Below are 276,891 nucleotides of genomic sequence, written 5' to 3'. Positions count from 1 at the left end.
TTAAAGTTTTAATTTACAGTCCCATCAAAATAACTCAACACACAGCCAATAATTTTTAAACTGCCAGCAACAAAGGTGAGTACACCCCTAGGTGAAAATTGCATCCAAGCCATTTACCATCCATGTATCATGCGTTAATATTACAAGGTCTCAGGTGTAAACGGGGAGCAGGTGTGTTTCGGTTATATAAATCTCACTGTCACACTATTCACTGGAAATTCAAGATGACACTTGACTGTTTCAAACAAATGTGGATAAGAAGAAGGCTAAATTTACCATTGTAGCCATTTCCTCTGTATTCTCAATCACTCTACTCTGCCTTGGTCAAACTATATGGAACATTTTGGTTACTAGTGGTGTAATAAGTTTTTGTAACTCGGAAGTACGTGTGACATCACCGTGGAAAGTTAGAGCTGGACAATATTGTATATCGAAAAAAAAATTGTGGTAATGACGGGCAATATGCATATCGCAAACACGTGCAATATCGTTCCTATGGAATTGTTTGCTTTTATCTGACTGACCAGTCACATTCAACCCCAAATTCCAACCTTTTCCTGCCAGTTTCCGGGGAAAACTGGATTAGATTGAATATGAAGCACAGAATTAGCATTTTATAAAGAATTTTGGGGGTTTGGAAAAAAGTCCTTCCCCCAATGCATTTCAATGGCCATCAATTATACGCAGACAGTAAGATGGTTGCAGATCAATGCTAATGTTGAAGTTTGTGCTCAAGAGTACATTCCAGCTGTATTAGCTGCTATGCTAACTGGTCATGAACAAACTTGGCTGAAATAAAGAAAAACTGGTGTGCTTACCTTAGATCCAACCACGGACAGCCGAATTAGCTTCATTTCTGCAGTTTCGTTGCTCACTTGTTTTTCAAAAAACGTTGAAGTAACAGGGTTGCGTGTATGTTGAGAGACCACTTTAGAGCAGAATGACTTCTATTTAAAACGTCTGTGGTAAAGCAAAACATTTGAACAATTATAAGAAAGACGTAATGAAAAAACTAAATTGACACAAGAACATGTTTCTGTATTTTGTGCATGGGCAGAAAGTGTCGTCCACTTTCAGAATGACCCGGTAAAAAATAAATAAAATGTAATTTGTCCCTCAAGGACTTTACAAGAGGACTTTGCCCATAGCTTGAAGTGTAAAGCCAAGGTGCAGACATTCAAGCAAGTAAGAGAGGCGCTACTGGTGATTTATCTACTATGTGAGCTCCTGGTGGTGAACACAATGTGTGTCACGCAGGTTGCCGCGGCGACCCTTTGATCCTGTTTTCCAGTGTGTGCCTCTGGGCCAGACGTGCTTCTCTTCAGTCTGCTGAGCAGCACAGCACCTCGGGAAGACGCTGCCCTCCCCGGACAAGCCATCTTCTCTTTGTTTTTTTTTTTTTGTTTGTTATTTATTTATTTATTTATTTATCCCCCAGTCCGTGTCCCTCGCTCACTTTTGGGCATCCACGTTGGGACCAAGAGACGGGACCTCTCTGTCTCGCTTCTCTGACACCTGACTTTTCTATTGTACATGAGTAATCCACCAAAAATGTGACAGCCTTTAAAATTGGAATATCTGGCCTGTCCTTGGCCAGTGGTTCTCAGAACATTTTATTAGGGTACAACCGATTAATCGGCTGGCTGATTCAGCAAAAATGAACTTTTGAAGTATTGTAAAACTGTCGAATGCTCTTCCTGTAATTCTCTTTATATTTGTAAGCATTAAAGGACCAAAAAATAAGTTATTTTATTACTGTATATATTTTTTACATAATCAGCCAATTTATCAGTTATCAGAATTTTATTCTGCCAAATGTCGGAATCGGCATGGGTCGGGCCCTACTTTTTACACCAAGTACCACCTAAAAAAATACTTCTCAAATGTTCTCAAAGGACCATCATAGCGACCAACCTGAACATACAGTAGCGCAGAAGTGTTTAGGAAAAAAAGACTATATGAAGTATATTTTATATCACTCAAAACATTATGCAGTTTTGAACATTACCAATGCAGTTAAACATGTATTTCAAAATAATAATTAAATGAGCCACTGAGAACTACAGTGGGCCAAAGGCACTTTTGTTATTTTAGTTTTTTGTATCGCACATTTCATGTACAAGACAATTCAAAGTGCTTTCCATGAAACATCAAAAGAGTTACAGAAATCCCCATAAAATCATCTAAATTAAAACCAAGTATCGCCCTCGATAAATTAAAAGATAGTGTGCAAATGGAAAGTGCAGGAAGAAATACAGAAAATAATCATATTTTTTGGATAAATACTCATCTCAATAAAGGTTTAGTCTCAACTTTGACATTAGGCAGCACTCAGCACTTCAGGTTCTCAGTGGCTCAATTATTCAATTAAAAGTTCAATGAAAATTTTGCCAACAAAAAAAATAAAATCACGTTATCAGGATGTCTGTAACGCGGAAATCCCATTAACGTAAACGTCTTTAAAATGAAAAAAATGGACATAAGTGTTTTGGTTTTTTTACAGGACAGCGACGATATGTATTGTAGTAAAAAGTTAAATATGGTGGGGGGGTGATTCAGAGATCTTTTCTCGATGGAGCCTGCCAAAAATTGGCAGGTGTTAATGTCATGTCATGACCTTACGCGGTGGAATTTCCTGTTTAACATGATCACTAAGGAACTGGCTAATTAATGGACTTTTCTGTTGCTGGTTTAATCGCACATATTTGTTCCTTTGATGGTAAAAAGGATAGCGTGTTGTAGTGCGTATGCTAGCTAGCAGACTACCTGTTGTGTTTTGCTAAATTACCGCAGAGCCAAGCCAACATTTTATGCAAACCTCTGAGAAAATGTCTCCCACAAACCTGATGATGGAGATTTGGTTCAAGTCTGCCCCTTCAGAAGTGACTTCACTTAAATGTTTGACTTTTACCACATCTGCTCAATATATCGTCTTCACCGACTGGATTCATTTAATTTAATTTAATTTTTTTAAAAATATTTGTCATGGTTTTTAAATTCAGGTCAGCGGTAGTCACTCATGTTCTGTCCCCCGGAAATACCCTGCCGCCTATTGTTTACAAACATTATGAAAAGTCCTGTAAACATTCCACCCAATGAACCCCATGAGTTTGTCACATGCAAATGTGTGTTTACAAGACAAACACAAGCGGGCGTGTTTTCTTAAACCCGGCGAAGAATGCCTACCCGCTATCTTCCCTGTCTTCTTCCATCAAGTGTGTTTGTGTCTTTGTGCTGATAACAGATGTTACCCTGACATCCATCCAAAATTTCCCCACTGTGGGATCAATAAAGGCATTCTTATCTTATCTGGGCCTCGTACCCCAGCTCTGCCTCCCACTGTTGATGATGATGACGCTCCATGCTGAACACCTCGCATTCCCAAGACCCTCACACTGAGGGTCACTTACACTAAAACTCTAGATTTATTTATTTATTTTTTTAGTTTCACCAGTAATAAAACAGGTGGGCTAAATTAAACGAAAAAAGGGTCATACAGAATTTGGTACATTCAAAAAAATCTGACCCGTAGCACAACAGGAGGGTTAATCAATCCATAACTCAATCAGGGGATGTGAATGTAATGACCAGGTGTCCCAATACTTTCCTCATGTACGGTATTTGAACACATTCTATTTTGCTGTGATGACTCGTTACATTCCAATAATTTGCGGATAATATCAAGTGTTCTGTACTTTTTGTACTTACACTAGTGTAATAGTCAACAAATGCAACCCAACAAGCACTTTAAGAAGTCAAAGTCGAGTCATAGCGATTAAACAGACTGAAGGTTTTTTTTTTTTTTGTTCTCTTCCTGTCCTCTGTGTGATCTTTGTGCGATCCCCGCCGCTCTGAGCTGTAAAAGTCATTAATGCCTGATTGACTCTTAATGAGTTGAACTTTGAACTGCTTCACACAAGTCATATTCGTCTCCAGTGGCTTTTCCTTTACGCGCATGCATAAAAGCAGCCTTGCGCCTTATTTGGTATGTCGAACTGCTTGACATTTTGAATGAACAAGTCGTACTTGCAAGTCGAAGGCGGAGATTAACGATTCATCTGCCTGGTATCCCTCAGCACTCATCACTGTACGTGGGACTTGGTACGTTTAAAAATGCAAACTCATTTATTTTACAACACATAACACTTCTGTGTCTGAAAGGCTGCGGGCACACACATTTTTAATATTTACGTTGGGGGGGGGGGAATCACTCTTAGCATACCACACACCACAGCATAATCGCTCAGGATAATCTTTTAGCAACTGCGTCATGACTAAAAGAGGAGAAGGTGGGAGTAAAATTCCAGTATGTCTGTTGGTTAGCATGCTACTTCCTGGAACACGGTCAGGTGATAAGATCGTACGACTTTTGATGCTTCCATCTGTTCCAACGTGATCCTGGTGGAAAAAAGTGAAAAGAAAAATTAAAGAAAGTGTCATATTTTTATTGCTTCTCTGTTGTTTTTTGCTCCTTTCACCAAAGATTCTGTCAAGGAGAACAGCAAGGAAGTGAGTAGTTAAAATAATTGGCGAAAATAGATATATGCTCATTTATGCCCTCAGGCTGTCAATATTTTAATATTGAATTAAAGATGATGGCGATATGTCATAAAGTGGTCAAATCTGTGACTGAATTATTGCTTTATATTTTGAGTGGAAGTAAAGTGTACGCGACACGATTTTTACAAATTTTAATACGTTGCATTAACTCATTCACTGCCAGACATTTTCAGACCCTCTTTTACCCTAACGTTTGAAAAAATTTGGAAAAAAATATTGAATACTGTGAAAAGACAAATAAATACGTCAATGGCAGTGAATGAGTTAAACAATAAAATGTCTTTGTCGCACTGAACGGTTTCTCGAATTCATACACATTATCATGGATTTAGCATTATGCTTAGAAAATCTTCTGGGCGGGGCCAGCGCAACGAATCATGACGGTGAATATCATGTCATCGAGCCACATCTCTGACATGCTGGCGTTGAAGTGTGCTCGTCATAGTTTTTCTTCGGATTCTTTTTGTTTCTCCCTAAACAATAAAAACGCAGCGACCAATACTTACCGACAGCTCGTCATCGCTATCTTCAGAGTCTGAAGACGACCCCGTCGGGTCAGTGACGTCACGCACTGGGTCAAATGGCCAGTGGGCGGACCCAGCTCACGAAAATATCGTGTTTTCTGCATCTTTTTTTAGGCCTTTTCATGACGTGTTTGCCAAAGTAATCATAGGAATCTAATTTGTACTTGTAATCCTTAAAAACGTTTTTAGAGTAACTTTTTGTGGCCCATACACTTTAGTTAGTTAGTGACACGAATGTACCATTTTTGACTGCAGGATAGCAAAAAAAAACAAAAAAACGTTTTTGTTAGTTAACTAGAAGGCTACTTCACGGCCAGGTGACATAACTACCACTTTTGATTGTAGGATAACAAAAAAATAAGTGTTTTAGTTACTTAGATAATTAGATAGCCTATTTCCCAGATCACGGTCAAGTGACAGATTACACTACTTTTGATTGTGGGATTTGAAAAAATCTGTTATGCTTACCCTTCTCGTTAGTTAGCTAGTAGGCTATTTTCCAGATCACAGATCACCAAAAAATGGTGCCAGTTAGTTTGCAGGCTGCTTTCTGTTCCATAGAGACATTACAAACCATTAATACTCTGGGAATCAGATGGAAAACGTATGAATCAATCCCCGTGTCTGCACTTTTACCACTAAGCACTCAACCCACCAAAGTTTGACAGGAACTCGGCGTATTTTTTTTTTTCTAGGAAGACCCTCGAATCATCCAAACATTCAAACTTGGTCCGCACTGAGAACAAGCGCCCCCTACGGCGCGCATTTATCCGAGGCCACCTGAACACCTCGTGGCGTTTTTCCCGCCTGGCTTGTCACTCGTGTTGTTTGTCCTGCTGTTTAAATGTGTGTGCGTGCTGTTTCTCTGGCCCGGTGCTGATGGAGAACCGCATCCCAGGTGGGCCCCTCTTTAACCCCCCACCACATCAAAACAAGAGCAGGGAGAGCGACCCTCTTGCTTTTCAGACAAACATCACTCACTTTCTTTGTTGTCTGTGGGACGGGGGGCATGGCGGTTTATCTCCCAAAGCACACCCACCCCGCCCCCTTCCGTGCTATCGCCTTGCACCCGTCCGTCGCTAAAAGTAAACGTCTGTCAAAGCGAGGGCGACGCATTCCTTGGAAAGGTCAATTAATGGCGGCCACCGCTGTGAAATGGACTCAGGAAGTGGACATTTTCATCTTGAAAATGGACCCCACCATTCTCAAGCCTTCTGTGAGTGCTTTGGCGACACCTGCCCACTTCTTCCGTCTTCCGTACCGCGTGCCCTCATTAGGGCTGCGGGCTACACTCAGGACTGGTCGCCAGCCAATCACAGGGCATATGGAGACAAACAACCTTTCATACTCCTCTTCATACCTTTGGACAAGGAAACAGGTGGATAGCAATTTTGTTTGGTTAAAGAGGGAAGTCAACTCAAACATATTTTTTGTCAAGAATATGTTCTATGCAGGCCCACTCGTTGAAACAAGGCATTCTGATTATTATTATTGCGTTTGTGGAATAAGAGTTAATCCACCCATCGAAAATGACATCACAGTTGCTCAAGTAACGACCAATCACGGCTGACCTGTTTTCTGAAGCTGAGCCGTGATTGGTCGTTACCTGAGCCCTGAGCATCTGTGATGTCATTTTCAGTCGACAGAAGTGACAAAATGGCCGCCCCCCGAGATGGCTAAAAATGGATGGATTTTGCCGCTTAACTCATATTCCACAAATGCAATATTAATCAGAATGCCGTATTTCAACTAGTGGGCCTGCATAGAACATCCATGCATTATCCAATCCGCTTCTCCTCACAAGTGCTGGAGCCTATCCCAACTGTCTTCGGGCAGTAGGCGGGGGACACCCCGAATTGGTTGCCAGCCAATCGCAGGGCACACAGAGACAAACAAATATCCGCACTCACAATCACACTAGGGGCAACATATTCTTGAAAAGTGAAGTATGTCCTTGTCTGGGACATCTCTAGAGCATAAAAATCCCTCCAAAACGCCCATTCATGCTCATACAAGCGCCGCGGTACACTTACAGCTAGCCGGAAGTGGAAGTCTTTCGTTCTCCTCCTAAAATAACCTTGTTTTATTTGCAGTAATTATTTTTCTAGCGAAATAATGCAATATAAACTGATGGCTTATTGCATTATAACGAGAGCTGTCAAAGTTAAAGCATTAACTATGGAAAAATTAACTCAGTTAACTCAGTTTTATTTATTTTCTGTAGCAGCTGACCTCTGCTCACTGTGCAGCCAAACTGTCGCAACGACGGACTTTTACGTAGTTTTACTTCAAAAAGTTGCTTGACGGCTCATTGGAGAAATCCAAAATCATTTACTCACTTTGCAAAGCCAAATTCAAACACCACATTAGTTGTACGTCTTTGGTGTATCATTACTGTTGTATTTTCAGGAAAAGAATCGTATTCAAGGATCAAAGAAAGCTATTGGAACAGTCTTTGAATTGAAATGTACTATTTTTTTTCAACATTAATTCCAAGATTTTACTCAAGTAAATATCGGTTCCAAGCTTTGCAAAAAATAGTAGTTGAAAAATATGATTAATCGCGATCAATTAAGGAAAATTTTGCGATTAATTAGTTAAAAATATTTTCATGATGTCCTCTGGCTCGATGCCTTCTTGGTAGATGCTTTAACAGTTTTCAATGCACCACATGATATTCCCAGCCGCTAAGTGGATGTGAATATGAAATTAGCCAGCAAATGAGCTTTAAATAATGTTTATGAATTATGAAACCTCTGCTGTTAGCATCTCTCCCACGGCGTTCTGTACAGATGCTTTTTTGTGGGTGGGGGGGTGGCGAGAGAGACGGACTGACAAAATGCAAGGATGGAAGCCCTTTAAAAGGATGAGGACGGATGGAGTCGGAGGACAATTATTTTTATCAATAAGGAACTGAGGGACGATGACAGAAGAGTGAGCAGGTCACAGAGCGGACGAACCGGCAAAACAGGGTGCCCATCTCTGTCTGTGAAGTGAGTGTTGTTATATCATCTCTCTACCACTCTACATGTGTTGCTGCACCGTTTGTGTTGAAATGGCAAGTCCTAAAAAGGGTTGTAAAACCACAGCTATCAATGTTAACTGTTAGTATGTCAATGATGTTGTTCATGTTATGATAGCATTAAGCTAGCGGGCTATTCATACAACTCAAGAGTTGATCACTATCTGCCCAAATGCTGCTTGTTGCGAAGTGAATTCAATCCACTGTCGTCGTACCAGCGCCTGGACCTCGAAGCACAAAATTGGCCAAATCAAGAATTGTATCTCGATAAACTCCTAAGTGGGGTCGCTCGTATCTCAAGGCACCACCGTGAACAATGTCCGCTTTCCCCAATATGCCCCATGTGAAGTACAACCTACAGTCTTTATGAGGCCCAGTAGCTCCTGACCCATGTGGGCAGGTGATTTTGTGTCCAAGTGGAGTGGGAGGGGGAGGAGGGCTTTTATGAGCGTGACCCCAACATGGCCGTCTCGACCAGTCTAGACTCCAGAGTCCCCGTCCTGCTGCTGCCTATCAGACTGTGACTTTTTACAAGGCACAAAACAAAGGAGGAGGAGTGGCAGCGTGTAGCGCCCTCATCAGCACATAAATTCACCAAAAGATCCATTTACTTAACCGCAGCGAATACCGGGCATCTCTTCGGGGCTTGGGGTGTGCTACAAACATTATTTTTCCAACCAACACCAGGTTTTTGAGCATCATGTGAGATGTTAGTGTTACACACAAAACTTAAGTCTTCGGATGTTCATTTTAAAAATGCATTTTTTTCCCATCAATGTATAATTCAATTCATTATAAATAAATTTTGATGAAGTTATTCAATACATGCAAGTATCAGACAAAACAAGAGGGACAAATAAGTGTTCCTCTCCTTCCATCCATTAGTTTTCATTACCACTCTCATTAGCTTCATGAAAGAGCTGGAGCTCTTAGTTTTTCTTCGCAGAGGATAAAGAATATATGACCGTGTACTGTTATGTCTGCCCGCATGTGTTGCCGGCCAAATTTGTAAGTCGGGTCATACAAACTTGGCACAGGAAGGCCAGCGTTGAAATTCAAACGCAGAACATCTGAACTGAGGCAGGAGTGGCAACCACTAGCGCACTGCGCCGCCCCAAATGAACCACCACTTCTGCTTGAAATTACCATGTGATTTCAAAATGAGGCCGAAGGGAACACGTCACATTTTTAATAAGCCTTTGCCTTGTGTGATTTTCCATAAACAGCTCATATTAAGCTGTAACTGCTTAACCGTTGCATATAAACGCAGCCTTTTGCAAAACGACTTTGCCGTGCCTGGTATGCCGCGTGGCGCTAGGCCAAACGCCGTAGGTGGATTAGCTCATTCAATCCAAACAGTTTACGACTGACGACACTCTTCTGTGGGCAGCTTGCACGTCTCCACAATACAAACGAAGAAAAAAAAGAAAAGAAAAAAAAAGGGGAGGCGGGGGGGGGGGGGGGTGCGGGGACAATCAAGTAAACACGGCCGGGGCGCGCGGAAAAAGAACACCTGCGTTTTCCACACCGGGGCCGGCGACCGAACGGCGTGACTCACGACGGAAAAGTGCAAAGTCAGATGAACAACGGCGAAGAAGCGAAGGTGGCCGTGAGTCAGCTTTGTGGCGGCGGCCAATAAGCTGAGAGCTGCGTCCAGAAATAGTCTTGAAGGTGGTTGGAGATTAGGGAGGAATGTCACACGGGTCAGGGAAGACGGCGCTTCACGTTGGCCGGCTGCAAAAGCAAAGAAAAAGCTTCTCATCGGTAAAACACTCAAGGTCAAGGTGTGCTAAAGCCATTGGACACACACATGCACACGTGTTGCTCATGTGTGCATGCGTGACAATGCTGAAATGTCTCCGGTGTGTTTTCATCACATGACGATCACGTGTTGGTGTTGTGCTCGGGACGGAGCCTAAACATCCCCTAATGGGATTAACGGCACAAAGAGCCCAGAAGAAAAGAAATGGAGCCGCTTAACCACCACTTTGCTCATATTCCGATTAACTGTTATTTAGTTCACAGTCTAATTGTGATTTTTTGGGGGGTTTTTCACCCCCAATATTGATATTGTGATTTAATATGCGATCAGTGTTTTCAGTGGTCCTCTTCATGTGTATTTTATTTTGGTTTTTTAAACAAAATCAATAAATTATTTTAATGATTAGTGGATACGGCTGGATCAGATCAGCAGATATTTGCATTTTATGCAAATTCGGCGATCAGTCATGTCAAAATTTGACAATTGATCAATGGCGTCATTGATCTGCAAAATAAGACATTACAGCCAACACAATCTCGTTCACTCCAGAGATGTTCTGCGCTGCCATCGTTGATAATAAGTTTTCTCAGGCTTTTCCATTTTTTTCCCCAATTTCTTTTTTTTTCGGCAATCATACGTTAGTCCATCTTCTGATCGGATCGGTGATTTTTTTTTTTTTTTTACCTCATTAGTGATCGGCTCCAAAGTCTTGATCATGTAAAGTCTAGTACAATAAAAAAAAAACTAAGTCCTTTTACATAAATGTTTTGGTCTTCTAGGTTAGCATACTGTACGCTAGAATAAAGGCAAATGAACCACAAAAGTCTATGACAGGCGGTTTATTTATCTACTTCAATTAGACTTACTAAACACTTTGACTTACAGTCTTTTATGTGTTCACTACGGCAACTTCAGAAAATTCTGCCAAACAAGTATGACGTCAACAAGTCAGTAAGTTATCAATATGATTACAGCAATAATGTGGACAAATGTGTGGCTTTATCACTTTAACGTTTCATGTTTCATGAAACAATCATGTAAAGGTGTGAACTGCACTTCTTAACGTGGAAGTCACCCTAAACTTTTTTTTTTCAAGAATATGTTCAATGGAGGTCCAGTAGTTGAAATAAGGCATTCTGATAAATATCGTGTTTGTGGAATATGAGAAATCCACCCGTTTTTATCCATCTCAGGGGGCGGCCATTTTGTTTTCTGTCGACTGAAAATGACATCACAACTGCTCAAGGTAACAACCAATCCCAGCTCACCTGTTTTCTGAAGTTGAGCCATGATCGGTCGTTAGCTGAGCATCCGTGCTGTCGTTTTCAGCGCCGCCCGTACGTAGAACACATTATGGAAAAAAATATATTTGGGTTGACTTCCTTTTTAAGCACTGAACTAGACACTATATCAACAAATATATAAACATACAAGTACATAAAAAATAAAGCCAACTGACCGACCAAAACCAAATAGCGCCTTTACGGCTGCGCCTCTCCGCCATTGCGGCCCGCCTCTCGGGCCCCTCCCGCCGCGCCTGCTTCACATACGCAAGATTAAGTAGCAAAAGTGACATCCAAGACCAATCGGGCCACCCAAGAGAAGCGCAAGCGGCGGAAAGGCTGTCAGAGCCCCCTTTGGCCACATTCATCTTCAAGCCTCTCCTGCCCTGCCAACTTGCATCGCCTTCAAACGGCGGCCGAGTGAACTTTTCCCTCCCCTGCGCTCCGAGCCGCGCCATCAATTAACTCTTTGGGGGACAATTCATCGTCGCCCGCCGCGGCCCGGACCACTTCAAACACGCACGCTTAAATGAATTACTTTTCCAGACTCGGAGAGACCCGTATGTCATTTGGCTGCGACGGGACGAGCGGATAAATGACGTTCGGGGAAGCTCGGCAACGACGAGTAACAGGCTAATTGGTGGAATGCTCGCTATAGTGCAGGTCGACATTCGCGCCGCGGCTATATTGCAGATTTTCTTTTAAGTGCTCGTTTTAACGATTTTTACTGTGGTGTCTTGAGATATGAATGCATTGCAATTTAAAACACTCGTTTCCTATTGAAATAAATGGAAATGCCGTTGAACCAATTCAGCCTTCCCCAGAAAAACAAATTGTCGTAAAATGTATTTTAATGAAGAAAAATCGCTCTACATAATATTGTACTTTATAAAACCGTTCAGTGAGAACATAATTAAATGTAATTTAATAATAACACTGGTCAACAGCAAATTTTAACCAGAGATGGCTTTGTGTGTCTCTAAATGTTGTTTTTGACACTGTTCTTGAACATCAGGTTTTGGATTTTGTTTCTCGTTGGCCCAATAAAAAATTTAGTTTATACAGATTTTACCATGCATTGTAATTTATAGCTACAAAGTTTCAGAAAAAAAAATCCACCTTTTGCTCATACTGATCCTTAATTCATAAATATTATTACATATATTTTTATATTACATATTGCTGTTATTAAAATCTGATGTGCTAAGGGAAAAGACGAGGGCGGACTCGGAATCCGCTCAAAAAAAGATTATCTAGCAAATTTACATGCCAAAAAAAAAAAAAAATTGGTAAAAATGTGTTCAAATATTCATATATTAAAATATTTTTCATATGGTCTCTCTATATCTATATCTTTTCACCTATTTCTGTAGGGTCTGAAACGTATCCTCGGCCATAAATGGATTTACTCCACACCAAGGGCATCTTTCATCTCTTTTTGGGAGGGGCTGAGGTGTGTGTGGGGAGGGGGGTTGTCCAACCTGATATTGGTGTGAATGGGAAAGTGGCACAGGCGAATAAATGGCGGAACATGAGTGTGTAATGCAGCGGATGCCTTGGGTCCCAGGAGAGGGCCTTCCTCGAACCCCCGAGCTCAGAACAGGCCCCAAAAAGAGGGGGCATGTCGCGCCATCTAAAGCGAGTCCCCCCCCCCCTTCCGTTTGAAGACGCTGGGAATCAAGAGGCATGCCTCAGATACTTTCTACTGGTTCCAATTTACTCCACTACACACAGTTGTAAATCTGCTGATGCTTTCAAAGATCACGCCGCTAGTTTGTTCTTGTAGTTGCTTCCTCCAAAAGAGAAAAGAGACACGATCCATCTATCGCTAATCCTTCTAGATCATCCACTAGAATGTACATATAAAAGCCTCTCTCAAACACATGCCCCCCCCATCAAAAAACAACAGGTAATCACTGCACGTGTCAGCTAGCAGCAGTAACAGCAACGACTGAAGCACATGTAGAGTCTCTCAAAAGTGGAGATTCTTCCCACGTGTTGTACTGAAGTTTTCTGCCCAGTATTAAATATGATCTTATGTTGAGTCTCTTATGACCATTACAGTAAGAGAGATTTTTTCAGGGTGCATACCGATACTGATTATTAATACTCAAATGGGCCGACAACCGATACTTGCCGCCGATATTTATTTTCAGTAAAAACGAAAATATTGCCGTCAAAATCTAAAAAAAAAAAAAAAGAAAACTTTGTTAGGACGTCTTTAAGCACAAGTTTATTGAACAATTTTTCAGATTGGATTAGATGTAGAATTTTTTCCAACATTTTTGTTGTAAAATTCTAACACAAAGTTCAGGGAACTCTGAGGATCATCAGCATGACTTAAAAAAGTGAAATAAAAACATACAATAGCTGCATGTAGTTTTCCACAGTTCTCCAAAATTTCAAAATGACAGAAATGTTAAAATTTCACTTATCTTTGTTTTGATTTCAAACAAACTAAAAAAAGGTGGAGAGTGTTCCCAGGGTCAGTAGAATCTCTTATAAAGTTAACTGAAAATTTAAATACAATAAATAGTTCATTAAACTCAACAGTTTTAAATTGCTTTTTTTTATCGGCCATCTGATTTTTTTAAAAAGAATGTTTCTGCGTTCTGACACATAACGGCGCCGATAATTGGCCTGGCCGATAATCGGTCTATCCCGAGTACGTCGGTCTGCTCATTGAAGAGGCCTTTGGACAGACCTTGCCAATAAAGCTGCATTAATAAATGTGCTCAGTCTAAGGTGTGTTTTTCAGTTTCAATGTAAAGTCTAAACATGACTATGGTTAGTAGTGTGCTTTTATCGCCCAGCTGTTTCGGCCAATTACAACCACAGTCAATTTGACAATAAAATAGTTTGCCAGCCAACACTCCATACTAATGAGCAGGTGCTACACGCATGCACCATATGTCAAAAAATGCTGACTCCAATATCAATGCTTAAGATGAGCAGCAACAAAATAGAAAACATGCTTACCGTAATACGCACACATGCTCAGGAAAAAGGCCGAATATACAGGATGGCATGTAACAATGCATTTCCTTCTTTGCGTTTTGTTTCCGGTGTCATTCAGACAGACGCAGGCAGCAAAAAGAAAAAAGAAACTAAAAAGAAGTAAATATTGGTGCTAAGGAAAAGTTTTTATGTTTACATTTTATAGTGGTTATTACTTTTTTTTTTTTTTACACTTATGACAGCTGAGAATGGTAAAAATGACACACGTGAGGCTAATGAGTGACCCGAATCGCTTTCAAAATACTGTCGATCCTCTTCTATTCGCGGGCGATAAGCACCAGGCCGGCCCGCAAATAGCGAAACTCCACACATAATTGACGTCCATTGAAATGCTTTTTTTTTTTCGAAATGCGATTTTTTGACGTCCATTGAAATGCTTTTTTTTTTTTCGAAATGCGATTTTTTTTTCCCCCAAACCCCAAAACTTCTTCAAAAATACTGATAACCATTCAATATTTTCTATAGAAAAGAACAGGGGAATGGGAGTACCAACTCTTTTATGTAAATAACGATGACAAATCTTAATCTTCACATCTTTTTCATTTCATTTGAAAAAATGACGCCAGATTAAATCACGTCCAAACTTTTAGGAAAGTTTGTGGTTGCACAAGTGTGCACACGCTGGTGATGTGATTCAGAATGAGCCAATCACGTTCAGTCACCCCAAATAGAGTTGAAACGTTCAAGTAGGCTTTTCGTGATACTTTTTAAAATTTTTTGGTCGGAAGCCTGAAGATTTTTTTTGGTAACGCTGACTAGTATATGGAAGGCCAAACAGTTCAACCCTGGTTTCATTGGAAAATAAACATTCATTCATATGCATTTCGGGGATTTCAAAATAAATATTGTATATAATTTACAGCATTTTTTTCTTCTTACCTTTAAAGCGGAAAGTCAACCCAAACATGTTTTTTTCAAGAATATGTTCTATGCAAGGTCACTGATGGTGTAGTGGTACACACGCCTGAGTTGTATGTGGGCAGCGTGGGATCGGTTCCCGCTCAGTGACGGTGTCTGTGTGTGTGGCTGGCGACCAGTTCGGGGTGTAGTATGCCTTTCGCCCGTTGTCAGCTGGGATAGGCTCCAGCACCTCCCCGCGACCCTGTGCAGGATAAGAGTTAGCGTATTGGAAGATGACGTTCTATGCAGGCCCACTAGTTGAAACACGGCATTCGGATTAATATTGCGTTTGTGGAATATGAGTTAAGCAGCAAAATCCACGCGTTTTTAGCCATTTCAGGGGTCGGCCATTTTGTCACTTTTGTCGACTGAAAATGACATCACAGATGCGCTGAGGGCTCAGATAACGACCAATCATGGCTCAGCTACAGAAAACAGGTGAGTCGTGATTGGTCGTTACTTGAGCCCTGAGCAACTGTGATGTCATTTTCAGTCGACAGAAGTGACAAAATGGCCGCCCCCACAGATGGCTAAAAACGGGTGGATTAACTCTTATTCCACAAAGGCAATATTAATCAGAATGTTGCGTTTCGACTAGTGGGCCTGCTGGGAACATATTCTTGAAAAAAAAATGTTTGGGTTGACTTCCTTCTTCAAGTATATTTCAGAGTCTGTACTTTTTTTTACTTTGACTTAAGTACAGAAGTTAAACGTGTACTTTTTTTTTAAACATAAAAACACAGCATGCGCATTGGCAACCTCTGCCATTTCAACAACAGCTCTTTTCCTTCAAATGTCCCTCAAATGTTTGTTTGCGTTCAAATGAATCTGCTATTGAACAGCAGTGCGCATGGCCAGCCGGTCCTAATGAGGATGATGTACAATCAATGCTCTCATTGCACATACATTCGTGCACTTATAATGCTTTCAACTTTTACGACGACCGTTTTTGTTTTTTTTAATTCTTCTTCTCACCGAGTGCATTTCAAAGGCTAACAGCAACACATTGCCGTCATTCACGGCCCGCCGACCCCATCGGACCATTACACTCATATCAGATCGGTGCCTTTGATGCGCCCGGCGACAGAACAACATAAATAGCGAGCACAAGGCTGTGAAAGATTTGCAATGCAGGGCGTTAATTAACGAAGGGTTATACCAATTAGGCACCCACGGCTGGTATGTGAACGTCAGTGCAGTCACGCAGAGTGGGACCGGGCGGCAGAGTAACACCACTGTTTACTGAACACAAAGGCCGCAAACAAGCTCCGGGAGCGAATCCGCCGCCAAGTGTCAAGCTCCTCTTTCGAACCTTTCGCCGCTCGTTCACATCATCGTGTTATTGCAGAAAGGTGCTTTGCTATATTATGAGCTGTGCTGTGTGTTTTTGTTATTATTCTCTGGGAAAGGATGGATAAGGGGACCTAATAGTTAACAGATTAAAGTATTTATGGCTTCGAACGAATCTGAAACAACCGTATAGCTCAGTCCCTATTCCAACACTATATTAGGACAAAACGGACATTTGATTTGGGTAAAGACACTATTTTGATTGAGTGAGAACAGTATTATTAACTCGTTCACTGCCATTTACAGTACCAGTCAAAAGTTTGGAAACAGCCTGTAATTCAGTTGTTTTATTTATATTATATATACACTGTCTTGTGGGGAAAAAAAAAAAATATATATATATATATATATATATATGTGTGTGTGTGTATATATTTATGTATGTGAATTTATTTCTATATATGGACTGCACCATGCACATGCTGTTGTCATCAGCGTTAAACCATCAAAGAAAAAGAAAACTCCCAACTCCAATCAGATGCAGATGGAAACAAAATGTCACCCAGAAAAACACAGCATCTTTAGCCAACACATATATTTATCCCAACGTTTAAACAGATTCGGATTGTAATAATACGTTCCTCTTTGTTGCGCAAGGCTCCTCACGCCGCAGACACTTCATGAATCAAGTGCGAAACATTAGGAAGTTGGTAATGAGGTGAATGTTTGAAAAACGAAAGCAATAATGACTGCGAGGTTTTGGTTTAAATGTGTGATTAAGCTTTTATTGACAGGAATTGTACAGGTCCACTGCGGGCGGGACAATGGGAGGTCACGGCGACTAACAGATGCCTCTGGCGATTACTTAGCGGACCTTCTGGTCCTCTTATCCCAGGAGAAGTTGGCTCCGTAGGATTTGACGCGAGGCTTCGAGGTCCGTTTGTCGGTGATGTCGTAGCTCCAACCTGGAAGGCAAACAAGAGCACGAGTTTGCGGTGGGCGAGGACGTCGCGCACGTTTTGCCTTGGACGCCTTCCGACCGCGGCGGAGGCGTCGGGCGGACATCGGCGGGCCGGCTGTTGTCACCGACTCGTAAACACGGACGGCCGTCCTTTCAACAAACCTTTCCCGGATGCTTTGACGCGACATTGGCCGTTTGAACTTTCAATTTCAACTGACTGGCGCACACTTTGGACGCAATTATTCCAAATTGCATGTCGCAATTTTGATATCCGAATGTATATTTCAAGCCGTCCGTGTGACAGTCAGGGCTATTTGAATAGGAACTTTTATCGCTTTACCCCAAAAGTCCCCAGTAGTCCTTTTTACTCTATGTGCTTAGAGATGCTTTGTGTTTTCTCATTTCTCTTTCATTTTCCAGACCTGATGGAGGGTTTTGGTCCTATAATCCAAGGGCCATCATTCCCCTCAGCATGAATGAGCCGAGCCCCCCTTGGGCACCCTTTCCTCATATGGTTTCTCTGTGCCCTGTCATGTCTTTTTCAACACAGTTTATCAGGTTGTGCGCGCGTGTGCGTGTGTGTGGGAGTGCCGATGCACTGGCGGATATACGTCTTTGGGTTTGTTTAGCGGGTCTTCCTTTTTTGTTGTGTTTTGGACATTCTTATTGCACAGCACTTTGAGTTGCATTTTTCTGTATGAAAAGTGCTATATCAATTATTGTGATTGATTGATTGATTGATATAGTGAAAATATATTGCTTCCGCAACAGTTCGCTATGGGGTCCTCGGTTTTTGTGTGCCGCAGTTTTCATAAAATTGGGTTTTCACCGTTGTTTTCCTGTCAAATGTTTTGGCCTAGTTTTAGCACCTCTCGTTTGTTCCCGACCCACGGGATGAACATCAAGGCTAGTAGTATGGGGCAGCGCGATCAGCTGATTGGGCGCTGTTCTTTTTTCTTTTTTTGTACCATGGGCCATTTCATTTTAAGATGCATTTTGCCAGACGTGGCCGTTGCGAAGCCATCACCTTATCGGCGGCCCCTGCACGCTCAGTCACAGTCACCGTTTATTGACACGGTAGTGGCGCTGCCGTTTAGAGAGTCGTTTTTCTCGAGCTGGAGCTGAGCTTAACTGAACTGAGAATGGAATGATTTAGGGCTGTCAAAGTTAAAGCGTTACCTGTGGAGATTAATTTAGATTTTATAATGCATTGAAAAAAACTTAACTCAGTTAACTCAGTTTTATTTACTTCCTGTGGCAGCTGACTTCTGCTCACTTTGCAGTCAAACCTAGAGAGTCACTCACGAAGACGGACTTTTTCGTACTTTTACTTTAACTCGTTCACTGCCATTGACAAATTTACTTGTCTTTTTACAGTCCAGCCATTTAATCCCAGGAATTTATTTAGATTTTTTTTTCCACATTTTTCAAACGTTAGGGTAAAAGAGTGTCTGAAAATGTCTGGCAGTGAATGAGTTAAAAAGGAGGAATCCAAAATAATTTGCACACTTTGCAAAGCCAAATTCATATACCATGTTACTTTGTACGTCTTTGGTGTATTGTTCAACAGTTGTATTTTACAGGAAAAGAATCATATTCAAGGATCAAAGAAAGCTATTACAACAGTATTTGAATCGAAATATACTTTACATCCCCCGCCCCCATTAATTCCAAGATTTTACTCAAGTAAATATCTGCTCCAAGCATTGTAAAAAATTGTAGTTGAAAAACACGATGAATCGCGATCAATTATAGAATATGTTGCGATTAATTCGTTTAAAAAATTAATTGCTTGACCGCACTAGAACGAATATGTTCACCAAGTTCACTCAAAAGATTTTAATATTTTCAATGTGCGTGTGCACCAATTTTGTGCACTTGTGTTTATTAAGTGTTTTCTCGGGAACATGTCATCAATCAACATTGCATCATGTCGTCTTTTGCTTACTGGTTGAACGTGGCCTGTCTCGGTGTTTCCTCTGACTCTAACTCTGATAACTTCTGGTTTTGTCAGTCCAATTTAAGTATGGTGAAAAATTGCTGTGCTGGGGTGCAGCGCTTCCTCACACGAGTGAGTGAGGGACAGGACGTCACCGTCCAAAGGTCAACAAGGTCAAAAAGCATTTTGAAAGTTCTTTTGTGCTTATTTAATGAGCGCGACTGGGGCCAATGAAAAGTGCCAAGCGCGGAGCCTTTGATGAAGAAGATGAGAAACATGACAGAATTTAAAAAAAAAAAAAGAACTTGAACCAAATGTTAATGGCGGATTCCCCTTCCAAATATTAACCTCTCCGACTCCCTTTCTCCTCTCACCTTCTTTCATATGCGTTCACTCAAGGTAAAAAAGACATTTAATGCTCATGTAGCCATTTAATTGGTCAATTAGATTTATTTACATGTATTTATGTATTATTATATTATTATTTATTTATTTTCCTTATTTTATCTGTGTCAAAGTACAGTTAATCTCTATAGAATGTATTTTTGTAAATATCTCTGTGTGTCTGAAACAGATTCATTGGGTTTACATTATTTCCTATGGGAACCTTTGCTTTAGTTTTCGTACGTTTCGGTTATAGTCAGTTTTTGCAATGGATTGATCACAAAAAAAGCTGCACTGAAATTTTGATTAGATATGATATGGATTGGTTAATCCTAATCAGGCTTTTCCGCTCCAAAATGTTTATCTTTTGTAATATTGGGACATTATCTCGTCCATGAATTAAAGCATCACTGGGCAAGAATTCAACCTTAATTAAAAAAAATTCACAACTCTTTTGACTCACAAGTAGTTGAATGGGACTTTTGCCCCGGGGGGTCTGTATCGTTTTTACTGGCACTAAGCACCTTTGAGGAGGATGGGAGCAACCCTGGCACACAAAAAAAAATACAAATGTCCTGAATTGCTTTATGACATACTCACTTCCTCCTTTCGCTATAAGGACGGAAGTCGATTCGAACGTCTACCCGTTATTACTGGTGTCATGGCAGAAACCCCAAAACTCATCGCTATTCATCTTTCACACAGCCACTGGAAATAGAAATGTCATTCAGTCCAACTTGCAGGCCAGCGAGAGCTCAAGATTTCACGACACTACGCGCTGGTGCGCATGGGAAATGCGGTTGACTTTTGTCAAAACACTGCCGCTTTTGTCCACATGGCGCCGCCATAATCAACAAAAAAGGCAAAAAAGAAACAACACGGCGCAGTCGCCTTTATCGTGAATAAACAAACCCACGTTCTTCCCGTGGCAACATTCCACTGTAAAACGGACAATTGTTATCAGGCACTTTAGAGCAGCAATGCCCGTTAATGAATGTGTGGCGTGCCGACATTGAGATTTAAAAGGCTGAAACATAATTACCGTTTTTCTCGGCAAAGGCAATGGCATCTTCCTTGGTGGAGAAAGACAGCACCATGTTTGATAAGGGATCAGCACTGCAAAGCAAAACAAGAAAGTGAACCCAGAAACCCGTACGGCAAATATGTCTGCCGAAAGGCGGTCACGAGCGGTTCTTACGTTGAGGCCCAGCCCATCAGTGGGTTCTCCCAACGTTCCCTGGTGTCAAAGTCCATCTTCCATTTCTTGGCGGCGTTGACTCCCGACTGCATAGCGGTTTTGGCGGGCACGAAGATGTGAACTTTGCGCGTCTTCACGTGCTCCTCCGGCACCCCCGTCACAGGGGTGATGTCCTGGGAGCGCAGAGGGACAAGAGGAACTTGAAATGAGCTCGGGAGCGACTATGCGGCGACACCAGTTGGTCGGGTGAACTGAGGTGAACAACATCTGCTTCAGATGTTGCGTTGTTTGGCAATTAGCTAAACTGCGCTCTTCCAGGATCTTTCACTCGACGTGTTGAATGATGAATTGCCCCCACCCCCCCAACATTTGAGCATGAAAGATTTGCGAGGGGAGCCGGTGCATGCAAGAAGGTTGACTCGGGAGGCTACAAGGAAACGCCAGCGTACTCTCCATGCCAGAATCATGGAAGAGAGCAGAATCCACCTTGTAAATCGAGCAGCCTTTGCATGCATCAGACGATATTTATGTCCGCTTTTATATTATACAGTAAAAAAAAAAGTTGTATTGATTCTGATTTATATTCAAATGCAACTTTAATGTCAGCGTGTCATACCGATAATATATCTTTCGCACAGCAGTTCAGAAATTCAAGTTGCCTTTTTTGGGGGAGTCTTTTGGGATGGATGAAGTTCTTTTAAGCCTCTGCAAAGGACAGGCACCTGTGTCCCGGATACTGGATAGGGCCTTTCCAACAAAAGTAGTATTATAATACATGACTCATTTTGGATCTAAAAGCTACCGGGACAAAAAGTTCCTGCTAAAGAACACGAGGTCCTAAAGGGGGAGGTCCAGCTGGATGAAGGGGCAGCCGGATGATAACGTAACACATTCACACTAGAAGTGTCAAAACCGATCAAATGAACAACTATTTTAAGGAATCGAGTAATCGTTTAGAGCCACCGCTTTACTTAAAATTGTACACATCGTATGATCACGGCCTTTCAACGGTAACATTTCTCGGATTTCTGCCGTCCTTCATGAAAGCCGATTATCCGTTGTGTTGAATCGAAATGAGACGTTTTACAAACATCTGCTTTTACTTTGGAAAAATAAACAAAAGGTCATTCGATGAATCGGTGTCATCATCGATCAAATCATTCAATTCTAAAATGATTCAATTGTGACGGCCCTAATTCACGCCAAGAGAATGTAGGCCACTGCGACAAGAAGATGGGATAGTTAGGCTGGTTGCTGGAGGGGGGCTCTGGGGGTATATTCCCGAGGTCCCCTTCAAGCTCCATCAAGGATCGGGTCCAATTCCTGACGGAATTAGCAAACAAGCGATGGGAAGTGGGCGACAAACCCCAGACGAACCTCCCATCGCGCCGGCCGGAGTGAGGCCTTCCCTTTCAATTGGAGAATTTTACACGTTTCAATGGCCATTACAGCTTCAAAGAATCAAATTTTCATCATTGTCTGTCATCCGCCGCTTGATTTGTCGAGAGGAGGAAGGGGGGCGGGGTGGGGGAGGCGGGGTCGCTTTGCATGAACCCCGCGCACAAAAGCCCGTCTATGCCGCGGCAAAAGAGCTTCCAAGGCTATTTAAGCCTTGTGAATTACAGGTCCGACTGCTAAACGACGAAACATCTTTGGCCGTGCCGCGACTCAATGTAATCATAAACAAGATCGGCACATTGAAAGGATTGTGAAGAGGAAAAGAGGGACAAAAGGGGGAGAAGAATTCACAAGTGCTTGGTAATTATTTCCGTCTGCCCCATCTACTTAACCTTAACAATTCCTGCATGTCGCCGAGAAGAGAAAAACATGTTCGCCTCACCCGTAGGGAGAGCGGGCGGATAACTGATGATGACACAAGAACACCCAAGACAGTGTGAGAGTGCAACTAAATTAAGACGGCGATGTTTTCATTTGCTTTCATTGATTTATTTATTTTTTTTTTTTTCAAGGCAAGTAGGAAGTTGCTGAAGAAAAGCAAACATGCTTGGAAACGTTGCTGTTGACTGGATTTAAGTAGCAATTGTGGGCGGGTACCAAAAGTACCCGAGAGACTTGATGACTTGATTGTCAGCATTCACATTGGCTAATTTTGGGGACACACTAACATCATTCGTGCGAATGCTCGTCTCGGAACTTTTCTACAATAAGATTGACGGACTATTACGGTGAACGACCTAGTCAGAGCAGTCACGCCACGTGTTTTTCCGAAAACAAAACGCGAGCGCCGATGCTTGTCTCTCAGCATCGACGCCATCGGAAAAACGTTAGCGTCGCTGCCGGTAACAAAAACGAACATGTCGGCAACGTTTACCATTTTTTTCGTCAGTTCAATGGACACTGTGCTGCTCCTTCTGGTGTGTACGCCTTGGCCACTCGGGGGCAGTATAACACAGACATGAGAATACATGGAGCTGGTCAAAACTCCCCAGTAAGCTGCGGCAATATTAGTCGCTCTTCACCTATGAGTATCGTTATGCCGTCCAGTGGTCCCCGACCACCGATCCGCGGCGTGGCCATTTGGCAACAAGATTGATTGGGAAAAAAAAAAAGTGCGCAGCATATACGTCCCAATCGGGAATGTACGTCATTATTGGAGTGGGAATCTACGGGTACCTCGCGATTCAATTCCGATTCTGAGGCTCACGATTCGATTCCAATCCAGAGGCCTATGATTCGATTCCATTCCGATGCATCACTACATTGGCTTACATTTTATAGTCCACGTAAAACACTGGTATGTTTTTTTAAAACAAAAAAAAAACTCAAGGAGGAGCAAAAATGTATATTTCACACTTTGACTTGGCTGCGCTCGTTTTGCTTGTTCCGCCATCTTGTCACGTATTAGCTTAGCCTAGCACGGGGCGTCTGAGGTCCAAACACACGAAATCGCTTGTGCATGCTTTTAGTTTTTTATTTAAACTTGAAATACCGATTATTAGTACCTATGAATCGATTCAGAATCTTTTTACGATGCATCGAAAAACCAATTATCGTTCCCACCCCAAGTGTGAATGTTTGATTCTCTGCATTCACACCACAACACGGTCTGACACAGAACAGTATGAATGCATTTTTCGTGACAATCGCTCCGATTGCACGTAATGAACGGCAGCATTAGTGTGGACACTCGATACGCCGATTTCACCTTCCGGACAGAAGAGAAGGAGTGCGCCGAGCGATTCATCCGCATGTAGAGGCGCTTGAATCACATCTCACTCGAAGGTCCTCGATGAAGGTGGTAGGATGTGTCAAAACAAAGGCGCTGGAAACCCTCTTAGCTCATTACGGGCCACTGTAAGCACAAGTAGCAGTCTAGACTTGGACCATGCCGGCATGCATGAGACCGAGCACTCACGAGGTTATCGGCCCGGCAGACTGTGGGCCACAATGCTGCGATTCACAAAGGGAACGATTGTGGCTGGAATGCGCTGTGTTCCCAGGAGGACTAGGCGGCAGCCTTTACAAAAGGGGGAGAAAAAAAAAAAAAACCCGCACGGTGGGCACTTTTTCTTTTGCCACGTACAGGAAGCAAAATGAGAACTATCAAGTTTGACACTATTCACAGGGCCTTCACGGGGCCCGACAATACCTGGCCAAGCAGACAGAATGCAGAGCTTAAGAGCGAGGAGGGAGGGGGGAGGGGGGGGCCGCCGGCGCTCAAGTCTCCGTCACGTGAAAGCGTGTCGGTATTTGTGACACCTCCGGGCCGCATGCCAAATAAAGAGCACGGGGGGCTCGCCGCGGTGGGGCTGAAAGCCGGTACCCCGAAATGTGCCGACTGGGCCCGGCGGCGCAGACGCCGCGACACGATAACAAGCGCAGTTTCGCTGCGTAGAAGACTTGAAACTGCAGGTTGAAGCAAAATATCAACGAGTGGGATTTTTTTTTTTTTTTCCAATGCTCCAAGTATCCATGAAATCAAAAATGTTTGGTCCTGTTTTGGCATTTCAAGTCAAGTCCGACTTCCTGTCCGCTGTAGCATTTTGTTATTTTGCACTTGGATGACCTCCATCTCCTTTAATCCTGATTGGTTACGTTCAATCTGCCATTAATGACCGTGAATGTCAGACTTTTAGAGTTGTTTGCCAAAAAAAAAAAAAAAAAGCTATCACAGCTAAGGAAGCTTACCAAGGCTTACAGAGAAGGGGGGGAAAAAAAGCACAGCTGTGTACGTTAGACGGACACAAACTGTCTTCCGGCAGCCATATTGCTTCAATGATCGTTCACATGTCCTACAGTGCATTTCCCACACTTTCTACAGTGGAAATTCAAACCCTCCTCGGTGATATCTGCTCTCAACATTCTTCCTGATTTCATTTGCAGATCAACTTAGAAGACAGAAAAAAAAAGAAAATAAGTAGGGGACATTTTAAGGATTTTTGTGGCAAACGTAAATGGAAAGAAAAGTGCCTTGAAAATATTTCAGACCAACGATATCCAAGAAAACGCACTAGACAATTCATCTGAGATCACGGGCGGCCAAGTTGGATGACGGTAGAAAACGCGTGGGGGGATAAGGACTAGCAGCTAATACCGAAGGACCTCACGGAGTTTGGGCGGAACGTCGCCAAGAGCTGGGAGCCGGCACGTCCTCTGCAGCGTTACTGTTCGTTCGCTTAGCCCCGCTTTTCTCGCTCCGACACTTGATACTCCCCTTGCGGCTATTGAGAAGAAGAGGATTATTTTAGTCCTAAAACAAACCATAAAAAGAAAATTCACATCTGTTTGTGCTGCTCCTTGACGACTCAATTATTAGAAAATCATCTGCGCGCATCGGGGCCAAGAGGTGGACGTGCACAAAGTTAGCATCGTAGACCTCAGCTCAGCGAGCGTTCCGGGGTAATGCGTGTGCGTGCGTTTCGCTTCTGTATCAATTTGTTGTTTGTTTATAAAACTAAATAACACTATCAATAATTATTAGTGATAGACTGATTATAAAACACATTTAAAAAAAAAACTAATACTAAAACTAACTAAAACTAAACAAAAACTAGTTTTTTAAAAAAAAATGTAAACTAAACTCGCAAAGCCGCCCTGAAAACACATTAAACTCAAAACAAACTATAATTATGAGTTAAGCTGTAAAATCCACCCGTTTTGAGCCATTTCTGGGGGCGGCCATTTTGTCACTTCTGTCGACTGAAAATGACATCACAACTGCTCAGGACTCAGATACCGACCAATCATGGCTCAGTTTCTCGGGGCGGGTGAGCTGTGATTGGTCACCACTTGAGCCCTGGGTATGTTGTGATGTCATTTTCAGTCGACAGAAGTGACAAAATGGCCGCCCCCAAAGATGGCTCAAAACGGCTGGATTTTACAGCTTAACTCATATTTCATATTAATCATATTGCCTTGTTTCAACTAGTGGACCTGCATAGAACATATTCTTGAAAAAATATGTTTGGGTGACTAAGTGTTACGACTGCCTTATTCTTGAGTAAACCGACTTGCTACCCTTTTACGGCACTTGTAAAGAAACGAATTAGTGTTTATTCTAATGCGACGACTCCTCACTTTTTCATTTTCACAATGACTATATCGGGTAATGGATTGAGTGTCTGACCGACGGAGCCCGGTTGTTTGACAAAACGTCTCAGTCGGCGGCAGGCGCCATGACAGCTATGACACACGGCTCGTACGGTCAGGCTATCGGAACGCAAACATCCGCGCGACAAAGCTGCAGCTCGGCAGCCCGGAGAGGTCGCGGGGTCAGTGGAGCTGAATCATGTCGAGTCAGCATGTGTTGAAAGCCCAAACACATCACCCTTAACCCCCCAAACCCCCACCCCCACCCCCACCGCGGTGTCCAGGCAGCGCCCAGACCTCACTCAACAACCTCCATCGGTTCCCACCTTCGCCACATCTTTGAAGTGTAAAAAGCGTGCCAATTACTGATTGGACGTAGAAACAAATCTCAGGTTGCTTGCTGGTGGACGGGATTGGCCGTGGCCAAGAGAACACGAAGCAGCTGGCGCGAGGGCCATCTTGAATCTCACATTACGCATACCGTCAGGACGGAAAAGGCCGGAAGGAGCGGCTCCTTTGCGGCTGAGCGCGTCTGCTGCGTAGCATCCCGTGCATGTTTGCTTCAAGAGCTCTTTTGGACAGATGTCGCCAATTAGGGCTGTGCAATTAATCGAAATTCAATTACATTTACGATTAATACACTCCACGATTACAAAATTAGCATAATCGTAAAAAAATTATTGTTAATGTGCATTTCTACCCAACGCACTCGCGCTTTGTGTACACAAGGAAATCATACCTGAATTTATACATTTGCACCTTTTCTTATTTTCTAATAAGTAATTGTATAAATTTTGTTTGGTCCAAAAGGAACTTACATTTATTTGTCTTTTTTTTTTTTTTTTTTTTACGTTTAAACATTTTTCTTGTTTTGTACCCAAAAATAAAGATTGTTTGAATAATGCTGATTTCAATTATTACCCCCAAATATTTTTTTCATAATCGAGCAGCCCTGGTTCCTCCAAAAATGACCTAATGACATCCACCTTTACTGAAATACCGCAGACCCAGCTCAACTCAACTGCAAACATTGGACTGCAACCGATAAAAAATAAAGAATAAAAAAAATCTGTTGGCATTATTGTTAGCACACGTGAAGCCCCAAAGAAAACGCGTTTTGCACTGACAGCTTTCGTGGCTCGATATACTTGAAGCACGATCCGAAATGGAAGCAGCTACTACAATTTGTCACTCATTAATCCTGCCTGTCTGTAGTCTGGAATATTCCAACAAATCTAACAGTGACACATTACTCTTGGATGGATCAGTCCATTTGTTTAATGGCACATCTACTGCAAGTAGCCAGAAGAGGGATCAAAAGCGGGGTTTCACATGAAGTCAGACAGATTCTAAATACATTGTGACCGCAAGAGGTTCCATCCTGCGCATATTAAATAAACACGAGTAGCATGCAAGCTTTTTTTTCCTTCGCTCTGCCAACAACACTTGCTAACTTTCTATGAAAGTGGTCAACACGCACAAGGGCTGAGGACTTCCCTTAAGAGGCTTCGTTTCTATGGGAGAGAGTGTTAATGAATGAAGTACTATTTAGCCGATGATGCATAATAAAGCCACTTGTCCGACGCCCTTCAAAGACATCCGACATCCGCAGACACAGCTGACATTTTTTTTTATTTCACGTGCCTTTCGAGAGGGCGAGCAGACAAAACACACTTGAGTTGTCTCGGGCGGGAGCGGGGGCACGGGAGGCGGGGTTGGGTCTGCTGTCGCTGACGTGCTCGTTGTCTGAGGCAAGACAGGCTTTGAGAATATACACCCCTGTATTGCAGACTTTAAGGGGGAATCAATCCAAACCTATTTTCTTCCGGAATATGTTCTATGCAGGTCCACTAGTTGAAATTCTGATGAATATTTTCTTTGTGGAATATAAGTTAAGCAGCAAAATGCACCCGATTTTAGCCATCTCAAGTGGCGGCCATTTTGTCATTTCTGTCGATTGGAAATGACATCACAGATGCTCAGGTAACCGCCAATCACGGCTCAGCTTCAGAAAACAGGTGAGCCGTGATTGGTCGTTACCTGAGCCCCGAGCATCCGTGATGTCATTTCCAATCGACAGAAATAACAAAATGGCCGCCACTTGAGATGGCTAAAATCGGGTGCATTTCTCATATTCCACAAATGCAATATTCATCAGAATGCCGTATTTAGACTGGTGAGACTGCATAGAACATATTCTTGAAAAAATTAAGTTTGAGTTGACTTCCCCCGTTAAAGGGGGATGACTAAATACAGGACAGCCCGCCTGCAGGCAGTTTGCGTTTCATAGTGATTCTGCCTCTCCACTGGACAAGAAAACACATTTTCTTTTAGTTTCATGTCATATTGTTAGTATGACATCAAAGCCGCTTTAATGCTGACTCTGTCTACTCACCGTCGAACACACTATTGCATAATTCATTCGGTAATGAAACTAAAGGACTTTCTGTCTATCGGTCTGGATTGATTATAATGTTCATTTTGTTCCTAAAGAAAAAAAAAGTTTTATGAATGGGTTAAAAATAACACCATTTTGGGTCAAAAATAGACCGAACCACTACTTGGGTCGATTTGACCCAACTTTCAAAATGGAATCATTTTGTACAAAACAACCCCAAAAATTGGTCTGTTTTGGACAAAACAACACAAGAAGGAGGGTCAAGTGGACCCAATTAGTGGATCGCTCCATTTTTGTCCCCAAATTGTGTTCTTTTTTTTTAAACCCAACTGTTTTTAGAGTGTACAAAGGTGTCGAGTATTGTAGTGGATTCAAATCAGGACTGGACTTGGGGCTTTGTGCTCGAGCCATGACTGAGGAGTTAACATTGGCACAATATAAACGCATGCGGGCGGGGAGGTTAGCGGCTTGCCCACCCCTGCCCGAGAGTAGCACCCTCACTTGAGGCTCAGATGCTCTAGAGCAACCTAAGAATGCGTTCACAAGTCATAATCCCTACTGGAGGCCTTTCTATTAGGAGTTCCGTCTTCCGTCTTAGTAAAGGCCGAATGTTTTGGATCCTATTCGACGCTTCAGGTGTCGCTCATTCAAAACAATCAGGTTACATAAAGCTCTACATATTGTGGATAAGGCGGGTGGTTTTTGAGGAGCCGCCGGCAGCCTCGCTCGCACCGATGAGAACATCGCCTGGTTGGCAGAAGTAACGACAGCGCCGTCCAAAACTTCCCTACGCCATACGAACCAAGCAAACGCGTGATTGGTTGTGACACAATTAGGACGATGATAATTGGACGCATCTTGGAGCTGTCATGTATTTCATAACAAGACGGCACGGACTTGGCGCCAAGAAAGATGTGCTTCGGTTTCTCACAATCGCATCAGTCGGGTCGGACGTTATCGGCGAACCTCGCCGTTCTTCCGCCGGCGGAATTGCAGCGCAAACTATGAGGCAAGCGGGAACAATTGTGCTTACGCGCATGGCTCGTGTCTCTGCAGCATTCACCTTGACAATCTGACCATTTTTGCTTTCAGATTTTTCCCCCCCCCCCCCCCCAGTTTTTAGGGCTGAAACCGACAAGAGTTGGGACTGAACCCCCCGGCAAATCTTTTACTCAAAAGGGATATTAGATGCCCGGCAAAGACTTTCCTCTAAATACACAAGAAAGTACCAATTTCCCAACTAAGAAGACTCACGGGGCCTAGCATCAAACAGGCCAACCACTCTCATGCTCCAGCATGTGTTTTCTTTGCGTCCCCTCTCGATTCCCCGCTCACCAGTGACCTGTCTCCTCTCTCTTGTAAAAAGCCAAGTGCCTTTCGAGAACTCTATAACAAGGCTTCACAAGCACTTTAAGATGACGCTGTTGTCTTTATGTGCGGACGGGGAGCACGCTTGCCCGCGGCTAAACTCGACAGAGATACTCAAGACATATTGGCGGTGGATTATCGGCTATTTTACGCACTTTCCGAGGCTCGCGGTGTAAACCATCGCCGCCAAAGGGGCGAGAAAGCAAAGCAGAAGGCCGGGCCACGAGTGAGTGAGGGAGGTCGCAGACATTCCGTGTAAAGCTGTGTATCAGTGGCCTGCCAGCCGGACGCTGGGAGCTGCCCAGCATGCTTAATCAAACAGTAATTACAAACAAAAGCAGGTCGGCATGGGCAGTCTAGGGAACAGCTCTGGGCACTGGGGCTCCATCACGCAGGGCTTTTTTTTTTTTTTTTTTCCCCCTCTCTTCTTTTTGGCAGGGTATCAATTGAGGCGCTTTTTCGACAGCGTGCTCAGAGACATGTCAAACTGTTCAACTTTTTGCACAAAGGGCTAAGTATTAAGGGTCGTTATTTTCATTCTGTAGTGATTTTATTCCATCTGCGTGGATTTTCTCTCAATTCACTCACGGCCAGACACTTTCGGACTCTCTTTTACCATAACGTTTGAAAAAAAAATTTGAAAATAAAATATATAAGTTCCTGGGATCGAATGGCCGGCCTGTGAAAAGACAAATAAATATGTCAATGGCAGCGACTGAGTTAAAGATACGAAGAAAAGTATCACAAATGTGTTTCCTCTGGATTCGAACGGCCTCTAGGAAAGAATCGCTTTTTTTGTCCATTGCAAAATTGATGAGACGACGAGGGATGGTCGCTTGATTGTTGCTGTCCGATAAATCGCATGGTATATTTATTTCCCGCAACACTAAGAATGTCATTGATGTGTGTACAGACACATGTCTTCCATTGACGAGTGACAATACAGTCTGGACGGCCAATGAAAAACATATGAAGACGGTTGGGGGCATCTACACTCTTGGACTGAAGGTGGCAGAATTGTACCAATCCGTTTTATAACAAGAACTAAAAAGACAAAATGTCCTCACAACTTTCACGCTTCAGCTAGAATACCGCACCTTTGTTTTATTGCTGCCGTAATAATATAATCTACCTAGTCAGGTCATACGACATCCAGGAAATAATTGGTTTATTCATCTCCATATTGGAGCAAAATCTCGAGCTCCGGGAGATTCGACCTCCCAATCCATCTGTAACGGAGATGAGCATTGCACAAAGTGCAGATGCAACTTCCTGTAAGGGTTGTTTTGTTTGGGACAGATGGGATCGATGGGCAAGATACAGAATGCCACCCAAAGATCCAGACAAGACTTTTTGGCGCTATATCAAAAGATCGCTTCACAGCGGCCAATGTGCAAGCTCATCTAAATGAGCTTATTCAGAAAGGTTGGCACGGCGACGCAGCACTTTCTCCTCGGGCCGCTCGGGAGGGGAGACCGCGTTCGAACCCGACATAACCTCTCGGCGGGCCGAGCCCTTTGTTTGATTGGTCGAAGCCAAAAGCAATTCGCACTTATTGACGTCCGGATGAATGACGAGCGTGCCGAACGCCCAAAAGGGAGAGAGCGCTCTCCCACGTGAGACGGGCCCCGCCGACTGTCCGGCAAACAGCTGAGGCTCTCTCTTTTCGGGCCCGTCTGAGCAAGTGTTGGAGGTCTTCCCGCCGTCGCCAGCAACAGCGGGCCACAAAGGGACCTCTGTGGCCGACAAAACTAAAGTGGCCACTGTCTTTTTTGCGCGAGTCTCAGGGTGTCTCACAAACTTTTTCCAAGCTTCTTTTCTTTCGCCACCACCACCCCCCCCCCTACCCTCCTCATTTTGGAGGCCCTGTTTTTTTTTTTTCTTCTCTCCTCTCCGCTGTTCCTCTCTGTAGCCCCCACTGAGAGGACAGAGACAGACACTCCACCCAGCCAAAGGTTTGTCTGCCAGTATGGTCAGCTTTGGTGAGGGACAAAAGCACAACTGACGCTGCCCACACACAGCACCAAATCCCCCCCCCCCCCCCCCCCCGACCAGCCCCTCCTCGCCCCCAACCCAGCAAACCCCAAAAACAAGCCTACAACAGACTCCCTTCTTTCTTACCGAACTCCCTATTTAGTTCTCTCTTATCTCACTTTTCTTTTAATGGCTTTAACAGCACAACCTGAAAAGTCCAGCAGAAACTGCTTGAGGACAATGGTCCACCTTGGATTTGTTTGAAAAGCAATTTGACCTTTTTTTCCCAGAAACAATGGAAATGTACACCATTGACTCACTCACTGCCAGACATTTCCAGACCCTCTTTTTACCCTTACGTTTGAAAATCATTTGAAAAAAATATATAAATAAGTTCCTGGGATTGAATGGCCGGACTGTGAAAAGACAAATAAATATGTCAATGGCAGTGAATGAGTTAATAAATGTACAATGTTTGACGTGACAATTTTGGGGGGGAAAAATTAAGAGAACCACTGCAAAATTATCAGTTTGTCTGTTCTTGTTGTTTGTGTAAAACGAGTATCATTTTTATTTTGTTGCATAAACTAATGAGAATTCCAAATTCAAATACAGTTTTGTCCTTTAGAGCATTAACTCATTCAGTGCCAGACATTTTCAGACCCTCTCTTTTACCCTAACGTTTGAAAAAATGTGAAAAAAAATAAAAATAAGTTCCTGGGATTGAATGGCTGGATTGTGAAAAGACAAATAGATCCGTCAATGGCAGTGAATTAGTTAATTTGCACAAAAAAAAAAAGATATTTACTGTTTTGGGTCCCTATGTTGCAGAGCTGTACTTCACTGTCATATGTGTGTAAATATAAAGTTAGAAAAGACATTATTTTGAAAAATGAAAAGGGGAATCAACTCCCGAAAATTCTTCACAATAGTGTGTTCTATGCAGCCCCGCTAGCTGAAACATGGAATTCTGATTAATACTGCGCTTGTGGAATATGAATTAAGCAGCAAAACACATGGGCGGGGTATTTTGCTCTGAGATGATACGCCAAAGATGGACAACTGATATGGTATTTGAATTTGGCTTTGCAAAGTGCACAATTTACTTTCGATTTCTCCCACAAGCGTCAAGCAAGTAAAACTGAAAGTAAAACTACGTATAGACCGCGTTTGTCCATCTTCGTACCAGTGAAATGGAGTGCATATGACATTATTCAATGGTTCCTTATGACTGTAATGAGAAAATGTTGATCCGGCGTTCATTTTTTACGGCCCATTCTTATCTTAGTTGGAGTCCCCACTGAAGATGACGCACGATTCTGGTTGAGGGGTAAGCCATTTTAACCTAAAAAGAAAAAAGTTGTCATGGATAGACGGGGAAATATTGAATCCAAGCGGGAACTCCTTCACTGTTGTCACCACGGTTAGCGAACGAGGATTTAAATCTCCCCACAAATGTATACTTATGTTTTGTTTTCTGATGCATTTTTGGGACTGGTATGACTTACACTCCAGAGCAACATACAGTATAGTCCCAAAGGTACGGTACAATTCCCAAACGACCATTCGACCTTCCTTCTTCTGTATAGCTGTGCAGTAATACTGACTTAAATACATTTAAAATAACCCCCTGAAAGCTTATGATATGAAATGAATTTCACTAGAATTGTAGCTATAGTTTCAGTTAGCTTTATAAACGTAATTATGTAGTTTTTTTTTTGTTTTTAAACAATTAAAAAAAAAAAAAAACACTTGTTTTCATTTTATTTCATAATTTTTTTCAAATTTTTTTTTCAATTCTAGTTTTAATTATTTCATTAGTTGTCATTAACCTTGGTCTACATTTAAAGTATTTGGACATCGGTAGAGAATGTACGCGTGCTTCACGTAACTGCCAGTGTATTTGCTGTTTCTTGTCTGCGTCTTATGGTTCAAGTGTTGCAAAGGGGAAAAAAAGAGCCAAAGAAAAAGTAAAACTCTGACAGAAGGAATCCTTTAATGCCTGCTGGAGTCTCATACTGCAATCTCTCGTGGCTTTTGAGGTTGCGCCGCATTTCAAGGACGCTGCATTTGTTTTGCACGTCGCTTGTATTGGTGTGGGTTTCAAAAACAACTCTGCTACTTCATATGAAAAGTATGAGCAAGCCCCCTGAAGACTCATTGTGTGGGGTGTTTTGACAAGATTAAATTAAGCTGGAAAATATGAGCACGTTCATGGGTAATAAACAGGAGATTCGGAATGTCAAAACTGCAAGTTCAGCATCGAGAAGGCCCCAAACTGGTTCACATTGGGTCCATATTCATTTACATCGTATGAACAAAGCAGCCTATAAACTCAAATTAAACTGCGAGGTACCCCAAAATTGAGACCACAGCGCACTCGTGGTTCAGACGTTTGCCTCACAGTTAAGAGGTTTGAACGTGGAACAGAAGATTGCTGCCCGTCAAGTCATGAATATTCTTGCGATTACTTTGAATGTACGTTTCATGCTTTTGATAAAAGTCCTTTTGTTATTTCACCTAACCTTGAGTGTGTCTCTTATCGGCCCAAATCACAGTATCATAATTATTACAGTGCTTGCCAGGATTTCACAGTTTCCAATTTGACTGATTCCAGGGTCAGTTTGGCAGGCGACGAGAAGGGTTTGTAACATTTTCTTCCACAAAAGCGTAATTGTTCTGGCCGATGATAAAAGCTTTGTGTGGTTGGAAAGCAGCGCATGAGACAAACATCAACTTGTGTGTCACGTTGTAACAAGGAGGGAATTCCTTACCAGTTTCTCATCAACTGTGATAAGCTGCGTGTCTCGTCCGCCTCCCTCCGCCCGCCTCGGCGCGGACGTGCTTGTAAACCTGAAACCGTGAGATAGGAGTTAGAGAAAAAGAAGTCCGAAACTACATGGAAAGTGGCAATCGCGCGAGTCGGATTATCTCGGAAAAGGAAGCGACAAAGTGGGAGTGCCCTCCCCGCCAACTATTACTTCTGTCTGGTGAATTTCTGGAGTGTGGCTCTCATCCTAATGACAGGACGTGCTTCGTGTTAACTGTGGTCAACTGTCCGGCGAGGACTGACTGTGTAGCTCTTTGTCAATGTGCAATGTGCTCCAGAGTGCCATTCTTCTGGACAACTACAAAGACGCTCCTCCGCTTTGCCATCTGTAGTGATACATCGAGAGCAATAACAGCGTCCATGCCGACACTGTACGTCTCTACTCGTACTCGGACTGGGAAAACATGGTCCAATACTAAGGCACCGATATCACTTCATCAGCCTGATAAAAATCGATTTCAGTAGTTCAATTCAAAAAGTGAAACTCATCATAAAGAATCATTAAACAAAAACTACTTTTAAGAAGTCTTTTTTTTTTTTTTTAATCAAGAAAGATGGTGAATTTGGGTGTTTTTGTCAACTGTGTCATGCCCCCAAAATATGTAATAACAATAATAACAATACAGTAAATATAATTATGAAATATTTCTACTTTGTGTGTCGTGAATGTGTTTCGATTACCGATTCCGATTACATGGAACACCTGTATATTTTTCCATTCATTTATGGTGACTGCTATTATGCATTATTATCTGCAAAACAACTGCCTTATTATTTTGCCATAATTTTGACAAAAATCTATATATGTTTTCAAAAGCATGAAGAAATACAAAACCGTTGCTGACACAATACAACAATTACTGAGTCACAAAGATAACTGAAAAACTTAAATTTACCAGCTTTTAGTAACACAGTTTTTAACAGATCAAAATAATCAGCAGTCTCAAAAGACTTAAATATGCAAAAAGTCAAATAAATAACATGCCACCTAAACATTGCATGGTTCAGAATATAATCAAAGTAGGAAAAATAGTCACATGCAGGCTTCACTTGAATAAACTATTCAATGAGTTCCTAAATTGAAACGACTCAGGAACTTTATTGTCTTGTGCATAGACAAACTATCCTGTGCATTTGTCAATGAGAAAAAAGTCACTGTTAATCTTTTTGTGAATTACAAAATGATATAGTGGTTCTGTTGCCCACAAGTGACCTACAATGCATCTCCCTGCATGTGGCAATAATGCCACTTGTACTGCGCTGTGTCCGCCTTGACTTTATTCAATGCAGTGAGCCTCGTAAACTCACCATCGTCTCCCAATTGCTTGTTCTTCAAACGTCGGATTAAGTTGGTTGTGTTGAAACTTTTGGCCATGCTCCCCGCGCGAGGTACCTTTTCATGCCATATACAGTATTACAAGACGCAAAGTCCACACACACAGCAGACAATGCTATGTTCACACCAACGGCCGTGGTCGGAATATTCGATCAAAGCCTTTTATTGCCGATCAAAAAATCAGATAACCCGCAGCTCATGCTTCGCAGCCTTGTGTCGCGGCAGCCAAGCATCACGTCATTTTTCACGAAAATCGGCAGATCATGATTGGAGCATCCCTAATTTATTTATTTATTAACCTTTATTTAACCAGTAATGTCCCATTTAGATTAAAACATCTTTTAATTTTTCAAATTCCTATAGTGACATAAATTCAATACCTTTACGGTAACAGTACTTATCGCGGTAAAAACTGAAAGGCTATTTTTACTCTACATTCAGCTAAGTCCCTCTTGCTATTTTAATTTGTATCTATTACCACTTGTATCATCTATGTTTATGTATTTTAGTTTTATTTATACAAAGAATTTTGATGTAAATTTCGATTTTAACTGAGAAATTCGACTTATGTAGAAATTCGGTTACATCGCCAGCATAGGAACAGAATTCGTTCGTAAATCGAGGGCTTCCTGTATTAAGCTTTTCCACGAGTGTAAACAAAGAAAGTTAAATCAGGACCATTACTGGTGGCTGAATTTGCCTGGATTTATTTTAGATAAAGTCATATTGTTGGACAATATCTGAAGTTACACATTCCCATTTCCTGATTTAAAAAAAAGAAAAAAGGAATCAGAAGTAAACGCTGAAGTACAATTTGTGGATACTCTGTCATACTCTAGAAATATACAAAGACACAAATATTTAAATCGATAATAAAAGACGTTTATCACCCGCAAAGAAATGTTGAGCTGAATAACACAAGAAGAATTTTTGACTGCAGCTAGCATTGACTACTTAGCTAGCTAGGTTAATGAGTTAAAGGATTAGGACATTATTTTTTAAGTCTTGACCCAATCATTAAAATGGTGAAATACGCGCGTTTAGCTTCCACTTATTAACAATGCTTTCTTTAGTAGAGCAATGAACGCATATGAAGTCTATTATTAGCCATTGACATGCTAGCTACCCGACTTGCGTGCTACGTTCTCTTTCTTTGTCTGTGGATCAGAAGGAGCATCTCTTTCAAAGTAAAATGAGCACACATATGATGTCATGTCTACCTGAGGGGGTTCAGGAACACTTTAGGAGCCGCGTTGATCAGAGAAAGACGTCTCAGTCCCACAAGTGACATTGAGGCCGCCATGTTTGTTGTCATCAAGCGCCTACGGCAGCTGCGGCGGAACAAAACATTAAGCAGCCACGGAATGCGAACACAGTCATGACGGCAGTCAGGCGGCCGAGAAAATGCCCTCATCATGTCCAGACATGTCGAGCCAGAATTTTTTTATAAACATTTTTTTACAGCACAAATAACTTTGATGACGCCTTTTATTAGAAGTACACCTATACAGATACGTACTAACACATCAAATGAAAGTCCAGACTTGGAATGTACTTAAATATCAAAGTAAATATATTAAATGAGATACTTTATAATATGGGTAATTCCAGAATTTGTTCGAATTTTAGGAACCAGGTTTTTCATAAATTGACATATTGTTTGCTTTTTTTGTCACGTTTTTGAGGAAAACCAGGTAATCATTGATTTGTGTTTTTACAAGATTGTAAACCTGTTACTGAATCTCAGGCACCTCAAAAACATATTTGAAAAAAATGCTGTATCAATCCTTTACAATTACCTCAGGAAATTTCAATTCTATTTAAATACCAATTTAATTAACAGGATTGTAAGTTTATGCTGTTAGCATTTTTGCTCAATAATTCATATTAAATGTCAATATCTTCTGGCAACCTTTACTACCAATATATGAACTGTAATGTCTGATATTGGCAGTAAATGGGGAAAAAAAGCTGGCAAAATAAGCATGCTACAGAAAAAAAATTATGATATGATGATAACAAGATGGCAAAAACGTTAAACATGACCTAATGACAATTCACTGACACATTTTGTTTGTATTATCTACCTTTTTCATGGCTTTCATTATGACATACCGGTAACCTATAAAGTAGTACAGATTTGTGTAGCATAATTGCACAAAAACTACAAAACCAACATCTACAAAACTTTATTGCAAGGTAGTGCAAGAGACAAGGGAACATTTGCGTCAATCTGGACACAGGCACAGATACATGGATATCACATGTCAATGGTGGGTGGTGCATTTCAGACCTCGACCCTCAGTGGGACTTAAGTAACCAAATTTACCTCTTATACCACCACTATCAAGTGACAATTTTACAAAATCGTATACACTATAAAGGTGTTATTGTGTAGTATAGTATTCGTTGTAGTTCTGGTGCGTAGTTGCTAAGCGGAGCTAGCTTTGTTATCATGCTTATATGTGCTGCTCTGAAAGTGTCAAATAAATATTTTTCCAGGTTGAAACAAGCCAGCCAGGTACGATGTTGGCCGACTTATCCTCACAATGTAATTTTTTTCCTCAAAAGTCGGCATTGAAAATGAATTTTTCAAACTGTCCGAAGAATCAGAGGACGGAAAAAGGCCGAATCAAGCTAACCCTTTAGGCCAAATTTTGTGAATCTAAACTCGATTGACAGTGATTGTTTATTAAAAAAAAAAAAAAAAAGTTTAATAACAGCCTTTGCTAATAGTGTGTATGTGTCATCGGCCCACACTCCTGATTCTGAAGGCCCTGGGCAGAATGCATAGGCATGGCAACACATAACACTGAAATCTGATTGAACAAAAATATACTTTATATACTGAAAATAATCGTCTGTTGAAAATAAATGATACAATTTCATGTAACTTGTAGGTCAGCACTCCTGATAGTGTTATCACCGCAAATATTCTTTTCACTTTAATTAAAAGTTTAACCCTGGCGGAGGCATGTGCTTGACTGAATGATATTGCAACAATATCAAATGGTGGATTTTTGCACAATACTATATATATTATATGTATTCCCATCTTTTGATAATTCTCATCATATTCACAAGACAAAAGAGTCAGCAAAATATATAAGGAAAAAAAACTTTTATTGTTTTACTCTTCATATCTGTACAAATACCCTCAAACTTTTTGTATGTACATATGACATTTACATAAAAAATACAAAACTATATATTCATAACAGAATTTTGTATTTCTCTTGCTGATGCTTGAAAATAAAAATGTAATTTGAGGAGAAAAAAAAACAAAACAAAAGAAACAGAGTGACAAAGTGTGATATTGTGTTGAATACTGCAGTAAAATACGCGTCAATCCTATCAGAGCTCTGCGAGAGCAACATTGGCATAGGAGAAAGACAACAACACACAAATGTTAATGGCACATTGTTTCCAAAGTCGTCAAGTATCATCCCAAACGTACCTCTTATTTTTTTTCTTGTTGTTCTAATGCAACAATATAAATGCTATCGTAGAACGCTGACTAAGCTAAAGGCCTAAAAGTGAACTGAAAAACAGGAAAAGAAAAATCAAATGGCTCTTTTTTTCTTTTTCGCTTCCATTTCTAATTACTGCTGTGTTGCATTTGTTTAAAAATAAAACATTGAGAGACTCCCTTTGGTCAGTTATTATTATGATCTGTAAACAAACCAGAAACAAATCTGTACAATTACAAAAAAAAAAAAAAGTTGATATAGTCCCAATAAATAAACACACAGCCTAAACATGCATTTACGTAGGTGTGACATAAACATCTGTGATAAAGATTTGACAGTAACAAGCTGATTTCATTTTGTTTCTTTCGTTTTCTTTTTACAGCTGAATGAAAGCGGAATGCAATTTACAGCATTTGTTGAGGACTCATACTTACATGGTAATGTGACAAATAAATAACACTGTTTCTCTTTGGACAAATATATTTCTTCATGATAATAAAAAAAAAAAAAAAAGTAAAGTAAAAAGCACAACAACGACAACAAAAAAGGGGAGAAAATGAGTGGTAGATTGTAAGCCTGGCATTGTAAATGTATAAATAAGAAAACACACAAAAAAGTATAAATAAACATCTAGCAGACTGGACTATATGTATACTTCCTTTTTGTTTAAAAATAAATAAGCATACACGTCATGTACAGTATGGACATGGTTCCTTGGGACTGGCATGAGCGGAAGGGGGGGGGGGGGGGGTCGATTGGGGGGCTATCCATCCAGTATAGAAGATAAACGCGCATAGGCCTTGTAGTCGTCCTCGTCCTCATCTTCCTCCTGCTCTTCTCTGATGGCTATATGAAGGAATATAGCTGTTGTATGAATATGGACCACAACACAAATCACAAGCGAGTCAGTGGGTCTATACAAAGGGGTGGTGGTGGTGGGGGGGGGGGTATTGATGGATGGATGGATGGGAGGTGTCAGTGGGGGCAGGGGCGGGGGTAATCAGAGGGTCCGGGATCCAGTGGATCGGGGTGGATTTGCGAAAGAAATGCTGCTTTTCTGTACTGTATGTTGCCTGTTTTTGTTGTTAGTCGGTGAGCGGAGGCAACGTCACAGGCCGGGCCTCCCTCGGCAAGCAGCTCAAACATCATTAACACAACTCTGAGGTATTTTCTTTTCTTTTGACATTTTTTTTTTTTTACATTTTGGACACACAATACAACAAAATCAAAGCAAAGCAAGGGTGACAGTATTTAAAAAAAACAAACAAAAACAAGAAAAAACAAAAAACAGGCAATCCCTCGTCAATCCAAACATTCAGACAAGATATATCACATTCAGTGGAAAACAGCAAAGACAATAAAGGAGTTTTTTTTTTGTTTGTTTGTACTTTTTTAACAATGAAAGGAGAACGTAGGTGTCCTTCCTATGTCAAATATCACATTGAGAAATATTCATCCCATGAGGTGATCATAAAGTTGGTCCCTCTGGTGTCATAGCACGAGAACCTAACAATGAGACATTCTTTGGAGTGAGTAACATGGAATGTAAATGCGATACTTCCTTCAGGGCTCTTGCTCAATTTCAACACCGCTTAACCCCGAGCAACCCGCCCCCCGCCCCCCGACAAACGCTGTCTGCTCTCCAGATAGATAGGTAGTCTACACGAGATTATCAAGGTTCAAATTCGCCGTTCGTCTTGACCTGTCACGACACCAATGTTACAATCACCATCACGTGAATAGCGTAAAAGGGTTGACGGCAAATTCACGTGGGACACTGGCAATGATTGATTTACAGCCGACCAACTTTAAACATATTTATACAAAAACTAAACCAAAAACACACAAGTACACAAGTAAGGTGATTGGGGGAACTTGCAACCGCGGATGGGCAAAATAATAAACCATTTAATCACTTCACTGGTTGTTTAGAGAACCTGTCTTGACACAAATTATGACAATATAGAGTGCACTATATGAATGGTTGGTTGTCTGCCAAAAGTCATTCCACATTCCAAAAACATGCATTGTCGCTTGAGTTCATTGAACACTTGTGTTGTCGGTATGAATGTGAGTGTAAATGCCTGTTTGTCTATACGCGCCCTACGATTGGCTGCATGTTAGCTTCATTGAAAACTTGAAATTGTACATTGGCGTGAGTGTGAATGTGAATAGTCCGAGATACAGTGGAAGGAAAGGGACCGGGCGAATGTCGAAATAGTGAAAATCTGTGTATAATTGACGGCCATTGAAATGCAAGTTTTTTTTAACAAAAAAATTATATGAAAAACGCGGGTAAACCTCCAATATGCATTTTTCACGAAAGACGGGGTTCGTCCCTGCCCACAAAAAAACAAAACAACCCCTCCAACAATAACAAATGTTTTTTTTAAAGAAGAAATCATCCCAAACACATTTTTTTCAAGAATATGTTCCCAGCAGGGCCACTAGATGAAACACGGCATTCTGGTTAATATTGCCTTTGTGGAATATGAGTTAAGCAGCAAAACTACTTTTTCGCCATCCGGGGGAGGCGACCATTTTGTCACTTCTGTCAACTGAAATGACATCACAACTAGTCAGGGCTCAGATAACGACCAGCTTGAGAAAACAGGTCAGCCGTGATTGGTCGTTACCTGAGCCATGAGCAGTTGCGATGTCATTTTCAGTCAACAGAATTGACAAAATGGCCACCCCCTCAGATAGCTAAAAACGGGTGGATTTCGTTCCTTAACTCATATTCCACAAACAAAATATTCATCAGAATGCCTTGTTTCAACTAATGGGTTTGCATAGAACATATTCTTGAAAAAAATATGTTTGGGTTGACTTCCACTTGAACTACAAAAACATTGGAAAAATGTGCAAGCGGGTGACTAATTCCACTGTATACCTTGCCTGTTGCCCCAAAGTCAGCTGGGATAGAGTCCAGCTTCAACCCTAATGAAAGACAAGTACTCTAGAAAATTGGATGGATTGATGGATGGTGTGCACTCGCCTGTACAACATTATTCTGCCCAGTACAACACTGGCATGGAAACAGAAGTCCAGAACATACAGGCCAGCTAAATCGCCTGTATTTGTGAAATGTAGTCCCAATGCCCATCCCTAGCTAGCGTCTACTGCGCGTGTGACGGAATCGCTCCATTAGTTGCTCTGCTGAATGAGATTTAAGGCAAAATACTGTATACCATCACATATGTGTGGATATTTACAAACGAGCATTGTTCCACCGCAAACTCCCACCTCACTTGTATTGAATTAGTCTCTGTTACAATGCTTTGCAGAGGTACATGGGGGTGGATGAAAAAAAAAAAAAAGAGGAAAAAAAGAAAAGACAACATCATGCAAGTCCGTTCCATTCCAAGTTCGTTCTCCTTGCGAAAGCTGTGCTTGGTGGTGCGTCTGGGGTGGGAATTCGGGGGAAAGGAAAGGAAAGGAAAGGAAAGGAAAGGAAGGGCCGAGGGGGTCTTTTAAGCAATGTGGAATATTGTCTTTTTGCCTTGGACAAGGGAGGGGAGGTGGTAGGGGCTCTTTCTTTTTCTATTTACTTACAGTTGCAAGATCCCGAGTGCTTGACCTCCAGCAGCACCCCCTCGGAGCAGGCGGCCTGCTTCATGGCGCATTCGCTGGGGTAGGTGGTGTTGTCGCTAGCGCACACCGCCTCGTCCGTCCGGCTCTCGGGACACGTGTCTTCGCACAGCGAGCAGCGTCCTCGGCTCATGCGGGCGTCCCACAGACACTTCTTGCCGCCGCCGCACTGGATGTCCTCGCACGACTTGGCCTCTGGGGGCACAGAGAAATGTCAGTGGGTGGGAAAAGTTTGGGAACCGCTTGGATTTTTAACACTTCTATGACTGCAAACCCACTACTGACCAGAGGGGGCAGAAATACTTACTACGAAATTAAGTAGATACTAGTTGGGGGAAAAAAACGTAGAATTCATGATTTTTTAAATAAAGTGCAGACTGTGACATAGGAATTTCATTTGTTCAGTGGCCACACTGTTAACTCAAAACACGTATATGAAATCATCCTTCCTCATTGAAATGAATGGAAGTGCCATTCATTTCAATGAGGAAGCGTGATTGGCCATCAGGTGGCAGTATAATTCAGTCATGCAAACAAATGAAGAAGAGTTTCACAACCCTGCTGCTTGTGGTGAGGCAAATAGAGTGGAGTTCACTCCCACATTAGGAACACCGGTATCTCAAATTTTTGCTTGCAAGTCAAAGCATAAAATTGGACAAACAATAACTCGTATCTCAAAAAACATGTAAATTAGTTGCCGCAAATCATTGTTAAAGCTGGTGAAATCTAATAATTCTCTTAATTAAGGTCATGAAGGGTGAATGTTTCACTTCTCCAATAGAGTTGTTAATGTCCATGCTCCTCCATGTCACGGCTGTCCCTGTTTTTTTCCATCTTAGAGATCTCAACCACTCACTCAATGAAGAGCTCAACTCTGGTGGGTTTTACCTCTCGTGTCAACATCCGCAGAGGTTGAAAAAATAAGTGAGCCCATTTTGACAAAATAGGCGGTAGAAAGTACAAATATCTGTGTTAAAATGTAGAGTACAGGCTTCCCCGTTACATTGTCGATTGTTTGGTGGAGCAGATCCTCTTGTCCCCGTTACATTTAAAAAATGTGGACTTTTTGATGGTTTTTTTATACGTTAATATAAATACAGTACAGCATTGGGGGGAAAAATGACTAAAATGCAGTAAGAAGTCAACATGTATATAAAATGAACAACATTTAAGAAGTCTCACAGAATTTTCATTCGCTTGGTGTGCTGGTAAAGTCACACATTCTCAGATTTTAGAACGTACTAAATTGCTACCAGTTCGGTTGACGTTTAAGTTCATTTCTTTCAATTTGGATTTAATCTTCAATAAGCGTTTATTTTTAATCATTTATTCAAGTACAATTGTAATGTGCAATACATTTTTAAATGGATTATTAAGTACAGTTGTTTTCTTCATTGTTCTGCATGTTATCCTCGGTAATAAATGGGGGGTTGCTCGAAAAATTAATCCTCAAATAAAGTACAGATACCTAAATTGAAAAAAAAAAAGTCCTTAAAGCAGCGTAAGGAAATGTTTGTACTTGGTTGACTTCGATCCCCCCTGCACTGCGCTTTGCTGTTCCCCCCAACTCCCCCATAAGGGGAAGTGCTGCCAACATCAGGAAATAATCAAATGTCCATCATTTCTTGAGCAAACTCTCTCCATCCACCATGGAATGTTGGCAGCAATAAACACTCTCATTCGAGGAGGTGGGTCAAGTGTGCGTGGGTGTGCGTGTGCGTGTGTTGGGGGGGAGGGGGTACTTACTGATGCATTTGCCCTCGTAGGCCACCCCGATGGAGCGGCCCAGCAGGCAGGTGGCCCGCCTCAGGTGGCAGGCGCTGGCGTACACGATGCCGTCGTTGCCGCACAGGTACTGATCGGGGGACGTCACCTCGGGGCAGATCCGATTACACGTCACACAGTAGGCGTTGTTGGTCTGGTCCACCACGCAGGTGGAGCTGCCCGGGCACAGCACGTCGCGGCACGTTTCTGCACCACGGAGGAGTGTCACACCACAATCCCAGAACAAGCCAATCGACGGTCGGGCGGAATCCTCCCGTTTGGGTCAATTTGATATTTGGAACAATTTTGTCAAGTCCCCGCTTGGATCTGTTTTGACAGATTGCAGTTTTTCTCTGTTGTTTTGGTACAATATAGGAGCAGAATTGAAAATGTCAAAACGGCGTGTTCAATTTTCACATCACGCACATCAAAAAAGCAGTTTCTCATTTTGGTGAACAAGTTGCGAATGCTTTGGCACACCCGCTGACGTATATTTCCGTTACGTAGTCGTTATGTGCTCCTCTGCTATCGTTTACATCAGAACATGCCTCCGTTCAGAGTACAGTCATAATGACAACATGACTAAGCAATTTCTGCAATTGTGTCTTAGCCGTACACAACGACTTGTCATTCTGATGGCACTAACCCCGTTCAGTGACAGATATTTACTTTTGAGGGATGAACTAAGGATTCTGAGCAAGAACCCGACTATTGCAGGTACTCCATCATGTTTAGCTTTACTGTTTTGCAAATTTCGAGAATGATTCAAGAAATGTACCAAAGCGGCCTGAGAAAAACTATAATAACACTTCCAAAGTCATGAAAATGGCTTGAAAACTTTAGCAGTGTTTAATAACTCAAAATATATGTCGGGTTTTTTTAAATTTCCTGAATAATAATGATATCTGAGGATTCCACCCGACATTACTCATAGATACTCATGGATAGATGGATAGATGGATAGATGGATAGATAGATAGATAGATAGATAGATAGATAGATAGATAGATAGATAGATAGATAGATAGATAGATAGATAGATAGATAGATAAGGAAAGGGGAAAAAAAGTGACTGACTTTTGCATTTGCCCTGGTACTGCACGTCCAGGTCGGGGTGCGCTTTGCATTTGGCCTTGAGCAGCGCGCACTCGTCCTTGTACGTCTTTCCGTCCGAGCCGCACACGGGTCCCTTCCACGTGACGTTGGAGCAGTCTGGCGCGCAAACGCACCGCGGCTTACTCCTCCTGTTCATCTTGCACCTCTTGCCCGGCCCGCAGTCCACATTATCGCACGACTCTATTACGCAGTGGGGTGGGGGAGCGAAATCAAGTCCGTTACAAGTCGCGCGTGCGACGATTTACGCAAAGGCTTCAGTGGAGAAGAGACGCGTGCGTAATAATGTGCAAACCAAGGGAAAATGAGTGCACCTCCACCTTTGCAAGGTATGCAATTGGGGGCTCCGCCGTTGAAGATCATCCACCTGAACAGCGTGCTGTTGGGGACGTCCTCCTCGGTCCAGGACGTGCCCAGTCTCCCGCTCCTGCAGCACTCTTCCCTGCTCATCCCGGGCATGTAGAGCACCTGGCAGCGGCCGTTCTTGCCCTGCTGCAACCAGCAGTTACCGGCTGGGAACGACAACAAAACAAAAAGACACGGGAAATCAAAAGTTGGCCATTTGGGCGCGCGCAAGCGGCTCCGAACACGCTCCCCCGTGCTCGCGATTTCAGCACTCGCTCCCGTGCGTGTGAATGACAGCGCGTACAATGCGAGCACCAAATAAGCACACGGGGGAGAGAGGGGAAAAAAGACGGTGCTCCTAATTCCCACAGCCGCGGAGCGTCTAGACATGCAGCACTAAAGCTCCACAATAAGCAGCAGCGGCGCGCTGTGACGCGCCGAACACGCATCAAATGTTTAGCATAAGCGGACACAGGCGTGTTGATTTAATTCAAGTCAAAACGTAGTGATTAATAAACAAAAACAGAGACTCGGTAATAATATCCCTCGTAAGTTTGACACAACTTAGTCAAAACAACAGAAAACTTGTCATCTCATTTCGGCACCTGTTTTACGCACTATTTTACCACATGAAAAAAATGGAGGAAAAAGTTGCCTGTGCGCTGCGTGTGAAGCTGTGCGTTGAGAGTAGAAAAAAAAAAAGTTTATAAAAGACGAGCATGGCTTACCTTGAACTTTCTGATGCTCCATGAGGTGGCAGAACCACACGAAGAAGAAGAAAAAGCCCGGCTGGAGGTGATCTTTCAGCATCCCAAACATGATGGAGGAAGAAGGCAAAGTGGAAAGAGAGGAGAAAGAGGAGAAGAAGGAGGAGGAGGAGAAGAAGAAGAAGCAGCAGCAGCAACACGAAAGCGCCTGTTTTGACCCTGCGAGGCAGCGCAACAAAAAAAAAGAAAAGTAATCTGCTTAAGGTAGCACTGTTGAATAAGTGTCAGTCTGAGAATGCAGCCTCTCTTTTTAAATCTATAAGGGGTCTCGGGTTGACTGTCTCTGGTGGGCGGTCTCCTTTTTGCCGTGGGGGTGGGGAGATGTTTTTTCTTCTCCTCTTCCTCACTTACCAAAGTTCTTTCGCTCCGTGCAGTCAGGTGACATGCAACTTTCTCCTGCACCAAAAATGAAAATACGGAGGCACTTATTTTCTCACATAAAATAATGATAATAATAATAATAATAATAATAATAATAATAATAACATGTATGTGTCGGCGTGCTTTTAAGTCTTATTGGACATCCGTCCTGTCAATTATAAGGGCTTCAATGGTGGTAACTGATACCCCCCCCCCCACCCCCGCCCCCAACCACCAACTGCAGACAAATGTGTCAATCTTACGATGGAATAATGCCCCTCGCCCCCCACCTCCATGCACCAATAATATGTGCAGGTCCCCCACAGGCGCGCATGCGTCTAATATTAGCACAGACAGTTGTTTGGGTTTCTCTACCGGGTCAAGCTTTTAAATATAATCAAACCTGTTTCCGAAGGGGCTTCAGACAGAAGAGCCGGGTGTTAAGTTTCACTGAATGGAGCTCACGCTCGTACACGTGCATGCACACACAGCGGTGCAAAGTTTGTACCTTTCAGAAGTCCTTGTGCGACCTCTTCCGCGGGAGTCTGGTCATAGTGGAAGAGGAGCGACTCTTTTCCAAGTCGACGCCGCCGAGAGGTGACGATCTGGCGGCCAGACAACCGCCGTGTCACCGCCTCCCTCCTCCACCCTCCCCCGCCACCTCTTCTCCCCAGTGATCCCTTCTTCTTCTTCTTCTTCTTCTTCTTCTTTAAGAAATCCTGCCATCACACACACACACATTAGCGCCACGAACCTAGTCAAAAATAGTTCATTCATTCATATTACGTCATTCATTAAAAACAAAAACGGTGCTGTGACTTCATGCGGCTTTTCTTGCATTCAAGATCCAGTCAGTCCAAGTGAGCCAGGGGTCACCGATATGGTCGCCCCCAAGGACCACATGAGTAGCCAGCAGGCCCTGTTCTAAAAATAGCTCAGTGACAGTGATAGGACATTGTGATTTCCTAGGAATGTTGCTTATTACAGTATTTGAAAATGTAAACGCTGAGAGACTTAAGAAATAAACTGCTGCTTATACCTTGTTAAATCACTGTAGATAATTATTAGCATAATACGTGTCAAATTATTGATTATTAATAAGATATAATTATAATGTTACATAAAGGCTCTACATATCAGCCAAATGTGGTTCTTTGCATAGGGGTCATTTAGCACCCAGGTGGGTCTATGTAGAACAAACCATTATCTAATGGTTCTATAGCACCAAATGGTTCTCGGATATTAATCCTAAAATATTATCGAAAGAACTTCACAGTGCCATCTGAAATCATGGGTGCAATATAAAACTATTACCTTTGTAAAAGACCAATAATGAAGCCCTAAAGAACCTCAGCGGTGCACAATGATGCCAAACTGAAAAGAATGATGGTTGAATTTACTCCATTTTATTTTGTCAAGTGGTTGCACAAAATAAATTCATCTGTGTCCAGATACATTTTTAATATAGATGTACAGTCTGGATTCAGATGATTTTATTTTATGCAACCACTTGACGAAATAAAATGGATTAAATGATGCACAGCATTTGTTGGGAGTGCATTGCAGTATGCAACCTCTGATGCACCTTTATATTTGAAGCGTAGAGGTTATTTCGGTATATTTGTTATTTCCAAAGTGTGTATCAAACTGGTAGTCCTTTTTATTAATCAAGTTGGTGACCTCTGATTTAAGCAATACGAAAACGATAACAACTGTATAACACAAAAAACATTATGATAAATCTTCAAATATTTAGTGCGATGCCGATATACATTCAATGTACACTAACACACCTCAGAATCATAAAATTAAGACAAAAACTGAAATTCATTCTCAAACCAATTGCACAATTATTCAACAATGACAAATACAACACAAAAAGACTTATTCGAATGTGTCGAGTATTTAGTGTGACCTCCCTATAATACATTATCCTTGGATAACATATGGTAAAATCCACCTGAGAACAATATACAAATATTCACGCAATTGTGAAAGAATAAGGCAAAGCTGCCTCTTGTAAAGCTAAATTACGTGCAACTCTATTAATATTGTTGAAAGTTTCCCTTTGCCCCGTACAGGGCAAAAAGTCAGTCCTCCGAGTGTCACGGTGATCCAATCAACAGGCGTGTGTGTGCGTGTGTGTGTGTGTGTGTGTGTGTGATGCTCACCAGCTATCCCTTGAAGCAACATTTGGCCTCCAGATGAGAAAAGCTGCAGAAGAGTTATTTGGAAGAAAACTACAAGATAATTAATGCCCAGATTTGATCGCCATGACAGGCATTAATTTAACCGTGGGTGTGATGTGCAGCACCATTATACTGAGATTGTAAGATAAAATTATTAACAGCTCTCAATCAGTGTGATGTAGTGTAGATTTACAACCACAATAGCTAACTTGCCAAAGAATGAAAACCTCTATAACTGTGCCAATCAAATGTGGATAATTATGAGCATGACTTTGTTGATGCCAAGTGGGGGACATTTATTAAATTATCTGGAGCTTGTTTGTACAACAACGAAAAGAAATACTGTGCGGTTAGCCGGCGCCCATTAATAAGATACATACGGCACTCAAGATTAAATCCAAATTAAGTCATCTAGAAAACATTGAAAGCCATTCCACAACACAAAGAAAAACACCCAATATTTAGTGTAATGAAGACAAAGTGCAATCAAAGGTAAACAAATGTTGGACAACATGCATTATTTAAGATTTACATATGGTGTACCATTGTGGATGTAGCTGTCATCAGAATTTCTCTCACTGGCTATTTTTTTTTTTTTAAATCATCAACGTCCACATTTACAGAACTATAGTGTACATGCAGACTCCTTAAAATATACACAATGCAACAAGAGTCTCCATAGAGCCAAAAACAAAACACACACATACATTCTTACAGCATTAAAAGGACAATCTTTTGTAACCCAAAACCAAAATTTACTCAGTGGGCAAAAGTGATTTGTACACTTTATGAAGCTCTAATTAAGGTTCTTTGCAAGTGTCTTTTGTCTCTAATAAGGTAATTCGGCATAATCACAAATTAGTCTTAATTTCCCCTTGTTAAAAAAAAAAAAGTCATGAAAAAAAAAGTCTATGGAGAAAGCATATGAGTAATTTAGATCTTGCTGCTCTCTTGTGGTAAAAGTGCGCCAGTACACATTTATGCTGCTCCCTTGTGAGAAACCAATTTTAGCTTACTACGAACGTTTTAAAAAAAGAATCAGCAAAGAAAGAGAGTTATATTAAGATAAAATCATTTTGATTAGGTTATTTTCTCATTTGATAGTGTTGTATGTATTGGACCATTGCTCAAAAACCACCCAGTTTTAAAGCCCCAAAGACATCAATACAAAAATATCACTCAGAGACACAACCTTTTAAACCATTCAAACATAAAGCCTTAACCAACATTTCATCTTACAATATATACAATACAAATATTGAAAGAAACACGCATATTTTACGTTTTTGCATTTTCACTACTGAGTCACCCATTCGTCCATTTTTATAGTGTTGTCCTCTTTTGACACACACCCATTTACATTCGGACATACACCGACGCATCACTGAATTTGAAATGTACCCACATTGCAGTACGTGGTGGTTTTTGACATGTGCAATTTAAAGTTTCCAATCAAGCTAACATGCATGCTTTTAGAATGTGGAATAACATGTAAACAGGGGCAGGGACTGGAACCCCAAGCCTCAGAGGTGTTAAGCAGATGCGCTAAGCACTATTCCACCATGCTGCCCTACGACAATTCAATTACTCCAAAAGCAAGCCAAACCCCTGAGTAGCAGTCACGCCAGTAGTTTATGCACCCGGCGCACCGCCTCTTTTGTGCTCAACTGAGCCTAAGTAGAAAATAAAAAAAAAGAGCTACAGTAACCATGTTGACGGTGTTGCGCAAATATTTTTTTTTTTATCACCAGTGTTCAACCAACGGGGTACAATAAAGAATAATCTTATTACACGTTTCTTTTTTTTCACATACACATTACAATTTGCATTTGTTCAAAAGGGAAAGAAGTCTCTTAACAAATCCAATAACTGTGCAAAAGGAGGGAGAGCGGATCTGTTGGTCAGTGCGCTTGAGAAGTACCAGTAAGCACACCGCACGAACGAACATCCAGTGGAGAATGAAGGTGCAACCTTGTTGATGCGGTGGCAGCTCACAACACCCCGTCCTCGTATGCGTGGCTCTGTGCATCGGCGTCTTTTTGCAGCTGCTGGTATTTCCTTTTGAAGAATCCAAACTAGGGTGAAAATGGACAGGTTGGATTCAGAGAGGGAAAGCAGCCACGTGGAAATTTGGCCTAGAGTAATTACAGTAATGCAGTAATAGAGATGAAGTTTGAGTAAAAATGGAAAAAAAAATGTGAGTTTGCGTCATATTCACTAGATGGCAGTAGAATAACATGAACGGCATGGAGAGACAGCATTTCATGAAGTCATTTGGACGGCAAAAATCCACTGTGAACAAATAGCGGAATTTCACCATCTTTTGATGGATACTTGCTTACTGACTGACTGACTGAACAAATGAGGTATTAACTGAGCAACAAACCATCCAGCCAGTCAACCAACCAACCAGCCTCAGACTTATCGAGTAACGAACTATTGACTGAGTGACTAACTACCAGTAATCAACTGACTGTCTAATCAACTAATTGCCTAATGAACTGACTAACTGATCAACCAAACATCCAACTGACCAACCACGCAGGCAACTAACTAACTAACTAACTAACTGATTGTCTAATAAAATAACAGCCCAATTGACCAACTGATCAACCAAACAATCAACTGACAAATCACTCAGACAACAAACAAACAAACAAACAAAACATACTAACTAACTAATAAAATAACTGCCCAATTGACCAACTAATCAACCAAACAATCAACTGACAAATCACTCAGAAAACAAACAAACAAACAAACAAACAAATTAACTAACTAACTAACTAACTAACTGTCGGCTCCACTGCCTAATTGACCAACCGACCAAACAAACAAAGTGAGCGGCAAATTATTTCAGAACAAGCATCATTAAGAGCTGTGTTAGGTACGTAACGAGTCCGAGGTATTATGAAATGCGGACATGAGCTGACCTTCCAAAGCAGAGCAACAGCCAGGCCCAGTAGCGCCAGTCCACCGATCACACTGCCAACAATCACTCCCACCGGAACGTCGCCCGTCGCTCCTGGTTTACTCACTGTGACCACCACCTGTTAGAAATCCAGTCCAAAAGTCTTCTGGCACATGATATACCTCTTGAATTGATCAACACGATGGCATGTGACTTTACCGGCAGCTCTTTGAGGCGGATGATGAATAAATCGGGGTTGGAGCTCTCGACTTCAACAGTGGAGATCAGCTCCGTGGTCTGATAGGCCGCCTAACAAAAGCACATATGCTGAGCTTTAAAATGAGGCCCATGGCGTAACGCGGTACAACATGAGCTCATTATAGGGAATACCGTAATAAACGTCCCACTCCAAATCCTTGTTTTAACTTTCACATAGTAGTTGCTCGTGACATCGGCGTCTTTGAGGAGACATTTGATCCGATCGCACTTTGCACTCTGGCAATCCTGGAATTGAAACAAGCAACACATCAGCCAATATAAGCAACGGCGCAATAAAGGCTGTCACATTTAAAGAGTCACGGAAGTGAAATTAGAAAGCTCTGTGCATTGACCAACCAGCTTCTCGATGCCTCGGAGACTCTCCTCAGCGAAGGTGGCTTGGTGGTCCTTGACGCCGATTCTCAATGGGTCCACCAGGTCGCTGGAATCACAGCTGACAGAACCACCCTGCGCATGGAGAACGATTAGTTCGGACTGCTGGCGGCTGACCTGTTTTCTGAAGCTGAGCCATGATTGGTCGTTATCTGAGCCCTGAGCAACTTCGATGACAAAATGGCCGCCCCCTGAGCTAGCTAAAAACGGCTGGATTTCTCATATTCCACAAACGCAATATTAATCAGAATGCCCTGTTTGACGTCAACAATTTTGAGCACTCAAAAATAAATTGGGGTTTATCACAGCATTGTATAGTATCCGAGGCAGCTGTTCATGACACTGATAATTCATTTATGTGACTACTCACAACTTGCGTGTCCACACTGGTGAGATAAAGGAGTGGGTTTCCTCCCTTGGTGCTCATTGGCAGAGAGATGGTCAAGTAGAGAAGGCTGACTGGAAAGCTTCCTGTTGAAACCTTTGAAATGAACCAAGTTCAAGTCGAGTGATGACTTGAACAAGTCACATTAGGAATGTAAATACTGTATTCATTTACTGCACCTTCACAGTGAAGTTAAACTCGGGTCCAATGTCATCCAATGTTTTCACCATTTTTTCCGGTGCGGTGGTTGAATTTGCTACATAGAAGTTGATGTTTGACATTCTGAAAGAAAGAATAAAACAATAAATCCATTTTGTGTAGTTCAAATGTACTTATTGCTTCAAGGCTAACATATTTTCAATAACATTTCCCCACCACATACTGTTGTTTGACTTTCTTTTTAATGTTCACATTTAAGATGTGGAATTAATCCTTACTCTATATGTTAAAATGTATGATGGTTTTTAAAGTCATTTCCATAGTGGGGCATCTGTCGGGCTTTCTGTTCTTGAACAAGAGTCCCTAAGAGACCTTGTTATTCAAACAACCGAGTAGACTTGACTGGCATGAGTCAATTAATTTATGTCTGATTGATTGCGCTCCATGAATTCTGCCCAACAATGACTTGCCAACTAGGATGTGCCCAGAAAAAAAAAAATCTGCAATTTTCTTGAGGCGCTATCTGCTGAATAGCAAAAATTGCATTTTATGAGTTGTTTTTTAATCAATCATGGATATTTTCTATTTTTGATGTGATTTATAAAATTGTTGAAAAGGAAGTGTATTGTAATCTAAGTGGTAGGAGACCCAACTACTGTGCTGTTTTTTTTTTTGGGGGGGGGGGGGTAAAGTTTGACAGATTTGCATTGAGAAAAAATAAATCACCTGGATAAAACAATGCCTGCATCGTATTGAAGAGGAATGGACACGTCCACTTGGTTGTCTGCGGGAACCTGCTCTTTACTGTCACTGCAAAGCAGCAAAGAACATAATAGTAGCAGAGCAATATTGTATTTCCTTGTCATTGTCTGCAGCAGTTCACCTTTTAGCCTCAAACTTGACCTTTGCCCGATTCAGCGGATGATTGAGGTTGTATTCGAAATTGAGCTGAAATTTCATCTGGGAAAAAAAATGCAAGTTTGAGCAAAACAAGTTCATGTGAAAGAGAAAAGAAAGAGCTGAGTTTTCTTGCGCTCACCATTTGGTCTTTTTTCAAAGCTGGGTATCCCACTTGGCAAACAACGGTTTGCTCTTGCGTTGAGGTGCATTTGACTCCTTCTGTCTGTAAGAGATTCAGTCCATGGAATAATCGTACTTCCACATTTCTCAACCGATTCAAACCATTACAGTGTCAAACTGCTCTGCTCATTCAGGACATTTTAGGAATGACACATTCCAAAAATGCAGACTTTTTCCAGGATTCCACAGTTTCTATGCCAAAATGCCAAAAATGAGTAGAGACATTTTACAAATTGTTTTAATCCATTCACCTTTTTAAATCGATTCAAACCATTAGCGTAATCTTGGGAACCTATTATAATAATATTTATTATTATCATTATCATTATCATTTTCATTATAATTATCATTATCATCATTATTATTATTATTATACAGAAAAAATACTTAATAATAATAATAATAATAATAATGACTTATTATTATTATTATTATTATTATTATTACGTATTTTTTCTGTATAATAATAATAATAATAATAATTATAATAATACAGAAAAAATACATAGAAAAAGATACAACTTACGGGAGGAAATACAGAGGAGTAGAAAAGGTTGCCCGAATACGTGGCCAGCACTTGCGTGTTATAAGCATTTTCTTTTTTGTTCTTCACTGTGACCTGGAATGACAGCTCCCGCTTATTGGAGCTGACCAGAAAAGGAGCTGAGCTGTAACACATAAGATCACATTGTTATGGGATGCAATCAAAGCCACCCAAATAATACACTTTGGGAATCAAAACACATTTTTCCCGGGAAACAAAAAGCAGTCATTCAATTATTTGATCATCAATTTTCCAATGTCGATCAAGAGAAACTTAATAACATGAGACCATTTTCATTGCTATGGCCAAAGGCTTGAGTCTAAACACCATATAAGCATGACACCAAATAGACAAAGCCAAGACAAGTTGAGGTTTCAGGGGTTAAATATTAAGCAACGCTCATCGTTAAACATTTACACAAAACATTCTTAGACTTTCACTCGTGTGAGTTTAAAACGGAGACAGGTCATTGGTGTTCTAAAGCCGGTGGGAGAAGATGAACACACAGTGTACTAGTATGTCTCAATGTAGGCAATAAGTCAATCTCACCTGGACCCCCTTGTGTCCGTCTTCACGCTGAGCACCAGATCACTGACACACACCTCGTCAGAGCCACAGTCTTTAGTGAAGGGGATCTTAAACACGTCAAAACACAGCCAAAACTTTGGGACTCCAAAATCATATTTCTCTCATAAAGCGACTTTTCTTGAGCCAAGGCCGACAAAATAATGATGCAATCACAATTTACTCACGATTGTATTTACTTTTGTGTGAAATCTGGGCCAAGCGGATATACCGTGCTATAAAGGAGGCCATGACTACGATTTTTTGGGGGGACCAATTAAATACAATTTTAGGTTTACCTGGTTGGGAATCGCAGCTTTGGTATATACTGTGCATATCGATGACTATGTGGCAAACATTAAGAACTTCCTGGATTGCAAAACTGAGCTTGTTGTAAAAGGTGAGTACTTATATGAGTCATTCGGGTTATGGCATCTTACACGACTGTCTACTCAATAACTATTAACTCTGGAGACTCGAAGAAAAAAAGAAAAAAAAAAGAAAAAAAAAGGATGGCTGGGCAACTTACGAAGAATTCCCAAGCGGTCAGAGAGAAGACGTCAAGGACTGGGTTAGCGTCGGCGTTCTGCTGCTCGATTTCCACCTTCAAACTGACTGAATTGACAAAATCGGGCGTCTCCTGATGGCGAAACAAACATACCAGGTCATCATTTTCCAAACAGAGCAATGCAAAAGCAGAGAGACAAATTAAGTGGTAGTCCAACATATGGCTCTGGTCGGAAACGTTCCATACAAAAATGATTGCAACTTGTACTGTGCACAAGTCTTAGGTCAGCATAAGATTTGCTGCTCATGGCCATGTACAGTCTCTCTACTATTCTTTCCAATCAACATGTCTAAGTTCAAAGTAAACCACTCCCGAAGTTCACCTGTTCCAAAAAATAACAGTTATATTTGCTTTAGCTTTTCCATCTGTAATAGTTAGCTTGTGGTGACATACCAAGCAGAATTCACTAGATTATTAACGTCATTGACACTGATGGTGAAGTAGTATATGCAGTCAGTAGCGGTTACCCCGCCTAAAAACCCAGTGAACAAAATGCAGTCCTAAAACCATCCTTAATTTTGTTCTCTGTACGTGTGTATGATGCGTTCCCCCTATTTGCTGTTGTCCTTTATTATTAGAGTGACTAATATGAATGAATAAAGATTCAAAACATGAAAATGACGTGTGAACGTTTTTAGATCCAGGTTAAAAACGATGATTAAGGTCGTTCAAAGTATTTTTAGAATCCTGTTTTCAAAAATCTTGTTCTGGAACTGTATGCTCTTTTAGTAATTTTAGGATGTTATTTTCAAAATTGATATACTTTTAAATCTTTTTAACTCTGTTTGTAACTACTTTGAAACGTTGTACTTTTAACTACAGCATGTGAAGCATATTGATGTACGTTGTGTAAGAAATGCGCTATAAATCAGTGATCATATATATATTTTTTTTATAGACCCTAGCTTCTGGTAAATGTCTAAATAATGTGAAAAATGTTCATTTCTTAAGCCGGTATCCCAGGATACGCAGTACAAAAACTAGAATAAATGAATGAATGAATGGATTACCAGTCAGCCACTACCTGTACGTAGACTTGGAATTCTTGACAATGCACTGTAGATGAGATCTTTGCGTTCCCCGAAAGCAAACGCTCATTATTTTTCATGAAAAGTCCCCTGGAGGTGACACGAGACGCCTGCAAATCGGCATCCAGAGTCAATGTATAGGTGATATCTAGAAAAGGAGAACACACCTTAGAGTCCGCCATTACCCTTTCGGTCGTTCGCCTTTCGCAAGACAGTGAATGCTGTGCTCAATGCAACTGCAGAAAAGAAAGTGAATTGCATTTACCGATGGATCCAACTGGATTTTTGGGCCTGAAGGTTGAGTGGAAACAGAGGTGGGTGTTGAAACAGGACATCTTGCGTCCGCTGACGTCACACGCTTTGCTGAAAATGTTGATCTTCTCGGGTGTAAAGGAAGCAGTGGCTGAAAGTGTGGCCACACCTCGGGACCTGGGGGGCAATTTAAAAAAAACGTGAACTCCTCTGCAGAGTGTAATCTGGAGCCTATCCTAGCCGACTTTACTCTGGTCATCGTTCGATTGCAATACATAGACAAAGAACTATTCAGACTCACATTCACACAAATTGTATAGCTAGAGTCTTTGATGGACTTAACGCGCATGTTTTGTGAAATGTGTGAGGAAGCTGGCGGAACGGAAGAAAACCCACACAAGCACGAGGGGCAAAATAAAATGATCATTTAAATCGGTATGTGCAAGTTGTTCACTTTGTCTCACCAGAGCTGGACCACTTTTCCATATGCACCCACTGAGATGTCAGCGAGAGTGTCACCATTCAAGTCCTTGTAGCTATCCAGGGACCTCCCAAAAAAACTCATCCGAGGATCCATTTTCGAACCGAGTATTCTCTGGAAACAGAGGAAACAACCAGTCATGCAATGGAATTTGAATTTGCATCCATCATTTGAAGAGGAAGTCAACCCAAACATTCTTTTTTTCAAGAATATGTTTTATGCAGGCCCACTAGTTAAAACAAGGCGATATGATTAATATGAAATATGAGTTAAGCAGCAAAATTCACCCGTTTTTAGCCATCTCAGGGGGCGGCCTTTTTCTCACCTCTGTGGACTGAAAACGACATCACAGACCCTCAGGGCTCAAATAACGACCAATCACGGCTCATGTGTTTTCTGAAGCTGAGCCGTGAGTCGTTGTGATGTCATTTTCAGTCGACAGAAGTGACAAAATGGCTGCCCCCATAGATGGCTAAAAACGAATGGATTTTGTTGCTTAACTCATATTACGTAATCTGAATGCCGTGTTTCAACTAGCGGGCCTGCATAGAACATATTCTTGAAAAATATGTTTAGGTTGACTTCGGCTTTAAGGACCGCCACATCCACAAAGAACGCGTCTGTACCTGTGAGAACTGCTTGTCTAATGTCTTCTTCCTCCCATTGTAGATGTAGACGACACCTCTTCCTTTGTCCTCTAGGGGCGCTCCGACAGCGAGGTCATTATAACCGTCGAGGTCCAGGTCGGGAATGGCCGACATGGCCATCCCGAAACGCGCATTCTCAGTCGGAGGAGAGCCTTTGAGGAATCCTTGCTCATTCAGGATACCCTTCAGATCAGAACACAGAAAATAACATGGATGAGAGAAAAAAAAATGACATGATATAATATGATATGAGCACCCATATTTGGCCCGCGCCCTTTCTTGCCGAGCTTCTATTGTTACGTCTTCCTCTCAAAGGTGTTGACTTAAGTGACTTCACTGAGTTACTTAATATGTCTCCAAGTACCACAACTGAGCCTGTCAATCAGCCACACATACAGGGCAGGCGGACCTCCACATGCTCTTGTATCGAAGAGATCTACTGCGCACGTACAACTTTGAACGAGAGTCTGCGAGCAAGATTTTTGGGGAAACACATCACAAATCAAATACAGATAACCGAAAAACTTGACCCATCAGTAAACTAAATGCCATTTATACTGCTCATCTAAAAACTGATATTGGCTACAGTTCCATTTTATTATTTCATCTCATTCGCAGTAACGGGTGGGGTGACGCCCTAGCGCCCTCTATTGGCCAGTTGCCACATCCTGGGAATGGTTTCCATATAGACAAATTATTTCCACTTATATGATAATATTTACATATTACTATAGTAACATAATAATTATTGATACAGCTAATTTGATAATACAGAATAGAATAAACTGTTGGCATTCCCATTTTGTCACAAATCCATATTTTTGGTCAGTCCACATATGTGGGTATTATTTTTACAAATGATTGATCATTTTTAAGCGCTGAAAATGGCTCGCTCTCTTTGACGATGCAGTGTCGATGCTTGAACAAATCTTTTTGGGGTCCCCTAAAAAGTCATGATTTTGGAGGATTTTGCCCGACACCAGCAAAATACAGTATAATATTAAGTATATATAATATGATCATTTAAACTGTAGTTTTATTTTATTTGTATAAAATAACGGTTTACTTTTAGTTAAAAAAAGTATTTTAAACACACATAGTTTTACATAGATATTTTAACATTATTATTATTATTATTTTTTTTTTCAAATCTTACCTCATCTGCAAATGACCTGGTTCATTTGTTCATTTAAAAGTCAAATGTGGCCCTTGGGCACAAAAGTTTGCCCCGACACGCCCCGAACAAGGTCAGCAGTATACAATAGAAAATGGATGAAAGGCTGATTGTTGTTACCTTGGTGACGGTGAAGAGGTAAACATGGCCTTGCTCTCTCTTCTGCTCGCTCATAAACATGGGCGCGCCAACCAGCAGGAGGTCCGTCACCCCGTCTTTGTCCACGTCCAGCGAACACAGGACGCCGCCGAAATAAGCTCCAATCTAGAACGCAAAAGCTGCTGACTGATGTGTGACTTCAAAGCGATCCGCGTCATTTTTGTGGATTCCGATTGGCAGCGGTACCTGCTTTCCTCGTTCCGAATCGATGATAGTGAATTGCTTGCGGGCGTTGAAGCTGTAGACGATGACTTGTCCGGAGTGGTTGGAGCGAGGCGCGCCAGCCACAAAATATTCTGTAGTGCCATCACTCAGCATGCAGACCGAGTAACCTGCAAAAGTCAAGCAAAGCAAAAGTAGCCATCGAGTGTGACGTGCAGTATATTGTCGCTTGTCATCATGACATTATAGCAACGTTTCATACCCAGTAAGGAGCTGTGGTTTCGATCTTGAAGTGTTCCCTCAAAGGCTGAGACAGGGAGAACATCCACTTTCGAGCCCATCTGGTGGACGACAGTGCCAGCCCAACCATAGGCACCCACTGCTCCCAGCATCAACATGTCCTTTCACAGGAAATATACCAAAGAGATTTTAAACATCTTTTTACAAAAAAAAAAAGAAAAAAGTGATGTTACAGTACAATGATTATTTAGTTCGCTGTTAATCCTGTCAAGTATGGATTGTTGATTGATTGGGTCTTGACGCAATTGAGGCAAAACAGTGGACTAAAATCAGAAGAGGTTGAATCACCCTCAATTAGGGGTTGAACTAACCTTTATTGGGAGTTGGCTATCATATGCCCGAAATGCGAGTCGAAGTTGATTAATCAATGACATTGTAGCGACTCCAAGTAGCCTTGGAGAAAGAGGGTGTGTTCGGTACCTGTCTGACGTTATGGTGGCTTGAAACAAACTGAGTCTTGAATGCGCTTTGATCTATTTTAATAAAGTGTAGTGTAGCTAACCGGAGCGTAACAAAAAATACGGCGACCCAGCCCGACTCTGTCTCCCGTGCAACTGGTAAGCACGCCTATTTAAATTACCTGACATTCACCACTTACGACGTGTGAGCCAAGCACCCGCACCACGTGGCATAATTATGGCGCTTAAACACATTTTTTTTCCCAGCTAGGTACAGAGTTTCCTCACCGCCAGTCTTGTGGTTCGGCTCGTATGAATATTTTCAGATGAGGCGATCGGAATAGCTGAAGCTTGCGATGCTAACCGCTATGCTAATCCACAACCATCTGGTTTACGTACTCTTGATCCCGCGCTGATGTACGGAGAGGACTGTGTCAACTTGTTAGCTGCTCCGCAGAGCGTTTAGAGGCTAAAAGTCATTTGTAAATTGGCCAATTGGTAGACAAAATGCCAATAATACGACATTAGCAATCAGTCGAATTTAAGCTTGAAACGTGGATGCGGAGTGGTAAAATGGACTCGTCTAGTAATCGGTTAAACCCCTACTCTCTAGTTAGTTGTCAGAAGTAAGACTATTGTGATGTCAGCTAGCTATGCTATTTGTTGCATACAATGTGAAAAATAAATGAATAAATACTATCTTAGATGGACACCGAGGTTTGCAGTATTGAATCGAAGTATCATTGTACCTTTTTGCTGGAGGCGTGAGCGCTAAAGCCCACCTGGGACATCTCCATCTTGAAATTGTCACCCCCCTTTCCTGTGCCTTTAGGGAACACAAATAGAAACGATTGAAAAGACGTGCTGAGTAAAGGATAAGACGAGATGTAATATGCACCTTCTATGTTGAAGATGCGGCTGCCCAGCGTTCCAGCGATGTTTGACAGTGCCGCTTCTTCAGACACGTTAAAAAAGTAATTTTCGGTGGGCGCGCTGGCGATGGACTTGATTTCTTTGATGAGGTTTTCAGTGTCGATGTTGTTTCTGGTGTAGTAACCCAGCACCTAGAGAGAACGGGAGCAAATAGTTCAGTGTGTATCGCTTTACAAAGTCGCTATTGTAACTATTAAAGTAACTTGTAACTTTGTTACTCTTAAAGAAAGCAATCGGAAAAGTAACAATGTTACTTTTTCGAGCAAGAATTAGTATAGTCACTAAGTTACTTTTTGAAGCAGGTAATCAGTAAAGTAACAAAGTTACTTTTTCAAGGTAACTGAGGGAACACTACAGATTACACTGCTTCGTGCTTTTATGTTTTGATTCACTCATGAAAGCGTTTGGGAAAATGACGTAACCACAAACGTTTGCTTTTGTCAATTGTTACACACTTTTTGTCTGGCTGGGGACAACTGGCAATCGAAAATCCCAAAAAGAAAAACCTGACTGGTTCTGTTGTTATCCGTTTTTATATTTTAAACACAAAAAAATAAAACAGGAATACACATAAGTTTTAGACTAAATATTGAAAGATAAATAATATTGGAATCTTGGAATAAATGTACAAAATTGAAGTATGGGCCACAGGACTGAATTTGACTTTAACACTGAATGTACGGTAATTAGTTGTGTTTATGTGACCTTGAAGTTTGGTAACAAGCATTAGTAAAGACACAGTACGTTAGTGGAAACAATAGGCGGTCGGTCAACACTCACAGCGATACCAAAGCGCGTGATTCCTTGCTTTTCACATTCACCGATGACCGTATCTCGGAAGGCTTGGTCATGGGACTCGCCGTCGGTGACTACCACCATCACCTTGGAAGCGCCCGGGCGGGCACCGTAGGTTGGATTGAAACCCCACTGACTTCAAGAGCAAGCACACCCATTGGGTAAACAATTCTATAACCCACATATATGTGCACAGAAAGACGTAATAGTGCAACACCAACCTGGCATACTGAATGGCATGGAACGTATTGGTCGAGGAACCTTGCATTTGTGTCAGTCTGGATGCTGCGTTCAGCAACTCATCTTTAGTCTTGTACTGGTTCAGCGTGAATTCAATCTTGGACTCAACAGCATACTGGATGACACTGACCTGGCCACACACAGCGGGATGAGATGATGATTGCTTTTCTCTTTAACGTCCGCAAAGAGATTCTGCATGTATGCGCTCGTGCGCCGGGGCGGCGGCTTCACAAGAAGGGACGGTGAGGAGGAAGGAATCCATGTGGCGCAACATGCTAGCTATAGCGACGGAGGACCAAAGATGGTGTCACCTGGGTGTTTTGGGGTCCGATTTCAAGAGTTGGTAAGAGTTTCTCAATGAACTCCCTCATCGGAGCCCAGGGATAGATGCTGTTGGAGCCGTCCAAGACGATCACGATGTCCATTGGGCCTCCACAAGCTGGAGAGGAGGCAGACAACATCTAGCAAGCGGCCTCACACAACTGACTGACAGTATCACATGTTGATGACAATTATTTGAGGGGCTCTCACTCTGGACGGCAGGAGCGAAGGCAGATTGAGGCTGAAAGAGGGGGCTCAGTCTTGAGCATATTCCAGGGTAGAAGTTTTGATCGCCACACTTTTGTGCCCAAAGGGGACCGCAAGTCTGCATGACGATACAAGTACGGAAGATCATTTTAACATATTTGTATGGTTTCCTTTTTGGAATTTACTACTGCAATAAAGGAATGCAACTATGGATGAATATTTACAGCTCTGGAAAAACGTTTCAGAAAAATGAACTTTTGGATTCTTTTGGTTTTGCTCTATTATACTACTGACAACATACTGTATATTCCTGTACTGGAACTTGTTGCTGTTGAGTTGTAGGTGGCAAGTGTGAGATGTCAGGAAATAAATATCAGAGATGGGCATTTTATTAAAGTTCGCCGGTCCGTCATTTGTCATCCGTCAGCGGGCACCGTAACCGTCCGTCAATGGTCAGTCTGTTATTTTTCATGATGAACTGAATTGTAATCGTCAGTACATCAATCTGTGAGTCAGTCCATCATTTAAGTCCGTCAGAAGTCCGTTGGTCCGTCAGTCAGTCCTCCCTAAAAATGTCAGAAAATCAGGCCACTAACGGACCGTCACTGACGGACACGGTTAGTGACGATTACATTGACGGGTGAAAACCCACTTCCGTCATCGTCAGTCTGACGGAATGCCCACCTCTGATAAATATGCTTCCCGTCCCACTACAGACAGCCTCCAAGTTGTGTTACAACATATCACATCCGGTCAGGTTTTGTTGCATTCACCCCATCTTACGGCCGGTCGGGTTTCCCATCTGCACTGTGGCTACGCTGGCAATTTTTTTGGACAATTTAAACATCTTGCCGGACATGCATATTTAATGACGGCTTGCCCATCCCCATATGTTGTCTCACATCCCGTTTTGTCCAGGGTGGCCTGAAATGGGGTTGCCATGGCCACCCAGGAACATAGTGTGAGGGTATTTTCCAGAGCTGTATACAGTTAAAGATTTTGGGTCATTCAGACATTTTTCATGTTTTCCATGAAAACATACCATTGTATATACAGCGGAATATGATGAAAACTAAATTAATTGTGTTGCACTGCATGGTATATATGAGGGAAACATTTCAAATATGTATGTAAATATCGACCCAAAGAACCAAATGCTCCATGAAATATTGTTACTACTGTACACTGTTGCTTGCCATTAAAGCCTCCAATATCTCATGCAGAGGGTGTGATGTTTTTTTTCAGCATCCTCCTCTCACCCACTTCCTCTGGTGTCCAGAAGACAGTCAGATACCAACACATCCTTGTATTTTTAATCAGCTTGTTCCGTCCCCTTCCTGTCCTTCTCTTTGCTTCCCCTAACACACCATTATTTCTTCTTCTTTTTTTTTCTTTTTTTTTTTATGTATCTCCTCAAAAATGTTATTAATTGAGAGACAGACGGATGCGTACCATCAGACCATTGACCGCAGGCATGCGGGTCAGGGTCATGCCAAGAGACATGTTGACGTTGACGTTGGTCACGTCTGGAATATTGACGGAATCTGCGGGGACATTTGCAAATTGGCTTTTGAAATCAAGCACGTTTTATTTGGGAGCATTTGTTCAGAGCAGCAACAGGTAGACAGAAGCCACACCTCACCTTCAAGGTTGAGCTTGTCGCAGCTTGTTCTGGACCCTGAAATCGGACACTTGTACAAACCCCCCTTCCTGTTTTGAGTATAACCACTCCAAGGAGCGCCAACCAGAAGCCTATACAGACAACAATATTTATCTCTTTCTTGCTTGTCACGGTGCTTTTGGGCAAATACAAAAAAAAAAAACATCACATAGGAGGAGTAAACTGGACTTGCATCAGCTTTCTCAGACGCTGAACACTCAAAGCTCAGTTAAGGCAAACAGCACACTCCTCCAGACGATGAATCAGTGTGTGCTGAGGACTAATCTTACACTTACTGGACTAAATCCTCAACATTCCCAACAGCACTGTGCAACACTTTTAGAAACGTCTGAAAGCACGAGGAAGTAAGGACGGTGTCATTGAAGAAAACCTGTGAATGATTGTTACCATTTGCCTTCATGGTTGGTGGCCTGTTGGACCGTGTAGCCAAACTCCTCGACCGGCGGCCCGCTGAAAATCTTAGCCCCCGCAGTGCCCACGTTGAAGGAGTGCGAGAGGCCGATTCTGTCACCTGGTGGAAGACAAACGTGAATAAACGAATCATTACTCACGGTAATATTATAAGATGATGCTTCCTAATCTCTCATACGATCGTCTATCGTTCATGTCGTTAGACTTAGCTTGCCAATGCTGAGGGAATCCTGTAATTTCTTTTTATTGAATAAATGGAAGGCATACTTGAGTTTTACTTAAAGCACTATGTTGTATTGGTTTTATAAATAGATGGAAATTATGGTGATTATTTTTTTAATCCAATTAATCGATTGATTAAAAAGAAAAATTGGACGGTTTGATTGAATATGAAAATAATTATGAGTTGCAGCCCTAGTTGGGACCAGCAACCGAGCATTCCCTTTAATCCAAATTGTCAGTTTAACATAAAAGACTGCATTTGTATATTTTGAGACAATCAAACTCTTTTGTTCTAGCAAACAGAAGGAGAGCAAAGGGACTTCAGGCAGCTAAGAAAATTCAGAAGCGACGAAGAATTTGCAACATTTCTGCTCGGCAGCCATGTGTATGATCTCTTTTGATTTTAAAGTGTTTGTACATTCCAAAAAATAAAACTTCAAAATTATAACCTTTTAGTGTTATATAATACATGCCCTTATGAATAAGGCTATGTTCACACTGCAGCTCAATTTCAATTTTTTTGCCCATATGCGATTTTTTTTTCATGCAGTATGAAGAGTACAATTCCGATATTTAAAATCCAACCTGGGCCTCTTCCATATGTGGATACAAATAGGATATGTATGCGATGCGTCTGTAGTATGAATACTCATAGAGGGATAGATAGATAGATAGATGGATAGATGGATAGATAGATAGATAGATAGATAGATAGATAGATAGATAGATAGATAGATAGATAGATAGATAGATAGATAGATAGATAGATAGATAGATAGATAGATAGATAGATATTCTGCCATAGGTTCAGCAGAGGTCCTAAAGTCCAAGGTAACATGTGCCTGCAAGTGCACCACAAATTATTGACACCTTATCAGTCACACCCTCTTTCTGTGATTGGTCGTTTTTCCTCAGTCAGAGCGATTTAAAAAAAAAAAAATTCAAATGAGAGGTGCAAGATGGGGATAGAGAGAACTTTTTTTCCTCACAGGTCATTTTACTCATGTACTACTGTCAAGTCAAACTGGCAGTTTTAACAAATTATAGTGTTGTTGTTGTTTTTTTTAATTGCAAAGGAAAACATGCACTGGAAGCATGTCTAGTGGTGAGCAGGTTTGCTTCACAGCTCTGTGGTTTTGGGTTTGAATCCAGATTCCGGCCATGGATTTTGTCTGGGTATTCTTCCCACATTTTCAAAAAATGTGTGCCAGGGGGCACCAACGTGATGCCCGCGGGCACCAGGTAGACCTCAAGGACCACATGACTAGCCCGCGGGACTCTTATAAAAGTAGGTCACCATTGAGGGAACATTGTGATTTTCTAGGAATGTTGTAGAAGTGGATGCAAACATCCATCCATCCATTATCGATACCGCTTATCCTCACAAGGGTCGCGGGGCCTGCTGGAGCCTATCCCAGCTGTCTTCGGGCAGTAGGCGGGGGACACCCTGAATTGGTTGCCAGCCAATCGCAGGGCACACAGAGACAAACATCCGCACTCACAATCACACCTAGGGGCAATTTAGAAAGTCCAATCAACTTACCATGCATGTTTTTGGAATGTGGGAGGAAACCGGAGTACCCGGAGAAAACCCACGCAGGCACGGGGAAAACATGCAAACTCCACACAGGGAGGCCGGGGCCGGGATCCAACCCACGACCTCTGAACTGTGAGGCGGACGTGCTAATGAATGTAAACATTAAAGATGTATAGAAATTAAGTATTGCATATTGATATTTTCCTTTTTCCTAATTATTGTGCAAAATCGTTAACATGACCAGTGTCTTTACATAAATTAGCATGAATGAATAATAACAACAACATTTTTAGCATTATTTTATCATTATTTCAGAAGTGTGTATCAAACTGGTAGCCCTTTGCATTACTAAGTTCCCTTGACGTAGCTCTCTATAGAAAATGAATGGAAGACATACTGTTGTGAATAATAAAAATATATTTTTTTTAAATGCTCTAAAAGTGAATGGTACAAAATGTTCCAGTCTCAAAAAAAGGTTTTTTGGGGGGGGGCTTAATCGCCAATGTTTCAACCAGCAGTCAGCTTTGACTCATGGTGGCAATACACAACAAAAAGCTTGACAACAAAAGCTTGGTCCCACTGCAGATTGTGTGTGTTCACATAGGAGCGACACTGCTCATGCCGTAGTGCATCCATGTGAACTTGCCCCCTGAGGACATGGAATCTATCACAATCACACAAGTCCAGACAGGCACACGAGTTTAGGAATGTGAACGTTCACCAGCACAACCGCGCCTGTTTAGCCCCAAACACCACCTTACCCCAACATCATTTTTAAGATTTGATACACAGCGGAAACGAGACATTCCTACTTTTTTCGTAGCACTGACGCAAAGGCACAATGCGATTCATCTTGCTCATTACTCGTCTTTCAATCTGCTGAAGCCCATTAATGAATTAAAAAAAAAAACATACATTATATGATTGCAAGGGAATTCATATCGACTTCGGGGCATATACGCGCAGCCAGTGGAGACGAGTTCAAGGGGAGAAAAAGTTCAATACTCACTAATGACAATCAACGCAAAGCAAACGACGAGGTATTCCATGGTCAACTTTTTTTCCATCTGACGGAAAGCGCTTGAATGCAGCCGCAGCAGAGACTCAGCTCAGCGATCTTTTGCCAGGCACTGACGCACGTTTCCTAAGAAGGACCTGCGCTTCTTCCTGCTGTGCGTGCGTGCGTGCGTGCGTGTGCATACGTTTGCGTCTGTGGTAACTTTGACTCAGCTGTGTGCGCGCACCTGATGCCTGGACTATAGAGGGAAAAGGAAATGAGTTGGGAAACGAGTCGACTTTAACATATTTCATGCATGTTATCGGTTATAAGTTAAACTATGCGTTCTTGGTTCGTGTGTACAGGTACGTTGCAATAAATTAGAATATCATGGAAAAAAATACATTCCAGCAGTTCTATCAAAATAATAGAGGCAGCTCTTTATAGGACACTGTGCAGTTTGTTGTACACCATTGCAAATAACACACCCATAAAAGATATGTAAAAGAAATATTAATAATTTTAAATAGAAACAGACATACAGTAACTTATAGCCTGGTCACATAGTCACAATATCAATGAAAAATGCCAATGTTCTTGTAGTTTCTTTGTTTGTGTATATTCAGTCATCCAAATCCTGGTACCATAATCCACAAAGGTTAAAGGGGGAAATCAACCCAAACATATATTTTTTTCAAGAATATGTTCCCAGCAGGCCCACTAGTTGAAACACGGCATTGTGATTAATATTGCGTTTGTGGAATATGAGTTAAGCAGCCAGGAGGCCATTTTGTCACTTCTGTCAACTGAAAATGACATCACAACTGCTCGGGGCTCAGGTAACAACCAATCACGGTGCAGCTTCAGATAACAGGTCAGCCGTGATTTGCCGTTACCTGAAGTGACAAAATGACTGACACCTGAGATGACTAAAAAGGGGTGGATTTTGCTGCTTAACTCATATTCCACAAACATATTAATCAGAATGCCTTGTTTCTACTAGTGGGCTTGCATAGAACATATTCTTGAAAAAAAAATGTTCAAAATGATGCAGGCAATATACATTAGGGCTAAGAATGTCAATCCAAGTAACATTGGATTTCCAATGAGGTGTCCCAGTGACTGCATAAAATTCCATTCAAATATTTCAGCTGAATGTGGGCAACTTGCTCAATGGCCACTTGTATTGCGTAATCACGTTCGCAAACGTCATATTCTGCACATCGAGTGCATCATTTGAGGAAGACTGTGAAGTTCCTACATTTCCTCCTGCCGTCTTCTGGATGAAGCAACCCATGATGACATCGTCAAAACGCGGACATTATGGCGTTTTAACAAAAAAGTCTTTGTTATGCACTGGGCATGTGGAATTTGAAAGATGTGGGCTCTTAGGCCCACTTTAGAGCAAAACTAGTAACTTGTTGATAGGTAGACTTGAACATGAGTAAATGCGGCTAAAAAGACTGCAACATACATGAATTTTTGTATCAGTCGCTCTACGGTTTTACCTAGATTGCTATCTAAGGATCTTGCAGAATGTCTGAGTGGTGATAGAGGGGAGGAGCATGTGTAGTCCTTTTCAGACTTTGCTTGGTCAGATTGTCACTGTTTCAGAGACCTGAGCACTTACGCTGTTTGATTAAATCCATTTTATGAGACTATCATTAGACAGAAAACGACCATGTTGGATGGTTGAAGACAATAATAATGTATCTTTTTACAAGGGATGCGTGCAAACCTCGCAGAATTAAGGAGGATGAATTAATCGTGGTAAATTAGTCAGCAGCCTGTCTCAGGCTAGTGTCCACGCTTGTAAAACGTCTCGGGGGAGGCGGAGAGCGCACAGACAAACACAACTTCTGTTAATGATTCAGCCCAAGTCATGAAGCGACGTTGAGAAGGCATATACAAGCGCCTGCTCTGTTTGTACACTACGAATGGCGTGTAAACCATGTGGTGAGCTACTCAGACATACTAAGTCAGCTATTTGTCATCTTCCAAATACGTAGTGGTCCATTCTGACGCTAACGGGCGTCAGAATGGACCACATTGGACTGATTTGTGAACTTCAAGGTAACTGTCTGAGCTATCCTGGGCCTTAAAGCAGAAGTCAACCCAAACATGCTGTATATTTTTTTAAGAATATGTTCAATGCAGGCCCACTAGTTGAAACACAGCGTTCTGATTGGTAACGACCACTCATAGCTCAGCTTCAGAAAACAGGTGCGCCGTGATTGGTCGTTATCTGAGCCCTGAGCAGTTGTGATGTCATTTTCAGTCGATAGAAGTGACAAAATAGCGCGCCCACAGATGGCTAAAAACGGGCGGATTAACTCTTATTCCACAAACGCAATATTAATCTGAGTGCATTGTTTCAACTAGTGGGCCTGCTGGGAACATATTCTTGAAAAGGGGTTGACTTCCCCTGTAAAGGAACAGGTAGTCAGTCCCAATAGGTCAAAGTCAAGGGGACAAAAAAAAAAAAAAAAAAGCACAACCAGTGACAAGTCATTGATCTCAGTGTTTGTCCTTTGCCCTCCGTCTCGGGTCGTTGGGCTGTCAAAGTAAGAACACTCTGCACGGTTTGTCCAAAAACATCCGATCCACCAATGGCCCTCACAACATGAACATTTCACCAATCAAATACAGTGTTACTGTGAAGCGCACACTGACCCGAAATTGATCCCACAGCTACAGCTAAGTCAGCTTTGTGAACCACTACACTGCCAATGCAATGTGTCGACACACCAAAATAGCTGTAGCAACACTAAAGTCACAAATGAGCATTTGGTCTCTTTTCCCCTTTTGCTTCATGAATGACAATATGCTTGAGTCAGCGCCTTCTCAATACCAACATTCAGAGTTCTTTTTCCCAATAAGGAGTGACGATCAACAAAGTTTGGAAACTTGATTCTCCAACGCAGCTTCCAGTAGCCATACAACAGCATTTCGGGGAGACGCAAAGCAACAGATACAAGCACTCTTTTATCCCATCCTCGGTGGTTATCTTGAACAAATCCGTGTGATACTCATTAGGTGCACGAGGTCATTTTAATATTTTATCCGTGTCTTACTTCTATGATGTATTTAATTTGGTGCAATCAATCAAGTGTAATCTTTTCTAGGCACTTTATCATTGGTAATTTTACGGCACTGTTGTGTTGCTATTTCCTTTTATTTTGTCGAGGAACGTGCAATTTTTAGGTCGTTCATTTGTGTTTGTGTGATTGTTTGTGTGTTATTGTCATTATTATACTGGCAGCTGTGGGCAGTGAGCCCAAGACAAATTTCTTATAACATTGACCCTATATAATGAACACTGGCTGTGTTTCAACTTCCTCAGGAAGGGTAGTTGTTTGTCCTTCCAAAGGAGGGGGTTTTTGTAGCGGATATACAACGTTGTAAAAATGTACAATAGTTGTCATGGTCGCAGTTAGAGCAATTTATCTTAAGTTGGTGACTCAAGTTTAGTGATACAAATTTGCTACGTGGGTCTACAGCTAACGCAGTGTAGACAAGTCATTAAAAATCCCCAGTGACTCATCAGTCTAGCTTTTTATCAGCAGACTTTGAGCCATAGGTATTGTCATTTACCCTCATATAAATAACTTGGAGATTTAAACGTCAATACACAGTCGCAAAAAGAAAAAGTTTTACATTACTGGTCATTGTAACAAAATAATCACTAGCAATTCTGCCACCGGCCAGCCTTCAGGATTTTTGTTCTAGCTATTTAAAGTCTATGTAAAGCCGTACATTTCCTGTATTTTTGCACCGTCGGATTTTGGATTAGGCGGTGGACATTTGCCATTCATTCATGAGTATTACAGCCACCATTTACAAAACACACACGCGCACACACACTACAGGAATTCAGGGCGAATGGATTGCAACACACTGAGCTAATCCCTCTTTTGCAGTCATTTGCTGACCCCTGTCACTCTTTTCTCTTATTGTGCACCCACAAAAGAGCACGCTCAGAGGGTCTTATGACTCAGGAACTCCACATTAAAGAGAAACAACATTTGGAGGACAGAACATTATTTTACATGCATATAACGCTGTTTGGGCTGTTTAACTCATTCACACCAGACCTTTCACCCCCTCACTCATATGCACTACTCAGAATTGTGTGAAAGGTTTCAGTAATGTACACAAAAGCATTTCAGCCCTAAAATGTTTTATGAGAACATACAAGAAAAATTCATGAGAGCGGTTTAGAAGCGCGCGTGAAGAGTTCGTCCTAGATTTGACCCTTCATAGTTGCCATCATCACATATTCTACATATTTCCCAACAGTCAGTCCAATCCAAAGCAGACACGTCTCTACGTATTTTCACGTTTGTTTTTTAACATACAACAATATGCAGCATTTGAAGTCCAACAAACCTCTTGTGAATTTAGATGCCAGGGTGTTACATTTAATTGCCAAGAGAGGGCGCGCTGAAACCACTTTCAAGTGCCTGGCTGCGTCCTTAACTGGGGAGTTCTCCATCTGAAAGAGACATCTGTCCCACGTTTAAGATTCTGTTTTAAAATGTACCCATAATTCTACAGCACAAATTGGAAACCATAGAGATGACGCAATTTCAATATGATGAGACAAGCACAACAGTTTGCCGCTAATTGCAACTTCAAAGGGCATTCAGTGCAAAACAAAAGCACAAATCTTAAGTTATTTGGAGCTCAGAGATGGCAACAAAGAACGTGACAAACAGTTTTTACAGGAGAAACCGGTTGTGTACTTTGTTACAAAATGCTAATCAAATGTCGATAAGAAAGCAGTGCCGATGAAGAAAGGGTCAACTATGTTGATGAGAAAGTGGTTCCATTTGCCTTAACAGATTCTCAGGCATCACAGTTAATTTTATTAGTTGAATTTAAGATTCTGAAGTGACATCATGGCACAAAGTTAGCAGACTATATAGCACATTGGGGGCAGACAAGATTGAACAAACCATCATACATAAAGGTTCAGGTTAGAAAACATAAATAGTTCTAAATAGACTTTTACCTTAAAAATACACAACAGAAAAAAAACAGTTTCACATTAAAAAGATTTTATTGCAGGCAAACAATACTATAAATAATAGCACACAATATATATATAAAACAACATTCTTTTATACAGCCTCTGTGGATTGCTAATAAACAGTCTTTGAGTCTCAGATGACAACGAATGCTTAAGCAGTGGACTTGAGCCGATGCCTACATTCAGGATTTTAATTTTTTTTCAACATACTTACAGAATTCTGATGCTCACCTACTGTAGACTTTTGCACTTTGAACAAAATGAGAATACTTCTGAGAAAAACAAACGCCACAGCAATCTATGTCCCTCTTGGTGGTTATTTTGGGCTTAAACTAGTTTCAAGAAGAGTCAAATATACTTCTGGAAAAACAAACAAACAATGACAGAGTCCAAGAACGAAGAAAATATTAATACCTCAACTTTTTTCTTTTTAACAAATCATTGCATCGATTGTCTGCCTTTTCTATTCTACTCTGACCAGAAGCAAAGTGTCAGATGTGCATCTATAAACAGCTTTGTTACAACTCTTATGGTTTACAGTCAAATAAAATTTGGAGGCTATGAGACAGTAGCTTGTTTTGCTTCACAACTTTTCATTCAAGTACTTGGAGTGGCCGCTGGTGTCATTGCTGTCGCTTCCTCTCCGACTCTAAACAGAAATTCTCAAAGGCTTCTTCGATCTCGGGATCCATCTCGTCGTCGAAGTCGAATCTGTGAACACAGCAGGAGACGTTTTGTTTTTCTCGGAATCTTTATGGACACACGTGGCCTTGTTGTGAATAGGGTTACACAAATATAACACACAGGCACACGGGAGTGATCTTGGACCTTTTCAATCGGAGGCCAACGCCAATCCAGTTGCGTTTTGACTTGTTGAAACTTCAAACTCAGACACTTGCAAGCTCAGGCGGTCACAATTTAAAATAAACTAACGTGGCAAAGTGAGGATTCAGCTAAAAGGACTGCTGAACAAGAAATGCCCTGTGTAAGATCACCCTCAGGATGTATTAATAGTAATATGGCACTTTACAAGGTCTCTGTAATAGTTGTTTCATAATTACGAACAGCATGCAATGAACTTGTTTTCTCAGTGGTGTTAAGGCCCTTTAACACTGAAAAAATTAAAAAAGTAGTATCCGCATAATAATTTGATGGACTGGGAATTGGGTTTTTTTTGTATTCAATATTAAATAATTTACCACTAAAATGAAAAAATGAAACATAGTAAAATAAACATTTGTACATCAACATTTAACATTTACAGTCATTCATTTCATTAAGTTGGTTCATTAAAATTTAATTACACAATAAAATTAAACCATGAGAATTATTTTTTGTTTATTATAGATGTTTTTCCCTTTTACCTCACCTATGAATAACCTGGCCCAGTTATTCATTTAAAATTCAAACATAGCATTTAAGTACCAAATTTCACCCACTCTTAGGCTATTCAATTCCACCATTGGCTACAAATGAAACTGAAGAGATTAGTGTGAATACCGAGCGATATAAAAAAAAAAAGCAAATGGGATACTTACTCGTCATTCTCTTCAGTTTCATTTTCCCCACCGAAATCATGGAAATAGTCTTGCCTTTCCATGAGCTCTTGGTATTTCTCAGCATATTCTGTGAAAGCAAAATAATCCCAATTAGAAGGAGAAACGTTTTCCTGGTAGGACTTCTCGCCTTCTCGCGCAGAGGAAACCGTGAGTCCATCAATACAAGAAACGCAACAAGAAACATAACCAAAGCAGTCTGACTCAGGTCATTTCTTCGGGTACAGCTCCTCCGCTGATGCACCACATTCTTACCGGGGTCTGCTGCTGTAAAAGGAGTTCCGTCCTCTGTGTAGAAAGTGGGCTCATTCTGTCGGAAAAAGAAGAGATAATAAACAAATAAAGGAGGAGCAGGAGGAGGAGTCCGGTACGAGTCGCACTCACCATGAAGTAGTTGGGATCGTTATCGGGCGTAGCATTGCTGGTCACTGCGGCGCACACTCTTCCCCAGTCGCTGGACCTCAGCTCTACGAGCTTCAGAAGCATTTGTCGGACATCCCTGAAGCACGGGAAGTAGACTTTAGCGCGCCGCTTTGCCATTTGCCGCCTTCCCCGTTGGTACGGCATGCTGAGCTGCTAACAAGTACACACCTACTGCATGTGGCATCCAGTACGATCGTTTCGATCCTCTGGATCAGCTCTTCCATGAATGGGTTGCCTCTTTCTTTCCAAGCGTCATCCAAGGCGGAACCTGTCAGCTTCAAAAAGTAAAATGTAAAGAAATGAAAAACAACTCATACAAGCAAGTGCTAAACTCAATCGTGCAAGATGGAGTATGTCATTTAAGCTTCAGAACCTTGAGCAATTTGACAGCACAGATGATGTTGGCATCCGCAGGACTGGAGAGCAGCGTGTTCAACAGGTCTTTCAACGCGAGCAGGAGGATGTGAGCTCGATTTAAAGCTCCTTTGCCACTCTTTAACTAAACAGAAACAGATTCAAACGCCTTTTCACACATGGCAACACATGGTGGTGTTTCTGTCGGCCGACCGGTCGCCAGTCGACATGGCACGTATAGAAAAATGAAACAACCGTCGACATTTACACCTACGGGCAATTTTGAGACTTCAGCCAGCCTTGCGCGCATGCTTTCTCAAAGGTGGAAAGCAAGTTGGAGTACCCACACAAAATGTCCGAGCCGAGGTTAAACCTTTTGACTGTGGGGCAGATGTGCTATAATCCCATTCCCCCGACATGATGCCTATTGGTTATCTATTCTGAATTTCATATTCTGCTGAGGATCACGGGCACCATGTAGCCGCTCCGGTTTGCATCTGCGAGAAAAGTGGAGTGGCATTCAGACTCATGCGCACACCTAAAATCATTCAGGAGGCATCAAGGAGTGCACAAAACTCAGTTGGGTTCACCAGTGTATATTGCATAATGCCCTTTGTTTAAAATGTCAACTTGTGTGTTCACTTTCTCAAGCCATAAATACATGAATAAAAATGCTTCGATTCAAGCAAGCGTCGTGCAGAGATAAAACATAACCGGCAAAGAAGATGTGACAGAAATCAACATTGCGTCCGCAAAAAAACAAAAGCAGCAACATTTCAAACAGAGGCAGCACGGTTAGCTTAGCTAGCAACGGGTGCAGCTGCCTCACAGTTCTGAGGTTCTGGGTTTGAATCTGCTCAGGCAGGCCTGAGCCGAGATGGTTGTTTGTTGATATGTGCCCTGTGATTGGCTGGCGCCCAATCCAGGGTGTACACCTAATGAGGACAAGTGCTATAGAAAAACGGACGAATGGCTGGGTGACTATACTAGGAAAGACGAGAAATCGGGACTTGTTACCTCCAGATGAAGGTAGAGCTCTCCAAGAAAGAGTGCAAATGCATGGAACTTTTTCTGTGTGTCAGGGTCTCCTTGCACAGCGACATCTCTCTGCTCAAATTCTTTTTGACACCTGCAACACATTATGCTTTGTTGTCATGCGGGGTAAAAAAAAAATGTTAACTACCGGCGACTGTATCAAAGAAGGGGATTTTACTTTTGCAAGAGCAGCTGACGAAAATTACCACTTGGTGGGCTGATGTTGAGATGATGGGACAGATAGTTACAAAGTCGTGCTCCCGTGTAAGCAAAGTTGGGAATGGCGGTGGACTGCAATGAAAAAGACAACTAGAAATCACGAGAAAGCAGCGGACTCCAACATTTGCACTTCTGTGGGATACTTTTACACAGCGAACGTGCCGGAGAGCTACTCATGTAAATTTCCATAGCACAAAGGCATGTTTTGCACATAATGCGTGGGAACAGAGAATTCATATTACAGTAGGTCACACCGATTTGGAAGAATAATCTAATTGTAAAAGTTTTTCCTCAAATTGTTGATTTCAATTGTTTTTATTTTGTCAAGGTAATAAAAAAAAAAAAAGTTTTGGTCTTGTGGGTTAGGCTAAAATGAAGAAAATAAATTGAGTTAATATGAAAAACTGTATGAAAGAGTTTATCTACTTCAATTACGGTTTTCTTACTTAACATTTTGACTAAAACGTAAATCAGTAAATCAGATTACGACAATAATATGTTGGAGACTCCTGCCATGAGATTGAAGACAATGATTAGCTCAACCAGGCACAAACAGCCGTACCTCTGTGTAGATCAGCTCCACCAGTTCAGTCAACAGCTCCACTGTAGTAACGTAGGAATTAAGCACGCTTGTTATGTGCTCAACATCTGACTCAAACATTCCAGGTGAGGAGCTCAGGTGGCAAAGTAAATCCCGCACCATGTCGGCCAAGGACGGAGCACTGAAAGTGTCATCATTGTCCTCATAGCAAGTCTGGACCTTAATAGGAAAAGGCAAGAAAACACAAGTGAATCATCATTTTGACATTCTTTCAAAAGGAAAATAAAGGAATGGCTTGATTTTGCTACTTACGTCATTTTGGTACACAGCAGTCGGGACAAACTCTGGAGCGCTTGCAGAGAGCTTGGACGACTCAACCAAGGAATCCAAATTGTTACACCCCGTGGACACAGAAGGACTGTGGGCATTTACACTGTGCTGGCCTATGCTCTGTCTTTTACTTTCTGAAAGTATATGAGAGATTGGTGACATAATTATCTCAAACAGAGTAAATTTCACACCAACAGCTCAAGCTCTTGCACTACATCTCATTGCAAATTAAATCAAGCTTACTTATATAGTGATAATTCACTTTAGTCATCTTAATTAAGTGCTGTAGAAAGCCATCATGAAGTCAATCGTGCCAAACATTTCCATACGCATGGTGGCCATTTATACCTTGCAAAAGTAGGGATTTATTGCCATGTCGGAAACCTTTTGACCTGCCGAATATGCTTCCAAGCCGCAAATATTTTGCCAGTCGCCTGCCTCCCTTAGCTCATTTTATGCTACATTGATATACATTTGAAATTTTACTGATTAAGAATTGTGCTTATATACATGCTTTGACTTTTTTTTTTTCTCGAAGTGGAAATACTAATATTTTCACTTTTACTTTTTGGAGGGAGGGGACATATAGAGCCAAATTGAGCGAGTAGTGAGGTTGCTCCAGCATGACCACGGTGTTCTAGGGAAGGAACTGTCAGATGCTCAGGGCATTGTCATGGTGAAGCAGCCACAAGTGTTTTCTTCTTGCTTAATGAATGAAGAAAACGCCACAAAGTCTCTTTGTAGACGCGCTGGTTGTTTGCCTGTCCCAGGCAATATATTTTTCGTGACTTCAGTCCTGGAACCTTTCTGACAAGCAGTGAAAAGGTTTCATTTACTGAAATGAGTGACAAAAATATTACACTTTTTCATGATATTTTACTTTATTATTGTTAATATTATTAGTGTTTTTATACATGGCACAGCGTGTGCAAAAAGAACAATGGCATTTTTCTAATATAGCGGGTCTTTTGTATGTTGGGATTGACAGTGATTTTGCAATGCTGGTCACATGACCACAACATACAATTGCCACAGAGTTTATATCTTTCGGTGTAGCATTTAAATGGGAGTAAATGTAGATATTGACAAACGAGTAGTTTTAATCTTAAAGTACGTCATCACCTACGACACAACCTAAAAATGCTAAATGCTAAATTAGCTGCATTCTGAGATTATTTTCGGTTTGCGCCCACAATGACACTTCCACATTTGGACGTGGCGAAAGTAGTGTGCCTTTTAGTGAAGAGAATACTAAAGTGGTTTGTGTTATAATAGAGGTGACGCACTTTGGCCTACATTAACCTAACAAAACAGGTGCAAGTTAAGAGCATGAATTCGAATATGAAAGCTAAAGGCTAGCTAGCGTTAGCCTGTCTGTCGGTCTGCTCTTTACCTCCACTACCACCTGCAGCGCCATTTTCTGTGGCCGTGCTAATGTTGCAGTCCCCGGGAGCTGCGTGGTGTGTTCGAGGCTGCCTCAAAGGTTCCCTTTGGTTGAAAAATGTTAAGCGACTGTCGCTGTCCCAACCCGTGCTCGGGAGTACGGCGTCTGCTGGAACATTTCGGCTTCTCCCTGCTCCGGGAGCTCTGTTAAAATTCTCGTTCATGACCCGCTTGTTTTTTCAGGTTTACCACGCCGAAGAAAACATCTACAGACAATGAAGGAAGTCCGTTTTCCCGAACAAATCCTGGTTGTTGTTATGCGCCAATACTTCCTTCGTTTAGGTCATGTTGGCGTTTAGTCCATTATTAACTTTTTGGGCCACTTCCTGACAACAAACCCGCTGTTGTTTTAAGATTAGAGGGCGAGTTGTCGCCATCTACTGGTGTGGAGTGGAAGCTCAGTATATGGGAAGAACGTACGCGGGAATGAAAAGTTCAAAGGCCAAGTTTTTGACATAAATAAAAGACTGCGATGAATCATTTTAAAACCTTTTCCACCATCAATGTGGTGGATCAGGACAGGTGGGGGGTTAGGAGGGCGGAAGTGGTACAACACACACGCACACATTTCAAATCCAGGTTTAACTTTCTGCATTTCCTGCTGTATGTTTTATGCACGTCAAAGTGAAGGGAATTATGAACAGTTCCAAATACCAGTCAGTGTTATTAGACAATCTTTAGGCTTCTGCACAAAAACAAAAAAAGTCAAAGAAAAGTCTTCGAGATCAGCTGAACTTTGAATGTTATTAGTAAATTCTGAAATCAGCCACATATCAGTTACAGTCCCCTTTAAAAGGATTGGAATGACAAGGTCAATTCCTTTGTTTTTGTTGTATACTGACGACATTTGGGTTTCAGGTATTATTGTATTATTGTTGTTATTGTATTATTATTGTAAACCATTGTTGGTATATGCAACACAGCATTGTATTTTATTTGGTGAATGAGGGGTAGGATATTTATAAGTTCTTTGAACTTCAACCTACTCCTTTTGAGTTTCAATTGAAATTTAATTTTGAAACATGTGAATTTTAAATTTTTTTTGTTTTAAACATGATGCTCAAATAAAGAAAAAAAAGGATCAAAAGATGACTATCAGACAGAAGCTCAGAATTCCATCTTTTAGTTTAATGGCATTTACATCAAGATGTGTTACACAGGACAGAACAGCTTTTGCTTGAAGCCACCCACTTGTCAAGTGAGCAAAAGTTTGGAACAACATTGTTAAATTAACTTTTAAGTTAATAATATTTCATATTTGGTGGCATAACCCTTAGTTGTAATGACTCCACCAAGCCTGCAACCCACTGACTTACTCAGACTGTTGCATTCTTCGTTTGAAATGTTTTTCCAGGCCTTTACTGCAGCAAGCATTTCACTTCCTGAAGAGGAGACTGAAGGGAGAAACCCCCGGAAACAAACACAAACTGAAAGAGGCTGCAGTGTGTGAATGCCATGAGGGCCTAAATAGTTTCATTGCAGCAAATCGAATGACAATCAAGAGTTTTGTATGCGATCATTGTAATGCAGTCTAACAAACATTTTTTTTTGCCCCACAAAATATTTTCGGAAGTGCCTCTCCCACCCCGAGCTCATTCGGTAGCGGCCCACTACAAACATGTGTTGCACCAGACTTCACAGTGTAAGTATTCATTAGTTGTTTTCAGCCTCCAGGCATTTTCCACTTGTTTCCCAAAGCTGGATCGCATTATATACAGTGAATTCCCGCGCCAGAATGCGAGGTCCTACTTTGATAAAAGATTGCCGCAGCTATTTTCTCTTATTGCTGTCCCCCATATGCCAGCGTCCCGGAGGAAGTTCGAACACTTTCAAGTGTCTGGGGAGTGCACACGATGACAAACGACACTGGTGCTAATGCTGGAGGAGGGGTCGGGCATAAGTGTGTCTGCTGATGGACCCCGTTCCCTACAAGGCCGCTATTCATTAGCTCCATTTAGGATAATTCCCTGGTGCCTCATTATATCGTATCAAGAGTCATTAGGAATGAATTAAAGAAAATTCAAGCCTACTATGTGGTTTGATTCCATCCAGGGGGCCAAAGGCTCCCTCTAAGATAAATTATCTTAGATTTAGCAACAACAACTCTCTGATGCAGTAAACACCATGCCACTGGAGGATTGCACGGCAGCATTTCTCATTACGTGAGTCACCACAAGAGGAAAATATAATGTTAAATGTCTGGGATAAAAGGAAAAAAATACTGAAAAGTGCTATAGTCTGTATTTGTTATTCTGATAAGAACTAGTGGGTTGGGACAGGTGTAAGAAATTACAAGAAATCACCAGAGATGGGTCCAGTATCCCGAAATTATACTCAAGTAAGAGTACTTTTACTCTATCTATGTATCTATGTATCTATGTATCTATCTATCTATCTATCTATCTATCTATCTATCTATCTAGCTAGCTAGCTAGCTAGCTAGCTAGCTAGCTAAACGAGTGTGTCTGTCTGCCTGTCTGTCTATGTTATTTACTCGTAATTTAAGTCAATCAATTATTTACTCATAATCTATCTATCTAGCTAGAGGAATATAAAATTTTCATCTATCTATCTATCTATCTATCTATCTATCTATCTATCTATATCTACGGTATATCTATATGGGTTTTGACTTAGTGACAATGCGGGTCCCAGAGTGACAAAGGTTGAGAACCACGGCCCTGTACCTTGCCACTGTCCCATAGCTTTGCCAAAATAGATATTTATTGAGACAAGATAAGAAGACACGAGGCCCAGAAACTTGTGGCATTAATGTTCTCCCCGCGCTCGTTTGATCTGGCATCAAGACATCTGTCACTGATTAGCGCGCTTGTGCATGATGACTGAGGGAAGTGGGTGGTCAGACGCAGTTCATGTTGCGCCTTCCTCGCGGTTTCGCGCCGCGGCAACCAGAAAGCATCCGAGGCCAGGCTGAGTCTTCAGGTTTTTCTAAATTCATATTTTCAGCAGGTGCTTCAGTGTCAATGTCCACCATGGGCGTCCTCAGATCAAAGTCAATTCCGCCTGCATCTATGAACCATATCAGTGCTGTGTTCTCCCTCCCTCCTGTCTTGTCTTTATGTTTCCGCTCGGTTTGGAAGATAATCAGAGCAATGGTTGCCACATGGATTTGCCAGCCTTCAGACATTAATGGTTGCCTTGTCGGCCATGCAGATAAAGACTCACATACCGTGACCTGAACACTCACAAGTCAAGAGTGTGCGGTGAACACAACAGATGGGATGCAGAGGAGAAAAACTATTTTATTTCCACTTGATAGAGATCCTATTAAAAAAAAGTGAAGAATGCCAAGGAATGCTCACGTCCTAAGTGTTCCCCTCCAGTTAAATAATCACAAAATAAATAAAATTGGTACAGTGCAGACAAAACACAGGCGTTAAGTCATTGAGCATTTGCTTTGTTGTGTTCTCTAGAGTTTAATGATAAACAGGACATATTAGGTCACCCATTTGTCTGCATCTACACTTGCTTATTAGCTGGGGGACTCATATTTATATTTGCCATGTAGCTCCTGTTTGGCACAGAAATAAGATAAATATTGCATCCTGTGCCACATTAAACATATAAACAATCGCCTCTCTCAAATAAAGTACATATCTCAGTTGTTTGTCAGTGTTAGTGCCTTTTTTCTAAAATTTCCTAGTGAGAGTCTTCACCTTCAGGAGAGGAACGCCTCTCCTTACCAGTGCTGCATTTGTCCTTTTTCCGACACATTTGACGACGGGCTCACGCCATGATTGGAAGGAAGTGGGTGGCCGTGTTTTTCCTGCGCGTTCTCTTCCCTCGCACAGGCCTCCCGTGGATGTTCAGGCCCACAAACATCTGCCGCTTCTTGTTCTTCCATTCGGCTGAAGCGTACGTGTTGTAGCCGTTTTCCTCAATGCGCTCCTTCAGGGTGCAGTCAATGCCAAAGTCCCTCTAGAAAAAGGGAAAAGAAGAGGCACCATGTGTCAATTTTTTATTCCTCATGTAAAAATGTTTTATGCGCAAATCCGTAAGGTTTGTCTGGTACGTTTGCCTCTTGTTACGAAATACATTTCAGGATACGAAAGGTAAAAATACAGTATGGGATGCTACTCGCAGCTCCGGAGTTTCCTGAACGCAACATACTCATAGCTGCTCTGCCATTGGCTATTACCTAGCATCTTCCTGGCATCCCATTGGCTAAGATGGACCTCTACCGTATGTGTCTATGTCTGTAGATAGACAGGTAGATAGATAGATATGTGATAGATATGTCTATGCAGCGTCCTCGTCATTCGCCCCTGGGGCCATGAGGTGTTCCCATAGTTTTACGTGAATTAGAAACGAGGAAAAGAAAAAAAGGAGAAAATTTCTTTTTTTTTTGTCCATACAAACAAAGCAAGAGATAATAAACAAGTATGAAAAAGGGATGCATTTGATTGATCTCCAAAGAATATGACTGTAATGTATCGACAGCCGCCATCTTATTGAATCAGTTCTTTACAAAACGCCAGGCAAAAACCACTTCTGAGAGAACATGAATCAAAGAGGGCAAAAAGCGATATGGAAAGCAAATGACCATCATTTTTATTCTTTACTCTATTCTTTATTTTTTACATTATGCACAACTCTCATTTATTGTGCAATAATCTAATTATAACATGTATTTGTTACATGTTTTGATGCATTTTTATGCTTTATAAAACATTTATGTCTGAATATTGGTGGGCTTGGAACGGATTAGGGCATTTACATGGAAAACGCGTCTCTACTTACAAAATTTTCTACTTAAAAAATTTCTTCCAGAACCAATTAATTTCGTAAGTAGAGGTACCACTGTACTTCTTAATCTACAGTTGTACATGCTTGAAGTTGACAATTGGAAACGTTTCTGAGAAAAAAATACACCTATAAAACCAAAACTTTGAACCATTATTAAAGGGGAATTCAGCCCCAACATGGCCTTCTGATTAATATTAGGTTTGTGAAATACGAGTTAAGCAGCTAAATAAATCCCCTTTTAGCCCTCATGGCTCAGCTTTAGGAACGGGTACGCCGTGATTGATCGTTACCTGAGCCCCGAGCAACTGCCATGTCAACAGAAGTGACAAAATGTCTTAGTCCGACACATTCACACTGTCAGATGGCAGGAAGTGAACCCGCATTGTCTGCAAGGGAGTCGAGGGAATCAACCACTATTCCATCAGCGATTCGCCGTTATCGCCAGTGGGATAACTTGTTTAAAATCTGATTGTGTGTGACATCAATTCACTGTGACCCAATTTGAGATTGCACTGTTCTCCCTTCAGTTTCCCGAGTGCACACTTGGCAAAATGTAACTGCAGAGGATTAACAGATAAGATCTTTTTTTTTTTTTTTTTAATGATAAACTCAGGATGATGTGTCTAAAAGCATCTGGATGGGACCTCTGACCCGTATACTCACCGCTCCGTACAGCTCTCCCTTCCTGCTGATTGCCAGATAGTAGTTGCTGTTCAGCCCTTTGATAGCCACCACTCCCACGTCCACCGATGTAATTTCCAGAATACCTAGAATACAGTCACAACAGCATTTTGTTAATATGTGTTCCCATTCCGAATGCTGAAAATGGAAAAATGAGAATCGCTTTTCGGTTAGCAAAGACAAAAACCCGAAAAAAATGAATGAAAAAAAGAATGCAGAGGATGTAAATGGGTGAAATATTTTCCTGCTGCAGATAAGAGAAGAGAACAGTGCACATTGTCTGTCACCTGTGTCCTATGGTCTTTTAATGTGTATTTTTTTTCTTATTGAGAAATCAACCCAAACATATATATTTTTGAAATATGTTCCCAGCAGGCCCACAAGTTGAAACACGGCATTCTGATTAATATTGAGTTTGTGGAATCTGAGTTAAGCAGTGAAATCCACTCCTTTTTAGCCATCTCATGGGCTGGCCATTTTGTCATTTCCGTCAACTGAAAATGACATCCCACCTAGTCAGGGCTCAGGTAACGACCAATCACGGCTCAGCTTGAGAAAACAGGTCAGCCGTGATTGGTCGTTACCTGAGCCCTGACTAGCTGTGATGATATTTTCAGTCTACAGAAGTGACAAAATGGCCGCCCCCGGAGATGGCTAAAAACGAGTGGATTAACTCTTATTCCAGAATGCTTTGTTTCAACGAGTGGGCTTGCATAGAACATATTCTTGAAAAAAAATATAATATGTTTGGGTTGACTTCGCACACATCAACTACGCAAGGGAATACGGGATGGGAGATTGAACGTTTTACAACTGCAAACAAGATTTACAACCGTGTAACCGATTCCAGCTGCACAATTTGAAAATGAATAGGAGGACACCACTGAAAATCTCTGGCTCGGTTAATTCTGTTTGCTTGGTCAGGTTTTTAAGTCCCCACGCAAATAATTCAAGGTTCTCTGCGACTGTTAGTGGAGCTAATTTATAGCCCAGGTACGTGGTCTTTGTCAGAGGTCAGAGAGATATAACTTCCCAATGTGTCCTTTGACCACCACAACCACTTGTCTCATTCTCTGCCGGCGGTGTGTGTGATCGGAGTCGGCAATGAGCACGAAGGGAGGAGATATTGGGGCACTCATAGACCTGTAGGGGATAAAAAGTAAGTGTGCAGAACACCGACAATTTTGGGGTAGTTTGACACCAGCTAGTAAAATGGGAAAGTTGTGTTCAAATACCTTGTAAAGTGAATTCAGAGATTTGTTTCTAAAAAAAAAAAAAAATCCGCAAAATGTGCAGAGACAGGGAACTATATAGTTCTCAAATATGGAGATAGATCATTTAACTGTTTCACTTTTTTAGTTTCCCAGATTTTTTGCAAGGGCGGGGCTAAAACTGTGCCACGTGATGAACTTTGAAGTGCGGCATGACTAGCTCCTCCCCAACTACATGAGAAAATTGAGCGCCTTCATCTACATCAGTGGTTTTCCAGCACAACTGTGACATGCAGCTAGGTGGCTATCTATTACGAAAATACGAGTCTTTCCTTCAGATTGTCCGCCGGTGTGGCCACTTTAGAGTGCCTCCGTTGTCAGCTGTGAGTGCACGCATATCACTCAGACAAAGATGGAAGATTGAAGAGAAGGGAAAATGTTTTTCATCACACTTGACAGCCAGCGTGTGGACAACGGCGTTCCCGCTTTCACTTTTGTTTTAGAGCGCCTTGTTGTTGTGATGTGGAAAAGCCCTGTGACGACCCGATGAGATATATTCCAGGAGGCTTTAAGCAGACATATTTTTTATCGCTCAAACATGGAGGATGTGTTAGCATGAAATAGCATGCATTCGTCAGGTCGTAGTAGATTTTTTTTGATCATTACAAATTGTCAGAGTTAATAACACTCTTCTCTATTGTGCGTCAAATTTAGAAGACGTGCCTACATATCCACCAGACCGCAAAGTTTCCGCATCAGAGCCAAAATGACAGATCTGATATTAAGACGCCTTTGCTTTTTGCGCGGAAGTCAGCACGGCGGTATATTATCACACAGGGATGTTCCACCATCACATAATTGATGCGTGATGACACCAGTGCCAGCGACTTGAGGTGACGGCGATAAGTGCTTTCAACACAACAGGGTGGGAGAACTGAGCCAATCTTCACACCCCTGTCCAGCCTCTTTTATGACTCTGATGCTATCTCCAAAGACACAATATTTCGCCGTTCACAATTCCATATCAGCGCCATTTATTTTCAAGAGCTCTCCGGAAAAACCCAGCTTTAATAGGGAGTGTAAAAATGTACACGTAAAGCTGTTTTCAATGCATTTACCTCAAAGTCACTGAAGTGACATGATAGCTTTTATCCGTTTTCTGTTAAGACTGTTGTGTAAAGCAGTAATTCATAACCACTGTGTGCCACTGCACTGAGACAAGTATGTCAAGTGTGAAATTATCTAATTTCACATAATTGGTCTGACAATAATTATTTATTTACTACAAATAATGTAACTTTGTTCATCTATCCATGCCAGTACAGAAGAATTATAACAATGCGCTTGCACTACTTTCACATATCATCATTATATATTCAGCACATCAATCTCTTGATTTAATGCTTTTTTTTTTGGGAGAACATACTTGATTTCTATTGCTGAAGTCTTGCCAATCTGTGGTTCATAGTGATTGTTTTCCCAGGAGAAATAAAGCATTGTTGTCTTTGGTTCAGGAGGCTCGAGACCTACAGCGTCACGATGGGCATCAATGAACTAGTTTGCGCCGTAACGCAAGAATACGCACGACATAAGCGGGTACGCTCAGTTACTGCAATACTTAATGTATTTCATTTGATTGCTTTCTACAGTGTTTAGGGTCTATTGACTGTAATTATGACTTTATTACGGTGTCAGCAAAGGTTAGTGGTAGACGCTGGCGCATTCGGACTTTCCTTTTACACATTTGGAATATATCGTCGCAGTAGGACACGGAACAGCATCATAAACAACTGAAGTTGAATTTAGCGTTGGTGAAGGATTACACTTGCATATTTTCCCTCTTTTAGCCATGTGAGACGTACAAAATATTAGGAGCAGCTCTAAGCATGATGCACTTGATTTCTTCGCTACTGCAAACTACCACATTTAATTATTGAAAATGGATGGGTGAAACATGCAGCACTGAGCAGATTGTTGGACACATTCGATCGTGTTCGATTGCGCTGAACGTATATCCACCCGCTAAAAGTGTTCATGAGCGTACATGAGCACATTTACGCGCGTGCGTGCGAGCCAGCGTACATACAAGCTGTCTCGCCCCTGCCTCCGGTGGCTGACTTTGATCAGTGATCATTACAGCCTTTTCTAATCCTCACTCCACCCCCGAGTCTCACTGTCACGGCTCCACTGTCTTCCTCTGTTCTCTCGCTTTTCATCCCTCCCATGTTTACAGAGCAGCCGGAGCGGGCCATAGATTGTCTTACATCCTCACTTCATCCCAGACACCTGATCTCCACACAGAAACCAGCTCCTCTCAGATCTTCAATGGCCGTTGTGTCACAGTCCCCACTGCCGCCTTGCCGCTTCAGACCTCATCGCCCGGAGGTGCCATCGTTTGAACTCGAAACCGATACAGTCACGACCTCGCGGACAAGGAGAGAAGCCGCCGTGCTTTTAAGGGAGGGATTGTTCTTTTGGGACACACCTGCGCGCTCCACTGTCCACTCCGCTACACAGCTTCTGGCCTCAGATCCGGAACGGGGTGTAGTAGGCCAAAAGTGGAAGCCGCTGCCATACAAACAGTCATCAGACAGAAGAGTGGCGTTGATCAAAGGGTGTCGTCTCCCTCCCCGTGATGGGTGTCTCCACATGCAAGGGTGCAGCGGCTCAAGGAATCAGTGAAGTGAGGGAGGCAGTCATGACATCAAACAAATCACGGGAACTCCAGACAGCCACTTCCCGAGCACATTACATTGATTGGCGCTTGTTTCCTGAACCATAACCATAGTCACCACCAGTCCAACCAGAATCCTTTAACACTGTCCTCACATCAACGTAAGCCTTACCACATGCTTTTAAACAGTTAAGATTGCTACATCAACCTCCTTAAACACATTGTAAACATATTTGAACAAACAAAACAATTGCAAGCATGACATTTCTCTTAAAATAAAAATAGTGTACATAGGTATTAGACCAGTCAGTTTTATAATTTGGGCCTTAAAGCGGAAGTCAGCCCAAACATATTTTTTTCAAGAATATCTTCCCAGCAGGCCCACTAGTTGAAACACGGCATTCTGATTAATTTTGCATTTGTGGAATATAAGTTAAGCAGCAAAATGCACTCGTTTTTAGCCATCTCTGGGGGCGGCCATTTTGTCTTCTGTCGACTGAAAATGACATCACAACTGGTCACAACAACCAATCATGGCTCAGATTCAGACAACAGGTCAGCCGCGATTGGTTGTTGTGAGCAGTTGTGATGTCATTTTCAGTCGACAGAAGACAAAATGGCCGCCCCCAGAGATCACAGTTGCTCAGGGCTCAGGTAATGACCAATCACGGCTCAGCTTCAGAAAACAGGTTAGCCGTGATTGCTCGTTACCTGAGAACCAAGCAACTGTGATGTCATTTTCAGTCGACGGCAAGTGGCAAAATGGCCGCCCCCTGAGACTGACAAAAACGGGGGGATTTTGCTCTTTTAATCATATTCCACAAATGCAATATTCATCAGAATGGCGTGCTCAGACTAGTGGAAGCACATATTATTGTCAAGAAAAATTTGGAGTTGCCTTCCCTTTAAAAGACCAATTTTACTCCATCTCCTGTGCTGAGTCCTATTAAATTGTGCATGTGTACCAAATGAAGCAGCTATGTGTATTCAAAATATAGCAACATAGCTCAGGTAACGTGCGGCTTGTTGGATACGCTCAACAACTGCAAATGGCGCGTTGGTTGTGGAATGGAAGTGTTTTTCCAAAAGATATGAGAAGGCATGCACTTTGCAGCTTGTTTTGCAATCCTTCCTCACTCTTCATTCATACTTTTCTTTCTTAAAGTGGACGTCAATCCCATTTTTTCTTTATAATATTATCTTTAATGCAGATTCATCACTCTGATGAATATTGCGTTTGTGGAATATGAGTTAAGCAGTAAAATCCACCCATTTGCTGTCAACTCAAAAGGACATCAGTCGCTCAGTGCTCAGGTAACGACCAATCACGGCTCTGCTTCAGAAAACAGGTGTGCCGTGATTGGTCGTTACCTGAGCCCTGAGCAGTTGTGATGTCGTTTTCAGTCGACAGTAAGTGACAAAATGGCCGCCTCCTGAGATGGCTAAAAACAGATGGATATTGCTGCTCGACTCATATTGCGCAGATCCAATTTTAATCAGAATGCCGAGTTTTGACTTGTGGAGGCTCACAGAACATATTTTGGGGTTGACTTCCCCTTTGAACATCCAACCTTCACAGCTGGCACGAAATTACATGTCGTTCTCATGCTGAGGTGGACGTCTGGATCTGTCCGAATAGCACTTAAAAAGGACCACACTGGGCGTATTTACACAGAGGGGATATCCATCCCATTTATGAAAAGATATACATCTCTCCCTTTCTTTCTGCCCCAAACCTCCATAAGAGCTCCATCTGTTTTTGCCGTGCAAAAGGCCACAACTCTGATTAAAGAAGACAAATGTGTATGAAGAAAAAAACCTCACTTGTACAAACTCACCATGTCCACAGGCATCTCAGTGCACACATGGCACCTACGCACTCCCACACGCATTTTGTAATGTAGACAGGCTTGTACCACAAGGAACCAAGTCATATTTTTATTCATATATTTGAACCACATGCTTCTGCGGATAGGTACTTAGCAAAGAGGCTTGCTCTATACAGTATCTCGTTCTAACCTTAACACGTGCTCCCAGCGGGTTGGAAAGCCATGTGGGACAGTTTTGCGCTGGCATCCCCATAAATCTGCGGGGGACTGGATACTGGCTCTTTAAGAGACACTCAGCTGGGTACTCGCAGCACCCGAAACCGGCGCTTGCACATCCCAAGCGCCTTCATAATACTATGAGAGGAACCGTCATATTTGAACTGTTTGGACGAGTTTACCTTACATTTTCATGCTCGCGAGCGGGGCAAGGCTGTTCTACCGCTCATCGAACAAAACGGGATATTTTGTCACTTCAAGGGACTGTGCGGAGTCTACAAAAGACATCAAACCGGAGATCATGTCTGGCCCCAGGGAGCAAAGACTGAAGCTGCTGTTGTGTGGTGTCCTTTACCGTGTGAACCTGATACAAGAGCACCAAATCCACACAGTGTCCCCGGACCCCCTTAGGACAGAGCTTTTTGATGGCAGCCCCATTGATGTGGAGGACACCCGGCTTTGATGTGACCACAATGATCGGCCGTGCCATTCATGAACTTGTACCTGCGATTCGTCCCCTCGGCTCGTTTCCGCCGCCCTCCCAGACGCGACGGCCACGCTAACTCCCTCTGACTTTTGAGACGCATACGCGACTGAACGTGAGAAGAGCACGTAGGCTGACAGACAGGGTAAATCAGCTCCCGTGTGTACGGAAAGTTTAAGACACCACTAATATAATACTGTCGGTCGCATGTACACCGTTCATGTCGGCTTTACAACCTAAAAGGAACGGCTAACAAATATGGCAGTCAAGGCATCAGTGTGTAAATAAACTTGCTTCTGTCATGACCTTGTCAAAACAAAAATTTCCCCTGACGTTGTAGGCTCGCTTTGATTGAAAGTGTGGTTTAGCATTCCCGGAGGAACATTAAAAGGTTCCACAAGGGGAGAAAAGAGCACGTGAGGAGAAAATATGAGTGACTACTCCCCGAGCACATGCGTCGTCGGCGGCAACTATAAGGTCGCACACCCACCGGAGCATGTGAGTGGTCGGGAGTCTGATAGGCACACACGTGTAGCTCGGCGGGAAGGCTTATCGAGAACGGCCGTTACGTCTGATTGCTTCAAAGTTTCTCCGGAAAGCAAATGTCTCTGATCGAGGGATGTCATTTGTTCATCTGGGACACACAGAGAGGCAGGACGATTATAGAACCATCATCGGGGCTGACTTCCATATCCCCCTCCCTGTTGCTTGGTGGTTGTTATCAGCGTTTACTCTGGGCTGTGAAGACTGCCTGATAATGGCCCGGTTATCTGCTTTTGCTCCTTTTAAAGCCATTTGAGGGCTTCCAACTCGATGCTGAGTGTTTGGACAGGACAGATAGCGTTGGATGTCTGGTTTCAAACTAAACAACCGGGAATGCTTCATGTCGTAGTACAGAATGGGGTTTCCTCGGAGGCTGTCAGAACAACAGAAGTCCCGGAAGGTCAATTTTGGTCATGTGCAACACATATACAGTAAAACTCTTAAAAGGATGACTACAGATAGATACCTTCACAGCATTTTTTTTTTCTTAAAGGGGAAGTCAAGCCAAACATATTTTTTCCAGAATATCTTCTATGAAGTCCCACAACTTGAAATACGGCATTCTGATGAATATTGCGTTTTGTGGAATAAGAGAAATCCACCTTTTAGCTAGCTGAGGCGGCAGCCATTTTGTCACTTCTGTCGACTGAAGATGACATCGAAGTTGCTCAGGGCTCGGATAACGACCAATCACGGCTCACCTGTTTTCTGAAGCCACGTGTGGCCTGAGCCCTGAGCAACTTCGATGTCATTTTCAGTCAACAAAAGCCCCCCATCCAAGCTAGCTAAAAACGTTTGGATTTCTCATATTCCACAAACGTAATATGAATCTGAATGCCGTGTTTAGACTCGTGGACCTGCACAGAACATATTCCGGAATATGTTTGGGTTGACTTCCCCTTTAAGGTCTGATTCCTATGTTGATTACTCACTGAGAGGGTCATCCTTGCTCTTTGTCCCGCTGACCCTTCCGTTCTTGTCGATCCTCAGGAAAAACTTCTGGAAAGAGAACAGCTTCCTCCTGCGTATGTCTCCTTGGAGATGGTTGTAACTGCGCACATGCCTACCCTGCGGTCCCCCAGTCCGACCCGGGGGCCCCCCAGTGGCCCTGGGCTCGTAGACACCCTCGCTTTCTGAAATGTTCAGCCGAGCCCCGTGGCTCCGCGGTAGAGCGAGCCTCAGTCTGTCTCTCCTGAGCTGATGGCAGGCTGCTCCAGGCAGAGAGATGACAAGAGCTACCAAGGCCAGCAGGAGAGGCAGAGACCACGAGGAAAACAGTGTGGCGGGCCTCAACCAGTGGTTGGTCCCGGAGCAAAAATGAGCCCCAAAGTCAATTCCGGAGCAGGACGAGGCAGCCTTACTCCCTCCAGCAGCACATCTGGTCATGGTAGTGTGCTGTGTGGAGGACTCGAGGCAGCCTCAGAGCCTGGGACATGCTGCTGGGGGCGCAGATAGGCTGGGAGGGCAGGGAGGGGAGCCCTCCACAGTCCGCACTGGGTCCGATCGTTCCCCCCTGCAGAATCCAATTTATGTAGCACCTGTACGAAATCCTCTGATTCCCTCTGCCGTATGTTTGACCTAAAAGCTGCTCAGCGAGCCTCCAGCTGGTATTCCTCTGAGTTCTCTACTTTTGAGAAATCAGAAAGCCTCCAGTCCAAGTTACAAGGGAGCAAATCGGTGTGAAGGAACATCAATTAGGAGAAATTTAAAATGAAAGCTTCTTGTTTGTCATTCAGTGTACGCTGCAAAACCGTTCTCTTGCTTGCCATCCGGCGGTTCCCACGTCCAGGCAGGTGCTACAATTAGACAAAAAAGAGTTCATAGATATCCAGGTGGAAGTCTTCCTCATCCGGTGAATTCAAATAATGGGCAGCACGCAGTGTGCTTGCTACCAGCCACACTCCACATGTGCAGTCCAAGCCTTAGCAGAGTTTGCTCTGAGAAACCCCCTCAAAAAATTTCAGCGTCATGTCGGCCAATCCAAGCGTGTGTCAGATAATCCATTTGACTCGTATCGCTCTCTCTCTCCTCTCTCTCTCTCTCTCTCTCTCTCTCTCTCTCTCCATCTCTGCGGGCTTTTGACTCCCGCCCCGAAATGACTACACACCGTCACACAGCACTGAGGTGCTGAGGCACTTGTCCTGAAGGGCACGCTTGAGCCTTCCTCCTCCTCTTTGTCACGTCTTTGATGTGAGCAATCCTGGTGCGATGTCCTCACCTGAAGGCTGATCACTAAAAAATGAGCGCGCTGCACGTAGCCGTGCGACTGTTAGTTACTTGAGCCCTCCCTCCCTCCCTCACGTATGGGAGCAAGCGTTCTCAGTGTGTGTCGTGTGTGTGTGTGTGTGTGAATTAACTTTTAAGACTGTGGCAGAAGTGAGGAGTTTGTCTTCAGCTGTTGCTCTAAGACAGTGAGAAAAGACCTGCAAGCATAGGTTTGGTTTTTCCATTAGCAATTGCTTGGTCGATTACAAGATTGGAAGTATGATTAGTGGAACAATTTTATCTAAATGCTTCAGCCATCATCATTAGATTTGTTGTCTAGCAACGCTATCATGACAACAGTTGGAAAGCACATAAAAAGAAATAGGCTGATAAGCAGTGCATAGTTGTTTGTCACTGCAATGAAATGTACAGTCGCAGCTTTTCTATAGTTTATGCTAATGTTAGCTAACAACCAAAATAATAATGATAATAGTTGTGGTCTAAAAAATATCCTGAATGGGAAAAAAGGCATAATTTTGTGTGAATTAATCATCATGAATTTCCAATGCCTCTCTTGTTCTTATTTTAAGGTACAGTAATTCAAACAAGAAAGCTTTTGCTCAGTACTGTACATTTAAAAAAGAGACCACTTACTTTTTATTTATTTATATTATATTAATATATTATTTGTATTATATCATAAATCTATATAGACCGGTATATATAAATGTATTTGTTATTATTATTTTTTTAAGTTACATTTTAATTAGTCTGACCATTCCGTACACGACACAATGCCCCAAGGACATTTTACAGTAACATTTTAGAGAAAGTCTCACCAGATGAATCAGGCTAAGTCTGTATTGCTGCCTACAGTCAAGCGACTTGTTTATCACAACCGTCTGACCACTGCCTTGGCCTCAAGGCACTTTATGTTTAATGCAATGAAGCTCCCTGGTTTCATTGATCCAGACATGTGACTTCCTCTCATACTCATCAGCTTCTTGTCTGGTCTTTTCAGCCGTCGAATAAATATTTTGAATTGAAGCCGTTAAAAGTCTGGAGTGGAGTGCATAACTCGTTGCTTAACTAGGGAGCCTTCGTCGTCAAACAACAGGAGTGAGAAACTTGAAACTCGAATGGTAATTGAGCAGCTGTGAGAACAACTATGCTACCAATTTCCCATTTCCTCAAATACCACAATATTTTAACAAAGTAAGAACTTTCTATCGAATAAATATTACACTACTGGTAGTTCTTTATAAAGTGAAGTGGAACATCCATCCATCAATTTTCACGACGATGTGGAGACTATGGTGTTTTTTTCCCTTCCTGGTTACAAGTTATCTGTGTTTCATTGGTTTTTTTTTTGGTTTTTTCAATTTAGTGGATGAAAACCGGGCTCAGAAGTGCAAACATATACTGTACTAGCCAATCAAATGGCAGTGACCCTCCTTTAAAGCAGAAGTCAACCCAAACATGTTTTTTTCCAGAATATGTTCTGTGCAGGCCCACTAGCAGAAACGAGGCATTCTGATTAATATTGCGTTTGTGTGTGTGTTAGTGTTTTTAGCCATCTCCGGGGACGGCCATTTTGTCACTTTTGTCAACTGAAAATGACATCACAGTTACTCAGGACTCAGGTAACAACCAATCACGGCTCAGCTTCAGAAAACAGGTGAGCTGTGATTGGTCGCTGTGATGTCATTTTCAGTCGACAGAAATGACAAAATGGCTGCTCAACTGAGCTAGCTAAAAACGGCTGGATTTCTCATATTACACAAACGCAATATTAATCAGAATGCCTTGTTTCAGCTCGTGGGCCTGCATCGAACACATTCTCGGAAAAAAAAACATTTTTGGGTTGACCTCACTTTAAGAAACACGTACATCTATCTGCCAATCAGATGCAGTGACGGCACGGCCCTCACTGTCCCGCGTTCTAGAACGAGCTCCGAGGCTGTTCTTAAGAATGATGCCAAACACAACTCAGTAACTCTAATGCATTGCATGTTTGTTTTCTTTTTCAGGCCATTGACCTTGCCAACATAAATCAGATGGCAAACTGACATTTCTAACCCAACCAGTGTGCTAAACCAAACCTGTGCTGGCACTCTTATCTAATTTGCACTGACCCTCATGCCTTAAATGTCGACGTCTGGTCTGTAGCTCACTTTCCCGCCATTAAGTCCCACTTTTTACTGCCCGCTTTAATGTCCATCAACGATCTACGGCCAGAGTGGCGCTCCGGCCTCGACTGTGCATGTCGCGGTTTTATCTTGGGATGCAAATAAAGAAATCTTATCAGCATTTCCTTTGCAGTGTCCCTTTCCACCGTGATAACCACAATCACCGTTGAGGTAGCGGAGCAGGTAAAATATCAATTTTGGTTGCAGCAAAAACCCAGCATCTTATTTAGTTTGCACTGAATAACTAAACGATAACCTAAATTCTAATACAATGTATTTATGTCATTATTTTTTTCACCTAATTTTCTCGAATTGAAAACAAATGATCAATACACAATTTTAGGAAAGCGCTATTTGGGTTTCTGGTTTAGAGACAGTCGTGACGTCCTCTCGGGGATGAAGGCCTCCCTCGCAAAGACGTTAACATACTCACCAGCTTTGCAGGATTTCTCCAGAGGCCAAGGAGCAAATTCTTCTCCACATAAGCACATGTGCGTTATCCTCCTAAAGGCAATATAAGTGAGATTTGCGGGGTCTGGAGTTGGTCTCAACTCAGCTTCAGCGTTTAGTGTCTCTTTATATACGGAGCTCCCCGAGTTGCAGTTTCAAAGTTCCAAAAAATTGGCAATAAATGATCTCCTGATCCAGGCCTACAGCCTGCAGCTCTTAAGTTATTCTCCCAAATATGATGATATAAAAATGCAATGAAAAAGTCAAATACCGGATATTTAAACACCAGAGTAGAGATTTGATTTCACAATGTTCCAATTACCAGGAGGGTTACACCATCTGTTCATGTATCAGAATATTAAAAATGTAATTGTACAACCTATAGTCAGCCACACTATGCATAGATTACACTTACAAAAATACAAAATAATTCTTCCAAAATCTACTAATGCATGCATGCACAACCACCATGAACTTCCTCCACTGCCTACATTGTTTTTTTCATGGTACCGCGTACCCTAGGTAGGTCAGAACAGTTGATACGTTACCCAAAGGAATTCGCATGAATGAAATACATTTAGATTCATCTTATAAAATACATACGCACTTGCTACAATATTATGACTACTTTTGCAATGTAATAAGTACAGTAAGTGGTATAAATACTTTTACAGGGGAGTGCATACTATAACCCACTCCGGTCCTGGAGGGCCGCTTTCCTGCATCTTTCAGTTGTCTCCATCCTCCAACACACCTGAGTCAATTCAGCTCAACCAATCAGAGGACGGAAAAAAAGGCAGACGTCAATGAACCTTCGCGAAGGCGCAGAGTGGTAAATCTAAAATTTGGCATTTTTATGATGTGTGTGTGTGTGTGTGTGTGTGTGTGTGTTCATTGTGAAGGCCTTGGGCAGATTACACTTAAATGGCCACAAAGAAAAGCTGAAATCTGATTGGACCAAATAAAATAATAAAATCTACAATTACTGAACATGCCTGGAAGCTGGGCAGCAAAGATGCATGCTATGAAATGATAAATTGCTGGAAATCAATTGGTACAATTAGTCTAAGTAGTAAATGTAGGTCAGTGCTTCATGTTTGCGCCAGCAGAGAAGGCCTCGAAGGCCTTGACTGCACGCCACTGCCTAAATCACTACGCTGATATTACGTTACACAACCCCTTTTCCTTAAAAATGACATCAACCCAAACATATATTTTTTTCAAGGATGTGTTCCCAGCAGTATCATTACTTGAAACAAGGCATTCTGATTATACTGATATATTGCGTTTGTGGAAGATGAGTTAAACAGCAAAAACCACCCCACCGGGCTCAGCTTCAGAAAACACATGAGCCATGATTGGTCGTTACCTGAGCCCTGAGCAGTTGTGATGTCATTTTCAGTGGACAGAAGTGACAAAATGGCCGTCCCCAAAGATGGCTAAAAACGGGTGGATGAACTCTTATTCCACAAACGCAATATTAATCAGAATGCCTCATTTCAACTAGTGATCTTGCATAGAACATATTCTTGGAAAAAATATGTCTCCCTCTTTAATGATAATAATAACACTTGTAAAACCTGTGTTCAGCGCAGGTCTTTACTATTACCCTTTTTACATGTAGTTTTGAAAGGGCATTTGGCAAGATGGATTCCAAGTGAAAAAAATCTTGCTCGCAGGGGAATATGGGATTGACCTCTGTGTGCTGAACATGGTGTGGAAATTCACCTTGTTCTAGTCGTGTGTCTCAACTTTTGCCGAGCCCCCTGCGTGTTAGCCCCTCCCCTGCGTACGCTATCATTAAGCAGATGTTTTGCGGGGAGCAGCCCCTTGCGCCGTGTTCCTTCGACTCCCGATCCACATGTGGTCTGCGATAGAATCAAACGTGCAAGTCACAAAACAAGCCAAGTGACCTATGGGAACCATGTGTGAGCGTACCCCGGGGCCCGCTCTGTGTGTGCCGGGTCACAGGAGGCTGAGGCTTTAATAAAGGAGCGGGTCTGGTACAGGGATGCCAGTCTGACCGCCTGGGGATATGCAACCTGATGGGGTCCAGATGAGAGCCACCGCACTGGACCTTTTGCTCCAAAGCATGCACATGTTCCGGACATATTTGCGTCACATTCTGCTTTGGTTTGGGCGAATAGGGCAGAACATGTAAAGTGGGGAACACACACAGCAATTTTGAATGTGTTAACTGATTTTTTTTTTTTTTTCAAACGCCAGAGACCTCACATATGACAAGGAAAGTAATCATCATGTGTGTGCTGTAGTGGCACACACCCCGCACCTAACGATATCTCCATCGACAATTGCAGGTGTCCCAATATCCAGATGTCTGTCGCAGTACCAAGACTGACCTGTGAGAGGCAGTCTGGATGCCCTGTCAGACAATTCGAAGAAGAGAAGTATTAGACGAAGAGATAGGAGATAAGAAGCTAGGCTAACTGTTAGCTTAGGTGGTAGCTAAATTGCGTTTTTCAAACTCTTCCATTTGCCATTTTTAATGTGGTGAATAAACTGGGAGTCATATTATACCAGGGAGGTGGTCAAACCTATCGCTGCCCTGGGATTGGTTGTATCGATGAAACCATATAACAGTAAATGTGCAATCATCAAGGTTGTTATAGTTAAGAAAAATGAATGAAAAAAATAAAACACAACAGACCCCCCCCCCGCCCCTAATAATCACTAGGGGTGTATGTCAAAAATGCCAGTTAAGTTGGTTGGTCCTCGGATTTAAGCCCATGGGGTTCGGTTCTCATTTTTCCATGTTTTGTGTAAACAGGAACAGACTTATGACATTTAAAATGACTGAATGAAAAAAACCCATAAATCTTTACTTTTTAGGAAACGGCATCATCATTTATCTTGATGATGCAGACGAGTGAATTATTATGCTCTAAAACCTAAATCCAATTTATAACGGCATGCGTTATTGCTTTGGATCAATCTACAGAGCTCTGTATATGCTGATCAGAAGGTGAGCCACAATGTGTTTGTTTACGGCAGGGGTCACCAACGTGGTGCCCGCGGGCATCAGGTAGCCCCCAAGGACCAGGCGAGTAGCCCATGGGCCTGTTCCGAAAGTTGCTCACCAATGATGGGACATTGTGATTATCCAGGAATGTTGTAGAAGTGATTATTTGAAAATGTAAACAGTGGCAGGTATTTACAGAAGTAATGTTGCATATTGATATTTATGTTTCCTAATTATTGTGAGAAATAATTAACATGCTCAGCGTGTTCTCATACTGTAAATGAAAATTCTGAAGTGTGTATCTAACTGGTAGCCCTTCCCATAATCGGTACCCAAGAAGTAGCTCTTGGTTTCAGAAAGGTTGGTGACCCCTGATTTACGGACTAGGCGTGTGGCGACAGCAAGAGGCAGTTATGCTTTTTTCCCACCCTTACCTAATATGTACCATGTGGGAGCCCGCCCATTTGATCATTATCATTTTTATAGCTAGTTTTGAACACAAGTCAAGGAATAATTGTGGTAAACTTTCACTGGTCACATAAAATGAACTGGAGAGCCGGATCTGGCCCGTGGGCCTCGAGTGTGACACCTGTTTGTTATTCTAATACGTAACACAACCAGTTGCTCAATTTGTTTCGGGCAACAGCACGAGCTTCGGGTCTCTTCTTAATTGGCTATCGTTCCCTTTCACATCACACTCACAGAGTCCGTGGCTTGGCCTGATTTGATGTTGACCATACACTTAAAGAGGAGTCAACCCAAACATATTTTTTTCAAGAATATGTTCTATGCAAGCCCACTAGTCATCTGAAGGGGCGGCCATTTTGTCACTTCTGAAATGACTGAAAATGACATCACAACTGCTCGGGGCTGAATCACGGCTGACATGTTTTCTGAAGCTGTACCTCGCTCTGCATCATTTTGTTTTTGTTTTTTAAAACAAACGTGAATCTTTTTTTTTCATACCAATACAAATCAGTTCAAATATTAAGTAAACATTATTCATTCGTAATCGTATGCTTCCATTATGTCTGCAGTGCATGATTTACGCTCGTCTTCTCTCCCCCAATGCCGCGGGGCATGCGCATGCGCATAAATACTCCGTGGCATTATTGGAAACAATTACCTCTCTGCATCATCTTGAGAAGTTTACCATTCTGCCTTTTCAAAGCTGCTGTTCATTGTCAATCCAGTTGTTATTAACTGGTGGCCAACGCTAGCTACTTCTCCGCTAACAATTGCGCCTGAGAAGTAGCAGGGCGTTTGGGCGCAATTTGAGGCATTACACAAAGAGCACAAAAATAGGCAGATATGTGTTCTTCAGTGAGCAGTTGCTCGTTAGGTAGGCAAGTGGTTATTTGCAAATAGGAGATGCAAAAAGAGTATCCGTACCTAGGCCTTCTTATTTTTTTCTGTCGGTCATCATATATAAATATTTAATGTGTCCCCAGCCGTTGTGTTATGTTGTTGGGGTGTCTGGTAACCTACAAGGTTGCAGTTTCCTGCTTTGCGATGATCAATGGACGGTTGTCACGTTATCTGGACAGGCTTACATCACAGCGCCCTGCTGAGTGTCAGCTTCCACAGGACAAAGGAATTTACTTACAGGTCACACACTGGATCAAGTCATCAGTGCTTGGCCTTCATCTGGCTTATGCAGCAACTTGGTCTATCGATGGCAAGATGACGTGGTGATTTTACACTGTTATTACAAAGTCTGCAAATAGACAATTTACGAGAGACGTTCTATTAATTTCTCTCTCTCTCTCTCTCATATATATACACACACATATATATATATATATATATATATATATATATACATATATATATATATATACATATATATATATACACACACACACACACACACACACACACACACACACACACACACATATATTTATACATACATATATTTATACATACAGTATATACATATAATCCACTTACCTCGTTCAATGTCCTATTCACATTTTTTTTCAGTTAAACATCCCTTGAGCGGACCGGTCCTTCGTTCGGAATCCATGTCACAAACAAGCCACAAAAATCCAAACAAAAATCACATCGAAATGTAATTCAATGTAATCCAATATTGGTCTCTTAGTTGTCTGTCAAATGGATTACATTCAAATGTTGTGTTTTTAATAGTACTTGAGATCTCAAAATGGGACCTTAATCGCTTTCTCTGACTTTGCTGATTTATCCCCCCATCAAAACAGTGTAATTTGAGCTAACCTTCTTATTGACACTTGAATTAGAATATGGTAGAAAAGTTCAATTTCTATAGTTGAATATTTAAAAATGAAAACTCATTATTAGACCGTTATACACATTTGGAAATACTTCACACAGAGGTCATTTTTTACCTAATTTCTATACTTATATCACGTTGATTGTTTCTTATATAATGTTCAATTTTTTTTTTTTGCCAATTTTGAGTTTTTGTCTATCATTAAAATAATTTAAAAAAAACAGTGTGTGATGAATCAATATGAGCTTCACTTTTTGAACAACCGAAATATATTAATTGCAAGTTTTGCATGACATTGTATTTTTGGGATGTACTTGTACACACATTATGCCTGCAATTCTGCTTTACTTATGAAAGACGGACAAATGACAAATAAATGGCAGATCAGCACCTATAAATGGATATGCACCACAAATAAACAGCCCATGTCTCCAACCTCTGAAGTGAAATTGGCTCAGTTGTTTTTGCATAATCATGCTAACATACAATAATGACAACTAAACAACATGTAATTGTCCTCTGACGTATGCATCAGTTAGTCAGGTATGTAACCATACTGGATTAGCCAATATATGACTTACGCCTAAGGTAACAGTGAGCACGTTAAAAAAAATAACGTAAATCTTGTTTCATGCAGTTCAGTTACTGTAATTTAGGAAAAATATGGTCTATCCATAAAAAAAAATGCACATTTTGCACCCCTCATTTTTGTTATTGCAAAATAAGTTGTCAGCTGATGGAGAGAGCTAAATGTAACCTGAGCGGGAACATTTATAAAGCGGTGTAAAAATAAATTGCCGTTGACATTGTTATGACATTATTAAATGCTCCATTTACGACACTGACGTCAGTAGACTATACGGACGTATGGATGCTACAAGTGTGTGGAAATGTTATGCCAAAAATGAGGCCCACGGCAAGTTTGTCCTCAACTACCATAAAAATAAAAGCGCAAGTATAATAGGAGCATCAAACTAGAGAAATGCTTCATTTTCTGGAGTCTCCCTACGATGTTACAACACGCTATGCTATGGAACTCAAATCAGCTTGTTAAACTATAACTAGCGTTATGGCCACTTGTATTTTTAAACATTTGTTTCAATTTCTTTTATGCTAGTCCAGCGAATTACAGTGTGTCTTTATGTGAAACCATTCTGTGGTGCAAAAAAAGGGTTGGGGGCCGCTCTACTTGCTGAAAAAAAATTTTTGCATGTTATCGATGCATCGCCTTCGACTGCATTTTCATCACATTATCGGCCGCTACAAAAAATCGTTACTTGTTCAAGTCTTATTGCGCAATCATGGACAGATGAAGCAAAACCTGGTGACATAACACAACAAGAGCTGGTGTTAGGTAATGCAGACAGGTGCCTTTCGCTTCATCATGGTAACAAACACACACACATGCACAGTCACTGTTTGTTTGGAGGACTCTATGCTCCACATCGCCTCAGCATTGCGTTACTCCTTCCATTACTGCTGACTAACTCAACTCGTGGTCTTGAATGACAGCGGCGGAAGCGCATGAGGTGGTGCTGCGTCATTCCGTGTCCCGTAATCTGGCGCAGAGGAACCGGGGAGGCAAAATGTGGGCCAGATGAAACCGATCCCTCAACCTGAGCCAAGCGCTGCTCAGGCTGTTGTTACACATACTGCAGCATTTCAGGCAACAATGGCCTCCCAAGTCAAAGACGTCACAAAGCGCCGGAGTTTTTAATGGTCACATTTATTGTTGTGGAACCACATGCCTGACGTTGGTATGTACAAGATCACGCCAACACACTAGCCATCCTTTGAGGGACCTGAGAGGGATGACCTGCAACGCCTCTTTGTCATTGGTCACTTTCACGCCAGAGGAGCACCACAGTTCAACTACAGAGTTCGGCAGAAGTACAATTAAAACCTTCCCCCCCCCACACACACAGTGCCAACGCAACATTGAAAAGCACAATTAAGAATACGATGCTAAATGAGCATGTTGTTGCTATTAACAGTATAAAAAAAAAAGAGGTAAAAATATCATTTAGTACATTCTGCTTGTACCAGTTTAAAATAGAACATGTATTTTGCATATATGATAAAGCACCGTCCTGAAAGTTGGTATACATCAGTTCATTTATCAGCAAGTCAAAGTCAACTGCAGCACTCTTGAATTGCACCTTTCGCATTCATTGATGAATTGACCAAAACATGTTCCACTCTTGATGATATCACTCAATATGACCTCATTAAGCGGGGTACACAAATGCTGACGATTAGGCCAAATTTGAATTTTCCCTCCATTGCGATCGAAACCTGCAAAGGCCCGGTTACTGGATGTCTCTAAAAGATTATCCCAAGCAATTATCCCGTGTTGTCAGGTGAGTTCAGAGTGATTTTTCATTCCCAATCTGCTTGTAAAACTGTCAGGGCTAACAATCGTAAAAAGTACGCCTATTCAATGTTTCCGATTGCAAAAGGACAAATAATTGCGTGTTGTCAAAAGCCAGTTCAGGATTGTGTGGTGGAGATTTGATGACGTGTTGTGTTGCTCCTTTCGAGTAAACTGCACTCTGTGGGCGCAATACAATTTAGAAATTGGTTGAAGGTGTTAAAAATCACTACTCGTGTACCCCGATTTACACAATTAAATCTGCAAATATTATTCAGTATTCTAAATGAAAATACAGTGGAACCTCTAAAGCCCAATGGTTTACAGGTCAAACTATTGGCAATTCGGAAGCGCCAATCAACCTTTCTGTATTTCCTTTGGCTTTGTTGTGACGTTACAACATAACGATGTCAAGTCTATCCATCCAATTTTTACAGCGCTCGCGAGTGATCTGGAACCCCAAACAGCTGACTTCAGACAAGATGTGGGGTACATCCAAGACTGGTCACCATATATACAAACAAGCATTCACACTCATGTTCACACTTATGGACAATTTAGAGTCTTTAAAGAACCTCATACTAGACCACCGGGTTGCCAATGGCATGACAACCATAGAACTGAAAATAAGTGGTACACCAAGTTGCTCAGTACAATATGGCTAAGATGAGAATAAACCTGTAAAAACAATAATAGTGATAATAATAATAATAATAAATGGAATTTAAAGCGGACAGTTTCAACTGGCAAGTGACATCCACATCCATAAACACATTAGTAACTTAAGGGTTAACATTTTTACATTTTACCTAAAGCGGGAGTTTGCAATTTCCACTCAATAAACACTTTGTCATATTTTTAAAACCAGAGATGGGCATTGGTCTATGCTTTAGTCCGTCTACGAATTACCGTCTATATTTCAAACCCGACAGACGATGCCCAGCTCTGTTTAAAACTGCCCGTATAACCTGACAGTAGATAGGTCAAACGATCTGGAAAAAAAAAAGGAAAAAAAAAAAAAAAAAAAAAAAAAATCAGCCCTCCGAGGCCCCATCTTGAAACGACTAATTTGATTTTCAAGGAACCATCTTGCCCGAGGAAAAACAACCAATCGGAGACAGAAGGCATGACTGACTGACAAGGTGTCAAGCTCGGGAGCTTTGCTGAAACTACGGTGGAATAGCCACTACCAGAAAATATAAAAATGCATGTTTGTCGTTTTCCAACAACTAGTATAAGCCTAACAAACAGAAGAGCAGAGGGACATCAGGCACCTGAGTGCAGAAGTGACAGAATTAGCAACATTTCTGCTCCACTGGTATGTTAATTTCTTCTGATTTTCAATTTACTGTGCATTCTAAAAAAAAAATAACAAAACTTCAAACCGATAACATTTTGTGTTACAGTAACACTCCAATCCTCATATCACATTCTACCAATGTAGCAGCAGTAGCTAACGTCGGTTTGTTTACAGTTTTAATGCTAGCTTAGCATTGCAATCTGTGACTATCACAACCACGCACTTTCATAATCGTGTGCTGTTATGAACGGCCATGTTTGAGAACTGTGCTCATGTAAATTAGTGAGGGGCGTGGCTATGGCCAGAGACCGGGGGTTGGGGGGTTGGTAGTAAATTAAGACCACCGGTACATTATTTAAATCTTGCTATCAGTTTTATCACTGCAAATCCCTCCACGCCCCTCAACTGGTTAGTATTTCTGTTTCCATTATTTCTCATGAGAAAATACTCTGAATCCACTCAAACTGGAGGTCGACCAGTGTTCCATAACCGACTGTGTTGGACTTTAAAGGTTCCAGTGCATGTCAAACGTTCCATGTTGCTGACCAGTTTCATGTGTTGTCATGAAATCCAGTAAGTAGCTGCAGGAGGGAGGCACAGCAAGAGAGGGCGTACCCGTCTAAGACCTGCAGGTGCTACAACACTGCCTTTGCACCGACCTGAGAGAGCATCGGCCCAGCAGCTTCAACTTGTCACAGAAGCGAGAGGACATTGTGTTCTTCCTGCACACTGGGCCTAACAAAGGAGGAATGAGGATCATTTATTATTGCAGTCCCAAGGAATCGAAAAGCAAGAGTTGTGTAACAAACCTGTAGGGGTCCAGCATTCCTGCATATTGCACTTTCGGAGCACTTCTGGTTTGGACATATTCTCGCAGAGGCTGTCTGGCATGACACCAGAATCCTCGACATTCACACAGATGACATCACGCTGCTGCTGACCTCCGCCGCAGCTCACGGAGCACTGCAAAGTTATGACATACTTTTCGAACCAGCAGCCTCCTTTTATGACGTAAAATCCTTGTTACAGTCAGAGGTGGAGAAAGTACCCACAGTTTAGTATTGAAGAAAAAGTACAGATATGTGTGTGAAAACAAAAGGTTGAGGCTGTACTCTACTTTGAGTACAACATTAAAAAGTAAACATTCATTTTCAGTGTCAGTTTATATACTGTATAAGAGTCGTTGAGATGACTTACAAAGAAAAGAAAAAACCTCCCCACACAAAATTGTTACCCTCTTTCATTAACTTACATAGTGCTTGTAGCCTACCGGGAAGAAGAAAAAAAAAATGTCACGTCGCATGTTGTTGTTTAAGAGCTTGCTAGCACTGTCTCGACTTTTATGCTATCAAAAAAAAAAAAAAAAAAGAAAAAGAAAATGCGCTGACATAGTGTTCCTGGAACAAAAAGTGATTAATTAATGATAACTGAAAAAATAGTCCTTGACTTGTATTTTTTCTGTATGTTACTTCTTGCCCAGTATTGTCTTGCATCCAGTGGCTGGAATGTGTTCCACTGGGTGCTAGCCACCAGTTAGCCTTCCGGGGTTCCTCCTGGCCGGTAGATGGGCGTCAGGCTCATCTGCGGCTTCACCTCCTTCCTTGGGAATTTACAGTACATAACCACACCTTTTTGCAAAGTGGTATTTCTGGGTGTAGGCATAGCTAGCTAGCTAGCTAACGGCACGGTGTAGTGGTAGAAATGAGCCAAGTAATAATAATTCATAATTGCACCGGATCACCACTGATGTAAATGAAGGTGCTCAAGTTCTGATACACTGGGCGCCATTTTAGCTACCCCTGGAGGAAAAAAAAAAAAAAACTGAAATAAGGGTTTTGCAATTGAGCCTGACAAAGTAACGAGTATTGAGTACAGATATCACTTTTGAAATGCAGGGAGTAAAAGTAAAATCATCCTCAACTTTAGTATAGTACAGATTTCTGACACAAAACACTGAAATACAGTAACAAAGTACCAGTATTTGTACTTTGTTACTTTCCACCACTGCTTGTAGTTGATCAACTGTCACAGACCTGCTCCCACTCTTCTGTCCTCCAGTTGGCGCAAGGTTTCAAGCTGCATGACTCTGTGCTGTTTGGCCTCGGTGCAGCTCCACAACCTTGAGGCACTGGACAGTAGACCAATCGCTCACGCATTCCCTCACCACAGCTCCCGGAGCACTGAGGTAGACACACACATCCATGAGTCTTTGTATTGAGCAGACTGCATCGAGCATTGATACAACAAAGACACATACGGGTCCCCACGGTGACACACTCCAGTCCACACAGGCCTTGTGGGGGCAAGTCAAAGTACTGACGGGTTTGCTGGACACCGCCTGGCAGTGGAAAGGCCTGAGAGGACGGTGATTTTGGGAATCGACACATTGGACATCGCGGTACCGCTTCGCCACCGCTGCACAGTTCTCTGGACACTGCGGACAACAGCGCAGTTCTTTTGCACAGACAGGTGACAAGTATGGGATTCAAGTCCTGGTGGATATTACCTTGCTCCAGCTGCCGCTTTGCCAGGTGGCACATGGCTGAAGATGACAAGTGCGAGCAGGCTCGGGTTTCTTGGTGCTGGCACAGTCCTCGTCCTTCTGGGAACTGCATGTGACCTTTCGCCATATTGCACCAATTCCACATGTGGTTGAACACTGGAGTGGGAGAAGACGTCTAGGTTGAAGTCTAGTCTAGTGCATGCAATGAAGAAAATTACAGGTTTCATCCATCTGTTCATCCTGTTTTCCTATCCCTTTTATACAGGGTAACTGAAGCGGTTCTCAAACTAGGGGCCAGGGACCCTCAGGGGTCCACGAGTCATAACTTGGAGGGTCCGCCAAATAAATTTTTTCTTTTTTTTAAATAAAGGCCTCTTTTCTAGAATTATAGGTGTAATATGAGAATAAAGATTTTTTTTGAAATTCACTTGTTCCCTCGTTAATCTTTGACTTTAATATCGGACTATGATTTTTATTCTCATAAGATTACATTTTCTAATCCACACAATATATGTCATTGTTTTTGTCAAGATTACAATTTACAAAGTACTTTTCTTAAAAAAAAAAACATCTCACATTACAACTGTTTCTGAAAAAAAAAAAAAAAATTCATCATAACTACTATTTTTTTCTGGAAAACGGGCAGCTTTTTAAATCCGATAGCATTCAGTGCTACACATGGTAGTTATATCTTTATCAAGAGACATATGCCAATTTTGCACGGCACAGGATCAGTGCAGCTTGGCTGTTCTCCCTTTTACGGCAGTTGCTTTTCCACAAAATAATAACTCATGAAACTGGAAATCACGCTGCACTGAACGCATCGGTTGGAACAAGACGTGCTAATAAGCAACAATGGAGGAGAACGAATCTCCCCTACTTACAAATGGTATTCAAGAGGAGATTCAGTGCAGCGAGAAAACGAACCACATCAGCTAAGTGGAGACTGTAGATTATAAGACTGCAGTTTCCAATGCTACGGTGCAATAACAGACTAAAGTAATGTTTACAGGTGTGTTTACTGACACCCAAATTCACACATACGGGCCATCTGAACTGTAAATGGCCGGCGACTAGCTCAGGGTGTACTCTCGACTCTCGCTTCAAATCAGCTGGGAGAAGCGCTATTGAAAACAGAATGAATGGGTCTTCCGCAGTCTTGAATTCAACTATGTTCCTTGAAGGCGGGAGGACAAATGACACAAGGTAATGTATGATTCTTTCTCGTTTTAATGTCTTTGTGATATAAAAGTGTTACGTCTACACACCCTAAGCCTAATGCGACAAAAAAACGTTGATCCCTTTTCTACTTTGGGTTTTAAACTGCTGAAGAAGCAAAGCATATTTTATGACCCTCCAAAAACTTAAGTTTAATGTGATAATAAATCATAATAAAGCCTCAAAATAATATTGATGGATTGCGGCCAGCATGAGAACATCAGAGCGTTTTGCATGGAAACCTGTGACATTTTCAAATTCTGGCATAGCACTTTATTGGGATAATGTATGATGGTCCTAAATTTCTGCACCCACCTCACTCCAGTTTCCTACAAGCCAGAACACATCCATGCTGACAGGCTCTCCTTGGCCCTGAGTGGGTTGGGGAGCCGGGCGAGTCTGGTTCTTGGAACGGTTACCTTTGGCCCGGGTTGAGTTTTTTGCGGCAGTGACGCTTTTCTTGGGGGTCACAGCCGGCTTCTTGGTTCTAATAACCTTTATTGTGGTCAGACGCCACGACGCAGTGCTGAACGGTGTGGAGGGAGCCTGCGTTGTGTGGAAGCCGCTTTTGGGTGGAACCGAGCGCGACTTCAACATGGGAGTAGTTAGAGGAACGCTGTGCATCCGGGCGCCGTATGGAGTGACGCGAGGAGTGCTGCGATGACTGATTTGGGCAGTAGCGCGTGGGGTGAAGGAGGAGGATGTGGCGGCTTCTGTGGTTGCGTGCAGGCCAGGACCACTTGTTTGTAAAGTGGGTGCGATGATTACATGCGGCACTGGTGTGGTTGATTTAAGAGGATTTTTGAACCAAGTAGTACCGACGTCCAGGTCTATGATGCCCTCCTCATCTCGCGTCCTCTCGTCTGTGATGTAGTCATAACCAGGAACGTTTATCGCCACATTGGGTGTGCTGCCGTCCTCGCTGTCCACTCCCTCGTCTGTTTCTGTCGTTGCTTTGCTTGGATTTTCCCCTCCTTTATTTGTCTTCACCACAACATTGTCATCATAGTAATCAAGGGATGGGATTTTAGAGGTTAATGATTCAGTCGTAGTTGTAGCTGTGGCCGAAGTACTTGTGGGAGACCCGGTGGGGGAGGAAGGCTTAGCGGGGTGTCTCTTTGGCGGGTAAATGCGGCGATATTTTGGCGGAGGCCCGGGTCGTCGCTGAAGACTCGAGCTGGGGCAGCTCTGCAGAGCGCACAGTGATCTGGTGCGTGGTTTGGTAGCGAGGTCGCAGGTGTTTTGGGGCGCTAATGCGCATGTCACATTGCGGGATCGGACACCTCCTCCACATGTCACTGGACACTGGAGAGCAGGCAGAAGACCGATTACAATATACTGGAACGAGATCGGAAGGCGAGGGAAGTGCGACTTACTTCTTCCCAGAGTCCAACGAGCCAGTCCTGTCCGCACGTTACATCTCGATTGCACGGCACAACAGATTTGGGTTTCAGGAGCTGCTTGCACTCCACAGGATGAAGCACCCTCTCCTCACCGGAAACTGTGCGGACGCAGAGCACCGTACGCTTGCGCAAACCTTCCGATCCACAGGCGGCCGTGCACTGCTGCCAGCCTCCGACCCACCACCTGAGGATGGGCGGAAACTCGGTGGTGGAAAGACTGTTGAGGGCTGTCACCCATCAGGAGGATTTGACGGTACAAACCTGGCAGGGCAATCCATGTTCTTACACTTGCGATGTCTGTCTTCTGGACGGACCTGTGCGTCACACAGAGACTCGTCTACGACGCCTACATCCATCTCAAAGCAGCGTGCAGGCTGGTGTTGTTCACCTAAGACAGACAGACAGGACGTTATAAGGTCTGATAACACTTAACTCGTTCACTGCTTGACATTTTGAGACTCTCATTTACCCTAATGTTTGAAAAAAATATAAATAAATTCCAGGGATTGAATGGCTGGTCTGTGAAAAGACTAATTTGTCAATGGCAGTGAATGAGTAAAAGAGCAAGTCAACCAGAACATATTTTTTTCAAGAATAAAAATGCAAGCCCACTAGTTGAAAGAAGGCATTGTGGTAAATATTGTGTTTGTGGAATAAGAGTTAATCCACCCGTTTTTGCCATCACTGGGGGCGGCCATTTTGTCACTTCTGTCAATTGAAAATGACATAACGGCTCAGGGCTCAGGTAATGACCAATCACGGCTCACCTGTTTTCTGAAGCTGAGCCGTGATTGGTTGTTACCTGAGCAGTTGTGATGTCATTTTCAGTCGACAGAAGTGACAAAATGGCCGCCCCCTGAGATGGCTAAAATGACCCCATTATAGCCATCTCAGGGGGCGGCCATTATGTCACTTCAAGGATTTTGTTGCTCAACTCATATTCCGCAAACAATTTTAATCAGAAAGCCGTGTTTCAACTAGTGGGCCTGCTGGGAACACATTTCTTGAAAAAAGATGTTTGGGTTTTTTTCCTCTTTAAGCCTATCCAAATAAATCCCAATCCTCCTACTAACATGTAAGTCAAGCAGAACGAAAGCAAAGAAGGGCATCAAGAGAGCGCATAACTGCACTAAGGCATCACAGAGTCTCTGGGATGAAGGCCTGGATCTAAAATTACATGCACTGTAGATCCAGAACAGATATCAGATCTTGATCAAGAACTAAAATCTAACCTTCGGACTGTACTGTTACTTGACCCCAATGTACTTGCGCAATGACACCTGTGCTCTGAGTTTTATCAGTTGATGCCTAAATCAAAGGCAAAGTAATACACGGACTAGCTAAAGATACAACATCTTGCATATTAAACACTAGACCGACCTTGTCCACAGGTGGTGCTGCAGTCTGTCCATGCGCCATGTCTCCACCGGTAAATTGGTTTGATGACCTCATTGCCTGTCTCTTTGCTCTTCCTAATAGTGTACTCGTACTTGAGGCCAGGGTTCTTCTCCTGGAACAACAACTGGACAATCGCATGGACTATGATGCAAAGAATCAGGAGGGACTTTTGTCAGTTTATCTTCTTAAACAGATGCAAAACTTTGCTAAAAGGTCAGTGCTTCTATCTGGTAATGACCAATCGCGGCTGACCTGTTTTCTGAAGCTGAGCTGTGATTGGTCGTTACCTGAGCCCTGAGCAGTTGCGATGTCATTTTCAGTTGACAGAAGTGACAAAATGGCCGCTCCCTGTGATGGCTTTCTTATACATTAGGGGTGTGCATCTCTCCGCAAACAACGATTCGATACGGTTTTTGATAGGTTAGGTGCGAAATGATTCAAGGGCCGTTCGATTTGAAAGTGGAACGATTCGGTTCGACTCAGTGAGTTACGATTCGATTCCATGTAGTATGGCTCAGTTCGGTAGTGTGTGATGCAATTACTTTTTTGTTGTTATTTAACAGACATTCGAGTGAATTTGTCAGCACTGTAAACGTGAAAATTCCTTCTAAGGTATATCTCTCCAATAAAGGACGACCCACTTGCGTCTCGATACATTTCAAAGTGAAACGTTTCGATTCGGTCTGATTTGATGTACTCGCGCCTTTTCAATCAGAAAACGGTTTTCCGGTTCAAACCGGTTTTTGTTACACACAATTGTCTTGACACACTTCAAGCAGTGCCATTGGATGGGCATACCTGGAGCACGACTGGCTCTTTGGTGGGTCCTGGCGCGGTGAGGTTTTCCATATTCCCGCTACGTTCGTAGTAGAAGGTGGTCCCACCGGCCTGGTATTCCCCGTTCCACTGGATGATGTAGTTGCCGTTGAGGAAGTAGTCCTCCGAGCCCTGTCTCCTCAGAGCCAGGAAGTTACCTGCCTCCTCAGTTTCCTTCACCAGGATGTCCCGGGCCCCCTCAGGTATCACCCCCACGTCCACGTACCCTGCGAGAGACGGGAGTCGGAGTCACGGCGAGGTAATGGATGGCCCACCATGGCTGCTGGTGCACGCACATCCCGACTACCACAGCTTCCCTCTGATCTTTAATAGAGGGTGGGCTCGGTCTGTGGGGCTGGTTGGCATGTGTGTGTTCGGCGTGGGGGGCACTGCCCCGTCTCTGCTTTTTATTGTCTGTGAATGGCGGAGGAACAAGCAACTGTGAGCGGGTCTGTGGAGTTTAATGATGTTTGTGGGAAGGTGTGTGTGTCTTTCTGTTTGCGCAGCCGAGGAGGGGGCAGTGGGGTCTTGCGCTTATGTCTAGGCCTTTTGAAGTGATACACATCTGGCTGCTTATCTGGGAAGTGCCCAGCAAGGGAGGGAGAGAACATGGGCACGAGGGACATTCTTGATCCTTTAAAGTGGAAATCAACCCAAACACTTTTTTTCAAGAATATGTTCCCAGCAGGCCCACTTGTTGAAACAAGGTATTCTGATAAATATTGTGTTTGTGGAATAAGAGTTAATCCACACGCTTTTAGCCATCTCAGGGGGCGGCCATTTTGTCACTTCTGTCGACTGAAAATGACATCACAGTTGCCACAGTTGTTGATAATGACCAATCACGACTCAGCTTCGGAAAACAGGTCACCCGTGATTGGTCGTTACCTGAGCCCTGAGCAGTTGTGATGTCATTCTCAGTCGACAGAAGTGACAAAATGGCCGCCCCCTGAGATGGCTAAAAAAGGGGTGGATTAACTCTTATTGCACAAACGCAATATTTATCAGAATGCCTTGTTTCAACTGGTGGGCTTGCATAGAACATATTCGTGAAAAAAACATGTTTGGGTTGACCTCCGCTTTAAAGGTCTTTTCATCTTTTAAGCAACCTTTGCTCAGCAAATGTGGTTGGTGAGTTACACTTGTTACGCAAAATACTCACACGGCCCCAGACAAGAAGAGAAGGACAAACAGATGACAGGTGTGTTAACTCATGAATCCATCTTGCTCAGAATTAAAATAATACGATGACTTCTCAGGTCCAGTAAAAACTTTCCAACAAAGCCCACTTGCAAAGAAATTAGTTTGATTACTGATAGCTTAGTCTACTATTTTGCTTTTTCTTTAGATTTTTGTAATATCATCACAAAAAGGGTACCGGTGATTGCTTGGAGAAAAACACGTGATGTTGACAATGGAGTTAGAAATTGACACTATTGTCTACTGCTTATCCTGTCCAGTATTGTGGGGAAGCTGAAGTCTATCCCAGCTAACTTTGGGTGAAAGCCGGACTACACCATGGATTGGTCACCCGTAAATGATTGTATTTAGGGAACGGATATGGTCTAGGCAGCACAGTGCTTAGACGGACGGGCGCACGATCGGCGGTGGAAGGTACTCTCCAAGTGGCCATTTGACAGTGGTCAACTTTACATCAACTGCAAGTGGAGATATTCTTGCAGTTGATTTTTAAATATACTTTGCACGCGCCAATCTCCTGTATGAACTCCAGAAAGTCCGTTTATGTATCCGCCAAGTAGACCGCGCGCCTCTTCTGTGCTAAATTTAAAGGGAATGAGATGAGACACTTACATTGTTCACTCCAGCAACGGCGCAAACGCCGTCTATGAAAATACCAAAGAAAGAAAACTCCACCCGCGAGCACAGTTAGACTGTACTTCCTGCTACACTTGTGCTGCGCACAAAAATAGGGCCCTTTATGTATAAATTGTTAGGCCTCAAAGCCCGGGGGCCACTTCCTTTTTTTTGTGCCCAGCATAAAGCAAATAGAGTCGGTTGACGTCATTCTTCTGTCCAAATGGTTTTGTTTTGTTCATTCTGGCAAAACTACTATATAACAACTAGTCATTTTTCTTCACTTTTTACAGACATAACAAGCATTATTTTAACCAAATCCCATAAAATACATTGAACAACAGTATATATATAAATATATATATATTTGGTTGTCACTGTTTTGATTTTGTAATTCTGGATATGTAATAATATGATGAGGTGACTATACATCAATAACTGGCAACTGCCCTCTTGGGGAAAGTACAATTTGAGAGTTTAGCCCTTGATCTCCATGATTGAATTGTTGTGAATAAAACTAGATTCTATTCCAGGTGCTCAGTTACGCATTGAACTCACCGAAGCCCTCTCCCTCCTCAAACGACTTGTAGACCGTCTTGCAGCTGGTGCCGTCACCCAAACATACGCCGCAACGATCCTCTACTGCGTTTGAGTCGATGCCATAGTCACAGCCTACCTCCTTCGGAAAAAACACGTGTCAAAATGTCACCAGAGGCTCATAACAAAACAGGGAAGATGAGTAACACTCCCACGGATCTGTAGTAGCCTGTTGTAGCTTGCAAGATGTTTCATAACTTGCTCTACCTCCCCAGCCTCTCTGAGTCTCTTACCCAGCCACACTACCTTGCACACTCCGTTGACGCAGATGTTTCTGGAGTTGTTGTTCATGAAGCACGGCGTTCCGTCCGTCACCGTGTCGAGCATCTTCTCCGAAAAATACTCAGTATCAGGCCGGCAGTGGAGCTCGCAGGGGTTTACTGCAAGCAGACGGGAGGAATTTACACTTAAAGGGAAATCGACCCAAACATTTTTTTCAAGAATATGTTGCATGCGGGCCCACTAGCTGAAACACGGCATTCCGATTAATATTGCGTTTGTGGAATATGAGTTAGGCAGCAAAATCCACCCGTTTGTAGAGATCTCAGAGGGCGGCCATTTTGTTATTTCTGTCAATTGAAAATGACATCACAACTGCTCAGGGCTCAGGTAACAAGCAATCATGGCTCAGCGTCAGAAAACAGGTCAGCCGTGATTGGTCGTTGTGAGTAGTTGTGATGTCATTTTCAGTCGACAGACGTGACAAAATGGCCGGCCCCCCAGGGATGGCTAAAAAAAAGGTGGATCAACTCTTATTCTACAAACGCAATATTTATCAGAATGCCGTGTTTCAATTAGTGGGCCTGCTGGGAACATATTCTTGAAAAAAACACGTTTGGGTTGACTTTAATATGTTTTTTTTCATGAACACAGAGGCAAAAGTTGGCAGCACAGTGAATGAGTGGTGTCCACGTCTGCTTCACAGTCAAGAGGGTCAGGGTTTGAATCTTTGTTCAGGCCGTCCTTTGTGGCATTTACGTGTTTTGCCCGTGCTCGTGAGCATGAGTGGTTGTTTGTCTGTACGTGCCCTGTGACTTGCAACCTCTCCAGGGTGTACCCGCCTCTCACCCAAACTCATCTGGGAGAGGCTCTAGCTCACCTGCGACACTACTGAGGACACGTGCTGTAGAAAATAAATAGATGGACTGTGGCAAAAGTGGCAAAAAAAAAAAAGAGTTTATTCTCTAAGACTTTATTCGTGGCGCATTGAATCGACGGAACCGAACTGTTCTGGTTGTCTTGGAAGACGTTTTAACTCTCATCCGAGCAGGCTTCGTCAGTTCATGATATAGGCTGTATTGCAGTCTTTTGGATGCAATCGTTTATATGGTGGTTAGTTTGGGCACTTCTAGTGAACACCGCAAGTAGAATAACGCAGTTTTTCCAAAACATCCCACCTGTAGTTCAGCAACGCCGGAAATTACGTGCAAAGAGTCCAAGGGCAACATTTTACAAGGGAGATAGGTGGTGTCACAAGCCCCCTTCTCTGTTTTGAGATGGTTTCTCAACCATCTGTCATTTCTGTCCAGAATATGTACTCGTCTTCAAATAAGTGCTGTTTCCCTTTGAGGGACTGGTAGAACAGCTATTGCAGTACAATCTGGGACTTGTAGTATATGCAGTGTTGGAATCTAATTAAAAAAAAACAGATAATTATTGTGCTAAAGTTAAATTAGAGTCTAACCGGGTCTAATACGTCTTTGCTACAGTACAGGTTAAAGCTGTAAATTACATTGTAAATGCTGCCCCCTGCTGGAGGACACACACATGGCCTTCACACCAACTTGTAAAACATGTGTGGGGTCTGTCTGAGTGCTCACAGGGGTTTGCCACAGGAATCCACTTGTAGAGCTCGTTGTGGTAGGGCACCGTGTCAAACTCGCTGCACAGCATCTCTCGAAAGGTGGGCTTATCCTTCTGGCAGGGTCTTGTGTTACACGTCCGATAGCGCTTCCTCTCCCCTGTGCAGTACTTCCCCCCAAACTCCGGCCTGAGGGGAAGAGTCAGATTATTGCGCGCAGTGCAGACTTTGAACTACAAACATGGATGTAAAGATGTAAGATCTTACTTGGGGTTGTTACACTCTCTCTCCGCTGATTGAACGCCAGTGCCACAGGTCCTGGAGCAATGAGACCAAGTAGTCCATTGTCCCCAGGCTCCATTCACCGTCTCGGGCAGCTTGCCCACAATCACACACTCTCCAGAGATACACCACTGAGGCGGAAGCAAATGACAGTTGGTTATGAGGGCACAAATGCAAGCCAGCGACATCCTGAAGGAGTTTGACACTTATACCTTCTCAGGTCCACAACGAGTCCCATCAATGGGCGAGTCCAGTTTGGAACGACAAGAGCCATTTACAGAGCACCAAAGAATCTGGCAAACGTTCTGAAATGTGACAGAAATCAGCAGCAATCAGACTCAGTGGTGGATGGTCAGGGTCAGCAGGGCCCCCTTAACTGGCCCGAACACTAACCTACATCTACAACTTAAATTCTAGTATTTGTTCCAAGAAATGGTCTAAATCTATTCACAAAAGTCGATTCTTTCAATTTTTGTATTGCTTCTCTTGGATGTGCTGTTTCCACTACATGTATGTAAATTGAATATTATTTTTTTTTGTCAAGGTCAGAGTCAGAGTTTTGCCACTTGCTGTTGAATGAAAATGACATTACAGTTCTTCAGTCATGTTATTTGCAGAGGTGGGCATTTGACTAAATTTTGCTGGTCCGTCTTTTGTCAGCGACCAGGATGCCTGTCATTCGTCAGTCTGTCATTTTTCGTGACGAACTGAATTATTATGACGGACCGGTCCATCACTGACGAAATGCCTCTAGTTATTTTTAATAAATATTGATTTTAAACATCTCCAGATATGTGGCACAGTTACTACAATTTTTGTGTAGTATTGATGATTTTTATAATCGCAAAGCAATAGTGGTGGTATTAAATCAGGCAATTCTACACTGAAAGCGCGGATCAGGAATCATTTAGACTTTTAAATTGATCTCATTGTGATTACTTACATCCACCTCTTGGCAGTAGGTGGCGTTGGGCCCATACTGGAGCTGACACTGGTGGTGCGTTGTGTAGCGAACGCCAAGGCGTGCCAAAGGCGTGGTTAGGTCTCTTTTGGAAGGACGATCGTCCAGACAGAAACCCCATCCACGACTGACAGAGGACAATATCATGGTGAACAAGCTTGCAATGATTCATTCATCATCATTTTAGAGTAGTTTGTTTGCCTGTGTACATTTTTGCCAAGAAGATGTCGAAAGAGTTGTAAAGGTGTGGAGTTAAGCAAGGATTAACTGTAAAATGTACCTCAAGGGCCATAAATTGACTTGGAAGTCAGTGGTTGGGACATAGCACAAGAATCGGTGAAGGATTTAAAGAGCCCAAACACATTTTTTTTTGGAAGAATATGTTCCCAGCAGGCCCCACTAGTTGAAACACGGCATTCCGATTAATATTGCATTTGTGGAATATGAGTTAAGCAGCAAAATCCACCCCTTTTTAGCAATCTCAGGGGGCGGCCATTTTGTCACTGCTGTCGACTGAAAATGACATCGCAGCTGCTCAGGCCTCAGGTAACAACCAATCATGGCTGAGCTTCAGGAAACAGGTGAGCTGTGATTGGTCGTTACCCTGAGCAGTTTCAGTTTCAGTCAACAGAAGTGACAAAATGGCCGCCCCCAGAGATGGCTAAAAACTAGTGGATTAACTATTATTCCACAAATGCAATATTAATCAGAATGCTGTGTTTCAACTAGTGGGCCTGCTGGGAACATATTCTTGAAAAAAAATATGTTTGGGTTGACTTCCACTTAGAGATGTTAACTGAGTTGACTCTAGGGTTGGACACCTGTTAGCAGGGTTTTTGCTTTGGAAGAGGACAGAAGAGAAGGGCAAATGTGAATGGGGGCTCACTCGAGGAAGCGTGTGATGTAGTCCTTGGAGCAGGACGACCAAGTGAGGGGCGAGCTGTCGTACATCAGCTGTCTGGACATGATGAAGGGGTGCCGCCCTCCCACCTCGCAGTCGTTCCCTTGGCCGTCGTGATGGATTCCAAAGCTGCGCTCGAGCATATCCGACAATAAGAAAAAAAACCTCTCTTTTACGGGAATTCTTTTCATTCGCTCGTACTGTATGTTGTCAGAGGCTGCTCATTTTAAGTGAACATCATTTTCGATGCTATTTCCTTAGTCCTTCAAATGCAGTTTGAAAAGGATGCAAACACACGCGCGCGCACACACCTATGACCCATCTCATGGGCAATGGTGAAGGCCACTGGTAAGCCCGAATCCTCGTTGATGTTGCAGCTGCGATGCGGTTGGCACATCCCAGAAAGATGAGACAGGCCTAAAGTCTCGCAGGGTTGGTTCATTCCGGCGCAGATGTCCTTCCTGGGAGTCCAAACACAAGCCAAGGAACATTTGATTCTTATAACACACTTCATTCTCAACCACATTGTGTGCGTGCGTGCGTGCGTGCGTGCGTGTGTGTGTTCCTTGCCTGGTGACCAACACAGCCAGGTCATGATGGGCGGGATGTGTGTCACTCTGTGGATTTAAGTTCTTCTGCCAGGCACAGAAGCTGGACAAAGTGGTGTCTGCGTGGTGGACGATCTTTAGGCCTTTCTGTGTGGTCGGGAATACCATTACAACCATAACTCAAATTACTATTACTACTACTGAACAAACAGTATCTTGTACTATGACAGCTATTCTGGCGAGCAATATTCTGGTCAATATGACACGACGTTAAAACAGGAGTTCAGAACCTTCAGACACATTAGCAATAAATATATTCCTAATAATGAATCAATATACCTAATTAATATACCTACCTACAATTACAGGTATAATGAAAATGAAAATGTGTCTTTACCTCTTCACCTTGTAGTAGTATCAGACGAACCAAGAGGACATGGATGGCGTTCCCAATGCTGGCATCGTGGAAGATACCCGCCACCTTGCCAAAATACATTTCAAGGGGAAACATTGTTAAAAACTTGACTTTTTAATTGATTGTGTATAAGCAGTTGAGTATCTGTCTGGCCATCAAGTGCAAAATTTTAAAAAACAGTTCAATCTTTTGGTATCCGCCTATTTTCAGAAAATGCGTCAACTAAGGGTGGCCGAATGAGAGTTGAAGGGCATTCAAGCCGATACTGAACTACGTTAACGAATCTCATTCAACTTCTATGAGAGGGGGAGAGTGATAACAGCAAATTTAACACAGCTGCTCTCCATTCGCACCTTCACCTTGTACCACTAACGAGGTACGTGACACAGAGGAGGGAAAATGGTCAATTGGACCCAATTTGGACGTTTTCACTTAGGGGTGACTTTTGTTGCTAGCGGTTTAGACATTAATGGCTGCGTATTGAGTTATTTTGACTGTAAATGTACTATATTGCTACTATATTTACTGTGTATATTACTGTTACAGTATACAGGTTCAAGCTTTACACTAACTACTTTACATTGAAGTAAAGTGTCATTTCTTCTGCGCGCTCACTCATGAAAAAATTGCTTCCTAAGAAAAATAATATGAAAAAGTATTGTGTGAAAATGGTCTCGGCTCACCATGTTCATGATGGTGAAGATATAGGACTCCACATTGTCGCTGCCGTGATATTCGATGAGCTTGGAATCGGCCACCACCATGGTCTCCACCCAGCGCTCCCTGCTGACCGAGCGCCGGGAGCGGGACCGCGCCGGACCGTGCTCCCTCTCCCACTGCTCTCTCTCCCTCCCCAGCTGCACAGAGTCGCCATCTGAGGCGTCGATGGGACAACTATTGGAGTCCTCCACAGTATCGTAAATTGTGGTTGTTATTCCTGGGCAGTTATTTTGGCATGCGATTACATTTTGGTGATTAGGCTAACATGATAGCTAAGGGTATTGTTTGTCATTCTCCATGAACCGGAAAGTAGCCTGCGGACCACCGCTTTTGTTGAAAGTTCAACTCCTGCTGAAGCCTGCGGCCAATTCAGTAATATTCATCAGTAGGCAAAAATCAACAAATACAACGATGGCTAAAGAAATATGCAGAATACAAAACTGTACACCGATCATCTTTTGAATTCTGAGTTCATGTACTGGGAGTACTGTATCAGGGCCACACTGAGAAGAAGAAAAAAATACAGGGATGTAAAAAGTCTACACACCCCTCTTAGCTAAAATTACAAGAGGGAAATAAGTGTATTCATGACCATAATAAAATTCAAAATGATGACAAGATATACAGAAAATGATATTATATGAAAAATATTTGTCACTTCTTAACACAGTTATATTTTCATACTCATAATATTAGGGTTTTTTTCCTCATTAAATTACGTCTTCATTCTAAAAACAACAACAACAACAATATTATCCTAATACTACTACATTTCTTCTATAAATACTGTACATACATGACTTCATTCCAGTAAGACCATGAGTGTAAAAGATGATTTTTGTCCAAAACATTACTTTAAAAAACTTTCTTCTGAGTATGTATTCTAAATAGTAATAATAAAATAATAATAATGATAAATATATATATTTTTTTAATTAAAAGATTTTTAGACTCTCCATATTACAACATAATTTGAGCTTTTTCTGTTTGGTGATGTATCCATGTGCCACATACACACAGTGTAGTGCAGTGATTCCCAACCAGTGTGCCTCAAGAGACCATCAGGTGTGCCATGGCAAATTATCCAATTTTATTGGTCCGAAAATGATTTATTTACTTTAGATAATGTATTTGTGTTCATGTATTTATGCCATCTGCTCCCCATTTGCAATTTGTGGTGTACTCACTTTTGTTGCCAGCAATTTAAACCCAAATATTAATTCTCCCTTTCACTTAATACTCCTCTGTAGACACTGCATAAACAAGTGAAACGATTCTTCAGAAATGCCAAGAAATACCTGTTACTCCGCACGGGCTGTCTGTCTGTCTGCCCTCGGCGCTGCGTTTTCCCCGGTGCGTAACCATGGCAACCCTCGGGATAATGACGTGCGGCTCCGGGGAGCCTGCAGGATCACCTGGAGATTTAGGGAGCGGCTCGATGAAAAAGTGTCCCTCGGGCAGGGTGAAGAAGCCTCTCTGTTTGGGAGGGGAAAAAAAATGCATGCGCAATGAGGCTGATATGTGATTAAGGGCTTTTTTTTTTTTTTCCGCTTGACAAAGCCTGGTTACACGATGCTTGTTTTACAACAAGAAGTTCGACACTGCCTCGAAGCACGAGCAGGAAGAAGGTCGTTTCTCAGTCAGCTTCATCATTATTCATCAGGTGAGCTATTAGACACCCATCCCTTTCCCCTTTTTTCCCCGCAGGCACATTCTGTCTGCAAAAAAGAGCCGTCTTGCCAAGTATGCCCTGCAAGTTCTTACTGGTGTTCAAAGCACTTTCTTTTTTTTTTTTTTTTTTTTTTTTTTTACACGCGCACACAAAAGTTGATAGACACGCACCCTCCAGCACAAACAAAGTATTTTGAACCCACAAAAGAAGGTTGGGTTTTTTTTCGGGGTGGACTTGACACCTCGTCTTTGGAATCTTTTCCACCTCTGGCCCAAGCTGAAGGCGTTCTTCATTAACTTGATTGTGTGTGGACGTTCAGGTGCATGCGTATGTGTGTGGAGTCTAAACAAGCCTGGACTGTTCAGGGATGAACTACTCCCTGTCTTGAAAGCCACTTGCATGGAAGGCGGCCAAATAATGCTGAATGAGAGAATATAATATGATTCAATACAAGCGTTGTAGCAACGATGCTGCATTTACAAACAGAGTCATTCTCTCTTTTGATTGACATTGTCAGACTATGCAGTGGCGGGAAGTAAAAGAGTACAAAGACCTTGTTGCTGGACTTTGGAGATTCTTCAGGAATCTTTCTTTATTTGCATAATTGACAGTACGAATAAATGTTTACCTTTGCACATTTTAGAGTCTACTTTTACAGTACTTTAGTAAAAGAGTTGAATGGGTTGAGAAATAAATCATGAGTACTTTTGCCACCTCTGCAGAAATCAATGTAACTGTATATGTATTATCGTGTTTGCAGTACACTGCATCATACAAAAGAGATCTTTGTAATATTTTGCCGATACATGCATCTGATTGGCCGGTTTCTCCAGTGTGCCAGGAGTCAAAAGCAGCTGTGAAAATCAGGCCATGTATCGCAGCCTGCTGTTCTGCAGTGCTCCAGTTATGCACAGTTCCAATTTCTAGGTCATCCTGACCACTTTTGTAAGAGGGGGGAGGGGGAAAAAAAATCCCCAAACATGTTCATTCAACAATGTGTACAGGATATCATTTTTCCTTTATGTGGGGGGTTCACAGAGTTCATATGGGGGGACACAGTCCCTTTGTTAACCCACCTGTTACACTGAACTTTGTAAAATAGGCCACAGTGACAAAAAGCATGAGTCAGCAAGTTTTTTCAAGGGATCGGAGATACTTTCTGAATGTTTTGAACTCCTAATGCCATGCAGTTGTCATACTGAGCAGAACAATGCTATGGTGGACGTCTGTGTGAATGTAGCTCACGCGGTACTTCATTAGACAGCAAACACAAAGTACACTCCAAATTTATCTCAGTTGATTCAATACATGATTAGTCAACTATTTCATACAATCAACAGAATACCTAATAATTATTTTGTATGCCCATACCATAGATCAGTTATTCTCAAACTGTAGTATGTAGTATGAGTATCACTAGTGGTACACAAGCTCCCACTAGTGGTACGCCCAAGAATCACTGAATTAAAAATGTAAAAAGCGTGAATACAATTAAACGTATTAGAATGTTTGTAGCTATGCATTCCTGTGAATTTTTTCTTAATCCAGTACAGTAAGTATCTTAAATTACGTTTGAGTACAGTTCACTTAAGTTAAATACTACTGAGCTGTACTTAAAAAAAAACAAAAAAAACTTTAAAGTTAAACACAACGAAACTGCGCTTAACAAATGAACAATACATTTGTAGTTATGGAAGTAGAGAATGTTTATTTACCTTTTATGTACAATGCATTTTTAATTCAAGTAGTTCTGAGATTGGCTGTCAACCAGTCCAGGTCTCGCCCCAAAGTCAGCTGGGATAGGGATAGGTTTTCAACAATAGTGCATGTTTCAAATCTTGTCATCACGTTTCAAGATGGTGATCATGCAAATGTCAATTCCTCCGGGATGCATGCATGTTTTATTTTATAGAATATTTTTAGCTGCCTAGTGCTTGCGACTACGTCACTGTGCTGCCCCGATGGAAAACATTTGCGGGAAATGAGAACAACTTGCGTTCGATGTTGGTGGCTCCACTGTACGGAGTTTCAATTATTTGGCGTCCCCACCCAAAGCGAGAACAAATTAAAAATGTGAGGAAAACCTTTGGAGAATGGCTTTTGGCTACAAGTCTTGATGGACTCATCCACAAAGCATGTAAGATGATAGATCCCCAGTGAAGTGACGGCCGTTTCCCAGACGCTCTGTGCACAGCTCGCAGCTGATTTCACTGCTCTCACCCCACGCTCTCTTTTACTGGCGGCACGTTCTCACGTTAGCAGATAAAGCTCGCAAGACAAAACACATACAAACACCCAAAGAGCGACCTATGTTCGAACTGCGTTTCTTGGCATTTCGCCGCTATCATACCTCCGTGTCATCTCCGATATACGTGCAGTGTTTCACTTGAATAGAGCAAAGCAAGTGGTGGAGTGCAGTTGGGCCGGGAAGGAATGCCACAGGGAGGCCCATCCAAACATGCATTGCTCTGCGTGATTCATATGATCTGCAAAGCGTATGTTCGTCTGGGCTTGCGCGCTCTATTATTTACACTACCTGTTCTCCGTAAATGACCGTGTGCACACGCCAGTGGTGGGTATAGTAACATAGTACAAATATTTTGGTACTGTACTTTAAAGACCCTGTGAAGTGAATTCCGAGATTTGTACAGATATGTACAGATAACTGCTGAAAATGTGCAAAGACTGAGAACTACGTAGTCCTTGTGGAGATATAGCGTTAAACTGTTTCACCATTTCAGTTTTCCAGATTTTGGTGTGGCTTTAATGGTGAAGTTGCACAATTTGGCATCAGACAAAGTGCCTTCTCCCCTGTTACATAACAACTTGAGCGCCTTCGTTCGCATCAGTGGTTATCTGGTAAAATTGAAATTTACTTGTGATTATTACAAGGCCCAAGTCTGTTCACTCACAAGCTAACTGGTGGCTAGCACCTCGATTTACTTAGTGATTATTACTAGGCCCAAGTGTGTTTGCCTGCATGCTAACTGGTGGCTAGCACCACGATTTACTTAGTGATTATTACTAGGCCCAAGTGTGTTAGCTCGCATGCTAACTGGTGGCTAGCACCACGATTTACTTAGTGATTATAGGCCCAAGTCTGTTAGCTTGCGAGCTAACTGTTGGGTCGCACCTCGATTTACTTAGTGATTATTACTAGCCCCAAGTCTGTTAGGTCGCGAGCTAACGGGTGGCTGGCACCTCTCGTTGTGAGGTGGAAAGCTGTGCGATGATCCGGTGGGATACATTCCAGCAACCAGAGGCTTTCAGCGGATATATTTTCACAGCTCAAACATGTAGGGATGTGTAGGTACAAGAAAGATGCTAAATGAAGTAGCATCCGTTTCTCAGGTTGCACTAGCGGTATTTAATTGAAAGTTTACAGTTGACTGGGTGTGGTTTCAGAAGATAGGACTGATTTTTCATGATTTGGAAGCCTCATTTTACTATACAGTATACTTAATGATTTTACTAGTCATTGAAATGAGCAGTTGTTAACAACACTCTTCTCTGTGGTGTGTCATTTCTTTTCACTTTACAAAGGCTTCTGTACTTTAAGATAGTATCTATTTTTCTGCCAAATTTTTACTTTTTACTCCCTTTAATTTGAAAACAGATATCCATACTTCCTATTCCTTACTTTGTCAAAATGGGCTCGTTACTTTTTCAACCTCCACAGATGGTGGCACTACGAGAGAAAAAAAAAACTCGTTTTGATCGAGAATACCTGAAATAAATACTTGAAGACAATCTAATTTGCGCAGTTTATTATCATCGCAAGGAGGTCAGTCAATTTGACATGTGATATACAGCATCTCGAAGATCTTCTCAAAGGTTGTCTCAAAGGAAATGCAAACAAACGGTTTGACACCTGCACCTTTCACTATTGTTCCTGATCAGATGAACTGACTGAACTGACTTGTAAGTAATCTAATTAATTCGTAACAACTTTGCAGGAACACACTGAAATAAGGTACTGTATACTAGAACATTTTACATTGTAAATGTAAATGTAATGTAAAAAAGACATACAGCACTCTAAGTAGATTGTTACTCAGTTCACAACTTCAGCAAAGTTACGGGAACATGTTTTATGGCATAAAGGTCAAGCCAATGTTTGCTAAAGTAGCTCTTAAACAACTTGCAACGTGTACAGTAATGCAATTTTTGTTTTAATCTTCTTCAAGTGTAAGGTAAGCAGGGAAACTATTTGTGTGCAGAGAGTTTTTATGTTGTTGTTGCGCCAAGTTAGCAAAACGGGTATTGTATAAATCCATCCATCCATTTTCTGGAGCTGACGTTGAGCAAGAGGCGGGTTACACCCAGGACTAGTCAGCAGCCAATCACAGAGCACACATAGACAAACAAGCATTCACACTCACATTCACATCTATGGACGATTGAGAGTCTGGAGAAAAGAAAAGAAAAGAAAAAAAAAAAAGAAAGTCTTAAGAAACTTTGGGGGATTGTGGAAGGAGGCCGGAGTATCACGAGAAAAAAAAAACACACGAAAACTTGCCAACTCCACACAAGAAGAAAATTAATCAGAATGCCGTGTTTCAACTATCGAACATATTCTTCAAAAAAAATATGTTTGCGTTGACTTGCGTTGCGCTTTAGGTATCGGCATTCGGTACTTCTACTTAAGTATACAGTTTGTGAGTGCTTTTGCCACATCTAGCACACTCTAATAAATACGCTAATTGGTTGGATGCCGCCGATACATTTGCATCAATATTTGGTCAGTTTTTATGCCCTCGGGTCTTTAGCTGAAAATCTGCTGCTAAAAAAGTATGAGGCCGGCCTCTGAATCCCTGTAACCTGGAGGAAGAGTGTTTTCTGTGTCAGGTACCAGGAACACAGGAGGTTACCATAACATGGGTCTGTGTTGTAAATACAACGGCCATGTGGAACTGCTTTATGGCTCTTTCCTGCTTCTGTGGGTTGCAGTGCAACTGGAATAAAGTCTCAGCTGTTGGTGACCTTCTAGAATGTATTAGTGGGGAAAAGGTAAGGGGAGGGGGTTGCTCATTATACAATGACCACCTTTCAACTTCCTCCCAAGAGGATCGCTATTACTAATAAGGTGAGGGGATCTTACATGAGAATTCCCTTCTGTTGGGTCAAAAACTATTCTCATTTATCTTCGTGCCAAGAGACAAAAAAAAAAAAAAAAGCTATAATAAGTCTGAACTTGTTTGTACTTGCTTAGCGGTGTGCCTTAGGGAATGGCCAAACTTCGATGGAGAACGTCTTACATGAAAGGAGAATCATAAATCTCAGTGACTGCCACCCAGCTGTTGTGACTGAGTCACACGTGCGCTCAACAGAGATGAGCTCAATTTGCTCAAGCAAATGTGACTTTGTCTTCTGCAAATGGGAAAGACACAACATCTGTGTTCACGAGATTGCTATATATAATTCGCAAAAAGCTGCCTAGCATCCCTGATTTATTTTCTTCGCTCTTAGTGTTTTTTAGAATTTGTGTCTAAGAAAAACTACGCGCAAATGGACAATCAGGCTGAATTTGCTCATTTAAGTAATTTAAACTTTAAATATTTAAGCTGCAAGAGGTTTCTATGGGGTGGAGTCTTTGTCACAGGTCGTCCTCATTGTGATAAATGTACAATTGTAATACTTGACGTGAATAAAGTCAAAGTTAAAAAAAACAAAAAACAAACCAAAGATGTTTAACAGAAAATTTAACTGCAATATAGCAGGAGAATACTGTAGCTACCAGAAAATGTAACAGTTAGCCTAGATTCTTCTGTTTTATCTTCTTCTGCATTTTGGATGCCCGTGCTGCTTCTCACAGGTCAAACTTGGTACTACGACGGACATCCAGTTTGGAAAAGAAGAATCGCGATTGTTGGTGGAGATAACGGTTATGTGTGCGGTGTGCTTTATCCGTGATTTTGTGCTTGTCACGTGGTGAGGTGTCTGACACCTGAAAAATTTGTTAAGATGTGAAATATCGGGATGTGTGTACCACACTTAAGTCAAAGCAGTGCTTTTTGTTTCCTGAAGCCGCAGCTGCAAAGGTTTCCACCCCACATCTGCCTATAAAGTTTACTCTCTGGGGTTTTTAACAACTGTTAACCTTCTACCACAGCAAAAATTCTGGATAATATATCAGAATGGATTCTCTGGAGGTTAGTGGAGGGGAATTTAAAAAAACAACAACACTGGAATTCCATCTTGACGATATGAGGTTTGAGTGACACATATCTGTGCTTTGGGCTGGACTACCGGGGAGGGTCTAAAGTGGGTCAGTTGTAAATTATGCCGCAGCGGGACAGGCTGTCATTAACTTGGCTCGGTAGTCAGATGTAACAAATGAGGCTCGGCAGGCAGAGGCAACTTTTGTTGCTGTGACACAATCAAACACACCAAAACTAGACAAAATGTAAATAAAATTGACTTGACACACTTTTGCACACTATTTTTCTCAACATTTTAGAATTCTTCCAGTTCAACAGAATTCCACTGTTGTGAGAACTTATGAAATCTTCCAAGAAGCCATCCTACCACCGTAACAGTGAGGACGCCAAAGTCAGTGTTAATGGTTGCCTGTTTTTATGATTGACTAGTGACCAGACCACCCAAAGTCAGATGAAATAGGCTCCAGCTCAACCCTGAAAAGGAGAAGCGCGTTAGAAAACGGATGGATGGCTGAATGGCCCTACACCCTCCACATCCTTGTGTCAACCTTAGCTCTCCAACTTAGAAAAATATGCTCCAACTGAAGCCATCCCTGAGTGGACAACAAAGTAAAATGGTAGGCCTATTAGGGGTTTCAGTGACAGCCCTTTAAGACAGGGAAAGTGAGACCAAGAGGACAGGAAAGGGTCTCACGGTGAGCTGATGAGGATCAGCAGCAGTCGTCAGCGTGTCTGCGGGACGGCCGCTCTGCAAACAGAGTCGGGAAGTCTTTGAAGGGCAAACTAACAGACAAGACACTGTCAGATGATATTTGGAGCTTTGACCACATTGGAGGGAACTAAGGCCTAACACAAAACACGGGAAAATACCAAGGATGACAACAGAGCAAGGACTGAAACTCCTTCGAGTGACTTATTCTATGCCCTCGAGGTTTTTTGGCTACCCCTCCTTGGAAACATAAGATCAGAAATGACCATTGCAATTCATACTGAACTGAACTGTGCCACTTTGTGGAAAAATGCCTTTAGCCTGATAAACCATCCATTCACGTTTATCGCCCTCGTCCTCATAATGATTGCAGGTGTGCGGTTGTCATGAGAAGCGGCGTTAACCGTGTACTAAGTTCGAATTGAACTGATTAGTCAACTAGTCAACGCATTGACTTTACCACAGGGCAATGACAGTTACAGCTTGAAGTCGATTAATCGCCAATCAATGTTGAAGTCTATCACAAGGCTCAGGTGACTTTTGGATCAGAAAGCAGGTTGAACACTGGACTGGTTGAATGTCAATGGCCCAATCCCTATACCCACACTTGCACCCTACGGTCTTCGCTGAAGTGCACACGTAGTCGAAGTGCACGGAGGGTTTGAGGGCGCAGACTTACGAGTGTACAAAAATTGCAGGATTGGACACTTTGTGTGACGTCATTGACTTGTGCCCTTGCGCCAAGGAGCATGGCGGTTGTTGTTTTGGCAATTTTGCTGTTTAAAATTATATTAAAACTTCAGTAAAGTAGTCGTAAAGTAAAATTTGGGCTCGATCTTCCAGTCGGTGGGAGCTATGGGGGACTATTTGCGGCTCCTGTACGATATGCGGCGCATGCACAAAAGTAGTAAGTAGGCAACTAAATTAGGACAAAATACGTAGGTAAACAGTAACGGGTACACAGTGACTGTAAAACATCGATTGAGCCATTACACAGATACACAAACTTTGTAATAATCGGATATTTACACTTGAAGAGACATTTATTCGGCACAGGTACAGAAAATTCCACCAAATGTCAGTTTCTCGCTATTTTGGTCAAATCCGCAATGAATTGTGGGTAATATGCTTCGGTTTGGGGGCCACGGATGCGGGTTTAGCCGAAGTGCCAAGGGGGTGGGGCGACAGAGCACTTCGCAGAATTGGGACACCCTACACACTCGTACCCTCGGTGGGAAGGCGCAAATGAGGGGCTCAAGGGTGCAAGTGTGGGTCTGAGCATATCGCAAGGCACAAATAGACAAGCAAGCATTCACACTCATATTCACACTTGTAGACAATGTGGAGTCTTCAATGTACGTAATGTGCATCTTTTTGAAATGAAGGAGGCCAGGGAGAACATGCAAACTCCGCACACAAGGTTCAAGAGTCACACCCAGAACTATGAGTCAGACATGCTAACCGCTAGCGCACCCTGCCCATGGCTTTTGTTTGCCAGACAAAAATAAAGCTAGAAATCTTTCCAAGAGCAACAGTTTTGGTATTGAGATGCGATTCCTTACCAGTCCATTACATGTGCTGATGGCAGCAGTCCCTTTCACACCCGAGACCTCCACGGTGCCGAGAAGGTGGCAGGAGGACCCCGCAGGTGTCCGGCGACTTTCCGTCCGGTTGGCACAGCCGTTGCGCCTCTCCAGGACGTAGTCGCTCGAAAGCAGCTGATGGTTTTCCGTCAAATTGAGCATCAAAGCGCGTCCAGTGTAGTTGAGTTTGTAGTAAACCTGCGGCACCGCACTGAGGTCCCGCCTGACTCGCCCATCCTTGAAGTGGTGAGACAGAAAGTGGGAGATGAACTCTCCGTCACCGTTGGTTCGCACTGGATGGATGACGGACCCTGCCTGAGGCGCACCACCTGTACAGTTGAAAGCAGTATAGTAGAACAGTCATATGGAACATAATGACGACTAGTATGTATGGAAAAAAAACAGTAGTGGGGCACCAACAACGACAGAGTAAGAGTATCTGGTCACACACAATTTTATTTATTTATTTATTTATTTTTTATTCCTTGTAAAGTCTAACATTTGCATGGTCACATAGGCAGTTTTTAGAGTGTAGTAGACAATAATAACAAGAAGAACCCAGATGCATTGTATGACAGTCTGGCAAATACAGTACAAGAAACTGGACTAAATAATAATGTTGCTAACTTTTTTGTTGTTGCATTAATTGGTTGTACGTTTAACAACTGGTACTTCTGTATGACTATATGTCATGTAGATATGTCGCAATATCTTCTGCATCAAATTAATAGGCAGAAATATGGCGGTCATCAGCCATATTTTTTGTTTACGTTTTGAGGTGGAATCTGGTAAGCCCTAAGTAGCACATCCTAGACTTCCAAATAAAGCTTTAGGAAATAAGGAATTTATCTTCTTAAAATTGGAGCCTGAACTGTAATAAACAACGTCAATTATGCTTTCAAAAAAAACCCACCAAATATTCTCCACAGAACAAATCTAGGTGTCTGTACTTGCTTTGTGGTCTTAACTCATTAATTCTGATCAGTTTAACCAAAATCTGTTAGATTTTTTTGGTGTGTGTTTGTGTTGTCTTTTCTGAGCTAAAACAATAAGCCCCCCAAAATTATTTTTACTGTTTCACAGATTTGAAACAAGCATACTTTTAGAGGGTTTGTATGGACAGGCGATGACCTATAATGCACATTACATTATTCATGTATAGTTTCTGAATCATACGTGATATGTTTGTGGGGTGAAATGATAACATGCAGTAGCCCCTCATTTATCACGTATTTTCCATCTATTGCAGAGGCTCTGGAACATGACCTCCATGATGGATGAAGACTCGTGAAGTACAGTATCTGTGTCAGTTTGGCCCTACAGCTGCTCCTTGTGAGTGTTCTCATTTTGTATTTGTGTGTTTGACTGCTTGACCTGTTCAATAAAAGCCTGAAAGTGCTTCAGCCACAATGGCTCTCCTTGCCCACGTGTGAGCGCATTACAGTACCTTAATTGCTCCTTTTTTTTTTCGACTTCACCCTAGCGGCTGCGTATCTGATGCTCGCTCATAACTTCAAGTTTGTCTCGCAATGTATTCATTTGCACATAGTCTGCTACAATTGAAACAAATTCCCTGGGCCACTGTTTGTGGAACGGGGTGAAGGCACCACTATATGGACCATGGTAAATTTGTCCAAATGGCAAGATCACTGCATCACCGCTCTGTATTCATATGAAAAATAGCTTAGAGGGAAAACTTCTGGATTTGGTGGGGCAGCGTTCTCCCCTGCCCCTCAGGCAGTCACTGCTCACTGAGTGCCAGCTTACTTTGAGGCATATTGAGTTGAGATGTGAATGAGCAGCACACTGACCTTGTCCTGCAAAGAGAGAGAAGTTCAAGTCTTCGTGGCCGCCTGCCAGGAAGAAAACAAAGTGTTGCAGCAGCAGCAGCAGCAGCAGCAGAAGACCCGTGCACTCCTGCAACCATGGCATTATTTCATGGAACCAAACTCCAAGCTATGGAAAAGCAGTCCACGTCGGAAGTGACTATACTGACTGTCTCATGACATGGACGGGCTCAGGAGGAGGAGTGCGTCCTGCCTCATTGGGGGAACCGAGCGAGGCTGCACGGGGAAGGAGAAAGCCGAGGCTCTCGTGAGGAGGGAGGGAGAGAGGGAGGGAGGAATGGAGGAGTGTTCTTCTGCGAGAGCCGGTGTCTGCTTTCCTTCTCATAGGAGCAACGTGGAGAAGGAGCAACAGGCTCTATTGGTTCATGGGCTCCAACCTTGCCTAAACTTGCAGCTGGATGTTCCTCCTGAAGTCTTTTGTTATCACTACCCGTTTGGCTGAACACCCATCAACTCAATTCAGTCAAACTATTACTATTTATTACAATAAATCATCATCATAGTTAGCACCAAATAATGTATCGTTTATCTGGGAAAAAATATAAATATCGCGATAGTTTATATGCCGATACCAAGTATCCATATTTCATCAACGTATCGATACTTGGTATCGATACCTTATGTTATGTTTTGTATGTTCTATAACGTTACTTTTGGGACATTTGAGGTCTTTAAAGATGAGCTTTGTGAATGGAGTTTTATTTATTGCACTCCCTTGTATCAGGAACAGTTACTGGAATAGTTTATGCACTTTTCAATTGTGACACTTGGATACATTTCAAATGGCACTTACTTTAATTAAAGCTGTGGAAACACATGCCTCAGTTTTTTTTTTTAATATATATTTTTACATTATTTAACAGAGCTGGGCACTTGAGCCTTTTTTGCCTGTCCGGCCACACTTGACCTGGGTACCCTTCCGGCCACGACCCTCCGGCCATGTTCATAAACATATATATATATATATATACATATATATATATATATATATATATATATATATATATATATATATATATATATATATATATATATATGTATACATATATACATACATATATATGTATATATGTATTAAGTCCACTTTGCACTCTAACAAAGTACTTTACTTTAACTTGAGAGGACAACCTTTTCATCACAATTCATCATGGAAAAGGTATAAAAAGTTCCCATGAAGTCCATCAATATGCAGCAGGAGTATGTTAGTGTGGATTGTACCCAGAAGGACATAAATGAACCACTACTGTTTCCCTCTATCTTATTTCTGACGTGCATGAAGGAATAAACTGCATTTACTCCCACGGAAATGTCAAACAAGAGATAAATTCAGTGCAAACACATGCAACATTTTAGTTTATTTGGGGCCGAAATGCACTCCTTGACTAATGTTTGCTCATTCCACTGCTACAGTTCTGCCATTTGCTTTGATCAAAAACACTTTCGATATGAAATGTTATTAGAAAGGAAGTACTGTACATTTGGTGCAGTGTTTCATTCATCTGGGGGAAGTAATTAAAGTGGGATTGTTGGTTATTTTTGTAACAAAGCAGCTGCTGGTGCAAGTAGTGTTCAGGCAGCACGGCCTATTGTAGATTGTAAACAATGACAAACACAAATCCAACATTTAACAAGAGCAATAAGAACCAATAAAATCTCAAGATAATTAGATGCAAGTTGAGTTTGTGACTTAACTTTGTCTTATTGTTTTGAAGTGTCGAACTGAGAGGTAACTGTTCCTCATTTTGTCCCTCTCACGTGACAAAACAAAGTAAATATTCAAAGCAGCTCTCGGCGTACCACAGTGTAGTTGTCCCACTCCTAGCTAGAACCAATAAAAATAAATTGGAATATACTTCCCTGACAAGGTTTTGAAATGTTATTATTTAACAACTCTGTCCTCTATCACTCCCACAGACATTACCCAAACGGACCCCCACAAAGCCTGTTACAGTAATGTGCAGCAGACTGTGAAATGTCTGAACCTGGAAAATAATCGGCAGCTTTTGTTCATCTTAGGTGGGTCAGAGAAGCCCCCCCCCCCACCGCCCCCACACACAAGGAGCTTGTGGCCGCATTCTTCATCAAGGCGTCCGTGTATTGTGGTGAGTAACACGTCTCGGTGGTTTGGGCCATTTCATGATTGAGGGCTGCATTTCTCAAGTCAAGGCCTTGCAATGTAGAGGCCAGCTCAGGGGCCATGACATTAGGTGCACTTAAAGTGGAAGTCTGCAGGCCCAGTAGTTGAAAAAATGCATTCTGATAAATATGGTGTTTGTGGAATAAGAGTTAATCTACCCGTTTTTAGCCATCTCAGGGGGCGTCCGTTTTGTCACTTCTGTCGACTGAAAATGACATCACAGTTACTCAGGGCTCAGGTAACAACCAATGGCTAAGCTTCAGAAAACAGGTCAGCCGTGATTGGTCGTTATCTGAGCCCTGAGCATCAAAATAGTCGCCCCCAGAGATGGCTAAAAACGTGTGGATTAACTCTTATTCCACAAACATGTTTATCATGTTCTTGAAAAAAATATGTTTGGGTTGACTTCCCTTTAAGCAATGATGGATTTATTGTGCCATTAATAAAATAACATATTTTCTATAAAATGCGGCCCACCACCCCCAAAAAAAAGTTTTATTTTTCATGGCAAAATACTTATCCAATCACAACTCTCACAGCAGTTGTGTTAGATTTGTGATTGACAGTCAGCAGCAGATGACTGGCGGCTAGGACAATGGCGCCCATGTTGGCTTTAGCTCACAGTGGTTTCAACCAAAATAGGACTAAACTCAGCATCGATAGCAATGCAACCCGTAATAACAGCTCAACGGAGCATCGCTTTTATTTAATCTATGTATGACCACTTTGTCACTGCAAGGATCCAGCAGGTCTGGTTTAGTAAGCGACTAAGCGCCGCTGACTATTGTAGCGCTAACTGCTATATCCCTCGCACCTGCCGACCTACGAAGCAGTGGAATCTGTCACCAGCAGTAGCTGCCCTGGGAGCATTGACACCATCGAAGTAACTTTTGCGCTTTGCTGTGCAGATAAATATTCATTGTTGTGAAGGTGAGTGCTTGTTTGTCTATTGCGTGGCAGGAAATGCAAAATTGGTTGGATACAAAATGGCTCTGGAGGGTTTAAATTAGTTTTTTTTTTTTTTTAAAGTTATTTGCAACCACCTCACAATGTGTTTAAAAGCAAAGGAAAAGCCAAGGAGGAGCAGAAGTTCTTGAAAATCAAGCTTTACTTTAATCCTGTGGTACAAAAATACAACAAATAAGCAACTGCATTTAGCGTTCATAATCTTTTTAACAGTCTATGTACATTTTAGAGGTCCATCTAGTAAAAAAAATAAAATTAAAATACTGCAAGTTTATGATACGCCTCTGTTTTCTTCTGATAAGTTATCTGTGTCCACATCTTTTAAACACACTACATGTATTATATTTTGAGTAAGTAGGTTGTGCTGAATGTCTGTCTCTGTGTCAGCGAGGGTCTCACATTCATTCTCAGCCTCCTCTTCGTCACATCTTTCCAATATTGAATCAAGACCAGGCTTGTCATCTACGGAGCTCATCCACCTTGTTTTGGACAGGAAAAGTGCTGACTTTATTATGGTCTTAAAACGAGTTTCTCAAAGTGCAGTTTACATACTGTACCTTTGAAGAGTGTGCGGGTGTGGTAGTTGGAGGTGTAGAGACTTTCTCAGGTAGTTATAAGCTTTTGGACCATGTAAGTGAAGAGTGAGGGCAAATTCCTTCTGGTCTCGAGTGTAGTCATTGCCCTGTCTGGACAACAGGTGGACTGGAAGACCTGGAATTCAAACGCTGCTATATTGGATATGTGTCACTTGAAATGGACACGTAAATAAATAATCCCTGATACAGAGGTGCCTTGATATACCTTTGTATAGAAGTTTTTGTTTTTTTTTCAAAGTTGAGTTCGCTGCCACCATAATTCAAAGTATAAAGCTTGGCCATATGACAGCTCATATCTTAAAAAAAAAAAAAAAAAAACTTAAACGTTGGATGAATTGTATCTGAAGGCACCAACATAAAGCGGCTCAATCGGAATTGGGCAGTTGGACCTGAAGTGGCTAAATCCATTCTAGGAGTTCAGACAAAGACGGAAACAACAAGATCATGTGTCACGTCACCAGAGTACGAATCCAGCTTCTCTCTGAGCTCTTCGTTGATGAGGTTCTTGCCCCTCAGATCCTCCAAAAGACCAAACACTGTGTTCTTGGCCCGCCGCTCTCTGTCCTTCACGTTCCTCAGCTCGCGCTCCAGACTCTCCACCCTCACTAAGGCCTCCGTCAGTCGGGCCTTGAGACTGGCGGGGGATGCAGGCAGCGCATAGCAGTGGTCCTAGAACAAGGAATCTTCCATTAAAATTCAGATGAGTCGATTAAAAAAAAAAAAATCCATTATCTATCGATAGCATAAATGAAAACATTTTGGTCCTAAAGGACAACAATGCACAAGCATTAATAATAAGAAATACAAAGTGCTTTTTAAACCCCTAAAACAGTCCATGTTAAAATATAAAGGACACCAACAACTTACCTAAATATTCAGTAAACTGCTTAAACATGCCTGGCCTACATTTCAGTACAAATTGTATTTTGATGCCTGCAACTCACACAGGCATCTCAGGCCAAAATAAAATGGCACATTTCCTTTTGGAAACAAGAGGGGTGCAGTGTTCTTCTGTCTCAACAGAAATAACGATATATTTACAAATATTATCAAAAATATGGAAATATTTACAAATATTTTCACATCTTTTATAAAGAAATGAATACGAATCTGTTTCATTTATGTGGAAGTTGATGCAAGTTAATGCTGAGAATAAGAATTATAGGGGAGAAAAAATTTTTTTTTAAAGCAAAACTTATTGTGAATAATGCAATTATTATTTGCTTTTTCTGTAAGCGAAGAGGGATGGGAGCCAGTGATTCATTTCAAAAGGTAAATCCTAATTTTATTTTAAAGCCAGATCAGCAGGCCCTACTCAAAGATGAAACTGAACATCATGGAATGGATTCCGTTCCATCTCTGAGATCCCACTGAAATTCAATTTTCTGATGTTATGTACAGAATTCCCACATAGAACTGTTTCCGCACTTAAGCATGTGAATGTGACATGTTTCAGAAAGGGGGCAAAGCCAATGATACGGATGTCAGAGCGTGACTGTCATATGATGCTCACTGGCATTTCAGCCATGGCAAAAGCAGATTACAGTGAACACTCAAATACTGTGTGTATTATAGTATCTGTTTGTAGTATCTGTGCCAGACATCGAAGTGTTTGGGTGAGACTTGTGGCCGACTGCTCCTGCATGAGTGCGTTCATTGTGTTTTACTGTTTTCCCAGCATTCAATAAACGGCTGAAAAGTGCCACACGACTGTGGCTCTCCTTTCCCATTTACAAGTGCATTAGAGAAAGTATGTACACTGTTAAAACAGATAAAACGCAATGGCTATAAACTGCAGATTTCTGCGACAGAGCCGATTCCGATTTCTAAGTGATACATTACAAAAAAAATCTGCAATATAAGTGGGGGGCAGGATAAGTGAACTGCAAAAAACATTGTACTTACAACATCAGAAGGCGGTGGGGATAGCTGTGGCGGTTCAGTCTGTGGCACATTACTTGAAGCGACAGATGCCACTGACTCTCGAGCTTTCTTGGAGGTTTGTGTTGTCCTGGTAAACACGTGCTGATGTGGAGGGAAAAAAGCATGCCTGTAAAAAGACTTTTTTATAATGTGTGTAAACAATGGGCAAAAAGTATTAACTACAACAATGACAAAACTTTTTTTTCCATGATCTTAAAAAAAAAAAAAAATGTAATGTGTGGGTGATGAGGATTAATTAGGCAGTTGTACACAGAGATGCTCGCAAGACATAGGGACTTCTGTTGGGTCACACTGGGAACAGTTTTGTCTATACATTTTTCCACTGATACTGTATGTAGAAAACGTTTGGTTAGTTTGTCGCTGCATAATTTAGACAAATACAATGGCGTCCCTGCTAGCTAACGTCAGCTCTACATTTATACTATTCATTTCAGCATCAAAACAGCACATCTGTTCCAGAAATCCGAGCAACAGAAAGTCAATCAATTAGCCAGTCCCTCAATGATTATAAATTCTCATCACATCTAGACTCTATGAGACCCACTTTTTTGACAGGAGACTGGAAGCTGAAGACAGAAGGTTTGGCTCCTTCCCTAATCCTGACAGTCTGGCCTGTGGCGTCAATGTCTTCGGGTTTGAAGTGCTCGCTGCACAAGACCGATGACTTGGTGGCGGAGAAACCTCTCCTCCTTGCTGCCACTTCCCACTGCCTCCTCAATAACTTCTCCTTTGGAAACCTGCAAATATGACCACATACAAGTGCTTATGAGTCAGCAATGTTATCTTAACGGGGATTGATATTTGAACATTAATGGCACTCTAGTTTGTGCTTCATATTTAACAGAAAGAAAGCAGAAAGATCGTTCCGTCTTACCTGTGAAAGGTAATTCCCCGAGATTTGCTTTGCCCTGTGCGGCGGTTTTTGCATCCCCATGCTGCACACGAGTCGGGCATCTTTCATTTCAGTCCAATCAAAATGTCAGACTTGTAAAATATGTATTCAGTTTTTGTTTAGTGTGGTTTTGTTGTAAATCCACACGGGATAGCGTTTGAGAGCCACAGATATAACCGCGGCACGTTAATGAAAAAGCTGTTTTGCCCGGGGAAAGATGGCACCGAGGTTGACGTGCAAGTGTTCCAATTGTTTACTTCCGCCTTATTTTTTTGTTTTGACGCGTTTCCGCACAATGCGGTCCATCTGACAACAACGACCGTGTTGAGTGTTATCTATGTGTGTGGTTGGGTGTGTGTTGGGGGGGGGGTGTCGCGGGGGGTGGGGGGGGTAAACATATTTTACAGGAAATTACCACCTTGTATAAAGAAAAACAATGTCTATCGGGATGCTAGTGTTAACTCATTCCTGTCGCCGTTTAAACATTACTGCAGTAAATTGACAAGTCACATCCTTCGAGTTTTATGTACTTACTTATGGAATGTGATTCTGTTGGCTTTTGTCTCCGCCGTGCGCTTATTCACGCATCCCAACGCAGCACAGTACTGAGGCATACCGTCATTTTGTTCAGAACTACTGTAGTTTAGATTAACCGCTCGCAAGTACCGCTCCAAAATGGCGGCTTCATAGACGTACAGTGTTATTACCCACAAGCCATTGCAGCGCGGAAGTTACGTTGACGTCGCGGATTTTATTAAAAAATATTTACGTTTTAGTTGATTTATTTATTTCATTTGGAATACAATTTTCTCATAAAAAAGGGCTCCCAAACCAACTTTCTCTAGTTCTTGGGGGAATTGAACACTTTTTGTAAATCCCTGTATTTATTTATCTATTTGTTTATTTGTTTATTTTATGAATAAATATTGTTTATGAATATTTTGCCGCTAAATTTTTTTCAGCTGAATTTTTGCAGGCGAATTTTTTTACATGTTGAATTTCAGTGCTGAAAAAATTCAGTGTTAGAAATTCGATGGCAAAAAAAAATTAAATGTTAGAAATTCGAATTCAAACTCCAATGGAACAGATTTACTTTCATACTTTAACACCAAACAAACATCGGTCGAGGTTGCTGATGGCGCCTTTGAACACAACTCGTTGAACTTTGGTACACACGTCGGTGAAATGGGCGTGGCCAATAAGCTTAGCGTGCTCTCCTTGCAGTCTTGTCTTGAGTGGGTCAAGAACACCAAGCCGAGTTGCTCTTTTTTCCCGAAATAATGACGCTTTTCACCGCAGGGGACAAGCCGAGGTAGGAAACATTACAAACACGCTGACTATGCAACGTGTTGAGGCCCTTTGTTTTTTTTTTAGTAAAACTTGCGTATTTTGTCGCTTTAAAAAGTGATCGCACACGGCTTGACTAACTTGTAAGCTGCCCCGAGTACAGTACTGATGAAATGGTTTCAAAATAGCAGTATTTCACAACTTTTGTTGAACCAAAGGCAAAGCGCATATTGAACATTGGGTTGGGGGTTGGGGGGTTCGCGGGGTAATCACACCAACAAACAAAAATGTTTGATTGATGATTGAATGATTTGTTTTTCTTCTGATCTATACTGAATGAATGATGCACAGATGGCAAAAACTACTTGGTACTCTGTACTAAAGTCGAACTATTAATGACATTGAGTGTGACTGCTTCTGTCAGGCTATAAAAAGAACAGGTGGAGATGGAGGACTTCTGGGTTGTGGTGGTTTGGGCTGGGAGGATCTGGCTGTGCCTGATTGTCAGCCTCATCATGATCCCTGCCATGTTTGGCTTCTCACTGGGCATCTCTGAGACCTACATGAACATCCTGGTCAAAATATTGGAGGTACACTACTTGAAATCTAGGCCCCAGTTTATTTCTGTGGAGTTTGCATGCGCTTTCTCAAAAAGCTGCACTTTAGGTTAGCTGAAGATTTAAAATTGCTCATAATTGTGAATATGAGTGTGAAGAGTGCCCTGTGATTGGCTGACAACCAGTCCAAGGTGGACCCTGACTCTCGCCCAACGTCAGCTGGAATAGGTTCCAATTTACCCGCGACCCTGATGAGGACAAGCAATTATATGGACTACAAAAAATGAATAGAAGGAGTAAAAACTTCATAATAACTAATAACTTTATTTTTCTTCTATTAGTGGGCCACACTAAAGTTACAGAAGGCAACCACAGAAGAACATACTCTCAAAGCCTCTGCATCCAGTGGTAAGTACAATAGATGGATATGAAAAGTGTACACCCCTCTGTTCACATGCCAGGTTTTTGTGATATTAAAGAAATACCTGTACAATTCAGCTGAAAATGTTTTTTGGAGAGGGGCGCTCAAAAATAACTGAGATAATGTGGTTGTACAAATCTGCAAGTCTTCTTGTAACTGAGGGCGTGGCTGTATTCAGAAATAAGCAATCATATTCAAACTCAAGTTAAATGGGATTCAGCACAGACTTGCCACAAAAATTCTAAATGGCCTTTATTAATCAGGTTGAGCTGTTCTAGTGGACATTTTTCTTTCAAGCAGAAGCCCAACTTCTGTTTGGAGTCACAATCTATTTTATTTTAAAAAAAAACAACAGAATATTTGGTATTATAATATAATATTATTAGAAATAAATATAACAATAAAAAATGTGGACCGTGTTAAGTTTTAATAAATAAATGAATAAATGTTAATATTCTTCTGTTTTAATTCTTCTTAGTAAAACAGTGTCCCATCACTAGTGAGCTATTTCTTAGAGCAGACCTGTAGACTGGACATGTTGTACTTTGGGCAAACTCGTACCCGCTGGATCTTTTTTTTTTTTTTTCGTAGGACAATGCTCATTACTCAATAGAGCCCAAATGCATCTGCGTTTGCAGTGTTCCTCTTGCTCCCTTCCCTCTCTGCTCGCTGAAAAGGAGGAGGGAAACAACGACTGGCCCAAATTAACTTCAAAGAAGTGGCACATTTACTCAGCTCTGCAAGCAGCCAATTATATTGTGGCCTGCTTAGAAGTCCCCTCAGCTCATTACTGCTGACAACCAGTATTAGCTGTTATTGAAACTTTGACTTACAACCACGGTAAACTGTCAAACCAATAATCGTCCAATGCCTGATTTGAAACTATTCATAATTCCCTCCACCTTGACAAAGGCCTTAGGCGATTTCACACCGCAGGCAAATGCGACCCAGATCGGATTTTTTTTGCCCGTATGCGACCTGTATCAGATTTTTTTTATGACAAACTGAATTTCTCAATTACGATTTTTTTCAAATGCGACCTGGGTCTTAGATCAGATACGTATCCGACCTTTTCCAATGCGTTCGTGGTCTGAACGGCCAGGTCGCATGTATACGACATTAATGTCATCCGGTGCCCAAAATGCGCTCTGCGCAGGCGGAGTTACAGTGATGGCAGCAGGGGGATCGAAGCTGCAAAGTTGTTTTAAGTAACACTATTGACTTTATATTTTACTTTAATTTAATCCCACTTGAAACTTGAATCATAAAGCGTACATTTTTTGGCGATCGTAGTAATTCAGCCACGGCTCAGCTCGATTCCTTTTTTTTTACGCACGCTTGTGACGTGACGTCAACGTTAGTGATGTCTCCATGAAATGAGATATTAAAGCATCGGCCTCGCGATTTTCCCCAAATACTGTATTTATTTCTACCTGCTACCTAATTGCTTGACTGTATAAATGCCCCGACACGCTGGACCACATTTACTTCCGCAAACACAACGTCGGGAGTAACGTCGCCTTTTCTCTGCGCATGCCCGTCACTTTCGTGACGCATGTGTTCAAACAGCAAGCAAAGACCGAGGTTGCATTTAAAATGTAATATGAACAATACAAACTGAGCATTAAGACCTGCGGTGTGAACCTAGCCTTAGTTACTGCTGAAGAAAAATGTGGTTTGCACACTTTGTGTGTATTTTTACTTCGCCCTCGGGGCGGGAAAATAAATCAATTGAGTTGCATTCGTTATAGGTCATGTTAACGACGGGAATTTTTTTTTATTTGTCTTGGTTTATTTATCTTGTTTTCTCACAAAAAATAGTATTCGAACAGGGGTTTGTAGACTTTTTATGTCTACAGTAGATGGCTAGAGAAATAAATCGAACTGTTATGAAATATGGAGGTGTAGTGACAAACTTGCAGCAACATTTCATTTCCTCACGTAGTTCAAGCCAGGCAAAGGTATTTGTGAAATAAAGTTTTGTAAAAATCGCAAAGGCATGCTGCAATGGAAGACCACAAAAAGCGAGATGTGGCAATAAATGCGGCTTTCTTTGCATGCAGTAAACACAGGTCCCCATGTGCGTTTATGACGGGCCGCAGGGTCAAGTTGCTGAGGGGGCTGTCTCACAAGATGCTATTACTCAACGCCGTTATCACGCGTGGTGTGGTAGACCCTTTGATAAATGGGTGTGCTTTCAAGATTAAAGTTATGAGCTCAAACATTTTCGAGATAAAAAGTGTTTTGGTTTTTTTCCCCCAGATAAAAAGTTCTATATTTCAGAGAAAAAGGTGGCATATTTTCAATATAAAAAGAATATTTTTGAGTAAACCGTATTCTGGTACATTTTAAGAGAACAGCAGTAAAATAAAAAATAGAAAAAATGCTCCCTGTTTACATGCAAGTAGCCGAGCACTTCCCACCAGGGCAGAGCGACATAAAGTCAGAATTTAGTGGAAAAGTTGTGAAATGCCTTGTATGTTATAATGTCATGTTTTGATCACTCCTCGTGTCGTCGTCTCATGCAACGTTTCCTACTGATGACGCACCACTTCCGCCATTGACAAGCAGTCTGCGTACGTGGAAGAGTTTAAAAAAAAAAAAAAAGTGTTGATCATTTTTATGTTCTTTATGTGGCCAAATGTATTTCAGATATAATATACATGATAAAATATCAATGAACTTTAAAATGATAATAAGATTACATAAAATACAAATAATCTTGTGACACAAAATTCTCTCAATGAAATTTCCCAATGTGGTCATTTTACCTCATTAAAAATACATCCACGCACACACACAAGTAGCAACAATAAAGCCAGAAAACTTTGGCAGATGAGGCCTCAGGATATGAAGTGTAAGCGTAATGGGATCTTCAAAGTTGTTTTGGGGTATTATTGTCCTATTTCATCTGTTGAGATGTCAAACTTACTCAGATTTTAAAATCTCAGATGATGTCCTTACTTGCTATTGGAATTTACGTCTGAGTGGTCTTTCAATATGTCCTGAAAGTTTAGGGTCAATTTCTTGTTCCTAAGGTAGTGGTTGCTACGGACCTTTGAAAGATAAATGTAGTGTGCCAAAACATTAAACTAATTTTTCTCAAAACGAGGGGTTTCAGCATGTCAGCATTGAAATTGCTGTAATTTTGTCCATTTTTGAGTTAATTCCGTGTATTATATATAATTATAAGAGGGAATTGAAGTGCAAAAAGTGCAGAATTAGAATACATGAATATCTAAATTTTCATTTTTAAGCCTGATTTTGTGGGAAAAAAAAAATATATATATATGTATATATACGTGTGTGTATGTATGTATATGTGTGTATATGTGTATATATATGTATGTATATGTGTATATATGTATATATATATATGTATGTATATGTGTATATATGTATGTATATGTGTATATATGTATGTATATGTGTATAGGTATGTATATGTGTATATGTATGTATATGTATATATGTATATGTATATGTGTGTATATGTATATATGTATTTGTATATATGTGTATATGTATATATGTGTATATATGTGTATATGTGTATATATGTATATGTATATATATGTGTATATATGTATATGTAAATTAATATATATGTATATATATATGTATGTATACTGTACATAGAAGAAAGTTATATTTTTATGCTAAAAAAGTTTGTTTTTTTTAAATAGAAAAGAGTTGTATACTCTACTTTCTAACAGGCCTCCTTCAACTTTGTTCGTTATTAGACTTGCATGGCAGGGCTGTTTATGGCCCACATGATTCAGGCTCCCCACCCCTTGCTATAAAGAAAGAAACAAGATACGTCAGCATCCAGTGTTTGCAAAGTGTGTCACTGTTACATTTATCATTACATAATCCAGACTTGAGCCGATATAAGAAGCGTGTGTGCTTAAGAGGTAGGAATGCACCAGTAATTTTACATTTTGTGCAACTGTGATTGGATATTTGAATACACGCCGTTATCTGTAATCCTGGATTTTGACCTGTGTGCTATCAGTTGAAACAAGATTAACATTTGCGTTGAAGTCTTTTAAGCGGACCATCAATTTTGATCGCCCCATGTTATGTTAGGTCAAGAAGATATTTAGTGTCATTAAAATGCATGCGTGTGTCAGCTCTTATCCAGAGGCAAGATGGCTCCATGGAGAAAGAATTGGAGGAACTAAGACGAAGTCGCCCCAAACCTCCAGTGGGCGGTGACTTTACGCTTAGCGACTGTTTCTATTTCACCCGCCGAGGATTTGAGAGCATTGTAGAGGACGAGGTATCACACATTCCCTTGTTTTACATCATTAGCAGAACTTATCAAAATTTTGAATTCAACTTTTGATCAAAGGTGACCCAGCGGTTCACTTCAGAGGAGCTGGTCTCTTGGAACCTTCTGACCCGCACTAACAATGACTTCCAGTACATCAGTCTGAGGCTGACGCTGGTCTATGGACTTGGCATTTTTGTCCGATACTGCATTCTCGCACCTCTAAGGTACACACACATGATTTGGTTATTGTTGTGGTGGTTTTTAATGTGTATCATCAAACTTTTATTAACGCAGCACACGCTGTATTCCGAAAGGGACATGTTAGAAAAAAATTGACTTTTTGTTTGTGTACAAATAGTTTGGTCAGTTTTTGGGGGAAAATAGGAGCTTTTCCTTAAAATTTTATGAAATTAATGGCTATTTTCTATTAGCTATTTCTATTTCTATCCATATACCTACAGACATTTTATCATGTCATCTGTTAGACTTGTATGCCTTTAGTTCCCGATTGCGAAGTGGCCACAAGAGGGCGGCCAATACCGTGTTTAGACTAGTCGTGCCGCATAGAACATATCTTTGTCAAGAAAAATTTTGACTCGGCTTCTACTTTGAAGGGAAGTCAACCCCAAAATGTCCTTTACAAAAATATGTGCTTTGCAGCCCCACTAGTGGAAACACAGCATTCAGATTAATATTGCGTTTGCGGAATATGAGTAAAGCAGCAAAATCCAACCCTTTTTAGCCATCTCAAGGGGGCGGCCATTTTGTCACTTTCTGTCGACTGAAAATGACATCACAGTTGCTCGGTGCTCAGGTAACCACCAATCATGGCTCATCTTCAGAAAACAGATGAGCCGTGATTGGTCGTATAGAACATATGATTGCAAATAATTTTTTGTGGTTGACTTCCCCTTTAGATAAGCAAAACAATGGCTGATGGCGGCTAAAATAGTAATGCCACGGTTATTCTCATTTAGTCATGTGTTCCATCTGTGTAAACAGAAACACAACGAAAATGTGTTGCTTTCGTTAAAATAGTGATGGGAATAGAATAATGGGATCAAGGCATTAAATCGGAATTGGGCACTTTGCCTATACTTCACAAAACTGTCAGTGTTGCAAACCATACGTTGTGTTCTTTCCTCAGGATAACTCTGGCCTGCATAGGCCTCACCTGGCTGGTCATCGGGACATCTGCAGTGGGTCTGCTCCCCAACTGGAGGTAGCCACAATCCAGACTGTAAACCATCCAGTTGACTTTTCGTGTGGACCATTACAGTTTTCAAGGCCACGCTCCCTATTTGTCATCAGGATGAAGTTCTGGCTCAGTGAGTGGGTCCACGTCATGTGCTACAGAATCTGTGCCCGAGGCCTCTCCGCTGCCATCCGCTATCACAACAGGCAAGCCAAACCAAGGCAAAATGATGCAAATGGCGTCTTTTATTTGTCTTCTCACATTCTCCTTTTGGCACATCAGGGAAAATATACCCCGAAAAGGAGGCATCTGTGTGGCCAATCACACCACCCCCATTGACATCGTGATACTCTGCAACGATGCCTGCTATGCCATGGTAGGAAGGGGAATACTCAGCCCTTACATACCTTTTAGTCATTCCTATATGTGATGGTCCAGCTTTAGTTGACCCCCAAAGAAAGTATTAGCCATTTAACAAATACCTATCATATGTCTCAAATTCAACACATAATTTTGACAAAATACTATTACGTTAAGAAAATAGAATAGCCTTAACTATCATACAAGTACAACAAAAATATGGTTTAATAGCGCATTAACCACATGACCAGCACCCACCCTGTACTTCAGCTTTCTGATCTTTCTTCTAGAGCAAAGGCCAAAAGTATCATGTATCTGTTCTGTTGGGTTTGGTTGGTTTTTTTTATTTGTGTGCTCCCCGCTAACTTTATTGTCAGCATGCTCCTAACATTACAAAAGACAAGTGTACTGTTCATTTCGACACATGGTGAACAGCAACATTTCTACAATGCAAAATTTCCCTCCTTGTTTCAAACAGTCACTCGAAATTGGGGTAATATGACAACACATTGCGCTTGCTGCCTGGCCACAAACCCCTGTATGTTCACAGTAACATTAACATACACATAAGCTAATGAACTGATGCTAGCACACAAAGCTAACTTTAGCCTGAAGCTAGCTAGCAAGCCATTTGCGGCAGGAGTTATGTAGAAAACTTACTATGAAATTTGTCACAAGGCGATTGAGTAACATTTCATTGTGTAAGAGTAAGAAAGTTATAGCAAGTCATCTAATGTATCGTGGGCAACATAAACTTGCACGTCTCATCATGTTTTAGTCATCAAAAAGTTGTCACTGCCATGGAATAAAAAAGGGCAACAACAAAATCATTTCAACATGGTCATCATTGAAGAAAACCACACTGGTTGAACTTCTGTTTTTAGGATGTGCGAGGAAGCAGGTATAGAACACAGGGAGGAATTCAAATTACACACTATGAAGGTCGTAGCCAAGATTCGAAACCGGAAGCTCAGAACTGCGAGGCAGACATTCATCACTATACCTCTTTGCTGGCGAAGATGAACACATGACTCTTTATCCTTCCAAACCATGTTAAAAGTTTGAAAATCAAACCGTGTGTGTCAGGTGGGCCAGGTGCACGGAGGTCTCATGGGGGTGGTCCAGCGGGCCATGGTGCGATCATGTCCTCACGTATGGTTCGAGCGCGCTGAGATGAAAGATCGCCATCTGGTAACCAAAAGGTCAGTTGCACATATTTGACCCTACATGCTTCTCGCTTTGTCGTAGAATAAACTGATTTGATTGCATACAGGCAGATCTTGACTCACTTAGACACAAACATTTACCCCAAGTACCACCCTAAAAATAATTGTCTCTCCAAGTACGACTATATTGGCCAACAGTAAAATACAGTAGTAGGCCTAAATATTCATGAAAAAAAATAAACATAGCCTTTATTCCTGTAGTTGTATTACTACCATAAAAAAAGACAACATTTTTAAAGAATAGCGTTCAAATTTTACCTGAAAAACTAATTTACATAGTTATCATGTTCTAAGAAAATAAAACAAAGTTGTGGTATTAGGTAAAAAACAACACCCCAAGATTTACAGCAAGAAATTGTATGAGAGGAAAGAAAAAATACAATTATCCAAGACTAAAGAAGGTATGGGAATATCACAATTTTATGACAAAGGAGAAACAAAAATTGAACAACTATAAAGGTTTTGTATTACATGAAAATGTTTACAAAACATAGTCAATATATCAGCAAAAAAAAGTGGAATTTGACAAAAGTCAAAATATTTTTGCAAAAACGTAAAAATTTTAGAAAGGAAAACTGTACATATGTAATGATTGAATTCAAATGCATTGCTCATAAAATGTAAATAAAAGTTCACCGAAATAAAAAGTTTGAAACAAACAATTATCAAAGATTAAATTTGAATGTAGTGAACCTGTATGTTAGATGCACTTGGGGCGTAATTAGTTCACATACCACGAAAGAGAGCCATCGTACCACTTTGAGAATCACTGCAGTAAAGCATTTATTTGCAGGAAATGACAAATGGTTAAAATACGCCCCCCCCCCCAAAAAAAAGAAGTCTTTTTGTAACTTAGTTTTTTCCTGAGCTGTATTTAAACAAAATGGTTTCCATGGCCTTTCTGTGTCACCTTCAGGTTGAAAGATCATGTGAATGACAAGACAAAGCTCCCCATATTGATATTTCCAGAAGGCAAGTTGAAACACTGGTGTGATGTTTTTCTTGGTAGTGCCAGCGAAGGTTGTTATTTCATCTCTGAGTGTTGACGGGTACTACAGCATATGATGTGGTTTTGGACCACACGCATACACATGCTCTCCTGTCTCATTTTTGGATGTTGTTGCTGTTTGGTGTCCATAGGAACCTGCGTCAACAACACGTCAGTCATGATGTTCAAGAAGGGGAGTTTTGAAATTGGAGCGACAATTTACCCCGTTGCCATAAAGGTATTTCGGTCACTCGTTTTGCCCTTCTGTTTTCTGTTTGTAACAATTCATCACCATAGTTTATTTTATCATTTCTTTTATAAGTATATGTGCAGTAGTTCTATATATTATTTATATTATTTACATATGTATCCTTCTATATAACTACAATATACATATGTTGACATATTTAATTGTATTCGATTTATTTTGTTTGTTACTCATTTTAGTTTTTTTCTAAATATTTTTTTTTATATATATATTTCTGTGATTACACATCTATTTGTAAGTTATATTGTATTTCTCCTTTATTTTCTTTTTACTTACCGGTATGATTATATATTACGGTATTATTTTTATTTGACGTAAGGTAGTTTCCTGTTTATGTATATATAATTGTGTCTACAATTTATAATAAATTTTTGTAATTTATAGTGTTTCTATATCTAATAGCTTTTTTCTACATATTTAAGCGCATTTTTTTTTCAAAATATTTTGTTGTTGTTGTTCCTTTCATTTTTAATTAGTACGGGTGTACATTTCTCCACAAAAGAAGATTCAATATGATTCTTGATACATGGGGTACGATACGATTCAAGGATATAACGATTTTAAAATGTAACGATTCACTTCAGCTTGATTCTGATTCGATTCGATATGGTACAGCTGTAGCTTTTTTCATGTTCCTGAATATGCAACATGTAAAAGCTCTCCAAAGACCAACCTATATAAGTTACGTAAAGAAAACAACAAATCATCAGCAACTTGAAACCGATTTATATCCGGTGTACATCTCTCATAAGATGCTTCGATACGTATCTCAATACATGAGGTGCGGTACGATTCAACGATGCAACGATTTTAAAATGTGAACGATTAGATTTTGGTTCATCATATCGAAACTGATTTTCTGGTTCACATTGGTTTTTGTTTCACCCTTGATAATTACCTTATTGATTTTATTTTTTTTTGGTCACACATTTTTAATGACTTTTTTTTTTTTTTTTTTAATTCATCTTCCCATTGCTTCCCCCAGTATGACCCCAAGTTTGGAGATGCCTTCTGGAACAGTTCCAAGTACAGCATGGTGAGCTACCTACTGAGGATGATGACCAGTTGGGCTCTCGTCTGCAATGTCTGGTATCTACCCGCCATGCATCAACAGGTCTGTGCAACATGTCGCTGCATATCGCACACACACACACACATGTGCGCACACGCACGTGCGTGGCGTTTGACTGAGACGTTGATTTTAAACTGGCATGCAGGAAGGGGAAGATGCCGTCCAGTTTGCCAACAGAGTCAAGTCAGCCATCGCTCACCAGGGAGGACTAGTGGACCTACAATGGTAAGACGTGACTTTTGTTTTGCTTGGTTTGTTTTCATTCAGCGGCAAATAGCGTCAGACATTTATTGAAGTAAGGCATGTATTTGAGGGGAGGCCTTTATTTGTACAAATGCTGGTGTGATGGTAGCCGTAGACACGCTGCTGTCATTGGATTGGAGAATTGTTACTTCTGTGTTAAAATGGGAACGGTACCGCTTGGTGGGAACCTGACTGTAACCAAGCTAATTACAGCCACCTAGAGACACTCAGTTATTTTTTTGTTCAAGAGGAGATTCAAGATTAACGCTTCAGTTTGTTTAATTGTGAAACCAGGAATAGTTTAGTTTTTCAGCAAATAACGGACGATAGTTCCCCCCACCCCCACGTCCCTCACCAGGCCACATTTTAAAGCCATACACACTCAGAGTCACAAATAATAGTGTAGAATGTGATGATGGCGACAACAACAAAACCTGCCGCTTTTACGCGCATTTTATTTACGAAATAATGCACACTATTTTTTATCGGAATACCCACTGGGATAATGAATAGAATAATGGATTGTAAAAATATTGACAGGGACGGGGGCCTGAAGCGAGCGAAGGTGAAGGAGTCGTTCAAGGAGCAGCAGCAGAAGCAGTACAGCCACATGGTGGTGGGAGACGACAGCAGCAGTAACAGCGACTGAGAACATGGCGCCAGGACCAGACGGCTTTACTTGAAACTTCTTTCCGCACCACCTGGATGGACCGGCTTTTCGCGCACTGTGTCTGTCTCGCACAAGTGCAATAATGAACTTTGAGGAGATGGATGGCGAGCGCGCTGCTGCTATTTCTTTCGTTCTCTACCTTGATTGACATGATGTTGAATGTAATGTATTGAATACAAACAAACACCGGATGCCTGATGACGAATTCATGTGCTGCTTTTTTTTTTCTTTTTTTATAACGATACGGTTTACAAACGTCGCCATGCTGTAATCGGCCAAGATTTCTTTCTGTTGCATGGCGTAAATGTAGCAGCACGGCGTCCTAATGGTTTGCACCGCTAAGGTTCTCGCTTCGAATCTCAGCTCTGGCTTTCCTGTGTGGAGTATACATGTTGGATGTGCCCTGTCGAAAATCGATGGCGAACATAAATGGACGCAGGAAAACATTGTGATATAGATCATAGACCAATTTTAATGTGGCACAAGGAAATGATGCCACTCTATTTCCAACAAGCTCCATATTTTGACATTATACATTGACTCAAACACCTGAAACAAATTGTATGGCACATAAAATATAACCCCTATCTTGACAATAAATGTGATGGACACAAGTTGCGAGGAGTTTACAGTAGAACACACAAGTGCGACTTTTTGGTTGGCTTGGGTGCTTTGTTGCATATTGTGTCCTCAATGTCTTCCGCCTTGTGTTGTTCTTCACTGTCGTTACCTGAAAACCATATGGAGACATGTTAGTGGGTATTCAAGTTATTGATCTGGACAGACTGACAGGCACCTACTTGAGTGATCAGCACTGCTTTCAGTATTCTGAAACGTCAACAAATAACGTCAGTGTAAGTACTTTATCTAGGGTGGAGGGGGGAATCCCACCTTGTACATGAATGGATCCCTTACCTTTGTCAAGTTAATTTTGTTTTTCTTCCTCTGTTCCAGATATCTGCAACGTGATAACAATAATGATAGCAATGAGACACCAATGTCTTCGAGATGCTGAACTGCATTCCATGATTGAGGTAAGATGGGGTCTGAGACAGTTATGAGTCAATCAAAGTACAATCATCTTGTACTGTACTACTGTAGTTTACTCATATTTATCATCTGCACTAGTGGTTCTCACTTTTTTAGCACTTAAAAATATTCACTGTCCAAGTACTACCATTGTTGTCAATTTTAAAGTGAAAATCAACCCAAACACATTTTTTTCAAGGATTTGCTCCCAGCAGGCCCGCTAGTTGAAACACGGCATTCTGATTAATTTTGCGTTTGTGGAATATATGTTAAGCAGCAAAATGCACTGGTTTTTAGCCATCCCCGGGGGCGGCCATTTTGTCTTCTGTCAAGTGAAAATGACATCACAACTGCTCACAACGACCAATCACGGCTGACCTGTTTTCTGAATCTGAGCCGTGATTGGACGTTGTGAGCAGTTGTGCTGTCATTTTCAGTTGACAGAAGACAAAATGGCCGCTCCCAGAGATGTGTAAAATCGTGTGGATTAACACTTTGAGGGTCCGGAGGGTGTGTGGGTCGGGGCAACGCAAAAGTGAAAAATCTAAATTATTTCCGACATTAGGAATGGATATTTGTATAATATGTATGATTGGTTGCCTGCAGAGCTCCAACGCTGTATGGCTCTTGATTAATTTTTGAAAATAAAAAAATTAACCACTGTAGATGAGCAGTCGGGACCAAATTCGGCCACGAAAATGGTGTATTTCAGATAAAATAGGAAGCACATTATATTTTCACCAAATTTAAACAACCACCTATCTGTTTACAGATGCTATCAGCCATGAAAAATGTCATCAAGTCGCCAATACAACACAATCTCAAACGTAGACAACAGCCATAATTTATTTCAATAGAACCGTTGACAGTTCCTTTGAAGTGTTAATAGGACATGCGGCTGATATGATGGATGCCCCCCCCCCCCCCTCTTTTGATCACCAATTTACATGTCACTGCTGGGTACTCCAGCTTCCTCCCACATTCCAAAAAAGACATGTACGTTAGGTTCATTGCAGACTAATAGTGGAATGCTTGTTTGTCTCCTGCATGATGGTATCACAACTATCATTGCGCTCTCCGCTATCAATACAAGTTGACAGGAACTTTCCCACCGTTGCAGATATGAGTTGCAGTTCCTGTGGTCAAATTTGGCCGCCGTCTTGAGCCCATCTGGCGAGCCTACATCCACTCGACCCGACGCTCCGGATGCAATCGGCATCTCGACCCGCAGCACCCGCACACTGACCATACGGGAATCGTACTTGCGCTCATTTGGATGCAGTCCCAACAGTACGTTTTGTTGTGCAGAATTTCAGTCGCCTGGCTTTTTTCTTGTTGAGCAGCAAATAGTGGCCTCTTTGAGTTCATGTGAGGGGTTTGTTGTCATATCCATGGCAACAGTCAGGGGCGCTGGAAAAGAGGCTTGGCAGTGGAATTGGGGTGACTTTAAGGACATGTAGAATGGGATCCTTGACAGAATAAAAATGAGGACCAAATGTTTGTGTTGTCACGGTGACCACTGACACGAAATAGCGCTGGCACAATATATAAAAATAAAATGGCAAAAGTCTTCTTTTTTTTTAACTACTTGCCTGTATGTATTGTTCCTACTCATTACTGTTTAAAATAAAAATGGTTTAAAGAAATTATATAATTTACATTCTTGTAGAATTTGCAACTTGTGTTTTTTGTACTAAGCACATAAACACACACAGACACAAATCTTTGTGTTTTTTTTCTAACAAATTTTAATATCACACAGAATAGATGGCCTATATAGAGAAAAATTCAATGAATTTGGATGACAAGTGATTTTTTTAAACTAAATCTACATTGGATTTTTAACCTGCTTGCATGTTTTTCTCCTTACTGTGTGATAGAAATGGAATAAAATGGGTTTTTTAATATTCTGCAACATGCACGTAGACTTGCCTGTATGTAGTTATTACTAAGGGTTAGGAAATTCATTCATAAAAATGATCAGTTAATTTTCTAAATAAAAGTTAAATAACTTTTTGTAATTACAGATGTAAATCTAATTTTTACTTATCTGCAGGTACTGAATATTTCATCTGGTGTTATAGTTGAGTTTTGATACGTTTGGACTTATTGAGCTAAATCTGGGACTTCGTGCACTACATTTCATGCCATCTCATGCATAAATGTGTGCTGGTATGACCAAGTTATTTCAATCCTTGAAGAAAAAGCAAAGTGAGTTACTGTGTCATGGAAAGAATCGACCCTGCTGTGAACAGGCATGGACAGTACAGAGAGTATTTATTCCAGCTATTTAAACATTGTTCTATCAGTTCCAGACGGCCTTGTTCAGGACTCTTCCTTCTCGTCTCCGTGTGTGATGATGTAGCAGAGGGACTTGTAATCAATGTTCCCTGTCGGGTCGATGGGAGCCAGCGCAAAGGCCTGATCTACCTTTGGAGTAAAGCCAGAGGGAACATGAGTGACGGGTCACAGTGGGAAATGATATTTAAAAGGTTGAAAGAATGCCAGCCCACCTCCTCCGCTGTGAATTTATCTGCCTGGTTCAGCAATAGTCGTCGAAATCTGGACCAGATGGAGAAAGTAGCGAGTGAGCTTGCATTGAAAGTAAACACGATGGATTCATTGTCGGGACCTACTCTTCCTTGTTGACGAAACCTGTCGCGTTGGGATCGAAGAGCTTAAAGGCAGCGAGGATGGTGTCCTCTGGATCGGTCCCTAGATGAAACACGACCAAATCACAACCTGGCATGGTGCAAACAAATCAACTCGTCAAGAACAATTCTCACCGTTGAGTTTCTCGCCAAATAGGGACAAGAAGACGGTGAAGTTGATTGGTCCTTTTCCCTCATTCAACATCTCATCCAGCTCTTCTTCCTTCACGTTCAGCTTTCCTGACACACACAAACACGTTGAATGATGTGGCTAATTTCGCAGGTGAGCGCGGATTGCGGATCTTCAAGAGGGAGGACTGCCTCGCTGAGAGAGTGCTCACAGCTGTCTTTATTAAAGGCCTACTAAAGGAGCTCCTTTCATTTCCCATTAATACTGCTAGTAGCACACAAGAGGCTCAACATGGCAGAGGCACAGCTGCGCCGTGAAGTGGGCACACCACCCACAATCATTCGTGTGTTATTTAGTTATCCAGTTATTTTCAAAATCAACTTTTTTGGTATCTACAATGTATTTTTAAATTGACAGTGGGTCATATATATATATATATATATATATATATATATATATATATATATATATATATATATATATATATGTTTTTTTTTTTAAATGAAATTTTGTATTTGGAAATAAAACATAAAAAATCCAGGTAATTTTCTCAGTAAAAAGATTTCCTAAAATCAAATTAATTTATTTTTTTTTACATATAGTAAAGCTGTTTTTTTTTAAGTGTAAAACGTTTGAGAGGCAGAGGTATAGAATAAAAGCCTACCCAGTTGTGCATAGGTTTCCTTCAGGTCTTGCTTCTTAATAACGCCATCTCTGTCCTGGTCAATGCAGCCAAAAGCCTACAGAAAACAACAACGGACCTCTGCTGATGTGTTCACTTTGTTGAAATGTAAAATGTCCTACCTCCTTGAACTCTTGTATCTGGGACTGCTCAAACATGGAGAAGACATTGGAGCAAGACTTCTGTGCTCCTCTTTGTCTCTTATTGGATGCTTTCTTGCTTGCCTACGTCAAATATAACATTCAAGTCCTATGCCGAATCTTGTCTTTTTCTGAATTCGTAACTTACCATGTCTGCGTGATCCCGCGTGGACTCCCGGACGAGGCCCGATGCCGGGTTGGGTTTTATATGAAGCCCACCTTATCTTCTCACGCTTATAATAACCAGTGGTGGGAGTGCAGACCCTTACATGGATACAACTGTTGTCCATGTGTCACCAAAAGGGAGCTGATAAGAGGAGACGCAGGATTCCACCTGGCTGGAAAGTGGAGATACGCCAAGTAGGGTGGGCAAAGAGAGTGACCCCTGATGTTTCACAGTCCTCTGTCATTTTGCTCAGCTCTGATTGTGACTTCAAACAAAGACAAATCCTACAATATTTGTCACCAAGTACACTAAACAAATCCACATCAAACTTAGCAAAGCGTCTTAGAACTAGTTAATGCGATTTTTGTAGAAATAATATAGGAATTCTGGACAGTTGACACTCAATTGAAATCCTGTGAAATTGACTGAATTGTTGAAATGTAGGATGTGGGAGTTGACGGTGGAATGGTTGAAATCATTTGTGAATTTTGCTGTCAAAATTTGAGAATTTTAGGAACACGGAAAATAATGGATGGGTGGATGAACTAATGTGAGAAGTTCCAAAGATGTTCTGAAATAGCTGAATAGTTTTTAAAATGTTTTGAAATGGTCAAGGAATTTGGAAATTGCAGGTAAACTTGTAAATATATCTCATAATTTTAGAGTTTTATTATAGACATTTGGTAAATTGAGGACTCCGATAAATAGTTCCCAATTACATCCTGACGCGCTAAACAGTTAAACAGCTAAAAGTTTGAAAAGGTCAAGAAATGATTAAGGAGTAGCTAAATACTGTTAACTATCTCAAGTTGTAAATCTTGTAATGGAAAATTTTTAATTTTAGGAGCGTAGGGACTATTGGATGCAAAAAATGCTACCCAAGATGCTTCTCGATCTGGATAGTTTGAAGCTTGACTGGTTTAAAATGGTCAATAAAATTTCTCTTAATTTGGCAATTTTATGGTGAAATTTTGAGAATTTGATAGCTACTTCCCAAGATGTTCTGAATAGAATGAACAGTTTGAAATTGGAATATTTTTTAATCAGTCAAGAAATCTGGAAGAAGGAGGTGCATGTGTAAAATAGCTCCTTAGTCAATTTTATTGTGAACATTTTAGGTATGTGAAACGCTGAACAGTTGAAATGGTAGGAAATGTCAAGAAATGCCTAATTTGGGAATTTTACTGTGAATATTTGGGAATTTTAGGAACGAATTCTAATGGAAAAAATGCTCCCTAAGATGTTCTGAATGAGATGAACAGTTTGAAGTTTGAGTGATTTCAATTGGCCAAAAATGTGGAAGGAGCACATTAATGTGCATAATATTTGGGAATTTTATTGAGAAAATGTGGGAATTTGAGGAATGGGATAAATAGTCCCCAAAATGTCCTGAATGAGCTGAACATGAACAAGTTGGAAAGGCTTGAAATGGTCTAGAAATGTGAAAATTAGACATGAAATATCTAATCAAAGTTTGAGAATTTTATTGTGGAAAATTTGAAAATTTTAGGAATGTGGAAAAATAGTTCTCAAGATGCTGAACGTTTGTTATTTGAGAAATGCGTAAGCAGTCGGAAAAAAAACCCCAAAAAGCTGGGAGAAGACTATGACAATAAAACCAAAGTTTTTGTGTGCAGAATAATGGAGCATTCACGCAATGAAGTCGTTTTATTTTCAGTCGAGTGTATTCTCTCTGAAAGCGCATGTTATGCTATACACATGAAGCCAACGCTTTATTGGCTGCTGTGCAGCGGTCGAATCGACACTGGTCTTCATGTATGAACTACATCATGAGCTGGTCGCCAGCCAGTCGCAGGGCACATATAGACAAACAACCATTCACTCAAACATTCACAGCCGTTCGGTCTTTAGTGAACCCAACATGAATGTTTGTTGGAATATGTGAGGAAGCCAGAGTACCGGGAGAACATCCAACAACCAGAACTGTGAGGCCGATAATATAAAATAGCGATACCGCGGTGGATGACATTTGTGGTATTGATACAAAAGCATCAAATCGCTGTGTACTTGATGAACTGTTAATATTCACCATTACATAGATTTTTATTGCACAAACACCGTCAAGTTATACTATTGCTATCATTGCTCCAACCTTAGTAGTTGACTATGCTACACTCTGCACTACATGATGATTCTGAAAGAGTGGTAATAGTACCGCTCGTGGTAGTCAGGCTCGCTCAAGTGGTAGGTGAAAGAATCACTGTCCAAGTAGAGTTTCAGTTGAGTTTAGCCCTCTAGTACATTTTTCCTATATTTAGGCACAGTGTTAATGTTCAAACTGTGCACGATGTTAAAGTAACGTAGGATATTTTCATGAACACGTAGACCTACTACACTACTGTATTTTAATGTTTGTCATGGTGGTTGGTACTTGGAGCGCTCAGCTTTTTTTGTGGTTGCAATTAGGGTGAAAATGGTTTGAGAATGACTGTATTAGAATATCGTAGAAAAGTTCCATTATCTCAGTGGTTCCATTAAAAAAAATAAAACTCATGATACAGGTTTAGTAACTACATAGTGAAATATTTTACTTGTCGGGTCGATTCCTACCCAATTTATATACTGTACTTTGATGGTCTATCTAATTTTGTAGTTTCGCAACATGGTAAATTTCGGCTTTCGGTTTGCTGTAAACTACAGTCAGCAAAATGATAAAAAATAAAATCAGGAAATATTTCACTTTGTAAGCCCAAAGTGAACTATTTCATGAATTTATTTTGGGACGAATCTAAGTATGAATTTCACTTTTTGAGGTGAACCACTGAACAATAATTTCCCCAAAATATTCTAATTGTGAGATGCACCTGAATTTCACCTATAAAATTACCAACACGCCACAGACAGCAATTGTCAATGAAATGAAATGAAATGAAACCACTAAAAATGAATATTACTGCACAATTAAGCAACACATTTGATTCAGTCGTTTTCCCCCACATATGTACAATATCGAACCAGACTTAAATATCAACCAGTCACTATTACATAACTCCACATCAATATCAATGGCAGAAGTAGAAAATTTGAAATGCCACCGTGATGATGATTGCAGAAGAAAAAAATCATTGGCCGCCACTGGACAAACTGACTTAATATTACAATAAGGTGCCTTTGAGACTTGCCCATTTTCCATAAAAAATGCAGAGATTTTCCACTGAACTTCATATTCACTGTGTTAAGTAGATGTTATACTGTTAGAAATGCATATTGGCTAACCAGCTACACTTTTTCCCCCCTCTCCAAGCAAACCTTTTAGCTAATGTTAGCATTTAATGAGCACATGGTGGACCTGGACTTAGCAACATGCTTCAGTTAGCATGCTAACTGTGTATTGTTAAACAAATATACAGTGGTGCCTTGAGATATAGCAATTGATATTTCACTTCACTGTGACAGAAATTCCAATGGATCTCTTTGTTGCCATCTTCCAGTGCTCTCAACAGACAAGTATGGATGCAGCGGACATCTTTTGAGAAGACGTCATGGAGTCAGCAGTCATGTTCAGTGGACCTGCCCGGTCCGCCTTTCATTGTGTCAGCAGGCAGGCCGCCATCTTGCAGGCCACTGCGGAGATGAGCGCCGCCCCCCGACCGCTTCCCTCCTCTGATTGGATGAAGGTGATCTCGCAGTGTGGGGTCAGCTCTCGGACTATTTTGTGGAACCTTTCACGAAAACTACAACAACAAAAACACACACACTTTGGCCTGATTAAAAAGAAATGTTTGATGTGCCAGCTCTTAAAGGGGAAAGCAAGTCAAACATTTTTTAATATGTTCAATGTGCCCTCACTAGTCTAAATTAAGCAGCAAAATCCACCCATTTTTATCCATCTCACGGGGAGGCCATTTTGTTTTTGACTTACTGTCGACTGAAAAATGACAGAGCGGCTTAGTGCTTAGATAACGACCAATCACGGCTCACCTGGATGGAGTTTGCACATGTGATATTCACAAGCCGAGCTGTGATTGGTCGTTACTTGAACCCTGAGCAACTGTGATGTCATTATCAGTGGACAGCAAGTGGCAAAATGCCTGCCCACTGAGAGATATTTGAAAAAATTAGATTTTGCTGCTTAATGCATTATCCGTAAATACAATATTACTCAGAATACACTGTTTTGACTAATGGTGCCACTTTTTTTTTTACTTGACTTCCCTTTAAAGAGGAAATCAACCCAAACGTATTTTTTCAACTCTTATTCCACAAACGCAATATTTATCAGAATGCGTTGTTTCAACTAGTTTGCTTGCATAGAACATATTCTTGAAAAAAATATGTTTGGGTAGACTTCCCCTTTAAGTAAAGGAGTTGACTATACTGTCCTATTTTTTTGAACACAAGAGTTGTAGTACAGAGTGTGAGTATTTTTGCCACCTCGGACTATTTCTCACCACGGGTGCAGCTTGTAAACGGAGCCATCCACGCCCACGGTGATGTTGAGGTCCTCCTGGCCACGTCGCTCCCTCATCAGGTTGATGACGCCAGCGAGGCCGGCGCCGCACATGTGGGCCGAGCGAGTAGAGACGCTCTCGCACACCAGACCCACGATGTCGCAGTCCAGCTCGGACGGTAGCACACCCATCGACGACAAAATATTGTAGATGTGCTTCCTGTCACCCGAGTCACTGAAAAGGGGTCCAGAAATAGTTTGAGAATAAAAGCTATATTTTTGTCCAGAACAAAGCGGCAAAATTATGAAAATAAAGTCATACATTTAAAGAGTGAATGAGAATGTTTTCAAACATTGTAAAACAGGTTGGGGTTGAGTTTTTTTTTTTTGTAAAATTATGAGAGTCTCCTGAAGCTCACCCTTCCACCTGCGAGACATGTCTCGTCTCAAAGCTGCCACGCGTCTTCAGCACCTCCGATGCCTCGCCGTTGAACAGCAGGTTCTCGTTGACCAGCTTCATCATGACGAGCCTCACCAGCTCGCCCATGTACTTGCCGCTGATCAGCTTCTCAAAGCTGCGGGGGGGGGGACACGGGTGACTTTCAAAAAAGAAAGAAAGGCCTAAAAGAAACATTTGGCCTTGAAAGTGACACGAGCAAACACGGTGCGCTCGAGAGGCTGAGTGTCACTGGCCTCAGCGGTTGTCTGGCGTCAAAGGTAAACAGCCATTAAGCCGACAGGCACTGTGGTGATCTCATTAATCTGGCACCTTCACTCGGAGGCCGGCCGCTGACGTACGAGGCCCCGCGGCCGTCTATAAACATCCTTAAGCAAGAGCGGTCCGTAGCTTAGCAACCAGCACCGGGAGCTCAGGTGAGTGTCGGGTAAGTAGTACCACATTGCGCTAAATGATGCCCAAAACAAGAACAGTCGGGGTGCACAGATCTCCGCCAATTCCATGCTCCCAAATTTGGGGAAATAGTTTGGAGCTGGCTCCTTCCAACACAAAACAAGGTTCATAAGGACATGGATGACAGAATCTAGTGTGGATGAACTTGACTGGCCTGCACAGAGTCCAGACCTCAACCCAATAGAACACCTTTGGGATGAATTAGAGTGGAGACTGAGGCCTTTTAGTTCTACATTAGTGTGTGACGTTATACATGCATATATATCTATATATATTAGGGATGTAACGATTAATCGAAAATCGACTAAAAAACGATTCAAGCCGATTAATCGAATGATCGATTTGAATCGAGACAAATCGAGCTCGGACATCTCAGCACTCACAAGCCCTATACAGCAACACCTAACAAAAGACAACATACCTAGGTCATTAGAATATAGTAATTTAGAGTGCTTAAAAATGATGTTTACATTTTTTTTCCATTCCAGAAGCATACCATATTTTGAATGTGTAGACCAAATTATGCGCTTGCGCCAAACATCAGTGCATATTGCATTTGTGGATGGCTGCAGCACCACACTAGGGCACAGAGACAAGCATGGGAGTGATTTTTTTTTTTTTTTTTTTTTTTTTTTAAATCGAATCGAATCGAAAATCGGGAACTGAAAATAGAATCGAATCGGGGCTTCAGTGAATCGTTACATCACTAAAATTCACTTTAACTTGAAATTTGTCCGGATTATAAATATTGTTGTGCTCAAGTGTGTCTCAGTGTCCAATTAGTGATGATCCAACTCACAGCTGCTGTCCAGGGTTGATGGAGGTCTCGTCCACCACTCTATCGTACTCCAGCCTGAACTCCTCCAGCTCGCCGTTATCTCCGAACGCCCCCCACTCCGTGTTGACGCACATGCGGCCCTCCTCGCCTTCCACCAGCTCCACCGTCCTCATCTCCTCCATGTAACAAGCGTTACAACCTGTACCTGATAGACAAAAACATACAGTACATAATATGTGTTAAATTTGCATGAGAAAAGAGGTTTTCGGGCTCATTTGTTGTCATCGTTTCATACCAACAATCATCCCCACTTCACAGCTGCGGTCTTCGTAGTAGCACGAAATCATGGTGGCCACTGTGTCATTCACCATGGCAACGACATCCATCTCAATGTCCTGAACAGCATCACAATGACAGTTAGTGTAATTCTTTCATCCATCTGGCAATCCAGTTTGTATAGCACTTGTTATCATTAGGGTCGCGTTACCACCAATTAAATGTCATATATTATTAGGATTTTAAAAGTATGAATTTTTCCTTTGAAATGCTTTTCCAGACCTTTACTGCAGCCTCTTTCAGTTCATGCTTGATTCTGGGGGCTTCTGCCATCAGTCTCCTCTTCAGGAGGTAAAATGCATGCTCTTTTGGGTTCAGCTCCAGTCATTGACTTTCACTTTTTCCCACTGATGAAGTTGTTGTTGTTGTTTTTGTTATTCTCTCTAAATTAATTCAATAATGTCCGTTGAAATACTTTTACAAGTGGGTGACTTCAAACAAAAGGTGCTCTGTCTTGTGTTATCGAACACATCAGGATGTAAATACCATGAAATAAAAGATGGGATTACAAGTTTTTATTTTCATCCACTGACAACATTCCCACTTAGAGTGCTTAAAGCCACACTGTGTCATATGTCAGTTTTTGTTGATTATGGCGGCGCCATGTGGACAAAAGCGGTAGTGTTTTGACAAAAGTCAACCGCATTTCCCATGCGCGCCAGCGTGCAGTGTCGTGAAATCCTGAGCTCTCGCTGGCTTGCAAGTTGGACTGAATTACATTTTTATTTCCAGGGGCTGCGTGAAAGATGAATAGCGATGAGGTAATGAATCTAATGTTGTTCAAACAATACTTTTATTTTTTTGTTTGTTTTGGGGCTTCTGCCATGACACTAGTAATAGCGCGTAGACGTTCGAATCGACTTCCGTCCTTATAGCGAAAGGAGGAAGTGAGTATGCCGTGAAGGAATTCAGGACATTTGTATTTTTTTTGTGTGCCAGGGCTGCTCCCATCCTCCTCAAAGTTTCTTAGTGCCAGTAAAAATGATAACGCACCCCCCAGGGCATGACAAAAGTCCCATTCAACCTCTTGTAAGTCAATGTTTCATCAAAAGAGCTGTGAAATTGTTTTGATTAAAGTCGAATTCTTGCCCAGTGCTGCTTTAATCAACTTTGACATAAATGTTTTCAGAATGCGGGAGGAATACGGACAACCCGGAGAGCATACAAAGTCCACGCGGGAAGGAAGAAGCCAAGACGAAAATGTGGACATGGTTCTGCCGTGCATCTTGTTTATGATTATTCCAAGTGTTTCCTTGTGCGCAAACGTACCCCTCGCCTCTTGATAGCGTCTCTGAGCAAGCCCACGACATTGTTCCCCTCTGCCCCAGAGGCCTTGAAACCTTTGGTCCAGTTGAGCAGGATGCCCTGCGCATGCACAAACACGGCTGTTACTGTACTGTACGAAGAGTTGGTGACGACAATGGCGCTACCTTGTCGATGTCCTCGTGGCGCACCGGGAAGGAGAAAGTAAAACCCAGAGGAAGCTTCTTGTGCTTGATGTTGTGCTGGTCTAAGAAGTTAGACATGCACTCTGCGATGTAATCAAACAACTGCGAACAGATTATATGTTACAATTAATGCGGTTGTTTGAAATACACAATGGAATTCACTTTGTTTGATGTTTAGTTTGACAGCAAATGTATAAAGTGAATTTCCTTCATTATTCGCTATCAGCCAAATTGCTGCTTGTTGTGAAGCAGTGGCATGTAAGGAAGATTGGGGGGGCTGCAACGGAGGGGTTATTCATACCGAGCACATTGGGTTGAGGATCAGGATTTTGATCCGACAAGGGTTAAAAATTACACGTACCATGATGAGTGAAAGCTACCAAGAAATTGATTACCAGGTTATCAGCATAGTTGTGGTTAGAAAGAATCCTGTTTTATTATGGACATTTAATAATAAGAAGAAGAAGCAGCAAAGGCAAGTCACATACAACCCCCAAAATGGAGTTGATTTGTACAAAACGACCCAGAAAATTGGGTCAAATTGATTTTATACCCAAATTGGGTTATTTTGGAGCCGGCAATTTATTTACTTATTCAAACCAACATTTTGGGTTACTTCTGAAATGAATAACCCACAAAACACAATTTTTGCGACCAAATACTGGGTGGTTCTTTGCCGTACCCAAGTTTGTTAATATCCTGTTAAATCCCTCAAGGCTACAGAGAGAAAAATATTTCAAGTTAAAGTCCAACAAACGCGTTGGGTCAGTCAATTTGTGACCCAATTTGGGTTATTTTAACCCAACACCTCAGTTCACAATACATCAACTTGACCAGGATTTGAACTGTGATCCCTGTGTCCAAAGTCAGCAGTGTTACCCGCCAACATTTCCTAAGAATGTCAAATTAAATCAATTCATTGTTTAATTAAATTCAATTTTCTTCAAGTTCAGTACACTGACCCACTTTCCACTCTTCATTTGCTTGGTCAATAAAAGTAACCCAATTTTGGGTAAAATTAAGCCAATCTGCTCAAAATCCACAGCTAAAGTTTCAGCCAAGTGTGTAAGGAAAATAACTTGATCCGATCATATACGTAGTTCCATATGGGACTCACCATCTCTGCAGTTCCCGTCATGGCATCTTCAGGAATGGAATACATCTGGTTCTTGGTCTGTACCTTCCAACTCCTCTCTTCGTCGGCTCCCACCTTGACCAGCATCACCCGGAAGTTGGTCCCGCCCAGGTCCAGAGCCAGGAAGTCGCCCACCTCTGTCCCAACCCACACTTCATGTAAATACACGGACAGGCGACACGTGTATTTTACGAGTGAGAGGACGCCATCGGGATGCGACGGGAGCTTACCTGAGCCCTCGGGGGTGGAGCAAACGTAAGTGGGCAGCATTTTGACGCTGGCCGCCTCGTGCGTCTCCAATCGCAAGCCTTTGTCCATCTCACGCCGCATCCTCTTCATGATCTCCTTCAGCTCGTCCTTCTGCAACCTGAGCTCGGATAGGATTTGATCAACCTGCGGCCAAAGCGCAAATCAAGACCACGTTGGGCAGGGAATAAGCGCTCTGTTACCATCACTTCATGGCTATCAAATAAACAGCTGAGGCCGAGAGACATTTTGACCATCTGCTCCAGATGCGAGCTGACGCACTCATCTTCACCAGGAAACGTGTTTCTAAACGTGTAATGTGTGCGTGTATTTAAAGCCAATCAAGTGTGAGCGCCACTGAATGAGAAGCTCAGCTGTTTTTATGCTACAGGTAAAGTTTAAATGCCAACGCCACGTCACAGGCCCACACCTTTGCAAAATCACCACATCTACTGCACACACACGCACACATTTAAAGCGAAACACCGTAACGTCACAAGTAACAGAGCTAAAATGTAACCTACTTATTACAAACTACTTACGAAATGTAGCTCCCTCTCGCTCCTATTACATCAGGCCTGCACTGTTTTTACGTAACGATAATAATGCGTCCGTGATTACAAAAAATAAATAAATAAATAAGAAATGATGTCTATTGAAAGTTTTTTTGGGGGGGGGGGGTGGCACCCTATTTCATGAGCACATAGTGGATCTGAACTAAGCCGCATGATTCAGTTAGCAAGCTGACTGTGTTGCGTTTAACAGATATATTTGCATTTTTTAAAAAGTTTTTATACTCATTCATATGTCAGAGTGGCCAGCTAAAATAAAAGTATAAAATCTGGACATGTATTTCTGAATTACAAGTCATTACTACTTATGCTAACTATCTGTATGATTTGAAAATACGGTGTTAGAAATGTACATTTTATTTTCTAATTTGTCTTCATAACCTTTGATTAATAATCAGCTGGAGGTTTTTGTCAAATAAATATATTCAAACGTAAGTATTTCCATAGTCAAAGACACAAACAAAAGAAGTCGTGTCAATATCAGGAACTATGAAGTCAAAATGCGTGTGTTCATGGTTTCTTTCTTCTATTTGTGCATCAACTGTCTTTTTGTCAATACACAAGGAGGTAGGGTGGGTGCTAGGGCGGTCTACATATATATACACATTTTCTCTAACGAAACGTAACGTAACCTAACGGAAAATAACGGAACATAGCGGAACGTAACATGACAGAACAGAACGCGATGTAACATAACGTAACGGAATGTAACGTAACGTAACGGAATGTAACGTAGCGTAACGTATCCATAAAGTGACATAACTTGGCGTAGCGTACCATAATGTAACATAATGTAATGTAATGTAACGTAACGTAACATATCGTAACGTAAGGTAATGTAACATAAAATAGGGCAGACAGATAGATAGATAGATAGATAGATAGATAGATAGATAGATAGATAGATAGACATATTTACCTTATCCATTGTATGACGACGACGACAACGTCCTGCCAATCATTGGTACCCTGCAGCCCTTCAAGGATTTTTGTATGCTTGTTATTAAATTTGAACTGTCCTGTCTTGAGAAAAGTCGAGCTTGTGCGGGGGAAAAAAAGAAGCCTTACTACATTATGACCAGCAGGAAATCAAAGCACAATTACATGGCTACAAAAGCATCTTCTCCCAAAAACACATGAAAACCTTTAAGCAGTATGAATGGCCAATGGATTTATCCCCACTGACATCTCATTTGTTAAATAAATGTGGGAAGATTATCACCGCCATTTTTATAAAGATCGTACGATGGTTGTCTCTTCATCTCCATCACTCTTATTCCAGTTGAGAGTTTGCCCGATCTGCATCAGTCCCAAAAAGTTCTAATACTTTAAAAATGAATTTGTCTCCCGTCCATTAAATCCAGAGGTGCATTTTGGCACACAAAAAAAGAAATAAACCAAACAAGCTGCTGCTTCAAGTTTTTTCAAGCTGTAGACGCAAGCCGAGCTTAGTTCCAGGAAAAGAAGGAAGATTTCCTTCACAGCTGCCCTGTCAAACATTTGCACCCAAAACCATCACCTAAGTGTTGCCTTGGAAACGAATTATAGGCACACTTGTGCTGTCGAAAACACTCACCGCGGAGGTAAGTGGCCAACAGGGAATTGTTAAATGGAGCAAAGCTACCGGAGAAAACATCAATTGCCACGCTTTGGGGAAAAAAGACGCACAAATTTACAAGTAATAATTAGCCTAACTCAGCATACAAATATGATTTTTTGGGGGAGTGGGGGCGGGTGTCTGGGGGTGCATAATCAATCCATCATTATTTATTAAACTAATAGTCATAAAGAGTCCAGCTAGCATCATGAAACATTTTATTGTGGACAATTTTAATTCCAGTAAGCTCTTGAAAATTTACCAGTTTGAAAAGGAATCAGGAATTTCAACTAGAAGTCACTTGAGCGGTTATCTTGTCGTGGTCAAGGGGTTTGAGTGTCCCCAGTGATCCTACAAGCTAAGTTGTCGGGGCATTTATGTCCCTGGTAGTATCACCTTAGGTGAGGTACCACACAAAGAACGGCCGTTTTGCATCATAAGTCCCTTACGATGATAAAACCCTTACATGTCGGGCAGAGTCGCCTATCAGAAGGATTTTCAACTCTCACCTCCGGCAGAGGTTTGACCACGTCCCACGGGAGGCAGGGGACATTAAGTCCAAGTGGACCATGCTGTCAATCTGAAGAAAGGGTTCTATTGGGTCTTTTCAGGTCAGTGGGACACTGGCAGCTGATGGGCATGCCAAACTGAATGCAACTTGGGGTGTCGCTGAGGAAACAACTTGGGCATTAGAGACTTTAGGTGAGGCCATGAAGAATGACTTCCGGCCACTTTAGAGGAAATTCTGATCTGTAGCATAAACCTTGAAGGGGTTATCCGCAAAGCCTGATTTTTGCTCCACCCCTCACTAATATTTGAAAAAGGCGCTTAAAGGGGGCGTTCCCTGGAGATCACTGGGCTTGCAAGGGGGGAGAGCGTTGGGCGTGGTCTGGCCGTGATTGACAGCAGCAGTGACAAACTACGAACTAAATAATTTCTATACTACAGCAGGCTATGCTAAATAAACTAACCAAATGCTATGCTAATGAATCAATATCCGGAAAACCAATATAGAGATGTTCTCAAACGCTACTATTCCAACTCCAACTCATTACGGAGGCGTGTACGTGATTCAAGATTTCAACAAACACGCACTAAAATGTCAAAATAATGACCAGGACATGAAGACAGCATTAGTAGACACCGTTTATGCAGTTTATCAGAAAAAAAAAAGAAAGAAAAAGTTGATTTGGGGGTGAGTACCACTTTAAAGTAGGTGGTAAATTTCTATTTGTACACTGTAGGTTTTTTTTTGTGATAAATTAAAAACATAATGTTTTTGCACTTTTGCGATGTTCTTTGCATTATTGATTACGATTTGCACTTTTGTTAAAGTAAAGTAAATAAAGAAATAGAAAAAATAATTTAAAACATTATTTTCCTATACATAAATACAGCCTATTGATGACAATAATGACATAAATAAAATAATACAAATAATAAGCATTCTTCTCCTTCTAAATTTGATTATATTACAGTTGTTGCTGTTAATGATCCAGGTGGAACCTTGCATGTTGCCTGTTTTTTTTTCCAAGGTCCGAATATGCCGAGGGACCCAAAGATGATAGTGACGTGTGATTGGTTACAGCCAAGTAGCATCGTCCAAACTACTCCACTGGAATTAGGACGCTTCGGATTTCCGCCTTAAGAAGAGACAGCCAATGTTTATGCCGTGTAAATAATAGTTTCTTCGGTTTCTTGCTTTAACCAAGCGGGTCTTCGCCTTTTCGCCTTTTTTTAATAGGGTAAGTTAGTCAAGAGGCCTTTGGAAAACAAGCTAACATTTATAGCTAACCACCACTCGGCCTAACTTTGTGAATACATTCTTTGACTTTATTCGCACTAGTGTACGATAAGAGGCTGATAATTAATGTCTTTATATCATGTAAAACTAAACTAAAATGTACATTGTTGACAAATTTGCACTTTTTTCGGGGCGGCGACTTGCACTTGTTAGCTAATAGCTACCAAACAACGCCGAGCTTGTGTGATAGTATTTGAGGCGGATAATGCTTGTCATCTGACACACGTCCAGTTCCACTTTAGATTATCCGGCTTGTGGGACCGTGTGCGCCGAGAGCGACCGGGCGGCACCATGAAGCTCTACAGCCTGAGCGTCCATTATAAAGGAGCCACTAAAGCCAACCTCCTGAAAGCGGCCTACGACCTCTCCTCCTTCAGCTTCTTTCAGAAATCAAGGTGGGTTGTACTGCGATTTTTAAATTAAGTTTTAAATTTCGTTTGGTTGAGTAATGTTAAATTACAATAAAATTCTCAAATTTCTCCAGTCCTCCACGAAATGAGACTTATCTTTGTGTTGAATCAAAACATTATGAAAATGAATATTTACTTTTGAAAACAATGATCAAAATTGTTGTTTTTTGTCTGACATGATGCAGACCAAACCATTAACTGAGTAATCACTTTGTGTGTTTTCTGCACTTTTGGTTTGAAATAATGTCCAGTTTTTGAATAAAGAGATGGAAATTAGATTATTTTATTTATTTGGTATTTGGTTAATCGATTGAATGGTCAGCAAATGAATTGATAAAATACGTTTTACTTGTTGCAGCCCTAGTTTAAAACCTAAATGAAAACTGAAATTATGTTCCCAAAACACCTGTAAATGTTTCACAGTCATCTAACAACATTACCATTAAACAATAACAAACCTTTTTATAAGTTCAATAGTTCCAAATTTCCTGTGCTTAACTTTACATGGAAATTTAATGGCAATTTTGTACCCTTTTGCAACCCTGTGCAAGATGAGTCTGTGCTGGTTTCTTTTCCTAACCTCTAATGTTATGTATTGTTTTGTTGTTTTCAGCATCCAGGAGTTCATGTCCTTTACAAGTGCCTTGATTGTTGAACGGACAACAGTTGGAAGTCGTGCCTCTGTCAAAGAACAAGGTAATAGGGAAAAACAGTACTGCAAGTTCTTGTTGTTTGTAATAATTTGATCTATTTCCTCAGATAATGACATCCATTCTAATCGACATAGCACCAGATGAGAGCGTTGTTAAATAATGGAGCAAAAGCTGCTGCAAAAATTTGACAGTAATCCACCCTTCATTGCGTCGTAGAATACTGTTTACGAACCCTAACTGCAATGAAGTTGGGGCTTGGTGTAAAATGGAAATAAAACTTTTCAACCTCTATTCAATCAAATTTTGATCCCTCATGCGGCATTGCATTAAAAACCAGCATGACTTCATTTCAGAAAACTATTAACACAGTTTGTTGCAACATCTACAAATGCAAGGTAAAACTTGGTAAAACAACAACAGCCAGAAGCGCCGCCAGCTTCTCTGGACCTGAGCTCATCTGAGATGGACTGACGCAAAGTGGAAAAATGTGCTGTGCAAAGTAGGTTGAAAATACTTTGGATTTTTTTTTTTACAAATGGAATGTTCTCTTATAGAGTACCTGTGTCATGTGTACGTGAGGAATGACAACTTGGGTGCGGTGGTCATAGCAGACACGGAATACCCACAGAGAGTCTGCTTCACACTGCTTGACAAGGTAAGCACACCATACACACACATTATGAGTCCTCCATTGTGATGGTGTTGTGTTTTAGGTGTTAGAAGAGTTTTCCAGACAGGTGGACAGTATAGACTGGCCCTCTGGTAACCCCACAACCGTTAACTACAAAGCCCTAGACATTCACCTCGCCAAGTATCAGGTATGTCGATTCTGTCAGCTCATACATATAAAAAAAAAAATTGCTAACAAAGTCGCTTGTGTGCAAAAGGAAAAGTTTGCCTGACTGCTTGCGTTCCGCTTCAGAACCCAAGGGAAGCAGATGCAATGTCCAAAGTGCAGGCGGAGCTGGATGACACAAAGATCATTTTGGTATTGAAGATCTCACTCTCTCTGTCCCTCTCCTCTTTTAAAAAAAAAAAAAAAAAAAAAAAGCTTATGTATAATTTAGTTGACAAAGACAAAAAAAGAGACATTTTCGCTATAATTATAGTTAGTTCTAGTGTTATGTACATAAACTGTAATTTAAATTAGTTGTCTGATTTTAAAAGCACTCTTGTTTTTATTTCATTTCGTTAACAAAAAGGATTTTTCTCAATTTTAGTTGTCTTCAACAATAATAACCTTGGTCAGAACGCAGCATTGTCTTATCACCCGCCAACACGCATGCACAATACTCATGATTACAGGAGATATTTGTTTAAAAAGCACTATTAGACCATATATGTAAGACAATCCATTGAAAAACGGCAAGTCCTTAGCTTGCATTGCTTATTATTTGTACAGTGCTGATATTGTGTGTGTGTGTGTGCAGCACAAGACCATGGAAAGTCTGTTGGATAGAGGAGAGAAACTGGACGACCTAGTGGCCAAATCAGAGCACCTAGGAAGCCAATCCAAAGCCTTTTATAAGACTGTGAGTAGCAGGCATTTATTACACACAAGGCCACCATTTAATGACCTTTTTTCAGTCTTTGCTACATATCGCAACTCTGCATGTGTGCCCACCAACCCCCCCTACAGGCGAGGAAACAGAACTCCTGCTGCGAGATCATGTGATGTCGCAGCCTCGTCCCCGTGGACACGCCTCTATCACTCTACTCTGTCTTTGCCTTCCCGCTCGTCCCGATCCTACACCCCCCATCGAGCGGCAGCAGCACGATCTCAACGCCACGTGATGAAGGTCAGCAGCCAGCGCGATTTTCACCGATGGGGGCTGAAGGAGCGATTTGGGTCCAAGGAACATTTTGGAGGACGAAGCCGCGTGTCACTGTCTTTAGTTGATGTGGTGTTGAAACCATTTAATGTCATTTGGATTGCATCACGTCTTAAATGTGGCTTTGCTTTTTTTTTCAATGACATGGCAAACAAAAGCATTTGCCACTTATCAGCTTGGTGATGTGCATTGAACTTGTTGACATTCCCGCTGTGGCTGATTTTGTGTATGTGAGGTGTTAATGCAGTGTGAACATGGATCTCCCTCCCATCACAATGCTGGTTAATGATAAGATATCTACTGAATTCCAATTGGAACTACTGTCCCAAATCACTAAAATGGATTTACTAATTTAGCCGAGGGACACTCCAACATGCAGCCCCCACCCCCTTTTTTTTTTTTTTTTTTTTAATTTAATCAACAGAATTCATTTGACTTGTCTGCTTGCATCCATTAAAGATGGAGACATGCCTTTGGTTGTATTTTAGATGTTTCTATGCTTTCTGCTCTGTATGTATGGCTGAATTAATGAGTGACTGTGTGTGTGTGTGTTTCTGGCTTTTACAGTGTAAACTGTTGTGCAATACCTCCACGAACTGGTGTCTCAAACTGAGAGAACAAAGCGGAAATGTTACTCATAAGTGGCCCTCAGCAAATTGGCCTTTGTATACTCGACTTGTGAGTACTGTGATTCCGCACATGAAACCTGTGCAGGGTTGATTTTTCATTTAATAATTGTTCATTTAATAAACACTTGTCTGGATTAACATTTGCTTCGTCTGGATTATCCATCCTAATTCTGTAACGTGTGTATATATATATATATATATATATATATATATATATATATATATATATATATATATATATATATATATATATATATATATATATATATATATACATACATATATATATATATATATATATATATATATACATACATATATATATATATATATACATACATATATATACATATATATATATATATATATATATAGACAAGGTGAAGTTGCCGTGATGCAGCGCCAAATTATTAAAGTGCACCCTCATAGACGATGCATCCTTCAAAGGTCTTCAAAAAATGGTACTTCGAGTAGACGCGTAGATTACCTCAACGAACGTTTATTTAAAATCACTCAAACGATGGTTTCGGGGCGTTCGAATAGATTAGCAAAGGTTCACGTAGCTGATTTACAATGAGCAAAAGTTAAACGTAAAGCCAAACGACTTCGACAAGTGTGATATCTTGTTTTGAGAAATCCGAGGTTTGTCGAAGTAAGTGAATGCGTCACGCCAGCAGGCGCACAGCTGAAGCGAGACGAAAACATGCGCTGATGACTTCTGACCGCCGCTTCGTCTCAAAAATGTGGACGGAGGCGCAAAACGACAGCAAATTTTTGCCCAACATCATCGTCAACACTTCGGAGGTAAGAAAGTGAACACCGAAAGGACTCTCCTATCGTCCCTCGCCAAGAACAAAGTTTGTTTTGAGTCAAAATTCGCTTTTAGGCGTTTCAAAGCGTTGTAGTATTTTAAAGCGCCTCACTGTCCTGATATGTTTCATTAGTTGAATCCATGCTAACTTCACGCCCGTGCTTTGGAAATTTGGGTCAAAAGTATTTTCTTATCTCACATGTTGTTTACTTTGCGCTTGCGCCAAGTTGCGCCTGCTTTTTCTACCCTGGTCTTTGTCTTTGAGAGAGCAAGATGCAATTTAACAATGTGTCTTTGTGCTTGGTTAGTAAAAACGTGATTATCTGGCAACATTTTTGCAGATAGTTGACCCAGATCTGACTTGGCAGGAATTGCATGTTCTGCAGAGAAATGGTGAGCCTCAGCTCTTCCTCTTCACTTGTTTTTTCTCTCTGGCTCTCTCTCTCTCTCTCTCTCTTTCTCTCTCTCTCTCTCTCTCTCTCTCTCTCTCTCTCTCTCTCTCTCTCTCTCTCTCTCTCTCTCTCTATACACACATACATATGTATATATTTTTTTGTATATATATATACACATACACATTTATACTGTATGTATATATTTTGTGTGTGTCAAAATACAGTATATATATATATATATATACATATATATAGTTAGTTATATATACAGTTATATTAATTATATATATATGTATATATATACATATATATATATACATATATATATATATATTATATTTATATATATATATATATATATATATATATATATATATATATATATATATATATATATATATATTTCTACTGGTAATGGCCTTTCTACCTTCAAGCTTCTGAAAGCACTTTAACCCCTTCTCATCATTTACCAAAGGATGATGCAGCATCAGGAGCAACTGGGGGTTAAGGAGACGGCAGCTCTTCTAATTGGTATGACAAATGAAACTGATTTAAAACAAAATGTTCACCCTCCCACAGGTTCCACTGCGGCAGCCGCCCGCCCATCGAGCGCCGAAGACGCTTTAAACACAAGCAATGGAATCATTCCTGGTGAGTACAGCACAGCGCATACATTTTCTGATGCAAATGGCGGTGTGTTGCTAAGAATATATATGACTTTTGGACTCTGGCGTAAATTGATGCTCACACAGGAGCCATCGCCGCCGCAATGTTCATCGCAATGTTACTGGGCCTCTATGCCGTGCTCTGGAAGTGTATGGTGTCACCACCACAAAGGTATACACAACAAATCCCTGTTGGCGTCAAAACCGAGCAAACGCTTCATTTGTGGATGTCTCTCTTTCAGAAGGCGCCGGAAAGCGAGAGCAAGAATGACGGCGTGACGACAGGACTGGGATGGAATGGGGCGTACTTCAAAATACCAGTTTTCCAAGTTGTTTTCGTCAAAAGGTGCGGACTGACGTGTGGGCGCACCACTCAAGAGCCTTAACCAAGAAACAGCTGAGGGCAGGTGACCGTGTTCACTCTAAGGCTGGCACCTCCTGTTGACGAGAGGTTGCGCATTGTTCTGTTTTGAAAAGTCTGCTGCTCTTTGCTTTGGGAACTCTGCACTAGTGAAGGCTGAGTCTACTCTCTCCTTTAACAACCAATAAGCTGTGTGTGTGCGCGCGCAAAGATTTAGTTTGATACTGTTGACTGGTAGCTTCCATTTTGAAACCTAAATGAAGTCTCTATTTTATTTAATAATAGGAAGGAGTAATAAATCCACCCTGAAAACAAGACAAGAATGACAACAAGATTAAGGTGGTAAATTTAAAAGGATGCATTTGCATTCGATTTCCAAGTCAATGTGTTTTCGAGATTAAGGTCATAATATGATGAGAATCCTTTTTTTATTTTCTAGATAAAATTCGATGAAGTAGCATGCTTTAAAAAAAACCTCAAGATTATGAAAAAAACGAATGAAAATACTAATTTGGGCAAATCAACGTCAGAGCTCGGGAGCATTATTAGGGCCACTGGTTTTCTTTCTTTCACTTGCACTTGTAAAAACACAATCTTACTCTCACTTAATGACTTTAATCTAGAAAGTGATTTGCTATCCTAATCGCACATTTATCTAGTCAATTTGAACGTTTACAGAAAAAAAAAAAAAAAAACACAAATCCAACAACAACAAAAACCCCAGTCGCCTTGAGTCAGCTTTTACATATTCCCATGACAAGCTACACAGGCATAAAGAAAAACAAAATTTTTAGCAAGATCATTGGTATTTATTATTGCTATTAAGACAGTAAGTTAAAAATGACTTGGGTAATTCTGCTCTTTGAATAATGAATCAAACAACTTTTTATCCTTGAAAATATCCAACTTTTATTCTAGTGATATTACGCCTATGATCCCCAAAAGACAAAAGTCATTTCTTCTCGTAAGACTTGAATACTGCGTTTGAAAATGTACAACTTTATTTTGGTAAGATTATCACTTTAAATTGTTGAGTTGTTTTCAGTGGTGCCCTAATACTCCATTCGTACAAGACAAATAACCAATTGCCTTTAATGCATTTTATTATCTTTCCTTTGGATGCTTTTTACTACTTTACCACTGTGGACATATTATAGTAAACTGTAACTTTTTCTCATGGACTGTGAACCTGAATAAATGTGAACATTTGTAAATATCGTAGAGAGGAACTATTGTGCGCCTTCCATTTGTCTCTGTAATGACTATCAGAGTTTTCAAGCCGAGATGGACGACACAAAGATTTGACCGGACACTCATCGCGAGAAATGTCTCAATATTTGAGTCAATTTTGTGACTTTGAGGTATGACAGAAAAGTTCCAGGACTGCTGTCACAAACGATACATTTCAAACCCAAACTACTCTGGTGCCTTGAAACATGACTTTGTTCAGCAGATTTTTGTTTGCTTTGACGCGAAAATGTGAGATCTGAGCGACAATCAGGCGTGTATTTAAAACCACACAGCTTTAAGATAAAAGCTTAGCTTCAAGCTAACAAACATTGCAAAACGCCACAGACAGGCTAACGAATAGCATCGGCGTCGCATTTGAACACAAACAGTGGAGCAGCACATGTAGGCACAATGTAACGATACTAACGCGTATGTATTCTTTATCCTCCGCAAAGAATGACTACTATTACTGCAGAGGAGTTTTGACAACCTTTTTTGCAGCAACAATGAACTTTCTTTGTGCTTGGCAAAACCACTGAAAGACGATTCACTGCATATTTGGAGCTCAAATAGTCTCGACAGTGACCCCAACCTTGGAAGTCGCACACATCTTGACGACATTCAGGCGGATGCGGGCGAGGTCCAATCCCCGCTCAGCGTACCCGTGACACAGCGGTGTGGTCTGCTGCAGTGGCGGGTGTTGTCAGGAAGCAGATGTTCCAGCTTCGACTTGCCCGTGACCTCTCACATTGAGTCCATTCAGCTGTGACTAACACACGCGGAGGGTGAAACACGTATGAAAGTGATTAACTACTTGCTGATATACTGACTTTCGATACTTCATTAGGGTGTCAAAGATCAGTCTGGAGGACTTTGGAATGGAAAGTTGTGGGTTCAAAACCGGAATGGAAATAGTGACTAGTTGGTAGGGGAGAGGCCGGATCAACCTTTTGATCAAATTACTTGGATGGTTTTGAGGTCATTTTCACATGGAAAAATGATACTTGCAGGGGAAATCAACCCAAACACATTTTTTTCAAGACTACATTCCCAGCAGGCCCGCTAGTTGAAACACGACATTCGGATGAATAATGCGTTTGTGGAATCTGAGTTAAGCAGCAAAATCCACCCCTTTTTAGCCATCTCAGGGAGCGGCCATTTTGTCACTTCTGTTGACTGAAAATGACATCGCAACTGCTCACGTAACAGCCAATCACGGCTTAGCTTTGGACAACAGGCGAGCTGTGATTGGTCGTTACCTGAGCCCCGAGCAACTGTCATGTCATTTTTAAGTCGACAGTAGTGACAAAATGGTCACCCCCTCAGATGGCTAAAAACAGGTGGATTAACTCTTATTCCACAAACACAATATTTATCAGAATGCCTTGTTTCACCTAGTGGGCTTGCATAGAACATTTTCTTGAAAAAAATGTTTTGGTTGACTTCCCCTTTAAGTTATACTTTTTCCCATACACAAAGCATCTGGTAATGCGTTTGCATGGATGCAGTATGCTTAGCCATACCGTTGAAAAGATCTCATATCTGTATTGCCCACAAATGATTACAAATCATAGGTGTGTCTGTGTGCAATATTTTTGGAGAATCGAACCCAGAACCTCTCGATTATGAGGCAGGTGTAATGACTCGTAGAATGTGATGATCAACCGTTATTAGGAAAGAAAAAAAATCTCAATATTCAAAATTTGGAGTTTCCACGAGTTTTAGAAGCAACTTAAATTCCACCATTTAAACTTGACTTGACATATTTTTTAAAGAATATGTTCAATGCAGGCCCACTGGTTGTAGCGTGATATTGTGTTTGTGGAATATGAGTTAAGCAGCAAAATCCAGCCCTTTTTAGCCATCTCAGGGGGTGGCCATTTGTCAAACACATTGAGTTACCTTGTGGATGAAATGCGCCGTATAAATAAAGCTGCTTTACCTTTGAAATTACCCGCATCACACACACACAGTACACATTGCTTGATTTTGGGATTGAGCGGTTGCTTGATCTCCTCCAGCTGTGCCACAGCTGGAAATGTACAGGAGCTGCCGGCAAGCCTCATCGGAGTTTTTTGAGTTGCCGCAGCACATACAAGAATGAAAAAACAAACAGTTTCATGTGGTTGCCTGGCATTTGTTATACTTGAGATTAACACACACAACTATAGCAATAAATAAACAGCCATACAAAGATCCGGAGCAGTATTTACACAATGAGACTTAATACACTAAATGCCTAAATTTTAAGTCGATGTTTGCAATGGCGCCACGTTGGCTCTGTGGTTGCATCGCTAGTGCTAGTGACGGTCGTCATCACTGAGGTCAGGCATCTGATGTTTCTTGGCTTCTCGGGAGGTGCGAAGAGAACACACACACACACACACGCACACACACAAGCACCGAGGCAGATGTGAAGTCAAATACCAGAGCCATTCTGAAGATTATTTGCAAAAATTCGAAACGATTTAAATTGGGCCTAAACGTCAAAAGCTGCTCCACTACTCTCAAGATGTCAACAAGCGGATGTTTGCAACAGTATCTTTATAAGCAGCCCAAACTTTTACATACATCACAGCAGTGATTACAGCCGCGAAAAGAAACCAAACATTGTGTACAGTGCATGAAGCCATTTACGTACAATAAATTACCGAGTTGTTGCAAGAGGAGATTGTGAGGAAAAAAAAAAAAAAATCACAAGAATTTTGGCACTTCATTACGAAAAGAATGAACCTCTCCCAACAGTGTGCATACGTAGCCCTTTCAACAAACTATAACGTACAGTACTTTTAAACACAACTCTTTTCAAATGCGTTCATTCCCTAATAAATATTAAGATCACATATAATGGTACTCTATAGAAGAGCAATTAATGCTGTACATAGCTTGCGAAGGCCTACATTGGCTTTTCCCCATATATTTTAGTTTAAGTGCTAATGGGGGGGAAAAAAGATATAACACCAGTACTTTTGCATCGGTATTTCCTAGCGTTTTGTTCGAGGCACCCCCTGCAACCAACCTAATAAAACGAGGATACAAACTCATTTACAGACAAAAATGTCATTACAGCGAGTACCAAAGCAAAAGGCACGACGGTTTGATTAAGCAGGAGGAACACGGGTGGCAGTTATAAAGGCACATAATGCTACTGATCCCTCACTTGAGTATCCCGCACTTTCCCGAATCTATTTACATCCATCATAGGCAAACAAAAGCAACAAAGTCCAGTTATGTGTCGAAACGTTGCTTCGGTCATCAGAGGTAAACAATGTTCTCCTCGCTTCCGTCCTCCCTGAGGTGTCCTTCAAGAGAGAGGTAGGACTGCGGGGGGAGGAGTGGCGTGAGGGAGGGAGACGAGGAGGAGTATTTTTTTTCCTCAAGCTCTTGACCGGCTAATTCTGGCCTCCAGCAACCCGGGGAATGTCCATCCAGGTGTGGACTGAAGTCTGACAGAGAGGAGGAGAGATGAGAGTCAGTCTTTGGAGATGCTAAGGACGGACAAAGGCTGAAAACCCGGAACCTCCGAACTGTGAGTAAGACGTGCTAACCACTAGGACAAGCGTGCGTGCGGCCCCGACGGAATCGGTTTACAGCGACAACAGCTTTTGCGGGTACGGCAAAAAGTTGAGGAATTAAAATCAAAATTAGAATCCAGTGGTGCCTTGAGAAACATACCATCGTTTGGACAATCATTTTTCGCTTTGACTTGGGAGCCCAAACTCGAGATACGAGCACTGTACGGTGGCAATGAATTGATCTCAACTCATTTCAAAATAAGCAGCACTGAGGCAAATAGTGAACAATTTGTCAAAAAAGAGGTTTGGAGCTCTTTAATGCCACTCCCAGTTGGAAGTTTACTGTCAAAGCAAACATCAAACAAGGAAAATTACACGTTGCGTATTTAAAACAAGCACATAGTTTTGCTTTTAGTCTGCTAGCTTAATGCTAATGCTAGCATACCTGGGAAACACATATATGACAATTTAAGCCAATGATATTGGGAGAAGCTCCAGCGGTTGATTGGTTTTATAAGATCATTTTCACCAACCTCTCTATAGATTGAAAAAAAAAAAAAGAAATGATATTGCACTACATACGTTTGCTGGCGCTCTGCAGCTGTGCTGTGCCTCTGCTCCTGAAGGGATTGACAGAGTTGTTGGCAGGCTGGTTGCAGCCGTGGTTCTTCGAGCAGTTGGTGAACGTGAGACCGTCCTGAGATTGTTTTCGGTGTGTTTGGCTGAGCAGGGCGTTGAGGCTGTTGTAGAGGCTGGCGCTAAGGCTTATGTCAGCGCCAAAGGTGGAGGCTTGCCGGGCGCCGTCGTGGTTCCTCCTCGGGGCGGAGTGCAGATACTGCTGTGGGTTGTTGTTGGGGGGCCGGTTCTTCTGGAGGGAGGCGAGCAGAGCTGCGTCGTTCTCGTACGTCCAGCAGGTGCCGTCAAGGCTGCCTGAGCGACTGTGGCTCGGCACCTTGGCAGGATTCAAAGACGTGAGGTCAGATGTGGAAACGCGTAGAAGTTATTACATTTTTTGCTTTTCCCCCCAATTGATTGGTTGCATTTGTATTGTCCTCTAACAGACAACAGTTGAAGTGACTTGAAACAGCGAAACTTCCGGGTTTCAAAAGCCAATGTAGTAATTGTTTGACGGTCCTGTTGGATTACTTTACCAGCGTGAAGCAGCGAACCCTCATTTATCACGGGGGATACACCACCCGCAAAAGGTGAAAATCCGCAATTCAAACACTTTTTTTTTTTAATCCAACCCCTCCAGCACACCATAAACTTATTTTAACTTGTTAAAGCGGAAGTCATCTCAAACATATTTTTTTCAAGAATATGTTCCCAGCAGGCCCACTAGTCGAAACACGGCATTCTGATTAATTTCACGTTTGCGGAATACGAGTTAAGCAACCAAATGCACTCGTTTTTAGCCATCTCTGGGGCGGCCATTTTGTCTTCTGTGGACTGAAAATGACATCACAACTGCTCACAACGACCAATCACGGCTGAACTCTTTTCTGAATCTGAGCCGTGATTGGTCGTTGTGAGCAGTTGTGATGTCATTTTCAGTCCACAGAAGACAAAATGGCCGCCCCATGAGATGGACAAACTGCTCAACTCGTATTCCACAAACGCGTGGACACGTGTGAGTGTCTGGGCGTGAGCTGTGGCCGACAGCAACTCGCATGCGTGCACTCATTGTGTTTGTGTGTGGAACTCTTCTCCAATAAACAACTGAAATGTGCATCAGTGACTGTGGCTCTCCTTTCCCACATGTCAGGAGCATTACAGTAACTGACCACTTCAAAAACTATAGCAGGGGTACAAACGATTATATAGCGATAGTGATCTTCATAGTGTATTGTTACTAATAGTCACTTGATTTTATAGCTGAATTTGACCTGTAATCTAATACTAGAGAGCCGCCCAGCTGGTCACATTAACGCAACATCTCTGCCTTCTTTTTGCTACCTTGTATCCATCCAACGGTATCGTAACGGGCAGACTGCTCTGCCGGTTGTGTCTCCAGCTCTGGAGGAGCCTCTGCTGGGCTTCGAGCTTCTCCTTCTCCCTGTCGACACTCTTCTGGCCCTCCCGAAGTCGGTCCAGACTGTTCCGATACTCCAGCAGCTGAGTTTCCAGCTCCTCTCGCTCACAACGCAGCCGTTCTGCCTCCAGGATGCAATGCTGCTCACGCTGCTCCAGTGCACTTTCCTGCTCAGTCTACACACAATGTGCACTACATCATATAGAGCAGCGATTCTTAAAGTGGAAGTCAACTCAAACATATTTTTTTCAAGAATATATCCTATGCAGGCTCACTTGTTGAAACAAGGCATTCATAATAGTTAATCCACTCGTTTTTAGCCTTCTCTGGGGGCGGCCATTTTGTCACTTCTGTTGACTGAAAATGACATCACAACTACTCAGGGCTCAGGTAACGACCAATCATGGCTGACCTATTTTCTGAAGTCGATTGGTGGTTACCTGAGCCCTGAGCAGTTGTGATGTCATTTTTCAGTCGACAGAAGTGTCAAAATGGCCGACCCCTGAGATGGCTAAAAATGGGTAGATTTTGTTGCTTCACTCGTATTCCACAAACACATTAATCAGAATGCTGTGTTTCAACTATTGGACCTGCGTAGATGACTTCCCCTTTAAGGAGGAGGTCAACCCCCCAAAATTATTTGTAACAATAAGATGTACTATGCGCCCCGACTACTCAAAACATGGCATTCTGATTAATATCGCGTTTGGGGGGTAAGCGTTAATCCACCCGTTTTTAGCCATCTCTGGGGGCGGCCATTTTGTCACTTCTCTCGACTGAAAATGACATCACAGTTGCTCAGGGCCCAGGTAACAACCAATCGTGGCTCAGCTTCAGAAAACACGTAATCCGTGATCGGTCGTTACCTGAGCCCTGAGCAGTTGTGATGTCATTTTCAGTCGAGAGAAGTGACAAAATGGCCGCCCCCAGAGATGGCTAAAAACGGGTGGATTAACGCTTACCCCCCAAACGCGATATTAATCAGAATACTGTGTTTCAACTAGTGGGCCCGCATTGAACATATTCTTGGAAAAAAAAAATTTGGGGGATTAAACGTGAAACATCCTCAACAAACAAGAAAAGTCCAGTTGCCTCGATCCAAGTTTTGTCGATTTACGGCGATTTACGCAGACGTGAGACCAACCTGTTGTTTCTCCCTGGCCACACACTCCTTGTCCCAGCGCTGCTGGTCTTGTTTCAGTTTCACATGGAGTTTCTGCACCTCATCCGCTTCTTCTTTCTTCCTCTCTAAACTCTTCTTCTCAACTTCCTCTTTCTTCTTATCAATGCCCGTCTGCCTCTCCTGCTCCTGCAGCGGAGCAGATCCCCTGTTGAGTGCTCACAACTCGGACATAACAAAACATCAGTCAAAGGCGCTCGTACCAGGCTGCTTTGGAGTGAGGCGAAGGTCTTGAGCTGAGATTTGTCTCCCTCCTGAAGGAGAATTTTCTGGATCTCGAGGCAGCTGTCCTGGAGAGTCACGGCAGCCTGCAAAGTTTCAAGTTCAAAGCGATGGCTGTTGAAAGTGGAAATCGAGCCACTGCGCATGAGCTTGGAGAATCTGGGCCTTATTTTTCCGTGCACATTGTGTTGCAGCCTAATAGTATTTTCACGTCTATGTTACTTTATGCTTTGTTTGCTTTTTTTTCCCCACTTGTGTTTATTTCCTAGAGTGAGGTTGCTTTTGTATTCTGTTGGAGTTGTATGAGTAATATGTGTGTCTTATCAAGCATGGCTAATGTATATACCAAAAAAATAAAAATATTTAGTGTGGTGTGCTCAATAGAACAAATTTCACTTCAATGACATTTTGAAGAATAAAACATGGGGAGGAGAGAATAAAACACAAGATATGCTAATTAGCATCCATGCATTTGTGCCCTCACTCACCTGCAGACTATAAAGAAGCTGAGTTAGACTCTGCACGCTCTCTGCCACCTACAGAAGAGAACTGCATGTTAGTACACAAGAACATTCATTCACAAATATTCATTTAATAAAAAAACAAAAAAAAACTCAAATCGGAAACTATAATAGCCGAACCTTGAACATGATTTCTTTGTTGTCGCCTTTCTTTGGCTCAGGAGCAGAGCTCCACAAGACTCCATCCATCCCCGTCCCCTCACCGTCCGACCCAAGAGAAGTGGAGCTCATACTGAGCGTGCTCAGGTAATCCGCTGTGAAAAACAAGGAGCACAACACTCACATGGACTGCACAAGTTGCCCGTCTTTTACACAAAAGAGGATTGCGTAGGAATGAGCTGGCTCACGCTCTGAGGGGGACTCTTGGACGCTGCTGCCGTGGCTATTGTAGTTGCAGCACTCAGGCCCACGGCTCGGAGAGTTGTCACTTTGGGCAGGAAGGCCATCGTGAACCTGCAGGATGGTGATCAGGTTCTCCGCTGCACGGGAAGCAAGCAAGGCACCAAAATTGAGTGGCAGGTTCTCCATGAGTGAGCTGGTTATTTTGCATTGTTGGAAATAAAATGTTGACATTCAAATCTTGCCAAGTTTCCTCAGGTTCAACACAATCTAGCAGCTTTCCAAGCAGTTGTCTCACCTTCTCTGAGCGCAGCTGTGAGCAGTGTTGAGGCCTGTCTCGGGGACTCGCTATCAACGTCCGCTTGTACCAGCAGGCGGCGATGTGCTATGGCTTCTGGAGAGCGCAGGGTTAACTCTGTGAGCTCAGCATAGAATTGCAACTTCTCCTCCAAGCTGTTGCAGATGCGCTGGTCCTGATTGAACAATGTCTCTACAAAAAAAAATAAAAAATAGACACATTATGATCTAACATTTCAATTTGTTGGCCCAGGTCTGCTCAAACGTCACCTTGGAACTTTGAGATTTTCTGAACTTTCGCTTCCGCCGCTCGCTTGGCCTCCTCTGATTCGGCGCTGCGCTCCTCCTCCTCCTCTTCCTCAGGACAACTGCCACGGAGGGTAAGTAGGTTCGGTAATGATTAACACGCACATGCAAATACGGTACGCAAGCACAAAGCACAAAGGATTGAACTGTAAAACAAAACGTCACATTCAGCAAACGTGAGCAGAGGCAACGAAAGTCGGGCAATCAAAGGCATTGCGTCGATGGAAGGCAGTTGCCTTCAAAACAAACCTCTCGACGGCTTGTCTTATGTGTCTCATCCAGGCGTTTCTCTCCTCTCTGGTCGTGGCGTGAACTTCATACATCTCCGGTCCAGCCGAGGACGCAGAGATGAGGAACATCCCTCGTTCCTCATTGGCTACTTCTCGAACGATGAGCTTTTGCAGGGGGATCACAGGAGGCTTCTGGTCCTGAAATGAAATCAAACCGAATAGATGAGACATCAGAGTTGCCATGTGATTTTTATTTTTTATTTTTTTTAAGCTTACCACGGCTGCAAATACAAAGCGTTGATCTTTCTCTTGCAGGAACACCAGAACATCTGTCAGCAGGAGGGCCAATGTATCTAGGGGGAGGGGTCGGGGGGGGGGGGGGGGGGGGGGATACGAATGGATCAGTTGTCAACTAAACGAAAACAATTCAGCGCCAGATCTGCAGCGCTACAAACCTTTTAGGCGGCCCGTGGCGGTCTTCCAGTAAAGCAATCCCTTGTGCTGTAGATCCCGTTGCTTGCTGTGCAGGTCCTGCTTGCGAATCACCTTGCCGCTCTTGAGTTTGGCAAAGCTCTTGTTGTCCAGACGGGCGAGCGCTTCCTGCAGCTCCTGAGATCTCTCGTACTTACTTACAGTCAGGTCCACCGCTGCGATGATATCACGGATCTGAGCCAGAGCGCTTGACAAGTCGGAGTGTTCTCGATCGCCTTCTGTCGGGGGTAAGGTAACCGAGGTCGAGGTTAATTATGAATTATTATTTCAAAGAGACATTTCCAAACGTGTTGGGCAACAAAGCAAATAAACTACAATGGTGCCTTGAGATGCGAATTAAATTTGTTTCTTGACCAGCCGTGACTAAAAACATTTCATCATCTTGCCTCATTGAAATTAATGGTAGTACAATGCTATCAATCTGTTGTGCAATATCATAGTTGTATTTTCGTCGTCAAAACACTTTTTTTTTTTACCAAAATGAAATTAGAATGTAAAAAAATGAAACACTTTGTACACCATAATTAGAGGAAGTCAACCCAAACATGTTTTTATTCAAGAATATGTTCTATGCAGGCCCACTAGTTGAAACAAGGCTTTTGATTAATATTTCGTTTGTGGAATATGAGTTAAGCAGAAAAATCCACCTGTTTTTAGCCATCTCTGGGGGCGGCCATTTTGTCACTTCTGTTGACTGAGAATGACATCACAACTGCTCACAGATCAGGTTTTTTTTTAAGCCGGGCCGTGATTGGTCGTTATTTGAGCAGGGTCTGTGATGTCATTTTCAGTCGACAGAAGTGACAAAATGGCCGCCACCTGAGATGGCTAACAACAGGTGGATTTTGTTGCTTAACTCGTATTTCATATTAATCATATTGCCTTGTTTCAACTAGTGGGCCTGCATATTCTTGAAAAAATATATTTGGGTTGACTTCCACTATAATTGTGACTGTGTGGCTCCTTTTTGTGAGCATGCCTTGGCCAACTGGATGCAGTATAATACAGATTTACGTTTATACATGGAGACCCTTACAACCTAGCTCAGTAAGCTACAGTAATGGTAGTCGCTCTTCACAGAGGATAAAGAAAAGATGCCTGTGAGGATTGTTATATTGTGATGCGACACACCGATGCTCTCCGTTATTAGCCCGTCTAAACTCGCAATAAGTCTGTTCACTCATATTTCAAGGCACCACTATACACGGAGCCGTCTTGCCTTGAGTGTAATGTAATATCCTCTCCAACAAAACTGGGTACTTGGTGATGCGCTGGGTGACTAAAAGGATAAACTCTGGAATCCCTCTTCTCCTGACCAGTGAGTTATTGCTCTGTTGCTGTGAGCAGAAAGGCCACAACAAGGATTTTACAACACGTAGATGGTGAAAGCATGCGATGTTCTGGAGCTGGGGCCTACTTTGACAAAGTTCTGGAGTTTTTTATTCTGTTGCTGGAGCTCCTTGAAGACGCTGACAGCTTCCATGTGGTGACTGCAGAAATCGCCATACACCCGCTTCATCGTCTCGGCGTTTTCGTCTGAGAACTGAGAGCGTAATCTTCAAGTCTTTTTATGGTTGGATGGTTACGATATCTTTGCAATGGTGAACGTGGATCCCATGATTACCAACCTGCTGAAGCAGGATGTGGCCAATCTGATGGATGAGGTAATTTCTCTGGCTCTCGGGTTGGGCGGAAGCTTGTCTGCACTCCTGCAGTGATGCAAAGAGGTTCCTGTGGAAGAGCAGCAAGGAATCCAAGCACGGGAAGATCCGGGCCACACAATCCCAGTCGAGTTGCAGCTCCTCCAGCATTCCTCGTCGGAACACTTCGGACATGACCGTCAGAGTCTGGATGTGGTGCAGCTCAGTCTGCATTAGTTCTACAAGGAGGCAGCAAAGTGGATTATGGTTAGAATACAAATGCGACCGTGTAGTGATTAACTCAAAAACAAAGAGACGGAATTGGTCCAATGACGCTCAGCGGGGCGAAGCCCAGCCTCACCGTAAATTACATCCTGGCGTTTGATGGCGCGTCTGTCGTGCTGCCTGCAGAAATCCGGACTGACTGCGAGACTCCATGACTCTGCGTCGAGTCCCAGCAGGTCGGCTGACAGATCACTTAGTAGAGGAGCATCGACTTCATCTGCGCAACACGTTTTTAAACTGTTCATAATATCCAGTCATTCTATAAAACAATCAAAAGATTTACACAGGTCTCAATAAAATCTACGTCAACCCAAACATATATTTTTTTTAAGAATAGGTTCTATGCAGGGCCACTATGAAACAGGGCAATATGACTCATGTGAAATATGAGTTAAGCAGCAAAATCCACCCGTTTTTAGCCATCTCCGGGGGCGGCCATTTTGTCACTTCTGTCGACTGAAAATGACATCACAACTGCTCACGGCTCAGCTTCAGAAAACAGATGAGGCGTGATTGGTCGTTATCTGAGCCCTGAGTGGCTGTGATGTCATTTTGTTGCTTGCCTCCTATTTCACATTAATCACATTGCCTTGTTTCAACTAGTGGGCCTGCATAGAACATATTCTTGAAAAAAATATGTTTGGGTTGACTCGACTTGAGCTTCACTGACCCTGTGAGGTGATTGGTTGGTCGGCCGAAGGAAGAATCGTAACTGGAGCTCCCTCTTCGGACTGTGAGCTGTAAACTGTAGCAACGGAATCAACCTCCATTGCTGCTGTATCACTCGGCCTCCTACAGAACAGAAAAGGGAATGTAGAACCGCCGGTTAGCTTAGTCTTAGGTACAAATTGCTATTCACAATAAGACTGCAAAAATGCCAGTGATCAAAGTTATAACTTTGGTGGAATCCGTCTAATTACTGTTAATATACAGGGTGGAACTACAGCCGTTAATCCTACCTGCTCTCTAAAGAGACGGAGAGGCTTTTGGAGAGAGGATTGAGTGTTTCTCGCTTTTCTTTGGTCATTGGTGTAAGTGAGGAAGATGAGGAAACCGATGAGGATGCGAGGGGCGAGGAGGAAGAGATGTCTTTCGCAGAAGCTGAACGACACACCAGGAAAACAGGAAAGAAATGTACTCATCGGTGGGGAAGAGCAGGTGACAAGGTTCAAACTAAAGTCAGTGTAAAGTGGAAATAAATGTCTCCTAAATTGAACATACCACAGAGGCGATTACTCTTACAACCCGGCAAAATTTGATGATATATATATTCGTGTTATCATCTTTCTTATGATTACACATTCTTACGCTCGAAGCCTCCACTGGGTCATCGTGGGGCTTTTTCACGCCGCAACAACGAGGCGCTCTAAAGAAGCAACGCCAGCCTGGAGCATCGGTTCATGCACTGGCTGTCCCCCCACAAAAAACAATTCTTTCTCTGCATGATGTGCGCGACGCTCGAGATGACGTCAGCTGACAATCTGAATGGAAGATGTATTTTTGAGGTGCAGGCGTAGCTAGCTGGCAAAATGCATGTCACAAATGTGATGGATAACCGCTGATGCAAACATTGGTGCTCAATTTCATATATAGACGGGGATGGAGTGACTCCTGCTGAGGCCCAAATGCATCACGGGGCCCAGCTACAGCTTTTCCTTCATCAGGAAAATTAAAATGCTTGAAAACATTTTAGCACTATATCTCCACAGCTGAGAACTGCGTAATTGTCGGGCTTTGCACATCTTTAAAATATATCATGTATTTACAAAGAAAGATCCGGATTCACTCTAGTCCACAGAGTTGCAGTGTTGTATGGCGATGTCCTCATTCAACTTCTGTGCTCATGCACAAACACATAAATACAATCCAGGAAAGGATCCCCCGCTGAGGCAGATTAAAATTTAACAGTTCTTTTTTTTTCTTTTGACACAGAGTCATACGGGTGAGTCTGTGGACAGGGTGAATGATTTGCTTTCCACAACAGGAAAACAAGAGAGGACAGGTACAAAAAAAAGAAGGGAGAAAGGAGGAGGGAGGACATGGGAGACGTAATTTCTGACTCACTCTGTGGGAGAGACGAGGTCTTGCTTTTCATCAACAATGCATTCTTCTCCTGCAGCTTCTGAGGAAACATGTCATATCAACTTAAGTTGATGAACAACATGGTTGTACTGCATTTAAAATGAAATGAGAGCAGCATCAAAGTCAAACAGCATAGTCTAGAGAAAAAGCGTCACACAACCGACAGTGTACGCTGCCGCTGTTATTATTTTTTCACCGTTCAGAATATCACATCATTCCAGGAATTCTTTTTGTCACCAAGTGTTAGAACGTATTCTTCCAGGGGTTTTTAACTGCCTCCCCGCCTGCCCGTGAGGCGGGAACGGATTTAATTCTTATTTAGCATTCAGCCTCTGACAGGCATGGCAGGAGAGTGAGAGGAGAGGAGACAAAGGCAGTGACCTGCAACATACTGCGGCGCACAGCACTTTTGAGATGCCAAGAAGGAAAAATTGCGTAATACAAAAAAGTTGTATAGGTGCATTGGTAGTCAGAGGAAAAGATGAGAGATTCTAGCACCTAAAATAAAAAGGTGGGAAATGTAATGGGTTCTTTTGATGGATGACTTTGCAGAGCTTGGAAGCAGTACTAGAAGCAGTCAACACATTAATGCTCTAGCATGATAAATAACAAGAACCTCCTGCAACGTAATGATTTTTTTTTTTGGGGGGGGCGCGGGGGGTTAGAAAAATACTGAGTGTTTATTACAAAAATAAAAAAGTACTGTAATGAGATTCACAGGAGCACAGTTAGAGGAACATAACATTTTAGTCATTGCCAAAACTTTTGGCCACAATTGTACGTTCCATATGTTTGGATGAGGACCCAAGTACCAAGTGCATTTGAAAGAACAAACGCACATGATTAATTATTTTTGCTCATTGTTTTTAGAGACCAAACCGAGTGTTTGATGGTTACCTTTCCGCATTGTGCAGCAGAGTCTCGGCAGCTCTTGTGGACGTTCAAGAAACAGTCTATAGACAAAAACAGACAGAGTCCTAGTTAATTCAATCATTTAAAGTTGAAGTCAAAAATATGTTCTATGCAGGCGCACTTGTTGAAACAAGGCATTCTTATAAATATTGCATTTGTGGCGTAAGCGTTAATCCACTCGTTTTTAGCCTTCACCGGGGGCGGCCATTTTGTCACTTCTGTCGACTGAAAATGACATCACAACTGCTCACGGCTCAGGTAACGACCAATCAAAGCTGACCTATTTTCTGAAGTTGATTGGTCGTTACCTGAGCCCTGAGCAGTTGTGATGTCATTTTCTGTCGACAGAAGTGGCAAAATGGCCGCCCCCTGATATGGCTAAAAACGGGAGCAATTTGCTGCTTAACTCATATTCCACAAACGCAATATTTATCAGAATGCCATGTTTCAACTGGTGGGCCTACTGGGAACATATTCCTGAAAAAATTGTGTTTGGGTTGATTTCCACTTTAACTGACAATAAACAAAACAAGCAGTGTCCAGATGGCCACAAAACTGCCCGTCACTGTGTTAACTTTGCTAGGGGAAGAAAGCTTACTTCAACTCTTCTGCGGACCAAAACATGAAGGCAGCACATGTGAGGATATTTACATCAACTCTTGACAGCTGAGCCACCACAAGACATAAAACAACAACAGCGCTGCAGAATACTTACTGGAGCACTGCAGCAAGTCCTTCCCAGAAACAGACTTATCGCAGGCCACACAGACAGCAGGGCCAGATGGAGACACAGGCACAAACTGATGTCCATTAGCGGCGCTGCTCTTGTCCTTCCCATCCTTCGCCTCTTTCCCTTTAACCTGAAAAGAAAGCTCGTAAATTATATGCAGACACCCGTTGAGCTGACATCTACCACAGTTGCAGCCATAGTGCAATAGAAGAACAACAAGTATCAAAGCGGCCAGATTCCTGCTGCGATACACCTGTTAAAGCGCTGTTCGTTGAGATAAAGGGATTGTGTGAGCCTCTCTGTTAAAGGGGAAGTCAAGCCAGACATATTTTTTACAAGAATATGTTCTATGCAGGCCCACTAGTGGAAACAAGGCATTATGATGAATATTGTGTTTGTGGAATAAGAGTTAATTTACTCGTTTTTGGCCATCTCTGGGGACGGCCATTTTGTCACTTCTGTCGGCTGAAAATGACATCACAACTACTCAGGGCTCAGGTAAGGACCAATCGCAGCGCACCTGTTTTCTGAAGCTGAGCAGTGATTGGTCGTTATCCGAGCCCTGAGCATCTGTGAAGTCATTGTCAGTCATCAGAAGTGACAAACACCCCCACAGATGGCTAAAAACGAGTGGATTTTGCCGCTTAACCCATATTCCACAAACACAATATTAATCAGAATGCCGTGTTTCCACTAGTGGACCTGCATAGAACATATTCTTGAAAAAAAAAAATGTTTCGGTTGACTCCCGCTTTAACTTTATTCTGGTCGACGGGTTCTGCTGTTTTGGTGCTTTATCCTTGGGGGAGCACGAGGGGGGATTTCTTTGTGTGTGTGTGTGTGTGAGCGAGGAATGTTTATTTTCCTATCAAACTTTACAAGGAAGACTACGAGTTCATGTTTGTTTGCTCAACGGATCGTGTATACGCGCATGCACGGCATCATGCTCTCAAACACGCGACTCTGCCGAGTATACTACGGAATGTGTTTTGGTTCCTTATGATGCGCTAGGAGGGTCGGCATTATGTAAGAGGATATTTTTTCCAGTGTCCCGTTGCTAAGACCTGAGGAGAGGGAATTTTCTCCCTCGCCAAATAAAGGCACCCTGCACAGACAACGGCTCCCCGGCATAGGAATTCTGACCCGGCTTGTCTGAGGGATGGTAAACCTTTTACAGCTTCACTTTGGGTGTGAGTCGCTATACATGGACACTCTTATTAAATGCAGGGGTGAACCTTTATCCTGGAGGAATTACTCGTTTCCATAGCGGCAAAGACCTCACCTTGGTTTTGTTGCGAGTGCTCGACATCCTGCTCTTGAGGAAACTGAAGGTCCGGCTCACTTTGTACTTCTCGGACTCGACCTTGGATGGAATGATGTATTTGTCCCACTCCTCATCCTCAATCCTGTTCCAGTGTAAACATTTCATTTAAGTCGTCAGTCGTCACATCGGTGTCGTCTTTGAAGGCCAAGATGCAAAACCCGTGATATGAGCGTTTTTCAAATATTCTATCGCAGATTTAATAACCTGGGATTCTAGCGTCATGCTGAGATGAAAGAAAGAATGTCCAGACACTCTTGCAGTGCTCTACTCTACGGACTATTACTCTTGATAACATGCTTGGCATGCTTGGGTGTCGCTATGGACTCTAGAGGATGCTATTTTTAGCATGACCTTGGGGAGACGCAATTAATAACATGTCAAATATTACCAGCAACTTTAAACTAGTTCCGTTTGACACTAGTGAGGCATTCATGGCAGAGCATAAAGAAGAAGGAAATAACATGCGAGATGACATCCAAACAATCGTGTGGCCTGAATTCCGATGTCACAGGAGAATCCGGAGGTTTTATGTGCAAAGAGCGGATGTAGTGAATGAAGTTAAAGGTACTGTAAAATCAGGTTAAAAGAGGTCGAGCCGCGCATGCATGGCTGCGAGGCCGCTCTGGTGAACACATACTCTTTAAGGAACTCTGTGAGGGTGAGGTGTTGGAGTGATGCGCTGCTCTCCTCCTCTGCTGACTGGGCCCGCTTACGGAAACCCAAAACCCTGCATGATGGATATAGCACACCTCAAACCAGGCTGTTGGGCTTTTTGGGGTCCATTGGGAGATTCGGTATGTAAACAATATGTCTATTATTAGAGTCAACGAGTGAGGTTTGAAAAATCAGTCAGGTTTTAGTAAGCCACCCAGTATTACTGGAGTAATCCTGCTCAGGGGAACAATGATGGTGCCTTTCTTCCATCTGATGGACTGTATTTAATGATAGCATGATTTATGAAATTGCCAGGGTAACACGATTATCTCAAATGTTTCCTCTGTTAGCAATGCATGGTTATTAGTGGGCAAAATGCATTAGGACGTTATGGACTAATGAGCCTGTGACACAAAACACGAGCCAGGTTTACATGAGAGCTTTATCTCATTCCGACTTAAGATCTCTGGTTAACTGTTTACATGTCACGTGAGGTATTCTGACCTGCAGTTTACCAGCGCCACTACATGTCAAGTCAAGTCAAGTCAAGTCAAATTTATTTATATAGCCCTTTATTCATTCACTGCCAGATATTTTCAGACCCTCTTTTACAATTACGTTTGAAAAAAAAATCAAAAATATATAAATAAATTCCTGGGATTGAATGGCTGGACTGTGAAAAGACAAATAAATCCGCCAATGGCAGTGAATGAGTTAATCACAAGAAAGTCTCAAAAGGCTTCACATGCCCATAGCTGACAACATATTAACTCATTCACTGCCAGATGTTTTCAGAACCTCTTTTACCCTAACGTTTGGAAAAATTTGAAAAAAATATAAATAAATTCCTGGGATTGAATGGCTGGAGTGTGAAAAGACAAGTAAATTTGTCAGCGACATCCCCTGATCGTAACACCCAGGAGGACAAGGAAAAACTCCAAAAACCCCATCGGGGAAAAATGAGAAACCTTGAGAAGGGACCACAGATGGGGGAATCCCCCTCCCAGGATGATCAGGCTGCAATGGATGACGAGTGGCAACATTTAACACATATTATGATATCATACAATGGTGGTTAAAAAACATTCAATCAGAACAGCTGTTTTACACTATTAAAGCAACAGCTTGATAAAAATACGTTACGCGTAATATAAAACAAATTCTGATATGACATTTTCAAGAGGGTAAACGACAACGTCACTATGCAATTACATCACGATAGACCACGCGCAGACTGGAGGCAGCTGGGTTATTCCGATCGAATTGTTTACATGACGCTTGTTCAGATTGGCAAAAGGAATATACCACACCTGTAAATCTGAACAAAATTCCATTCAGATTCGTTTTTTTATTCAGATTGAGGTGTTTATATGGAGCATTTTCATTCTGTTTGGTCATCGGAATACAAGGCTCGATGTAAACCCGGCGATAGTGAGAAATTAATAAAGGGGGAATTAATAACCATTGTGAGCAAAATAAAAACAAATTTAAAAAGGTAATAGTAAAGCACATGTTAATGTGGCTTACCAGATGAAGCACGGTCATTCATGTTCTACATATGGTGTTAAAATGCCAAAGGGTCACGGCGGGGATGTTGCTGTTTACTTTGAGGTTATTTTGAGGTTGCAATCAGAACATATACCGGCCCCGGCCTTGAAACAGGAAGTGTGTCACATCCTGCCCCGTCAGACCCCAAACACAGGTCGAACACTGAGGTCTCACACACTCTATACACACAGGCAGTGTTGTTGATTTTTGGCAGGCATTTTAGATTTAGTCTTAGTCTTTTGGACGAAAATGCTTATTAGTTTTCGTCACATTTAGTCATTCCTATTAGTGATAGTTTAAGTCTAGTTTTAGTCGACGAAAACTCAAAAAGGTTTTAGTCTAGTTTTAGTCGACGGAAACTCCCCCCAAAAAGTTTTTGTCTGGTTTTCGTAAATTTAGTCGAAAATTCAAAAAGGTTTTAGTGCGTTTTAGTTAAAAAATAGGCATACACGGTTTCCACCCAATAGCAAAGACTTATTCATCGACTACTAAGGATTAAGTGGATTAACTGTGGAATCAATGCTCATTGCTCCAAAATAAGCCGAGAACCAAAACATTTTATTTGGCAACTGTTGTGGCTTTATTTAACTTAAAACGACATAAATAAACAAAATAAAAACGTTTTAACAACATGTTGGTTGAGATTTGTCGTAGTCTTTCCACCTAGTTTGTGGCCACATTCACCGTTACCGCTGTCTACAAATGCATCGTGTTGTTCTTTCTTCCGGGTTGTACAGAAAGTATGTCCATATATCTTTCCTTCGTTTCCGACCACCAAGCCCATCTGGTGTCACTGTCGCCACGGAGACCAATGACCGCAGACCTCTTCGTGTTTTGTTGTGCCGGTGTGTGCGTGCGCACCGCGTGCTGACCCGGCGGTGGGCGTAGCCAAACGAGGATAGGTTGCACCAGCATTGCAATTTTTTGAAAGCCAGATTACGTGTACAATACGAAGGGATGTCATAAATGTTGAATCTCTGGCGGACCACACGCTAACAATTTAGTCCTGTCTCGTCTCGTCACCGGAAATTCATGTACGTCACTTCATGTTTTCGTCATCAAATAGCCACGTTTAGCTCGTCATCGTCTCGTTATCGTCATGAAAAAAAGGGGCGTTAACGAAATATTTTCGTCATCGTTGACGAAAACAACACTGCACACAGGCAGAGCCATCGGAGCTAATCTCTTTCTGCAGGCCAACAGCGATGCCTAAAAAGGGCGGAAGTCTGTTTTGACATCTGAGTAAGGCCCTACACAGTCGAGTGGATCTCGTCTCAGCTCATACAGCCAGCCAATGCGGTTACCTCTTTTCCTTGGAAGTCTCAGTCAGGTTCAGCACACTCTGCTCTGTAATGTAGAGTATAAGGGAAAGGCAAATGAGCGAGTGAGAAATAAATATGTCATTCACGGGAAAGGAGTTATTACAAACCGAGTGAACCCAAAGCAAGGGGTCGAAACGTCCATTCCAATGGCAGAACAGTGAAAAAGTCGGAATGCCATACACCCACACAAAGACAGACCAAACATGGCACCGGGGTTTTGCCAAGGATAAACGGACGGTATTAAAAATAGAACAGCCAAACCAAGAGGAAAAACCCCAAATGAAGCAAAACAGTAACCTTTGAGTAACCTTGAAACCCTTTATTAGACTTCTCCAAAGCTTTAAGGCAGTAAAACAAATGCTGTAACTATTTTTTTTTTAAGTTGAAGAACATGCATGACATCAAGCTTTGGAGAAGTCTGTTTTTGATCAGATCAGACACCAATTAAACTTAACATAACAGCACTTCAAACGGGTTAACCACAATTTTTGGTTGCCAAAAAGAAAGAAAGTTGTTTGAAAAAAAAAACCCCACCTTTTTTTAATCGCCCAAATAATCTTGATTGATTGACTGTGTCAAATGTTATTAATATATTTTTTTGTTGCGCGTGTATAGAACTGAAAGAAAGATTATCCAGTATCACCTATTTAGTCTAAAATATATATTTAGTTACTATAAAGAGTGTATGCCAGCCATATGGAGTGACAGGCAGACGCATTTAAACGTGCTTCCATTGGATGGCAGAATGGACGGTACAATTCACTGTGTATCCAGCTGTTGCCTTTCATGCAACAGAATAGTTTTGTGCTCAAATACACAGGCCCGGATTTCGCAGTGAGTGAATTTGTGAGTAAAATGAGCTGACATTTTTATTTGGTGACGTGGGTATGAGATTTTTCCAACTTTAAATACAGTATGTGACCTGTCTGAATAAAGGTTGGAAAACACTCAGAGTAGATGATCCAAACTGTTGCTGCGCCGTAATCCTGCATTGTACTAGTTAGAAACAGCTTTAAAGTGGAAGTCAACCCAAATCATTTTTTTCAAGAATATGTTCTATGCAGGCCCACTAGTTGAAACAAGGCATTCTGATTAATATTAGGTTTGCGGAATATGAGAATTCCACCAGTTTTTAGCCATCTCCGGGGGCAGCCATTTTGTCACTTCTGTCGACTGAAAAGGGCATCACAGTTGCTCAGGGCTCAGGTAATGACCAAACACAGCTCATCTGTTTTCTGAAGCTGAGCCGTGATTGGCCGTTGCCTGAGCCATGAGCATCAGTGATGTCATTTTCAGTCGACAGAAGTGACAAAATGGCTGCCTCCTGAGAAGGCTAAAAGCGGGTGCAATTTGCTGCTTATTAACTCGTATTCCACAAACACAATATTAATCAGAATGCCGCGTTTCAACTAGTGGGCCTGCATAGAACATATTCTAGAAAAAAAATATGTTTGGGATGACTTCCACTTTAAGTAAGTTATACCTTGATACTGTTTTTGTGTATCTTTTGATTATCACCAGATTTCCCCCATTAAGAGAAACCCTTAAATGCCCAGAGAAATTCCCGGCGGCGTCTTCTCGCTTCTCTCTGTTGTACTTACTAACTTGGTTGAGTCGAGAGAGCGATTTAGAGAGAGATAAAGCCTGAAGTAGAGAACGACCACTGCTGCTGAATGCACCATCTACACAGAGTTCACACAGAGTAATGGTGTTGTCTTACAACAATGTGAACACTAAAAACATACAGTGGATACAAAAAGTCTATACATCTCCGTTCAAATGGCAGGTTTTTTCTTTGATACTGTCTAAAAAAAAAAATTGACGCCAAGATGAATCCCTTCAAAACATGTTCCACCGGACAATAACATATTTTTCCACATGCTATTGGTAGATTTGTTTTATGGTCCAATAAAACCAAGGTTGGCTGTAATTCCAAAAGGTAGGTTTTGCTCAAGCACAACACTGGTCCATTACCAAAAGAACACCATAACCACAGTGAAGAATGTTGGGGGCAGCATCATGCTTTGGGGCGGCCTTAAACAAGCACGAAATAGTCTGTGTTAGGACAAAACCTTCAGACTTTTGCTAAAAAAGCTAAACAAATGTCAGGAAAAGCCAACTAGAACTTCTGAACTTTACTTGGTTGTTCAAAAGAGGCACTTTAAATAAATAATGGCAGGTTTGTGCTGGCTCTAGTTTAACCTGTGTTTGGATGTGATTGGGTAATTCTGATCACAGCCACATCCCAGCTACAAGAGGGGGTGCACAACTGCTTATAAGTCATCATTAATGGTGTTTTTTTTTTTGAAGAATGATTTATCTTGGTCTCATTCTTTTGTTTGACAAAAACCTGAAATTAACTCATTCACTGCCAGACATTTTCTCTTTTACCCCAACGTTTGGAAAAAAACAGTGAAAAAAAAAAAAAAAAATATATATATATATATATATATATATATATATATATATATATATATATATATATATATATATATATATATATATATATATAAATACGTTCCTGGGATTGACCGGCTGGACTGTGAAATTCGTCAATGGCAGTGAATGAGTTGAACAGTGGTGCTTTTTTTTTTTTTAAATCAACTATATCAGCTTTTTATGACAGCTATCCGGCCACTTTGTTTGTATCCAGCCGGCAGCAGAACAGAGAAGTCACAGATGAAAAGGGTTCAGAGTCCACTCACCTTCTGCCAGGTCGGTGATGGTTGTATCTCTGTTTAGCAAAGGGCGCGAGGGCCTTGCCTTGGGGGAGGAGTAGGAGTACGAGCGCAGTCGAACCTCGCCTTCCTCTGGGTTCTGGGTGAGAGCAGGGACAGAGCAGAGGGCAGCAAGCAAACAGCCTGAGAACAGAACATTTTTGAATAATGCTGAAAAACTCAATCAATGAGCCTGACCTTTTATCACAGCATTGAGCTGTTGATGACCTTTATACATCTGCATCTTGGTATTATAGAACCGCACTCAAAACGATTGCTCAAACCCTTGTTAAAGGGTTGTGCTAGTGAAAGTCAACCCAAACATAATTTTTTTCAAGAATATGTTCTCTGCAAACCCACTAGTTGAAACACGGCATTCTGATTGATATTGCGTTTGTGGAATATTAGTTAAGCAACAAAATCCACCAGTTTTTAGCCATCACAAAATGACAATGCTCAGTGCTCAGGTGACGACCAATCACGGCTCACTTGTTTTCTGAAGTTGAGCCGTGATCGGTCGTTACTTGAGAACTGAGCAGTTGTGATGTCATTTTCAGTCGACAGAAGTGACAAAATGGCCGCCTGCTGAGATGGCTAAAAACGGGTGGATTTTGCTGCTTAGCTCATATTCCACAAACGCAATATCAATCAGTATGTCGTGTTTCAACTAGTAGGCCTGCTGGGAACATATTCTTGAAAATATACAAATATATATAATGAAAATATATACATAAAATATGTTTGGGTTGATTTCCGCTTTAAGTAGACAATCGGGATCAGGTAAAAACATATGCTATTTATCATATAACAGAGAAGAGGTGACACAATCAGGTAGGTATTTGTAGAAATTCCACATGCAGTACAATACCTTGGTGGGATATTGCGTGCTGTCGGAGTGAGATCTGCTAAAGTCTGGCGAGCTGGACTGCAGCTTTGAGGCTGAGCAGGGGTAGGAGTGTCCCAGTATGTCCTCTTCTCCACTGTCACACTCAAGACTGGGACTGAGGACACACAAAAACAAACAGGCAATTTGCTGATTCTTTCGCATGTTGAAAATACAGTTTGGTTCTGACACACTGCATAAATGATAGAACAGCTCAAGCAAATGACATTCTAACTTGGGCTGTCAAAGTTAAAGCATTAACTATGGAGATTAATTTCAATTTTACAACGCACTAAAAAAAATTAACTCAGTTAACTCAGGTGTATGTACTTCCTGTGGCAGCTGACCTCTGCTCACTTTACAACCAAACTTAGAGTAGAGTCAATGGCGCAAAGATGGACTTTTACATAGTTTTACTTTAAAAAGTTGCTTGACGGCTCATTGGAGAAATCCCAAATAATCAGCGCACTATGCAAATCCAATTTCAAATACCATATTAGTTGTACATCTTTGGTGTATTTTTCAACAGTTGTATTACACAGAAAAAGAATCATATTCAAGTATCAAAGAAAGCTATTAGAACAGTCTTTGAATAGAAATATACTTTAAATTTTTCCATCTTAATTCCAAGATTTTACTCAAGTGAATGTCTGTTACAAGCTTTGTAAAAAAAAATTGTAGTTGAAAAATATGATTAATCAAGATCAATTTTGCGATTAATTAATTAAAAAATGTTAATCGCTTGACAGCACTAATTCTAACAATGTAGAATAGTGCTTAAAGCGGAAGTCAACCCAAACATATATTTGTTTAAAAAATGTTCTATGCCGGCCCACTAGTTGAAACACAGCATTCTGATTAATATTGTGTTTGTGGAATATGAATTCAGCCACAAAATCCACCCGTTAAAAAATCATCACCAGTACTGTCATACCTCAGTCCGCGGGTCGCCGCTGGCAAGTTGCATCCTCTGCCGTTCAAAGTGGGAGAGACTGGAAGGCTGCTTTGTGGCTGTCGCCTCTGACCTCCTTCAAACAAACGGAAGGCGGAAGCCAGGGGGGAGGACGGGAAAGAAGGGGGGGAAGCAAAGGGAGAAGGAGGAGAGGGGGGAGAGACGTGGAGAGGCGATTCCTTGGATTTCTCCGGGCCTGGGCTTCGGCTAGGCGTGGATGGGTGATGATTTTTTGGACAGGTCCTTGAGTCAGGGGGTGTCATGGAGAAAGGCTCCCAGCAAAGGCTGCCAATATCAGCCGCCGGGCGAGAGCGGTATTTAATATCAACATCATCCACCTGGAATTGAAAAATAGGAATGTGTTCATATTATGTATTAGTGTGCAGTATTTGAGAGCTTTACAATTCTTCACAACTGAAACGAGCAATGCAACGATGACCGATGCACAACATCCACAATGTAAATAAACATGCTACAGTATATGCGTTCATTTGCCCTACTCACTTGGTCCACCACCATGGCGTTGGCATGTACTCGGTCTTTCCCGTGGATCATCGCTGACAGCCTGGCGGCAGCGGCCAGAGTCGGAGACGAGGTTTGACTCTCGCCTACCGACTGGCTTTTTTCTGTTGGGAAGCGATTTTTCACTTTTACATTTGGTTCCTACAGCAACGGCAAAATAAGCCCTCACAAACACAGGAAGTGACATAGACATCCTGGGCAGTTCGGCACGCCAAGTACTCCATGTGAGTTTGTGTGTGCTTGTGTCAAAGGCTCTTTGCGCACACACGTGAATGGGTGTGTCAGGCGTTGCGCATCTGTAGGCTTGCTTCTTCTCCCCCCCCCCCCCCGCCCCCGCCCGGCCTTTAGCGTGGCGGTGGCGAGAAGAGAACTTCCAGTGAGCACACAGTAGCATTGAGGGGAACCTTTTCGACACAGTGGAGCCACTGTGAGTAGCGGCCAGGTTTAGCGAAGCCAAAACACCCCTGCTCTTGAAACACACGCACGCCACGCACTCTTTACCAAAGAAACCTTCTAAACACTCTTTCTGGGAATGATTTCATGCAGGAGTGTTAGTTTCGTTTCTGAGAATGAATCGATGACGTTCGGCCATACGGTCTTTGTTTTTATGCGTGATGTTTTTGACCTTATGTACAGCGCTTTGTATGCAGCTGTGGTTGTTTTTAAATTGCTCCATCAATAAAGTTGAGTTCAATGTAATTTAAACACATTAAAGCGGAAATCAACCCAAACACTTTTTTCAAGAATATGTTTCCAGCAGGCCCACTAGTTGAAACACGCCATTCTGATTATTGTGGAATACGAGTTAAGCAGCAAAACCCACCCCTTTTTAGCCCTGTCAGGGGGCGGCCATTTTGTCACTTCTGTCGACTGAAAATGACATCGCAACTGCTCAGGGCTCAGGTAACGACCAATCACGGCTCAGCTTCAGAAAACAGGTGAGCCGTGATTGGTCCTTACCTGAGCCCTGAGCAGTTGTGATGTCATTTTCAGTTGACAGAAGCGACAAAATGGCCGCCCCCAGAGATGGCTAAAAACGGGTGGATTAACTCTTATTCCACAACGCAATATTTATCAGAATGCCTTGTTTTACCTAGTGTGCTTGCATAGAACACATTCTTGAAAAAAATATGTTTGGGTTGATTTCGACTATAATGTACCATCCAGTCAATAGAGAGCAGGTCTCGGATGGCCACAAGGCCATATGATTTGTTTCAACTGTATTCTTCATGAACAATCAACTGAGAAGCCTAAACCGAATTCTGAAAAACACACAAGATAGCAAAATAATACCTTGCGGTATTCTAGGTTAACCTTGTCTGCCCAAAGTGGAGGATGTAATTCCGTACTCTATTACTTTGACTTTCTTCTTATATTCTTGTTATTATCCTTTTGGAGACCAACCCCACAATTAGAACATAATAACATCACTGTTCATAAGCAAGACTTTCAGTGAATGTGAAGGGTAGCAAGCGGTGGATTTACTTTCAGCGATGCATTCAATGGAAAAAAAAATAATTCCTGACCGCATTTACAACCGGTGGTACAGCACAATGCCCATTGTGCTAACCCACAGTGACAGCCTCCTTAACTTAGTTATCGTCATGCTTGGGATTATAGCTTCACTTTATAAATCACTGCGCTTGTATCCGTGTTTCAAAATCAGTCCTTTTAAACTCACAATCGGCCGCCACTCACTCAGCAAAACCCGATAGTATGAGCTTCCAAGCTGCTGGCACCGCACAGTAGGAGGAAAGAAGTCCAGCTTTATAGAGGGGAATAAATCAGAGCAGCAAATGGCTGTGCTTCCTGTCGGCTGCGAGTCCAATAAATCGGAGAACCCACAAGGACATTGATGAGAGAACCAGATGATTCTTGGTTCACTCATGTCTAACGTCAAGGCGCAGATGTAAGTCACACATCGGTAAAGAACATGCATCACCTTGAACAGAACTTCCAAACTACTTGAGGAACTCTGGGAGTACACCTTATGTCCCCAAATCCCAAAGACACCAGAGGTTGCAGCTGAAAATCCGCACGAAAGAGCAACCAATATCCAATGGAAAACTGAATAACACAGTCAAGACCCTGTAAAGTGAAAATAAGACTAAAGTAAATAACAGTAGTGAACTATTCGTTCACCATTTCACATATCCTAAAACGGTGACCACTGATGCATCCAGCATGAGTCGCCCCTCCAACACTATACATTATATAATAACTTCAGCAGCCCAATGAAAAGGTTGGGCGAACGGTATGAGTCCCAAACGCTATCATTTCTACCATTGCAGCGTGCAGTTAGCTAGCTAGCTATGCACACGTCCGTGAAAATGCATCTTCCGAGGATGCTACAATTTACATAACACACATCAGTGTCATTTTTTAAATTCCCACACAAGGCGGTGACGCCGTGGAGGAGCGCCAGTGAGCCAGCTGGTATCTAGTGCCTCTCGTCTCCGATGACCTGGTGGGATGTATTCCAGTAAACATACAATTATTCTTTATATTGGATATATTTTCATGGCTCAAACGAGTAGACGTGTAAGCATAAGAAAGTTGCTTGGCAAAGCGGCATCAATTTTTCAGCAGGGTTTGGTTTTACACATTCAGCGCCCACAGTGTTTGAGAGCGGAGACAACGACTTGATTTTTCCAGCTTTTGAAGCTTCATTTTCTATACTTGTCTTTTTTTTTTTAACCACTCAAATTGGGCACGGTTGTCAACAACTCATTTATTTTCACTTCAGGTACTTTAATGCTACTACATGAAATGCAGGGTGTGGCAGACACAAACCAAACCAAATGTTGCATAACTTGGGAAAAGATGCTTAAAATGCTTCAAAAGTTGAGTTGCTCTCGTGCAATATCACAATTAATGAAATATCAATCGCATTCATGCATTAATTCCACCAAACAGGCAAATGTAGACCGCATGTCGCTGAAACTGAAAGCACAACAACTCGAGACGAGCACGAAAATCACCACGGAGGCTTGCTGACCGGAAAATGTGTAAGAGATTCATTAACTTTACTTGAGTTTGTCAATTGCAGCAACTAATCAACTAATCACCTCAACCGGTGTCACGGAATTGATTATCTTCAACTTTTGAATTTCAACTGTACTGCATTGGTTGAGGGTCGAACCCCGTTTGAAAGTGGATCTCATTTCATATAAAGCCTCTTCTGGTACATTGACAGAGGGGGCTAATAATTCAGCTGCTGGACCAGGTTCGAAGCCGCAGCTGGCTGCGACGGCCTGGATCATTGTGACACCTCTGACCCATTAAACACTGCCTGGTGATCATTACTGTCAGCCACGGAGATCTGTGTTTAACATTAGTTAACGTAGGAATAACAGAGGAGCCGGGAGAGATCGTATTACTCACACTGTTGAGCCATGTCTCCGTGCAGGTTGCCATTTCAAAGTAGCTTTCGTGAAATGTCGAACGGCGTGCCAGGCTATTTGTATAGGACTGCGCCCAGACGAGGTCTATGCGGAGAGATGCGAGATTCGCAGCATATCCCTGAGTGAGCACTAGAACACTATACAGTAGCAGTGCCTGCGGAGCTAAAGAGCGGCGGAGCTCTTCCAGAAAGGAAGACAAAGACGGCAGTCAGTGGCAGGGCTCCAGACCAGGGCAGTTAAACAGAGAGAGTGACCCCTCAACCCGCGCACACCCCTGGGAGGGAGCCATCGAAAGGAAGGCAGCGTGGAAAGGGGGGGGGCAGGTTTGTCACAAGGGCTCTTTCTCAAGGTTCGCTCTGTTTGGAGGCTGCTGGGGAACGTTCAACATAAACAGCCGTACCTGTCGTACCTTGGGCAAATTCGACATGTTTTTATGAGCACAAAAACATGAATCATCTCGGCTTTTCCGCTTTTATGATGTCATTATTTAAAGCGCTGCGCTAAACATCTGTCACATTCAGGAGAGGCCAAAAACATTGGAAGGAGGGTAAAATAATAAACGGAGTCTAAAAAAGGAGAGAAAAAAAATCAAAGCAAAAGAATTTTTATTTTCTTTTTTTTTTACTCCAGGGGTTTATAAAGGGCTATTTATACAGTAACAACAATTGACCACCAAAATCCACAGATCCACCGTGAGTAACGACACCTGCAATCGGTCCAAGCATCACATTACGTGTTACTGTTATGTTTGCGTTTCAGCTGACCAAGAGAGTTCAGCCTTACGCGGACAGTTATCAGCCTTCAGAGTGAAGAAATAAACGTGAAGGCCGTCACACCTGAAAACACACTGCTTCTCTTTTTTTTTTTTTTTTTTTGTCAGAAAGCCCAAAACTAAAGGTACAGAAGAATGTTTAAAGCCATGTGCAGTATTTAAACTACAGTGGTGGAGATGGTCTTCAACTCCACAGTAACATTGGTCATTCTTCGTGGAGGATAAAGAATACATGCCAGTATCGTTATGTTATCTTTCCCTCAAAAAACAGTTGCTAAAAAGGGTTTTAGCACCGCAGCACTGATTCTATTCTTTAGATCATCTACGCCAGGGGCGTCAAATTCATTTTTGTGGAAGGCCACATCACAGTAATGGAGTCCCTCGGAGGGCCATTGCCATATGAATATATGATCGCCTTATATTGTCACATATACTCAACAAATTGATGGATAATTCGTTTTGAAATCAGAAGCCAGTAAAAATTATTACACATCGTAAAAAGCGATTATTACACTTGTATCCAACGCACTGTGTTTGTATACACAAAGAAATCATACTTGAATTCCTACATTTGCACTTTTTTTTTTATTTTACAATAACTCATTTTATACATTTTGTTTTGTCCAAAAGGAACTTCCTTACATTTATTTGTCTTTATATCTTTTTTCTATGTTTAAACATTTTCTTGTTTTGTACCAAAAAATAAATGATCGTTTGAATAATCGTGATTTCAATTATTACCAAAATAACCGTGATTAATATTTTTTTCAATCGAGCAGCCGCAGGTCAATGTATTTTAAAGGAGGGATTGGTAACAAATGCTTGCAATGTGTTGTGTTAACAGTGAAGACAATTTCAACGAAACGCGTCACGTCTTCACACATGATCTACCTTCGCGGGCCACAGAAAATGATGTGGGGGGCCAGATCTGGCCCCCGGGCCTTGATTTTGACACCTGTGGTCTATGGCATTTCACTTTAAGTGTTAGCAATAAGCTAGCGGACTTCAAGGCCAAGTTATGTGCTTGTTCTGTACTTTGTTTCCATAAAATAATCGATATGCTATTCGGCAGCCTGTCTGTGGTTGTACTCTTTGACTAGAGTGTAAGTCACTAAACATTTTTTAAATTTCATCTGGAATCTCTTTTCGCACACCGCCTGCTGTTATTTTATGACTTTAAATGTGTCTTTTCTCTCTCCAAAAGTTTGCATGGCTGTTGTGTTGTAGTTCCAGTGATGTCATGACAGTGTCTGAGTGGATCATTCCCTTCACGCATTCAATGCCTCCAGATGATCAGGCATGAAAACAAACAATGATAGTCGAATTTCTCCGAGTCACAACCTGAACAGTTTTGTGGCCTAAAATCTTCGCAACACTATTGCCGACCCATTGTGATTGGCTTATCTGCAGTGTTTGGTCGAATGATAATGGAACCATCCCCTGCTAGTTAATTCAGGCAATTGAATATTGATAAATACGGTTATTGAGGATTGTGTTTTGTCTCAGGACTAACTCAGTGTGTGTGGATTGTCTGAATTTTTCATCACAAATTGTGTTCCACAGCTGAATTTGTTCACTGTCCAAAGTCTGGATGCCGCACGTCCACTTCAAATTCAAGCAAGCCAATCATTTTGGCCAAGTCTTTATATGGTCAATTTGATAGTGGAGTTAATCGTGATTTTTGGCTTTGCAATACAAGCGTGCTGGCTTTATTAAATTTGCCAGTGTCAATCTCAATTAAGAGGAAATAACCGGGATTGCGTTGCTGAGGTTTACGGTCAAAGACGACTGGAGTGAAGCCACGACACAGACACGGCAGTAACCCGAGCTTCTGCTGTGTCTGTCAGCGCCGTCTTTCTGGGGAAAACACAACGCTTTTGCACACAAGCAACAGTGTTCCGGCGCAATTTTGACGAGTTCATGAGGTCACTCAAGCTCCTTAGGTGAGTCAACCAACCTATGCACTAAGTAGGGGTACACATTGCATAATGAGCGGTTGTCACATAGGCTACTTTGTGAACGTCGGGGAGGTCAACAGTCACATGGACCTGCAGGACTCCACAATGAGACAACAATGTGCGGCCAAGATGTGGAAAGTCTCAAAGCAGTCAATCAGCCTCGTGAGGCCATCTGACATTCCGCAACACACTGTCAGATATCAGGTTACATCAGCCGCAAACAAACAGAAATCACGCTGTGACGGACTGCGTTGCGCTAACTGCTCGTGAAGACGTTTGCGCCATGATTCATTGCTCCAAAATCATCCTTGCCCATTATCCAACCGCCCTATAAAGCACTTCTAAATGTTACACCTGCCCCAACACATTACGATGTGAAAATGTCCGTTTTTCACAACGATGCAGATGACACCAAAAGTAAAAAAAAGTATGACACAACAATAGATTTCCACAGTCATAAGGCACAACGCTCTTGTTACCTTTTTTGCCAGAGCTCTTACGCATCCTCATCCTCGGAAAAGAGGGCCACGAGTAGTTGAAAGGAGAATCTGAGTCAGAATCCATCATGTGCTGTCTTCCAACTCCAGCTCAAGATTTGTAAAAAGCAGCCTCAGTTTACATCCCCGCGGTAGAAGACACTGTGGACTAGCTGCAGCTCCTTTTTCCAGAGCCCCACTCTAGACACTCTGACACTTTAGGAGTGAGCCAGCATGTTCCCCCAGTCTCCCCCAACATCCCCTCCCCCTAAAGCCCTCCCCTTCCCCCTTTAAAACTCTGAACTGTCCAACTCAGAGTCTACCGCTGTCCTCATCGTCAACTTTTCTTTTTCTTCCAGACTTTCCTAACTCTTATTCAGCTCTACCGATCTCTGCGTCTTTTCACTCGATTGCCACACACGGTTTGGAAGGAGCGTGAAGGTGAATCCATGCTGGTAGTGGCCCGGCGGTGGGGGGGTGGGTTGGTCCGGGGGGGGGGGTCAGTGACGGGCCGGAAAGAGTGACTGAAGGAGGGAGGGAGACGGAGAGAAAGTCAAACATAGGAGTGACTTCAGAACCTACAGAGAAGACAAACACGAGTGCAGACAGCCGAGTGGAGGTGACTCTCAGGCACTGGACAAATCATTAACCCCGCGAGTTCATGATTGTCTCGGAGATACGCCGGGATGGAACGCTCGCCAGAAAAGTGCGCCGGACACCTGGCATCTGAAGCTAGTCCTTGCCGACCACTCCAGTCTCTAAAAAAAAAACCCATCATTAGTATGCATTCATATCTAACGCACTATGTTTGTTTACACAAGGGAATCATACTTGACTTTATACATTTGCATCTTTTTTTTAATTTTATAATTAATTGTATATATTTAGTTTGGTTCAAAAGGAACTTACTTACATTTCTTTGTCTTTACATTTTTTACGTTTAAACATTTTCTTGTTTTGTACCCAAAACTAAATGATCGTTTGAATAATCGTAATTTCAATTATTACCAAAATAATCGTGATTTTTTTTTTTTTCCCCCCCCATAATCGAGCAGCTCTACTCAAAAGCAAAGCATGTCAAACCCACACTTGGCCTTGTGAGGATGGAGAAAGGCGCTTGGAGGCTGCCAGGTCAGCAGACTCACCATGGAGACAAGAGTGAGAGCTGGGGCTATTTTCTTCTTCACTCTCCATGTCCTTTTCCACCCCCTTTTTTTCAACTGTTGCCAACTTACAATTCCCCGGCTTACAGCAACGAGAGCCCAAGTAGGCTCAAGTAGAAGACCGCTTGTCATTAGTGGGATCACAAGAGCAATAAAAAGCACCTAACATGCCTAACATGCTGAGAATGCATCGAAACGTTGCACTGTGTAGGAATGCTCAGTTATGAAAAAAAATATATGAATCACGGTTATTTGGGTAAAAATTGAAATGAAAATGATTCAAACGACCCTTTATTTTTTGGTACAAAACAAGAAAATATTTAAACGTAAAAAAATATAAAGACAAATGCATTTCTTTGAAACACTATGATTACGTAAGTTACTTTTGGACCAAACAAAATGTATCAACTCATTCACTGCCATTGACGTATTTATTTGTCTTTTCACAGTCCAGCCATTTAATCACAGGAATTTATTTACATTTTTTTCAAATTTTTTCAACCATAAAAGAGGGTCTTAAAATGTCTGGCAGTCAATGAGTTTCAAAAAAAAAAAAAAAAGCTGCAAATGTATAAATTCAAGTATGATTTCCTTGTGTAAACAAACTGCTTTGGATGCAAATGCACATTAATAATCGTTTTCTACAATTATGCCAATTTTGTAATCGTGGAATGTAACAATCCAAATTGCAATTGAATTTCGATGACTAGCACAGCCCTTGCACTGTAATCGCGAAAGCAGTTCCGAGGGCGGGATGCGTCACAGTAACGCAGTGTGAAAGTGTGAAGGTGCATGCGCGGGGTTTGGCACTGTACTGGCGCACATTAATGCTGGCTTTGTGGCCTCTGTGTGAGGTTTAATCCTTCTTTTCCGCTCTCCAATTAGATCCCTCAGCTGGGGTCGGGGACTCTTGTTAGCATTTTTGGCATTGCGCTCATCATCTGTTGTCGCCCTGCCAAGCTATCCGTGTCATAAATTCTCTGCTCTGGCTCTCGATTCCACTGACGCGCACCATTCTCGCGCCGCTCCGCACTCTCCTCTCCCCGGGGATCTCGACAAGCTGCTGGAAACCGCTTTCGGGAAAGCCTTGGCAACCCCCATTCAGCCACAATCGGCCCCTTTTTCGTACCCTTCTACCCCTTGCCCCATTCGGAGCACACTAGCCCTGCATTCTCCCTCCTGAACACATATGCAGCACACACACACATGCGTGCACAAGCACGACTTCTTTCTTCAGATAGATTGAGCAGAGCCCTCGAGGATGAAGTGTCATTTGCTGGTTGTTTACTGGGCTCCCATTAAAATGCTGACTTAGTGCGGAGGGAATTGGGGGAATGGGTGAATGAGTCTGTTTGTGTGTGTAAGTATTTGGGGGATAGTGTGTGCGTGCATGCATGTGTGTCTTTTGGGTTGGGTATTTGAATCCGGGGGGCAATGGAAGGGCAAAGATGGCGGTAGAAGGAGGAATGGAAAACAAGGGAATACTTTTTTTTTTTTTTTTTTTGGTATCATTTGGTAACCAGTATGCTCACATGAACAACATTCATTTGCCAGTTGCACATTTAATTTGGGTCCATTCATTTGAGCAGGTATAGATTTGAGAAGAAGTGGAGGGGGGGGAGAATATGACAGCCACGCTCCAAATTCCTCATTCCTTTGCTGTCATTGCTGAAGCTATGACGGCAGAGATTCCGTCTGACTATTTGATGGCACCTTAGTTCAAGTCAAGAGTCCATATAGCGTGAGATAGAAAGAAAGCACTCTGCTGGGAAAAAAAAAGAAAAAGGAAGACACTTGCAGAAAACAAGATAAGAAATTAAAAGCTTATAAGCAATGACACAAAAGTGGTTTACTGCTTGTGCAGGATGTCATGATAGAGCTTTTTGTTTCTTTATTAAAAAAAAAAAAAAAAAAAAATTCAATGGATCAGTTGAGGTCACAGGCGGCTATAGGTTCAAAGACGGCGCGGGGAAAAAAAAAAAGTGAATATCCTCAACCCGCAGACACACACAGATGCGGGGAGCAAAATGGCGAAAGCATAAAGCATGGAAAACAACACCAGCCACAGGAAGTTGAAATTGCAGACGTCCAGTGCCAACTGTTGTAAAGCCCGAAGCCTCAGCTTGTAACCGCCACATTCTTACGCTCAGGCATCATCCTGCGCACCAGCAAATCAAGCCAATCATTAACCCACAGGATGTTCCCCCACTCGAGCCTTATTTATCCCTCGTGTCCAACGGGAGATCCGAAGGAAGCCACCTTCAGCCACATCATTACAATTCATTTGTCATCCAAAACGTGCTGGCAGGAGGAGCACGACTCCGGGTTGGTTACAGGAGCGCTCTCTGCACGCTATTTTATAAAAATCCCTTCCATGTGTCCTGACTGCGGTGAACAGAGAGTGACAAGCATCCAAAAACTCTAAAACAGGCCGGGGGGGGGGGGGGGGGGGGGGGCTGAAATTTGTCAAACGTTTCCTACCGTTGAGCTCATGTAATGATTGGAAGCTACTTGGACACCTAAAGCAACAATAGCCGCATTCATATCCACACCTGAAGCACCACAAGCTTGAAAAAAAAAAGTATTTATACAGAGATTCATTCTGAAATGGCACTTTAATGACGTGCATAGTGGGCCTCTTACCAGAGTCAGACTGCTCGTCCTCTTGGTCCTCCGGATTGAGGCAAAACATGAGCAGCTCCTCGTAGTCCTGTCCAGAGAAAACGTTTTTGACCGAGCGGCAGGCACATTTCCGCAGCGAGACTTTTCCGTCGGGTTACAAGCATTCCACTAAAACTTAAAAAAACAAGTCTGGCTAAGTACAAAAACACAAGTGTTTGGCAGCGGCTCGGGTGTGCGACGGCGAGAGAGAGATCAATTAGGTAACCATCTGTAGGGTATACAGAAACATGAAACATGCTCACAAAGTGGGCCATTCAAGCCAACTGTGCCAGGTGGCGCCTCCAACACCTTAACAATGAGCCGAAAACAATGTGGAGCATTGAGGGGCACCGGGGGCGGCTGTTGCAGATCTTCGCACAGGTTGAGCAGAGAAGACATGGCATTTCTGACATTTTCAATACAATATGTACAACAGAGTCCCAGCAACGGATCGGTTTCCACAGAAACAAATAAATACTAGTGCTGTCAAGCGATTACATTTTTTTAAACTAGTTAATCGCAAAATTTTTCATAATTGATCGCGATTAATCGTATTTTTCAGCGACAATTTTTTACAAAGCTTGGAACCGATATTTACTTGAGTAAAATCTTGGAATTATATTATAATATTTCGATTCAAAGACTGCTCTAATAGCGGTCTTTGATCCTTGAATACGATTCTTTTCCTGTAAAATACAACAGTTGAACGATACACCAAAGACGTACAACTAATTTGATATTTGAATTTGGCTGTGCAAAGTGTGCAAAAGCCATCAAGCAACTTTTTAAAGTAAAACTACGTAAAAGCCTGTCTTTGCCACAGTGACTCTCCTCTAAGTTTGGCTGCGCAGTGAGCAGAGGTCAGCTGCTACAGGAAGTAAATAAATCTGAGTTAAATTGTTTTGGTACGTTATGAAATTCAAATTAATCTCCAAAGTTAATGCTTTATCTTCGACAGCCCTAATAAATACATATCAAAAATACAACTCAGTATTAAGATGAGAAGAGAATTTTTGGGTTCGGTCTCTCTGCGTGATCTGCCTCCAAATGGCCGGTGGTTGGAGACCGCCGATGTAGAACACAAGTCGAATGTTTTTACTGTTGTCAGGGACAAGTAATTCCCATCCTTTCAAAACATGAAACTGATGAAACATGATACTGGAAAATAAATCATTATCAGCTCATGTTTTGATGGAAAAGAGTTTCCATACTTCCGTTTTTTTGTTCCGTGTGCGATTCTAATGAGGTAATAATTGTACTCACATTATCGTCTGCAGCGGAATTATCTGCACTTTTATCAGGAAAGGGTCCTGCAACAAGCAAAAGCCTGCATTATACTCAGCGGAAGTACATTGGTCTCTAATAATGCATCACACAATATTACATAATGTTGATCCATATTGCAGTAAGCACTTGAGTGGAGATATTTATTTCATTGGGGGTTATCTTGCAATGAGTGCAAGTGCTATTTATGGTGCTATCATGTGATCACAGCGAACCTGAAAGTTCTCAAACACGTAGCGATTACCAATGAATTAGGTCACATGGAACACTTTTCACTAGTCACATTTTCCTCCTAAAACAGTCCCCGTTTTCATTTTGCAGTACCTCACATTCCCACATGAGGTCAGGCAATTCACAACAACGGCAGAGAAAAAAAGTGGCTCCAGTTTGCCACATGAAGAACAGTTAAGTCTCTGAAATCCCAGTCATCTTACAGATATGAATTGGTTAGAATACCATTTTCTGCAGGATCATCCACTAATTGTTCTTTGCCGAAAATGGTCTCTGTCCGTTCTCTTCTTAGCGCTTTAATCTGAGAGAAAAAAGGTACACCTTTAATATCTTAAGATGCACAATTATACTCTAAAATGACTCACGACTGAATAGCTTGATATTTGCAATATTTCCTACATCTACTAAAGTGTGCTTTTTCAGTTTTCAATGCCACTCTCAAGGCATTACAAGGGGGAAAAAAAACCCACACTGACCTCTCTGAGGAAGCCCTCATCTCTAAGTCTGTTTCTGAGCAGCTGAATATCAGCATGCCGGCTCTCCTCCGAGCTCCACTTGAGATTTTGTCGGACGGTCAGTGTCAGATTGCCCGTGTCGTGACAGTATCTCAGCAAACGGGAGCGGTCTGCCCATACCTGAGATAGTCCTGCGGGAGGTGTGGCTAGAGGGTTGGGTGGGCTGACACAAAATGAAAGCGTTGAAAAATTCATACCAAACAATGACTTCGACAATTTAATATGAATTTAGTTGAAGGCATGAGTAGAGTAATTGTGCGACCTAGTGGGGATGTTTCTAATTACATTCTGTTAAGCCTGTCTTAAACCCATGACCAAAAAAAATGTCATAAATTAATCCATATTGAAGAAGGCGATAACATTTCTGACCCATGTTGCTGTTTTACTTGTGGTGCATTGCATTTCATATAAAAGTACATTTAAAAAAAAGTCCTAGGGCCATGTCTGATATTTCTGGTACTCACTATAGGGGCCTGATTTACTTCAAGGGAATAAATGCGCAATGTTAATGTGTGTTATGTACAGGTGCTGTACAGGTGTGGTTCAACATTTAAATAAACAGATTTGATGGTTTAGTTTAGTCACAGACTTTCCCCCTGCAAAAATGGAATAGAACATAACAGTGAAATTCAACTTGCATGGCCGGAAGCTGCCTCCGATCTTAGATTTGCCCGTGGAAAGTATCACATGAAAAAAATCCTGTCTCTGGTCCCATTTTATAAAAAAAGAACAAAATAGCAAAAAAGAAGGGATTGGACAGATTCTGAGACAAAACAATGGTGAACGAATATGTTGACTTAAGAGGCGGAGTAAGCTCAGGCAGTTGGGAGCCGAAAAAAAAAAAAAAAAACATTCAAGGACGGCACAAAACTGCTGAGCAAGAAATCAACATTAAGCGCAAGAACTCATTTTGTGCATTTTTTCCGCTTAAAATGCTACTCTTATTGATGTACTATGTTTGTTCTGCATATCATTCCAAATCCGCAAAAAAAATATTAGGCTTACTCCTGTTGTAGTATAAGGCAGTATAAGACCTGGTGTAAGAGCTAACTAAGCCATGTCTGCGATCTAGTGGTGAACGGTGATATTACAACTCAAACCACAGTTGATGCAGATTTCCAGGTCGCCACCCATCAATTTGCATAGAGTGTGCCCGCGTACCACTAGTGCAACTGTGAACTTTGCCACTTGTTGGAATGCAATTTTAAATCTTACCGCGTGAGGAGCTCCAGCAGTTCTCTGTTGCCTGATGAGTGTGCCAGCTGCAGCGGCGTGACTCCCTCCTTGTTTGGAAGATTGATAGCCATCAGACCTCCGGGCTGACAAAGAAGCAGCTCGGCCAGTCGACACAGACCCCATCGCACAGCCAGGTGGAGCAGAGACTCGTTGGGGCTGCGATCTGCGACATGGAGACATTAACATTCGATTGTAGCAAGCAATCAGGTGCGTGATAAAGAGATTAAACTGTAAATGATATATCAGCGGCAAGATTTCAATCACCAATGCGGCACGTAACGGTGATCTCCTCCTTAATTAGCCTACTTGTCACTGATTGATTTGTTTTATGGCCCAGCACTGAATCACTCCGGCCCACTGACCCACTTTAAGGCAGCGAGAGACGTTTCAAAAAGCGGAACCAGCAGCCCAACAAGATCTGTAACTCACGCTGTTTTCATGATGATAACCCCTTATAAGTGTACACACTGCACTGTACACACTGCACTGCTATCGCTGCGTACGTCAGCCACGAAAATCAAACAGACCATACTATTAGTTGACACTTTTGAGTGATCTTGAACCGGACAGCTTTATATTATGATGCGTTACCCCCGTTACGATACAACTTGAACAAGAGTATTAAAAACAACAAAAAGGGAGACTGATATACTGTGTTGTATAGATTTGTTTGAAAAAATAAAAAAAAGGCAATTCATAACAATTCTATTTTAGGTATTAACAAATAATTTTCGTTGACTCTTACGCAATATTCAAATTTATTGAGATGGAGTACAGTATTTGGGATTTTCATCAGTTGTAACCTACAATCATCAAAATGAGGACAATTAAAATCATAAAAAAATGTTTTGCTCTGTCTGTAGTGGATCTACAGCATGTAATCAAAAAAATCAAACTACAGAAATAAATGAGCTTTTCCAAGATACTTCAATGAGATTCACCTGCAGTCCACTGCACCAATGCCCACCGTAACCTTGGTTATGAGTAATAAAATAAAACAACTACCTTTTGATGGCGTTAAAAAGGCTGAGCAGATGTATGAATAATATATTATACAGGTGCACCCAATAAAGAGTCCAATGAGCATAAATCTACAGAATAAAACGGCGTAAAAGTGCTACTGGTCTAGCAGCCAGTAATGAAATCTGGCCCAAAACATACACTGTGTGAATGCATAAATTAAAAAGCCTTCTACTCTCACATCATTCAAACATTGGAGTGTGTAAATTTCACAAGGTAAATGGATTGGACAGATGTGTTCTTAGGGTGGGCAAGTCAATATTAGCATAGCTCTTTCAGGCGCGTTTAATGGTCGAACAGCATAAGTCAAGCGCTTCAAGGTTGACAAGTACGAGCCCTTTTGAATCGGATTGACTGCAGACATTCAGAGGGAGACACTGCAATGAAACAGGCCGCCATAATAACATTAGCCTGAAATCTAGTTTGTCGTGTATGTTCTGTAGGTGGGTGTAAGCCGCAATTGAGTTCATATGAACAGACGGTGGCATCTAGCAAACGCCGTGGTCAGTCGCACAAGCCACACGCAAATGGATGGAGCTCCGCCTCAGGCAATGTCCAGATGGAACGGCTCTATTAACCACATTAGAGGCTACCTAATTAGCTGTGATGAATTCGACAGAAGCACACATGTGAGCATGATCACTTCCGATTTCGGTCCGGCAAGCAGGCACTGGAAAATGCTAATGATGGTGGACAAAGTGTATGGGAGTGGTGGAGGGGAACGGAGTTGAAGAGTTCACCTTTGCAAGCACATTCTTGCAAAGGAAGCTTCGAGATGCATTTATTAGCACATACGGTGGATACCAAAAAAAAGTCTACACACCCCAGGTTTTTGTGATTTCATCTCAAAATTTTTACTCCCGTTAACAGTGACCTGCATAGGAAAAAAAAAGAATCTGTTAAAGGCCCAAAAAATGTTTCACTGCTCTTTTGGTGAGTTGTGTTTGCGGCAAACTTTTGGAATTACGACCAAAAAGTGCAACCTTGGTTTCATCGGACCGTAACATTTGGAACATGCGTTTGGGAGATTTCGAAGTGTGTTTTTACCAAACGTAGGCAGGCTTGGATGTGTTTTGCTTGTAACCTAAAGCCACCCTAACCCAGTGCCCAGACATATGAATGAAGAAGACGGGAGATTGTTGTCACATGTACTACACAACCAGTCGGCAGAAATTTCTGCTACTCCTTCAATGTTGCTGTGGGCATCTTGGCAGACTCTCTGACCATCATTGCATAATTTATATCACAAAAACCTGGCATTTGAAAAAAGCGTGTGTAGACTTCTCTAACACTATATACTGTATATATGACAGTAACCTCACTGGACAGTTACATTTGTAACACTGAATCTGATAAGAATCAAAACAGCATACCAAACATGTTTTTAACAGCAAATGCAGAGTTTGAAAATGAAATTCGAATTTCATCTGACCGCTTGATGTAGAAGAGGATACTGTATTGAGTCCAGCTCTTACCATCTGTACCGGGACTCCCCAGAACGTTCCAATTTGGAGGAATATCCAGGTTAGCCATGGCGAGGGCTACACGTCGATCCATAGCCCAGCGGGAGTTCTGCTGGCCCAGGTTGAAGAGGCTGCTCAGCTCTTTGTGATCCAGGGAGCTCAGACAATGTCCGTGGGTGACCAGGTGCTCTGCCAGGTCCTGAGAATGATTATTATTACCAATTCTTTTTAACCCATAACCTGATATGAATCACTCCTTATATACATTTTAGTATGTTTCCTTAAAGTGGAAATCAACCCAAACATATTTTTTTCAAGAATATGCTCTCAGCAGGCCCACTAGTTGAAACACGGCATTCTAATTAATATTGCGTTTGTGGAATATGAGTTAAGCAGCCCCCCGCCCCCTCTCCTTTTTAGCCCTTTTTAGATTTGTGTTTATTTGTCCATTTGTGTGTCAGTTACCAGGCTACTTCCTGGTTCATGGAAAATGGCAAACAGATGGGAGGTGCTATTATGGACAGTTTCATTGGCACCATCGTGACTGATAAAAATAAAAACAAGACATTGCTGTTTCAGCAATATTATCCATCACAAATAATTTTGTTCCTCCCCATCACGTGCTCCAGCTTGCTACATTTTGTTGAAATTGGTTGTGCATTTTTGGGGGTAACCTGCTAACTGTATGTGTCTTTATTTACGGGTTTATATTGTCAAAATAAACGCTGTGAAAACAGTTTATTATATAACAACACTAGTGGTGGCCAAAGACTTTTACACACTGCTGTAGGTTTCATACCTGTGCATCGTCTTGGACATATTCCAGCATTGCACCACCCACCCATGTGAGAGGTGTGGTTTCGGAGCTCAGGTAAGCCTGCACAGAGACCACCTCAGCGAGGTTATGTCCTAAAAAAAAAAAAAAAATTCAAAACCCAGACATTATATCCGCTAGCCACTTTTCTCTGTATGTCATTGGGAGGTAACAAGTGACACCAACAATTTGGTAAACAAATATAATCATTCAAAGCAATTACAGTAACGAAGCTTGGATGTCCCTTAAAGTTGAAATCAACCCAAACACATTTTTTTCAAGAATATGTTCCCAGCAGGCCCATTAGTTGAAACACGGCATTGTGATTAATATTGCGTTTGTGGAATATGAGTTAAGCAGCAAAATCGACCCCTTTTTAGCCATCTCAGGGCACGGCCATTTTGTCACTTCTGTCAACTGAAAATGACATCACTGCTCAGCCAAAACAGGTCAGCTGTGATTGGTCGTTAGCTGAGCCCTGAGCAACTGTGATTTTCATTTTCAGTCCACAGGAATGACAAAATAGCCGCCCCAGGAGATGCCTAAAAACGGGTGGATTAACTCTTACTTCACAAACGTAATATTTATCTGAATGCCTTCTTTCAACTAGTGGGCTTGCTTGAAAAAAATATGTTTGGGTTGACTTCCTCTTTAAACATTTCATCAAAGCATCTTTACTGACTGATAATGGCTACTGTGCTTGCATATTTCCTTCTGGCATAGTGTGATAATGATGATTTATTTTCTCAACAAAGGCAGGAACCCTCGGTGTTCAGTCACTTTGGTGCATTCACTGAGCGGCTTTCGTTGCAGGCCTGTGCGACCGCTTGCCGTCTTTGTCAAACTGTTGTGGGGCTTGGTAATGTTGACATATTGTTTGTGGAGCTGTTTCCCTCCTGAGAGGAAGCTGATAAGATTTTGTGCATTTCCAGACGTCAAATCACAGATTTTGCGTGTGTGTGTCCACTTAAGTATATGATTGGAATGGTGATATACAGTTCATGGCTATATCACAGACAGGATAGAAAACAGCAATTTTCCGGAGCAGGAGTTCCATATTTAAAGATGTGATTGGGGGGAGTTCTTCAAGTACGACAAACATGCACAGTGGAACCTCCAAAGTCCATTCCCCAAAAGGTGTACAATTTAGAGAAAAATATGTCAAGTCACGCGGCACGGTGGTCGACTGGTTAGCACGTCCGCCTCACAGTTCAGAGGTCGTGGGTTCGATCCCGGCTCCGGCCACCCTGTGTGGAGTTTGCATGTTCTCCCCGTGCCTGCGTGGGTTTCCTCCGGGTACTCCGGTTTCCTCCCACATTCCAAAAACATGCATGGTAAGTTGATTGGACTCTCTAAATTGCCCCTAGGTGTGATTGTGAGTGCGGATGTTTGTCTCTGTGTGCCCTGCGATTGGCTGGCAACCAATTCAGGGTGTCCCCCGCCTACTGCCCAAAGACAGCTGGGATAGGCTCCAGCACGCCCCGCGACCCTTGTGAGGATAAGCGGTATGGATAATGAATGAATGAATGAATGTCAAGTCACGAAAAACACGTGTGACAGCATATGAGTTATTAGCAAATTTTGTGTGACTTAAGACTAATGGGCATGTAAAGAAGTATCTAACAGACAAAGAGGAAAAGTGTACACTATTGATGGAAATGGAGGTCTTATAAAAAAAAATTAAAAAAACATTAACATAGCTGATATTTATGTAATGTAAATACTAGCATGAAGGTGAAGCTGGCTAATGACGAGCATGTGCCTATGTGTGACTCTATTTTCTTAACTGAAATCAACTAATAAATGTGCCAAGGGTGTCATAGATAAGAAGATGCTAAGCCAGGAGGAAAGGTCACAGCGACACAACGGCCAAGCTCAAGTCACCTATCTAATCATATGTGGCAAACAGGCCTGATCTAACAGCCTCTACAGTTAAGAAAAGTTTTATGATGCTCTCAGCTTTGCTTACACCCCAGCTAAAATATTATTTTCTAATTGAAATGTAAACAAACTGCAACAGTGCCAACTGCGTGTCTTAGACCAAACTGTCACAGTTTTTATGTTGGCCGGCTTTTGTGTTGCCGGCAACTGATGAATTCACTTTATTTCCTCACAGTTTTAAAATTAGATCAACCTTGAAGACAATCGGCGTTACAAAACGAGCTGTGTTGGACTTTGAGGTTCCGAGGCACAATCGTACATAAACATACCAGGCACTATGAAGCAGAGCATAACATCGCTCTGAGCCCTGGTGACATGGACCAGTGTGGATCCTTCCAGTACAATGAAGACTTCGGCATCTTCCAGCATGGAATCCAGCCCCTCCAATAATGCAAACACTTTGGCCTGGCCCTGAATAAAAACAGTTGAACGACAGCATTAACTAGAAGCATTTATATGCGTAAAATATAGGTTCATTTTAAAACTAGGATTTTATTTTCATTCTAGTGTAGATTTGTAAATATTTGAGTAGTACACTAAATCTGTCAGCAGATTTTCTCTTGAGGGTGCAATAAAAGTTCCCCTCAATAAAAACAGGAATGCCTTTTTAGTGTCTGCCGCAAAGACCTGCACTGATCCCAACAGGCCAGAACGCTTTGGATCCCTGATCTGAGAAAAAAGAATGTGAATTAGAGCAGAACCATAGAGCATATTCATAGACTGATCGGAGCCTAAAATTGTCAGTTGTTCATGTAACAATTTGTCACTCTCATTAGACTGTAAATCCGCAATTAGGAGGCCTGAGTTAGGGGTAATCAACCCAAACATATTTTTTTCAAGAATATGTTCCCAGCAGGCCCACTAGTTGAAACACGGCATTCTGATTAATATTGCTTTTGTGGAGTATGAGATAAGCAGCGCAATCCACCCCTTTTTAGCCATCTCAGGGGGCAGCCATTTTGTCACGTGCTGTCGACTGAAAATGACATCACAACTGCACAGGGCTCAAGTAACGACCAATCACGGCTCAGCTTCAGAAAACAGGTCAGTCGTAATTGGTCGTTACCTGAGCCATGAACAACTGTGATGTCATTTTCAGTGGACAGAAGTGACAAAATGGCCGTCTCCGGAGATGGCTAAAAACGGGTGGATTAACTCTTATTCCACAAACGCAATATTTATCAGAATGCCTTGTTTCAACTAGTGGGCTTGCATAGAACGTATTTCTGAAAAAAATATATTTTTTTCCACTTTAAATGTGAGCCGTTGTTTAACTGCAGGCAATTTAAGTATACCACAATAAAACAAGTAAAATTGCCAAAAAAGCAAAAGTAGGGACTTAATTATTAAAATGAGAATTGGCAAAGGTTGCAATATGTAAACGATTCACATAATAATTGTGAAAAATCAAACCTTTGTTGGTGTATCCGCTGAATGTGTGAAATTACGCCACGCTGTACAATGGATCCCTACATCCCTACATGTTTGAGCTGTAAAAATAGATCCGCTAAAACCTCCAAGTGGCTAAAATACTTCCTGCTGGGTCATAGTGGTGCTTTCCACATGCACCAAATTGAGCGGCGCTAGCCACCAGCTACCTCGCGAGCTAACAGGCATGAGCCTAATAAGAATGAGTAACTCACAAATGTGCCAAATAACCATATGAACGAAGGCAGTCTTAATATAATGGTGGAGAGGGGACTTATGTCAATCAAAAAGCAAAACACACTTCATCAAGTTCAGCCTTTAGGTGATTTGCTGATGTCATGATAATGTTTGATTTTTATTGTCATTCTTCTTGAAAATTGTTGCTCAAATCCAAGGTATACATCTACTGGATATTTTAGTCACCTTTCAGTGTGTCCCGTCAGCGGCCGCCATAGCAAGTCACTGACATAACCCACCCATTTATTTATTTATTTATTTTAATCTGGGTTTATTAATAATTCATTTTAAAAGAGGCATTTTCCATCCGAGAATTTTGTCTACATAAAATTACAGTGAAACGATAAAAATAAAAGGCATGAAATACATTACAGAGATGTTTACAAGCACAGTGTGAGATAATGGACACTAATGGGAAAATTCTCTTGCGTTGGACTGCAGCTCACCAGTTGTGCTCTGAGGAATAAATCTATTGCAAAAGACATCAAGCTGTGGCATCAATAGAGTGTGAATTATTCTGGGAAACATGTCAAGTGAATGAGGTAGCAGAAAATGAAACAGGCATGGCAAAAGCACCAGCTATAAGGATGACCTTGAAAGACGGCGTGCATGGAATGTGAGCGTTTGTGTGGCAAGAGAGATTGGGATTCACAAAGTGTTTCCAGTTGTCTCCTATTCTCATATTTATATTATTCCATGCTTCGGGTTAGGGTTGAGAAAAAAAGAGATGAGATGACAGATGAGGCAAATTCTTCTGCAGGGAAATGGGGGCACATTTTTTCACATGAAAACACATAGTGCCTGGGTAGGTTTCCCTTACCCATGTAATATTGATCCAACATGATTAATTTGCTCATTCGCTTCTTTGTATGAATTGAAACACCTTTGCACAAATGGAATAGCCAGCAATGTCAATTTGGGTGATCCATCTATCGTTTCAATGAGACACTTGAGTCTTCAACGAACCTAACGTGGATGTTTTGAAAAGGCGGGAGGAAGTCAGAATAGGCGGGTGAAACTAACCCAAGCACAGGGAGAAGATACAAACTCCAGACAGGAAGGTTTGTGGCCATAAGACCGCAAACTCACTATGTTGCCCGTAATTTGTGCAAATGTAAGACAATCAAGAAAATACACCACATCAAATTATCATCCAATTCTGAGCGTGTGTTTTGCATGAATAACATGCAAGATGTTGTAAATCTTGCGAGACTTCAGTTCAACCGACATGTGAGCAGAGTCACATTGAAAGGGGCGATCAAGTCAAACAATATCGCATTTGTAGAATATGGATTAAGCAGCAAAATTCACACGTTTTTATCCACCTCAGCTGATGGCCAATCACGGCTCATCTTGCGAATGTCACATGATCAAACTCAGAAAACAGATGAGGTGAAATGTTTTACTTAACTTCCCCTTGAAAACAATGTGAAGGTTTTGTTCTGAAGTGTAACAATGGATAACTTTGTTTTTGTACAATAAAGATTAAAAATGTAGCGATAAAGATCACTTTCACCTTACCATCCATCCGTCCATGTTAGCACTTGACCTCATTAGGATTGTGGGAGAGCACCTAGCAAATTACATTATGCTTTTGGATATTTGCCATTTGCTGGATAAATTACAGAGATGCATTAGGCTCCATTTTTGTGACCAGCAGAAATCCTGTACACTGTGTGGCATATCTCTGCACGGAGGCGGGTTAGACCCGATGTTGGTAATTTTGCAGACAAGCACAAGATGGCAGATCTGCAAGAGGGGAGGGCTATCGCAGATGACTTTTTGCATTATATGTTAGCATTCACCAGGTTGACTTTTGTGTAAGTTATGTGGTTGTTTTAAATACACAATGTGTAATTTTCTTTTGATTATGTTTTGTTTGACGGCAAAATTTAACTAGGATTTGCAATAAACACCTTGAAGCAAGCACTTAGCCTCTTTGTTTGAAGAATCGTTCACTATATTCCAAACTGCTTTATGCTCTGAATGAACTGAGCTGTCACCATCAAGCACTACCATCTCAATTTTTTTTCTTGCAAGTGAAAGCAAAACAAAATCAGCCGAGCAACAGCCCATATTAAAAAAATTTTTTTTTAAAACCTCTTACGTTGGGTCACTTGTAAGTCAAAGCACCTCTGTATTTCCCTTTCCAGTATTTCCCTTAATTGTTTCAAAATCCAAACAAATTCAAGGCTGGCAGCATCCCAGAATGGTTTGTGTTCCAGCTCTGATGTTCGATTGTATCATGCATCTTATCAATTAAAAATGTTTTATACGTACTACAACAACAAAGATTTTATTTCTATCACAATGACAAAAAAATACTCAAACTACTACTAAGACTCTCCAATTTTATGATAACATATTGTTGCAAAGATCAGACTCCTGGGAATTAATCAGCATATTCAGTGTTACAAACAAGATATGCTATTTAATTGTGTAGCCTTGTAGTGACATCAACGTGACGAAAGCAACATAAACAAACATTAAAAAGGATTCAATGGACTGAATACAGTGTAAGAAATATACCAACCCTTTGATCCTCACATTGATATTTGCGTACACTGTTGGGATCCAGCAAACTCAAAGGCGAAAAATATTTACCCTGGACAAATCCGCGGAATGATTTAACAGGATACGGATATATCAAAAGCATAACAAATAAATGTTCCTTTCTTACTGTGAGTAATTAAACTACAAATAAAAAACAAGACTGTGAATGAACCATATGGTTACTGATTTGCCAGGTTGATAAACACGATACCAAGCTTCTATTCTTCGTGGCACTGACTGATGGTTATTTTTCCCAACAAAACTACAATTGAAGCGACATACGTGACTCACTGAAAGACAGAAGGTCACAAAACGATCACAGCATAATAAAGACTTTAACCTCAACGACCTTTGTGAAGAACGATACAAACCTTAACTTCTTCATATACTCAAATGTCGTGTGATCATTTCATGGCCTCCACTTGAGCGTCATGTACAAGTCCCCGGCTTTACTTTTCTCTCTCTTTTAATATTCAAATTGCATGTTTTTGACATCAAGACTGCAAAGTGGTGCACATACTCACATAAAGTGGCACTTTCCTCCTGCTCAGCTCCATCGTTTGCAGCACCTTCTGGAAGAAAATTGCACTTAAATAGGCATTTGGAACAAAGGATACTTGATAATGGTCACTTTCTGATTTTGTTAAAGTCTGCCTCCTCAGCTCTTGAACGGATTAGCAAACATATCAGTTCGAGGCAGAGACTGTGAGACAGGATTATCTTTTAATGAAAGTGGATCATTTTAATTATTATTAGACTTTTTTTCCAAGTGTACATCCTGCTCGAGACCCAATTTGATAAGCAGGCACAATATTCAAGTGCGTGTGTTTGGGTATGTCATCCTCCCATCTCCGATGGAAAAAGATATTGAATTTCAGTGCTCCAAGGTTAAGATCTGTTTTTAGTCAGACTGAGGAGGTTTGTTTTCCCAGCACAACTGAATTGTATTTGACTTTTACAGCATAGCGAATAATACATTATAAAGACCAAAACTACATGAAATGCTGTTTTTCTTTTTTTCTTTTTGCAGCAACGTCATACAATTATTGTCAGTGGGCTCCCTATTAGCACATTAGCACTTGTATTCTTATATTAGCAGAACTCAAATGTATATATTCGTTATTCTTTCGTTTGATGAAATCGTATTTCACTTCAGTTTACCCACGCAAACTAATTCAAACAAAACTAAGGAGTAAAATAAAAAATAAAAAAATTAAAAAATATTTTTTTTATTGATGTATTGTACTTACCTTTGCGAGCGCGAGCTCAAAATACCGCAAAGAAAATCGACAGTCCTCTTCACAGAAAAAAAATCCTTGGATCCATTCCTTTTCTAACTGTTAATAATTCACGTGGCCATGTAAATAACTACAGGTTTACTCGGCGTGACTGCTATTTAAAGGGGGAGTGACCAGGGACCGTGCAAGGCAACCTCCTTTTCTTTGAGCAACGGCGTTCATTGACACTTCCTCACTTGCCAAAGTTAAGAGATTGTTTGGCGAGCAGTGACCTCTAAAGAAAAAATCCGGTACTGCGGGTACCACGGAATTTCAGGAACCTGTTATGCTATCTGGCGGCACGGTAGTCGACTGGTTAGCACGTCCGCCTCACAGTTCAGAGGTCGTGGGTTCGATCCCGGCTCCGGCCACCCTGTGTGGAGTTTGCATGTTCTCCCCGTGCCTGCGTGGGTTTCCTCCGGGTACTCCGGTTTCCTCCCACATTCCAAAAACATGCATGGTAGGTTGATTGGACTGTCTAAATTGCCCCTAGGTGTGATTGTGAGTGCGGATGTTTGTCTCTGTGTGCCCTGCGATTGGCTGGCAACCAATTCAGGGTGTCCCCCGCCTACTGCCCAAAGACAGCTGGGATAGGCTCCAGCACGCCCGCGACCCTTGTGAGGATAAGCGGTATGGACAATGAATGAATGAATGAATGAATGTTATGCTATCTCTGTGAAAACTGTGAAATAAAATTCAGGTGCTCTAGTAGACTTTTCCTGACATTTTTGTAGTTATATCTTACAGCACAAACCATGGCCCACAGATAATCTATTCTACAGGATTGAAGGGCCTTCTTCTACACAATCAGTGATCTCCTTGTTCCAAGATGTCAATGAGCAGAAGGGTACAAAATAATTTCCGAATGGACCACGTACGGAACACAGGGAATCTTATTTATTTTACAATGTCCATGTTACAAATGTCCAGGGAATGTTAGTCATGAATTTCAGTTGGTAAGTAAGAGTGATGTCCAATACCACTTTTTTCAGACCAATACCAGTACGATTATTCACTCTGAGTACTCACCGATACCTGTAGTACTTGTATATAAAATTTCATTTAAGGTAAAGCCCCAAAAATTGTGAAGCCCTTTCTTTCCGACGCAAACAATGATTTGCCGACGTGTCTGTCGCAGATTAGCGTCAACTTCTACCAAGGAGGACTTACTTGATTTCAGATTGTTTTTGCATTAAGTATTGGTGACTGGTATCGGCAGCCTCCACGAAGAGCTGATACCTTAAAATAAGGCCAGTTTTGACCAGATATGGATGGATAAGTAGGAGTGAGCTATTGTGATTTTGCATGTTAGCCCTTCTATTGCGCAGGTGACAAAATGTTCAAGCCGTGGTGGCAGTCCATATTCGATAACACTCTTAAAATATTTTCATCACTGCAGGCACATCAGACTGATGCTGAGTGAGTTCCAAGAATGCAAAGGTTTATTCATGTCTTCTTAATAAATGTTTTACAATGTATACCATATGCAGTCATCTTCAAGCCATTGGCAAATGCACATTCATACATTAACAATTGAAAGTATAATCAAGACTTCCAATGACAATAAAAAAATTTAAAACACCTCAATTTTCTTTCTGAGAATCCTCATTCACAAATACACATTTTATTAAATGTGAGTGTTTGAAGGGTTTCCTGAAACATGAACCCAAGTGACATTATCTGATGGATCCATAAGGTGCCATGAGGCAAGTTGAGGCTGATGGGATTTTTTTTTTTTTTTCTTTTTAAATACAACTTGTTCAGGGTTCTGTTCCATCCTAGGGCACATCAGGTGGCCTGGAGCTGAGGTTGTGAGCTACTTGTCTCTCCTTCGGCCAGGCCGTTGGATCTGTCCACACCCGGGCACGGCACCTCCTTCCTCGGGAGGCGGGAGGCAAACACAGTGTCCAGCATACCCAGCACTTCCAGAAGGTCTTGCTGGTAGTCGATTTCTCTCTCCAGCAGATCCTGGAGACGCAAAAGCTGGCGGTCCACGATGGACGATTGGCCGATGACCGACTGATAAATGTCCAGGATCATTTCGGCGGCTACGACGAGGACAGGGGCGAACCTTGGGTCGATCAGGTTCCTGAAGAAGATGAAGGAAAGGGGTGAACATTACGATTTATAGGGAATTCTTTGACTTAGGGTTTTCTGTTTACAATAATCCTAATTATCCTAATTAACGGGCACTCCCTTACTTATGAATGTAAGAGCATTTTTGTCATGGTTAAAAAAATAAATAAAAATCTAGTATGAAAATAAATATCGGATGTAGGGCTGCAGCTATCACAGTTTTAGAATAAAGTATTCTTACCAATCATCCATATCGAACAATGGGATAAATATTTATTTTGCATTACAGTATTTGTACTAAACACAAAAACCTACATGTGGGATTCAGGTATTATTTTGACCACTTGGGGTCCTCCATCCTCACGATTGACTGTAGTATCTGTGACTGGATGTGTATGGCTTTAAAATGCGGGGGCCTGGCCTCGTGAGTGACGTGGGCGTCAGTCAGTGCAGAGTTGGCTGACTGTTAACTCAAACTAGCGATAGCAAGCTATCTTAAAGTAGCTAACATTAATTCGGTACCCTGTGTTGCCTACTGTGTTGTTATTGGTACCTGTTTCGCTTTATCTTCCTTGTTAAGTGTGAAATGCTCCAACGCATCGATTGCACCAGCTAGAGTGATGCGTGCGACTGCATTATTACACGTGGTCAAGTTACTCAATTAATGGTTGCAGCCTGAGCAGTATGCACCGTTTGTACTTATGTTGCTACTGTTAGGGTTAAAGAGGAAATCGACTCAAACATTTTTTCGAGAATATGTTCCCAGCAGGCCAACTAGTTGAAACACGTAATATCTGAGTAATATTGCGTTTTGGGAATATGAGTTAAGCAGAAAAAAATATACCCCCTTTTAGCCATCTCAGGCGGCGGACATTTTGTCACTTCACTGAAAACGACATCACAACTGCACAGGGCTCAGGTAACGACGCTTACATATTCATATATATTACATATTCATGATAAAAATATGTTTGGGTTGATTAACACTAACCTAGCAGCAACATAAGTCTCTGGCAAAGTCAGATGAACTAATACATATTTGTAATCATAAATATTTTCATACATATTATTAATTGAAATTGGACAATTTCACACGGAAGCCCTGTTCATCTTTCACAGCACAGTGTGCCACAGAGTTAATACGGTAATACTACAAGCTACACTTTAACCTTAAACAAGTATTTGTATAACTTCAAGACATTATACCGACTTATCATATTTTCTTCAGTTTTGTCCTTACTGGGCTTCATTCTGAATAGCCATTATGTTTGGCAAATACAAGTGTTATGTGTACATGTAGTAAAGTGAACATAAAGCGCGATAGAGTCTCACCCTATTAAAAAGTTGAGTAACCGAGAGACTTCCTGTTCATTCCGTCCTGCTAAGGCGTTTTTCAAAGTTCCTCTTCGATCCAACTCCTTTATAACAGCGACTGTAACCTCCGGCTTCTTTAGTCTCGTCCATGACTGCGAACCAAGCAAACAATGTATTCATTTATTATGTTTCTGAATCAAGTACAGACTAATGGTGAGCTAAAAGACATAGGTTTGAAAATACCTCTAGAGCTGTATCCAAAGCCTCGGAAACGTTGAATTTCTTCAACTGTTTGTCATATTTTGCCAGATGCTGTTTCACGGGCTTACTGACGAGATAATCATCCTGGGGAAAAATAAAGACCAACCTATTGGTTAGTAGGCTCAAGAGCAAGTCAAAACATCATTTCATACTAATCGTGTGGTCCCCATATATGACCCACGTTTTGAAACCATTTACTTATTGCTTCTGTAATTAAATAATCACAAATAGGGACAATAAAGTTTACTTGTTGAGGGGTGTAGTTCTTCCCTTTTACAAACACACGATATGCCGGCCGCCTCCTGTGTTGACCCGACAGTTCAGTTGACTCCCCAGTGGGTTTCCTGTGTTTGATGCTCAGGATACCGTTGGTCATACCCACAGCAATAGTCTCATCGTCTGGCTGTAAAGAAAAAAAGAAAATGAGTCAAAAATAGATTACCAGTATGTTTACGATGACTAGATGGACAATTGTGACTTCAAGATGAAGCCTTGTTTTCATTTCCTTACAGCCAAAGCCAAACTGAGAATGGAGGTAGCGTAGTCAAAGTTGTGCACCACTTTGTAGTTGGTTGTGTTGTACACCTTCACGTGCCTAAGTAAACAAAAAAAATATTAGGTCAGAATGCACCCAAAAACAAACAAAATAAATTCATGACAGGCTTAAAAGGCATTAGTGTGTCAAGCGCAAATAATAGTTTATGTACCTGTCCAGGGAGGCTGACAGCAACCTTTGGCCACTGCTGCTCAGACACACACAGGTGACGGTTTTGTGATGGTTTCTCAGTGACACCAGGGGCTGGCCGCCTTTCAGCAGATCCCACACTTTGACATAGCGCCCCCCTGGAAAGGACGGACACAAGTGTAACGATAATGTGGGAATAAGTGTTTACTCTTGGAAATGTCCCCTTTGTCAAAACATGTATGTAAACACCAGCCAACAATTTAAGATCATAAAATGAGCAGTCAAACGACATGGCTCAGCTGGTCCATGTCTTTTGTCAAAGAGTAAGACTAGCTCGTCCTCTGGCTCTCTCACAGAATTGTACAGGTGAGGCAAGCCGACCTTGCGGCTGGGAAGCACATACCTCGGGTCAAAAGTTTCCATAAATCGCTGCTTTTGCAAAATACAAATGAGCACCTTGTCTTTGGAAATGCAGCGCGATTGGCCCCTTTTCGTGACAGATGGAAAATATTGTGAAAATGATTCTGCTCACATTGTCTGTTTCTTAGTGGGAATTAAAGTTGTTACAAACAAATAGGTCACTCGAAGGGTCAGTGTGACTAACTTGGCAACATAGACTGTGCTTTTGTAAGCTAGCTCCTCTCTGTTGTCAGCCACGTTGTTAGTCCGAGTAGTGCGTATCAGCTTTGAACTACAGTATCTGGTTAAAAAAAAAAAAAAAAAGTCCTAACCCATAAACTCAGATTAATCAATAAAAAGCAAGTGATCGCTAAACACCACATCAATATATTATCGCCTCCATTCATTTGGATTCTAACCAAGGACTCATTATTGAAAACAGAGACAAAATCAATCCACAATTCCAAGTTCTACTGCTTTTGACGCGACAACCATTACATACCTGCTGAGACAAGGAGTCCCTCAGAAGGGTACAGAAGAACACTTTCCACTGGCTGGCCATGATCCATAGTCATTACAGACTTGTCAACTCTGGCGTCAAACAGTTTAAGTGTGTGGTCATATGATCCTGAGGGGAAGAAAACACAATAGTCACATTTTGCAATCGTCACCATGGTGTACAAGATGTCACTTTGTTGCGATTTCATCACCCGTGATGAAGAGATCTCTGTTGAGTTTGCTGGTGACGCCACAGCGAATGTAATCTGTGTGTTCTTGGTAGGTGTTGAGTTCTGTCTCATTGGGGATGTCCCAAAGTCGGCAGGTGTAGTCGTCCGACCCGGTGACTATCTGGTACCGATCCGATGTGAAGTCTGTCACATGTACAGCCCTGAGCAGATTGAAATGACAAGAGGATAAGACGTGCATCTTTGCATAGTCATGAACAGGAGAAATCAAGCTTGTACATTTGTACATTTTGTCAGAGACTTGCAATCAACATTTAATTCAGTCAATGGATCACTCAAGAATTCATGATTACAAGCTTTTAAATGACTAAAAAATATTAAACACAAGTCTATTTCCTACTTTGTGTGTCCTCTGAATTTCCTAAGTGCCACCTTGCCAGTGACATCAAACAGCTGCACAACTGAATCCTCACATCCAGCCACGAGAAGCTGACCATCTGAACGGAACCTCCCGCAATACGCCGTGTCCTTAAATCGTGTGAACGTCTTCACTGGCTCCTGGGAGAATGAGCCATAAATGTGGATCTAAATGGGAGAGGGGAAATAGAAATATTTAAATAAATATTACATATTATAAAATTGTAAGTTAAGTAAACACAAGCCATCCTACTCGTGTAAATGCTGTCACAGCAAAGTTATGCGGGGCCACAGGAGAGAAGTCGATGTTTGTGACTGATCCAAATTCTTTTATCTGGACTGGAGCCTGTTGGAGGAAAAAGAGCATTACAGTACTGTATCACAACTGAGAATTAAATTGACATAAATATGGAGCATACTCATTGTATCACCATGTCTATTCAACAGACCGGGAGAGACTCACCTTGTAGTTTTTCCAATACAGAGTGTCCTGTGTGACTTTCTCTCCAAGTTTAGGATAAACTGGAATTTTTGTTGGTTTGAATGAAGCCATTTCTTCGTGTGTGTGTGCGGTTCTTGATAGTCACAAAATACTCCTGCCTGGTAAAGTATAGGTAAACAAATTGTTTTACCAAAATGTGTTAAAGTAAGCAATACATCGCTTGAAACTAGCATTGCAATACATACAAATTGATAACTAAACTGCAAGACCTGAGCCACCGTGCTCACAGGAGCAGAGTTAAGTTAGCACACGAGCACGTTTACATTCGATACTAAATCACTGCCTGGGTAGTTTTACCTTTTAAAATGCAAGTCCAGTAGGTCTGTATACTCCTTAAATACAGATATTTAAAAGGGGAGGATATTAAAGCCGTTTCTATAGATGATGCAAAAGTTAGGCATCACTACAATTTATCACGTTGCCACAAGCTGCCACGGAGGCGGCCATGATGGTTTCAGTATTCACTTCCGTTCTTTTGTAACGTAAATTTATTGTTCACTGAATATTACAAATAGTGTATTTTTAATGACTGACTGTTTTACATATATTTATGAATATTTACTAACAATATATCTGTTTCGTGATATCAAAATAAATAATGTTCTCGACATAATATCTTGTATGAGGGGTTCCTGTGTGTGTCACTTCCGGTTTCTGCCCCTTTCCCCGTGCTTCTCTCGGCCGTGCGCGTCGTGTGATCACACACTCCCAGGTTAGTTCACAAATTCCAGACTTTATCAAGTAATACAATCTATTTTTAGTATGTATTATGTGGTATGCGTAGAATTATTCCCATGATAGTTTTCTTTAAAGAGTAATACAAACACCAGACATGATGTCGACTTGCAGAGGCCTCAGCGAGCCTGTTAGCTTGGGTGGCTATCATTAGGTTTCTCACAAGCAAGACTGAAAAAGTAGCACTCCATTCAACATAACCCGACTCATTGTTGCCTAAATATCATTGCACATTTACAACCAAGGATATAAAGGTTAATAGAATGAGCAAAATGCAGATGAGTGTAGTCCATGATAGTGGAGGACTTGGTCAAAATTTTATTCTGCGGCTATTTATAAGGGGTGCGGCAGCTGAACCGTCCAAGGTGGAATTTGAGAGATTTTCATGGTTGACAGTTCACTGTCATTGAAAAGCTAATTTGACCATAAAGCCTATACATATAGTTTTGTTGTAGCTATTGTCTCAAAAGGTAAATTGCAGTTGTTAGTGATTTCCATCAAAAAATTTGCACAGCATGTGATTTTAAAAGCCATCTTATGTGTTCACTCATCATAGTTCCTTAAGTTCTTGGCGAATTTGAGCAACTTTTTTTCCGGACTTCAGATGAAGGAGTCCATAATGAACCAGGAGAAGCTTGCCAAACTGCAGGCGCAGGTCCGCATAGGTGGCAAGGTCAGTTGGTCTACATCCCGAACCTGTTTTAATTCCTGTAAACCGCTTCTGGCAACTGACATGCTTGTTGCTTTTTGTAGGGAACAGCTCGCAGAAAGAAGAAGGTGTTGCACAGAACTGCGACGGCAGATGACAAGAAGCTGCAGTTCTCCCTCAAGAAGCTGGGAGTCAACAATATCTCTGGCATTGAAGAGGTACAAATGACTGGGTCAGGCATGGAAACACTTGCCACATAAAAACAATGCAAGTGCTGTATAAAAAATGAAACTCAAGATTTGCGTACTGTAATTGTCAGGCCAAATCCTCTTGGCACTCTTCCCTCCACTGTGAAGGTAATCAAAATGTTGTTAACATTCGGACTACTGTTGTCATTTTTTTCTAGTCTCTTTTTTTTTTTTTTTTTTTTTACTAGAGGGGTTGAAAAACTCACTAAAATATAGCGAAAACGTAGCTAAGTTGGCAACACCTTATACACAAGTCATAGCTTTTGCTCGCTACCTCGCTTGCACCAGCGTCCACATGTGTGCATAAAATAAAAGCACCCCATATTTTACGTTTATGCATGAAAACACTTATTCCGACATTTCGGAACAAACCGTCTGTATCGCTTTTCTGTTATTCCCAAAGGCTAGTAGAAGCAGAGCGAGCGAAAGACATGGCAGGCGCAAGACTGAATTGGTACATTTGGAGCTCCATTAGAAAGTCATAACACGACGTAACCGCTCAAAAGGGAAAAATACGCTAACGTTTAAAGTAGAAATGGACGGAGTGATGTTTTGTTGTCACGGAAGTCGCTGCGGCTTCTTCTACTACTACGTCGGTTTATTTGGTCAACCTGCGCATGTCTAAATTATTTGTCCTGCTCGACAGTGTGATGCATGAACACGCAAGTCCTAATCGATCGGTATTTTTAGTGTCCATGAAAACAGTGAATCCAATCATAATTTTAATCCAAACTGTGATTGGATTAAAGAAATTTTGTCCGTGTAAACTTATCCAATGTCTCTGTGAGGGCCAGGCATAGACTGGGCGGGCCAGATGTGGCCCTCGATTTACTTTACTGTACTTTGCCCAGGTCTATTATAGAGTAACTACTAATCCTGAGAGGGGGGGCTCCTCCTTCTCCTCCAACAGAAAAAAAGTTTGAACATCACTAATCAAAATGGGGTCCATTTCACAAAGCAGGTTTAGTGAAACCTCAAGAGTCTGCTCACCCTGAAAGGAGGGAAATTCAGACTTTTCCGCTTCAAGAAGGGAGGTCACTCAAACCAGAGAAAGACGGGTAACTCCAGCCGGTTTCAGAGAGACAGCTATTACTTTGGCTGCTAAATGCTATCTTAGTTGACAGTTCAACAGCTGTAAACACACTCACCGGACACGCCACGATACGTCCCACACACCGCAATAATATTATCCCACATTGTTTTTATTTCACCACGTTATATGTCTCTGCGCTGTGTGTGTGTCACAATTTTATTTTACATTTAACTTCATTTGGCTGTGCGTCTGTGCTTGTGTTGTTTCTGCGTGTGACGTCGTATGAACATTCCCAACCCCGGTTGACGGCGAAGCAACGGCAAGAAAAGTTTACATTTCCAACATGGGCAAAGAAGGAACATTTTCTTTTCAAATGCTTCATCTGCGCCGTCCGGCACGCGTGCGCACTTGACCACGTGACCTGGATTGACTATATATGGAAATGCGCCACCAAAAACGCTCAGCGAACGCTTGTTTTGACCTCATCTTAATGAGGAAAAGCAGGAGGCACACATGTATGTTTAAAGCAAGGTCGTCTTCCTTTTGGACCACTTAAAAAAATGTTCTGCTGTCTCCAAAGGTGAATATGTTCACAAACCAGGGCACAGTCATCCACTTCAACAACCCAAAGGTGCAGGCATCCCTGGCAGCTAACACCTTCACCATCACAGGCCACGCCGAAAACAAACAGCTCACAGAGATGCTCCCGGGAATCCTAAATCAGCTGGGAGCGGACAGTCTCACCAGCCTCAGGAGATTAGCAGAGACGCTGCCCAAGCCAAGTATGATAGACACTTTCCGTCCTTTGCTTTTTGCCTGGCGGAGTCCACAATCAACAATGTCTGTGTTTTTCCTAGCCGGGGAGAGCAAAGCACACCTGGTCGCTGCCGAAGAAGAGGATGATGAAGTTCCCGGTGAGCAATGGCGCATCCAGTACTCATAAAAAGTTAGGGCTAGTCGGCGTTTGGTTACAATTTCAGGATCAACACTTTTGAATGCACAGCTCCAACTGTTCAGCACTTTTTGCACAACTTGCTGTTCTCTATCAATGGGTTTTTGTGCCATGAATTGAACAATACATTTCAGATCTAAGAGAGCATAGTGTAACAACAGAAAAATTGACATTTGTCAATATGTAACAGCCATATAGACTTTACAATCCTTATTCTTACTTTGCTACGAATTAAAGTTTATTTTAAATTACTAGTGTTCCGCTTGAATCATATTTTGGGTAGCATAAGAATTTGTGTTCATAAATATTACTATCCATTGTGTATCAATGGTATTTCATCCCTTCCTAGAGAGTAGAAAATTGTGTTAAAAGTACCGCAAAATTAAACAGTTCCACATTCCAAAGTTTAGAGAAGGCCAAATGAAGTCCTCCTGTACCTATATAGTTAATTTTAGGTTCATCCTGAAATTTCACCCGGAAGCCGAATAACCCTAACCTTTTGTGAGTAGTGTACAACAACCGTCATAAACCTTCCTAACCACTTTCTTAAATTTCAGATCTTGTGGAGAACTTTGACGAGGCTTCAAAGGATGAGGCCAATTAACATCCCCCAACAAACACAAACTCTTAACGGACCCCGGCAATTTGATTTGAGATCAAATGAATAAAAGTGACCCTTCCTGTCCTGGACTACACAGTTCTGTGTCATTCTGCAGTAAAAGTATTTAATTCAGCAGTTCTTCATCTTTCTTAACTCTGCCACTCCTGCTTTGTGATGCCAACACACTCAACTGGTTCTAGTGGAACTAATCACATAATAAAGATGACATTCAAACATAATTTGGGGGATTTGATCATTTTACGCATGCAGCATAGTTAAAATCAAACTGAGTAGGCCGTGACAGTGACTAATAAGAAAATCCGTTTTTTGACACTCATTTAATCAGATAAAAAGTGGAAGTTGAGTAGCGCAGAAGAAAAAAATATATTTTGACCTTCACTATCTGAAGTTGAAGATAAAGCCACAGAAAGGAAAATGTGAACTAAACCGAAACCCAAATATTTAAAGGACACTACTACCACGCATAAAAATTAGGATAGGTTCCAGTTACAGTGAACTACACTATAAAAAAATGGCTGGATGGAAGGTATCATCAAACGCAAGTAAACACATTTCATCAATAAATTCAAATGGGAATCAAACCACTATAGCTTACACATTATGGCCACCATGATATATATATATATATATATATATATATATATATATATATAATCTTTTACAGTTACTGAAAACATTTTGAGGCCTCGGACAACTTTCAAACTAGTGGGCCGAGTAACCTTTTCCAGTTGTCAGGTTCACACCAAGTGAGACATTAGTAAACAATGCACACAATGAGGAGAGAAGACACTCGACAACAATATTGTCTTTTTACTTGCAAGGAGAGCGCAGGGAAGTGTATGATTACAGTTCCTAAAACCCTCTGCCCTCTGTTCCAGCTCTAAGGGAAAGGGGAGCGAAAGCAGCTGGAACACTATGAACTTGTTTTGTCTATGTGTGTGTGTGTTTGTGTGTGTGTGAGCCATTAGCATAAATATGTGGAAGCAAAGCACATCAAGCAAGTTGGGCGTGGATTTGGAAAAAGCTAAAGCTAAACCCACAAGCTAATAAAGCTAACAGGCCTTGTCCACAAGCATCCAACACATGAATAATAAAATACATTATTATTCTTACATTCCCCCCTGTTTTTATATGATATAAAGCTAAACCTACAAAGCTAACAAGCTTAATTATGAAAAATCCAACACATGAATAATAAAATACATTATTATTCTTACACCAGTATTAGCGGCATAACAGCCAATAAGTGATGAAATTATCACAATATAGGTCAATGGGTTTGTTGATTGCTGCTGCCATTTTGACCACAACACAGGCCACTGGATATATTGGGCTTCCCAAAAGCTGCCATTTTTAAAGTGACATGGATGGAATGAAATATTATATAAAATATTTATTCATTTTATATAACCAGGGTTCCCATGCTTCCTTAAAGTCTTAAAAGGCACTGAATCCATAAGTCTAAAAACAAGGCCTTAAATTGGCATTCAAATGTCTTACATCGATCTTTAAAAAGTCGTGAATGTTAAAATGATAAATAGGATTTTGATTTTAAATTGTCTCAAACCTTTAAATAAATTACAAAATATTACAAATTTTAAAAAATAAACAATAAAACAGTCATGCGACACTTAAGAGCAGATGCATGTCATTTATGTACCCTAGCAACTTTGGACAACATGCAACATTCGGAATATTGTGAAGTTGATCTTAACTTTGTTTTAAGATGGAATTAAAATGTCTTCAATTTATCTTGCTTTAGCTGTAGTAACCTTGAATAACACACAAAGAAAAATGTGAGCTGTCAAAGTCATCTGGACTGCTGGTGACTTATGCGGACAAACGGCGAGCTAGCCTACATGCTCACAACTTCTGAACTTCACCTCCTGTCACATATCACACAAAGCTTTACTATTAAAACGCTGTATTACAAATATGTGCTTATCACTGGGGATGCAAAAAAATTGATTCACAGTTGACGTCACATACCATCATCATCGTCTCAAAATTAGCTAGCTAGCTATCTGCAGCATGGTGAACACATGATTAGCACGTCTACCTCACCATTCTGAGGTTTTGGATTTGAATTTCTGTTATTCTGGCTTCCTACCGCATCCCAAAGCCATGTCTATTAAAAATTCATAATACAGGAAAGACCAGACAAATATACTGCATATGGTACTGACATTTACTAGCTGTCTTTATCAGCATATGTGATGTTGGAGTAATCCAGATAGCAATGAAATGACATTACTTTAATATTATGGTACTTGAATTACATTTTTTTAACAGGTAGCTGGCAACTGTATGAAATTGCATTTTTATAGTAACCCTCCCAAGCCTGATGTCAACATAGTCGGTGAATAAAAATGACACATGCCCTGCAGGAAACATGAGTTGCTGTTTTCAACATGAAAACCACTTCTTGTATGCAGGCCAGGAAGTTGTTATATGCATAAGAAAGTCTTAAAATATAATTTGTCAACAAATTGTGCTCGCCCATTGAATGAGTAGTAAGCATGGAAATTCCTGCATGGGACATCTATCTGACACATTTTCTCACAGAGCTATGAAAAAGACATCACTGGCATCAGGCCAAAACCTATTTCAAATTTTGTTCAAAAACTCTCACCCCCGTCCACGTTGTGCACTTTGTTTCATCTTATGTTTAGAGCTTATGTATGGATTTATAATGTATACCTTCTAAATAACTAAAAGTGAAAAAGACCAACACCTCTTGGTTCATTTTTTGTGTGTGATTCAGAATCTGTACATTAATCAAGGGCAACCCCCCGCCCCACTGAATACTCACACGAGCACTTTACTTTCGTGTGTTTTCTTATCATCTGATTCGAAACCACCTCGTTTCTTTTTTTTTTCTTTCGTCATACAGAAGTGCACTGTCAACAGACTTCTGATTTGGTTTACTACGTCTCTCTGTTTCTATGTCTCTCTCACTCCCACACAGGGATTCAAAAATGGTACTGATGCTTGGTTTTTTTGCAAGAGTATAAAAATGAATCTTTGCGACCACTCTGTGCATATGATCATCAGCAACAACTGGACTTTTGCTCATCATCTATTTTCAGAATTGTTTCAACAGAATGGTAGGTGAAGGACATTTGATGCTTGTTTACAATTACTGTTTTGGATTTTTTGTTGTCAATGAGAATCCTGTACAAATGGACATCCTAGTTTGTTTTGTTCTTTTGAATGGCTAAAATTTCTCCTCTGATCCCTCAGAGATCAATGTGCATATTTGGGCTCCTGCTCATCAGCCTGGGCGGAGAAATGAGAGCAAATGGACTCAACTTCTTCCCAAAAAGATGTATGTTTTCACATGTTATGCATTGTTATCCTTTCTTTGTCGCCGTATTGCGGTGGTGGGAAGTAACTAAGTGCAAATAGTACGTTACTGTACTTTTTTTTTTACTTTTAATTTTTCAGGGATCTGTGCTCTATTAAGTATTTATTTTTCCTTTTTTACAGTGGAACCCCGCTATTCACAGGGAATTATAAACCCATTGAAATGCACTGGAGAAAAAAAAAATCTTCCCAAAAAATGCTGAGAAACATTGATTATGCATTTTCTGCTTGAAACCAGGGGGAACCTAAACAAACAAAAATATTTTTAAATTATGCAATCTGCAGTACTTTTGCCTTTATCTGAGTTTTTCAATTTTTTTACCCAAGTATCTGATTCCGTACTTGTACTTAAAGTTGAAGTCCACCCAAACATATTTTTTTTCAAGAATATGTTCTATGCAAGCCCACTTGTTGAAACAAGGCATTCTGATAAATATTGCGTTTGTGGAATAAGAGTTAATCCACATGTTTTTAGCCATCTCTGGGTACGGCCATTTTGTCACTTCTGTCCACTGAAAATGACAGCACATGTGATATCATTTTCAGTGGACAGAAGTGACAAAATGGCCGCCTCCTGAGATGGCTAAAAAGGGGTGTTTTTTCTGCTTAACTCATATTCCACAAACGCAATATTAATCAGAATGCCGTGTTTCAACTAGTGGGCCTGCTGGGAACATATTCTTGAAAAAAATATGTTTGGGTTGATTTCCCCTCTAAGTACAGAGTGTGAGTACTTGTGCCACTTTTGCCATATGATGTGGCGTTCACCACCTTCCTCGACTTCATTTTCTTCTGTCCATCAGTTGAGGTGGCAAAAGGAAAAGCCTTGGTCACATTGCCATGTGGTGCAACATCCAAGGGCGATGAAGTCACATGGAAGTTTAGAGGTAAGGACATGGATGAAGATTACCAGGACGAGGTGCAGAAGGCTGGTCCCGATCTAAAGATCACGGAGGTTGGCAGGCCCAATCTGGGAGAGTACACTTGCTGGAAAGGAGAGGAGAGCGCGTCCATTTATCTCCTACTGCAGGCCGAGGAGAAGGAGGAATTTGGTGAGATGACCCTTCATTTACGTGGTACCAAAATTCACTGCTATTCTGTTATTGGTTCCAGATTTTTATTTTATTTTTTGTATTGTGTGTCTTTTAGATTCTTTCCTCACCTGTCGTGCTAAGTCTTACAACTGTGCTTTTAGCTGTACATGGATCGACAATAAGTACAAACTTGTGCGCCTTGGACTGGGCCCACATTGGTAAACATAATTTTGACTTTTCATTGAGTGGGGTACACGCATTCTGATTCTTAACCTATCAGAGGCGCACTTGTCATAAAAAGAAATGTGCAACTCTGTGCTTCCTGCTCTTTTAGTGTGTGATGGACTTGAGATGACCAAAGACAGCACAATACACTCAAAAAACAGTTGGGTTAAAAATAATTTTGGGTAAAAAATGGACCGATCCACAACGTGAGTCAATTACAAACCGTGGGTCAATTTCTGGGGTTGTTTTCTGTAAGCAATGGTAATTTTGTACAAAACAACCCCCCAAAATGGTCTGTTTTGTACAAAATAACGCAAGGAGGTGGGTCAAATTGACCCAATTAGTGGATCGTTTTCGACCCAAAATTGTTTTATTGTATTTTTAACCCAACTGTTTTTCGAGTGTCCACTACACATCATTGCCGACAATTGTGGTCTGCTCCCCCAAAACAGATGTCTGTCGTAGTACCAAGACTCACCTATGGGAGGCAGCATGGTGCCACAGGGCATCCACACTGTAGAACTGGGTTGCCCAAGTCCGGCCCTCAATAGCACCTATTCAGCCTGTTAATGTTCCAACACACCAGCTCATCTGCAAGCTATGTAATTGTCCGCTTAGTCAATTGAATTGATCAAAACGGGCACAAAATCAAATGCGTAACGCACAGACTTCTGTCTGGAATGTCTTTTTTTGCGAAAATTGGGGTACACACAGTGGAAGCGTCATCTGTTAACTTGTCAGACTAGAACACTGGTCTTAGCAGCGGGTTAGTTGCACACAATGAGTTCTGCTGGTTTCTTCTTGCATTCCCTCCACAGCCGCGAAGGAAGCAACTTGTGCAGCTGGGTCAGCGGCACTATTGACAAACAAGATGGGAGACTCCACTTTGAGCTGCACCATTCGCTCTCACCCTACTCCGAGGAGAGTGCCATGCTGGAAGTCACGGCCGAAGCCATCATAAACGACTCCCTCCTCAAGAGGACCAAACAATTTTACCTTCGAGATATCAGTGAGTCATTGTAACTTTTGAAGGGACACACTGATTATTTTTCTTCAATATAAAGTCTGGATTATCATTAAGAGTGTATTTTACATATCTTGACACAGACTAGATGTGAATCATATAGTAGTAGCAACTTTATCATTATTTTGCAATATTCTTATTGTAAAATATTTCCGCAATTTACTACACGTCAAAGCAAAAAAAAAAAGGCCTAATGATGACTCTTATCTTGAAAAAGTCATAAATTGGGCCACTCTTACCTCAAGCCAACACTGTATTGTTTTTTGGTTTTTTTTTTCTCAGTCGCTTTGATACATTTCTCAAATCAGAATTGAAATTTGAAAAACTGTATGTGCATTTCTCAAAACAATTTGTACAAATAGCAAAACATCATGGTACTTCTGCAAACGCCATGTTCTTTTTCAAAATCCTGAGTAAACTTACATCGTAGAATATTGATTGCAGGAGACTGGGAATTTGTTGAATTTCATATCGTTTTCACATATCTGCACTATTGGTCCGTACATACGTGTGGGCATTATTTTTACAAATTATTGACCAATCTAACATGTTGAAAATGGCTGGCTCTCTTTGATGTTGAACAAACTTTGCCATTTTTGGGGTCTCCTGAAAAGAAAGGATTTTCGAGGTATGAAGATTCCGAACGACAGTGGTGTTTTCCTTTATTGACAAACCATCTCATGGTGATACAGAAAGGAAAACAGCACTGCATAGCCACAGCACCAAGAAAAAAACTAAAAGTAGAAATGTGAACATGAAACAATCTCCTTAGGGAAAATTGTACATGCAACGCTGTAGGAATTAAAATTTACATTTTTATCCACATCAAATATCTTCACTTGCTATGAGCTATTTCAGAAAACTGGTTGATGTAACATATTATGACAACTTGTTGAGACATTTTGCATGTAAAGATTTATTCGATGAAATAATGCCAACATTTTGTGCCTTCATAATAAATTTGATCAACATGACATAATCCACTAATGTCAAAATCAGCAGAGAATTGTACATAAGCATTTGCAACTTGTTCCAAGAAATGAGAAACTGCTTTTTTGACGTGCACAAGTGAAGTGACAGTGATGTGAAAATTGGACAAGTAGTTTTGAGAAATTCAGTTTGATCTGAGAAATGTACCAAAGCAACTGAGAAAAACTGTAGCACCTGTAGACAGCTAAATAGATCAATAGATAACACGAAGATACCGAGATACAGTACCAGTATGTGTGCATAATAAACAAAACCCCAAAATACTGAACGCGAACTCGTCACTTGTATTGTGCCCAGTTCAACCAGACAGTCCAATTGTCAAATGTCAAGAAGTGGATCACAAGTTAAGTGTGACTGTCCAACCTCCATCCAGTTGGTCCAGCCCTGACAGCTTCTTCGCCCTGGAACACGAGGTGGAATATGAGCTCAAAGATGACGGAAAGGTGCAAATGCGTGCTGCAACTCCTCACACATAGATGTTTTGGGTTGTTGTTGTTTTTTTTTTTTTTTTGCTCTGGAATATTTCTCTAACCTCTGTTTTTGTATTCTCCACCCTGACATCAGTTCGGACGCTCCTCACCCTCCCTGATACCCAAGAGGATCAACAGGCTAAGGGTTCACTCCCGGGACTCCCTGGTCCAGTCGGCCTGGAGCCAGTGGACTGAGTGGACAAATGTAACCTGCTGACAACACAGTCTGCTGCCTTTTTCAATCTCTCACAGCATTTTTCAGAAACTCAGTGAAATGTTCATCGTGTTTTGCAACATCATGATTTAACACTGGCATTCTGACACGAAAGCTATGTATTTATTTATTTATTTTATACTAAGCGGCAATTACTCAGCAGCCCGCGCTGCTATTCTTGTAGCTGCTCCTCAAATAAATGTTTTGCGCCCGTTCCCCTTTTCTTTTGTCTGTATTCATTTAGGTCAATATACACATTCACTCACTAGTTTTCTCTCTTTGTTCATTTAAACACAGTGGCACCTTGACTTACGAGTGCCCCAATTTAAGAGCTTTTCGAGTTACGAGCTGTTGCTTGGTTGATTTTTTTTTTTTTTTTTTTTCGCTTTGACCTGCAAGTCCAAATTTGAGCTTCAAATACATTGTCGCGGAAGTAAAGTAAAAAATGGAGCGATTAAGAAACTGTCATGCCCTCGCATGTGGGCAAGGAGAGACACATTCAATGCACTTAGTCTTTTACTGAACAAGTCAAACTGTCAAACGCACAAATCCAAAATGAGAACATTCACCAGGAGCTGCTGTCAGCCACAACTCATGCCAAGACACTCACATGCAGCTCCTGATGTCATATTTATTTCTTCAAAATGTCATTTTTTGTGTTTTACTTTTATTTCATCAACTCATTGCAGGTCTAAGGAAGAAAAAGGAAGCGGTGTAAACCTAAGAAGAAAGCGATATATTGCTAAGATACATTCTCGATATGTGGACCTTTGCCAATGAGAATCAGAGCCCAGCACCGTTGAAAAAAGATTTTAAATTTCAACATTGTAAAAACACCTCCTCCTATGAAATCATTTGAAAATAGTATGTTAACTATACATGACTTTTGAGTGTGCACCAGAGAGATACATCACCGAACCACCATTAAAGTAATTGATGCTTATGTTTTGTATTGTCTAGTTCTTGACTAACTTGAAAAGGCTGAGACGATCATATAAAAGATGTATCAATTCCACTCCAGGTTCCTCCAACTGGCCAAAAACATGCATGCAGGTCAATTGAAGACTAAATTGTCCATACGTGTGAATATGAATGTTTTTTTCTGGGTCGTCCGAGCATTTGTTGGCCATTTTATATTAAAGTGTATTTTATTACAAATAATAAATTTAACCATTGTCAACAAATAAACATCCAAATAATCAAAACTAGCCTCAGCTATTATCAATAGATACTGTACAAAAATTGGAATTGTTACCATAAAGTTACATCTCATAAGACAGTCGCGTGCCCTTAATGATTGGAGGAAATAATGACTATAATTTTAACAGCCGCATTCATGCAGGTAATAATGACTATAATTTAATAACAAAATAAAACAAAAAAAAAAACATAGCCGCATCTTCGTGTGTCGAAAAAGAGCTACTGCTCCTTCTTTCATCACACCTTTAAGGTTAAATCGATTCTGAAACAGAAAGAAAGACATGGCAGTGAAGGTGAAATGAGAGTGTCGTCTGCGTAAATGTCTGCGCGTTACCTGGCCCTCCGTCTGGGGCACACCCGCCTCCACACGAGCCTCCACACGGCCCCTCTAAGGGCCGGGCTCCCCCAGATGTACAAAGCCGGGGTGACCAGCGCGTTGAGGCGCGCCATGATGGCGAACAGGTTGGTGGCTTCGTTGCGGAAGCGTAGCCCGGTCCGGGTGAGCTGCCTGACGATGATGTTGACGAACGAGGGGCACCACAGTGCCAGGAAGCAGATGACGACGAAAACGATGATACGCAGCGACTCCCTCTTGTTGTCCCTTTCGGCGCTGGGCGGCTCTCGGGCCAGGTGGTTGCGGGCGATCACGTACAGCTTGACGGTCATCAGAACCTTGGTAAGTAGTGGCAAGTAAGCAAGTATAAACACTACTGTTTTTGTTTTTAATTGTAGCTTTTGGATTTGTTAGTCACTTCACATAAGCCAATTAAATAAGAGGCCATGGAATCAAATTACGTCACAGGCCATAACATTAGGTACACATGCTATCCAATCCAAGAGCTGTAGGTGAAGTGCATTGTGTCGTCTTCAGTATCACTAAGTCTCCATGAAAATGTAGCACAATAATGAAAAACAAGTCGTAGTAGTCACCAAACATTTGCACACGTACCATCCATCCATCCATCATTTGAGCCGCTTCCCCAGTACAACGATAAGTCTCTCTTAGAAAGTGTTTCCTTTATTTTATACAATTTTTTTTCATTGGATGTTTTTGATTTGGTATGTTACCCACATTTCCAGTGTAACAAAACGTGTTTTTTGTTGATTTTACTTTAATTTCATCAAATTGCTGTATTAAATAAAATCATCTGGATCCGGATACATTTTTTAACATGTATAGTAGTATCTGAAATGAGTAAATTCAACAAAAACCTTTTCTGTGTACACAATAGTTATTGTAACCTGTTTTTGTATCCTGCATTTGATAAATACTTCTTATTTAAAAAAATAAATAAGTAAAAATAATAAAAATCAGACTAAGCCAAAGCATCCCCTCAAAAATCTAATAAAAACTAACAACTTAGTGCTAAAACCTAAATAATACTAACTGAATTTGATTTTTTTTAAAAATAATAATAAAAAAATAAAAATAAAAAAGCAACAATAACTCAAAAACCCCTAACTATTATGACCTGGTCAATACCCCCTTTCCTCCTTAAGCAGGCCAAAGAAGGCAAATCACTACTTTTACCAGTCAGTTTTTTTTACATGCACAAGTATCTGTACTTCTACTTTTGCCAAATCTGACCTTGACCAACACGATGATCTGCAGGGTCATGACCCCGAATGCGTTGATCTGGGCCGCCTTGGAGATGGGCACCATGTTCTGCACAGTGAGGATGGAGTAGGTGTAGATCCAGCAGAAGGCGCACACGCCGATCACCAGCGAGCGGCTGATGTAGCGGTGGTAGAAAAACGGGTGGCACACGGCCAGGTAGCGGTCAAACTGGGCGAACAGGAAGGTCAGCACGTTGACGCCGAGGAAGGAGGGCAAGATGTAGAAGGTTCCGTTCCGGGATGGGTAACCCTCCTGCACGTCGAACAGGCCCAAGTAGTAGACGGAGAAGCCGGTCAGCGTGTCGCTCACGCTGGTGTTGAGCATGAAGATGAAGCGGTTCTGGATGCGCAGCGCGCGACTGAACGAAATGCCCAGGGCCACCGAGCCGGCCACCAGGACTGCGCTGGTGGCGAACAGGATGTGGAAGATGAAGACTATGAAGTCGCCCGCTGTGTCAAAATCGACCGACAGGGGGACGGTGCCGTTGAGGAGCATCCTCACGCCCCCATCGCCGAGTAAAGACGATGAGCCTCTCTGGTCCCTTTTAAAGGCAATACGTATATCCTGACCTCCAGGGGGGATTCGGAACAAACACAACGGGGTTTTTTGTTTTGTTTTTTGGGTGAAGTGAAGTGCAAGTAATCACATGTGATGAGGCATTGCCACTGAGTCTCGCTGGGATCTACAATTGGGTCTCCAGTGTCAATGGTGCTTGTTGACTCCTTTCAACTTCATTTTGTTTACAGTGCAAAACAGGGGTGTCAAAATCATTTTTGTCATTTCACTTAGAGGAGTGGCTGTCAAACTTTTTACACCAAGCACAATTTACAATATAGTATAATTCTCTTCAAGTACCATCATCAGAGATGGGAACTATCCTATTTTGTCGGTCCGTCCTCCGTCTTCCGCCCGCGGCCTGGGCACCCTTCCGTCATCGTCCTTCCATCCTTATTCATAAAAATAATTGTCCTCGGACGACGTCTGTCCTTGTCCTTTTAATGCGCTTCCATCCTTACATTCCATCAGTCCAAAAAAATCAAAAATCTGAAGGTGATGCTAACAGCAGAGGTTTCATAATTCATACATTATTTAAAGCTCATTAACTGGCAAATTTCCTATTCACATCCGCTTACCGGCTGGGAGGATCCTGAGTGGATTGAAATTGTTTACAATTGTTTAAGTGTCATCCAAGATAGTATTTAGCCAAGGGACATCACCAGAATATTAAAGATTGAGTCATAACTATTATGTTTTATTGCAAAACGTTTGCCTTATAAGGCAATAAGTTTTCAGTTTTTATTGGGTTATTTCCCAATAGAAATAATTATTGGGGAGGAAACGAAAGACGTCCACTTCCTTTAAATGTACGGCAACACTGGCATGAGCATGAATGACAGTTTGGAGAGATTTTTACATTCTAGGGATATCCCAAACAAGGACATACATTAACAATGTTAACAGTTGTTTAACAAAGCAAAATTGCTGTCCACCTTTTTCCTTTTCAATGCAATGGGCGCCCTGTGGCATAGTCCATGGTATTACGTGAGTTGGACCACTAGAGGGCAGACTGACTGTGAGTATGCCTGTGAGTGTGGCGTCACAGGAGAGAACAGTAGTCTTTCTTTTTAACAGAACCCAACACAACACGTCAGTCGGTATTTGACCCGGTTAGGGACCATTACAGGGGCGGACAAAAACCCACTTTTGTCCTTGCTTAGTCTGTCCTTTTACAAAAACTTCTCGTCCTCTGTCCCCAAAATGTATAATAGGCCTATGAGGCTTTATTGCTAAAAGTATATTCATAATCATATGTCCCTTCCAATGGCATTGGATTGGTGAGGTCAATTCCTTTGTTTTTGTTGTATACTGAAGACATTTGGGTTTCAGATCAAACAGATGTTCAGAAGTCCATCTTTTATTTCATGGTCTTTACAGGAAACAGCTCAGGGGAGAGCACCTTTTGTTTGAAGCCACTTTTCAAGTGAACAAAGTACTGGAACAGACAATATCAAATTAACTTTAAGTGAATGACATTGAATATTTGGTGGCATAAGCCTACTTGCAATAACTGTACAGTATCAAGCAAGCCTGGGACCCATTGACCTCACCAGACTTGCTTTCTTCATTTGAAATGCTTTTCTAGGCCTTCACTGCGGCCTCTTTCACACTTCTTGTTTGTTTCTGGAGGTTTTTCCCTTCAGTCTCAGTGGGTTGCACTGCTGACTTCAGACACGGAATTGGAGTTCAATTCCTGGTCAGGGAGCGGCAGCATCCCTTAGCAAGAGTCTTTATGTTTTTAGCTTGATCCTTTTTGCCACAGTGACTGTATTGCGTCAGGAAGGTCATGTGTTGTTAAAAACTGTGGCAAACATATGTACAGTATATAGGGGGGGGCGAGAGAGGGAGAGAGAGAGCGAGAGATAGAGAGAGAGAGAGAGAGAGAGAGAGCAAGGATTGGCAAAGAGAGTCACGAGTGCAGCAGACCATACAAACCACAAGATAGCAGCAAGAACTCTCACTTAAAGAATTAATTTGGTACCAATAATGTGGCACTTATTTCGTTGAGAGGCCAGCGGACGACACACAACCAATCGTTATTTATTCATTACAAATATCAGGCTGAATAATGAATTACTCTTCCGTTATATGGCAGAACAATAAATCTGACATTCATAAAACAGAATAAATCAGGGCTTGCTGCGAGTGTATCAACTTTGTGTTCAATAAAACAGGCCCAGATTTCACACAGGGTCAATTTGCAAGTTAATTGAGATGAAATCATTCGATCATTTATTCATCATTTTTGTTTGTTGGTGTGCCGTGAGATCAAAGTCTCAATCAAAGTGTGGAAACAATGCTGTAAAGCGAGAAAATTCAACTTCTTCAGGTACTGCATTTTAGTTGGCCTCAGCAGTTGTCGTTTCCTCAGCGGCCAACCGGTGTCAGTAGAGTGCTTTGGCACAACGCCATCCACGAAGACGCCTGCACGGAGTAACTTCATTCTTTGTAATGGTTATTGAATTTCAACACCTCTCATGTATGTTCCACACGCGTGACAATTTTAACCACGTTTCCCCATTAAAGACCAGCCACGATACACTTGAAATGCGTGTTCTTCGCAAGAGTTTGTTTGAGGCGAACTGGGGGCCTTCTGTGCTAAGAGGAGGAGCCAAATAAATAACCCTGCTTCCGCACATCTGGTGCCCACTTTCTGACCCCCCATACAATTCTGCTTGATTTAGCTCTCACTCGTCTGACCTAGGAGGTCGCACAGTATCACCTAGAAAGTGAAATGACAGAAAATGCTTATTCTGTACGTTTAGTCTCATTTTATTTATAAACGTTGATATCAAGGTACAAATGACTGTGCCAAGAGACTGGGTCTAATGTTGAAGGATCAGAACATTGGTTTATTTGTTAGATTGGAATAATTAAAAGTAGCATTTCCGCGTTCGTTCTTCGTGTAAATTACATGTGCATTACAGCATAGGCCAATTAAACAAGACGAAGAAGAAAACGCCGGCAATACTTCCATTTTACCTCAGTATTCTAATTGGCATTTTTGGTCACATTGGGCTCAGCAGCAAGCATTTGTGTCTTTTAAAACGACTTTTTGGAGTGAACATCCGCCTCCCGTCTTCGCAGGTAACGCTGGCAGTAAGGGTGCGGGGAGGGGCGGCCTGGCGTTCTAACTCCGAACCCTCCCACAGTGGGCTGAGCTGTATTCCTCTGTGCTGCTGCACTCCGGGCTGGTTCCTATTCAAATGTGGGTCAGGGGTGAGGAAGCGTAACGTCATAAGCTTGCAATATGGCGTCCCGAAGGCAGTGAGATGAGCAAGAGGATGGTAAAGATCGCTTGAGAACCACCCTACCGATGTAAGAAGGTAATTTGAAACGACTCTTTTCCGTCTTAATGTGTGTCGTCGTGCTTGTGAAACGGCTGCTTTTGCGGGGGGGTTCTTGCCTTTGCTGGGTTTATAGTGTTGCTCTGGCGTTTTTTCCACGGTGTGCCAACAAAAAAAGGGGGGACTACGCTGGTGCCGATTCTGGCTTTTTGCTGCAAGCTCTCTTAATGCCAAAACATAGATCTAACCATTCACGGTCTCCCTTACAATAATTTAAAATAAAACGGTTAAAAATGGAACAAAAATGGCGTTGAAATGCTGCGGTTTATTTTGGCACGGTGGGTTTCCAAGCAATGCCCCCCTCCGGGCCAGTTTGGACCCAATCATCACCAGGCTGGCAAAACGATGCATTTTATTTTATTGCTATTGAACACACAATACGCTTACAACATTGTCTACATTAAACATTTACGCTTACAATCTGCTCATCGGCTCCTGTCATTCTCCCTCTTGATGACGAAATAGGAGCAATTGTGCGGATTCAACGCAACTGACGCAATTACCATAATGGTAAGCGAGTTGGAGCAGTCGATACTGAATGTATGGCGCAACGTGCATTGTTTATTATCAGGTTAATCCACCTTTTGTGCAGCGTAGGGCCAATTATAGCGATTTAGTAGCAGCGACTGGCAATTAGACTCACGCAGCAGTGTGTGGACAACAGCGGATGCAAGATTCTCATCGCCCATCTTTGTTTTGCTCCCCAAACAGCGGTGCTAGTAGATCTATATCTAATTCAAACCCCAAACAGCTCATTCGTTGAACCTTTTCCCTCTCAGGTGAGAAGGCAGCTTGGATTCTCAGGTGATTATTGCTAAAAGTACCAAGGGGCATGGAGATAATAAGGCATAGGAATGTCAGTAATGTAGGTTCCCTTGACTGGCTCTTGTTTTTGTGTAGCCAACTTGTTTAGAGCTGGTTTGTAACGTCTCTGAAAAGTGTGGTTTCCAGTTTCAGCTGCCTAGCATTACGCCACATGCTATTGCATATACAGCTTGATCACACCTGAGGGCCCAAGATTGCTGTGACTTTAAACCAATGAACCATGTTTGTGTGGAATTTTTAGTGACCGGTAACTAGGATCGAACCATCATTATATTTCAAGCCAACCCTATACAGTTGTGTGTTGTTTTATGCATTAAATGAGTGTACTAAACTTATCGTTAGTCAAATCATTGCCCAAATAATTTTAACGTTTTGAGAACACAAGATAAAACACTATAAATACAACAAATAAGTGGCCATTAACTCAATTCAGATTACCATCACCTGAATAACTGAGAATCTACAAAGACATAAAGATACCAGTTATTAGGAAGCACATCTAGATTTTTTTTTCTTCTAATTTACAGATTAGTAATTCAAGCACTGAGACAATGATTGTATTATCACTGCATGTAGCTTTTAGCTATTTGTTGTGACTCTCCATCTTACTTCTGTAGAGATTAATTGCATAACCTGCATACAAAAAAAGCACAAAGCGAAATGTTTGCAGGGAACATTTCCAAACGGACAAATGACATTGTAGTCTTTCGCACCCAAAAGTAAGGTTTGTGATCATGTTACACTTCAAAAAGAAGGTAAAGTGCAATTTGTGTACTGCGAGGCAGAATTAAATTACGCACCAACAGGCACTCACTCAACATGCAGACTGGCTAACTTTTATCCAGTGAACAGCCATGCCATGCCAGGCCTGACCTAAAGCCGTACACAATCAAAGTCACAGGTACAGTCTGCAAAATGAGAATGGCGACCCCATGTGGACACCATGCACCTCACATGTACATGTTGTCGACAAAAACAAAATCCAGTTTTATCCGATTACTCAATCAACGGGATTGTACGGTAGAATGATTGATTCTAAAAGTGTTTCATAGTTGCAGCAGCGACTTCACCCCTTCACAAGTGTAGTCTGCTCCATAGGCCAGGCGAAAACAGGGAGAGCAACTTGTTTTATTGAGCTGTTCAAGGCGTGACAAGGCGAAAGAATGGAATACATTTTGCGTATATGATCTTAATTAGAGCGGGCTTGTCAAGCTGCTGGGGAGGGTGGACTTCTCACTTTGCCTCCAGCATTTAGTTATGCTGTAACATTAACAGGGCACACGTTTGTTTCTGTCCCTTTTTATTTGCAAAGATGGCACCTCACTAAAACCAATCAGCATACCTGCAGGTGCTGATTGGACGCATAATGCCTGCGCTACATTTAATCGGACTCTTCCTCCTTTGAGATGCTTAAATCGATCTGGCACCGAAACCATAGTGAGGGTGGACATGAAAAAAAAAAGATTTGATTTATATATATAAAAAAAAAAAAAAAAACTTGCAGCTGTGCTTTCTATGGCTTTTTTTTTCTTTTTTTCTTTTGGAAACCTGTCATTTTACAACCGTGGCCAAACATCTGTACGGTGCAGCTGTTAAATTGTCAGCAGACGTACTTTCAGTGTCGATTTGGGCTATTGCGTCTGCCCAAGACGAGTCAACTGATCAGTGTGACAAGCTTAACTGATCACTATGGACTACAAAGTGGGGCCCGGAGGTTAATTTGAGGCCTGTGTGTGCCTCATGATCAGCTACCCTCCTCTTAACACACACACACAAACACACACAGTGCCCTGTGTACATTCTGATCATGGCTTACAGTGGCGTGTGTAGGCAGCACAGTGCATTAAGAAGGTTACTTAGGCTGTATGTTCTGCTGACATGCGTTCAAAGACTTAAAGGCTGGTGGGCCCTTGCTTCCATAGATATGCGTGTCCTGCACCGCCTGTTGGAGGACAATTTGATTCGTTCAGTGTCCAGAGCACCCTGGGGCAGGGTTGTTGTTGTTGTTGTTATCTTGAAGAAAAAGTCAGTCGGTCTTTGGAATGCGTTTCTGATAGCCAGCATCTTATGCTGTGTTTAAAAGGTGGATTTGGAGGTGGTATCTGTGTTCCTTTAAAAAAAAAAAAAAAAAAAAAGAAGCAGTTATGTAGCTTCAGGTCATGTGGGTGTGCTGCTTTTTGGGGAGGTGGGGGGTCTGGCCAACTTTATCTACCAACAAAGTTCATTCTTCCAAGAACAGAGTCACGTTATCATACTAATCATATGTTCACTGACTAGTTGATTGCTTTACTTCCTCACACAAAGAGAGGCTACATGATGTGCTGCTGCCAGGCATGATTTACTTCTGATCTTTTTTTGGTATAACCGAATGAAGCTAGATTGAACAATACCAGATTTATTTTTATTTATTATTTTTTTAGTGAAAACTGTAGATAAGGACATATTGTCTAGCTTGAGTCCTAAGTGCTAGACTTCTTTTCATGCAAAATCGGTGATTGGTTGTAATGCCATAATTTGCCGATCGATCAATGATCATTGATCGGATCCGTAAAATAAGACATTACAGCAAACACAATCTCATTCACTGCAGGGATATTCTATGCTGCCATCATTTTTTTTTTGTCAGTATTTGTAATTTTTTTTGTGAGTGTCAGGTCCCCCACTAACCCCCCCGAACTCCCACTCACACTCATTTTTCGTATATTGAATGTTTATCAGAGTTTTGGGGAGACTTCTTAAGGTTTAATTGTCATTAGTTTTTCGCAGCTGCGATTGGCTGGCAACCGATTCAGGGTGTCCCCCGCCTCCTGCCTGAAGACTGCTGGGATGGGCTTGTGAGGATAAGCGGTATAGATAATGGATGGATGGATAATTTTTCCCAGTGCATTTCAGTGGGTGTCAATTATAGGTGAATTATGGACTGTAAATAACAGTTGAGTTGTGTAAATAGATTGGATAGATTGGTCCATCTTCTGATCGGATCGGTTATCTTTTTTTTTGTTTTTTTTAACTCTATGATCAGCTCCAAAATTCTGGTCGTGTGAAGTCTATTTAATGCCCAAACTTGTGAGTTTTGGACTGTGAAAAGACAAGTAAATTTGTCTTTGGCAGTGAATGAGTTAAATGTGATTTAACACGATATCATTTTCTATGGGTTTAAACAGGGGTGCACTTAAGCAGCATGCATGAATACTAGAAATTGAACGCTGCGCTTCAGTTCAAGTCTGTCACCGTGCAGTAAAGTAGTAGTGGTATAGTACAGCATATCGTCACTATCCTGGGAAAAACACTAATCTCCATTTTTTTCAATTTTCTTACTTTTACATGAATGGTGTTTCCACGTTACAGACATCGCATTAACGTCAAATTTAAAAATGTTTCCAAAATTGGACATAAGTGTTGTTCACAGGACAGCGACGATTAGTAGTATATTGCAGGTCATTCAGTCAGGCAAGTCTCCATTCGAAGTCAAGCCAGCCTTCACAATTGGTTCCGAGGGCCAACTTCAAAATAAAAGCCAAGTAAGGCATTGATGTGCTTTTCCAGTATTACTTGTTTAGCTTTAATGTTCAATTTGACCTTTGCGGCACATTGCATAGTAACCAATGAACAACCGTTGTGGCAACTGGCTTGACTAGGCTTGCTCCCCGCAAACGGCTACATTTGCAACGGTGGCCGCAGTGGCCTAACGCGAGGCAGTGGCGAGACGGTTATCTCTGTGTCATGCCGCGGCTTCTACGGTCTGTTGCGAAAGCGCTACGTGGTGCAAAAAAAGATTAGGCACTGGACCACTGCCCCGGAGAACTCTGCTAAGTAAGCTAGCTGATGACAGGGTCCCATACTGCAAGTCAGAGGTGGGCAAATATAATATAAACATATTTTTTTCAAGAATATGTTCCCAGCAGGCCCACTAGTTGAAACATGGCATTCTGATGAATTTTGCGTTTGTGAAATATAAGTTAAGCAGCAAAATGCACTCGTTTTTAGCCATTTGTGGGGGCGGCCATTTTGTCTTCTGTCGGCTGAAAATGACATCACAACTGCTCTCAACGACCAATCACGGCTAACCTGTTTTCTGAATCGGAGCCATGATTGGTCGGCGTGAGCAGTTGTGATGTCATTTTCAGTCGACAGAAGACAAAATGGCCGCACCCAGAGATGGCTAAAAACGAGTGGATTAACTTATATAAGGAGAGGGGGCGGGGGGCTGCTTAACTCATATTCCACAAACGCAAAATTAATCAGAATGCCATGTTTCAACTAGTGGGCCTGCTGGGAACATATTCTTGAAAAAAATATGTTTGGGTTGACTTCGGCTTTAATGTCTTTTTTATAAAACAGGAAATGGTATTGTTAGAATAAGATGCCATTGTGTAGCCCTGGTATATGTCGTTGTAATTGAGGAAAAAACGGAACTGTTAAAAGATTATTAAAATTACTTATCTACGCACATTAATGATAAATCACTATTTAATTAACATTCACAAAAAACATGTCTGCAGTGTACATATTCTTTCCCTGCATTTTCAAAATATGCTGACATTATGAGCATAAACCACTATTAGCCATTCGCCAGTAGGATCCCAAATTATTACCAGGACAAATTCCTCTCTTCCCGCCACTGTGCAGGCAGTAAGATTGTTGCTAACATGAGGAGCACAGTTGCCGTTGGCGCTATTTATTCATTCATTAAAGTAATTGCTGAAATGAGAAGGCACTGAATACAATGACAAAGTTGGCAGACAAGTAACACTGCTTTTGTCTGCTCGCTTGCTCTGTTGGCAGGCGTGTACATCAAAGAAAAAAAAACCCGCTCAATTTACAATCATAAATCGCTGCTCCACTGTCATCACGTTCCAAAATCAAAATACCCCCAAACTGCAGACCTTTTGCCTCTCCCAGAGTTGCCTGCTTCACATTTCCTTGTTCTACTAGTTACTGCAGGCCAACTATAGTTGTAACGGTCATTTGCGTAATGTTGCTCTCTTTCCGTGTGTAGCCTCGTAGCGACGCCACTGGGCAACGACTCTGTTTTGGTCGCTAACGCACTCCTCCTTTTTTTGGTAAATCACCTCGCACCGTAACACGAGGGGTCCTGGACTTGTTGTTTCCTTTTTTTTTGTTAATGTCTGAACAAATGGCTGCTCTACAATCGGGCTTTATAGGTTGCAGCTTGAATAAACACCAAGCATTTTTGTGGAATCCCCGCAGTCATGTGTATGTGCTTTTCTTTTTCACTTTTTCACTCCACCACACAAACTCAAAACGTTGCATTATTTGGTTATAAATCTTGTTACTTCAAGATTATTTTGTGACCTTCAAAATGGAAGAAAAGTATAAAAAAACCTTTTTCACCCATTGAATTATGTGAACGGCCCCAATTTCTGATCACTTGATTTAATCAGGACAACTCTTAGACTACCAATAATCTTTCTATTACTCTATTGTATTAATATTGCCAGTGGTTAACTTGTAAAAATTGTACTTTAAACACTGTCTGTGCATTAAATTTGATTTATTTTTAGTTGTGCTCCGATTGATGAGCCACCGATCGCAATCGGCCAATTTCTGTTGAAAAGTGCGTGATCGACATATGTTGATCAATGCCGATCACAAAAACGGATCACCCGCAGATCGTGCTCTGCAGTCCGTATGTATGGAATATCCCGTGTCGTCGGTGCAGGCAGAGTGACATGACTCCCTCCCTCCTTTCTTTCTGTCCAGCTCGCTCTCTCTATATGTTAATTAGTATCTGGTCGGACACTGCACTCCCCAAAAATCCCCCGATCCGACAACATATTTCATAACCATCATGCCTCCGAGTCATAAAACCAGGATAGAAGCATTTTTGGTTCATGAATTAAGTCCTGTGTCCTCCAGCGTTGCAGTGCACTTGGGAGTTTAATGCGCATGCCTATGACCAGCAAAAATAATCACATGCCTTCTGTCACTTTTGAAGCCTTCCTATGTCTGTAAAGCCTTTTTAAAAACATTTTTTTTTATTTATTTATTTTTTAAATGCACCATATGAATGCTGGCCAGTGGCAACACAAATTGGATCGCATCAATTGGAACTAGGACTCTACTTGTGTGTGAGTGAGTTAGTGTGCATAAATGCGCACCAAAATTGACAAACGTGTACTTTCAGCCATTGGTAAGTTGACTTCATATCGGTAAACTCAACTGTATGTCTAGAGCCCTTTAAGAATAAATGAATTGATTAGCTGTTCAGCATCATTGATTTGTTGACTTTAGATTTCCCGCCATTTGCAAAGTACATATGCAGAAATGCATCGCCAACCTTTATCTACTGTAGATGTGAACAAACTTGTTTTAAATCATGTGTACATATTCCCTGGTGTGTCTAAGGCTGAATAGACGTGTAGATGAGCCATGTGTAAGATGGAGCATTCCCTTTTCTTCTCTGGCTACACAACACTGGCACATATGGGGCACGCAGCGGCCATTGGCCCCCCTCCTGTGATGAAATGGACGGGGCTCTTTTCATTCCGTTGCACCCTGGGCAGGACCTGTTTGTCTGCAACACGGATGAACTGCCTGACACATCAAATGAGTGTTAATTGGAAGGTTTTGACCCTACCCACAGTGGAGATACTGTAATGCATGCATTTCCCTCTTCAGCCATGCACCGCTGGGGGTCGTATCGCCTCAATCCACATTGGCGTTTATAGCCAACAGTCAGATTACATCATTTCTCCCGCAGATTACTATCGGAATCAAATCGGTGTTAAGTTTTCCCATAGATGCTGTGAATCGGGTGTTTTACTGAGTCCAGTGTAGGCATCGTTATTTTTGAAAGAAATCCAATTGGATTTTATCCAGTGTTCTCTGTGGAAGCACAATTCCTTTTCAAATTACCGTATTTAGAAAAATCCAACCGGAAAGCTGTTGGCCGGGGGGCGGATTATAAAAACGTAAATAACGCATTCAGCTATATTCTTCGCTCACGATGAACTCCCACGCGAAGTAAATCATCACGTTCTTGACACAATAATGTGAAATACTGACATTGTCAACCCTCGCTTTTGTACTTAAGAAGAAGATTAAGGCAGCGGAGGCGTGCCCACTGTTTATCCGCATTTGTCACTTCCCGTTCGTGCGCCGAGCGCTGATTTGCTAGCTAACAGCCAATCAGAGTGACCAAAAGTCACGAGTGGCGACGCCGATTCTACATGCGTAACCGCCCCCAAAACGCTTAGACGAGTTACGACACTACGACGGTGGCCACTACACCAATCAGAGGCGCATTGACGCCACGACGCTTCACGACCGCCGACGTCGGTTTGGGCTATCAGGGCCTTAAGACGCACCTTTATGCAAACAGCATCCACTCTATTTAATAAATAAATAAATAAATAAATAAACATATATAAGCCGCACCCATGTTGAAAAATTTGATATTTACTGCATTTACAAAACGATTTTGAACTGTAAATGTGCATGTATGTACCGGAACAGATTCTTTCCCAACAGTGCCGAACCCAGTGTCTTTTAACTTGGCAGCAACTTTGCTGATTAAAACGGAACAGAACAAAGACAAAATAAAGTACTCATCTTGATTTTACTGCCTGCCGCCATTCCGGTTTGTCAATTAACTTCCACATACCACCTAATGCATAACCGTCCGGAATTGGCCATAAAAGGCAGAGGAAAATCCGTCCTCGTCAGTACCAGGTAGCGACGCCCCCCAACTTGGAGTGAAACTGCAACACCACCACACACCAATCATGGCTCAGCTTCAGAAAACGGGTGAGCCGTGATTGGTCGTTACCTGAGCCCTGAGCAACTGTGATGATCAGTCGACAGAAGTGACAAAATGGCCGCCCCCTCAGATGGCTAAAAACGGGTGGATTTTGTTGCTTAACTCATATTCCACAAACACACTATTAATCAGAATGCCTTGTTTAGACTAGTGAAGGTGCAAAGAACAAATTATTGCAAAGAAATTTTGGGAGTTGACTTTCACTTTAAAGTAATAGCTTTGATCGTTTTGATTATGTAATTTTCTGTCGCGTTTACAAATGTTGCTGACTGTACACAGCGAATACTGCATAAAATAATCAAAATGATGTCTTTCCTAAAATAGTTCGGCCCTACAACACGGTACACCCTTCCAAGTGGTGCCATGCTGATGCATGGTGTAAATGCGGCCAAAAAAAAAAAAATCCATTTTATACCCCCTCTGATTGCTGACCATTAACCCATTAATTATTGCACTCCACTTCTGCCTCAACTGCAATGATTATACATCAGGGATGCTGTGGGCTTAAAAGAGAATCTTGGTAAACCAATCGTTGGAGGTGTGCGGATTTCTGCCTGACGCAGCACATACTCCTCAGGTGTAAGGGGAACCCAAGCGAGCGGCTGTTCGAAAATGGGCAAAGCTCAGCTGCTGTCTTTAATCTCCTTATTGTGAGCTTTCCTTTCACTCACGAGGGAGCGAGCCAGAGAATTGAAACCCTGCTAATTGCTGCGGCAGTCCACCTTGGATCAGCCTCACCCGCGCAGCCCGCTGTCGGCCATGTTGAAACGGCTCGGAGGTGGTTTCTCACTGTTTGTATTTCAAACTGGCTTTGTACCATCCCCCTAACCCTTCCCCCTACGTGCTCTGCCCACCAGCAATACGCTCTGGGTGTGTGCATGTGCTGCGAGTGCACTGTCTTCATGACTGTGTGTTTGTGTGTGAGCCCTCTACATGTGTGCGGCGATGGGCTGTTTTTCCCTTTTTGTCTTCCACCGCACAGCTCTTACCTTATCACCTGTGCACCTTTCCAGTCACCGTTTGCCGCTAAAAGAAGCGACGGCTCAGTCCACTGTAAAGATGAGCGCGTTGCTTCAATTCAGGCTCGTCGCCTGTTCTGTTGGATGTAAGCAGACGACCTTTCGCAGTGGTAGGGTGTGTTTTGTTATTGCGCCACAGGACTTTGCCTCACCTCTGCCCTTTCGCCAGGCTCCCGGTTCTCTGTTCTGGAGATTAGTGCCACAGCCCACTGCTCCCTCAGTCACCTTCACCGTATGAAGTTTGCTGCAGTTCTCTACTTTTAATCCTTGGGGGGGGGGGAATAAAATGAACTTGTAAAGGCTCTTTTACGTGATACTGTTTCTAACTAGAAATGGATGACACCTTTGTAGTTATCTGGATGTTTTGGAGCTTGACATTTTTCAGATGAAAAGTGGAACTTTTTTTTTTTCTTTGTTAAATAACGGGAATACTGTTTTCATTTAAACACAAAGCAGGTGTATTTGTATGGCAACATACATAAACAAGGCAAATCCATTATGATTTACAGACAAAGATAAAACAAAACTCCCCAAAAAAATCATTTTGGTAATGGCGGCTGTATGTGAAACCTTTCAAAAATGAATTGTTTCTTTTTTTGCTTTGATCCTTATGTATATGGACTAAATGAAGTAAAACCTGATCACCCAACACCCTGGTGTAACCAGTTATAATTGAGCGGTAATTTACTTGCATTTGCTGCTATGTGTGTCTTTTTTTTTTTTTCCCCCTCCCCGATACCTGATCTATTTTTTCCCCCCCTGATCATGTCTGTCAAGTCTGGGCACACACCCTTGTCAACCTAAGAGTAGATAGCCGAACGAAGTCAAGGTTGAGGCTAAGCAGCGGGGTGCGTAAGAGTTTTTAGAGTGAGACTGCCCCTCTATCATTAAGTCACGGCCTGTTTTTGAAAAGGTCAAAACTGCAGGCAAGGTAAACTGATCCTCTGGCTGCGGCTTGAAGGGCAACATCTACCACTCAAAGCCTATACACCCCCCCACACACAAACGCCCCCCCCCGAGCTGGCTTCACTTGGTATGTGGGGCTGTGTTAGGTCAGAGCACGTCTTGTTTCTTAGGGGTCAATAATTCCTTTAGGCCCTCCTGCCCAGCTATCTTGACATCTCTCAGCTTCTCTGCCAGGACACATCATGCCTTTTAGCAGAGGGATTAGAAAATGCAGGAATTAACCCTGCTGGAAACCCACTACCAATTATGCAAGCGTACCCAATTGTGGTTATTAATCGAAGTACAACGTTTCGGTCACTGTTTGAGCCATCCTGGAGTTTATGCTACATCAAGAAAGAGGGGGAAAAAAAAAGCTACCCAATTCGCAGATGGAGCAGTAATGATGGTGCAGGTCTATTGGCAACCCCCCACCCCCTGTGGTATTATTAAGCCTGTTGGGCATCACCAAAGGAAGAGGAGCTAGGCCTACACGTGTCCCACCCTTGCTGCATATAGATCAGCCGTAATCCATTAGCAGCTCCCTGGAATCCAGCCGGCAGAGCACAGTACAGCACCGGAGGGGCCGGGGGGAGCCGGTAGCCATGTGGGTGATGGGGTTGGGGCGAGACCGAGAGATGAGAAAATGAGGGGGGGTGGGGGAGGTTTTTTTTTCTCCCCCTTCCTGGGCTGCCTTCTGTATGCTGGTCCTAGCCCCCTTTTATGTCTGTTTGGTGGAAAAGCCTCTGAATGCCCTCACCCCACGATGTCCGCAGAGGTGTAAGCAAGATGCTCGAGTGCTATGCGGCATTCTGGTTGGCATCATGGAAACAGGTCTTTCTGTCCTCCATTATCGCCCGTAGAGGTCATTGCCGGCCGGCGCACTTCCAGGTAGCAGCGCATTAGACGATTTAACAGGGTTATACTGTATTTTCACCATTGGCTCGTTATGATACAGCACATGCTGGGGAGTTTGGACTCTTCCCGTGCTACGTGTGCATTCCTGCTGGGAGATCCGTGGAGGTTTGATGAGAGATAGAGAAGCAGCCGAGAGATGGGGGAGGGGGATGAAGACCATGAGTCCAAGGCCCTGTCTACACGTAGCCGGGGTTTTTGAAAACGACGGATATATGCCTACGGTCATCCACACGTCCTTTTTCAGTGAAAATGCAAAACTCTGGCCGCAGTGGAGATTTGCGGATATCCCCAGATATCCCCGATCCGCGTTTTGCTGTGGACGGTTACACCCGGAGATTTACGTCGTCACCGTGCAATAACAATGCTTTGACGTCATTGCGCGACTTGTGTTTTCATGCGAGTCAACACTGATTCTCTCGGGGCTGCGTTTGTTATAGCCGTTCTCGATGCGCTTTTTGCTTACTTATTTGTCCGCAACCAACCACTGCTTCTCATTGAAAAGTTTAAAAGCAATTCTGACCTCTTGTCGGTTCTCCCGAACGAGTTTGGCGCCGTGTTTTTGGTTTCGTAGAAGTGACGTCAAAGGACGGACCTTCCTTCTGAATGGACAGTATTTGGCAAACTACTGCAGCCCAGAGGCTTGGCATGACGTTTGAAAACGCACTTCCGCGGTTTCGTGTGGATGCGTTTTTTTTAATGTATATTCCAACGCAGGCGGTGGGGGTATATGGTTGTTAAAAAAAACCCCGGCTACGTGTAGACAAGGTCCAAGTGTCAAAGCAGAGGAGTCAAGCCTGGACCTGCCGTATAATTTCTTCAGCTGATTTTCTATCAGCCAGACCAACTGTTCTAACAAAGCCAGACACCTCCAGTTAACAATTCCTGCTATAGTGGAATTTTGTTCCAATCCTGGCTAACGGAGCTTTTGTGTGTTGTGTTTGACCAGGATTGGAATACATTGTGTTATTGCCAGGTGAAGAGCCCCATAAAGGGCTGGTTCATGTTATCTATTTTTTGATCAGGAAAATGAAAAGAGTTGTCATTTTTCTATTTGATCAATAAATTTGGGAGAAATTAGGAAATAAGTGACTCCATGAATAACGCCTCTTTTTAATGAGGAAAATGTCCGCGCCCCCTACCGTTCTATCCATGTTCGGTCGGACTCACTGGAGGGATTGATTACAAACACTCCATTGTACTTTCATTGCTTATAATGTCCAAAAACGGTGATCAATTGGCACCAAAATGTATGTGGACAACATATCAAAAGGATAAACCTCTCCGTGGCTGATTTATATGAGAATGTGGAAGTGAACAGAGATACATAGATTTATGCTGGGATGAGCGCACACTGCATCTTTGCTTAAAAAAAAAAAAAAGCAAGCGATGCCGGACAATGCACGCGACTACTTGGGAGGCAACACCTCGACATGAAGACTCAGGCTGGGCGGACAGTAAGGAGCTAATGTTGTTTTAACGGCCTGAAGCTAGTTTTTGCTGTTAACCGCGCCTTTATCCTACTGTTTGCCGGAGAGGAATTGAGGGGAATAAAGATCCATGCTTGCCTGATTGCTTGCCCGCTGCCAGTCGCCGTCTGCCTCCTGAGAGTTGACACGAGTTTAGCGTCGCTAAATGTCGGAAATATAACCAGTCGGGGTTCGTGTGCGCATTCATGCTCTTGTCCGCTTCCGCCTGTGTAAGTGGAAAAGCGATAGCTGTGGTATTTTTGATTTTGTGGAGTTGATCATGTGAGATCACGTTTTATGTCAATAAATCCAAACTATTGTGCAGAACACTTTTATACTTTCACAGGTTGAAGTGGACAAGAGTAGTAATGTGCATTTGCATTTTGGTGGCGATCGGTCGCTGTTTTATCGGTTGCCTCCCTCCTGTGATTTTTTTTTTTTTACACTTATTTACTTACTTGCTTGCTTGTAAAATAGTGTGTTGCTTATGAAATCCATGCAGTCCATCCATGTTTGAGACATTTGAAAGCTCCACGATCCAGTGAGACCGTGAAAAGTGAACTGCACTGTGGCACGTGATGAATGTATGAGGATAGCTGTCACAATGTTGTTTTTTAGACAAAAGTTCTCCCTTTTACGTATATACTAGATCGTTTTTGTGAATGTGCCCTAATGCACTTCCACGGTATACAACTGACCCAAACAAGAAAGCATTCAAGATGTACTGTTTGTTGGGGTTTTTTTGGTTGTTTTTTTTGGGGGGGGGGGGGGGGGGGTGTTCACAGAGAACTGTGGCTTCTTGCATTTTCTTGGCAGTTGAGAAACATCATTAAATCACTTGGGTTGGCACTGCACTGACATGGCTAACATCCTCATGTACAGTTTACGCTGAATAAGGTAAGCAGCACTGCATAATCTCTTGTAATGCAGTACACAGTGTTCTGAGGGGCATTAATGATGTGCGTCCATATAAACAGACTTCCCAGAGCTTAAGAAAAAATGTTAACGGTGAGTCAGTGCAGAAACGATTACTTCACCAAAAGCTGATGTGTCTACTGCATGGCATGACTTTGCTCAACTCTGCTCATATGTAGCTAACAACTTTCATTTTTATTTGGGATTCGCCGCTACCTTTTTTTTTGTTCATACCAAGTACTTAGAGTACTCGCTCATACCAAGCACTGATACTTGACAATGCCATTATATCTTGCAATTGTGCTGGGGAAAAATAAATAAATAAAGGTTCAAAGTAGTGGTCAAAATCATGTCCTTTTCTTGAACATGGCATACGTTTCACTCAAATATAACAATTTTTAGAGTAGTAACTAGGGCCGGACCAATATGGATTTTTTTTTTTTAAATGCAGATTCCAATTTGGCAGAATAAAATTCCGATGATTGATTTAATCAACCGATAATCTAAAAAATCTGTGATGAATAAAATAAATGATTTTTGTCCCTTCACACTTACAACAATAAATATATGAATTACAGGCAGAACATTTGACTGTTTTAAAAAAACGTTGTCCTTTTAGTGTTTAACTTTACAACAGAGAAAAATATGCAAAAATCAACCTTTTTTTTTTTTTTTCCATTTTATTTTCAGTTAAATTTTGGGGCAGATGAATGTTTGAATGTCATTTCTTCTAAAAAAAAAACTAAAAAAAACCCAGCCAATTTTAACAGAGCTTATATCATCCGATTAAATCGCCCAGCTGATGAATCGATCGATTGTTACCCAAGTAACGACTTATTACTGACATTTAACATCCAACTGCATGTTTTTCCAACAGTCTTGCCACACATTTCACTTAAAGTGGAAGTCAACCCAACCTGCATAGAACATATTCTTGAAAAAATATGTTCTATGCAGGCCCACTAGTTGAAACACAGTAATATGATTAATATGAAATATGAGTTGAGCAGCAAAATCCACCCGTTTTTAGCCATCTCAGTGACAAGTAAATGTCAATTGCCGTCAAGTGTTTTCCTGTCGCCGATGAAGGATTCATTTAAAAGGGGAAATAAAAGTAGTAAGACTGGTACAATGTGTTAGATACACATGGCACCATGTTTCCTGTTTGTTTTTTATTATATTTTGTACATTTAAATTTGTATTCAGCCATACACTCGAAACTATATCATGGCTGTTTTGCAGGTTAAAAGCGACTAAGTTGTCCTAATTCTCCAAGGTAGGGCGGGTCTCTCTGGAGCATCGGGTGGTGCTTGCTGTCCTTGTCTTTGAACCACACCCTCAACCCTCTTCATTGCCCCCGCTCCTGTGTAGTTTTACCTGCTCAAGTGTCACCTAATGCCTCCCCCCCGGCCCTGCCATGCCACCGACCCCCACCCCCAGACAATGGGGCAGAGCTGACATTACCATGACCTAATGGAGAGTAGGGCGAGACTAGTTTCCAAGGAGGGCATGCCACTGAAACCAGAGTTATCTCTGCCGAGGGAGGGAAATGAAGCCTAGAGGAGGCACCTTTTAGGAAAGTAGTTACTTTATCCTTTCTTGTCCACCACCCGTTTGGCCTTTGTGCCGGAACAGTGGCAAAATGTCCAATCCGAATTTGATCTATGCGGGGTTGCAATTTGTTTTAAATGCAAGATGAGAGGGGGAGAGGGTTTCCTGTTTCTAAGCTGACATGTGATTATGTGGCACATTTGGCCAACGTCCCTGTGAGAGCTTAAAGCTTATAGGGATGTACTCACAGGAACGGCAATCACACGCTGCGGTTTATTGTTGGTTCAAAGGCACTCGCTCCGTTTTCACCTCCAGGAGGTTTGATTGCCGTTACTGTTTGTTGGACTGCACAAAAGGCAATTTCACGGAGGGGTGGGGTACGAGCCAAGAAAAGAAGCGTGAATCCAGGGTTTCACTTTCGTAAACCTCTGGAAGGTTCTTGAATGTGAATTCGAATGGCAAAATTTAACATTGCGCACGATCGGTCTGCTCTTCATCGAGAAACCTTCGAGTACTTTTTCCGTTGTCTTGGGTGGTGCGGCTACCCGAAACCTCAAACTCATCACCTTTCGTTCTCGGTCTTTTCAGCTTTAGGTGGCGTTGGTGTAGGAAGAGAGCGAGCGAGACGGAAGGAAAGACGGAAGGTGGAAATGGAACTGCCAAATCATGCCAAACAACTGCTGCTGCAACTCAACCAACAGAGAGCCAAGGGCTTCCTGTGTGATGTCATCATCGTGGTGGAGAATGCGCTCTTCCGGGCCCACAAGAACATCCTGGCGGCGAGCAGCATCTACTTCAAGTCGTTGGTCCTCCACGATAACCTCATTAACCTCGACACGGAGATGGTCAACCCCTCTGTGTTCAGGCAAGTTCTGGACTTCATCTACACCGGTAAGCTGCTCTCCTCATCGGACCAGGGGAGTGAGCAGAATTTCAGTGCCCTCTTAACCGCGGCCAGCTACCTCCAGCTCCACGACCTCGCTGCCCTGTGCAGAAAGAAGCTCAAGCGCACTGGTGGGAAACCCCTGCCCGGTAAACCTTCCACTCCTGGTCCACTTAGCCGCTTACGCCTCAATAACCAGCGCCTTTCCTCTTCCACGCCCGCTGGGTCCAACAACCACTATCATCCCACCCCTTCAGACGCCGACCAGCCACAGCCAGATGAAGGCCTTCGGGACAAGCTCTCTGATGACGAAATGTATATCGGCAGCTCGGGGAGGAATGGCAGCGGGGCAAACGGAAGCAGTAACGGTAACCTCAGCAGCGGGGGGAGTGCGGGTGAGCCCGACCTCGGGCTGGACCTGACCAAAAAGAGCCCTCCCTCGGCAGGCGCAGTCACAGACGCCCTGAGCCCCCACAGCAACTCCCAAGAATCCCCTCAATCTGCCTCAGTATCCACAACCAACAGTGCCTCGCTGGACGACTCTTCGACCACCCTCCCCAGTGCAGACATTTGCAGCTCGGACCCCGCCGAGCTGAACTGCGCTTCGAAAGCCGAGAACGCCCAGCACGACGGAGCGCCGCCCCAGAAGAAGTATCGGCAGGGTGGGCGCAAGAACGAATGGCCCAAGAAGGAGGCGTCGGGGTTGAAGTCCGAAGACCACGACAGGCCTCTGGTTAACGGGGTGATAGTGGGGCCAAAGGACGGCCGACCCGGCGGGGGCAGCGCCGGCAACTTCAACTCCGACCAAACCGCCAAGTGCAAAGACGAAGAAGAGGCAGGAGAAAACGGCCAGGACCACAGCGAAGAGAGCGGTCAGAGTGACGGAGAGAGCGCGGGGGGCGGAGGAGGAACAGGCGGGGGGCACCAGAACGCCAACTACGTGTACCGCCAGGAAGGTTTTGAGCCAGCGTTCGGAGACAACCTCTACGTGTGCATCCCCTGCGGCAAAGGCTTCCCGAGCTCGGAGCAGCTCAATGCTCACGTGGAGACGCACACCGAGGATGAGCTGTACATCAAAGAGGAAGTGGGCGCCTACGTGAAAGAGGAAGACGAGGAGGAGGCCGAGGACCTCTCCACCCCCGTGGGGCCCTCCAACTTTGGCTCCGAAGCCCGGCCCTTCAAGTGCACAGTTTGCAATAAGAGCTACAAGGACCCGGCCACGTTGCGGCAACACGAGAAGAGCCACTGGCTCACCCGGCCCTTCCCTTGCAACATCTGCGGCAAAATGTTCACCCAGAGGGGCACCATGACGCGCCACATGCGCAGCCACCTGGGCCTCAAGCCCTTCGCCTGCGAGGAGTGCGGCATGCGCTTCACCCGCCAGTACCGGCTGACAGAGCACATGCGCGTGCACTCCGGGGAGAAGCCGTACGAGTGCCAGCTGTGCGGCGGCAAGTTCACTCAACAGCGCAACCTCATCAGTCACCTGAGAATGCACACCTCGCCCTCCTAGAAACGCATCAAGCCAAAGAACTCTGGGAATAGAAAACAGAACCAAACACCCGCTCGACAAAGAAACGCACACGTACACGCTCAACGCAGTTCTATTACGCTCGGTTTACGGCTCCCCGGCTGAGTGAGCGTTGTTGCCATACTGGGCGACGGCGGCGTTTGAGGATTGTGTCACCGTCAGTTTTAAGTGACATACGCTCACCTCTCAGGAGTTCCCGAGGGACAGTTGACTCTTTTCTCTCTGTCTCTCTCTGTCTCTCTCTCTCTTTCTCTCTCTGTCTTTCTCTCAGCTCAAAGTCACAAAGCCGTGGCGTCACAGCTCTGTGACTTGTGCTCTTTCAAAGCCGATAAATGTGAATGTGGGTACCAATGTCATGTCCAGCCCTTGTCACCTCACGCCCCCAAAAGGCTTCCACTCCTCTACCTTTTGAAAGCTTTTTGCCGGTTGGCCACTAAACGGTAACTCAAGAGTCCCTTCTGCTCTCCAGCGCTATTCTGACCAAATAGATTCAAAGAACCCAATGAAACCAGTACTGGCAATAATTTAGCAAAGAGAGTGTTTTGAACTCTGACAGCTTTATAAGCCTTTTTATTTTAAGCGACGGGGCTTCTTGATCTAAGACGAGGGGGGTGACTGGGTCCGGGACCATCTCCATGCTTTAACCGATAGAAGGATCCAGATGGGATGTAGGGTCAAGGTTTAATTTCAAGAGTTCTCGTGGCTGTTGACAGTAAAGGACGTTCACTCTTTTCCCCTCTTGTGCGCCAGGCAACCAAACCGGGTTGGGAAAGAGGACCCCCTTGAGGTACTTGTTTTACTTAAAGAACTTATAATGTTTCAGTGAATGTTTAAACTGGAAGGTCTTGGGTTTTTCTTGTGGATGGGGAGGGATTGGGTTGGGAGGGTTTGTTTTTAAAGGGGGTAATAAGAGGGTGTTTTAGACTGAACAATATGTTCAGTGGGTACGTTTATTTTGTCTGTATAGCTTTCCTCCCCTTGAAAAAAAAAAGTCTATTTATATGGGCTTGTGACCTCGCTACCTCTGATTACTCTTACGAACTCTATATGTTGATTAGTTGAAAGTTCCTATGTAATTAATTGTAAAAAGTGTGTAGATTATCTTCACCTGATGCTTTAACCCGCCCATCTCTCAACACAGCTTTTTAATGCCCATAGATCTCTCTTTTTATATTCCCGTTAGCAGTTAGCTTTCCGGGCGCCCCGCTCAGGGTGGCGTCGCCTCAAAATGTACTGTAGCATCTTTGCGAAGGCAAGTAATGATGGTTAGTTGGTCTAGGTGTAGTGTGTTCCAAAGATCTTGTGAATGTGGAGGACAGAGCTAACTAACAAACATTAATGCTAGACAAGTTCAAACCAAAGCTTTAAAAAAAAAGAAAAAAGAAAATGATGTACTTAAGAGATATAGCATACTAAATTATTTCACTTTTGATTTCTTTTATTTTTGTTCCTGTATAATACAAATTTATGAATTATATTGCAAGTCCATTTCAAGAAATTCACTCTTTAGATTGAGTTTTTGGCCAATGACTCTTGAGACGGAGAAAGGTTGTGGTGGCTTGCAAAGGAAAGCTTGTGCTGATTGGTGGGCCGGTGAACTTTACCACCTTTTTTTTTTTTTTTTTAATTTTTTTTTTAAATTGTTGTCTTTATGTCCAGAGTCCTTATCACTTTATATTCCCTAACCTTAAAAACAGGACTTGATGACGTGTTCTGTTCAGACCAAAAAAAAGAAAAGAAAAAAGACGAAAAAAAAAAAATCTCGGACTTATAATCAGAAATTTAATGTGAAGTTCAAGTTGCTTGTTAGTTTCTATTGAGCCAGACTTGTGAAAACTTGTAACAAGAAGGGAGACGCAGAGATGCACTGGACAGCTACTCACCGGTCTCCTGCAAAGATCCTTTTTTTTTTTTTTTTTTTTTTTTTGCTTGTTGTCTCTGCTTGTGTTCAACTGTGTCACGTAATGGTTTTAAGTTATTCCAACCTCCCGGATGCTTTACCTCATCAGCGAGCATATGCTTGAAATCGGGCCGTCGTTTGTTGTAGTCGGCGCCACTCATCGCCACTAAAGCCTGTCCAGTGTATCCACTCTTAACATTTACACTGTGGACCTTCACTACAAGTTTTTGGTATAGGCATTCCTTTTTTGTTGTTGATGGTTAACTGTCTTCTTGATCTGTTATGTTTTTTTTTTTATTGTTGTTTTTCCGTTTCTTTGTTGCCCTCGTGGTCTGTGAATTTATCATGCCGGGATGCAGCCACAGTTACAACCTGCATCCTGCATTCCCGCATCAGTTACGACTTGGTCATGTTGGACGTTAGGCAATTACTAGTTGGCTAGTAATTGCGCGGTTGGTACATGACCCCGCCCCCACCCTGCCCCCCCTTCGTGTAAACCACAAACATGCATCCATCCTCTGGTGTAAGATGGAGTCCAAGGTGCATTGCCTTCTTGTACCTGTCAGCACTTGATAGAGTGCAGCTCGATGTCTGTCATGCAAAGGATGTTTTTTTTTTTTTTTTCTTACAAAATATCCAGCCATTGCTGCTGCTGCTGCAAAAAAAAGACTTTGTAGCTGTGTTTGAATGCTTGCTTGTGGGACATTGCGAAGAAAAACTCCAAACTGTGACCATACTACTACTAATACTACTATTACTACTAGAGCTACTACTAGAACTACTACTATACAAATACTTCAGGGATAGTTCTGCATCTGTGAATGCAGGCTCTCAGCTACATTTGTAAGACATAGTATTGTATCAATTTCTCTGTATTTTAATTATGGGGGAAGAAAGCAAAACACTAGTTTCATACATAACAAATAAAGGGTGGGGGTGGGGGGGGTCTATCACAACTAACACAAAGAGCCTTGACAAAAGGTGAGGCAGCTCAAGCAAGTCTACATTTTAGTTAACACACTATGTTCGTGAATAGTTGCAAAGTTGTACAAAAAGAACTAAGAAAAGAAAAAAAAAAAGCTCATACCCAAAATCCACAAACTATTTTTTAAACCAAAGCACATTTGAATGACTATGGAACCATGTGTGGCTCGGAAAAAAAAAAGAAAAGAAACGTATGTATTTATCTCATTGTTTACAAACTTTTACAGTTTTTACAGACCTCAAGCCGAGGCCCGGCCAGTCAGAGGTTTTTTTTTTTTGGTTTTTTTGTTTTGTTTTTAAAATTGTTTTTTTTTTTTTTTTCTTTTTCTTCTCGCTGCTGCTCCACAGAGGTTGCTGCCAAAACAAAAGCATGGGGTGGGTGGACTGCTGCATATTCAATGAGGGGGAGGGGTGTGTTTGGTTTTTGGTGCACTAACCCCACCCTCTGCCAGCTGGCTTTTGGGGTGACCCTGTGCCCCAATCCCCCCCTTCCCCTCATGCCCTCTGGCCTGTCTGGGGGGTGGTCAGTGCATCCTTGATGTGTTTATCAAAAGGCATTGTTTAGTGGGGGCTCTTTAGCTGCGTGTGGTGCATATCCGTGTTTGCCCACATGCACTTGACGACTGCCTCCTGGCGCTCCTCACTTGTGGGAGGGGCCGGGGGCGAGGTCGCACGCTTTTTAATTTTTTCTTTTAATCCCATCAGGTTGTTGGTCGCTTTTGATTTTGTCCACTGCATGTACACACGAATGATCTGCTAGTCTTAACTGTGAATGTTTTTTTTGTTTTGTTTTTTATAAAGCTGCCCGTGTTCTGTGGGTCAAAGCAGCGCAAACCTCTGGCTGGCTGAGCCTCCTTACAAAGTTGGTGCAAACACTTATTGACAGTGTTGTTGTTTTTTTTTTCCTTCTTTTATCAAATGTCTATTGTCAGTGATGAATGTATTTATTTGCGGTCCTGCCCTCACCTCTGCAAAGAATTTGCTCAAAGTGTGAGACTGGGGTGGAGGCAGGACCCCCTTGTTTTTTTTTTTTTGAGGATTTCAAGCTGAGAATCAAAAATGTGACACAAAACAGCCATTTACTGCATTGTGATGTTTTCTTGGATTTTTTTTTTTTTTTTTTTTTTTTTTTAAGAAAATGGTCAATATCCAATTTCTCACTTACACCTGAATGTCTATCAAGTTTTTATTTCATGTAATTCTCTGCGGGTGTTTTATTTTTTTAACCCATATGTTGTCACAGAAAGCCTCATGAGGTGCATATTTTATTTTATTTAGTTAAATTCGCTCTCCCTGGGTGTTGCCTTGCATCTGCCATTTATTGAACCTACCAAAATATAAGCAACGGCATGCACATCATTCACTCTCCGCTTCATTGTCGGGATATTTTCTTATCTTAAACCACTCTCCACGTCTACATCTTTAACTGTTAGTTCCATGTTTGAGGTTGTTTTTTTCCCTTATAGAACCATGGGGTGAGATAGCTTTACTAAGTGCACTTTGTATGTTTTTCAGAAGCTCGGGGTCGGCCCGGGGTGCTCTCGTATCAGTTCCCGCTAAAGCGACGGTTCATCCGGTCTCCCTCACTCTAGTCGTACCTCACCTCTTACCCGTGTTTGGTGGAAAGATCATTTCTTTATGCAGTGTTACAAAAGCTTTAAAATGAACACACATTTTATACAAAGTAAAGAAACTGGAACTGGAGTTTGGCTGTTAGGCCTGTTTTTCCCATTACTTGATACTTACTTGGCTTGTCACAGCTATTATTTTTTGGTAGTACCTGGTCAGCTGAGGGCGGTAGCATGTTGAGTCAATGTCTAAACCCACTGCCGCCTGCTCATTTGTCGAGCAGGTTCACCTTTGTACTATTTGAGGATACACGGCTGAAAATGATCATGATATGCACACTGTTGCTGCGCCTGCTGTGTTAAACCACAGTGTCCCGTTTTTTTTTTTTTTTGGAAAGATAGACGTGTCCCCTTAAAATGGAAGTCAACACAAACATATTGTTTTTCAAGAATATGTTCTATGCAAGCCCACTAGTTGATACAAGGCATTCTGATAAATATTGCGTTTGTGGAATAAGAGTTAATCCACACGTTTTTAGCCATCTCTGGGGGCGGCCATTTTGTCACTTCTGTCGACTGAAAATTTGAGATCACGACTGCTCAGGGCTCAGGTAAGGACCGATCACAGCTCACCTGTTTCCTAAAGCTGAGCCGTGATTGGTCGTTATCTGAGCCCGGAGCATTTGTGATGTCATTTTCAGTTGACAGAAGTGACAAAATGGCCTCCACCTGAGATGGCTAAAAACGGGTGAATTCTACTGCTTAACTCATATTCCACAAACGCAATATTAATCAGAATGCCGTGTTTCAACTAGTGGGCCAGCTGGGAATATATTCTTGAAAAAAATATGTTTGGGTTTATTTCCTTATATGTAAAATAGAGAACACTATCAATCTCAGTTATTTTCGTTTGTTAGCGTCTCATTCCGGCAGATGCATCCAATGTGGCGTGGTTTACAGTTTCCCTCGGTTCTGCGGTGAGCCGGTACTGTGCAGTGCGAAAGCGGCCAAAGCTTTTCACATTTTCGGATCACGTTTTGTTAGCTTAGATCGCGTGGCCCTCCTCTTTCAGCAGTTTACCTCGGTGGACTAAACCAAAGCCAGGCTTAAAAGTATCGAAAATGGCCTCTGATGCCATTAAACCTCGTCTTTAGCTTTATTTTCCCTCGCTTTGTCTCTCATATGCCCGAGCCACTGCTTTTCAACTTCAACACCGCTGTAACGGCAGCTAGCGCACAGCTGCGTTTTATATTTCAGTATTTACCCATATCGACGCCACACCAAAATACCTCATTCAGTGTTTACACAAATGTGCTTTCATGCTCAATTACACCTCATGTTATTTTTCCGTCCATCTATAACCAAAATAGTGAGTTACCGATCCAAAGGTTTATTTTGATATCCACATCGGTTTGTAGCCGTTGCCAGAAAGACACAAGAAGCTGCTAAAAGCTGTTAGCGAAGCTACCCGTCGAGTAGCTTCTCGAGCTTCGGTTTGTTTTCTTTGGCAAAAAGTGCTCAATAATGTATAGGGATCTGCGAACCGAGAAGCTCTGTATCGTACGTGTCGGGCATTTCCTGATGAATAATTAGGCATCAGAAGCTGTCCCGCTTGCAAAACACGCTGTCCATGTAAAGATGCGCACAACTCCTCTTTCCCCTCAAGCAAACTAGACTTTCCGATGCTAGCTCACACGCACACAACAGTATTTAAGGTGATTTCCTGTGACCCTTGCGCGGCTTTGTTGGCAGCACCCAGGTTGGGCTCTCTCTCCATGTCCACTCACTCGTCAGAGAGCTCTCGTATTCAGGTCAGAGCCGCCGCCGTGCATTGCCAAGGGGCTCGCAAAAACTCTTAAGTGTCATAAAGAAAGTGTACTACAGCTGACCTCAGCATTCATAACCTTGCAGTCTTAATGTACAGCATTGAGGAAAATAAACTGTTATTTTACAATCTTTTCATTAAAAGCTTGATTGAAAACCAAACCTGTTTGTGGTGGATTTGATTCTTTTGTCGTTTTGTTATTACATTTCGCAGAAAACACACTTGAAATTTCTCAAGGATGTGGAAAACTGGGTCGGTCCCAACAAAAAGATACACTGAAAAACAATGCTGTGTGTCATTTACTCAATTTTATTTTCTCAAGTGGTTGCAGGAAATAAAATCATCTGAATCCAGAGGTTTTTTTTAAACAGACTATACATAAACTTTAAAAATGTATCTGGACCCAGATGATTTTATTTTGTGTAAGCACTTGACAAAATAAAATTGTGTAAATTCAACCATTTTTTTCAGTGGGTTTGGTGCAAATGCAACGCTGCTAACCACCAAAACATGGCCATATGAAGCATGGTGCTGGCAGCATGTTTTGAGGCTGGTTTTTTTTCGGCAAGAGCAAGGGAATTATGAACACCACCGAATAGCAGTCAATTTTGCCACAAAGCCTTTATTGGGCTTAATTGATGGCAGGTGTGTGCTGACTCCCACTGAACATGAATTTGAAAGTGATTAATTGTCAACACATTCCCTGCTATCAGTTGTTTTTTGTTTTTTTTACTCCCACTCAAGAGAATGGGGAAAAAAACAAGTATACAAGTTAAGTCATAAATGGAAAAGTTTTTAAATTATCATCACAAAAACCCAGCATTTGAACAGGGGTGTGTTGACATTTGTATCCACTTTAACATCATAATTTTGACAGGCAGACCTTATTACTGCTCCACGTTGTTTCTGGTATCTTCCCTTTCCTCGTATGTTTATTTAGGTTGAGATCATGTAACTGCAACGTCATCCTCATGACCTCCTTGCATGCCTCGTCTATTCAAGTTATTCCTTTCATGTGACTTTTAGAACGATCTCTTATATCCCACCAGGATCACAGTCAAATTGGGTTTGTAACAGACGTCAACATGGCTCACAAAATGGTATCGCTTCAATTTCCAGTGTTATTCCAAGCAGTTATGTTTCTTTTTGAGTTTACCTTAGTACCACCATTTTTATGATACTTGCAATATACTGTAAATCCAAAAAAAGTGATCCAACAGTTTTGTTTGAAATCAGACTTAGAGAGAACAAGGTCTATGTTCTTATGCACTAACTGACATAGTGTACATGTAAGTGCAAAGATATATATTTTTCGGACAGGTGAGATGGCTGGAGGCCAACCCTGAATGACTTTGGGCAAGGGGTGAGGTACACCCTGGACTGGTCAGCAGCCATTCACATGTCGACGAAAACCAATAGATAAATGCCAACAACGTAAACATCAGTTAATGTGCAATGTGCATTTTGAACAAACTGAAACTCTCGTGTGTACTTTGAAAAGCTAAATGGCCGCCATCTCCTCTTAATGACCTCTGCTTCATTATCTCCTCCAACCTTCTTGATTGAGGGCAGAGCCAGCTGAGGTAAACAAAGAGCCTTTTCCAGGCCTCCTCAAAGCCTTCCCCTCCTCCACCTCTCCCAATGTCCTCCTTTTTATGCCCGCTGAGGAATGCCCGAGCATCCCTGATGGTAAACACACATCCGCAAAAACACGTGCTCACGCCCTACTCAGGTATGTACATGACCCCCTTTTTTTTTT

The 276,891-nt window shown here is 41.8% G+C and overlaps 19 protein-coding genes and 1 long non-coding RNA gene across 37 annotated transcripts; 7 read left to right on the top strand and 13 right to left on the bottom strand.

Moving 5' to 3' along the window:
- Positions 1–17,116: 17,116 nt before the first annotated feature.
- Positions 17,117–37,682, bottom strand: ndufs4 (NADH:ubiquinone oxidoreductase subunit S4). Its single transcript, XM_086031576.1, has 5 exons — positions 37,518–37,682; positions 34,906–34,984; positions 20,842–21,014; positions 20,686–20,759; positions 17,117–17,324 (listed from the first exon to the last, which is right to left on the bottom strand). Exons 1-5 carry the CDS (start codon positions 37,610–37,612, stop codon positions 17,221–17,223), a joined length of 525 nt encoding a protein of 174 aa, XP_085887702.1. The 5' UTR covers positions 37,613–37,682; the 3' UTR covers positions 17,117–17,220.
- A 1,721-nt stretch (positions 37,683–39,403) lies between these two features.
- On the bottom strand, positions 39,404–48,342 carry fsta (follistatin a). Of its 3 annotated transcripts, none has more exons than XM_086031455.1 (7): positions 48,216–48,342; positions 47,309–47,743; positions 46,550–46,747; positions 46,200–46,418; positions 45,105–45,329; positions 43,323–43,553; positions 39,404–43,172 (listed from the first exon to the last, which is right to left on the bottom strand). In XM_086031455.1, the coding sequence occupies exons 2-7, from the start codon at positions 47,397–47,399 to the stop codon at positions 43,111–43,113; spliced, it is 1,026 nt and encodes a 341-aa protein (XP_085887581.1). In that variant the 5' UTR covers positions 47,400–47,743; positions 48,216–48,342; the 3' UTR covers positions 39,404–43,110. The 3 variants fall into 3 exon arrangements, with proteins under 3 accessions (XP_085887581.1, XP_085887579.1, XP_085887580.1); XM_086031453.1 differs by having other exon boundaries at positions 39,404–40,613; XM_086031454.1 differs by having other exon boundaries at positions 39,404–40,613; positions 46,556–46,747.
- Positions 48,343–50,167: 1,825 nt separating this feature from the next.
- itga2.2 (integrin, alpha 2 (CD49B, alpha 2 subunit of VLA-2 receptor), tandem duplicate 2) lies at positions 50,168–68,877 on the bottom strand. Its single transcript, XM_086031490.1, has 30 exons — positions 68,716–68,877; positions 65,924–66,047; positions 65,498–65,607; positions 65,308–65,399; positions 63,859–63,973; positions 63,639–63,766; positions 63,309–63,457; positions 63,073–63,223; positions 62,258–62,423; positions 62,109–62,185; positions 60,924–61,062; positions 60,686–60,831; positions 60,461–60,604; positions 59,146–59,349; positions 58,503–58,633; positions 58,052–58,215; positions 57,783–57,934; positions 56,720–56,830; positions 56,176–56,261; positions 55,609–55,750; positions 55,042–55,125; positions 54,886–54,962; positions 54,729–54,812; positions 54,023–54,125; positions 53,829–53,939; positions 53,423–53,533; positions 53,198–53,311; positions 53,027–53,116; positions 52,830–52,946; positions 50,168–51,971 (listed from the first exon to the last, which is right to left on the bottom strand). Exons 1-30 carry the CDS (start codon positions 68,771–68,773, stop codon positions 51,888–51,890), a joined length of 3,564 nt encoding a protein of 1,187 aa, XP_085887616.1. The 5' UTR covers positions 68,774–68,877; the 3' UTR covers positions 50,168–51,887.
- A 4,869-nt stretch (positions 68,878–73,746) lies between these two features.
- Positions 73,747–79,986, bottom strand: paip1 (poly(A) binding protein interacting protein 1). 2 transcript variants are annotated; one of them, XM_086032029.1, is made up of 11 exons: positions 79,587–79,984; positions 78,176–78,327; positions 77,885–78,082; positions 77,282–77,394; positions 77,086–77,197; positions 76,088–76,213; positions 75,883–75,989; positions 75,676–75,790; positions 75,547–75,601; positions 75,274–75,361; positions 73,747–74,446 (listed from the first exon to the last, which is right to left on the bottom strand). In XM_086032029.1, the coding sequence occupies exons 1-11, from the start codon at positions 79,798–79,800 to the stop codon at positions 74,359–74,361; spliced, it is 1,368 nt and encodes a 455-aa protein (XP_085888155.1). In that variant the 5' UTR covers positions 79,801–79,984; the 3' UTR covers positions 73,747–74,358. The 2 variants fall into 2 exon arrangements, with proteins under 2 accessions (XP_085888155.1, XP_085888154.1); XM_086032028.1 differs by having other exon boundaries at positions 75,547–75,790; positions 79,587–79,986.
- Positions 79,987–82,879: 2,893 nt separating this feature from the next.
- On the bottom strand, positions 82,880–94,218 carry LOC147147397 (fibroblast growth factor 10-like). Its single transcript, XM_086031299.1, has 3 exons — positions 92,974–94,218; positions 85,067–85,170; positions 82,880–83,575 (listed from the first exon to the last, which is right to left on the bottom strand). The coding sequence occupies exons 1-3, from the start codon at positions 93,425–93,427 to the stop codon at positions 83,384–83,386; spliced, it is 750 nt and encodes a 249-aa protein (XP_085887425.1). The 5' UTR covers positions 93,428–94,218; the 3' UTR covers positions 82,880–83,383.
- Positions 94,219–103,826: 9,608 nt separating this feature from the next.
- LOC147147396 (A disintegrin and metalloproteinase with thrombospondin motifs 12-like) lies at positions 103,827–133,242 on the bottom strand. The gene is made up of 24 exons (XM_086031298.1): positions 133,105–133,242; positions 131,273–131,622; positions 122,467–122,644; positions 121,132–121,322; positions 120,431–120,514; positions 120,056–120,180; positions 119,797–119,946; positions 119,471–119,614; positions 118,567–118,711; positions 117,836–117,928; positions 117,609–117,754; positions 117,361–117,530; positions 115,787–115,920; positions 115,502–115,622; positions 113,111–113,355; positions 112,295–112,436; positions 111,176–111,302; positions 110,888–111,098; positions 109,827–110,816; positions 108,297–108,449; positions 108,048–108,224; positions 107,824–107,970; positions 106,600–106,753; positions 103,827–106,525 (listed from the first exon to the last, which is right to left on the bottom strand). Exons 1-24 carry the CDS (start codon positions 133,223–133,225, stop codon positions 106,410–106,412), a joined length of 4,614 nt encoding a protein of 1,537 aa, XP_085887424.1. The 5' UTR covers positions 133,226–133,242; the 3' UTR covers positions 103,827–106,409.
- A 3,125-nt stretch (positions 133,243–136,367) lies between these two features.
- LOC147147395 (THAP domain-containing protein 6) lies at positions 136,368–140,391 on the bottom strand. Of its 2 annotated transcripts, none has more exons than XM_086029957.1 (6): positions 140,210–140,391; positions 139,328–139,520; positions 138,745–138,864; positions 137,298–137,508; positions 136,801–136,954; positions 136,368–136,722 (listed from the first exon to the last, which is right to left on the bottom strand). In XM_086029957.1, exons 1-6 carry the CDS (start codon positions 140,287–140,289, stop codon positions 136,515–136,517), a joined length of 966 nt encoding a protein of 321 aa, XP_085886083.1. In that variant the 5' UTR covers positions 140,290–140,391; the 3' UTR covers positions 136,368–136,514. The 2 variants fall into 2 exon arrangements, with proteins under 2 accessions (XP_085886083.1, XP_085886085.1); XM_086029959.1 differs by lacking the exon at positions 140,210–140,391 and adding an exon at positions 139,658–140,007.
- Positions 140,392–140,820: 429 nt separating this feature from the next.
- agpat9l (1-acylglycerol-3-phosphate O-acyltransferase 9, like) lies at positions 140,821–152,852 on the top strand. Its single transcript, XM_086029956.1, has 14 exons — positions 140,821–140,987; positions 141,387–141,552; positions 141,861–141,927; positions 146,074–146,222; positions 146,295–146,440; positions 147,364–147,438; positions 147,528–147,617; positions 147,694–147,787; positions 148,858–148,973; positions 149,914–149,969; positions 150,138–150,223; positions 151,239–151,367; positions 151,471–151,550; positions 152,109–152,852. Exons 2-14 carry the CDS (start codon positions 141,409–141,411, stop codon positions 152,215–152,217), a joined length of 1,341 nt encoding a protein of 446 aa, XP_085886082.1. The 5' UTR covers positions 140,821–140,987; positions 141,387–141,408; the 3' UTR covers positions 152,218–152,852.
- On the bottom strand, positions 152,821–154,661 carry LOC147147393 (uncharacterized). Its single transcript, XM_086029962.1, has 4 exons — positions 154,380–154,661; positions 153,154–153,196; positions 153,039–153,066; positions 152,821–152,968 (listed from the first exon to the last, which is right to left on the bottom strand). The coding sequence occupies exons 1-4, from the start codon at positions 154,514–154,516 to the stop codon at positions 152,865–152,867; spliced, it is 312 nt and encodes a 103-aa protein (XP_085886088.1). The 5' UTR covers positions 154,517–154,661; the 3' UTR covers positions 152,821–152,864.
- A 710-nt stretch (positions 154,662–155,371) lies between these two features.
- myl7 (myosin, light chain 7, regulatory) lies at positions 155,372–157,077 on the bottom strand. Of its 2 annotated transcripts, none has more exons than XM_086029960.1 (7): positions 157,019–157,077; positions 156,853–156,954; positions 156,713–156,788; positions 156,054–156,158; positions 155,904–155,982; positions 155,781–155,829; positions 155,372–155,693 (listed from the first exon to the last, which is right to left on the bottom strand). In XM_086029960.1, the coding sequence occupies exons 1-7, from the start codon at positions 157,019–157,021 to the stop codon at positions 155,484–155,486; spliced, it is 624 nt and encodes a 207-aa protein (XP_085886086.1). In that variant the 5' UTR covers positions 157,022–157,077; the 3' UTR covers positions 155,372–155,483. The 2 variants fall into 2 exon arrangements, with proteins under 2 accessions (XP_085886086.1, XP_085886087.1); XM_086029961.1 differs by having other exon boundaries at positions 155,458–155,697.
- A 1,612-nt stretch (positions 157,078–158,689) lies between these two features.
- gck (glucokinase (hexokinase 4)) lies at positions 158,690–167,897 on the bottom strand. Of its 3 annotated transcripts, none has more exons than XM_086029953.1 (10): positions 167,792–167,897; positions 166,285–166,447; positions 166,037–166,191; positions 164,902–165,021; positions 164,741–164,836; positions 163,431–163,530; positions 163,157–163,340; positions 161,867–162,022; positions 161,449–161,682; positions 158,690–160,731 (listed from the first exon to the last, which is right to left on the bottom strand). In XM_086029953.1, exons 1-10 carry the CDS (start codon positions 167,798–167,800, stop codon positions 160,584–160,586), a joined length of 1,365 nt encoding a protein of 454 aa, XP_085886079.1. In that variant the 5' UTR covers positions 167,801–167,897; the 3' UTR covers positions 158,690–160,583. The 3 variants fall into 3 exon arrangements, with proteins under 3 accessions (XP_085886079.1, XP_085886080.1, XP_085886081.1); XM_086029954.1 differs by lacking the exon at positions 167,792–167,897 and adding an exon at positions 166,504–166,833 and having other exon boundaries at positions 166,285–166,421; XM_086029955.1 differs by lacking the exon at positions 167,792–167,897 and adding an exon at positions 166,504–166,575.
- Positions 167,898–170,014: 2,117 nt separating this feature from the next.
- ykt6 (YKT6 v-SNARE homolog (S. cerevisiae)) lies at positions 170,015–173,935 on the top strand. 2 transcript variants are annotated; one of them, XM_086032123.1, is made up of 8 exons: positions 170,015–170,214; positions 170,505–170,668; positions 171,297–171,379; positions 171,891–171,991; positions 172,050–172,154; positions 172,259–172,324; positions 172,767–172,868; positions 172,976–173,935. In XM_086032123.1, exons 2-8 carry the CDS (start codon positions 170,565–170,567, stop codon positions 173,009–173,011), a joined length of 597 nt encoding a protein of 198 aa, XP_085888249.1. In that variant the 5' UTR covers positions 170,015–170,214; positions 170,505–170,564; the 3' UTR covers positions 173,012–173,935. The 2 variants fall into 2 exon arrangements, with proteins under 2 accessions (XP_085888249.1, XP_085888247.1); XM_086032121.1 differs by having other exon boundaries at positions 170,016–170,214; positions 170,516–170,668.
- Positions 173,936–174,253: 318 nt separating this feature from the next.
- Positions 174,254–177,250, top strand: LOC147147389 (uncharacterized). 2 transcript variants are annotated; one of them, XM_086031014.1, is made up of 5 exons: positions 174,254–174,601; positions 174,950–175,001; positions 175,583–175,654; positions 175,756–175,840; positions 175,914–177,250. In XM_086031014.1, exons 1-5 carry the CDS (start codon positions 174,458–174,460, stop codon positions 175,945–175,947), a joined length of 387 nt encoding a protein of 128 aa, XP_085887140.1. In that variant the 5' UTR covers positions 174,254–174,457; the 3' UTR covers positions 175,948–177,250. The 2 variants fall into 2 exon arrangements, with proteins under 2 accessions (XP_085887140.1, XP_085887138.1); XM_086031012.1 differs by having other exon boundaries at positions 175,911–177,250.
- A 2,536-nt stretch (positions 177,251–179,786) lies between these two features.
- On the bottom strand, positions 179,787–226,514 carry LOC147147387 (rho guanine nucleotide exchange factor 28-like). 6 transcript variants are annotated; one of them, XM_086031248.1, is made up of 40 exons: positions 226,371–226,514; positions 225,645–225,692; positions 221,172–221,313; positions 218,947–219,056; positions 218,160–218,346; positions 215,644–215,827; positions 214,390–214,591; positions 214,139–214,214; positions 213,662–213,708; positions 212,381–212,447; positions 201,947–202,068; positions 201,425–201,780; positions 200,476–200,608; positions 199,596–199,707; positions 198,492–198,572; positions 196,873–196,915; positions 194,004–194,093; positions 193,325–193,448; positions 192,028–192,172; positions 191,298–191,353; positions 190,383–190,440; positions 189,278–189,419; positions 188,989–189,110; positions 188,395–188,535; positions 188,022–188,272; positions 187,811–187,936; positions 187,613–187,730; positions 186,357–186,611; positions 186,178–186,254; positions 185,921–186,099; positions 185,636–185,733; positions 185,367–185,558; positions 185,077–185,208; positions 184,850–184,983; positions 184,697–184,744; positions 184,190–184,294; positions 183,951–184,115; positions 182,731–182,982; positions 181,357–181,726; positions 179,787–180,705 (listed from the first exon to the last, which is right to left on the bottom strand). In XM_086031248.1, exons 2-40 carry the CDS (start codon positions 225,675–225,677, stop codon positions 180,515–180,517), a joined length of 5,466 nt encoding a protein of 1,821 aa, XP_085887374.1. In that variant the 5' UTR covers positions 225,678–225,692; positions 226,371–226,514; the 3' UTR covers positions 179,787–180,514. The 6 variants fall into 6 exon arrangements, with proteins under 6 accessions (XP_085887374.1, XP_085887369.1, XP_085887371.1 ...); XM_086031243.1 differs by lacking the exon at positions 198,492–198,572; XM_086031245.1 differs by lacking the exon at positions 198,492–198,572 and having other exon boundaries at positions 183,951–184,109.
- On the top strand, positions 184,666–186,241 carry LOC147147388 (uncharacterized). The gene is made up of 3 exons (XR_015086873.1): positions 184,666–184,763; positions 184,891–185,745; positions 185,954–186,241. It is a non-coding gene; the product is annotated as an uncharacterized LOC147147388 (long non-coding RNA).
- A 1,303-nt stretch (positions 226,515–227,817) lies between the features above and the next one.
- utp15 (UTP15 small subunit processome component) lies at positions 227,818–233,182 on the bottom strand. Its single transcript, XM_086032100.1, has 12 exons — positions 233,035–233,182; positions 232,699–232,835; positions 232,489–232,581; positions 232,219–232,403; positions 231,843–232,021; positions 231,635–231,760; positions 230,756–230,891; positions 230,559–230,643; positions 230,296–230,451; positions 230,031–230,132; positions 229,806–229,939; positions 227,818–228,486 (listed from the first exon to the last, which is right to left on the bottom strand). The coding sequence occupies exons 2-12, from the start codon at positions 232,786–232,788 to the stop codon at positions 228,186–228,188; spliced, it is 1,587 nt and encodes a 528-aa protein (XP_085888226.1). The 5' UTR covers positions 232,789–232,835; positions 233,035–233,182; the 3' UTR covers positions 227,818–228,185.
- Positions 233,183–233,371: 189 nt separating this feature from the next.
- On the top strand, positions 233,372–237,194 carry LOC147147385 (transcription factor BTF3-like). Of its 2 annotated transcripts, none has more exons than XM_086031771.1 (6): positions 233,372–233,449; positions 234,029–234,145; positions 234,226–234,339; positions 235,983–236,184; positions 236,260–236,316; positions 236,912–237,194. In XM_086031771.1, the coding sequence occupies exons 2-6, from the start codon at positions 234,077–234,079 to the stop codon at positions 236,956–236,958; spliced, it is 489 nt and encodes a 162-aa protein (XP_085887897.1). In that variant the 5' UTR covers positions 233,372–233,449; positions 234,029–234,076; the 3' UTR covers positions 236,959–237,194. The 2 variants fall into 2 exon arrangements, with proteins under 2 accessions (XP_085887897.1, XP_085887898.1); XM_086031772.1 differs by having other exon boundaries at positions 233,375–233,449; positions 234,077–234,145.
- Positions 237,195–240,230: 3,036 nt separating this feature from the next.
- il12b2 (interleukin 12B 2) lies at positions 240,231–245,079 on the top strand. Its single transcript, XM_086031015.1, is given in 8 exon segments — positions 240,231–240,304; positions 241,146–241,394; positions 241,492–241,594; positions 242,420–242,610; positions 243,913–244,058; positions 244,180–244,290; positions 244,989–245,041; positions 245,043–245,079. Coding segments are annotated over 8 exon segments (927 nt in total). The 5' UTR covers positions 240,231–240,267.
- A 750-nt stretch (positions 245,080–245,829) lies between these two features.
- On the bottom strand, positions 245,830–247,612 carry LOC147147383 (uncharacterized). The gene is made up of 2 exons (XM_086031575.1): positions 247,088–247,612; positions 245,830–246,171 (listed from the first exon to the last, which is right to left on the bottom strand). The coding sequence occupies exons 1-2, from the start codon at positions 247,610–247,612 to the stop codon at positions 245,830–245,832; spliced, it is 867 nt and encodes a 288-aa protein (XP_085887701.1).
- Positions 247,613–250,853: 3,241 nt separating this feature from the next.
- hic2 (hypermethylated in cancer 2) lies at positions 250,854–275,293 on the top strand. 3 transcript variants are annotated; one of them, XM_086031853.1, is made up of 3 exons: positions 250,854–251,001; positions 267,030–267,473; positions 267,582–275,293. In XM_086031853.1, the coding sequence occupies exons 2-3, from the start codon at positions 267,092–267,094 to the stop codon at positions 268,835–268,837; spliced, it is 1,638 nt and encodes a 545-aa protein (XP_085887979.1). In that variant the 5' UTR covers positions 250,854–251,001; positions 267,030–267,091; the 3' UTR covers positions 268,838–275,293. The 3 variants fall into 3 exon arrangements, with proteins under 3 accessions (XP_085887979.1, XP_085887977.1, XP_085887978.1); XM_086031851.1 differs by having other exon boundaries at positions 267,030–275,293; XM_086031852.1 differs by having other exon boundaries at positions 250,894–250,993; positions 267,030–275,293.
- Positions 275,294–276,891: the final 1,598 nt, after the last annotated feature.

This window comes from Filicampus tigris, chromosome 5 (assembly GCF_054856515.1).
Source record: "Filicampus tigris isolate MCC_2025a chromosome 5, RoL_Ftig_1.0, whole genome shotgun sequence".
NCBI classification, from domain to species: Eukaryota; Metazoa; Chordata; class Actinopteri; order Syngnathiformes; family Syngnathidae; genus Filicampus; species Filicampus tigris.
Note: the sequence above shows the minus strand (reverse complement) of the source record. Positions and strands in the feature narration are given on the sequence as shown.

Bases quoted from the DNA above. Each gene is read 5' to 3' on its own strand.
- ndufs4 (XM_086031576.1), bottom strand. From the start codon at position 37,612: ATGACAACAAACATGGCGGCCTCAATGTCACTTGTGGGACTGAGACGT. The intron at 34,985-37,517 runs GTAGACATGACA...TCACGGTTTCAG, and splicing joins GTGTTCCTGAACCCCCTCAG to GTTTACAAGCACGTCCGCGC. The intron at 17,325-20,685 runs GTAATTATGTTT...TTTGCCTTCCAG, and splicing joins TGCCTTTGCCGAGAAAAACG to GTTGGAGCTACGACATCACC.
- fsta (XM_086031453.1), bottom strand. From the start codon at position 47,399: ATGTTTGGGATGCTGAAAGATCACCTCCAGCCGGGCTTTTTCTTCTTC. The intron at 46,419-46,549 runs GTGCACTCATTT...ACTGCGTAATAG, and splicing joins CATACCTTGCAAAGGTGGAG to AGTCGTGCGATAATGTGGAC. The intron at 43,554-45,104 runs GTAAGTACCCCC...CTGTGCCCCCAG, and splicing joins CTACGAGGGCAAATGCATCA to AGGCCAAGTCGTGCGAGGAC.
- itga2.2 (XM_086031490.1), bottom strand. From the start codon at position 68,773: ATGGAAAAAAAGTTGACCATGGAATACCTCGTCGTTTGCTTTGCGTTG. The intron at 59,350-60,460 runs GTAACAACAATC...TCTGATCTGAAG, and splicing joins ACCTCTTCACCGTCACCAAG to GGTATCCTGAATGAGCAAGG. The intron at 53,940-54,022 runs GTGCAGTAAATG...TTCATTTCAAAG, and splicing joins AGTTTAACTTCACTGTGAAG to GTTTCAACAGGAAGCTTTCC.
- paip1 (XM_086032028.1), bottom strand. From the start codon at position 79,800: ATGAACGAGAATTTTAACAGAGCTCCCGGAGCAGGGAGAAGCCGAAAT. The intron at 77,198-77,281 runs GTAAAATCCCCT...AATGTGTTGCAG, and splicing joins CGTCAGCTGCTCTTGCAAAA to GTGTCAAAAAGAATTTGAGC. The intron at 75,791-75,882 runs GTGTGTACTTGT...CCCGTGCTTCAG, and splicing joins CTGGATGCCACATGCAGTAG to GGATGTCCGACAAATGCTTC.
- LOC147147397 (XM_086031299.1), bottom strand. From the start codon at position 93,427: ATGACCAGATGTGCTGCTGGAGGGAGTAAGGCTGCCTCGTCCTGCTCC. The intron at 85,171-92,973 runs GTGAGTAATCAA...ACTGTATTCTAG, and splicing joins GAGCAAGGATGACCCTCTCA to GTATTCTGGAAATTACATCG. The intron at 83,576-85,066 runs GTGAGTATACGG...CCCTTTTTCTAG, and splicing joins AGGGAGAGCTGTACGGAGCG to AGGGACTTTGGCATTGACTG.
- LOC147147396 (XM_086031298.1), bottom strand. From the start codon at position 133,225: ATGCCATGGTTGCAGGAGTGCACGGGTCTTCTGCTGCTGCTGCTGCTG. The intron at 120,181-120,430 runs GTAAAGACACAT...CCGACCACACAG, and splicing joins TACTACTACAAGGTGAAGAG to AAAGGCCTAAAGATCGTCCA. The intron at 112,437-113,110 runs GTATGCCCATCC...GCGATTGTCCAG, and splicing joins AAGAGCCAGTCGTGCTCCAG to TTGTTGTTCCAGGAGAAGAA.
- LOC147147395 (XM_086029957.1), bottom strand. From the start codon at position 140,289: ATGCCTCAGTACTGTGCTGCGTTGGGATGCGTGAATAAGCGCACGGCG. The intron at 139,521-140,209 runs GTAAGTACATAA...TCATATTTGCAG, and splicing joins AACAGAATCACATTCCATAA to GTTTCCAAAGGAGAAGTTAT. The intron at 138,865-139,327 runs GTGGGTCTCATA...CCTCCACATCAG, and splicing joins TCCAGTCTCCTGTCAAAAAA to CACGTGTTTACCAGGACAAC.
- agpat9l (XM_086029956.1), top strand. From the start codon at position 141,409: ATGGAGGACTTCTGGGTTGTGGTGGTTTGGGCTGGGAGGATCTGGCTG. The intron at 147,618-147,693 runs GCAAGCCAAACC...TTGGCACATCAG, and splicing joins GCCATCCGCTATCACAACAG to GGAAAATATACCCCGAAAAG. The intron at 151,368-151,470 runs GTCTGTGCAACA...ACTGGCATGCAG, and splicing joins TACCCGCCATGCATCAACAG to GAAGGGGAAGATGCCGTCCA.
- LOC147147393 (XM_086029962.1), bottom strand. From the start codon at position 154,516: ATGGTCAGTGTGCGGGTGCTGCGGGTCGAGATGCCGATTGCATCCGGA. The intron at 153,067-153,153 runs GTAAGGGATCCA...TTGACGTTTCAG, and splicing joins ACAAAATTAACTTGACAAAG to AATACTGAAAGCAGTGCTGA. The intron at 152,969-153,038 runs GTAGGTGCCTGT...TATGGTTTTCAG, and splicing joins AAGCAGTGCTGATCACTCAA to GTAACGACAGTGAAGAACAA.
- myl7 (XM_086029960.1), bottom strand. The intron at 155,983-156,053 runs GTGAGAATTGTT...TGTTTCATCTAG, and splicing joins ATTTGGCGAGAAACTCAACG to GGACCGATCCAGAGGACACC. The intron at 155,830-155,903 runs GTAGGTCCCGAC...CATCTGGTCCAG, and splicing joins GGTTTCGTCAACAAGGAAGA to ATTTCGACGACTATTGCTGA.
- gck (XM_086029955.1), bottom strand. From the start codon at position 166,557: ATGGTCAAAATGTCTCTCGGCCTCAGCTGTTTATTTGATAGCCATGAA. The intron at 163,531-164,740 runs GTACGTTTGCGC...GATGCTGTTCAG, and splicing joins ACGCTATCAAGAGGCGAGGG to GACATTGAGATGGATGTCGT. The intron at 163,341-163,430 runs GTATGAAACGAT...TTTGTCTATCAG, and splicing joins TGAAGTGGGGATGATTGTTG to GTACAGGTTGTAACGCTTGT.
- ykt6 (XM_086032123.1), top strand. From the start codon at position 170,565: ATGAAGCTCTACAGCCTGAGCGTCCATTATAAAGGAGCCACTAAAGCC. The intron at 170,669-171,296 runs GTGGGTTGTACT...TGTTGTTTTCAG, and splicing joins AGCTTCTTTCAGAAATCAAG to CATCCAGGAGTTCATGTCCT. The intron at 171,380-171,890 runs GTAATAGGGAAA...GTTCTCTTATAG, and splicing joins TGCCTCTGTCAAAGAACAAG to AGTACCTGTGTCATGTGTAC.
- LOC147147389 (XM_086031012.1), top strand. From the start codon at position 174,458: ATGCGTCACGCCAGCAGGCGCACAGCTGAAGCGAGACGAAAACATGCG. The intron at 174,602-174,949 runs GTAAGAAAGTGA...ACATTTTTGCAG, and splicing joins TCATCGTCAACACTTCGGAG to ATAGTTGACCCAGATCTGAC. The intron at 175,841-175,910 runs GTATACACAACA...TCTCTCTTTCAG, and splicing joins ATGGTGTCACCACCACAAAG to AAGGCGCCGGAAAGCGAGAG.
- LOC147147387 (XM_086031248.1), bottom strand. From the start codon at position 225,677: ATGGAGCTGAGCAGGAGGAAAGTGCCACTTTAT. The intron at 196,916-198,491 runs GTAAGTACAACA...TCTACATTACAG, and splicing joins CTCTCGACTCAACCAAGTTA to AGCAGAGTGTGCTGAACCTG. The intron at 185,734-185,920 runs GTTTGTTTTGAA...CCTCCGTGGCAG, and splicing joins ATAAGACAAGCCGTCGAGAG to TTGTCCTGAGGAAGAGGAGG.
- utp15 (XM_086032100.1), bottom strand. From the start codon at position 232,788: ATGGCTTCATTCAAACCAACAAAAATTCCAGTTTATCCTAAACTTGGA. The intron at 230,644-230,755 runs GTACATAAACTA...TTGTTTACTTAG, and splicing joins CTGTCAGCCTCCCTGGACAG to GCACGTGAAGGTGTACAACA. The intron at 229,940-230,030 runs GTATTTTCAAAC...CTTGGTTCGCAG, and splicing joins CTTTGGATACAGCTCTAGAG to TCATGGACGAGACTAAAGAA.
- LOC147147385 (XM_086031771.1), top strand. From the start codon at position 234,077: ATGAAGGAGTCCATAATGAACCAGGAGAAGCTTGCCAAACTGCAGGCG. The intron at 234,340-235,982 runs GTACAAATGACT...CTGTCTCCAAAG, and splicing joins ATATCTCTGGCATTGAAGAG to GTGAATATGTTCACAAACCA. The intron at 236,317-236,911 runs GTGAGCAATGGC...CTTAAATTTCAG, and splicing joins AGAGGATGATGAAGTTCCCG to ATCTTGTGGAGAACTTTGAC.
- LOC147147383 (XM_086031575.1), bottom strand. From the start codon at position 247,612: ATGCTCCTCAACGGCACCGTCCCCCTGTCGGTCGATTTTGACACAGCG. The intron at 246,172-247,087 runs GTCAGATTTGGC...CTACTTACCAAG, and splicing joins AGATCATCGTGTTGGTCAAG to GTTCTGATGACCGTCAAGCT.
- hic2 (XM_086031851.1), top strand. From the start codon at position 267,092: ATGGAACTGCCAAATCATGCCAAACAACTGCTGCTGCAACTCAACCAA.